Raw genomic sequence first — 243,793 nt, 5'->3', positions numbered from 1 at the left:
CTCTGTGCAGTGCATACGCGACAATAAAAAAACATTGATATCTCTGACATTTTCTGCTTTTATTTCAGTTTTCCCATATTTGCAGTTTGTAGATTATTAGCTTGCACGGTGGCACAGCGGTAGAGTTGCTGCCTGACAGCGCCAGAGAACCGGGTTCGATCCTGACCTCGGGCGCTGTCTGTACGGAGTTTGCATGTTCTCCGTCTGACCTCGGGTGCTCCGGTTTCCTTCCACATTCCAAAGACTTGCAGTTTGATTGGTTTCGGTAAATTGCCCCTGGAGTGTAGGATACAATACAATAATACTTTATTAGCCAAGTATGTTTTGCAACATACGAGGAATTTCATTTGCCAAGCTTGTGGTATGGGTGATTGTTGGTCGGTTGATTAGTGCGGGTGTCAGGGGTTATGGGGAGAAGGCAGCAGAATGGGGTTGACAGGGAAAGATAGATCAACCATGATTGAATGGCGGAGTGGCCGAATGGCCTAATTCTGCTCCTAGAACTTCTGAACTTGTGAATGCCACTGAACCCGACAGAAAACTGAATGGAAGACATGAAACCTGTTCAGGCCTGAGGAAGAGTCTCGACCCGAAACGTCACTCATTCCTTCTCTCCAGAGATGAAGCCGGCCCCGCTGATTTACTCCAGCATTTTGTGTCCTTTTGTGTAAATGAGCATCTGCAGTTCCTTCCTGTACAATCCTGTATACCCGTTCATCAAATGAAAAACATGGCTTGCATTCGTGAACGCCGCAAATCTTGGAACTGTTTCAAAATATAACAATCCTCTATTAGTATTAACAAGGGATATTTAAATTAAGGTTAATTCGGTGCCCTTGCTGAATTTCTAAGCTAAGTACTTACATACTTTTAAAATAATTGCACATCGTTCATAATAGGTTTTCTCTAGGTATTTTATTCTCTTTGACAATGATCCTCCGTGGCATTATTTTGGTAATAATGGGATCACACGACCCTTGTGACTCCAGAACACTGATGCACATGAGCTACTGAGTTTGAATTAGGCGTGCAGCAGTTTAGATTGTCATTTAGTTTCATTTAGAGATACAGCACGGAAACGGGCCCTTTAGCCCACCGAGTCCACACCGACCAGCGATCCCCCAACACTAACACTATCCTACACACTAGGGACAATTTACGAGTCAAGCCGTAAGTTTTAAGTTTATTCGTCACATACACATACGAGATGTTCAGTGAAATGAAAAGTGGCAATGCTCGCGGACTTTGTGCAAAAAGACAAACAAACAACCAACCAAACAAACTACAAACAGAATCACATATTGTTTACATATTAAATATTGTGGGCGGAAGGAAAAAGGTTCGGTAAAGTTAATCCCTGGTGAGATAGGAGTTTACAGTCCGAATGGCCTCTGGGAAGAAACTCCTTCTCAACCTCTCCGTTCTCACAGCATGGCAACGGAGGCGTTTGCCTGACCGAAGCAGCTGGAACAGTCCGTTGCAGGGGTGGAAGGTGTCTCCCATGATTTTATTGGCTCTGGAGTTGCACTTCCTGATGTATAGTTCCTGCAGGGGGGCGAGTGGAGTTCCCATAGTGCGTTCGGCCGAACGCATTACTCTCTGCAGAACCTTCTTGTCCTGGGAAGAGCAATTCCCAAACCAGATGGTAATATTTCTCACTACTTAACCAACAAGAGGGACTTGGGCAAAAGGCAGGCAAATGATAACTAGCTGAATTGGATCAGCATGTGCAAGTTGTCACGAAGGGTCTGTTTCCATTCTCTCCAACTCTATGTCATTCATTCATCTTCGTTGAAAACATTAGCGACGCATTGGTGCTGGTTTCCAACGGGAACGGTGACGGACGCACCACATATCTCTGTCCTCCAGTTCCTGCGGACTTCCACCGCTGGAAGTATAGGATTTTGGTGCTTTATCATCATTCCTTACAATGCTATGTATGACAGTGATCGCAACTGAAGTGTGGATGGCAGTTGGCTCGCTAGAGGCTCATCAGCCCTATGACAGCTCTTGTTTTTGGTCCTGCTGGGGGTCCATAGCCCCCTCCTCACCTCGCAAACCAGGTGTGCGAGGCGGTTTAGTCACCGACTATCCGACCATGGAGCAGGTAGCACGGGATTACATGGTACCCATGGTAGGGGGAACTCCCCACTACCTGACTCTATTCATGCCAAACCCCAGGTAACGTACAGGTTTGTAGGTTAATTGGCTTGGTATATGGGTAAAATTGTCCTTAGTGTGTGGAGGATAATGTTAATATGCGGGGATCATTGGTTGGCACGAACTCAGTGGGCTGAAGGGCCTGTTTCCGCTCTGTATCTCTAGACTAAACTAAAATCTATTTTGCAGAGTCTGACCTCTTTGAACTCAATGATGCAGAACGGTCGTGATTCAGAGCAAAGAGCAGATTCCTCCTTAAAAATTGGTGTTTCTCTCAGCCATGTGCCAGTGATTATCCAAAGACATATAACTGTTAATAAGCTTTCCGCTTCAAAGCAGATTGCTCCCTTTGCTGAGAAGCCCTTTGGGACAAATCTCACGGAGACTGCCTCTTTTTAATTAGCATTAAAAAAGTTCCTTATTCTTCTGGGGGGAAATCGTCAGTGAGCTGAACGTTCAATGGTTTAGAAAGAAAAGGCTCACATTTAATGTTGATTGTTAAGCCATAACCATATGCACATTAAGCTCAATCTTTCTTTAGCACCATTGAGCCTTCTGGGAAAGATCACCCAGGTACTAGTAGCTGCTCCATTTCCATGGATGTAATTTTCAGTCATTATGGACTCTGATTCAATGTTGCTATTGCTAAGTTACGAATATTTCTTTCCAGAAAAACCCAAGTGCTGTAGAAAGCATTTTATCGGGATGCACCACAGAGTGGTTTAGGACCAGCTCCATCCAAGGCTGTATGAAATTGCAGAGATTTGTGGACGCAGCCCAGACCAGCACACAAACGGTCCTCCCTTACATTGACTCCATCTACGCGTCACGCTGCCTCTGCAAGGCCAGCAGCTGTGTCTCTAGTTTAGAGGCACAGCGCGGAAACAGGCCCTTCGGTCTACCGGGTCCACGCCGACCAGTGATTTCCTCACACTAGGATCCAATTTACACCTATACCAAGCCAACTTACAAACCTGTACGTCTTTGGAGTGTGGGAGGAAACCGAAGATCTCGGAGAAAACCAACGCGGTCACGGGGAGAAATTACAAACTCCGTGCTGGCAGCACCCGTAGTCGGGATCGAACCAGGTTCCCTGGCGTTGCAAGCGCTGTAAGGCAGCAACTCTGCCGCTGCGCCACCGTGTCACCCAGTTGCACCACCGTGCCAACCAGTATCGAGGATGAGTCTCACTCTTGTGTTTTATTCCTCAAATAGGGCTGCACAGTGGCCCAGCGGCAGAGTTGCTGCCTCACAGCGCCAGAGACCCCGGTTCAATTCCGGCTACTGGTGCTTGTCTGTATGATATGCACATTCTCCCTGTGACCGCGTGGGCTTTCTCCGGGTGCTCCGGGTTTTCTTCCCACACTTCAAAGAGGTGCAAGTGTGTAGGTTAATTAGCTTCTGGAAATGGTCCCAAGTGTGAGGGACGGAACTAAAATACAGTTGACCGCTGGTCAGCCTGGTGACAGTGGGCCGAGAAAGCCCAGTTTCCACGCTGTATCTCTAGAACTAAAACTAAAACGCTTGAAAAAGGTTCAAACGCGTTCTTCTTATTCAATACAGAATAATTCATCAGCCAAACACCTCAAATCTTCAAATCTTCAAGGCCCTGATAAGGTTTTCTTATCCCCAGATCAATCTCCAGAGCCCTCGAATATATTAAATAAAACTTTAGAAGATTTACTGCCTCCCACTATAAATAGAGATAATGTTGAAATGTAATAAGAAAAAAAATCACCCCTTGATGTACTTTCTCTTAACTTATTATGTCTAATAAATTTCTTTCCTCAGGGAAATCTATCAGTAAGATTTCAGTAACAGGACTACAGATAACTTATTTGTATTCCATTAATATGCATGCAAAAAACATAAAATATGCATGTGGGAAATGTAATTGATTAGTATACATTTGCATTTCTGAACTGACTTTGTGTAAGGGATTCGTTCATTCAAACTTCAAAGCGGTCATCGAAGAAATGGAATCCTAGCCTCCTTATGAGCTGACTAAATGTTAGCGATGAAATATCCTAGATTGTTAACTGGTTATTTTTCCACAGATGCTGCCTGACCAGTTGTTTTTTTTTTCCTCCCCAGTATTTTCTGTTTAGTTTGGTTTAGTTTAGAGATGCTGCCCGCAGTCAGGCCCTTCGGCCCACCGAGTCTGTTCCGCCCAGCGATCCCAGCGCATTAACACCATCCTGCCTACACTTGGGACAATTTTACATTTATGCCAAGCCAATTAGCCCACAAACCTGTACGTCTTTGGAGTGTGGAAGGAAGCCGAAGATCTCTGAGGAAACTCACGGTGTCACGGGGAGAACGTACAAACTCACAGTACAGACAGCACCCGTAGTGGGGATCAAACCCGGGTGTCTGGCACCGTAAGCGTGTAAGGCAGGGACTCTGCAGCTGCGCCACCATGCCATTATTGATCAGTAAATTCTTTTGATGTTAACATCTCTTTTGATGTACCTTGTAATGAATATTATGACAAATACTTTACAATTGACACAATTACTGTGGAGCAGCGGTAGCGCCAGAGACCCGGGTTCGATCCTGACTATGGGTGCTGTCTGTACGGAGTTTGTACGTCCTTCCCATGACCCGCGTGGGTTTGCTCCAGTTGCTCCGGTTTCCTCCCACACTCCAAAAACCTACAGTAAACTGAACCAAACTAACCCTCTGGTGGAAGGTTGTTGTAGAACGTGATCAGTAAAGGGTCTGTCCTTAACTTGGCCCTTAACTCCTAAAGTTCTAAGTCCTGAACTACTATCTATCTTATTGGTGATCCTCGGACTATCCCTGATCGGACTTTGCTAGCTTTACCTTGCTCTAAACGTTACTCCCTTATCATGTATCTATATATCAATTACTCGATTGGAAGCATGTACTGTTTTTCCACTGCCGTTGACTGGATAGCTTTTCACTGCACCTCGGTACACGTGACAATAAACTAAACTGAACCAAAGCAAGTCTACAAAAATGTCCAGTGTAGGTGCTGGGGCAATATAATTAAAGTCAGAGTTAGGATTTTGCTCTGAAATACAAAGCAGGACAAAAAGAAATGTCGGTAGATGATCTGTCTTGAGAGTCACTGCAGGAGACGAGATGGGAGATGTCGGTGTGTCTATTCAGCACTCGCTAAGCGGGGCATCGACAAAGTGGGGGTAAAATCAGAGGCTGACAAGGATGAGAAGGTACAGCTGCTTTCTCAGCAAGCGATCCGGGTCGGCCTGAGAAGATGAAACACTTCCCAGCAGCCGTATCGCCAAGACCAGCTGTAGCAAGTGTAAACTCTGCAGCGAGCGGGGAAAGCCAACACAGTATCAACGAAACAGAGCCCCATCTCAACAACGATGAGTTTTAAAAAAATGGCTCATATAACACCGGCCACCGCGTGCAGGAGAGAACAGCAGACGTTGGTCTAAACCGAAGTTAGACATAAAATGGAGAAGTTATGGGGGGAAGGCAGGAGAATGGGTTTAGGAGGGAGAGATAGATCAGCCCTGATTGAATGGCAGAGTAAATGGGCCGAATGTCAGAGTGCTTGATTGGCTGAATGGCCTAATTCTGCTCCTCTCTCTTATGATGTTATGAACCCAGCAGGACAGGCAGCATCTCTGCGCAGAAGGAACGGGCAAGGTTTCGGGCCGCGTCCGAAGAAGGGTCTCAACCCGATAGGTCACCCACTCCTTCTCTCCGGAGATGCTGCCTGACCCGCTGAGTTACTCCAGCATTTTGTGCCCAGCAACAGTGCAGCAGGTAATAAATGGGGTTTAAAGTACATGGGAAATATCTGGGAAAGTCATGGGTAAAGGGGGACGACAGATAAAGACAGTGATAGAGATATAGAAACCAATAAATGAAAGATATGCAGAAATTAAAAATATAATGAAAAAAATATATCATCTGAGCAAAATATTAAATATAGATCGTTCATTAACTTCATGATTGAGTAGGGAACCATAATGTACGCATACTGCCTTGTAAGTGCTGTACTGCATCACCAGAGATGCACTGTATTCTATGCACTGCGTATAGAAGCTGAAAGATGAGCACATTGTGAACAAAAGATCTCAGCATTTGAACTCTAATTGGCAAACATGGCTCTGGAAAGCAAGACATTGTCATTAATATTCTCCCACGAACGTGCAGCTTACAAGCAACATGAGTTTTGAATGTAGAAACATAGAAACATAGAAACATAGAAATTAGGTGCAGGAGTAGGCCATTCGGCCCTTCGAGCCTGCACCGCCATTCAATATGATCATGGCTGATCATCCAACTCAATATCCCGTACCTGCCTTCTCTCCATACCCTCTGATCCCCTTGGCCACAAGGGCCACATCTAACTCCCTCTTAAATATAGCCAATGAACTGGCCTCAACTACCCTCTGTGGCAGAGAGTTCCAGAGATTCACCACTCTCTGTGTGAAAAAAAAGTTCTCCTCATCTCGGTTTTAAAGGATTTCCCCCTTATCCTTAAGCTGTGACCCCTTGTCCTGGACCTCCCCAACATCGGGAACAATCTTCCTGCATCTAGCCTGTCCAACCCCTCAAGAATTTTGTAAGTTTCTATAAGATCCCCTCTCAATCTCCTAAATTCTAGAGAGTATAAACCAAGTCTATCCAGTCTTTCTTCATAAGACAGTCCTGACATCCCAGGAATCAGTCTGGTGAACCTTCTCTGCACTCCCTCTATGGCAATAATGTCCTTCCTCAGATTTGGAGACCAAAACTGCACGCAATACTCCAGGTGTGGTCTCACCAAGACCCTGTACAACTGCAGTAGAACCTCCCTGCTCCTATACTCAAATCCTCTTGCTATGAAAGCCAACATACCATTCACTTTCTTTACTGCCTGCTGCACCTGCATGCCTACCTTCAATGACTGGTGTACCATGACACCCAGGTCTCGCTGCATCTCCCCCTTTCCCAATCGGCCACCATTTAGATAATTTAGAAGAGGGGCTTCAATGAAGTATCCCAACTTGCTCTTTACTCAAATGACCTTCCTGACCTGTGGACCGACACAAAAAGCTGGAGTAACTCAGCGGACCGGGCAGCATCTCTCGAGAGAAGGAATGGGTGACGTTCCGGGTCGAGACCTATCTTCAGACTGAGAGTCATGGGAAAGGGAAACGAGAGATATAGATCAAATAAAGTAATGATATTCAAAAAAAAAGGAATGAAGATCTAAAAAACGGGGCCATTGTTAGCTGTGGGCTAGGTGAAAAGGAGTTACAGACAATGAAACTAAACAGGACGACAGTGAAGCTCGTACAATGATTAGGGTGGGGGAGGGACAGAGAGAGAGAGGGGATGCACGGGTTACTTGTAGTTAGAGAAATCAATATTCATACTGCTGGGCTGTAAGTTGCCTTGACCTGTTGGTTTGGTAGTGAGGAACCAGCCGGGAGTAATTGTTCTTCTTAAAGCTAGCTTTCTCGTTCCTCGCCCTCTGTAACCCTTTGCGATTTCCAGCTCTGGATCCCATTCCTGTCCATCCTGCTCCAAGAAACCTCCATCTCTCCACAAACACTATGCTCTTCTTTGTGCCTGCACTTGATCATCACCTTCCCATCACTTTCCGACAATTTCTCCCTGGTCTTCACACCGACCAACTCCCAACGGACCCCCTTTGATGAGTTTCAGTTTTAGTTTAAGAGATAAAGCACAGATACAGGCCCTTCGACCCACTGGATCCGCTCTGGCCAGCGATCCCCGCATGCTTACACTATTGTATTGTATTGTATTGTATTCAAATTTATTGTCATTGTCTCAATTTGAGACAACGAAATGAATTTCCCTTACAGGCAGTATCATAAAAAAAATAAAAATAATAAAAATAATAATAAATAAATAATAAAACATATTAAAAATAAAATTGAAATTGAATTTAAAAAAAAGCACAAACACAGAAAGTCCACGACACAACATAACAGAAATGGCACCAAGGTGAGGATGGCACCATAGTCCAGCCAGCCTCCCCTCCATGTTCATCCGTGGTCGGGGTCTTCCGAGCACCCGCAGTCGCGGCCCCGGGTGGCCCGATGTTCAGGCCCTCACGCTGTGCTGGTGGAATGCCGACGCCAAACCCCGACGGTGAGCATCCTCCTCCTCAGCGGCCCGGAACTCCTGATCAGCCGCCTCCCGCTGCCGGAGTCTGCAGCTCCTGAGTCCGCAGGTCGAGCCGGGCAGAGTCGCAGGACCCCGCGTTGTTAGTCAGCGCCGCCCGCGTTGGGAGCTCAGCAAACCGCAGCTCCAGGATGTCGGTGCAGCAGGCCCAGCACTCCGGGCTCCAGACGGCGACCCCCGGTAAGGTACCGCCAGCCCCGTGATGTTTCAGCGCTGTCCCGCCGCTGCTGGAGCTCCGGTCGATCCCGGCAGGAAAGGCCGCGCCAATCCAGGTAGGTAGGCCGCTGTGGGTGGAGGGGGGGGGCGAGGACGCGACTCGAATAATAGTCGCGTCCTCACCAGGAAGCGGCTGAAGGACGGTATCCCCCGCACCGTGCCCTCTTACCCCACGTTAAAACACAAAAAAAACACAAAAAAAACACACTTTTTCAAACTAAATAAACAAAAAAACAAAAAGATACCGGGCTGTAGGTGGAGGCTGCTGGCACCAGCGCCACCGGAAGTACAATCCCTACACACGCTAGGGACGATGTACAATTATACCAAGCCAATTGACCCACATACCTGTACATCTGTGGAGTGTGGGAGGAAACCAGAGTGCCGGTAGAAAACCCACATGGTCAAAGGGAAAACGTGCCATTATGCAATCAGCGCGACCTGTCGATTAAGCGGAAGTCACAGAATGAGTGGGGCCTTTGGACTAAACACAGTCGGACCTAACAAAGCATCTACTCCTTCCAAACACAGTCGGACCTCATTGCCTTACCGTTTCAAGCACAGGACAGGCCAAACAACTCATTGCATTGTCATTAAGGGCTAACATATCATTTATTTATTGCAAGTACGTTGCAGACTCACAGTTCAGTTAATTCACAGCTTAGAATGTCAGTCTTGGCCTCTCCCTCGCGATCTTCCAGAGTGACTGACTCACGTCCAGGCATCCGGGGTTTTATAGTCCTGTCCCCCACGGAAGGGGCGTTACCTTCATCGTGGTGATTGACAGGCGAGAGGACCAATCAGCTGATCTCAAGATTTTTTAAACACTCATAACTTTTTTATTTTTCATCGATGGGAAAAATCCTCGGGACTGCCTCAGCGGAGGGGGACTATGAGTAACATGGCCAAAGATCACAGTGATACAGGCTAGCGTTTTGTCTAAAATCAACATAGAGCGCAGACAGGAAGTGGTCAAGATGCAACTATTAGTTATATAGATAAATATGGGGGGCATGTTTTTTACACAGAGAGTGGTGGGAACCTCGAATCCATTGCCAGGGGTGGTGGTGGGGACAGATACGATAGTAATATTTAAGGGACATTTATATAGACAGATGGAAGTGTGGGAAATAGAGGGATATGGATCATGTACAGGCAGATAGACAATAGACAATAGGTGCAGGAGTGGGCCATTCGGCCCTTCGAGCCAGCAGTGCCATTTAGTGTGATCATGGCTGATCATCCCCAATCAGTACCCCGTCCCTGCCTTCCCTCCATATCCCCTGTCTCCACTATCTTTAGGAGACCTATCTAGTTCTCCTAAAGTATCTAGAGAACCGGCCTCCACCGCCCTCTGAGGCAGAGAATTCCACAGACTCACAAGTCTCGGGAACGTTTCCCGATGAGACCAGTTTAGCTTGGCAACATGTTCAGCATAGACATTGTGGGCCGAAGGGCCCGTTCCTGTGCTGTACTGTTTTATGGTCTATGATTTCTGGGTTAAACCAACCAACACAGTAACAGGGACACAACAAGTTCATGGTAATTCTTGTTAACGAGATCATACCATCATTGATGTCAGTGGATACAGAGGAATAGGGAGCCAGTTAATGAAACGGAATACAAACTGAACAGAGCCATTTCATTGCTGGGGCTGAACTTTGAACTTCAAGAATCAAATGGAGGAGAGGAAATGTAACCACGATTCGAAATCCATAATCTAAACTGATTGTTGTTCTCGTTTGTCATTCTGGCAAGTGGCAATTTAGACGCTAAATGGGGCCCGATGGAGATGGGTCGTGCAAGTGGCATTATAGCTGAGAGTGGGTGCACAGTTTACACAGCTGCACCTTGAATTAATGGCATGGTCTTGCCCTATTTAAACACTGCAATCCAAAACAGGCATTCTTTTATTGCAATGTGCCAGGAACCAAGATAATAATTAGATACAATCCAAGAAGTTACGATGGAACGCAGGGATATTTAAAATGTAGGAATAAGAATTACGGCCTGCAGTTCAATCTGTTTTTCAGGAATAGTCCAAACCGATCCAATTCTCAGAGCCTCATTTTTCAGTCGGTCACGGTGGCACAGCGGTAGAGTTGCGGCCTTACAGCAAAATGCAGCGCCAGAGACCCAGGTTCGATCTCAACTACAGGCGCTGTCTGTATGCAGTCTGTACCTTCTCCCCGTGATCTGTGTGGGTTTTCTCCGAGATCTTCGGTTTCCTCCCACGCTCCAAAGACGTACAGGTTTGTCGGTTTATTGGCTTGCTAAATTGGCCTGATAAAAATGTAAAATTGTCCAAGTTGGCGATATGCAGAGTACTGCCCTGCCGCCGACTACAAAATTCAGAAGTTTCAGTAACAATTTCAGGATGCAGCGGCACGGTGGCGCAGGGATAGAGTTGCTGCCTCACAGCGCCAGAGACACAGGTTCGATCTTGACCATGGGCGCTTGTCTGTACGGAGTTTGTACTTTCTCCCAGTGACCAACGTGGGTTTTCTCTGTGAGCTCTGGTTTCCTCCCACACTCCAAAGACGTCCAGGTTTGTAAGCTCATTGGCTGCTGTAAATTGTAAATTGTCCCTAGAGTCTTTAGGATGGTGTTAGTGCACGGGGAGATCACTAGTCGGCGTGGACCGGTGGGTCAAAGGCATTGTATCAGTAACCTATCTACTGCTGCGCCACCGTGCCACCCCGTCTCTGGAGAACATGGACATGCTGACTGACCTGCTGAGTCCCTCCAGCACTTTCTGTCTTTTTTGTAAACCAACATCTGCAGTTCCTTGTTTCTAACTTATCATGATGCAGCCTGATCTGCTGAGTTACTCCGGCACTTTGTGTTTAGCCCACTTCCAAAATATTCAGGTAGAAGAACAGAATTGCAGGTGCTGACCTAACATGGTTGTTTGAGCCTCGCGGCCAGTCCCACTTCGATCACTGGAGCCGTATGGAGTTGTGCGGAGCTGGTCCTGACATCGTGCGGGGCTCCGAACAACTGACGCGGCAATGGCCTGCCGGCCCGCAGCGTCTCGACGCCTTACGCACGTCTTGACGCCAGACGTCACGTGCGCACTTCCCGCGGACTTCGCTCGAACTTCACATCACTCACTCGACCTCCGCGCGGCCCCCACATCCGGTTTGGTCGTGCTTGCCGCATGCAGGTCGCATGCTCGTGGGACAGGCCCTTTACTCTGCAGGTCAGGGAGCATCTCTGGAGGAAAAGGATAGGTGACGTTTCGGGTCGGGACCCTTTTTCACACTTGGCCACAAAAATAATCATCCAGATCCCAAGATATGGGGCAGCATGGTGGCACAGAGGTACTGTTGCTGTCTCACAACGCCAGAGACCCTGGTTCGACCATAACTATAGGTGCTGTCTCCATGGAATCTGCATGTTCTCCCTGTGACCGTCTGGGTTTTCTCCAGGTGTCCCAGTTTCCTCCCACACTCCAAAGACAAAGGACAAAAGTCATTTATTGTCACATACACCAATTGGTGCAGTGAAATTTGAGTTACCATGCAGCACACAAATAAGATAAACACAACACTACAGAATTTAACATAAAACATAAAAACATAAAACATCCCCCCACAGAGGGATCAACGTTTCCCACTGTGAGGGAAGGCAGCAAAGTTCAGTCCTCTTACTCATGGTCACCCGTGGCCGGGGCCTATTGAGGCCTCCGTAGTCTTGTCCTATTAAACACTGCAATTCAAAACAGGCATTCTTTTATTGCAATGTTTCAGCAACAATTTCAAGATGCAGCGGCAAGGTGGCACTGCGGTAGAGTTACTGCCTTACAGTGCCAGAGACCCTGGGGGTTTTATCCGGGTGCTCCGGTTTCGGTGGGCGGCGCGACTCTCGTCAGCAGCGGCCTCTGCAGCCCGTCCGCGTTTTATTATTTTTGTGTCTATGTTTTTATGTAGTTTTTTGATTTTTTTCGTTGGGGTGTGTGTGTGGGGGGGAAGGGTGGTTTGGGCACTGGGGGGAAACTTTTTAAAACTCCCCCTGCACGGGAGACCCGACCTTTTCTCGTCGGGTCTCCGTTATCGTTGGGGCTGCAATGAGGAGCGGCCTCCAACAGGAAGAGACCGGGAACTCTGGTGCCAACGACTCACCGTCACCGTCGCGGGGCTGGCCGAGTCCGGAGCGGGTGGAGCGGTGGAGGAGCGCTGCTGCTGCTGCTGCTGCGGCCCGACCGGAGAGTCGGAGGCTTCAACTGCAGGGTCTGCGGACGGCGGCACCGGGAGCCCGCGGGTCCCTGGAGGGAGACCGCTTTTCAGGGCTCTCGCAACGGCGACTTCTCCCGCCCGAGTTGCGGGGTCGAAGAGCTCCTGGAGCGGGGCCTGACATCACCGCCCCGCACGGCTTGGAATGGCCGCGGGACTCTGCGAGCGCACGCCGGGGGCTCTAACACCAAGACTCGGTGTGCGACCTCGCACCACCCGGCGTGGCTTTAATGGCCGCGGGACAATCGCCATCGCCAGCCGGGGGCTTTGACTTTGACTCTGACATCGGGGGGGGGAGAGTGCAGTGGAGAGATAAGTTTATTTGGCCTTCCATCACAGCAATGTGATGGATGTTTATGTAAATTATGTTGTGTCTTGGGTCTATTTGTTTGTAATGTATGGCTGCAGAAACGGCATTTCGTTTGGACCTCAAGGGGTCCAAATGACAATTAAATGTATCTTGTATCTTGTATCTTGTATCTTTCCTCCCAATTAATCTACATGTGCCAGATTGTAGGTTAATTGGCTTCAGTATATTTGTAAATTGTCCCTTGTGTGCAGGGTACTGCTAGTGTACGGGGTGATCGCTGGTTGGTGCGGACTCGGTGGGCCGAAGGGCATGTTTCCGCACTGTATCTAATATTAAAGTAGTTTAAGGGTGCCACCTGACCCGCTGAGTTACTCCAGCACTTTGTGTGTATCCAAAATATTCATATTTATTGCACCAAGCATTTAAAATAAAATATATAATATATTTATATACAGTATTACAATATAGTAATCAGTCTGAAGAAGAGTCTCTGCCCAAAAATTCCCCTTTTCCTTCTCTCCAGAGATACTGTCTGACCCGCTGCGTTACTCTAACTTTTTGCGTCTATCTTCGGTGTAAACCGGCATCTGCCGTTCCTTCCTACACATTACTATTGAATTGCTTGGTACAATCCATGTGTGTTATGATGTCCTAAATGTATTTAGTGTATACATTATTGGATAAAATATACACTAGGGAAAGGAGATGTGTTTTGTTAACACAGCCCCGTGTTATGCTTATGTCTTATTGACAGAACTGCTGGTCAAAGCTGCTGGCTTCTGTTCTCTCCCACTGAGGAAGGAGACAGCTGGTTTAGGTAGCAGTTCGGTGCTCTGAAGATAGACACAAAAACCCAGAGTAACTCAGCGGGTCAAACAATTTCTCTGGAGAAAAGGAGTAGGTGACGTTTCGGGTCGAGTCCCTTCTTCAGACTGAGAGTCAGGGGAGAGGGAAACGAGAGATATGGACGTTGGAATAGAGTGATGCAGAACAAAGAATGATTTCTCTAACTTCAAGTAACCCTTCCAACCCTCTCTCTCCGACCCTCACACCACCCAAGTCGTACTAACTTCAGTCATCTTGTCGAGTCTCATTGTCTGCAACTTGTTCTCACCTAGCCCACAGCTAATGGCCAGTTTCCTTGATCATCATTACTTCTTTGCATATCTTTCATTCATGTGTTCTATCTCCATCGCCGTCTCTATCTCTCGTTTCCCTCTCCCCTGACCAAAGATCATAGGATCTTTGCCCCTGACTAGGGTCTCGACTCTAAATATCACCCATTTCCTTCTCGCCAGAGATGCTGCCTGACCAGCATTTACTCCAGCATTTTGTGTCTATCTTATTTAGTGTATACATTATTGGAGAAAATATACTCTAGGGAAAGGAGGTGTGGTTTGGTAACACAGCCCCGTGTTATATGGAACAATTGTCTTGTTAACAGCCATGCACTACTGTCTTCTATTCTCTTCCACTGGGGAAGGAGCGGGTCAGTTCAATGTAGCAGTTCAGTGCTCTGGAAACACGTGTCTGAGTCGCAATAAAACGATCACTTCCGGGTTCCTTCTCCCTGCCTTTGAAAAGCTGCGGGTAAACGGGAGCAGTGGGTAAGTCAATATTAGATGCCTTCCACTGAAAGTAAGCAGTTCCCGGCCGGGTTGAAATTCCAGCTTGTCTATTACAGCTGCCGTTTCACTCTTGGACTAGTTAAGTTTTCGGTGGGGTGGGGGTTTTTGTGCAACTGTATTTTTAAATGCAAAGAGCCAAAACGAAATAGGAGGGAAAATGCTGGGGCAAAGCAACCAAAACAAAGTACTGGAAGTGATTGCAGAGCGGCGGGGAGACTGCTGTGTGTGTCCCCCCACACTGGGAAATGCAAAGGGTGTTCTTACAAATTTTGCATAGGATGCAAACGCTCTCCAGAGATGCTGCCTGTCACGCTGAGTTTCTCCAGCTCTTTGTGTCTATCTGATAAACCATTGCTTGCAAATAACTGGATCTCGAGCATTGTGAACTTGAAACAAGTACCTGACAATGAGCATTAATGAGCAGAGGGCTCAAGTCGTGTATATATAATATATATATATATATATACACACACACACATGGGCTGCATTGTCCAGCACCATATACACATTCCTCTCTAGAAACTACAGCGCCTGTGGCCCTTGTGGCTAAAGGGATCAGGGGGTATGGAGAGAAGGCAGGTACAGGATACCGAGTTGGATGATCAGCCATGATCATATTGAATGGCGGTGCAGGCTCGAAGGGCCGAATGGCCTACTCCTGCACCTATTTTCTATGTTTCTATGAAACCTTTATTGAAGGTGGACCTGGCACAAAGAGCTGGAGTAACTCAGAGGGCCAGGCAGCATCTTTGGAGAGAAGGAATGGGTGATGTTTAGGGTCGAGACCCTACTTCAGGCTGAGTGCCAGGGGCGAGTGAAAGGAACGATGAAAAGGTACAAAGAACAAATGAATGAAAGGTATGCAAAAGAACAAATCAAAACCAGCACGAATGATCAAGGACAGGTGGAGCCCACAATGGTCCATTGTTGGCTGTGGACTACTGTAGTATCTGCTTCGATGCTGTTATCCCCAAGTCTTGGCTGTGGAGAAGGTGATCCACACGTGGTACAAACTGTGAAACTGAGTAGAACGACAGGGAAACTAGTACAATGACCATGGTGGGGGAGGGCCAGAGGGAGAGGATGCAAGGGTTACTTTAAGTTGGAGAAATCAATATTTATAACACTGGCTTGTAAGATGCCCAAGTGAAATGTGAGGTGCTATGAATGGTTACAGCTGCCCCTGTATAAATGGGCTGCACTCAGGGTTTGGCTTATGCCCCCTGATCACAGGGACTGAAGTCTTGTGTATAATAGTATTGGAGTGGTGGATAGTCTAATATTAACGCCAGGAAAGGAAAGCACAGAAGGCTGTGGAGGCCGAGTCAACGGACAGATAGAATCTTGATCAGTACTGGTGTCAGGGGTTATGGGGACAAGGCAGGAGAATGGGGTTGGAAGGGGAAGATAGATCAGCCATGATTAATGGTCTGATTGGCATAATTCTGCTCCTATCACATGAATGGATGAAAGTGGGGGGGGGGGGGAATGGAAAGATATCGACAGGTGAAGTTGGAAAGGAGATGTCTTTGACTGTTTAGAGCTGTATTTCACAGCAATAGTAATCCCCCTGGTAGGAATTCCAATGCACACTTTATATCAGACTGGTACAAGGGGTGCAAAAGTGGAATTGAGATAGTTTTAAAATTAATGCCATCTCGGAAAGATTTTTACTTGATAATTATCGCAAAACATAATTGTACTGCATTGACAAATAGTGCATGCATATGGATGTTGCTGGCAAGCTTCATTAGTTATCTCGGTAAGAGCATTTGCACATCCTTTGCTGTTGTGACCAGAATGGCACGGTGGCGCAGCGGTAGAGTAACTGCCTTACAACTCCAGAGACCCGGGTTCGATCCTGACTCCTGGTGCTGTCTGTGCGGAGTTTGTAGGTTCTGCCCGTGGCCTACGAGTGGGGTTTCTCCAGGTGCTCCCGTTTCCTCCCACACTCCAAAGACGTACAGGTTTGTATGTTAATTGGCTTGGTACAAATCTTAATTGTCCCTAGTGTGTAGGACTAGTGTTAGTGTGCAGGGATTGCTAGTCAGCGCGGACTCGGTGGGCTGAAGGTCCTGTTACCGCGCTGCATCTCTAAACTAAACTAATCTAAATGCAAATAGCCCTTGCTCTCCCTCTCTCTCTATCCCCCTCCCCAGTTCTCCCACCAGTCTTGCTGTATCCAACTGTCTGTTACTGTCCCGCACACTCACCTGACATCAGGCTGAAGAAGGGTCTCGACCCGAAACGTCACCCGTTCCTTCTCTCCAGAGATGCTCCCTGTCCCGCTGAGTTACCCCAGCATTTTGTATCTACCTTTAAACTAAACTAAACCGGTATGGTGAATTCGATGATACGACATCATCACATGTACCTAGGTACAGTGAAATGTTTTGTTTTGCATGCAACCTGGTTAAAATCGTACGGCAGTCCTCACTGAGGCAGTACACAAGAGCCACCACACTTTGCTGCCGACAAAGTGGCTGAAGTTCACCGAACAGCCCTATCTTCGGCCAAATCCATAATTCAAAGACAGCTACAGCAAGGTTCAATTTCCAAGAGTCAAAAGTATTTAATTGTCATCTACTTGGAACAATGAAATTCTTCTAGCTGCAGATTTACAAGCTCGTTAATGCAAAGAAATATAAAACGATCAATAATACAATAAATATAATAATTTTCATTGGTGGTATTCATGTTTGTGATTTACATTGAACTAATGATCTATAAGTGCGGCCCAGAAGTTAAAGTTGTCAGCACTTTTACACTTGCTGCAAGTTAATTAGTGATCGAGTTTGAGCTAATTAATTCTCCCCCCCCCCCCCCCCCCCCCATATCTGTGAATTTAGAAGGATGAGGGAGGAGACATCATTGAAACTTACTAATAGTGAAAGGCCTGGATAGAGTGGTTGTGGAGAGGATGCTTCCACTAGTAGGAGTCTTGGACCGGAGGACATAGCCTCAGAATAAAAGGATGTACCTTTAGGAAGATGAGTAGGAATTTCTTTAGTCAGAGGGTGGTGAATCTGCAGAATTCATTCCCGCAGAAGGCTGTGTAGGCTGTCAATGGATATTTTTAAGGCAGCGATTGTCAGGGGTGTAGGAAGGAACTGCAGATGTTGGTTTAAATCGAAGGTAGACACAAAATACTGGAGTAACTCAGCGGGTCAAGCAGCAAAACTGGAGAGAAGGAATGGGTGAAATTTTGGGTCAAGACCCTTCAGACTGATGTCAGGGGAGGGGGCGGGATAGACATTATGTGCTTGCATTGACTGGGTTTTGCAGTTATTCCTAGCAGGTGTTTGACAAGTTGAAAACCCCTATTCTTCCTTTAATTCATTTGTTTTCTGGTATTTTATTTTTGTTTTAGGCATAGAGATAGCCAGAGGTATGTATACAACATATTATTTCTGAAATAAAAGAACTGCAGATGCTAGTTTATACCAAAGATAGACACAAAATGCTGGAGTAACTCGGCATCTGTGGAGAGGTGAGGTTTCGGACAGGTGAGGTTTCGGGTCGGGACCCTTCTACTATTGATGTGGCTCCAAATAAAATTTTGAATGGTCCACTTTTGCATAAACTCAGAAACCAAGTCTTTTTCTATCGCCCTCCATCCATGAAGGCTTTTAACACTTGTAGGTTACATTGACCTCTCTTGCCTTATATAGGGAACATTTTTGTGACTCGCTGAGTTACTCCAGCACTTTTTTTTTGTATACCAGCATCTACAGTTCCTTGTGTCTACCCTGCTGTGTATCTGTGTCCCAGCTTATTTCATGATAAAGTGTTTATGTACGCTGGCCATTTGCAGATTCTGTTCATACGAACGGTGATGATGACGATTTAAAATGGTGGCTACCTTTTGAACCAGCTCATCGATACTGTAACTGTGTCCATCCGTATCAAGTGTTGTGTAAGTTTCAACTCCAAAGTTGTAATTCCCATACATCCAGCAGGATGTCAGCAAGACCCTCCAGAGTACAGAAGCTTACACTTGCACTCTTGTACAGTTTTATTGCAAATTAACAAATTTGGGATTACCTCTCAATGTATCTCCGCATTAAGTGGAAAATTTACCCTGAAGACCCGTAATTTCCATTTGCACATCAGCAAACCTGACCCTAATGCTGCTGTGCTGGTTGTACTTTGTGAATGGGAGTTTGGAGGTTCAGCCAATCTTCAAGAAAGTGTCTATTTAAAAAGCATAACGTTTTCAACTTGCCCTTACGGCAATAACATGGATTTTTGAAGAAGGCGCATCACCTTTTACAGACTAGCACTTTTGCAAACATGCTGAAATTATTTTGATTGCCTAATTATAATTAGCTGCATGTATAATGTTGAATTTTGCTTAAACTTGAAATTCTGCTCTAGGGTTTATGATTTCCTAATGCATTCTTGTGTGGCTATCTTTGCAAAATTGATTTTGAGATAAAGAATTGTGTCATGTTAAATAATGCTCTGTGTTGTAAAGGGGACACTTTCTGGACATGTGCTGTTCATTAGTCATAGGAGTAGAATTGGGCCATTCGGCTCATCGAGTCTACTCTGCCATTCAATTATGGCTGATCTCCGCCTCCTAATCCAATTTTCCTGCCTTCTCCCCATAACCCTTGACCCGTTCTAATCAATAATTTGTCTATCTCTGCCTTAAAAATATTATCCACTGACTTGGCCTCCACAGCCCTCTGTGGCAATAAGTTCCACAGATTAACTACCTTCAAAGAAGTTCCTCCTCTCCTCCTTTCTATGGGATCACTCCTAAATTCTGAGGCCATGACCTCTGGTCTTAGATTCTCCTACCAGTGGAAACATCCTCTCCAGATCCACTCTATGCCTTTCATTATTCCGTATTCAATGAGGTACCCCCTCAACCTTCTAAACTCCAGCGAGTACAGGCCCAGTGCTGTCAAACGCTCATCATATGCTGAGGGGATATCTTTGGGGATAATGCAATGGCAATAGAAAAACATGCTCATCATACGCTGACTCACTCATTCCTGGAATCATTCTTCTAAACCTCCTCTGGACCCTCTCCAGAGCCAGCACATCCTTCCTCAGATATGGCACCCAATTTTGCTCACAGCACTCCAAATATGTACTTGCTTTTATTTATACGTGACAGTGTGTATTGGTGAGTATTATTGTATAACTCCAGATTTTGTTGTTGTAACGAATGTAATGGCGGAATTACTGAGAGATGGCCACCATGGACCAATTTGCTGGGTTTAACGTGTTGAGAAGGGAGACAATAGAGGGCGGCACGGAGGCGCAGCGGTACCTGGGTTCGATCCCGACCACGGGCGCTGTCTGTACACAGTTTGTATGTTCTCACCGTGACCTGCGTGGGTTTTCTCCGAGATCTTCGGTTTTCTCCCACACTCCAAAGACGTACAGGTTTGTCGGTTAATTGGCTTGGTATAAATGTAAAATTGTCCCTAGTGTGGGTAGGATCGTGTTAAGGTGCGGGGATCGCTGGTCGGCGCGGACATGGTGGGCCGAAAGGCCTGTTTTCGCGCTGTATCTCGAAACTAAACTAACCTAAAAATAAGTGGAATAATGATGTTCTTTGGGGATAATGCAATGGCAATAGAAAAACATGCAACTATTCCAAATAATGTCCATATCGCCTGACCTTATGGGTCAAGCACGTTGATAGTAATAATCTGCAGGGCATCCAATAGTTTTTAATTTCTGTTTTAGAGATACAGTGTGGAAACAAGCCCTTTGGCCCATCAAGTCCGCGCTGACCTGTGATCACTTGTACACTAGTTCTATCCCACACTCTCGGGACTTTGCAGGAACCAATTAACCTGGAAACCCGTGTGTTTGGAATGTATAGGCAGCCGGAGAAAACCCAGGCAGTTACAGGGTGAATGTACAAACTCCGTAGTCGGGATGGAACCCGGTGCTGTAAGGCGCCAAGTCTGCAGCGGCGCCACTGTGCCGTCTCTGGTTGATCAAGAGAGCCCTTGCTATTGACTCCAAGCAGAACAGTAAGGATATCGGCAGTTGTCTTGATGTCTGTAGTTTTCTTTTCCATCATGATGTACTTGCCCAAGGGTGTAGTTTTCCGAAAGGCCTTTTCCTGTCCACGTTAAAGCGTGTGGATGGGCGAGTAGGCACTTTCTTCCATTTGTCTGGCGTCTGGAGAAATCTCTGCTGCTACAGTTCCTACACTTGCTGCCTCCGGGTCTAATATATAATGGCATCTGCAGTTCCCTGCGTCTAATATTTAGCAGGTTTGCTTACTCCTTGAAATGTTGAAAGCAACCGTGACTGGCCTTGAACCCACCGGCACTCTCAGAAGATCCATCACTCCCTCGCGTTGTTTTGTTTTGAGTCTTGGCGTATTAGCTTTCCATCACACTTGGCGCTGATCATTGCAGTAAACGTTGCTGACCCAGGTCATCTAACCACTTACTGAGCCCTTTATCCGTTCTTTCCATAGTAACACCATGTAACGCACAGCATGTACTTTTAGTTTAGTTTAGAGGTACAGCACGGAAACAGGCCCTTCGGCCCACCGAGTCTGTGCTGACTAGCGATCCCCGCACACTGGTAAACCAGACTAGGGCAAGTGCGACAGATATCATTTCCTGACGGTGATTGGATGAGTCAATCAGATGGGTTTTTATTGAATCTGGCAGTTTCATAGCTTTTAATTTAGTTGACTTTACTTTGCATGTACAGTGTAGGAACAGGCCCTACGGCTCACCGAGTCCATGCCGCCCAGCGATCACCCCATACAATAGCACAATCCTTCACACGAGGGACAATTTACAATTTTACCAAAGCTAATTAGCCTACAAACCTGTTTGTCTTCGGAGTGTGGGAGGAAACCGAAGAAAACCCACGCAGGTCACGGGGAGAACAAACAGAATCTGTACAGACAGCACCCGTAGTCAGGATTGAACCTGGGTCTCTGGCGCCGTAAGGCAGCAACTCTACCGCTGCGCCACCATGCTGCTTCCAAGGACAATATTTGGAGCATTAATTTTAATTTTGTCCACATTGTCAAGAATTATCTGTGTCATGTTCAGCTCTGCAGAATTTAATAAAGGACTAATGTCCGCCTTTTCCCAAATGTGAGTATCTGTACCGTTACACAGTTGGACACTAGTGCACAGGAGCACAAAGACTATGCTCTCAGAACGGTTGCAGTCTGGTTGTTAAGATGCTGAAGACACATGGCACAGATAACTTGCCGTTTCAACTTCTAATTATGTCCATCGTAGCGGTAAGGCGTAGAGGGCTCTGAGGTTTTCTTATGGGCAGCGCAACCCTTAGAATTACCAGGGTGATTTGAAGAGTGTCTGGAAAAAATTGAGATGAATCCCGATAGCAAGCGAAGATCTAGGATTTAACAAAAAAAATTCCAAGAAGACACGAGCGGTCACGGTGGCGCAGCGGTAGAGTTGCTGCCTTACAGCGAATGCAGTGCCGGAGACCCGGGTTCGATCCTGACTACGGGTGCTATCCGTATGGAGTTTGCACGTTCTCCCCGTGATTTGCTTGGGTTTTGTCCGAGATCTTCGGTTCCCTCCCACACTCCAAAGCCGTACAGATTTGTGGGTTAATTGGCTTGGTAAATGTAAAAAATGTCCCTAGTGGGTGTAGGATAGTGTTAATATGTGGGGATCGCTGGTCGGCGCAGACCCAGTGGGCCGAACGACCTGTTTCCGTGCTGTATCTCTAAACTAAACTAAACAAATTAGTGTGGGAGGAAGTACCAATTTAATTTGGTTCCCCTGTCTCCATCAATAGTGTGGATGTGCAGTCTACCAGGGAGTACAAATACCTGGACAGTAAACTGGCCTGGTCCATGAACGTTGAGACCCTGTACAAGAAGGGACAAAGCAACCTGTACTTTTTGATAAGGCTCCGCTCCTTCAACTTCTGCAACAAGATGCTGCAGATGTTTTACCAGTCGGTGGTAGCCGGTGCCATCTTCTTCACTGCCGTGTGCTGGGGCAACAGGGCGAAGGTCACGGATGCCAACAAGGTTAACAAGCTCATCAGGAAGGCTGGCTCCGTCTTGGGGGCAGAGGTGGTTTCATGGGAGATGGTCTTGGAGAGGAGGATGCTCCTCAAACATCTTGGACAATACAGCTCACCCCTCCATGACACATTGGTCAACCTGAGGAGCACCTTCTGCGACAGACTGGTTCCACCAAGATGCAGCACGGAACGCCACAGCCCCAATCTTTGCACAACCCCAGTCCTTTCCACTGGTCACTATAATGTTATGTCTCGTGTATCTTGTGTTTTATGACTGTTGGCAGATCAATTTCCCTCCCGGGATAAATAAAGTTGTATCGTAATTATGGGTGGAGATTGGTGAACTTTTAAATATGCGAGAAAGGCGTTGTAAATCCAGGACAAAGACCCTGAAGAGCGATTGATATAATGGTTAACGTTCATGACTAGAGTTGTTAAATGCTTATCCCATGTGTCTTCGCCGTCTAAACAGCTAGACTACAATCATTCTGAGAGCCTTGTCTATCTGCGCCTGCATACTTCTAAGTGTCCTACTGTGCATTTGGGAAGCAATTCATTGAAGATGCTTTAAATGCTTCTGGCATTCAGATCAAGTGCATTTTATTTTTAATATTTTACTTCGGTTTAAACCAGCATTTGCTGTTCCTTCTTCAACATTCAATCATGGCTGATCTGTCTTTCCCTCTCAACCCCATTCTTTAGACTGAAGAAGGGTTTTGACTTGGAACATTACCTATTTTTCTCCTGAGATGCTGCCTGACCCGCAGAGCTATTCCAGAATTTTGTGTCTATCTTCGGTGTAAACCAGCGTCTCCAGTTCCTTCCCACACGTACTAACTTACCATTAAGTTTGGTGAGAACATTGTTGTATATGGGTCAATCAATGTACCAACCTACGCATCATTCCTGTGCTGCACTATATTCTTTTGGTTGATGCCATTGAAGTGAAATGTCCTTTGAACAAAGGGTGCATTTGATACTTGCTCTCGGCAAATCTGAGGTGATGTGGAGAATGTTTGTCACCCACCTTCAGAACGTGAAGCAGAATTGCAGCAAAATTAATGAGTAGGAAGGAACTGTAGAGGCTGGTTGAAATCGATGATGGACACAAATTGCTGGAGTAACCCAGCAGGAATGGCAGCATCTCTGGAGAGAAGGAGTTTTACACCCAGAACAGTGGTTGTTCAACATTTGTACGCCTGGAACAGACCCTGAAGAAGGGTCTATACCCGAAAAATCACCCATTCCTTCTCTCCAGAGATGCTGCCTGTCCCACTGAGATATTCCTGCATTGTGTGTCTATCTTCCAGCAAAAATAAGTTCAGTTTAGTTTATTGTCACGTGTACCGAGGTACAGTGAAAAACTTTTGTTGCACGCTAACTGGTCGACGGAAAGACAATACACGATTTCAATCGCCATTTGCAGTGTATAGATACATGATAAACGGTATAATCAGCTGTTGGTGAGGTAACATTGTTGATCTTGCAGTCAGGTTAGCGATACTAAGAGTTATTTTAAAATGCATGGAATTGGAGTTGTGCTAACTGTGAAAGATCGCAGGAGGCGGGGTTTATTCCATGACCCTGTGTGGTTTTTTTTTTAATGTTGAAGGCGTTTCATGATGTTTGCTTGCAAAAATAGAACTCTTGCTCGGAGTTTGTTCTGCTGTAATTGAGGCCCAGGGGAAGGAGCTGGGAATCCTTAATCCTCCTCCTCTCCTCGGCAATCTATCTCTCGGATAACAATCTGGTTAAATTGCTGCAAATTGTGAGAAAGACTTGTGTGCCTCGGAGTATGTCACTGGGGGCTAACTATGCCGCTCAATTGCCAATTTTGAGACGGGCTTTGTGTGATCTGGATCTTCCATGTTGGCCCCCTGGGGAAGCCAGGCTCTGTAAGCAGCAGTCCATGGCTTCATTGAGCCAAGCCGCCTCTTCTCCCCACACGATACGACAGAACTTTATTTATCCCAGGAGGGAAATTGATCTGCCAACAGTCACAAAAACACAAAATACATGAAACAATCGTAGGTGAGGTAAATGCACCCAGTCTTTTACCCAGAGTAGAGGACTCGAGAAGCAGAGGAAATGGGTTTACGGTGAGGTGGGAATGATTTATTAGGGACCCAAGGGGCAACTGTTCTTACACAGTGTGGTTGGGTGTATGGAATGAGCCACCAGAGGAGGTAGTTGAGGCAGGTACAATGGCACAATGTTTAAAAGAACATTTAGATGGGTACATAGATAGGATGGGTGTGGAGGGATATGGGCCAAAGCTGGGCAGGTGGGACTACTGTAGATGGAGCCTGGTGGTCGATGTGGGCAAGTTAGGTCGAAGGGCCTGTCTTCAAGCTGTGTGTTTCTGACTCGAGGAGATGAGGCCAAGTGTTGAATAAACATCTGTCCCTTTCACTGCAAAGCTGCGGGGTGTCTGTCTAATGATCAGAAGATAGTCTTGGTCACCCCTTTAGAATCAGTTTGGGTAAATGGAAGCAGCTAACGTTCTTTCCCCCTCCTTCATATGCTCATCTCCCCGAGTCCCTTGTTTCCCCTTTATCCTCCCCTCTGTATTCTGTGCCCTGGTGGAGGCCAGTTCCCTGGATACTTTCAAGAGAGAGCTAGATAGGGCTCTTAAAGATAGTGGAGTCGGGGGATATGGGGAGAAGGCAGGAGCGGGGTACTGATTGGGGATGATCAGCCATGATCACATTGAAGGCGGTGCCAAATGGCCTACTCCTGCACCTATTGTCTATTGTCTCTTTCTCCTCTCCCCTCATCCACCCGTATCTGACTTGACATTTCACTCCATCTCTCCTTATCTTTCACCCTTTTTGCCTCTAGCCTTTGTCACTTACTCCATCATCGGCTGGTCAAACCCTCACGTGTGTCCACCTGTCTTTTCTGTGACCATTTTATTTAGATATGATGGAAAGCTGAATTGATAAACCGATCCTTTCTGATGAAAATTTGCACTTGCATCTAAATGACAATAATCACAATTGACAACCTCCTTCTAAGCAACTGGCACTTGTGGTGTTTCCAAAGAGTGTGCGTATTCTGGATTAAAGCAATGCATGTGAGTGTGTTCGTGTATGTGTGTCAGTTTAGTTTATTGTCACGTGTACCGAGGTAACCAGTCAGCAGAAAGACAATGCATGATTCCAATTGAGTTGGTGTACAGGTACATGACAAGGGAGTAATGTTTTAGTGCAAGGTGTGTGTGTCTTTATGTGTGTGTGTGTCTTTATGTGTGTGTGTGTGTGTCTTTATGTGTGTGTGTGTGTGTCTTTATGTGTGTGTGTGTGTGTCTTTATGTGTGTGTGTGTCTTTATGTGTGTGTGTGTCTTTATGTGTGTGTGTGTGTCTTTATGTGTGTGTGTGTGTATATCTTTGTGTGTGTGTGTGTGTATATCTTTGTGTGTATGTGTGTATATCTTTGTGTGTATGTGTGTATATCTTTGTGTGTGTGTGTGTGTCTTCCAGGAGTTTACCTGGAGGTGTGTTAGATTGAGCCAAGCTCTCCTTGGGGGTTTTTCCAAGGGGATGTATTATTTTGTCGCACAACTTCACTATAATTCAAGTTTTGTTTTTCACCTACTGCTCCCTCTCACTGGCTCCAGCCGGGAGTACCTTCACCTGATAAGAATGACCTCTCATCGTTCCAGGTTTGTTTCCAGATTGCTCTTAAATTTCAATTCTCGGCCAGTGCACGAGTCCAATAGTAATCCCCTTCCCTGCAGAGTGCTTCATTCCCACCTCTCTAAGCTGCCCATTCTTTTCGACTGAGCAGGTCGTGCTGTTGTCAGCATTTGCACCGTGATTCTTACTTTGGGTAACTGGGAGCCCTGTCAGGGAGGGAGAAGTTGAAGGGAAAATAAGTGCCTGGGTCTGTTGGGCCTTGTTTGCCTGGTGGTGTTATTATTGAAAAGGCACTGGGCCCAGTACTTGCCTTCTCTGAGGAATGTATGTGGAATTCATTGCCGCAGACTGCTGAGGAGGCCAAGTCAATGGATATTTTTAAGGCGGAGGTTGACAGATTCTTGGTTAGTATGGGTGTCTGGGGAATTGGGGGTTCTGGGGAGAAGGCAGGTGAATGGGGTCAAGAGGGAAAGATAGATCGGCTATGATTGAATGGCGGAGTAGACATGATGTGCCGAATGGCCTAATTCTGCTCCTAGAACTTGTGTTGGGGGGCTTTTAGTTTTAGCTTTTTTTTAGTTTTGGAGATACTAGCGAGGAAGCTGGCCCTTCGGATCACCGAGTCCACACCGACCAGCAACCCCCCTGCACATTAACACTATCCTACACACACACTAGGGACAATTTTACACATGCATTCAGGATCCCTGGTTCCTTCCCACACGCCAAAGACGTACACCTTTGTAGGTTAATTGGCTTGGTATAATTGTAAATTGTACAAGGGCCTGTTTCCCCTCTGGATCTCTGAACTTTAAACTAAAATTAACTCTGCTCTTTGGTTCTTGATTTCCTTCCACTGGGTGAAAGACTGTGCATTCAGCCTGTCTATTCCCTTCAAGACTCTGTACCTCCATGAGATCACCCCTCGGCCTCCTGCGTTCCGGGCAGTCTGCGTGCAACTGTACATCTCTGTATACGTCTATGTCCAAGTATGTCTTTGCCATCGACTAGCCTGTAGGCACACCCGGCCGGCCCTGGTTTCAGTAAACCTGGCAGGCGTCACTAGGGCTAATTAGATGGCACAACTGCTCGCTGGAACTGAGCCAACACTTCCAGGGGTGGGCGAGAGATTTGAAAAATGAAAACTAGGAAAAGACCGATGCCAAAATAATGGGGCAATAAATGAGTGCGACCAGTGGCAACTCAATCACCGCAGAATGAGAGTGCTTCGCCTGTGTGTAATTTGAAAAGGTCCAGCAGCACTGGTAATGATTTTTTGAAATCAATTGAATTACCATTTGAGCCTTCAGGTGAAAGGGTGATCAATAACTGCAACATCGCCTAGACTCCTGCATTGTTTTTGTTTTAATTTGGTTTAATGACACAGCGCAGAAACAGGCCCTTTGGCCTACCAAGTCCGTGCCGACCAGCGATCCCCGCACACTAAAGGGCCTGTCCCACGAGCATGCGACTCCATGCGGCAAGCTCGACCTAACGTGGTCGCTTGAGCCGTACGGCCTCGTGGGGCCGGTCCCACTTTGATTGCCGGAGTTGTGCGGAGCTGGTCGCGACATCGCACGGGGCTCGAAAAACTGACCGTGTTCAAAAATTCCGCGCGGCAACGGCCTGCCGGCCAGCAGCCGCCTTGACGTCGTACGTACCTCCTCAACGGGCATACGCAGCGTCTCGACGCCGTACGTCACACACGAACTTCCCGCTGACTTCGCTCAATCACTCTACCTCCGTGCGGCCCCCGCTTCTGGTTTGGTCGCGCTTGCAGCATGCAGGTCGCATGCTCGTGGGACAGGCCCTTTACTCTATCCTCCACACACTAGGGGCCATCTACATTTATGCCAAGCCAATTAACCTACAAACCTGTACATCTTTGGAAACTGGATTTTTGGCTAAGATATGCTGGTGCACCCACATGGTCCAATTGGGGAGGGTGGGGGGTGGGGAAATTAGTTTTCTTGAAAGCATATCGGTCTGCCTTGGCCCACTCAATCTCCCGGTAGCCATACGCGGTAACTCCCCTTCCCATTCCCGCACTGACCTTTCTGTCCTGGGCCTCCTCCATTGTCAGAGTGAAGCCACATGCAAATTGGAGGAACAACACCTCATATTTCGCTTGGGCAGCTTTCACGCCTGTGGTATGAGTACTGATTTCTCTAACTTCAAGTAACCCTTGCATTTCCTCTCTCTCCGTCCCTCCCCCATCCTAGTCGTCCTACTAGTTTTACTGTCGTCCTGCGTAGTTTCCCTGTTTGTATCCACTCCTTATCACCTTCCCTACAACCAACAATGGACCATTGTGGGCTCCACCTTTCCTTGATCATCGTTGCTGGCTTTGATGTGTCCTTTTGCATACCTTTCATTTATTTGTTCTTTGTACCTTTACATACTTCTAGTTCCCCTCTCCCCTGGCTCTCAATCTGACGAAGGGTCTCGGCCCGAAACGTCACCTATTCCTTTCCTCCTGAGATGCTGCCTGTCCCGCTGAGTACTCCAGCATTTTATGTCGGTATCTTCAGTGTAAACCAGCATCTGCAGTTCCTTCCTGCATTATTGATTTTATTTGTGGTGTGAATGCAGATGCATTATTGGCTAGCACTGTACTCTCAAAGCCAGTGCTTTGGACACAAATAAACCCTCTTCGACTTTTCCCTGTGTTTAGTGATATTTGTCTTGGGTTTTCACCTGCGTCCAATCGGAAAATGAATTGCGTTTGCATTTGACGTCTCAAGTTAGTTCCATCGTTCCGCGAGCTTGGTTATCTCCTGAAGAACTGGCTCTGCTTGTCCCCCGGAGACCGAGAAAATGGAGCCGGAGATGGCGACGGGCGAGGGGCAAGGGGCAAGGCCGGTGGGAGAGGGATAGAACCGCGCCTTAAAGATCAGCTGCGGGAGGCACCCCTGGGGCACGAAGGCGGGCGGGCGAGGAGAGGGACGTGGCGTCCAAGGAAGCTCGAAAAACAGCCTGGGGCCTACCTGGATTGCGCACCGATCGTTAAAACTAGAGCGCGGACTGGACTTTGAAAACATGGCGCCACTTGTAGGCGGGCTCGGTGGATTAGTTCTGTACACTTTGTTAATTGAGGATGTTCTTGGGTACGGCAATACTCCACTGGACTGTATGAAAGAAAAATAACTTTTCTGTGCGTTTGCACATGTGATAGGAAAAGTGCCATTGAATCATTGAAGGAGATGCAGGCATCGACAGCCCAGGGTGTGAGGGATTACTTGGCAGAGATGGTGGGAAAAGGTCAACCTCCCTGTCACAGTCCCAGCATCCCATCCCACAACTTGGTCCAGTGAATGAACGAACGGCACCTTATTGTCACAGGGACCTAGGTACAGTGAAAAGGTTTGTTTGGCAAACAACCTGGGCAGTACACGGGTGTCACCAACTGTTGCACGCAACAAAAGCTTCTCACTGAAGCTTGGTACATGTGGCAATGAACAACACTGAACGACAGCAAAGTTACATAAGTACCGAGCATTGTTATCTACTGCCTGCCATTGCACGTGGCATTAGACCCCCCCCCCCCGTCATCCGCCCCCAGTTCCTGTTTCGTTCTCTACGATCCCCCATCGGGCCCCCAATTGTTCTTGGTGGCCCCATGCCGGTCTCCCCCCCCCTCCCCCATTGCTCTCGCCAGTCCCACTTCGCTCTCTTCCAGTCCCAGTGGGAGAGTCTAGGTCCAGAGGCCAGAGCCTCAGAATTCAAGGACGCTCATTTAGGAAGGAGATGAGGAGGAATTTCTTTAGTCAGAGGGTGGTAAATCCGCGGCATCCTGTTTGGCACAGACATTAAGAGCCTAATAATCCACTCCTATGCTGTACGTTCCGAAGATAGACACAAAAGGCTGGAGTAACTTAGCGGGTCAGGCAGCTTCTCTGGAGAGAAGGAACAGGTGACGTATTGGGTCGAGACCCTTCTTCAGATGGGTAACGTTCTATAGTCTGTGTTCACGGGGATCAAAGTACAACCTCCAACCCTGCAGAGAAACCAACCCAAGTTGGTCCAGGTCTGTAGGCTAATTGGCTTGGTAAATTGACCCTAGTGTGTGTAAGGTAGTGTTAGTGTGCAGGGACCACTGGTCGGTGCAGACTCTGCGGGCCGAAGGGCTTGTTTCCGCGCTGTATCTCTGAACGTAAACACAAAAGAGATTCAAAGCCTGAAATGCCCATAGAAGGTATTCGAGGAGATGGTTGAGGTAGGTATTCAAACACCATTTAAAAGACGTTTGGATACGTACTGTGCATGGATAGGAAAGGTTTAGAGGGATATGGGCCAAACGTGGGCAGTGGGACTAGTGTAGATGGTCGGCATGGGCAAGTTGGGCTGATGGGCCTGTTTTCATGCTGTGATACCACTTATCCATGTTCTCCAGCGATGCTGCCTGATCCACCGAGTCACTCCAGCACTTTTTGTGTCTATCTTTGGTGTAAATCGGCATCTGCAGTTCCTTCCGATTCATACTGTTTAGTTTAGAAAATGAGCGCGCCGTTCCAAATTTCAAGCAGTTAAGCTGTGGGGCACCAGGTATTCTGGGCACTCACACCCGATTAATTATAGTGGAGGAAGGAAATGAGACCAGTTATCCATCGTAAACGCTGTCGAGTGCTGATGTAATGGCCCCCCTCTTAATTTCACCTTTATGGAGCTCACGGCCTGATCTCCTCTCATGTGTGGCAGTAGTAATCAATCTCATCTCTCCTGGCTCCCATCCTTCTTTCTGCCACGTGTGTTAGAGACATTTAACGGATCATTTGAACCACAAGGTGACGCGGAAAGCAAGGATTCAATACAACCTCCTCCTTGATAGAAAACAAATCATTTAGGATTCGACACCCAGGCTGATCACCAACTGCAAAGTGTATTTTGCCTTCGTTCAAAGCTCAAGTACACCATAAGGCACAGGAGCAGAATTAGCCCATTTGGCCCCATCAAGTCTGCTCCACCACTTGATCACGGCCAATCTATTTCCCCCTCAACCCCATTCTCCTGCCTTCTCCCCTTAACCTTTCATGCTCTTACTGAGCAAGAGCTATCAATCTCAGTTTAAAATTTTCCCCATAGCCCCTGACACCCGTATTAATCAAGAACCTATCAATCTCCGCCTTAAAAAGACCCAATGACTAGGCCACCACAGCCGCCAATGGCAATGAATTCCACAGATTCACCTCCCTCTGAAGAAATTCCTCCCATTCTCCATTCTAAAGGGGCATCCTTTTATTCTGAGGCTGCGCCCGCTGGTCCTAGGCTCGCCCATTATTCGAAGCATCCAGTCTGTCGAGGCTTTTCAGTATTCTAGAAACATAGAAACATAGAAATTAGGTGCAGGAGTAGGCCATTCGGCCCTTCGAGCCTGCACCGCCATTTAATATGATCATGGCTGATCATCCAACTCAGTATCCCGTACCTGCCTTCTCTCCATACCCTCTGATCCCCTTGGCCACAAGGGCCACATCTAACTCCCTCTTAAATATAGCCAATGAACTGGCCTCAACTATCCTCTGTGGCAGAGAGTTCCAGAGATTCACCACTCTCTGTGTGAAAAAAGTTCACCTCTCGGTTTTAAAGGATTTCCCCCTTATCCTTATGAAACCATTCTGTAGGTTTCAATGAGATCCCATCTCCAATGGGGTGGATAGTAGCTCAGGACTGCTTTCTAGTTGGTGATAGAATGGCTCAGTTGCCTTATAACAGCTGGGAAGAAACTGTCCCTGAATCTGGAGGTGTGCGTTTTCACACTTCTGTACCTCTTCCCTGGGAGAAAAGGGAGTGGCCGGGGTGAGATTGGTCCTTGATTATGCTGCTGGCCTTGCCGAGGCAGCGTGAAATGTAGTCAATGGAAGGGAGGTTGGTTTGTGTGATGGTCCACAATCCTCTGCGATTTCTTGCGGTCCTGGAGATTGGTGGGAACCTGTAACCTGCTACCATGGTCGGTGTTGGAGGCCGATATAGTCTTGGCATTTAAGAGGCTTTTAGATAGGCACATGGATAGATAGTGAATGGAGGGATATGGATTACGTGCAGATTATTTAACTTGGCACTAAAAAACTCAACGGGTCAGGCAGCATCTCTGGAGAAAAGCAATAGGTGACTTTTCGGGACGAGACCCTTCTTCAGACGGAGAGTCAAGGGAAAGAGAAACGAGAGATATAGAATAAATGAATGAAAGATATATATGCACAAAATAACAATGATCAAGGTGTTGCCCACAATGTTTTATTGTTGGCTATGGGCTATATGGTAACGAGTTATTCAAACAGTGAATCTCAACAGGACAACAGTGAAACGCGAAGGATGACTAAGGTGGGGGTGGGACGGAGAGAGAGAGGATGCAAGGGGTACTTGAAGTTAGAGAAAACAATATTCATACCGCTGGGGTGTAAGCTGCCCAAGCGAAATATGAGGTGCTGCTCCTCCAATTTGAGTGTGGCCTCACTCTGTCAGTGGAGGAGGCCCAGGACAGAAAGGTCAGTGTGGCAGAGAGCTGGAGTAACTCCAGGGGGACAGGCAGCATCTCTGGAGAAAAGGAATAGGTGACCTTTCGGGTCGAGACACTTCTTCAGACTGCGGGTCGGGGGGGGGGGGGGAAATGGAAACGAGAGATATAAATGGTGACACAGACCAAATAAATGAACGATATGCAAAAAAGTAACGATGAAAATGGAGGCAGGCCGTAATCAGCTGTGGGCAACGTAAAAATGTGTTGCAGACAATGAGACTCAAAAAGACGTCAGTATGGGAAGGGGAGTTAGTGTTTGGCAACTGGGAGATGGCGTAGGCCAAGGCAGACTGAGGGAAGTTGGCAGAGACGTGGTCTAACAGGCTTGTAACTGTGTTGTTGTCGATGTTCTATGCGAGGAGGCTGACACAGGCCCAGGGGCATTCTGTGCCATTAAGCTTCTGTTTCCAGTTTTTTTTTTTTGTTTCCTTGCTCCTCTCCATTTATATTATGAAGATGTGCTGCCAGGTAGTTTCAACCTGTTTCTTTGCAGCTTGGAAGATGCCCAGGAGTGTGATTCGTGCTATTTTTAGATGAAGTACCGGGGTTTATTCTGCCTTCGCTGAGTGTGTGGATGATGGGGAGTTGGAAGGCTTGTTGAGAGATGTGCAGTCGTTCAGGGTTTCATCTGCCAACTGGCTTCCACTGATTTAAAGCACAGCTTCTGCAAAGCCGGCTGCACTCGTTACAAACCTGCCCTCTCTCATGCTGTGATCAAAGTTACAGCTTTTTGTGCCTTTGGCTAGCAATGGATTATTAACCACAGTGGCGCAGCTGGTAGAGACTCTGGATTGATCCTGACTACTGGCGCTGTCCGTGTGGAGTTTGCACGCCCTCCCTGTGACCATGTGGGTTTTCTCCGGGTGCTCTGTTTTCCTCTCGCATCCCACGTGCGTGTGAGTTTGTAGGTTTTTGCACGCCTTTTGGAGTGTGGGAGGAAACCGGAGAACCCAGAGAAAACCCACGTGATCACGGGTAGAACGTACAATGTCCGTACAGACTGCGGCCGTAGTCAGGATCGACCCTGGGTCTCTAGAGCTGTAAGGCGGCAACTCTACCGCTGCGCCACCGTGTGCCCCCTAAGGTAGCAACTCTACCATTATGCCAAAGATAGACACAAAAAGCTGGAGTAACTCAGCGGGACAGGCAGCATCTTTGGAGAGAAGGAATGGGTGAAGTTTCGGGTCGAGACCCTTCTTCACACGTGCCATTGCGCCCCGTCCTTTTTATAGCCTATGTTTGTTTATATGACAGCTAATGTTTATCTTTACTGAACCCACCTTTTTTTTTTAAGGAATGGTGGAATTCTCTACCACAGAAGGCAGTGGAGGCCAATTCACTGGATGTTTTCAAGAGCGAGTTAGATACAGCTCTTGGGGTTAATGGAATCAAGGGATATGGAGAGAAAGTGGGAATGGGGTACTGATTGTGGAAGATCAGCCATGATCCTATTGAATGGCGGTGCTGGTTCGAAGGGCCGAATGGCCTACTCCTGCAGCTATTTTCTATGTTTCAGCTGGGGATTCTCGACTGAATGTCATTTTGGTTTCCACTTTAGCCATTCGAGGCAGGCATGCCGCTGCAGCAGCTCCGAGACGCTGATGGCCCGGTGGAGACACAGATGTCTGGATGTGGCGAGTGGATTGAGTATGATAAACTACAGCTGGAGTCTGCGCCCATCAACAAATATATTAAGGTAAGACCCATCCATGTGCACCTCCGAGTCTTACTTGCATCGTTCAGGCTAACTCGTTTTGTCACACTTAACCTTTCAAATTTCCTTGCGCCTCCTGATAGAGGTATATACAATTGTGGGAGGGATAGACATGATAGACAGTCAGAGTGCTTTTTGTCCCCCAGGGTGGAAATATCAAAGACTAGAGTCATAGAGAGATACAGTGTGGAAACGGGCCCTTATGCCCAACTTGCCCACACCGGCCAACATGACCCAGCTACACTAGTCCCACTAGCCTGCATTTGTCCATATCCCTCCAAACCTGTCCTATCCATGTACCTGTCCAACTGTTTCTCAAAAACATTGCAATAGTACTTGCTTCAACCACCTCCTCTGGCAGCTCGTTCCATACACCCACCACCCTTTGTATGGAAAAAGTTACCCCTCAGATTCCTATTAAATCGTTTCCCCTTCACCTTAAACCTATGTCCTCTGGTCCTCGATTCCCCCCACTCTGGGCAAGAGACCCCACCCGATCTATTCCTCTCATGATTTTATACACCTCTATAAGATCAAGATAGAGGACATAGATTTAAAGTGAGAAGGGCAAAGTTTAAATCTGACTGGCGCAAGTTTTTTTCACAAAGTAGTGGGTGCCTGGGTGGTGGTGGAGGCAGATATGAGTAGTGGCATTTAAGAGGTTTTTGGATAGGCACATGGATGTGTAGGGAATGGAGGGATATGGATCATGTGCAGGCAGATAAGATTAGCACGATGGGCCGAAGGGTCTGTTCCTGTGCTGTTCTATTTGCTGTGTCCCATGTGAATCCAATGTTCATGTGTGGCTGTTATTGGAATTTTGGAATGAACAGCAGCTGTTTATGGATCTTGGAGACTGAGATTTATGTTGTCTTTTATTGGCTTTGAACGGATAAAGTTCCTCAGATATGCAACACTATTTAATGCTGAAGAGACCCGACCCAAAACCTCACCTTTCCATGTTTTCCAGAGATGCTGTCTGACCTGCTGAGATACTCCAGCACTTTGTGTCTTTTTAAAATTATAAACCAGCATCTGCAGTTCCTTGTTTCTACCATTGAATGTGGTCTTGTTCCGAATCCTTGATGCAGTGGGCACCACTTTTGGATTCATTTAGTCGATCTTCCACATTCGGTTAGTTTGGCTGAAATGTCATGAGAAGTGTGCAGTCTGGATTCGGCCCCAGCGACCCGGGTTCGATCCTGACTACGGGTGCTGTCCGTACGGAGTTTGCACGTTCTCCCCGTGACCGCGTGGTTTTTCTCTGGACGCTCCGGTTTCCTCCCACACCAAAAAGACAGCAGGTTTGTAGGTTAATTGGCTTTGGATAAAAAACTGTAAATTGTCCCTAGTGTGTGTGTAGGATAGTGCTAGTGTACGGGGTGATCGCTGGTCGGTGTGGGCTGAAGGGCCTGTTTCCATGCTGTATCTCTAAAGTCTAAATGTTGTCTCGTTAATGATGTCCATATGACGAAAATCCGATGTAACAGGGAACATTTTTTTTTAGTTGGCAAGTATTTAGGTTGCCAAGAAGCCATTGGGTGGTTGCCAGCGCGTCCTCTGGAGAGAGGAGAGGGAGAAGGGGAGAAACTCACTCAGAAACCCTGAAGCAGGATTTTTGCCATTTTACCAAGGACTTGCTGGTGGGGATTTTTCCAATTGAATACATTCTCCGTGCCTCTGTACAGTTGGAAGAACGGTAGTGTCTAAGGCTTAAAATGAGTGTCATTGTGCAGACCTCCAATGCAAGCAACATGCATGCATGCTAGACAAAACATAGATTTATGTTTGAGAGAAAATTCTCTGGTCTGAGTTTGAGTTGGTTTGCCAGCAACAGACTGAATATGTTCCGGCTGTCAGTGTGCCAGTGCTGTGATTGAGTTTATATCAGTTTAATCGTTGGACTGAATGTTTTACATTCTACTACTGTTGGAGATTGATGTGTTGTAATATAGAGGGCCGTGCAGGCCAAGTCTGTGAATAATTTCAAGGCACAGATAGATAGATTCTTGATTACTGCAGGTGTCGGGAGTTGTATGGCAGAGTAGACCTGATGGGCCGAATGGCCTAATTCTGTTCCTATGGAGGTATGTAACTGTTCCAAGCCAGGGTGCTGACTTAATTGTAGAATGTCACCTATCCCCTTGGGGTTGTTTGCAGATTTACTTCATCCAGAGTAGTCCGTGCAGGTGAAGAGGGATTTTATTATGAGCGGCAACATTTGGAGAAGGTTCTAACGTCACTGTGCTTTCAAAGTATCGTATTACAGGTGCACAACCTTTTATCCGACAGCCTTGGGACCAGACACTTTTCGTAATTTGGAATTTGTCGGTTTTCGGAATGGAAATTTTTTAGCGTAGATTTTAATGGCTGGCTCGGTGGTAGAGTGCCCGGCTCATATCCGCAAGGTCGCGAGTTTGCGCCTTGATCCCGGCAGTTCCTCGGTCGCGAGTTTCAGTCTTCAATGGAGTTTTTTCTTGCAGAATAAATGTCTGTATGAAATGCAGTGTGTTGAATGAATTCCTGAATTTGTAAATGTGACCTCAGCATTGAATCACCTCCCGCACTCATGTCACCCTAGCGGGGCTACATGCCCTAAGGCGGCTTAAGGCGACATTTTCACACTCTTATATCCGTGTGCAGCAGAGGCGCCAAAAATGTCTGGTTTCTTCCAGGTAGGCGATATACCCTCCCGGGCAATATACCCTCCACTTCTCTTTTATGAAGGTGAATTAGTTCCCCTTTCTTCCAGGACCGACCCGAGGTTCCGCTGTCACCTCTGCGGGCCACCATCGGTGAACGCTCACTCAACTTTGTCTTGGGATTCCTACTCTCCCGCGCAATGTACCCTCACCTCTTTTATGAATGGGGATTTAGTTCCCCTTTCGTCGAGGACCGACCGGAGGTTCCGCTGTCACCTCTGCGGGCCGCCCTCGGTGAACGTCCTGTCTCCCTGTCCCTGGGATTATAGGGGGCGATCAAACAGCACAATACCCCCCTCCCCCTCCCCCCCAACTCCAGAGGAATCCGCTCCCCGATGGGCCGCTACGGCGACAAGTGGCAGTTCGCCCACAGCCCGAGAACAAGACGCACCTTGCACGCCAGCAGCAGCTGCCCCTCTGGAGTTGGAGCGGGGCTGGGCTGGAGTTGCTGATCTGGGATCTCCGTGCTTGCAGTGGGCCTGGGGGTCGGTGTCCCGATGAGAGGGCGCAGCTCGGGCTGTGGGCGAACTGCCACTTGTCGCCGTAGCGGCCCATCGGGGAGCGGCTTCTGGTGGTCCCGATGTCTCCCGCTAGTTTGCAGTTTTCCTCTGGAGTTGGAGCGGGGCTGGGCTGCTGCTGGCTGTGGGTCTCTGGGTTCTCCGTGCTTGCAGTGGGCCTGGGGGTCGGTGTCCCGTTGGTCCTGAAGTCTCCGGTGACTGGCATTGCCGACGTGAAGACAGTGCAAAGCCCCCACGCCAGTGCAATGAGCGGGGAGCTGGAGAGGGGAGGGAAGGGGTCACACACATGGCCGGGAAGCAGAGGGGTGTAGGTGGGGTGAAACTGAAGGGAGCGACAATCTGCTGCTGCCTACCCGCTGAGTTAAAAAATTCCCACGCAAGACTCACTGTGTATCGTGTCTACCGTTGGAACTTTTAAACTCAGCGGGCAGACAGCAGCATATTGTCAATTATTAACCCTCCCGCGCAATATACCCTCACCTTCTCTTTTATGAATGGGGATTTAGTTCCCCTTTCTTCGAGGACCGACCGGAGGTTCCGCTGTCACCTCTGCGGGCCGCCCTCGGTGAACGTTTTCAAGGACCTTTTTTCAAGGACTGAAAAAATGTCGCTATTCGGAGGTTTTCGTTATTTGGATCTTCGGATAAAAGGTTGTGCACCTGTAGTGGATTTTCTTCGTGATGGACAAATGGCTCTAGGTTCAGTCATCCAAGATGGACATAAACTGCTGGGGTAGCTCAGCGGCACAGGCAGCGTCTCTGGAGAGAAGGAATGAATAGGTGACGTTTTGGGTCGAGACCCTTGTTCAGACAGAGTCGGGGGAGAGGGAGACATAGAGATATGGAAGGGTAAGGTGTGTGAAAGACAGATCAAAGCTGATGATGATCAAGGAAATGTAGAATGGTACACTGTTAGCTCTGGGGAAGGTGACAGCGAGGCATACAATCAGTACAATGTCGGTAAAATTAATCAGGAGGACAGTGAAACTAGCCTGAGAACTAGGATGGGGAATTACATTGCCTGCTTGCAGCTTCTTTAAAGGGCCTGTCCCACTGTATGAGGTAATTCAAGAGTTCTCCCTCTCTACCGCTGCGCCACCATGCCTGCTTTGTTTGTGTTCTGGTGAGTGGATTAAGGAGATGATCAAGTACTTATGGAAGGAGAAACTATGGGGCTTTGAAACAGGCTCTCATTTTGAGCCATGAGAAGCCCACTTAAATGAAATGTCCATCAAAGGCTGCAGGGAGTAAAAGGTTTTTACTTTAAAAAAAATATGTTTTTTTTTTAAAACCTTATTGTCAACCTCTCTCTCGCTCTCTCTCGCTCTCTCTCGCTCTCTCTCTCCTGTTCCCACTTGAATCCAGGAGAATTAATAGTGATTAAGATTTAAGGTGATATTGCCAGGACTTGAGGGCCTGAGCTATAAGCAGAGGTTGAGCAGGCGAGGACTTTTTTCCTTGGAGCGCAGGAGGATGAGGGGTATTCTTGTAGAGGTGTACAACATCATGTGAGGAATAGATAGTGTAGCCTGCCCTACCTCTCCCGATAGCCCAGGACCTCACATCCTGGCAACATGTCCTTGTAAATCTTCTCTGCACTCTTTCCAGCTTGACAACGTCCATTCAGAGCAGGGCGGCCAATTGCTTCAGCTTCTGGTCGACTCGGCGAAAAAGCTTTTCACCGTACCTCGGTACACGTGACAGTGATAAAGTACTTAAATGATGTATGGTCAACATCTGGGTGTGTGGTGTACAGCTCATCATAACTTGCTTTGCTCCAGTCATCGGATGTGTCATTTTCTGCAGTGACCCAACTGGGATGTTTCTTGATAGTTTAGTTTGGAGATACAGCACGGAAATGGGCCCTTCGGCCCATCGAGTCCTTGCCGACCAGCGATCCCAGCAGATTAACACTACCCTGTGTACCCACACTGGGGATAATTTTACATTTATAACCTAGCTAATTAACCCACAAACCTGTACGTATTTGGAGTGTGGGAGGAAACCAAAGATCTTGGAGAAAACCCACGCAGGTCACAGGGAGAACGTACAAACTCCGTACAGACCTGTAGTCAGGATCAAACCCAGGTCTCTGGCGCTGTAAGCTCTACCGCCACGCCACTGTGCCATCTGGATGGGTAAGTGTGTCAAGGGTTAGGGGGAGAAGGTAGGAGAATGGAGTTGAGAGGGAGAGATAGATCAGCCACAATTAAATGGCGGAGTAGACTTGATGGGCCAAATGGCCTAATTCTGCTCCTAGAACTTATGAACAAGCCCCGAGCAGGGACGAATGTTTAACCAAAGGATCTTGAAACCCATATGCAAGAAGGCAGTGACCGTTGTTTAATTGGGATTGTACCTTTCTGATTTCTAGGGAACTATTTTGATGAAGTATCCACCTCACGAACTTGGAACAGGAGAAAAAGTATTGAAAATAGTTTTGGAAGGTAAGCTGCTCTTGATTTAATGAACAGATTGTAATTTAGAATGAAACATGGATTGTTTAAATGGACTGTATACCTCACTTTACGTATCATGAATTTGAGCAAAAATTGGTATCATTATATTGGTACTATGGCAACTTAAAATTGCTGCCATTTTAAGCAGGGAGTATGTTGCTGCCTGATTCTGCCTTTTATGATGCAGGCTGATTTAAAAATAAAATTATGATTTAATACACGCACACACACATATTCGGAAACATCGTCCTTGATATAGCTGCATGGTGGCGCAGCGGTAGATTTGCTGCCTTACAGCGTCAGAGACCCAGGCTCGATCCTGCCTACGGGTGCTCTCCGTACAGAGTTTGTATGTTCTCCCTGTGGGTTTTCCCCGGGTGCTCCGGTTTCCCCCCGCACTCCAAAGACGTGCAGGCTTTTACGGCTTACTTGGCTTCGGTAATAATTTCAGATTCAGATCAGATTCAGATTCAATTTTAATTGTCATTGTCAGTGTACAGTACAGAGACAACGAAATGCATAATTTGTCCCTATTGTGTCGGACAATAGTGTACAGGGATCGCTGGTCGGCGCGGACTCACCTGTTTCCGCGCTGTGTCTCCAAACTGAAGTAAATATAAGGAAGAAGGGTCCCAGCCCGAAAGGTCACCTCTCCTAGTTCTCTGAAGATGCTGCCTGATCCAATGAGTTACTCCAGCACTTTGTGTCCTCCCTTGAGATCAGAACCAGATCCCCTATTCTTTTTCTGTTTGTGCGTGTGCGCCAGGGTTTAGTTATTTATGTGCATGAACACCGAGTTCCTTTGCTGCTTTTTAAAGATTTTTTTTTTTCTTATCAGTGAGAAAAGTTGCAGGTTTAGCTTTGGTCATAAGAGCCAGCATCACATGTTGACTTCTATGCACCAGTTTTTCACTGCATTCACAAATCTCTCCTCAAAGATGTGCAGTGCAGAATAAAATTCGCTCCCATGGAATACAGTTTTTTAAAATAATTCTTGATTCACGCGCCCTCGATTAATTAATCATATCCAGGTAATCCCACACTACAGCCCCACAGGTAATAGAAATTCATCCTTACTGAATTCACAAATCACTACACTGAGATGTGTGGTGCAGAATAACATTTGCTCTCATTGAACTTAATGGGGGGGAAAAAATGGTAAATCAATCAAATTTTTTTCAACTTGTGTTTCTTGATATGACTCGATTTGTTCCTTGATATCACTCGACATGACTTGACGATGTAAGCAGTTTTTTAGGCATGGACTCCTCATATATGCTCTCCCAACTCTGTTCTCCATTTGCCTTTTATCTCCGCCCTTTTTCACTTCACACCCCCATATCCCTCTCCCGACTTTACATTTCTCCTCTTCATTCCATTTGTCTCCTTTTCATCTCCAGCCTTTGTCACTTCCTCCACCAACCAACCAATCTAAACCCCCTCCCCACCTGTTGTATCCACCTATCAACTTGCCAGGCTTCGTCCAAGCCCCACCACTCTCTTCCAGCTTTCTCCCCCAACCCCCTACTCCACTCCGTCTGAAGAAGGGTCCCGAACAAAAACGTTGTCTCCTGTTCATTCCCTCCCCAGATGCTGCCTGACCCGCTGAGTTCCTCAAGCACTATTTCTCTTTTGGTCTGATCTAGTTTGTTTGGGCAGACCCTCCGACATGTCCCATTTGTTGCTGAGAGCCAGATCTTAACTCGTCTTGAGTAGACATTGTAGCTCTTTCAGTCAGTTGGAATAGGTCACCATTGTACATCCTGGGGTGCCTCTCCTGTGATTTAGGAGCACTCCGCTCTCTCCTGAATCAACGCCATGCAATTTTGAGAAGAGCTGTTCACAAAAGTTGTCCAGAGAAATACTATTGTGTTCAGCTGCAATCTTTTTCTATTGAGGTCTGACTGCATCGTCTAGACTCCTTTACTTTTCCTTTCTGCAGCTAATATTTAATTATTATTATTATTACCACATGGGCAGCACAGTTGCACAGCGCTTAAGTTGCTGCCTCGCAGCACTGGAGACCCAGGTTCGATCCTGACTGTGGGCGCTGTCTGTATGGAGTTTGTACGTTCTCCCTGTGACCGCGTGGGTTTCCACCGGCTGCTCCGGGTTCTTCAGACACTCCAAAGACGTACAGGTTTGTATGTCAATGGGCTTCAGTACAAATTGTCCCCAATGTGTAGGATAGTGCTCGTGTACGGGTGACAGTTGGTCTGCACGGACTCGGTGGCCGAAGGGCCTGTTTCTGTGCTGGTACACAAAAAAGCTGGAGAAACTCAGCGGGTGCAGCAGCCTCTATGGAGCAAAGGAAATAGGCAACGTTTCGGCCGAAACCCTTCTTCAGAAGGTTTGTGTGCCTTTCTTCAGAAGGGTTTCTACAGAAGAGTTTGTGTACCTTCGATTTTCCAGCATCTGCAGTTCCTTCTTAAACTCTGTTTCCGTGCTGTATATCTAAAGTCTGAAGTAAAGACAGACCTTCAGATAGATGTCAGTAAATACAAGGTAGACAAAAGTGCTGGAGAAAGTCAGCGGGTGCAGCAGCATCTATGGAGCGAAGGAAATAGGCAACGTTTCGGGGCGAAACAATTCTGAGTAAATAGAATCTGATTAATGTTTCTGATTATGTTTGATTCTATTATTTCACATTGTAAACACTTAGCAGATATAAGTGCAGCCCAAAAGTGTTGATGAACTTGCGATCTAAATTCTTTACAGATTCATTCATAGCCTAGAATCCTAACGCATTGGCCATGTGTATGGGGGGTGTTTTTACAGCCTGGTGGTGAGCATGGAAACATCACGCCTTTTGTAGAACCAGTCCATGTGAGATTTTTGATGTTGTGACAATGTTGAGGAAAAAACGTGTTGGTCGCTTGTTATTCAGCTTATTTTGAAGTGAAACTTTTTTGTTTTAAATGTAACTTATTAGAGGTTGACAGTCAAGCTGCATCCAGAGGCATCGGGAATCCAACCGTGAAAAGCATCTTTGGTGCGGATAGGTTATGTTACTCCAACCTTTTAGCTTTTTTTGTACTTTATTTGTCACCTGTACTGAGGTACAGTGAAATTCATATTTGGCTACAGTTCAGTACAAGTATCACTATACATAAGCACTTAGATACGTTGGATAAGCATCTCAGATATAGTACAAGTGTATAGGGTGATTTCACGAAAGGTCACTGGGTCATAGGTCTTCACGCACGGAGCCGCAAAATCCAACTGGGGTACAAACGTCACTTCCAGTACATGTTATTAATGCTAGAAACGCGTACTTTCAAACCTGTTAAAAACCGCGAAAACGGTTAGTTTTTGCGCTATAAATAACTGCAAGTCGGGGTGACCGTGAGGCACAGTTATCCTGCTTTAGAGTTCTAAAGATTTAGGAAGTGATTATTGATGTTTTGATGAAATGCAGCGAGCAAACGCGATAATTCTCGATATTTTCTATCTTTATATCTGCACAGCCAACAACTTAGTGACGTTTGTACCCCAGTTGGATTTTGCGGCTCCGTGCATGAAGACCTATGACCCAGCGACCTTTCGTGAAATCACTCTATAGCAGGAGTACATTGAGACAGCATCCAGTCACCAGTTTGGTGCCATTTTCAAGTCCCAGTTGCTGTAAGCGCAGGGATCTTGACCTGACCATAAATGTCTGTTGTCCTGGCGGCGTTGCAGGCTCGGCCTGGCCAACCGTAGAAGTGATGTCCTCCACTGCTCCTCCTCCGCTGTAGGCCACATGAGGACCATTCGCTTGGCTTCTTGGAGCGCTTTAGTTTAGTTTAGAGATGCAGCGCATAAACAGGCTCTTCGGCCCACCGAGTCCGCGCTGACCAGCGATATCTGCACGCTAACACATTCCTACACACGCTTGGGACAATTTACAACTTTAACCGGAGCCAATTAACCTACAAACCTGTACATCTTTGGAATGCGGGAGGAAACCGGAGGTCTCGGGGGAATACCCACGGGGAGAATGTACAAACTCCATACAGACAGCACCCGTGGTCAGGATCGAACCAGGATCTGTGGGAACTCTACTGCTGTGCCACCGTGCCACCCATGTGTCTCTATCTCTGGTGTAGGCCAGCAGCTTCACTTCCTTCCTACACGCATGGATTTTATAAATGTATTTACAGAAATGTAATTGAACATAATGGTGGCAGTGGGTGATCGATATACGTTTGTTTTTTGTGGAATTCTGAACGTTCAAATACTTGTCGTGATATAACACTGCTGTAATTTTCCGTTTGTCTTAGAATCGACCACACAGCCTTCGACATCCAACCAAGCATCAATCAACACCTTTATATTTGGGAAGTTGGTGGACGACTGTGAGAGCATTCTAAAACAAGGGGTAAGCACGTCAATGAAGCGTTTATAGCCGGGGTAGAATGGTGGAGGAGTGGTGGAGTTGCTGCCTTACAGCACTTTCAGCGCTGGCGACCCGGGTGCGAACCTGACTGTGGGCGCTGTCTGTACCGTAGTCGCGTGGATTTTCTCTGAGATCTTCGGTTTCCTCCCACACTCCAAACACGTACAGGTTTGTAGGTCTGGAGAAGGGTCTCGACCCGAAACGTCACCCATTCCTTCTCTCCAGTGATGCTGCCTGGCCCGCTGAGTTACTCCAGTACTTTGTGGTGTCTATCCTCGATTTAAACCAGCATCTGCAGTTCTTTCCTACACCGGTTTGTAGGTTAATTGACTTGGTGTAATGAATGTAAAATTGCCCCTAGCCTGTGTAGGATTGTGTTAATGTGCGGGGATCGCTGGTCGGCGTGGACTCAGTGGGCCGAAGGGCCTGTATCCGTGCTGTACCTCTAAACTAAACTAAGCTACAGTGCATTCATAAAGTATTCAGATCCCTTCACTTTTTCCACATTTTGTGACGTTACAGCCTTATTCTAAAATGGATTAAAATCTTTTTTTTTTAATCATCAATCTACTCACAATACATAATAAAAAAGTGAAAGCAGGTGTTTAAAATTTTTTGCAGAAATTGAATTGAACATCAAGTCTATTCCGCAGGTAGATACAAAACACTGGAGAGAAGGAACGGGTGACATTTCGGGTTGAGACTCTTCTTCAGACTTAAGCCTATTCCGCCATTCAATCGTGGCTGATCTACCTGTCCTTCTCAATTCAGTTTAGTTTATTGTCACGTGTACCGAGAAACAGCGAAATACTTTTTGTTGCATGCTAACCTGACCCAGCCCCCTTCTCATGCCTTCTCACCATAACCCTTATGAGTCAAGGAACTAACCTTCAATCCCCGCTTTAAAAATACCTAATGTCTAAGCCTCCACAGCCGTCTGTGGCAATAAATTCCACAGATTCACCACCCTCTGGCTAAAGGGATTCCTCCAGTGTTTGGACTACATTTAAGATGACTTAATGTGACTTGTGTCAAACAAACTACCTCTTCGTTCTCTAGTTTCTAACTGAGTCTTTTGTTTCTCTCCTCTTGTCTCCGCAGGACACGGTGGTGCTCACGAATTTCCAAGCCAGCAAGTCCCCGAGTGCCAGCAAGGATGGACGGCACGCTTTCCAGCTTGAACTCTCCGATGAGGAAGGAGCCACGGTCTTTGTAAGTCGAGCTACGTTCAGGCGTGTGTGTACTTGTTAGGTTGAGACAGTTGGGAATATTGGCAAAAATGTGTTGGGAATACCAAGGTGTTCTTGCAGCTGATATTATACAAGATAGTTCATATCTCTCATCCCGGACATACATGACCCATATCTATCAAGGCACATACATGACCCATATCACTCATACAGCACATACACCACCCATATATCTCATACAGCACATGACCCATGTCTCGCAAGGGACATGCATGACATATCTCTCATACAACACAACCATGGTCTATATCGCTCATACAACACATACATGACACATACACACCACATGCATGACCCATAATCACGCGTACAGCACAGAAGCAGGTCCTTCAGGGCTGAACCGTATGATTCTATGACATTCAGCACAGTATGCCTCTGACATTGTTCTGAACCTTTTCATACCTCTAGTTTCCCTCTCCCCTGACTCTCAGTACGAAGAAAAGTCTCGACCCGAAACATCACCTGCTGAGTTACTCCAGTTTTGTGTCCATCTCCCAGGACTCATTGTGCTGAAGTGCATGTTTCTGTGCTGTATGCCTATGGGCCAGACATGGGTAAATGGGACCTGCATCTCTCCAAGTGTTTTTTAAATGCTGTCATGCTTCCAGCGTTTTATGTTTTACTTGATAAAAGAAAGTTCAGAGTACTCTTTTGCCATTTCATCAAGCAGAAAGAGATGAGACTTAATTTTCTTTTTAAATTAGTTAAAAAGTATATACAAAAGAAGAACTGTGCAATATACATATAGTGAGAGGCCTGGATAACTTACCGAATAGTGGATGTGGAGAGGATGTTTCCACTAGTTTAAGACTAGAGATCATCACCTCAGAATTAAAAGACGTTCCTTTGGGAAGAAGATGAGGAGGAATGTTTTTATCAGAGGGTGATGAATCTGTGGAATTCATTGCCACAGAAGGCAGTGGAGGCCAAGTCAATTAATATTTTGAAGGCAGAGCTAGATGCGTCGATTCTAGATTAGTACGGGTGTCAGGGGTTAGGGGGAGAAGGCAGGAGAATGGGGTTGAGAGGGAAAGGTAGATCTGCTATGATTGAATGGTGCAGTAGACTTGATGGGCCGAATGGCCTAATTCTGCTCCTATAACCTATGACCTTATGAACTTGCATTAATTTGAAGGTTGACAAAAATGCTGGAGAAACTCAGCGGGTGAGGCAGCATCTATGGAACGAAGGAATAGGTGATGTTTCGAGTCGAGACCCTTCTTAATTTGCTTTGTATCGTAGTGTCTGCACATATTTTGCTTGGCACCCTTGCCATTGAAGTGGCCCCTGGGATTGGAGAACACTTTTGATGGGAGGCTCAATCAAGATCTTATCTTTGTTCATCTGACCCGTTATTTGTGGTGCTGCAAAAATTCCTCCTTTAGCAAGGTTGAGTTGAGCTGGGCTGAGCTGTGCCAGTCCAGCTTGCAGTCATCAGGATCGACAGCAGATGGCGGCATCTGAGCCCAGAGACTGCTGTGGGAAGAATATTCAATTCTGTGCACTGATCTTTGTCAAAGACATGCCAGAGTGTAATTGAAAGTGAAGATCACTTTTCAACCACAAGGACACGAGACAATTATACCCAATAATATTTCAGGTAATTTATCCAAAATGCCTTTCTGCTGACTGGTTAGCACGCTGGAAAAGCTTTTCCCTGTACCTCGGTACATGTGGCAATAAACTCGACTCAACTGGAAAGTGTCCAGAGAAGATCTACAAGGATGTTGCTGGGACCTGAGGGCCTGAGCTATATGGAGCAGGCTGAGCAGGCTAGCACATTATTCCTTGGTGCATAGGAGGATTAGAGGCGATCTTTTGTAAGTGTAAAAAATGATGAGATTAATATATCGGGTAAATGCACAGAGGCTTTGGCCCAGGGTAGGCGAATCGAGAACCAGAGGACATAGATTTAAGGTAAGGGAGGAGAGATTTAGCAGGAACCTGAGGGGGTAACTTTTTCCATGCAAAGGGTGGTGGGTTTATGGAACGAGCTGCCAGAGGAGGTAGCTGAGGCTGGGACTTTCACAACTTTTACGAAACACTTAGACGGGTACATGGATGGGATGGGTTTAGAGGGATATGGGCCAAACGCGGGCTGGTGGGACTAGAGTAGATGGGGCATGTTGCTCTGCCTGGACAAATTGCAAAAGGATTTGAGTATAGGAGCAGAGAGGTTCTACTGCAGTTGTACAGGGTCTTGGTGAGACCACACCTGGAGTATTGCGTACAGTTTTGGTCTCCAAATCTGCGGAAGGACATTATTGCCATAGAGGGAGTGCAGAGACGGTTCACCAGACTGATTCCTGGGATGTCAGGACTGTCTTATGAAGAAAGACTGGATAGACTTGGTTTATACTCTCTAGAATTTAGAAGATTGAGAGGGGATCTTATAGAAACTTACAAAATTCTTAATGGGTTGGACAGGCTAGATGCAGGAAGATTGTTCCCGATGTTGGGGAAGTCCAGGACAAGGGGTCACAGCTTAAGGATAAAGGGGAAATCCTCTAAAACCGAGATGAGAAGAACTTTTTTCACACAGAGAGTGGTGAATCTCTGGACCTCTCTGCCACAGAGGGTAGTTGAGGCCAGTTCATTGGCTATATTTAAGAGGGAGTTAGATGTGGCCCTTGTGGCTAAGGGGATCAGGGGGTATGGAGAGAAGGCAGGTACGGGATACTGAGTTGGATGATCAGCCATGATCATATTGAATGGCGGTGCAGGCTCGAAGGGCCGAATGGCCTACTCCTGCACCTAATTTCTATGTTTCTATGTTTCTAAATTGGGCCAAAGAGCCTGATTCCACTCTGTCGACTGGCTAGGTGTTTCCAGCTTTCTTTTTGTTCTGTTTCCTGATCAAGAGAATCTCGTTGAAAATTTTTATATATACAATTTTGTAGGACAATTAATGCAGAAATCTATAATAACTTCATTGAGCCAGCATTCTGCCCAGGAGTCATAATTAGTTACTGCATCTCAAATTTAATGCATTTTGTTTAAAAATGGCATTGTTAACAAAACACAAAGTGTTGGAGGAACACAACGGGTTGGGCAGCTTTTTTTTATTGCATAAAATATTTTAGAGTTCTGCCGAAGACCGCTGGAAATTGCGGAGAGTTGTAGATGTAACCCAGTCCATCTCACAGACCAGACTTCCCACCTTTGACACCATCTACACATCACGCTGCCTCGGAAAAGCAGCCAACATAATCAGAGACTTGTCCCACCCTGGTCACTCCCCCAGCTCCAGTCCGGCAGAAGATACGAAAGCTTGAAAGCGCGCGCCACCAGACTCGGGGAACGGCTTCTTCCCCTCTGTTATCAGGCTTATGAACGGTCCTTCCACAAGCAAGGGTACTGTCCGATTCACCTCTACCTCATTGTGGACGTTGGAGTTTGCTGCAGTGCCGAGAACACTATTCAGCACTCTGTATCTTCCCCATTCCTCTAACTATCGTGTGGAGTTTGCACGTTCTCCCTGTGGGTCTTCACGTGGGTTTTCTCCGGGTGCTCCAGTTTCCTCAATGCATCCTGAAGACTTCCAGGTTTGTAGGTTAATTGGCCCACTGCAAAAATTGTAAATTGTTCCTAGTGTGTAGGTTAGAACTAGTGTACGGGAATGGTCGTTGGTTGGCATGGACTTGTTGGGCTGAAGGTCCGGTTTCCACGCTGTATCTCTAAAGTCTAGAGTAAAGTCTATTGTACGAGTTTGCCTTGATTGTGTTGATGTATAGTGTTATCTGATGTGTTTGGATAGCATGCAAAACCATGCTTTTCACTGTACCTCGATACTCCTGCCAGTAATAAATCTAAATCTGTAAGGGAAAACCTGAGCATCTGGAGGGAACCCACACAGTCACAGAGAGCACGGCCAATGGGCGGTGCAGTGGCGCAGCGGGAGAGACCTGGGTTCGTTCCTGACTACAGGCGCTGTCTATACGGAGTTTGTACGCTCTCCCCGTGACCGCATGGGTTTTCTCCAGGTGCTCCGGTTTACTCTCGCACCCCAAAGACGTACAGGATCGCAGGTTAACTGGCTTCAGTGAGATTGTAAATTGTGTGTAGGATAGTGCTAGTGTACGGGGTGATCGCTGGTCAGCGTGGGCTCGTTGGGCCAAAGTGCTTGTTTCCGCTCTGTATGCCTAATGTCTAAATGGGCAAACTTCACAGTGAAGGAGCTGGTGCCAGGATTGAACCTGAGTCTCTGGAGCTGTGAAGCAGCTACCTTTCCTCTTACTGCAGTTGCACCCAAAGTGCTGGCTGAATGTTTCAAAGTTTCAGGGTTTCGAGGTCAGTTTATTGTCGCGTGTACCAATTAAAGTACAGTCAAATTCGAATTACCATACGGCCATACAAATAAAAAAAGCAGCAAGACATATAGCCGCGTAAAAGTCACCATAAACATCCACCACAGTGGATTCCCCACACTCCTCGCTGTCATGGAAGGCAATCAAGTTTAATCTTCCTCTTTCATTCTCACGTGGTTGCGGCAGTCGAACCAGCCGCGTCGGGGCGATCGGACCCCTCGTGTTGGGGCAGCCAAAGCCCCCGCGGCTTGGAGTTCCCGAAGTCGGCCTCTAGCCAGAGACTGCGAGCTCCGTGATATTAAGTCCGCAAGCTCCCATGGTGGAGCTCTCTAAGACAATTCCCAGCGAAGGCCGCCAACTCCTCGCCGCAGGCCACAGTGCGGACGGAGGTTATGATACGGGGGAAACATCGCATCTCCGTCGAGGTAAGAGATCAGAAAAAGTTTTCCCACTCCCCCACATAAAACAAGTTAAAGAACACTAAAACATACATTTAACATACAAAGAAGGAAGGGACAAGACTGTTGGCGAGGTGTTAACATGGTGTAAAAAGTTCACTCTAAAGCCATAGAATGCAACATCAAAGGAAATGGGTGCACCGCTGTGATTAGTTCATCACTGCAGGGGCCGTGTGGGTGTTTAGAGGAAGTGTTCGTTTGGAACTTCAAGTACCAATCGATGCCTGGTTTTCAAAGAACTAGCTTAATTAGGCATGTACAAAGTGGGGCATAAAAGCAGAATTCCCCAAACACTGCAAAGTTGCAACATCCTCCGTCATTAAAAACTGTTTAAAATGGATCAACCGAGTTGATTTTTGATCTTGACTGACCTTCTAAGGATGTCAAAGGTTATGAGGAGAAGGCTGGAGAATGGGGTTGAGAGGGAAAGATAGATCAGCCATGATCAAATGGCGGAGCAGACTCAATGGGCCGAATGGCCTAATTCTGCTCCAATATCTTGTGGTTTTTAAAATCCAAGTGGTCTTTGCTACAGTCCCCCTGAAAAGTAGCTTGATCAGATACAATTATCGAATCAGTACTGCAAATGTTTGGCCTCTGTCTCATTAGCATTCAGATGACTTGAAGACTTCTAAGTATAGAAGTTGGGAGGTCATGTTACAATTATACAAGTTGGTGAGACCACATTTACAGGATAGTGTTCAGTTCTGGACACCTTGTTATAGGAAAGATGTCAAACATGAAAGGATTCAGAGAAGATTTACCAGGATGTTGCCTGGACTTCAAGGTAGGGAGAGGTTGAGCAGGCTAAGACTTTATTCCATTGAGCGCAGAAGGATGAGGGGTGTACAAAATCATGAGAGGAATAGATCGGGTAGACGCACAGAGTCTCTTGGCCAGGGTAGGGGAATTGAGAACCAATTGAGAATCTTGGTGCGTGAAGATTTTGTGAATCATAAAATCCTGGGGCACCGTGCGAGACCAGGCGTCACTACCTACGTCACCACGTCGCGCCATGCGCGTAAATGATGTCGTGTAAATGACGCGCAAATAACGCCCAAGTGGGACAGGCTGTTAAGAAACATTTAAACAGGTTCATGGATAGAGTCGTTTTAGAGGGATATGGGCCAAATGTAGTGTAGATGGGACATGGTGGTTGGTGTGGGCAAGTTGGGCCGAAGGGCCTGTTTTCCACGCTGTATGTCTCTATGACTCTCTCTAAGACGGATTATTCATTGGGTCAGCTGCTAGCTACGTGCATACAGTGACTATCTAGTAGATTTGAGACTTGTCAACTTAATTAATGCCACATTACAGTAAACCCTTGTTTAAATGGACCCCTTTATAACATTAGAGAAGTGGAGGATCTATTATAGAGATTCAGGCCTGTAGACCTATCTGGGTCATCTGCAGCACAAGTAAAGTGACTGTGGGCTGCACGGCACTTGCCTGAAGCTTGCTTGCACTTTAGATAAACACCACCAGAAACCAATTATATATCTGTTATTTATTAAATATAAAGAGCTTGCTGCAGGCACTCGTTCTCATTAATTCATTTGACAAATTGACAGTCCCCACAAATATTTTCTGGTCCTGAATCATTAAGCTATTAGTTTGTTTCTCTGTTTTGTTTTTTTAAAGTCATTTTTTATTTTGTTTAGTATAGAGATTATGCGTGGCAGTGCCCCCTCGCCCCCCCTCATCCTTCTAAACTCCAGCGCGTACAGGCCCAGAGTCGTGAGGAAAGATTGAAAAGACTGGGCTTGTATTCACTGGAGTTTAGAAGGATGAGGGGGAATCTTATAGAAACATATAAAATTATAAAAGGACTGGACAAACTAGATGCAGGAAAAATGTTTCCAATGTTGGGCGAGTCCAGAACCAGGGGCCACCGTCTTAGAATAAAGGGGAGGTCATTTAAGACTGAGGTGAGAAAAAACTTTTTCACCCAGAGAGTTGCGAATTTATGGAATTCCTTGCCACAGAGGGCAGTGGAGGCCAAATCACTGGATGGATTTAAGAGGGAGTTAGATAGAGCTCTAGGGGCTAATGGAGTCAAGGGATATGGGGAGAAGGCAGGCACGGGTTATTGATAGGGGACGATCAGCCATGATCACAATGAATGGTGGTGCTGGCTCGAAGGGCCGAATGGCCTCCTCCTGCACCTATTTTCAATGTTTCTAAACGCTCCTCATACATTAACCCGATCATCCCCCGGGATCATTCTTGTAAACCCCCTCTGGACCCCCTCCAACGCCAGCGCATCCTTCCTCAGATATTTGGACGCAAAACTGCTCACAATGCTCCAAATGTGGCCTGACCAGCACCTTATAAAGCCTCAGCATTACATCCCATCAAGTCCTCCCAAAAGGAATGCTAACATTGCATTTGCCTATTCTCCCTACACACCAGGGGGTAGTTTGCAAGAGACCAACAAACCTGCACGTCTTTAGAATGTGGGAGGAAGCCGGAGAAAACGGGTGCGGTCACAGGGAGAAAATTGCAAACTGCACACAGAGGTCAGGATTGAACCTGGTTCACTGGCGCTGTGAGGCAGCAACTCTACCGGCTGCACTACAGCGCTGCCTCCTTGGGAATCCCTTTATTTCATCAGAATAGATTTGTAAAATGCGGCAAAGCAGAAACACAATCTCGTTACATTCCTTTATTAAGTTGTAATGAAATTGACAGCAAAAAGGTATTGATTCAATTGGATGTGTGTGGAAGAAAAATCCAAAGAGCTGGGATTGGAACTCTGAATCTGTTGATCGAGTTTTAGCTAAGGCTTCTCCCCCATCCTACTTACTGCAGCTGAGCAGTGGCGGTAGGTTTGTGCGGGAAGGAACTGCTGATGATTCTTTAAACTGAAAATGGACACAAAAAGCTGGAGTGACTCAATGGGCCAGGCAGCATCTGCGGAGAAAAGGAGTAGGTAACGTTTTGGGTCGAGACTCTTCTTCAGACTGACAGTGGGGGGGGGGGGGGAAAGAAACAAGAGATATAGATGGTGATATAGAGAGATAGAGAACAAATTAATGAAAGATATGCAAAAAGTAACTGATAAAAGAAAGGCAGCAGGTTTGTCAGCAGAGAGTCTGATCCTACTTGACACTCTGGGGGAGGCTATTCAGCCCATCGGGTGGAGGCCGTACCTCACCTACCTTGAGATGACCTCTGCTGATGCTTCAGAGACGCAGCATGGAAACGGACCGTCCAGCGATCCCCGTACACTAGTACTATCCTACACACATTAGGGACATAGGGAAACTTTACATTTTTACAGAAGCCATTTAATCTACAAACCTGTATGTCTTTGGCGTGTTGGAGGAAGCCAGTGCACCCGGGGAAAACCCAAGCAGGTCACAGGGAGAGCGTACAAACTCTGTACAGACAGCTCCCATAGTCAAGATCGAACGCGGATCTCTGGAGCTGTGAGGCAGCAACTCTACCGCTCCGCCACCAATCTTCTCCACCATTTGGTATGATTGTGGTGACACTGTTCTAGGTTAGTTGGGATACAGCCTTCAAGTATAAAAGTTGCTCTGGTTCCTTAATCTTGGAGCAGTGCAAAGAGACCCACTACAATAGGTTGACACAAAATGCTGGAGTAATTCAGCGGGACAGGCAGCATCTCTGGAGAGAAGGAATGGGCGATGTTTCGGGTTGAGACCCTTCTTCAGATGGTAAGCCATGGGAAAGAGGAGCCATTACATTAGTTGTCTTTCCCTGCTGATTCTTACCCCCCTTAGCCTTAAACTTACCCCACCGCCCCTTACCCCCCCCTTATCCTTATGGTCCTGTCGCACGTAGGCGATTTTTCAGTCGAGGCCACGACTAGTTCCCAGAATGCGGGAACTCCTCACGACCAAGAAGGCGACTCCCCAACCATCCAGCAACCACCCGGCAACCATGTGGCGACTGCAGAGTCTCCTACAGTAGCCTAAAAAAATCGCCTAAGTGGGACAGGCCCATTAAATGTTTGCCCTCTGGTCATTGACCTTCCCACCCTGCGGGGAAAAAAGGTTCAGGCTGTCTACCCTCTCTAGGCGTCTCCAGAGAAAACATTCCAACGTGTGCCAACCCCTCTTTTAGCTAACGCCCTCTAATCCAGGCAGCATTCTGGTAAACCTCTTCTGCCTCCTCACCAAAGCCTCCACATTTTCTTTGAAATGGGCAACCAGAACTGTACCCAAATTACAGCCAACTATTACTGCTTTTTTTGTTAATGTCGTTCTACAAATTAACGTAACCCAATTAAATTCCTTTCCTCTGGCGTCCTTATGATTTATACTATTGCTTATGTGCCATAATCAACTTCAGACTAAATGAAATATTACTAATTAGTTGTCGATAATTCTTTTGGAGAGTATAGAGAATCCATTGTTGCCAAAGGTTAAAGAAAGATTTTTCTTTGCAAAAAGCAATCGGTGGCGTAGTTGGCAAAGCTGCTGCCTCACAGCCCCAGTGATGCCGGTTCAATCCTAACCTCTGGAAACCGTCAGTGTGTTCATAAGTGATAGGAGACGAATTATACCATTCGGCCCCTCAAGACTACTCCGCCTTCAATTATGGCTGATCTATCTCTCCCTCCTAACCCCTTTCTCCTGCCTTCTCCCCATAACCCCTGTATTAATTAAGAATCTATCCATCTCTGCGTTAAAATGATCCATTAACTTGACCTCCACATCCTTCTGTGTGGAAGGAATTCCACAGATCCATCACCCTCTGACCAAAGAAACTCCTCCTCATCTCCTTCCTAAAGGAATGTCCTTTTAATTCTGAGGCTCTAACCTCTAGGCCTAGACTCTCCCACTAGTGGAAACATCCTCTCCACATTGCTCTGTCTGGGTCTATCCTTGAATGGAGTTTTCACGTACATCCTGTGACCAACTCACAAGGATATGCAGGTTGCTGGATTTATTGGGCATTATCCATTGCACTGAGTGTGAGGCTGAGCTGTTGCGTCTGGGTGAGGTTTATGGCAGTGTGGGTAGAATAAAGTGGGGGCAAGCAGGGGGCGGCTCGGCAGCCTCAGCAGCCTCCACATGAAGCCACGACCCGCCGCTCCAGGCCTTGTGTTTAGCCACGCAAGGGCAACCCTGCTTATTTGGGTCCATGTCTGTGCTTATGGTCCACCCTGCACCCACCACTGCAGTGATACATGGTGCTATTGTTCACTGTAGCACTTGAGCAGTATGCTGTCATATTAGGGAAACTGAACCATCCTACCACAGCCAGAGAGCAGTCCTCAACTACTATCTACCCCATTGGTGACCCTCGGACTATCTTTGATCGGACTTTATTGGCTGTACCTAGCACTTGCTCTGCACGGCAGACATTACAAGGCCTTCTACGCCCGCACCTCCAGACTCAGGAACAGCTTATTTCCCAGAGCTATCGCTGCTCTGAACCGGCCCTGCTGAGTAACCCCCACCCCCATGGACTGTCTCCCTCGGATGGTCACGTCGCATAGACACATTTAGTCTGTTTTGACTATTTTACTGTTGTAATGTTCTTTTTACAAACCATGTTCTCGGGGTATCTAAATCTAAATTTTAGTAGTTACTTAAGTTATGATGTCGGATGGAAGCTGCATACCCAAATCTCGTTGAACTTATGTGCAATGACAATAAAATATATTATTATTATTATATTATTCCCTTCATCATCTGTCGGCAGTCGCTAACTAGGCAGGGACTAACTCTACAGAACGTTTTTCCTTCTATTATTTATAATGTAAAAGAATATGTGTGTTATGATTGTGTTTATAATTTGTTTGGTTGTTTTGTTTGTCTTTTGCACAAAAGTCCGCAGCATTGCCACTTTCATTTCACTGCACATCTCGTATGTGTATGTGACAAATAAACTTGACTGACTTGACTTGAAACGAGTATGACTGCCTTCATGGAGGCCCCCTGTGCGTGACTTTGTTTAACGTGGGGAGACTGGTGCACAGACAGCCACCACACGGTCCTTGACAGATCTGGGTCAGGATCCAGTGGCATGGAGTCCAAGACGACCGGAGACCCTTTTCTGCTGCAGACGTCATCCGCCTTCCCAGCCACAGTGTTGACGCTCCACTAAAGTCAGCCATCATCCTCCGTTGCGGTCTCGGTTGGATTGCTCTTTGTCAGGGACCTCCCCCTCGACCTTACCGCCATGGGTGGCCCTACCAGGAGCATAGCTCCAGACGGCATCGCTCTCAGGATCTCAGGTCCACACAAGCTTCTCCACCACAACAAGGTGACAATCTACAGAGAAGATGCTCCCTTATGATGTATCTATATACTGTAAATGGCTTGATTGTAATCATGTATTGTCTTTCTGCTGACTGGATAGCACACAACAAAAGCTTTTCACTGTACCTCGGTACACGTGACAATAAACTGACCTGAAACTGTACATGTGTGGGAATTTGGAACTTTGAATTATCTGAATTAATAGTGCAAACAACACAGTTTAAAATCAGTAAATCCGACTGCATTCCGCCTATTCTTCAACAGCTGTATCTTTAATTTTTATTTACCTTTATGTGTTATTCTATTTTAGGTTTGCTGCAAAACTGGGCCGGAATCAGCAGCAATCATCCGAAAGACTAAGGTATTTGCCAGTTCAGCTGGCTACATGTTTGTCCTTGTGCTGTATCAGTTATATAAATGTGTGGGAAGGGACTGCGGGTGCTGGGTTAGAGTGAAGTTAGACACAAAAAGCTGGAGTAACTCAGCGGGACAGACTGCATGGCCTGCTGAGTTACTCCAGCTTTTTGTGTCTACAAATATGTACTGTAGATGTCTTTCAAAGAACTCCCCACAGGCTTACTTTATCCCAATGGAGGATTTACACCCATCCAAGTTGTCATTGAAGAATAAACTGTTAGTGGCACGAAAAGGATTTAAATGTAAACACATCCTGGTTTTGTTTCCACGGGAACTGGTTCAGTTTAGTTCATTTTAGTTTAATTTAGAGGTACATACAAAGTCCCTTCCCACCGAGTCCGCACCGACCAGCGATCCCTGCGCACTAGGGAGAATTTACAATTCGAACCAAGCCAATCAGCCGACCAACCTGTACGTCTTTAGATTGTGGGCGGAAACCGGAGCACCCGGAGAAAAGCCACGCAGGTCACGGAAAGAACGTACAAGTTCCATACAGGCAGCACCTGTAGTCGGGATCGAACCTGGTTCTTTGGTGCAGTAAGGCAGCAACTCTACCGCTGCGCCTCCGTGCTGCCCCCTGCCTAGGTTCATAGGTTATGTTTTACGGCAACTAGAATGTTCCATAATGTTTTACGAAATTAGCAGGAGTAGGCCATTCGGCCCTTCGAGCACCGCCAAATATGTGTGATCACAATAATGTTCTTATTGATAAAGGGCCACATCTAACTCCCTCTTAAATGCATTCCGTTTGAGAGAGTTCCCAGATTCCAGCATCTCGGTTTTAAAGGATTTCCCCCTTATCCTTAAGCTGTGACCCTTAAGCTGTAAATTGTAAACCTCCTCAATGCATTCCGTTTGACTCCAGCATAATCAGTGATACTCAAAATATTTTGCGAGGTTAGTTGGTTTCCCCGAGCTGATAAATAGAAATACCTCAACGTTCTCTTTCCAGCCATTACAAAGCCAAGGTGATCATTTAGATCCGAACTGAATGAGGTGTTCCACGATTTATTTAAGTGTAGAAACTATGACAACCTACACATAACATTGTATTTCCTATCCTTATTATTAATTTCTACATTGTTTTATAGACTTAGAGATATAGGCCCCGTACAGACAGTACCTGTGGTCACGATTGAACCTAGGTCTCTGGCGCTGTAAGGCAGCAACTCTACCGCTGCGCCACCGTGCTGCCCTTAATATATGCTATACTTAGTCTTGTAAGTCAACCAAATTCAAATACAATGGGTAGAGCAAAGGGAAAGATTCATAATTGCAGAATATAGTTCTCTGTATCGCTGTGCAGCAGTGAACTATATGATCTAAAACAAATCCTGATGGAAGACTCTTGGTGTGAGTAGTTGACGGTTTTACTCTCACTTGCACTGTTTTGGCACCAATTTCCTGATTTAATTTCAGCTTTGCTGAATCTGCCAAATTTTGCTTCGTCTTTTATCGAGCGTTTAAACTAAAATGTTCTGTTGCCTGCAGTGGGAGATTGCAACATGTTTTACTGTGCATTTAATGAATGCTGAACCCAATCGATAATCCATCAACTGCTCTTTTCGACCCATCCAATAACTGTATTGCGACCAAGGTGATACACTCACAAACGGTGTTTGAAAGCAAGGATTTGCTTTTCACGAGCATTGTTTATTACGAGTGGGTGAGGCAGACTGGAATACCAAGCTCATCTTTCGAGAAACAGGACCTTTCGGCCCACCGGGTCCGCGCCCACCGGCGATCAGCTGTAGGGTAGTTCTGTTCTACACCCAAAGGACAATTTACAGAAGCCAGTTTTAACTTAGTTTGGAGATACAGCGCGGAAACAGGCCCTTCGGCCCACCCAACCCCACCGACCTGTGATCCCTGCACGTACGCTAGGGACAATTTACATTGATACGATTATACCAACTCAATTAACCTACAAACCTGCACGTCTTTGGAGTGTGGGAGGAAACCGAAGATCCCGGAGAAAACCCGTGAAGGTCAGAGGGAGAACGAACAAACTCCGTACAGACAGCACCGGTAGTCGGGATTGAACCAGGGTCTCTGGCGCTGTAAGACAGCAACTCTACCGCTACGCCACCGTGCCGCCCCAATTAACCTACAAACCCGCTCGTCTTTCAGTGTTTGCAGGTTACCTCCATCCATTGGTCCTAATGTGTCGAGAGAGTGGGTGAGAAAATAGGATTACGTAGAACTATGCAAATGGGTGATCGATGGTCAGTGTGGACTCAATGGGCTGAAAGGCAGGCCAAAGTGGGAGGGAACTGGAGGTGAGCACGGTGGTGCAGAGCCAGAGACCCGGGTTCGATCCTGACTGAGGGGGGCTGCCTGTACAGAGTTTGTACGCTCTTTCAGTGACCGGGTGGGTTTTCTCCGGTTGCACTGGGCTCTGGCTTCCTCCCTCACTCCAAAGACGAGCAGGTTTGTCGGTTAATTTGGCTTCAGTAAGAAAAAAGTAAGCTGTCCCTAGTGTGAGTAGGATGGTGCCAGTGTACGGAGTCATTGGGCGGCACGGACTCAGTGGGCCGAAGGGCCAGTTTCGGCGCCGTATCACTAAACTAAACTAAAAAACGAAACACCTGGAGAAAACCCACGTGGTCACAGGGAGAGCGTCCCTTACTCCATGTCCCAAACCCTTAGTCAGGTTCGAACCCTGGTCTCTGGCGCTGTAAGGTATCGCTGCGCCACTGTGCCACCCATGTCGCTCAAACAGATTTACTGCCTGAACCAAAGAAACCAAATGAGCCAAGGATCATCAAAGCAACACACAAATTGAACCACGGTTCCTGTAGAAAAACAGATAGATAACTCAAGCAAACCATCCTTTGCAGCTAAATCAATAGAGTAAATTTGTAACAATTACAGGTCACCATAAATAGATAAATAACATTCCTGTGCACCACATAAAGGCTCCCTGGAAGCCTAGAGCGGAGCTGCCAACAGATGGATAAGTCCGAGCTCTGTGATTTTTCTTCAGTCAGGGACAAGTTATTTCTCCATCCCTTTATCTTTATTTCACGTTCTAACTACAGAACCATTTCTGTGTTTCGGTTTGTAAGCTGGGGTCACCAAAGCTAATCCTTCAGTCAGTGCAGAGAAAAAATGATTTCTATTGCACTGCCAAGCTTATCCCTTTCAAAGGTGGTGTTCTCTATTGGTGTGGATAGCACAGCTTTTTACTGAAGCTCTTGCAAAGTGCGATTTTGTAAAAAAGTATTGAAGCAGCAGTAGAATTGCTGCCTTACAGCACCAGAGACCCAGGTTCGATCCTGACTACGGGTGCTGTCTGTACGGAGTTTGGACGTTCTCCCTGTGAATAGTTCTACCCTACAGAGCAGGGTCAATTTACAGAAGCTAATCGATCTACAAACCTGCACGTCTTTGGGATGTGGGAGGAAACCGGAGCCTGCGGGTCACGGAGAACGTACAACCTCTGTACAGACAGCACCCGTAGTCAGGATCAAACACGGGTCTCTGGCGCAGTAAGGCTGTGACTACTGCTGCGCCACTGTGCCACCCCTTGGAACTTGCCATCTGAGCATGTGTCTGAAGCTTGGGTGATGTACTAGTGTTTGGATGATCATCTAAAGCCTTGGCAATGGTTTCTGTATAATTGGAGAAAACAGTGGGCGCTGGGCTTTGGAAACTAATTGCTAATAACACAAACTTGTAAGTCATTTTCAAAACACCTGTCGGCTCGTAATCCATTTTGCTTGTGGCCAAAGCAGGTGGTTAAATCTTTTACGTCATAATAACCTAACAGTTGGTAGGTGGTCGGTGAGCTGATCTATTAAAAGCTTCAATTTTCACTTTTAATGAGCACAAATGATGTTACCTCAGGCAAGTGTCATTATGGTAGATATTTAATACATCCTTAATGCCATTTCAAACATTGTTGGTGTCAGGAAAAGCTGTGGCAAGGACACTCATGTATACAGTGCAGACAATGGGATTTGATTTGAACTAGATACTGGCAACTCTTTTTGTAGTTTAAAGATACAGCGCTGAAACAGGCCCTTCGGCCCACTGAGTCTGCGCCGACCAGCAATCTCCGCACACTAACACTATCCCACGCACACACAAGGGACAATTTATGTTTTTACCAAGCTTACAAACCTGTACGTCTTTGGAGTGTGGGAGGAAACCAGAGATCCCGGATTAAACCCACGCAGGCCACGGGGAGAACGTACAAACTCCGTACAGACAAGCACCAGTAGTCAGGGTCGAACCCGGGTCTCTGCCGCTGTAAAGGGCTTGTCCCACTTGGGCGTCATGCAGATGGTGCGCAAAGATTTTGTACATCCCATAATCCTGGGGCGTCGCGTGTCACTGCCTACGTCACCACGCACCATGTGCACGTAATGTGCACCATTGGCGCATCACGTGCACGTCACGACGCGTAAGTTATGTCGCGTAAATGACACGCAGATGACGCCCAAGTGCGACAGGCCCTTAGGGCAGCAACTCTACTCCTGCGCCACCTACAGTTAAAGAAAAAAAATCTTGGATTGAAAAATGTACGTTTTGAAATTGCCCCAAATCGCTTGACAGTCATGGTGAAACTTTGAAGAGCCTTTTCGACTTTAGAGATACAGCGTAGAAATTAGCCCTTTGGCCCACCGAGTCCACACGGACCAGCGATCACCCCGTACACTAGCAGTATCCTACACACGTTTAATAATGGGCTTTGTCTAACTCAGTCTGAAGATGGGTCTCGACCCGAAACGTCACCCATTCCTTCTATCCAGAGATGCTGCCTGCCCCGCTGAGTTACTTGGCATTTTGTTTCTATGTCAGTCTGGACAAAAGTGCATTTATTCTTGTCTCTTGTTTTCCTGCTTGTGGGTATTGTGGAGTTGGACGTGTGTTCTCTTAGAGTCCTAGAGTCTTACAGTGTGGAAACGGGCCCTTCGGCCCAACTTGCCCATGCCGACCAACATATCCCATCTACACTAGTTCCATCTACACTAGTCCCACCTGTCTGTGTTTGCTCCACATCCCTCCAAACCTATCCTATCCATGTACCTGTCCAAGTGTTTTTTTTTAACTTGTAATAGTAACTGCCTCAACTACCTCCTCTGGCAGCTCGTTCCATATTCCTATCACCCTTTGTGTGGGAAAAAAATGTAGCTCCTATTTAAAAAAAAAAAAAAAAAAAAAAAGTCCCTATTAAATCTTTCACTCCTCACCAATGATCACCCCCTACATGAGCACTGTCCGTATGGAGTTTGTATGGTCTCCATGTGACCGCGTGGGTTTTCTCCGGGTGCTCCGGTTTCCCACCACTTTCCAAGGACGTGCAGGTTTGTAGGTTAATTGGTTGCTGTAAATTGTCCCTTGTGTGTAGGGTAGTGCTGGCGTAGGGGAGATCGCTGGTCGATGTGGACTCGGTGGGCCGTATTCATGCTGCATCTCTAAACTAAAACGTTGTAGTCGCCTTTGTAACCCAGCTGGACCGAATGATTCGAGATTGCAGGAGAATGCGTTAATTTTGTGACTGGCGTTATTTTTGTGCTCTCTTTATCTAGGTCGTCATGCAGGATTATACATACGCGCCGCTCAATACGATCAAAGATGGAGTCACTGTCAACGTATACGGTGTTGTGAAATTCTTTAAGCAGCCTTATCGCAGCAAAGGAACAGGTACATAAGAACTTGTGACTTGCATGACGTCTGAGTATATAACATAAGTAGAACTGTACCATTGCAAATGGGCAGGGTGTGATATGACACAATGTGAATTCGCTAAAGGTTAATTATAGAACAGTATTGTATCAGCAGGATAGTCAGATGTGTATTTGCATCTTGATCAGTACGGATGTCGGGGGTTATGGGGAGAAGGCAGTAGAATGCGGTTGAGAGGGAAAGATAGATCTGCCATGATTAAATGGCAGAGTAGACACGATGGGCCGAATGGCCTAATTCTGTTCCTAGATTTATGAATTTACGAACTGAGCTTCCTACTTACGCTCATTCCTTTCCATTGTTTCGCCTTTGGATATTTTGGACCTTGGTTTTAGTTCTTTGCTCATTTTGTTTCTACTGCTATTTCTAATGAGGCAATGCACATCCTTAGAGCGTGTAGGAAGGAACTGCAGATGCCGGTTTACACCGAAGACGGGCACATAAAGCTGGAGTAACTCAGCGGGTCATGCACCATCTCTGGAGAAAAGGAAAGGGGGACGCTTTGGGTCGAGACCCTTCTTGACCTATTCCTTCTCTCCAGAGATACTGCCTGACCCGTTGAGTTACTCCAGCATTTTGTGTCCTCATTCTTCCAGCATTTTGTTTCAAGAAAATAAACCAACTTTTTTCTTTGGGTTTTCACTCATCTTCTTGGTTGAACAATTTCAGACTCGTAAAATCCAATTTGTCTGCTTCCTGTAATAAAACCCCTTGGATGTGTGACCCCTGGTAGCAGTTCGAGCCCTTCTCTCTCCTCAAAGATGCATCTTCTGAAGACCCGCAAGGTCAGGAACAGCTTCTTCCCAACAACCATTAGGCTATTAAACACTACAATCACCAACTAAACTTTGAACTACAAACTATCTCAGTTGCACTTCAGGCTTTCCCTCTCTCTCCATCCCTCCCTCTTCCCAGTTCTCCAACCGGCCTTGCTGTCTCCGACTACATTTTATCTCTGTTTGCTTTGGTGCTGCCTTCTCCCAACTAACAATGATCTATTCTACATTTTCCTTGATCTCCATTCCCTTTGCCCCGTTTTCACACCTTACACATCCTTTTCTATGTATCTCCTCCTCCCCCCGACGTCAGTGTGAAGAAGGGTCTCGACCCGAAACGTCACCCATTCCTTCTCTCCAGCGATGCTGCCTGTCCCGCTGGCCTGACTTAATAAGGTATAAGTGTGTGTAGGATAGTGTAAGTGAGTGGGGGTCGCTGGCTTGCGCGGACTCGGGCCTGTTTCCATGCTGTATCTCTAAACTAAAATACGAAACTACAGGCTGGCTAGGATCATGTACGAGATTGGCTTTTTTTTTTTAAGCTTGCCCTTTCGACCGCCCACGTTGACTTTGAAAGGTTTCAGAATTTCTCATTGTAGCGACATCGCGCGAGGGAGGTGGGCGGAGGTGTCCGCAGCTGCTGCGCTGTGGCGTGTGTGCTTCTGATTGAGCTTGGCATGACCCCAGGGGGCAGTCTCCGTGGCAAAGTCAGTCCTCATTACCTCTGCACTTCCACAGCAAACCTGACTGCCTGCCCTTTGCTGTTGAGTTCACTGCCGAGCAGAGAGGTAACAAGAGCGGTAACATTTATTGGATTGCCGCAGCAGCTCGAGCCTGCGTGTAATTATACTGTCAAGCTCACTGCTGCTGCTGGGGTGGCTTAAAATCCTCGCTAACTAAATTAAAACTATTGCTGGCGAAGATGCCAGGCGATGCTTGGTCCGTTTTGCGTATTGTAAAAGAACACAGAACAGGAACATTGTCGACGCCCAGATCCAAAGCTAAAATCTCCCCTTGTCTGCACGTGGTCCCTATCCCTCCATCCCTCTATGTGCCTCTAAAAGTTTCTTAAATGCCACCAAGTCCTGCCAGCACGTTCCAGGCAGAGGGTCTCGACCCGAAACGTCACCCATTCCTCCACTCCAGAGATGTTGCCTGTCCCGCTGAGTTACTCCAGCATTTTTGTGTCTCGTTCCATTGCTGCACGTCACTTATTTATTTCTTCCGTGCTGGAATTTGCAAATGAGTTTTCTTTTCTCCCCAGCTGAGCATGACCCAATGTTGCCCAATGTCACGCAGTCAACTACCCAGCAGCCGAGAGGTTAACTCTCGGTCACCAGGCATTGTGGTCGCATTGATGAAGGTCATAAGTGATGGGAGCAGAATTAGGCCATTCAGCCCATCAAGTCTATTCCGCCATTCAATCATTGGCTGATCTATCTCTACCTCCTAACCCCGTTCTCCTGCCTTCTCCCCATAACCCCTGACACACCCGTACCATTCAAGAATCTATCTATCTGCCTTAAAAATAATTCTGAGGCTGCGACCTCTGGTCCAAGACTCTCCCAAGCGCGTGAGGTGGTGGTGGAGACTGCAGGATGCGGCGCAGAGGATGCATTGGTGCTTCGGCAGAACTGTCGCAGTATTTTCTCGCTGTCCCACGCATCTGGAGCCAGTGGGTGGTGCGTTACAGCGCCGCCACCAGATGCATGAGACAGCGAGGAAGGTTTGTGCCCGTTCAGCCGAAGCACTAAGCATCCTCAGCGCCGCATCCCGTGGTTTGACCTAAATGATTCTAATCTTTGTCACAGGCCATAATTAGAGAGCGGCTCTGCATTTTAAAAAGCATCCATTAAACCCGGGCTGCGGGTCAAGTTGGCGGAGCGAGCTTGCAGCTGAGGCAGTGTTCGTTTCAAATGCCAGGTGTCAGATTAGAGTGTAAGCAGTGTGCCTTTCCTGCCTTGCGCAGTAATCTTTGTTCCCCGGGGGCTGTTGCACTGGAGTGTCGTCAGTCAGGTGACTCGCTCTGCAGGGGATCGAAGCCGAAAGTGCCGGAAACATTCGGCTTGTTGGGCAGCATCTGCGGAAAGAGAGACGATTAACGTTTCAGACCCGGTGCCCGTCCTCAGCAAAAACTGGGCCGTTTAAGGCTCCCGAGTCTGAAACATTGCGATCGGGGGGGGGGGGGGGGGGGTCACGGTGGCGAGAGTGGGTAGAGACGCCGCCTCACTGCGGCAGAGGCCCGGGTTCGATCCCGACTACGTATGCCGTCTGAACGGAGTTTGTACCTTCTCCCTGTGACCGCGTGGGTTTTCTCCAGGTACTCTGGTTTCCTCCCACACTCCAAAGCCGTACAGGTTTGCAGGTTAATTGCCTTCGGTTAATTGTAAATTGTCTCTCGTGTGTGTGTGTAGGATAGCGTTAGTATACGGGGATCGCTGGTCGGTGCGAACTCAGTGGGGCGATGGGCTTGATGCCGCGGTGTATCTCTAACGCCTAAAAGTCTGAATCTCACAGATTTCCCCAGACTCTAGATGTGCTTAGTGCATTTTCAATGCTTTGTGCCTGAACATTGAGTTCTCTGGAGTGGAACAGCATTTCTTGACTGCTGTGTGCTCTTGTGCACTTGAAGTGAGTTCAAAGTCATAACATTGAAACAAAGAAATGCAGATACGGTTAATGCATGAAAGTACACAAAGTGCTGGAGTAACTCAGCAGGTCAGGCAACGCCTCTGGAGAACAAGGAGAAGTGGGGACCATTCTTCAGGCTGATAGGTGACATTTTGGGCTGAGAGCCTTCTTCAAATTCTGAGTCTTAAACATAACTACAGAGTCTGAAGAAGGGTCCCGACCCGAAACGCCACCTATACATGATCTCCAGAAATGCTGCCTGACTCACTGAGTTACTCCAGCACTTTGTGTCCTTTTGGTTTCCATGTCAGTTGTATTCTAGGAGGTACCATCCCTCTTGGGGGTGTCTTGGGAAAGAAATGAAACGCAATAGTTTTCAGGAGATGCCATCATTGAGTAGCATTGGATGGCCACGTCTTCATACAGTGAACCAGACTTGTGACCAAGGTCGACATACTTGCCTTTTATGTGATCGATAATGTGGGGAGTGGACAAATTATTGTTTATTGGTGGCACAGCGGTAGAATTGCTCCCTTGCAGCGCCACAGTGCCGTCTGTACGGAGCTTGCACGTTCTCCCCGTGACCTGCGTGGGTTTTCTCCGGGTGTTCCAGTTTCCTCCCACGCTCCAAAGATGTACAGGTTTGTAGGCTAATTGGGTTGGTAAATGGCCCCTAGCATGTAGGATAGTGCTAGTGTATGGCGATCGCTGGTCGGCACGGACTCGGTGGGCCGAAGGGCCTGTTTCCGTGCTGTATCTCTTAATTACAATTAAACCACAAAGTACTTGTGCTATAACTCCAGGATAAGCGATGGACAAAGAAAACCAAGCCCTAAACTAAACTAAAACTTACTTATTGCCCTCACGTGGAGACAGGACAAGTCGCAAGTTTCTCTTACCCAAAGTCTTCCTTCCTGTTGAGAGATCACTCTCTTTCAAGAGAGAGTTAGATTTAGCTCTTTGGGCTAATGGAATAGGATGATCAGCCATGATCATATTGAATGGCAGTGCTGGCTCGAAGGGTCGAATGGCCTCCTCCTGCACCTATTTTCTATGTTTGTCCATCACTGTTTATCGTCTCTGAACTGATGTGAATCATTTGATTAAAGTCAGCAACACTGACTAGTTTATTGTTCAGCTTAACGTGTGTACACTATGTCACCATGTTAGTATGCTCAATGGCCAATTAAATGTACTCGTGTGCAGGAAGGAACTGCAGATGCTGGTTTAAACCGAAGATAGACACAAAAAGCTGGAGTAACCCAGCTGGTCAGGCAGCATCCCTGGAGAAAAGGAGTAGGTGAAGTTTCGGGTCGAGACCCCACATCCTTGTAGACCCGGAAACGTCACCCATTCCCTTTTCACCAGAGATGCTGCCTGTCCCATTGAGTTACTCCAGCTTTTTGTGTCTATCTTCGGACTACACTGAGAGCAGTGTTGAAGAGGTACTGAGCAAGGCTCCCACCTCCCCGCAGCCTCACACTGCAAGACACACAGTGAATGGACACAAGCGTTGAGCGGCATGGTGGCGCAGTTGTAGAGTTGCTGCCTGACAGCACCCAAGACCCGGGGTTCGATCCTGTCTACGGGTGCTGTCTGTACTGTACCTTCTCCTTGTGACCGCGTGGGTTTTCTCCGGGTGCTCAAATTTCCCCCAACACTCCAAAGACGTACAAGTTTTTTTGGTCAGTTGGCTGAGGTAAAAATTGTCCCTTGTGTGTAGGTAGGTGTGTAGTGTGTACGGGGTGCTTGCGCGGCCTAGGAGGGCTGAAGAGCCTGTTTCCGCGCGCTGCATTCGCTGGAGTCCAAAGCTCGGAGCAGTGACGTTGTCCCTCAGCGTGACTTCAAACACGCAATGTGCCTGCCTCGCGCTGCGTAAAGGCCTCGTATAAAATCAATGTATGACCATCAGCAACGACTCATTCGGGCGGCAAAAAGACGAGCTGCAGAGCGAATGACTTCCACTTGCAAGCACCTGACAGCAGACATTAACAGCTCAGTCGCGAGCTGTTCACCAGCTGTCTTGTGTCTTTAGCTGACAAGTGCTTTCTCAAATGGGGAGACAAATCAGTCAAAAGTAGTGTGGGATGGCATTGAATTCTCCAAGTGTAGATATGTCAAAATCCCCTCATCTACTCTTCCCCCTCTCTCTCAACTGTCATATGATCGTAAGAATTCTCTGCCACAGAAAGCAGTGGAGGCCAATTCACTGGATGTATTCAGGAGAGAGTTAGATATAGGGATATCAGGGGATATGGGGAGAAGGCAGGAACGGGGTACTGATTCTGGATGATCAGCCGTGATCATACTGAATGGTGGTGCTGGCTCGAAGGGCCGAATGGCCTACTCCTGCACTTCCTATGTTTCCATAAGGAATAGGAGTCGAATTTGGCCATTCAGCCTATCAAGTCTACTCCGCTATTCAATCATGGCTGATCTATCTCTCCCTGCTAACCCTATTCTCTTGCCTTCTCCCCATAGCGTCTGACTCCTGTTCTAATCAAGAATGTACAGACTGTGCCCCAACTTTTAGTTTATTTTAGAGATACAGCACAGAAACAGGCGCTTTGGCCCACCTAGTCCACGTCGACCAGCGATCCCCGCACACTAACACTTTCCTACACACACCAGGGACAATTTACAATTTTACCGAGACCAATTAGCCTACAAACCTGTATGCCTTTGGAGTGTGCTTTACAGCGCCAGAGACCCGGGTTCAATCTGACTTCTTGTTGCGAATGAAACATAAACCAAAGGAATAGTTAGATCTCAAGCCGGGTGTTGAGCAGCCAGGTTGTTGTCTCTGCGTCAATGTCTGCCAGGCCCTGAGTTCCATTTGGTGGGTGATAGAGCGGGCACCCAGAGGTGGCATGGTTGGCTGTCTGTTGTTCTACTATGGGCGCTTGTCTGTACGGAGTTTGTACCTTCTCCCTGTGACCACGTGGGTTTTTTTCCGAGATCTCTGGCTTCCTCCCACACTCCAAAGCCGTACAGGTTTGTAGGTTAATTGGCTTGGTATCATTGTACATTGTCCATAGTGTGTGTAGGATAGTGTTAATGTGCGGGGATCGCTGGCTGGACTCGGTGGGCCGAAGGGCCTGTTTCCACGCTGTATCTCTAAAGGGCCTGTCCCACTTTCACGACCTAATTCACAACCTTTTTTACTCATGGACATTTTTCATTATGCTAGAAAAAAACGCCCCGACCTACTTGATGCCACGAGTAGCTACGACTAGCATCACGGCCTGCTAGGACATACCTACGACCCCCTACAACCTCGTGACGACCATGCTGCGAGTATGAGTCACGGGCTATCTCGGCAGAGGTCGTGAAAGTGGGACAGGCCCGTAAACTAAACTAAAGGGTCCTGACCTGAGAGTAGACAAAAGTGCTGGAGAAACTCAGCGGGTGCAGCAGCATCTATGGAGTGAAGGAAATAGGCAACATTTCGGGCCGAAACCCTTCTTCAGATGACCCTTCAGGTCATCCCGAGATGCTGCCTGACCCGCTGAGTTACTCCAGCTCTTTGTGCCTTCTCGTCTGCCATCCCAGTGCAGCCCAGAGTGGAAGCTGCATTGCCTGAGATGCTGTCTGTTGGATGAGAGGTTCAATGAAAGGCCCTGCTAATTTGGAAGAGAGCAGAACCTCTCCACCAGTAAAACAGATCGTCAGGTCATTTTATGTAATTGCTGTTCGTTTCCACACACCAACAGGTTCTTAATTAGCTGTGAAGTATTCTGGGATGTCCGGATAGGTTGTGGAAGATGCTGTACGAATCAAAACCCTTTTGTCTATTATTCTCATTCAAAGCAGCCTGCATATTGTGCAAGTGTCTTTCAATCCACATTTGTTCAACTGACCAGCTCCTCTGATAATCGCAAACACTTTAACTCCTCCTCCCATTCCCACACTGACCGTTCTGTCCTGGGCCTCCTCCACTGTCAGAGTGAGGCCAAACGCAAATTGTATGAGCAGCACCTCATATTTTGCTTGGGCTGCTTACAACCCTGCGGTATCAATTTTGATTTCTCTAACTTCAAGTAACCCTTGTGTTCCCTCTCTCCCCATCCCTCCCCACCCTAATTCTCCGACTCATTTCGCCATCCTCAGGGTTAGATTTTACTGTTTGTATGCCTCCTCGTCACCTTCCCCTCAGCTAACAATGGACACATTTCCATATCATCGTCTGCTTTGATCTGACGTTTTCACACCTTGCCTTTCATATCTCTCTCACCCCTGACTCTCAGTCTGAAGAAGTGTCTTGACCCAAAACGTCACCCATTCTTCGGCCCATCAAGTCTACGTGACGCTGCCTGACCCGCTGAGTTACTCTAGCATTTTGCGGCCATCCATCCATCCTGCAAGAAGTTCAGTAATTGTCACCGTTCCGACAGTTTAGTGGATTGCCCGTTTGCAATTCACTGCTAGCAGTTAAACTGTTCAATCTGAATCATCGCTTGGAAAGATGGCTGGGCGGTAGTTGTAATAATGGAGTAGGGAGAGTTGATTGCTCCACAGTTTAATTGGCTGGCAGGTTCACTCGATGTAACCCTGTGGAGCCATTTGAATCAAATGACAGCTGGTGTTAAAAAACCTGCCTCCTGCCGCTCGTATTTCATAATACTCTGCTCAAGGGAACGTCGGGCAAGAAATTGGATTGACTGGTGCGTGTTTTTTGTGCGTGATATATATATATATGCAAGATGCACATAAAAGCAACCGGAAATCATACCCTTCGGGAACATTGGTCCAAACACTTATGGGCACTGTCCATATCGAACCGTTTCACAAGCTGCCATTGACAAGACGACACAACTAATCATCCCCCATATTGAAGGAAGGATGTACGGCCACTGGCTGCGGTCAGAATACAGTAGTTCAAGTTCAAGTGAGTTTATTGTCGTGTGTCCCTGTATAGGACAATGAAATTCTTGCTTTGCTTCAGCACACACAACATAGTTGGGATTTACTACAAAACAGATAAGTGAGTCCATATACCATAATATAAATATATACACACATGAATAAATAAACTGATAAAGTGCAAATAACAGAAAATGGGTTATTAATAATCAGTTTTGTCCGAGCCAGGTTTAATAGCCTGATGGCTGTGGGGAAGTAGCTATTCCTGAACCTGGTTGTTGCAGTCTTCAGGCTCCTGTACCTTCTACCTGAAAGTAGCAGGGAGATGAGTGTGTGGCCAGGATGGTGTGGGTCTTTGATGATACTGCCAGCCTTTTAGAGGCAGCGAGAAGTAGAGAAGCTCGTTCACAGGATGAGGGGTTTGACTTGTCATGAAAGGCTAAAAGAGTTAGATTTGCCGCCTTTGGTATTTAGAGGGATGAAGGAAGATATTGCGATGTTTCCACTTGTAAGAGAGCCTCGCTGGTTCAACAGGTGCTTTATTTGCCACCCGTGCAACAGCCCAGTGAAATTCTTTTTGCATGCATCGCACTTGCCATTTTGGGCGCCATTATTCAGAGTCCAAAGATCGGTCAGCCCGCGCGGTTTCGATGTACCGGAGCAGTTCCCGTGAACCGAGGTCCCTCTCCTCCCCTTGCCCCCCCGGCCGTCTTTGTGTCCCCGGGGCCACCCTGGTTCACCCTCCCACCGGCCCTTGCTCCTCGCATCCAACGTCTCCATCTACCTCCCAGTTACGCCATCCGATGGGCCTTCTGGCGGGTTCCCGATCTTGCCGTCTGACGAGCATTTGGGTGTGCCCCGCCTGGCCTTGAACCTTACACGATATGAGACAATCATTTAGAACTGAGATGTGTATGAGAAGGACAAAAGTGCTGGAGAAACTCAGCTGGTGCGGCAGCATCTATGGAGTGAAGGAAAAAGGCAACGTTTCAGGCCAAAACCCTTCTTCAGACTGTTGTGTATGAATTCCTTCAAAAGATGTTGAATCTCTGAAGTTCTCAGAGTGATGCAACAGAAACAGGCCCTTCGGCCCACTGTGTCATACTGTCCATAGACACAAAGTTCTGAAGGTAACACAGCGGGACAAGCAGCATCTCTGGAGAGAATGAATGGGTGGTGTTTCCGTTTGAGACCCTTCTTCAGAAGGGGGGGGGGGGGGGGGGTCGATGGATGGAATATATCCTCAATAAGGATGGGGATATAGTTGTTTAGTAGTTTATTTTCTCCGTGGATTGTCACCTTGTCGTGGTGGAGAAGTTTGTGTGGACCTGAGATCCTGAGAGCGATGCCGTCTGGAGCTATGCTCCTGGTAGGGCCACCCATGGCGGTAAGGTCGAGGGGGAGGTCTCCGACAAAGAGCAATCCAACCGAGACCTCAATGGTGGAACAGGCGGAGGATGATGGCTGACCTTAGTGGAGCATCACAACGGCTGGGAAGGCGGATGAAGGCTGCAGCAGAAAAGGGTCTCTGGTCGTCTTGGACTCCATGCCACTGGATCCTGACCCAGATCTGTCAAGGACTGTCTGTGCACCAGTCTCACCACGTTAAACAAAGTCACGCACAGGCCAACCTCGGAGACACCCATAGTCAGCCATGACCGAAGGGGACCTAAGAAGTTTATTTAGTATATATTTGTTTGACTTGTATTATGGTGGTGGGTTTTGTTTTGACTTATTCTGTACAGTGAATATCATTGTAAATCATTGATTAAATTATGTTTGGTTAAAAAAATATATAAGAAGGGATTAAACACAGATTAGCAAGGAACGTGAAGCTTGACGCCATGTGGTAAAGTGCTCCTAATTTTGCCCGCACAGTGGTGTGCGGAGTATTAGAAGCTCGCTGTGCAAGCAATTGCCGACTCGTCTCATTTAACACCATTGAGGGGAAATAGGCTGAAAGCTCCACAGATACCTCTCTCTGCAACAGCCTTGCGCAGCCACCAGGATCCATGCCTCATTATACTGTATATAGCTCAAGCACAGTCAACCTATTGTCCCATCAATTATAACCCTCACTGCACATAAATTAAAAGGCATCTGGAGATTTATTTCGCTCTAAATTGTGTGTAGCTGGAGAGAGGGAGAGGGGAAAAAAAGGTTTCCTCGTTAATTACTTTATTTTTGAAACTTACTTTTGGTGGTTACTGAGGCGGTTATGAGTCAAACACATCATCCTAGGACTACAGAGCTCCACAATGCTGGGGTGTGTGGGAAGGAACTGCTGGTTTAAACTGAGGACAGACACAAAAAGCTGGAGTAACTCAGCGGGACAGGCAGCATCTCTGTAGAAGGAATGGGTGGTCAGGTCGAGACTCTTCCTCAGACTGAGAGTCTGGAGAGGGAAACGAGATATGGAATGGTGATGTATGAAAACGAGAGATCAAAGCGGACGAAAATCAAGGAAAATGTTGAATAGAACATTGTAAGCTAAGGGAAGGTGACAACGAGGCATACAATGGAAAATTTAATCAGGAGGACTGTCAGACTGGTCGGAGAACTAGGTTGCAGGAGGGATGGAGAGAGAGGGAAAAGCAAGGGTTACTTGAAGTTAGAGAAGTTAATATTCATACCGCTGCCCAAGCTAAATATGAGGTGCTGTTCCTCCAATTTGCTTTGGGTTTTGTCCAAATACACTACATATGAAATATGTTCTTTGTTTCTGTTTGTGTTTCGTTATTGAAGCAGTAAAGTAAGCAGCAACTCAGAAATGCTGATGCTGGATAATGAGTGTAAACTGGATTCAATAATGACTTTTGACTTCAAATGGCTTTCTGTGTGCCAGTATGAAAAAATACTGTGGTAATTAAAAGAAAATCCATTACCTTATTGAACGGCATGAATATTTGAACGTGTTATGACCTGCTGTCATTCCCTTCAGCGGGACCTAGTTGAAATATCGTGGAAGAAGGAACTGCAGGTGCTGGTTTAAACCGAAGATGGACACAAAATGCTGGAGTAACTCCGCGGGATAGTCAGCATCTCTGGAGAGAAGGAATGGGCGCCGTTTTCGGGTCGAGACCCTTCTTCAGACTCGGTGGAAATTTCAAAAGGAAATGTGAAGTCGCTGCAGATGGGGACACGAGGGACGGCAGACGCTGGAATCTTGAACCCGGGTCTCACCGTTGTTCTCGGCGGTCCACCTCGTCTCGTGGCCTCTCCTCGCTCTCGGCGGCACGGTTCCCGGCGACGCTGGTGGCCCGGGGTCGGTTCGGAGTCCACGGTGAGCGAGCCGGGCCTACAAGTAGAAGAGTGCAACAATTGGGGTGCGAGAACAGCGGACTTCACTCGGGCAGCGTCCAAACGCACTGCTCTGCCCCCCCCCCCGGCGCCATCTTGCGCTCTTCACGTTTCAAGTTCTTAAAACGCCAGAGTCTTATCACGGCCTTAAAGGCCTGACTGTGGAATTAGATCGGTGTGGTCTGGCCTGGCAATGCTGTCAGTGGCTTACAATAGACAATAGGTGCAGGAGTAGGCCATTAGGCCTTTCGAGCCAGCACCGCCATCCAATGTGATCATGGCTGATCATCCCCAATCAGTACCCCGTTCCTGCGCTGCCCCCATATTCCCTGACTCCGCAATTTATAAGAGCCTCCTTACATGCCACTGTAGGCCGCTTCCAATTGATCTCCGAGGGTTCACAAATTATAGGAGTAGAATTGGGCCGTTCAGCCCATCGAGTCTACTCTGCCATTCAATCATGGCTGATCTTAATGGATTCGGCAGTCTAGATGCAGGAAAAATGTTCCCTATGTTGGAGGAGTCCAGAACCAGGAGTCACAGTTTAAGAGTAAGGGGTAGGCCATTTAGGACTGAGATGAGGAAAAACATTTTGAATCTGTGGAATTCTTTGCCACACAGGCAGTGGAGGCCAATTCACTGGATGTTTTCATGAGAGAGGTAGATATAGCTCTCAGGGCTAACGTAATCAAGGGATATGGGGGGGAAAAGCAGGAACGGAGTACTGATTTTGGATGAAATAAAAATATCCACTGACTTGGCCTCCACAGCCCTCTGTGGTAATGAGTTCCACAGATTAACTACCCTCTGACTAAAGAGGGTTCCTATAGTTGAGGCCGATCCACGCGCTCCCACGGCTGCGGCATAGCCTCCAGCGGCCAACACCCCCCTCCCCCCGCCACCTCGACCCGCGTCCTTGTCATTGAAAGTGGGCACTGTTTTGAGAGATACGGGTCAAACGCGGGCAGGTGGGACTGGTGTAGATGGGGGCATGTTGGCCGGCGTGGGCAAGTTGGGCCGAGGGGCCTGTTTCCACGCGGTATGACTATGTTTATAGTGTAGTGCATGACCTTCCTTCACCGCTTGCATTTTCTACGATCAGATACTGTGATTGTGATCCATTACAACCCTCTCGTGGGATCCTATGAACGAAAAGTTCATGTTATTGGAGCAGAATTAGGCCACTCGGCCCATCAAGTCTCCTCCGCCATCCAACTACTGCACCGATTTTTCTATGTTTCTATCTCTCCCTACTAACCCCGTTCTCCGCCTTTTCCCCATAACCCCCTGACACCAGTATTGATCAAGAACCCATCAATATCCATTGATTTGGCCGTCTGTAACAATGAATTCCACAGATTCACCACCTTCTGACTGAAGAAATTGCTCCTCATCTCCTTTCCATTAATTGTCCTAAAAAAATTAGGCCCCTCCATCTTCCCACTCCACTGGTTTTGCCGATAAATGGCCTTTCGATCAGCTCAGTAGTTCAGAATCAATAGCGGCAGAAATAAGCTCTTTAAATGTGAACTTTAGGTCGATTTTAAATCATTTCTCTTTAGGCATGCCCTCATTTCAACCATTGCCTTCCGACTAATTCTCGGCATGGAATTGGACTCCCTTTCCTTGGCCTTCACTACAAGATGGGAGACATCTTGTGGCCATTTGCTGGTCCCTGGTGTGAACACACCTCATAAGTAGAATTAGGCCATTCGGCCCATCAAGTCTATTCCGCCATTCAATCATGGGCTGATCTATTTCTCCCTCCGAACCCCATTCTCCTGCCCGCTCCCCAGAACCACTGTCACCTGTACTGATCAAGAAGCTATCTATCTCCGCCTTAAAAATATCCACTGACTTGGCCTCCACAGCCTTCTGTTGCAAAGAATTCCACAGATTCACCACCCTGTGACTAAAGACCCTCTGACACACCTGGGGTATTGTCAGCAGGTTTGTTGACCCCATTTAGCTCATCTTGAGTTTAGTTTATTGTCACGTGTGCCGAGGTGCAGTGAAAAGCTATTTGTTGTGGAAAGACTACACATGATTACAATCGAGCCGTCTACTGTGTACAGATACAGGATAAAGGGAATAACGTTTAGTGCAAGGTAAAATCCAGTAAAGTTTAAAGGCATCCAATTAAGGATAGTCTGAGGATCTCCAATGAGATAAATGGTCGTTCAGGACCGCTCTCTAGTTGGTGAGAGGGCAGTTCAGTTGCCTGATAACAGCTGGGAAGAAATTGTCCCTGAATCTGGTGGTGTGCGTATTCACACATATGAGCTTGCCTGATGGGGGAAGAGGGAGATGAGGGGGTGACCTGGGTGAGACTTGTCCTTGATTAAGGTGGCCTTGCTGTGGCAGCGTGAAGTGTAAATTGAGTCGGGAGGGGGGGGGAGGTTGGTTTGCGTGATGGTCTGAGTCCACAACCCTCTGCAAGAAGGAACTGCAGATGCTGGTTTACACCGAAGATAGATACAAAATGCTGGAGAAACTCAGCAGGTCAGGCAGCATCTCTGGAGCAAAGGAATAAGCGACGTTTCGGGTCGAGACCCTTCATCAGTCTCTCCCTTTCCTCGAAAGATACTGCCTGACCCGCTGAGTTACCCCAGCATTTTGTGCCCGTCTTCTCTTCAATTAGGGACACATTTGCTGCTGCCTCTCTCAGATCCTGGTACTGTGGCCCATGTGGGCAACGTGACATGTTAGAAGCTGCCCGCGAGCACAATTGCAACACCGTTGGACAGCAGCAAGGCAAATGATCGCTTTCACCTGACTTTAGATTTTACTGGTAGGCTATTACCCGTTAAATGAGAACATGACACCCAACTGATTAATGCCCGCAGTATCAAATGGCTATTTGATTTGCAAATTGCTGAGGGGGCTAATGGTGAAAGTGCTAATGTATTAATAAAAAAAGAATTATTTATTTCTCAGGGGCAGTGCGTAATGAAACACAGTGGTGCTCCTGCTACTGAGAGTGTCTCTATAGTATCATTCACTGGGCAAATTATATGTCGTCTTGAGATTACCTTGCCTTGTTTCCAAGGAGATTGCTCCTATGTTCACTCACTTCGTGGTTATGCCCGTGAAAAAACAAAAACCCATTGAAGTGTCTGGTCGTTCTGCACCTGGAGGATATTTTTCTGTGTTAAATGCTTTTTTTTTTTTTTTTTTTTCTTTCCCCCGACTATTTAGGATCTTTGCACTTAACAGATAATCAATCTTTCTGTCTGACTCACTCTTAGGAGGCTGGGTATTATTTTCTCTGAGAGTTCTAGCCTTTGGTTGTTTCAGGTTGCCGTTGGATTAACAGTGTGGGTGAGCTTTGCTCTGCATTTCAATCAGTTGTGCAGAGTAATACTCTTAAATCAATGAGGTGCATTTTAGTGTCACTCGAGTTACCTTGGCAACTGTTGATATCAATTGTTGTGCTCCAGTTCGGCGTAGTATATAGTTGCGTGTACCGAGGTACAGTGAAAAGCCTTTGCCGTGCGCCAACCAGTCAATGGAAAGAGGTTAACTATTCCAAGATAACTTCATGCAGTGGCGTTCCTGCAAATGCCGACACAAAATGAGATGACATTAAGAGTGGCACAACTGGTAGAGCTGTTGACTCGTAGCGCCAGAGACCCGGGTTCGATCCTGACCATGTTTCCATCCTCATCCATGTTTCCATTTCCACCGGATGCTCCAGTTTCCTCATCCACATCCCAAGGACATGCGGGTTTGTAGGCGTCGGTCTTGGTAAATTGCCCACTGTTTAGTTTAGGGATACAGCGCGGGAACCTCTCTGCCCACCAAGTCTGCGCCGACCAGCGATCCCCGCACACTACACACTACACACTACACACACACACACACACACACACACACACACACACACACACACACACACACAAGGGACAATTTTGCTGAAGCCAATTAGCCTACAAACCTGTACGTCTTTGGAGTGCGGGAGGAAATTGGAGCACCGGGAGAAAACTCACCGGGAGAACGTCAGATTCAGATTCAATTTTAATTGTCATTGTCAGTGTACAGTACAGAGGCAACGAAATGAACGTACGAACTCCGTACAAAGAGGGCACCCGTAGTCAGGATCGAACCTGGGTCTCGGGCGCTATAAGGCAGCAGCTCTACCTCTGCGCCACCGTGCCGCCATTCTGTGGGTCATAGAGTGGGACGAGGGAAGAGGGTAAATTCACTGTCCCATAAGAGAGACTTTGCAAAGGTTCAGACTTCTGAATAGGAAGGACTTGGTGTTTCTGGGCTGTGACAAATGGCCTTAAGGTGAAGGGGAAAAGATTTAATAAGAATCTGAGGAGTAACCTATTCACACAAAGGTTGGTGGATGGATCGAGCTGCCAGAGGAGGTAGTTGAGGCAGGGACTGTCGCAAAATTTAAGACAGGTGCATGGATAGGACAGGTTTGGAGGAATATGGGCCAAACGCAGGCAGGTGGGACTGGTGTAGATGGGACCTGTTGGCTGGTGTGGGCAAGATGGGCCGAAGGGCCTGTTTCCACGCTGTATCACGCCATGACTAATTGCAGGGATGGTTCAAGTTCTATCCAATCAAATGTGAACAGCAGCACAAGAGGGGCGCAGCGGTAGAGTTGCTGCCTTACAGCGATTACAGCGCCGGAGTTGGATCCCGACTACGGCTGCTGTCTGTATGGAGTTTGTATGTTCTCCCGGTGACTGCGTGGGTTTTCTCCGAGATCCTCGGTTTCCTCCCACACTCCAAAGACGATTTCTTTCCTATACAGGTTTGTCTGTTAATTGGCTTGGGTTTGTATGCTTGGTATAAGTGTAAATTGTCCTGTGTGTGTGTGTATATGCAGGATAGTGTTAATGTGCGGGGATCGCTGGTCGGCGCAGACTCGGTGGGCCGAAGGGCCTGTTTCCACACTGTACCTCTAAACTAAGCAAAACTAAATAAACTCTGCTAACTAAACGGGCTCCCATGGACATTGACCAAGGAGCTGAGCTAAACCCCCAGCACAACATAAAACCATGAGGAAAAATGTATCTCTTTGTTACGCCTCAAAGCAGCATTGAGTTAGTTTTGAATACTCCCAAGATAACATGAGAAATCTGTGCTCCAGAGACAATCAGTAGACAGATGCTGTACTTAAGGATAATCATAAAAATAACATCTCAAGGTACCCAATTTTCGAAGCAAATGACTGAAACAGAAATTATATTTGATGTTAACTCTATAAACATAAAAAGTCACAATTTTAGAATTGCTGGAGTAACTCAGCGGGACAGGCAGCACCTCTGGAGGGAAGGAATGGGTGACGTTTCGGGTCGAGACCCTTCTTTAGACTGCGCCACTGTGCCGACTCGACACTACAATAATCCTGTGCTCACAACCTCAGTCGCTCCCAGTGAAACTCTGCACGAAACAATGACCCAAATATACGGGCCCACCACCACCACCACCAACCATTTTCCAGTAACTGGTGGTCCAGCACGTCCTTTAATCCGGACAAAATTACGGGAGCGCACTTGACCTCCCCCTTGGAATTCCCCCCGAAGCTGTGGTGCCTAGGCTGGGTGAGTCGGGCGATCTCTACCTCATAGGGACTTTCGCGAATGTTCGGCGGGTCAGATTTGCCCCTGTGGCCGGGGCTCTGGCACTCCAGCCCGGCCACAGCCGGCAGATCCCTTCCCATAGCCGACTCCCGAGGCCGAATTTGCGGCCCCTCAGCGGCCTAGGCGGAACGTAACGGTACCGTTGGACTCCCCTCGGAGGCCGTGACCTCTGTTGGACCGGCAAAACGGATATTCCAGAAAGACTCTGGAACCAAGGGTCCCGGAAAATCAGTGGTGGTTAGTTCCTTTCATAAAGTGGCCAGTATTGAATGCAATAAAGGGGACAATTTAAGGTCAATAGACAATAGGTGCAGGAGTAGGCCATTCGGCCCTTCGAGCCAGCACCGCCATTCAATGGGATCATGGCTGATCATCCCCAATCAGTACCCGATCAGGTCATGGGTGATAGGAGCATAATTAGGCCATTCGGCCCATCACGTCTGCCATTCAATTATGGCTGATCTATCCCTCCCTCCTAACCCCATTCTCCTGCCTTCTACTCATGGCCCGTGACCCCCGTACTAATCAAGAATCCATCCGTCTCAGCCTTCGATACTGAATCTCACCGTAGTATGTTGTGGATTTGCAGCTGGGAAATATACTATTTTTTGATTCAAAAGCATAGGCGCCTAATAGATGAAGCTGTATGCGTAATTGTTCCCAAGGAGCTCTCGTGTCTGATGTGATGGTGGATACACATGTCAACCAGCATGCCGTTAGCACAGGAGAATAAGTGCTATTATGTTAAGTTGTCGTTTAGAAGGAGGCACAAAAACCCCAGGCATTAAAACTCAAAAGGTTAATCTAATGACTTCCTGCTGCTTTTCTTCACAAAGTGGAAAATAATTTATTCTGGGAGCAGCTTCCATCGCTCTGTCGGGAGCAAGCACGTCGAGTGCTTTTGAAACACACATATCTGCAAGTTGCTAACTTGTTTATTTTCATACCCCTGCCACGTTTCCCCTATTCCTGCAGAATTTGCCACTTCTCAATGCAAGACCGAAGAAGGGTCTCGACCCGAAATGTCACATGCTCCTTTTCTCCCCACGTTTTGATGTTATCGAGGCGTATAAACTCATAAGTGGAGCAGATCGGGTGGATGCACAGTCTCTTGCCCAGAGATTCAAGAGAGTTTCTTGTCATGTGTCCCTGGTAGGACAATGAAATTCTTGCTTTGCTTTAGAACACCAGAACATAGTAGGCATGACTACAGAACAGATCAGTGTGTCCATATACCATTGTATACATATATACACACATGAATAAATAAACTGATGAAGTGCAAATAACAGATAATGGGCTATTAATGTTCAGAATTTTGTCTGAGCCAAGTTTAATAACCTGATGGCTGTGGGGAAGTAGCTGTTCCTGAACCTGGTCGTTGCAGTCTTCAGGCTCCTGTACCTTCTACCTGAAGGTAGCGGGGGAGATGAGTGTGTGGCCAGGATGTTGTGGGTCCTTGACGATGCTGCCAGCCTTTTTGAGGCAGCGACTGCGATAAATCCCCTCGATGGAAGGGAGGTCAGAGCCGATGATGGACTGGGCAGTGTTTACTACTTTTTGTAGTCTTTTCCTCTCCAGGGCGCTCAAGTTGCTGAACCAAGCCACGATGCAACCGGTCAGCATGCTCTCTACTATGCACCTGTAGACGTTAGAGAGAGTCCTCCTTGACTTTAGGTAGGGGAATCGAGAACCAGAGGACATAGGTTTAAGGTGAGGGGGGAAAGATTTAATTGGAATCTGTGTGGTAACTTTTCCACACAAAGGGTGCCGGGTGTATGGAGCGAGCTGCCGGAGGAGGTAGTTGAGGCAGGGACTATCACAACATTTACAAAACAATTAGAGGGGTACATGGATAGGACAGGTTTAGAGGGATATTGACCAAACGCAGGCAGGTGGGACTAATGTAGCTGAGATATGTTGGTTGGCGTGGGCAAGTTAGGCCTGTTTCCACACTGTATCACTCTATGACACTATGCTGCCTGACCTGCTGAGTTACTTCAACATTTTGTATCTATCTTCGGTATAAACCAGCATCTGCAGTTCCATCCTACACACATTTTGTCCACCAATTGGCTCGGGCATCCTTGCTTAAAATCTAAAAGTTAACATGAAGCTTAGTTTTTTCTTTAAAAAGTCCCTCAAATTACTTAGAAGCAATGTTTATGTTTAGATTTTAGTTTAATAGTGTCATGCATATTGCGGTACATTGAAAAAACCTGTGTGTGTATGTATGTTATCCAGTCAAATCAGATAACACAACAGTAAAATAATATATATGAATATATATATTATTATATGATCTATTATATTTATTATACTATATATGAATATAATCAAGCCAAACATGTGCAAATGATAGAGCAAAAATAGAGTGCAGAATATCGTTCTCATATTCTGCTTGGGTAGTTTACAACCCAGCGGTATGAATATTGAATCCTTCAATTTTAGGAAACTTCTAAAGTCTACTCCACCATTCAATCATGGGTGATCTCTCTTTCCCTCTCATCCCCATTCTCCTGCCTTCTCCCCATAACCCCTGACACCCATACGAATCAAGAATCTATCAATCTCTGCCTTGAAAATATCCATTGACGGCCTCCACAGCCTTCTGTGGCAATGAATTCCACAATGAATTCACCACCCTCTGACTAAAGAAATTCCTCCTCATCTCCTTTCTAAAGGCACGTCCTTTTAATCTGAGGCTGTGGCCTCTGGCCCTAGACTCTTCCACTAGTGGAAACATCCTCTCCACATCCACTGTATCCTATCCACTTTGTGTCTATCTTTGGTCTAAACCAGCATTTACAGTTATTTGTTTCTTCCAACGTGGCACGGCAGGCTCCTGTGTGATTTCCTTAGCGGTAAATCCTGGTCACACCTTGACCCAGTCCAGTGGAAAGAGTGAAATACAATCTTGTGCCTGAGAATTGTAACAATGTAAATTATCAGAGATTCTCATAACAGACAGGCACTGACTAATTACTTAGCACCACCCTTTGACTAAATAAATTCCTCCTCATCTCCGCCCCAGAGGTATGTCCTTTTATTCTGATGCGGTGGCCTCCTGGTCCTAAACTCATCCACTAGTGGAAACATCCCACCCCCGTGTCCACTCCATCCAGGCCTTTCACGATTCAATATTAACTATGTACCGTCACCCATTCCTTATCTCCAGAGACGCTGCCTGTCCCGCTGAGTTACTCCAGCATTTTATGTCTTATCTTCACAATTTACCGTTTTATGTTCTGTAAATATTAAGAAGCGTCGTATTATTTTGCCTTGCCCATCTTAACTGACTGCGGCTCCACTGTTGCAGATTACTGTATGACAGTCACCATAGTGGACCCTACTGGTGCGAAACTTCACTGTGTGATCTTCAACGGAAACGCTGACCATCTACCTAAAATCTACAGAACCGGGGATGTGGTTCGTTTCCACCGAGTCAAGGTTGGTCTTGTTCAGTTGCTTCCAGTGTTACCTTTAAAACAAAAACTAATATCCTTTAGCAAGAATATGCAGGAAGGAACTGCTAATGCTGGTTTACACCGAAGGTGGACACAAAATGCTGGACTAACTCAGCGGGTCAGGCGGGATCTCTGGAGAGGAGGAATGGGTGGCGTTTTGGGTCAAGACCCTCCTTCAGACTGATGGTCGGGGGAGAGGGAAATTAGAGGTATGAAAAGGTACAGATAAGTCAGAGCTGGCACTGATGGCCATGGAGCCCACAATGGTCCATTGTTGGCTGTGGAGCCGGTGATGACGAGGGGATACGAACAGTAAGACTAGCAGGACGTGTAGGGTGGGGACCGGGACGGGGAGATAGGGAACGCAAGGGTTACTTGAAATTAGAGAAATCAATATTCGTAGCACTGTGTTGTCAGCTGCCCAAGCGAAATTTGTTCTCTGAGAAAGAACTTGCTGGGTTACAAGATCAACTTCAATGACCTTTGTGAATCTGTGGAATTCTCTGCCACAGAAGGCAGTGGAGGCCAATTCACTGGATGTTTTTAAGAGAGAGTTAGATTATAGCTGTTGGGGTTAATGGAATCAAGGGATATGGGGAGAAAGCAGGAATGGGGTACTGATTCTGGATGATCAACCATGATCATATTGAATGGCGGTGCTAGCTCGAAGGGCCGAATGGTCTACTACTGCACCTATTTTCTATGTTTCAAGTCAGCCCAAAGCATTTTATGTGATTGAGTTAAAAATGGCGCCAAAAGCCAGCGACTCTGTATACTGTCTCAGTGTACCACTACTATGTACTTGTACTTTATGTGAGATGCTTATTTAAGATGTAACTAAGTGCTTATATAAACATAGAAACATAGAAATTAGGTGCAGGAGTAGGCCATTCGGCCCTTCGAGCCTGCACCGCCATTCAATATGATCATGGCTGATCATCCAACTCAGTATCCTGTACCTGCCTTCTCCCCATACCCCCTGATCCCTTTAGCCACAAGGGCCACATCTAACTCCCTCTTAAATATTGCCAATGAACTGGCCTCAACTACCTTCTGTGGCAGAGAATTCCACAGATTCACCACTCTGTGTAAAAAATGTTTTTTCTCATCTCAGTCCTAAAAGATTTCCCCCTTATCCTTAAACTGTGACCTCATGTTCTGGACTTCCCCAACATCGGGAACAATCTTCCTGCATCTAGCCTGTCCAACCCCTTAAGAATTTTGTAAGTTTCTATAAGATCCCCCCTCAATCTTCTAAATTCTAGCGAGTACAAGCCGAGTCTATCCAGTCTTTCTTCATATGAAAGTCCTGACATCCCAGGAATCAGTCTGGAGAACATTCTCTGTACTCCCTCTATGGCAAGAATGTCTTTCCTCAGATTAGGAGACCACAAGTAAAGTGATACTTGTACTGATCTGTGTATAAATCTGAATTTCACTGTACATGTGACAAGTACCATTGATGCCTGGATAGAGTTTCCACTCACGGGAGAGTTGAGGCCACCGCCACAGAATAAAAGGACGTATCTTTAGAAAGAACAAGAGGAGGAGTTTCTTTAGTCAGAGGGTGGTGAATCTGTGGAATTCGTTAGCACAGGAGGCTGTGGAGGCCAAGTCAGATGATAATTTTTAAGGTGGAGATTGATAGATTCTTGATTCATACGTTTGTCAGGAGTTCAGGGGAGAAGGCAGGAAAATGAGGTAGAGAGGGAAAGTTAGATCAGCCGTGATTGAATGGTGGAGTAGTCTTGATGGGCATCAGGATCTGGTATGGTCAGGAGTTTGTGCTCAGCTGGTCTCCTCTCCCCACCCCGGCCATTCACCTTCCCACCTGCCCATGATCCTATCATCCGACGTCTCCAGCTCCAGCTCCCCCACCCCACCCCCCACCGGTCCCACCGACCGACGAGCCTTCAGGAAGGTTCCCAGTCCCGCAGAAAATGAACCAGAGACCACTTTAAAAGAATTTTATTAACACATGCTTTTTCTCACATCCCTCTGGGATCAGATATAGAGGGAGGAAAATGAGCAGAAGTGAATGTGATTTGAGGCAGCATAACCTTCTCGGATTAAGCAGAGTGGAAGCAAATAGATCAGATCCCAGTGGGTATTTTCCATTGAGTTTGTATTTCCTGTTAATTCTCTCCATACATGCTGAACAAACTCCATGTCAATGTCAGAAAGAAAAGTTTTATTCCCTGATCAGTGCAGTGAATAAATTATTTCCAGAGCGTATAATTGAAACATCGAAACAGAGAAAATAGGTGCAGGAATCGGCCATTCGGCCCTTCGAGCCAGCAACGTCACTCAATACGATCATGGCTGATCAACCAGAATCAATATCCTGTTCCTGCTTTCTCCCCATATCCCTTGATTCCGTTAAGAGCTATATCTAACTCTCTCTAGAATACATCCAGTGAATTGGCCTCCACTGCCCTCTGGGATGGAGAATTCCACAGATTCACAACTCTGGCTGGAAGAGATTTTTCTGATCTCAGTCCTAAATGGCCTACCCCTTATTCTTAAACTGTGCCGAGTGGTTCAGGACTCCCCCAACATGGGGAACATTGTTCCTGCATCAAGCCTGTCCAGTCCCTTAAGAATTTTATATGTTTCTCACGGGCATGTTAGTAAACAAGTGACCCAGAGGCCAGGGCAAGTGGCCCAGCGAGTGGATCAAACACCAGCATAGCAGCTGAGAAATTTAATGTACGATTAGTTTAGAGATACAGCGAAGGACCAGGCCCCTCGGCCCATCGAGTCCATGCTGACCAGCGATCGTCCCTGTACACCAGCACTATCCTACACACTAGGGACAATTTACAATTTTACCAAAGCCAATTAACCTACAAACCTGTACGTCTTTGGAGTGTGGGAGGAAACCGGAGCACCCGGAGAAAACCCACGCGGTCACGGGGAGAACGTACAAACTCCGTACAGACAGCACCCGTAGTCAGGGTCTCTGCCGCTGCAAGGCAGCAACTCTACCGCTGCCTCCCATTGCATAATTAATTTTTATGGACCCAATTAATTAACTTCCAATTACAGTGAATCACATATATATGGAATAAAAAGTTATTTTCAGTAACGGTGACAGTTAAAACTACCAGATTGTTGTAAAGACACAATCTGGTTAAATGAAGACACAAGGAGTTTGGTTGCTTTACGTAAAAAGACACAAAGTGTTGGAGTACTTCAGCAGGTCAGGCAGCATCTCTGGTGAACATGGATAGTCCACCATTCTTCAGATTGAAGGAAGGGCAACACGGTGGTGCAGCGATAGAGTGGCTGCCTTACAACGCCAGAGACCAGGGTTCGATCATGACCTCGGGTGCTGTGTGTGGTGTGTGTGTGTGTGTGTGTGTGTGTGTGTGTGTGTGTGTGTGTGTGTGTGTGTGTGTGTGTGTGTGTGTGTGTGTGTGTGTGTGTGTGTGTGTGTGTGTGTGTGTGTGTGTGTGTGTGTGTGTGTGTGTGTGTGTGTGTGTGTGTGTGTGTGTGTGTGTGTGTGTGTGTGTGTGTGCGCGCGCGCGCGCGCAGTTTGCACGTTCTCCCTGTGACCGCGAGATGTTTTCCCCGGGTGCTCCGGTTTCTTCCCACACTCCAAAGACGTGCAGGTTTGTAGGTTAATTGGTTTCTCTAAATTCTCCCTAGGGTGTTGGATAGAACTAGCATACGAGCCATCGATGGTCAGCGTGGATTCATTGGACTGAATTTCCTCTGCGCTTGGTATATCTGGTCTGTTTGTGTATCATGCAGAACAAAGCTTTTCACAGTCGTTTAGTTTAGTTTAGACACAGCGCAGAAACAGGCCCTTCAGCCCACCAAGTCCGCTCCGACCAGTGATCCCCGCACATTAACACTATCCTACACACATTGTGGACAATTTACACATACACCAAGCCAATTAACCCACAAACCTGTACGTCTTTGGAGTGTGGGAGGAAACCGAAGATCTCGAAGAAAACTAACGCAGGCCATGGGGAGAACCTACAAACTCCGTACAGACAGCACCCGTAGTCTGGATCGAACCCGGGTCTCCGGCGCTGTAAGGCAACAACTCTACCGCTGTGCCGCCCTTATACATGTGACAATATTTAACATACATCTAAATATTCTAACATTTGAGGAAGCATAGCAGCAGCAAATCTTGACGTTTTATTGTTACTTATTCTGAAACATCGAATCTTACTTGAAGTTGTAGGAAGGAACCGCAGATGCTGATTTAAACCGAAGATGCACAGAAAATGCTGGAGTAACTCAGCAGCGCAGGCAGCATCGCTGGATAGGTGGAATGGGTGACGTTTTGGATTGAGACCCTTCTTCAGACTGTCGGAGGCGAGGGAGATACACAGATAAGGAAGTGTAAGGAGTGAAAAGGAGACAAAGGTGATGGAGATCAAGGAGAATGTAGAATAGATCATTGTTAGCTAGTAGAAGGTAACAACAAAGCAAGCAGAGATAAAATGTAAATGAGGACAGTCAGACTAGTTGTAGATCTGAGGAGGGAGGTGGGATGGAGAGAGGGGGAAAGCAAGGGTTGTTCGAAGTTAGAGAAGTCAATGTTCATACTGCTGGGGTGTAAGCTGCCCAAGCGAAATATGAGGTGCTGTTCCAACAATTTGCTCTGGGCCTCACTGACAATGGAGGAGGCCCAGGACAGAAAGGTCAGTGCGGGAATGGGAGGTGGAGTTAAAGTACTTTCAATCTGTTCTAAGTGACAGAACACCCAAGTTACTGTGATTTTGTGTTTTGTTTCAACTGTTCAGGTAGCCAGCCTTCTGCAAAGCACCATCCGCATATTGCTCACCAGCAGATCCTGCAATTATGCTGCAGGTTCACAGGCAGAGCTTGAATGCAGAAATAAAAATAGGCACGGCAGTGATTTACCTGCAATTTAGTGAGTCCTTTAAAATATAACTGCAGAATATCTTCTATCGCTTTGAGTGTGTTTATTTTTCTTCTCACAATTTTGTAAATTGTTGCAATGAAGAAAATACCACGATAGCATTTTCTTGAACCTGCTTTGTAGGCGGCTATGTATAAACAATGGCTAGGAGGCTTCAAACTTAAATTTTCATAGAGAACCAAAGAGGTCAAACGGAAAGGAAAGTCCTTAGTGTGAGGCAGAGGTTCACCTGCACCTCCTCCAACCTCATCTATTGCATCCGCTGCTCTAGGTGTCAGCTGCTCTACATCGGTGAGACCAAGCGTAGGCTTGGCGATCGATTCGCCCAACACCTCCGCTCGGTCCGCACTAACCAACCTGATCTCCTGGTGACCCAGCACTTCGACTCCCCCTCCCATTCCGAATCCGACCTTTCCGTCCTGGGCCTCCTCCATGGTCAGAGTGAGTCCCACCGCAAATTGGAGGAGCAGCACCTCATATTTCGCTTGGGCAGTTTACACCCCAGCGGTGTGAACATTGACTTCTCCAATTTCAGGTAGTCCCTGCTTTCTCCCTCCTTCCCCTCCCCTTCCCAACTCTCCCACAGCCCACTGTCTCCACCTCTTCCTTTCTTCCTCCCGTCCCCCCCCACCTCCACGTCAGTCTGAAGAAGGGTCTCGAACCCTACTCTTTCGTTCCATAGATGCTGCCTCACCCGCTGAGTTTCTCCAGCATATTTGTCTACAAACGAAAAGGAAATGTTTTATTTGTGAGTTGTACTGTTTGAGTGGAATTATACTGTTAATGCAGTAGATTTAATCACCTTTAATCTTCATTTTCATTAATGGAGTCAAGCTTTACTTAAGTGCATTTTCTGAATGTAATTCTAGAGTCAAGTGCGAAGCGGTGCGCTGGCGTATCTCAACAACTAGATGGCGTCACGGTGGCGCAGCGGTAGTAGTAAAGTAGTAAAAGGTGCTGGATAGGAGCACCTTTATCTGTGACTGAACCATAGATTTTAGAACAAAATGCCTCACTGCACCAGGGACCCAGGTTCGATCCTGACCTCTGCTGGTGTTTCTGTGGAGTTTGCACGTTCTCCTTTTGATCACATGTGCTTTCTCCAGGTGCTCCGGTTTCCTCCCACATCTAAAAGACGTGTGGGATTTGCAGGTTAACTGGCCTCTGTGTAAATTGCCTCCAGTGTGCAGGGAGTGGGATAACATAGAACTAGTTTGAACAGTTGAACAATGGTCAGCATGGACTCAGATGGTCGAAGGGCCTGTTTGAAAAAGAGCAATTTTTGGCAGCACTATTTGTTACAATGTTGCTCTTGATACCACGGGCGGCACGGTGGCGCAGCGGTAAAGTTGCTGCCTCACAGCGCCAGAGGCCCGGGTTCGATCCTGACTACGGGTGCTGTCTGTTGCGCGGGTTTGTACGCTCTCCCCGTGACCTGCGTGGGTTTTCTCCGAGATCTTCGGTTTTCTCCCACACTTCAGAGACGTACAGTTTTTTTGTCAGTTAATTGGCTTCGGTATAGATGTAAATTGTCCCTAGTGTGTGTCGGACTATGCACGGTTATTCCCAGATCCCTCTGTTCAACTGTATTCTTCAATTCCCTACCTTTTACCATGTACGTCCTATTTTGATTTTTCCTGCCAAGGTGTGAGGTGCTACACCTTGGCAGGACAAATCAAAATAGGACGTACTTGGTAAATGGTAGGGAATTGAAGAATACAGTTGAACAGAGGGATCTGGGAATAACCGTGCATAGTTCCTTGAAGGTGGAATCTCATATAGATAAGGTGGTAAAGAAAGCTTTTGGTATGCTAGACTTTATAAATCAGAGCATTGAGTATAAAAGCTGGGATGTAATGTTAAAATTGTACAAGGCATTGGTGAGACCAAATCTGGAGTATGGTGTACAATTTTGGTCGCCCAATTATAGGAAGGATGTCAACAAAATAGAGAGAGTACAGAGGAGATTTACTAGAATGTTGCCTGGGTTTCAACAACTAAGTTACAGAGATAGGTTGAATAAGTTAGGTCTTGATTCTCTGGAGCGCAGAAGGTTAAGGGGGGACTTGATAGAGGTCTTTAAAATGATGAGAGGGATAGATAGTTGATGTGGACAAGCTTTTCCCTTTGAGAATAGGGAAGATTCAAACAAGAGGACATGACTTGAGAATTAAGGGACAGAAGTTTAGGGGTAACATGAGGGGGAACTTCTTTACTCAGAGAGTGGTAGCGGTGTGGAATGAGCTTCCAGTGGAAGTGGTGGCGGCAGGTTCGTTGGTATCATTTAAAAATAAATTGGATAGGCATATGGATGAGAAGGGAATGGAGGGTTATGGTATGAGTGCAGGCAGGTGGGACTAAGGGAAAAAAGTTGTTCGGCATGGACTTGTAGGGCCGAGATGGCCTGTTTCCGTGCTGTAATTGTTATATGGTTATATGGACAGTGTTAATGTGCTGGGACCGCTGGTAGGCACGGAATAGGTGGGCCGAAGGGCCTGTCTCCCCGCTGCATCTTGAAACTACACTAAACCACCAACATCTGAAGAAGGGTCTCGACCCAAAATGTCACCTATTCCTTCACTCCATAGATGCTGCCTCACCCGCTGAGTTTCTCCAGCATTTTTGTCTTCCATCGATTTGCAGTTCTTTCTTAAACATCAACATCGCAGGGCGTCTGCGCAGAGTTTGTTTTCTAAACCGAGCACAGGGATTTGCACTGCGCCTGTAAACGTACCCCATCTGCGTACAGGACACTGGAGCATGAAGGGGAGAAGGAGATGACCTTCATTCTTCAGCAGAGGCTAGTCCTCTCGTGAAACAACTTGACAATACGTTCCCCTGTGGCACCATCATGCAGGACAAATTAAATGGTCTCAGTTGGAGGGTGAAAATCACTGCAGTAACTAAAGTTCTTCCAATTAGCCCTCCGTCGGGACTGCTCTATAATCCACTAGCATAAAAGGTGTAATGAAGTGAATCTAATTTGTCTTCTGTGTGGGAATTAAAAATGAAAAACAATGGAAGATGACGTGCCAAACCCGGCTTTGAACAATGCACACTAGTGCCACCTATGGGTCGAAGTCTGCACTCTGTGGTATTTAGACTTGGAGTTTGAGTTTAGTTTATTGTCACATGTACCGAGGTACAGTGAAAAGCTTTTTTTTTAATGGCCCTGTCCCACGCTACGAGTTCATTCCAAGAGCTCTCCTGAGTTTGCCCTGATTCGAACTCGGAGATTTACGGTAATGGCCGCTCGTCGGTACTCGGGGCTCTCGTGGACATTTTTTCAACATGATGAAAAATCTTCACGAGTCTTCCCGAGCTTACCTGCCGTTAGCGAGTCTTCACGAGTACCTGCCGTTAGCGTTACGAGCCGCTAAGAGACTTCCACGAGCTCCAACGTACCCGCTACGTTCATTCTCCGTGCTTACCACGAGTTTGATTTTTTTTTTAAACTCGGGGGAGCTCTTGGAATGAACTCGTATCGTGGGACAGGGCCATAACCAGTCAGTGGAAAGACAATACGTGATTACCATCGAGCCTTCACCGTGTATAGATTCAGGATTTAGGGATTAACGGGAAGATGCGCCATAGAAAGCATTTTATCGGGATGCATCACCGCTTGGTTTGGGAACAGCTCCGTCCAAGACCGCGAGAAATTGCAGCGAGTTGTGGACGCAGCCCAGACCATCACACAAACCGACCTCCCTTCTATTGACTCCATTTATATGCCGCACGCTGCCTCGGCAAGGCCAGCAGCATAATCAAGGACCAGCCGCACCCTGGTCACTCCCTCTTCCCCCCCCTCTCCCATCGGGCAAAAGGTGTAGAAGTGTAATAACGCACACCTCCAGATTTAGGGACAGTTTCTTCCCAGCTGTTAACAGGCAACTGAATCATCCTACCACAACCAGAGAGCAGTGCTGAACTACTATCTACTTCTTTGGTGACCTTCGGACTACCCTTGATCGGACTTTGCTGGCTTTACCTTGCACTAAATGTTATTCCCTTGTCATTCTTGCCATAGAGGGAGTACAGAGAAGGTTCACCAGACTGATTCTTGGGATGGCAGGACTTTCATATGAAGAAAGACTGGATAGACTCGGCTTGTACACGCTAGAATTTAGAAGATTGAGGGGGGATCTTATAGAAACTTACAAAATTCTTAAGGGGTTGGATAGGCTAGATGCGGGAAGATTGTTCCCGATGTTGCGGAAGTCCAGAACAAGGGGTCACAGTTTAAGGATAAGAGGGAAGTCTTTTAGGACCGAGATGAGAAAATCATTTTTTACACAGAGAGTGGTGAATCTGTGGAATTCTCTGCCACAGAAGGTAGTTGAGGCCAGTTCATTGGCAATATTTAAGAGGGAGTTAGATGTGGCCCTTGTGGCTAAAGGGATCAGGGGGTATGGAGGGAAGGCATGTACAAGATACTGAGTTGGATGATCAGCCATGATCATATTGAATGGCGGTGCAGGCTCGAAGGGCCGAATGGCCTACTCCTGCACCTATTTTCTACTATCTACCTCTTTTTTTTTTTTTTTTTTTTTTTTTTTTCAAAAAATTTATTCAATATTTACACTACAATAAAACAAGCCAGAACCCACCACCATAAATACAATACAAACATATATCCATAATAAACTATTATACAATTATGATACAATCCTTATTGAGGATACATTCAACACCCTGCGGAGCCCAGCGGTCCCTGAACTCCCTCAACTATCTACCTCTTTGGTGACCTTCGGACTATCCTTGATCAGACTTTGCTGGCTTTACCTTGTACTAAATGTTATTCCCTTGTCATGTATCTATGCACTGCAAATGGCTCGATTGTAATCATGTGTTGTCTTTCCGCTGACTGGATAGTGGGAAACAAAAGCTTTTCACTGTACCTCAGTAAATGTTACAATAAACTAAACCGTAACGAACTAACGTCAATAACATTTAGTGCAAGATGAAGTCCAGTAAAGTCTGATCAAAGTGGTAGATAGTAGCTCAGGACTGCTCTGCAGTTGCGGGTAGGATGGTTCAGTTGCCTCTTAACAGCTGGAGAGAAACTTCATAGGTGACCTTCAGTTGAGGCTCTGACTAGGATTCAACGATTCTTTATTCTCCGAAGGGCCTGTTTTCACGCTGTATCTCTAAAGTCTAAAATCAATATGGAGTTATTACATGTTGTAAGTACTGTACATAATTTGGAAAATAACATCAGAGTATTTTCATTCCTCTTATGCTCACAATTCAAATTTATCATCTCTATCTAATGCTGGTCAAAAAAGTCGTAAACATTATCCGGGATTTGATATTCGACAGATCTGAAGTGATATTTCAGATTAAAGTGCTTAATGGTCCAATTCTCGAGGGCTGCATAATTCTGCAAACAAAAATTTCAAAAACGGTTCTAAAATGAAAATCTCATGGCTGCTCAGTCAGAACGATGTACCCTCATCTAATGCTGGACGATCGCGGCAATAATTCACAAGTTCACAAGTGATTGGAGCAGAATTAGGATATTCAGCCCATCATGTCTACTCCGCCATTCAATCATGGCTGACCTATATATCTCTCTCTCTATCCTAACCTCATTCTCCTGCCTTCTCCCCATAACCCCTGACACCCGTACTAATGGAGAATCTATCTATCTCTGACGTGAAAATATCTATTGTCTTGGTCTCCACAGCCTTCTGTGGCAATGAATCTCACAGATTCACCACCCTCTGACTAAAGAAACTCCTTCTCATCTTCCTAAAGGAACATCTATTAATTCTGAGACTATAACCTCTGGTCCAAGACTCTCGCACGAGTGGTAACATCCACTCCACATCCACTCTATCCAAGGCTTATTATCCCTGCCTGGATTCGAGGGTTTTAGCTTCAGGGAGAGGTTGGATAAACTTCGATTGTTATCACTGAAATGTTGGAGGTTCTGGGAGACTTGAAGGAAGGATAAAAAAAAGATGACAGGCATAGCTAGGGTAGACAATCAGGACCTAATTTGCGCTGGGCCTCACTCTGACAATGGAGAAGGCCCAGAACAGAAAGGTCAGATTGGGAATGGGAGGGGGAGTTAAAGTGCTGAGCAACGGGAGATCAAGTAGGCTACGACTGATTGAGCGGAGGTGTTCAGCGACGCGATCGCCTAACTTGAAGTGGATCAGTTTAGAAACAGGCCCTTCGGCTCACTGTGTCCAGGCCAATCAGCGATCCCCGCAATACACACGCACGCACACAATTTTTATCAAGCCAATTGGCCTACATATAGCTGTACGTCTTTGGAGTGTGGGAGGAAACCGGAGCACCTGGAGAAAACCCACACGGTCTCTGGGAGAACATACAAACTCCGTACAGACAGCCCCCGTAGTCAGGATCGAACCCTGGTCTTTGGCGCTGTAAGGCGGTAACTGTATCGCTACGTCACAAATTGAGTTTAACTTGTTATCATGATCAACACAAACATTGTGGGCAGACGGGCCCCATCCTTAGTTGGATGTGGCCCTTGTGGCTAAGGGGATCAGAGGGTATGGAGAGAAGGCAGGTACGGGATACTGAGTTGGATGATCAGCCATGATCATATTGAATGGCGGTGCAGTCTCGAAGGGCCGAATGGCCTCCTCCTGCACCTAATGTCTATGTTTCTATCCTGGGCAGTACCGTTCTCTACTCCATGTTCTATATTCTATCCCATCATTCTAGCCACCAATCCTGGCCAGAGCGATTTTAAGTTAAAAAAAAACCTAATCATAAGGTCAGCACAGTGATGTGAACTGATGAAGTCTATTAGATTATTTGGTAACTTGCTCTGTGTTCATTGTGTGTAATCCCTTTGGGGAAAAAATATAATTGAACTTATAAAGCCTTGAATTTATTCTGAAAGGGATGATTCTTTTTGACAGAATATTATGCATTTGTGGAGGAAAAATGTTTGTTTAGTTTAGAGATACAGAGCGGAAACAGGCCCCTTGGCCCACCGAGTCCGCGCCGACCAGCGATCCCCGCACATTAACGCTATCCTACACACACTTTGGGGACAATTTACAATTGACCTACAAACCTGTACGTCTTTGGAGTGTGGGAGGAAATCGAAGATCTCGGAGAAAACCCACCAGGGTCAGGAGGAGAACGTACAAACTCCGTACAGGCAGCACCCGTAGTCGGGATCGAACCCGGGCTTCCGGCGCTGTAAGGCAGCAACTCTACCGCTGCGCCACCGTGTCGCCTGAATATTCCGAGGGTAGATATTCTTCCGGGCACCTAGTGCTGCCTGAATTGGTAGCTTGGGAGAATTAACAGGGCTCTTTGTGCATGTCAATGACTCTCAGTTAGCCAAGCTTCGGATTGTTTGAGTAATGAAACCATTGATGTATGCGGCATATGAATACGTCGGCATTTAAAATATTTTAAGCTTCAGAAATCCTGAACATTAGAAATGGATTTGTATAAAGTCTGGTGGATTTTAATTACTGCAGAAATCTGTGCAGTTTGTGGTACGGAATAAATTGCTTCCAGGTCAGAACGTTGCAAATGGAAGTTATGGATACCAATTGGCCCTGTGGGTTCATGCTCCTTGTGTTAACTTTCCATTGCTCATTAGCTCGAGATCTTAGAGACTAGTCTTAGAGTTTTTTACGTATTTATTTCCTACGCATGGCAGCGAGGAACTGCAGATGCTGGTTAATACACGAACGGATATAAAGTGCTGGAGTAACACAGCAGGTCAGGCAGCAGGTCTAGAGGATATCGATAGGCGATGTTTCAGGTCGAGACCCTTCCTCATTAGTAAGGGTGTAGTAAGACCCTTTCTTGATGAGTAAGCGTGTCAGAGGTTACGTGGAGAAGGCAGGAGAATGGGGTTGAGAGAGCAAGATAGATCAGCCATAATTGAATGGCAGAGTAGATGTAGAGTCATGGAGTGATACAGCGTGGAAACAGGCTGTTCGGCCCAGCTTGCCCACACTGTCCAACATGTCCCAGCTACACTAGTCCCACCCCACCTGCCACCGTTTCCCTCCAAACCTGTCCTAACTGCTTTTTAAATCATGGGCAGAATGGCCTAAACCTGCTCCTGGAACCTATGGACTTCCGACATTGTGGAGTTGGAGTGGAAGAGAAAAACTGGAAGAGGGGAGATGCAGGCAAAGCGTGCTTTGTTTACAGGTCACAGTTTAGGGATAAGAGGGAAGTCTTTTAGAACCGAGATGAGAAGATCATTTTTCACACAGAGAGTGGTGAATCTGTGGAATTCTCTGCCACAGAAGGTAGTTGAGGCCAGTTCATTGGCTATATTTAAGAGGGAGTTAGATGTGGCCCTTGTGGCTAAAGGGATCAGAGGGTATAGAGAGAAGGCAGGTACAGGAAAATGATTTGGATGATCTGCCATGATCATATTGAATGGCGGTGCAGGCTCGAAGGGCCGAATGGCCTACTCCTGCACCTATTTTCTATGTTTCTATGCTGGGTAATATGTGGACGCAGCTGAGGACGAAAGGCCTGTTTCCATGCTACCTGGCTTTAAAGTCACAAACATGCAGTCTGAGGAAGGGCCTGAAGAAGGGTTTCGACCCGAAACGTCACCCATTCCTTCTCTCCAGAGATGCTGCCTGTCCCGGTTGAGTTACCCCAGCAGGTTTGCCTCTGTCTTCATAGTGATACTAAATACGCTCTGTGTTATCCCTGTACAGATTCAAGAATTCAACAGTGAGCTCCAGGCCATCAGTGCTCCTGGTTTCTCGGTCTTGACGTTTGATGGAGCTCTGGGCGTGCCCGCCACACCGCGGGCATCCAGCAAGTCGTACCACTTCACCGCCACTGATCTGCAGATGGTGGAGGATCTGCGCAGGTGGGCAAATGCCAACACCTCCACCTTCAAGACCACCGTCACACTCGCAGATGTCAAGGCCGCCGAGTATTTTGACCTCACCTGCCAACTCGTAGCCAAGGGTGTTGTGGACCGGTCTGCTGTTATGCTCAAGGTAAGAGCGTTCCCTCCGTGGCACTGTGTGTGAGCATGACAACTCGAATCGGATCCCTTTTCTTTACCAGCGTCGGGAGTTCATGGGTTGGAACCTCTTCATAAATATTAACATTATCATGGTAGTTTACAGTCATCGTGGTTACTCTTGGCTGATGTACTTTTCAGTAGCCAGGAACTACCTATCACTACTTCCCTGTCTGTCTGTCTGTCTGTCTGTCTGTCTGTCTGTCTGTCTGTCTGTCTGTCTGTCTCTCCCTCCTCTTTCCCTCTCTCTTCCTCCTCTATCCCCTCCCCTCTTTCTCTCTAACTCTCTCCATCTGCCTCTCTCTCCCTCACCCCCTTCCTCTCTCTCTGTCTCTCCCTCCCTCTCTCACCCTCTTCTCTCTCTTGCCTTTTCTCTTTCCTTCCTCCCCTCTCCCTCTTTCTTGTTCTCTCCCTCCATCTCCCCTCCCTCTCTCTCCCTCTCTCCCCCTCTTTCCCCCTCTCTCTCTCTCTCTCTCTTTCTGTCTTTACCTCTCCCCAGTTCTCTCCCTCCCACCCTCTCCCAGCATATATATGCTTGGATAAAATAGAGAAACGAGAGGCAGTGAATGAAAGCCCATTCATTACGTGACTTCATATTCATCGGTTAAGCAATTTACTTTCAGATCTGCCAGCATGACTTACAACACAGTGAACACCTGGCCATATTTTTTACCGCATCCATATATTGATGAATCCACTCGGTGTAAAAACTGTAATTGAAACAGCCAAGCTTAAATATAATCAGGGTGTTGAGACTAGATATCGTAAGTAAAATGTTGCAAATGGTCTTTTGGAACTTATGAATATGTTCCAACAGCAAAGTCTGTGGAGTTAGTGAGGACGTTACAGGCAAGAATACAAGGTTATTCACAATGAATCTGATTACTTTTGTTGCAGTCATTAGTCTATGGATTTGAACGTGTTTGCATTTCCATCTGGACAAAACGTGTATTGAATGAACTGGTCAATAGTAATGGACTCAAACTGCGGGCCGGGTGTCCATGCTGATGGAGGCGCTGAATTGCAAAAGATGTTTGTGTCACAAATCCAGAGCTCCTTCCACTTTTTCAATTTGAAATGGTAGCTCTGGGAGTAATCCTGTTTCAACAGAGTTGAGATGTGAAGGGAGTTTAGTTTAGTTTAGAAATAAAGCACGGAAATGGGCCCATCGGGTACGGGCCAACCAACGATCCCTGCACACTACACACACTCGGGACAATTAACCTACAAACCTGTACGTCTTTGGAGTGTGGGAGGAAACGGGAGATCCTGGAGCAAACGGGGAGATCACGGGGAGAATGTACAAACTCTGTACAGACAGCACCTACAGTCAGGATCGAACCCAGGTCTCTGGCGCTGTGAGGCAGCAACTCTACCGCTGCACCACCATGCCGCCCTAGGTTGTCCCATGGTTTAACTGTATCAAGGCATATTAGATTCTCATGACATTGGGATTGGCTTCCTTAGTTTAACATTTAGCTTGTGTGTTTGTTAACTGTTTACTGAATCATCCTACCACAACCAGAGAGCTGTGCTGAACTACTATCTACCTCTTTGATGCCCCTCAGACTATCCTTGACCAGACTTTGACAATAGACAATAGGTGCAGGAGTAGGCCATTTGGCCCTTCGAGCCATCGATTCAATGTGATCATGGCTGATCAACCCCAATCAGTACCCCGTTCCTGCCTTCTCCCCATATCCCCTGACTCCGCTATTTTTAAGAGCCCTATCTAGCTCTCTCTTGAAAGCATCCAGAGAACTTGCCTCCACTGCCCTCCGTTCTATATGGCTTACTCCTTATTCTTAAACTGTGGCCCCTGGTTCTAGATTCCCCCAACATCGGGAACATGTTTCCTGCCTCTAGCGTGTCCAAACCCTTAACATCCTTCTAAACTCCAGGGTGTACAAGCCCAGCTGCTCCATTCCTGCCTCCACCGCCCTCTGAGGCAGAGAATTCCACAGAATTCCATTTGCTGGACCTATCTTGCACTAAACGTTATTCCCTTACCATGTGTCTATGGATCGTTTGTAATCATGTATTGTCTTTCTGCGGACTGGTTAGCCTGCAACAAAAAGCTTTTCACTGTACCTCGGTATACGTGACAATAAACTGAACTAACATGTAGTTGGCTCATTACTGCGTATGGAGTTAGATATTGCCCTATTGTACAGCATAAATGTGTACCAGCAGTTTAGATACTACTTTGGCTTTGGTTTTCTTGGTTGAGCGCTTATCCTGGTGTTATAGCACTTACATTGTGTTTTAATAGTGGTTATCCATCATTTAAGGTGGTAAACTCCATTGGGAAATATGGTCCAACTGCAGAGAACAGCAGCAAATGAAGGCAATATTAAATCAAAGGAAATGTTGTTACCAAAACACAAATGTACTTGTGCTATAACAGCAGGAATGAATAAATGAGTACGTTTATTGGTCACGTATTCACATACAAGGAATTTGCCTTGGTGCTCCGCCCGCAAGTGACAACATGACATACAGTGACAGTTAGGAATGACACACAAAGCATTAAACATTAATAATAAAACATTATCGATAGGCTAAGCACTCAACTGAGAAAACCCAGCCCAATGCCAGCTACCAATACACACTTATGCTATAGGACAGTAGCTAACTTCATATTTACATGTTCACAAGTTATAGGAGTAGAATCAGGCCATTCAGCCCATCGACTCTCCTCCGCCATTCATTCATGGCTGATCTCTGCCTTCTAATCCCTTTTTCTGCCTTCTCCCCATAACCCTTGACACCTGTTCTCATCAAGAATTTGACTATCTCTGCATTCAAACTATCCACTGACTTGGCCCCCACAGCCCTCTGTGGCAAGGAGTTCCGCAGATTAACTACCCTCTGACTAAAGAAGCTCCTCTTCACCTCCTTTCTAAAAGAGGGCCCTTTAATTCAGAGTCTATGACCTCTGTTCCCAGACTCTTCCACCCGTAGAAACATCCTTTCCACATCCACTCTATCTATGCCTTATTTAGCAAGACATTAACTACATGTTAACAAACACACAAGCCTGAGGATTAGAAACACTTTGGAATTCAGCGGAGGAAGTGCAAGGCATCGACAGGGAAAGTGAAAGTGGACAAGAGTAATCTAGCATGAAACATAAAAAACAGATCGTAAAAGCTTCTCTCCGTATGTAAAAATGAAAAGATTAATGTTGCGTCCCTTAACGCTGAAGAGGAGATAAACCACGCTGCAGAGTAAAGAAATGGGGCAGGATTTTATTTGTTTCTACCTTCCTGGTAGAAGATCAGTCTAGTTTGGTTTAGTTTAAAGATACAGCGTGGAAACGGGCCATTGGCCCAAAGAGTCCTGGCCGACCAGCTATCTCCCCGTACACTAGTTCCATCCTACACACTAGGGACAAATTGCAGAAGCCAATTAACCTGCAAACCTGTACTTTTTCGGAAACTGGAGCTACGCGAGAAATCCCACGTGGTCTCAGGGAAAAAATGTTCAAACTCCGTACAGACAGTGTCCATGGTCAGGACAGGTTTAGTTTGGTGATACAGTGCGGATAGAGACCGTCCAGCCCACCGGGTCCGCGCTGACCAGTGATCCCCGCACACTAACACTATCCCACACACTAGGGACAATTTACAATTTTACCGAGTCAAATTAAACTACAAACCTGTATAACTTTGGAATGTGGAAGGAAACCGGAGCACCCGGAGAAAACCCACGCTGGTCACGGGGAAAACGTGCAAACTCCGTACAGACAGCACCCGGCATCAGATTCGAACCTGGGTCTCTGGCGCTGTAAGGCAGCGACCATACCGCCGTGCCGCCCCAAGATGTAGTAAAACCACTTGAAAATAGGGGAGATCTGTGGATATTTGAGGGGAATGAGATGGGGGGAAGAAATTAGCAACAGACCCTTCTTCAGACGAGCAGACCTAGTTACTCCAGCACTTTGTGTCTTATCTTCGCAGTAAACCAGCGTCTGCAGCTCCTTCTGACACCAACTTTCTTGCATTTGCCCCAGTCCGACCATAATTGTTTACAGCTTGTAGCAGCTGTTGCTAACACAACAGTGAAGACTGGCCAATCTCACCAGTCTTTACAGTGCACTGTAAATTACCCTAATGATCTGGTTACTTCATGTGTGATTGCTCTCTGCGCTGTTTTGACATTGAAGCTGACAATTTGAATGGCATTTACTATGCGAAGTCTGTTTTCTAAATTACATAACCATGCCATTTATTTTTTTTTTCCCCAGCTGATTAGTGTTTACCTGCATTACATTTTATCTTTGTTGTGTAACTGAACCTCTTAACACAGTGTTAAAGCCCTGGCACTCTCACTAATTTAGTGTCATCTTGAAAGCTGATAAAAGATGAGTAACATCTGGGTTTAGTTTAGAGATACCGCATGGAAATAACCCCTAGCCCATACACGTGTTCTATCCTACACTCCGGGGACTATTTACAGAAGCCAATTTACTTACAAACCTGGGAGAGAGAACACTTGATGGGTGAAAAGTTTCCATTTGTACAGAAGTTAATCAGGAGCCTGGTCCTTGTCCATCAGTCAATGAAAGTAAGCATGCAGGTACAGCAGGCAGTGAAGAAAGCGAATGGCATGTTGGCCTTCATAACAAGAGGAGTTGAGTATAGGAGCAAAGAGGCCCTTTTGCAGTTGTACAGTGCCCTAGTGAGCCCACACCTGGAGTATTGTGTGCAGTTTTGGTCTCCTAATTTGAGGAAGGACATTCTTGCTATTGAGGGAGTGCAGCGTAGGTTTACGAGGTTCATTCCCCGGATGGTGGGACTGTCATATGCTGAGAGAATGGAGCAGCTGGGCTTGTACACTCTGAAATTTAGAATGAGAGGATCTTATTGAAACATCTGATTATTAAGGGTTTGGACACACTAGAGGCAGGAAACATGTTCCAGATGTTGGGGGAGTCCAGAATCAGGGGAAACAGATTAAGCAAAAGGGGTAAGCCATTGAGAACGGGGATGAGGAAACACTTTTTCACACAGAGAGTTGTGAGTCTGTGGAATTTTCTGCCTCAGAGGGCGGTGGAGGCCGGTTCTCTCGATACTTTCAAGAGAGAGCTAGATAGGCCTCTTGGAGATAGCAGACTCAGGGGATATGGGGCGAAGGCAGGAACGGGGTACTAATTGTGGATGATCAACAATGGCAGTGCTGGCTTGAAGGGCCGAATGGCCTACTCCTGCACCTTTTGTCTATTGAGGCGATAGAGAGAGAGAGAGAGTGGGGGGAGGCGGAGAGGAGAGGGAAAGAGGGGGGTAGGGAAAGAGAGGGCGAACACAAACATAAACATAAAGGTTTGTATTTACTCATCTGTGGTAAAAATCGTAAATTGTCCCCAGTGAGTTAGTGTTAGTGTGTGTGGGTGTGTGTGGGGGTGGGGTGGATCGCTGGTCAGCGCAGACTCAGTGGGCCGAAGGGCCTGTTTCTCTGTGTTTCAAGGGGGCTGGATCTCTAAGAGTCTAAACTTCTAATAAAAGAAGTAAAAAGCACCGGTAGATTTAATCTTGACAGCGGTGCCTCAACCTTCACAACATGTAAACAGCGAACATGATTTCCATCGGGCTTGGCCTCCAAACACAAGGATCAATCAAAAGGCTGTTTTTATGGTTTAAAGTTGATGCAACGGTCAGGCTTGACATTGGAGTTGATCTACTCTGTACAAGTGTATCCAGCCTTGGTGATAAAGCAGACAGCTCAGGCCTGAAATATATCTCCTCCACAGAGCCACGCTGATTAACCTAGACCCAGTCCTATGCCAAGCTATCTGCTAACTTAATTAACCCTTAAATTAGTGTTTAAAGTTTGTCTGGCCTGTTATTGAAACTCAGCTGCGATATACTCTTCCCTTTCCCTGGGGAATCGACAATTTAAATTTTGGCGAATCCATGTGCAGAATCCGAATGAGGAAACTGGATTAGTTCCCGCAGGCAGCACGGTGGCGCAGCGGTAGAGTTGACGGCTCACAGCGCCAGAGACCCGGGTTCGATCCTACGGGTGCTGTCTGTGTGGAGCTTGCACGTTCTCCCCGTGACCGTGTGGGTTTCCTCCGGGTGCTCCAGTTTCCTCCCACACTCCAAAGGCCTACAGATTTGCAGGTTAATTGGCTTCTGTAAATTGTAAATAGTCCCATGTGCGGACGATAGCGCCAGTCCACCGGGTGATCGCTGGTCGGCGAGAACTTGCAAACTCTGCACAGTCAGAACCCATAATCAGAATCGATCCCGTTCTCTGGTGCTGCAAGGCAGCAACTCTACCGCTGCGCCATCGTGCCACCTTGTATTGCCAGTTGGCCTCTGTAAATTGCCTCTAGAGTGTAGGCAGCAGATGCAAAACGTAGAGCTGGTGTGGACCCGGTTGTTCGAAGCACGGGGATCGCTGGACGGCACGGACTCAGTGGGCCGAAGGGCCTGTTTCTGCGCTGTATCTTTCCATCAGCTCAGAGGCAGTTCAGAGGCATGGCGGGGAGAAATAGGCCCTTCGTCCCACCGAGTCCGTGTCGACCAGCGATCCCCTTGCTGCAGCACATCCGGGACAATTTACAATCTTTACTGAAGCCTTTTCTGAGGGAGGGCTTTAGGTATGTATTTATGTATGTACTCGCTCTATGAACCAATGTTGCATAGTGTTAGTACCTCCACCAATATGAAGCACTTTGGTCAACGAGAGTTGTTTTTTAAATGTGCTTTAGAAATAAAAGTGACTTGACTTGAGAGTAACTACTGAAGCCAATGATCCTGCACGTCTTTGGAGTGTGGGAGGAAACTGGAGCACCCGGGGAAAGCGCACGCGGTCACGGGGAGAACGTACGAACTCCGTACGGAAGACAGCACCCGAGGTCGGAATCGAACCTGGGTCTCTGGCGCTGTGAGGCAACAACTCTACCGCTGCCGCCTTGATCAATCTTCCACGGTCACTCGAGTTCCTGAGTGATGTTCTCATGGCTCGAAGCCATTGAAGCAACTACCATGTAATTTGATGGCGAGTGAGATGAGTTGTGTCGTCTTTAACATTCAGAGCAGTGTGTAGGTGGATTGTTGCTGCCAGTAAACCTGGCATCATCTCCACAGGGATCATTGTCACCATCATCACCATCACCCGAGGCTGGTGTCAGGACATCAAGTGAACAGCTTCCAACGCTCAGCTACAGATCGTTAAAATGTCGGCAATAACTTACTCCCAGATGAAACAAAGACAAATTGGTTTAGTTTAGAGATACAGAGTGGAAACGGGCCCTTCGGCCCACCGGGTCCGTGCCGACCAGCGATCCCCGCACGTTAACATTATCCTACACACTCTAGGGACAATTTATTTTTACATTTACCAAGCCAATTCACCTACATACCCACACATCTTTGGAGTGTGATTGAACCAGGGTCTCTGGCGCTGTAAGGTAGCAACTCTACCGCTGCGCCTCCGTGCTGCCCCAGTGTTGATAGGCATTAAAAGATTCATCAGCTGGAGTGCGGTCCTGACCTCCCATCTACCTCATTGGAAAGCTTTGAAGTATCTTAAATTTTGTACTAAATGTATTCTTTACCTGTACACTGTGGACAGCTTGATTGTAATCACATGCATCGTCTTTGACTGGATCGTTCAGTTCAGTTTAGTTTATTGTCACATGTACCGAGGTACAGTGAAACACTTTGGTCGCATACTAACCAGTCAGCAGAAAGGCAATACATGGTTAAATCCAGCCATTTACAGTGTAGCGATGCATATAGCAGGCAAACAAAAGTGTTTCACTGTATCTCTGCACACGTGGCATTAATAAACTAGGCCAAACTAAACGCAAAGTGCTGGAGTAATTCAGCGGGTCAGGCAGCAAGCAGACTGAAGAAGGGTCCCGACCCGAAACATCACCCATCCATGTTCTCCATCGATGCCGCCTGACCCGCTGAGTTGCTCCAGCACTTTGTGTCTTTTTTTAATGTAAACCAGCATCTGCAGTTCCTTGTGTCTTTGACTGATGGGCAGGGAATGTGTCTCAATCGCCTCCGCCATGTGTTAATTAGCGATGAACGCATTTCGCCGATCCACGCCATTTTATGGCCGCTTCTTGCCGTTGCTGTGTGAACTATGATCAACTTAAACACAGGTCAGGAACGGCAGACACCCGGGTTCGATCCTGACTACGGGCACTGTCCGTACGGAGTTTGTACCTTCTCCCCGTAACAGCGTGAGTTTTCTCCGGGAGCTCCGGCTTCCTCCCACACTCCAAAGACGTGCAAGTCTTGTAGGTTAATAGGCTTCGGCAAGAATTGTAAATTATCCCTAGTGTGTGGCATGGTGCTAGTGTTCAGGGATCGCCGGTTGGCGCGGGCTCAGTGGGTCTCAGTACCAAAGGGCCTGTTTCCGCGCTGTATCTGTAAACTAAACTAAACACCTTTTACCAAGTCCTTGTCTTTGACGCATTACAGGAACTCTCCAACTTACGTACAAACTCCAGGTCGAAGCTTGCCCCATGGTCTCAGCTTTGGAGCCCCCCCATAGTCTCTGTGTCGGAGCTCCCCCATGGTCTCCACCTCGGAGCTCCCCCATGGTCTCCACCTCGGAGGTCCCCCATGGTCTCCACCTCGGAGCTCCCCCAGTGGTCTCCACCTCGGAGCTCCCCCATGTTTTCTCCACCTCGGAGCTCCCCCAGTGGTCTCCACCTCGGAGCTCCCCCATGGTCCCCCTCGGAGCTGGTCTCCACCTCGGAGCTCCCCGAGTGGTCTCCACCTCGGAGCTCCTCGAGTGGTCTCCACCTCAGAGCTCCCCCATGGTCTCCACCTCGGAGGTCCCCCATGGTCTCCACCTCGGAGGTCCCCCATTGGTCTCCACCTCGAACGATAAATTTACACTTGCTCGGTCATGCTCCCATTTCCAACTTGTGTAACAGAGGGCTCCCGCCACGTACGGTCTCCAGGTCGGAGGCCCCCCGTGGTCTCCACCTTTTCGGAGGTCCCCCAGTGGCATCTTGCTACCTCGGAGGTCGATACAAGCTGTTCTGGCTGGTCTCCACCCCTCGGAGGTCCCCCATTGGTCTCCACAGCTCGAGAATGATTATTTGCTTGATGCACTTGCGTCGGTCATGCTCCCATTTCCCCTTACTTGTGGTAACATGGATGACTTGGGCTTAAAATGGGAAATCGCAAGCGCCACTGTAATTGCAATTACTTAGGAGTCGAGAACTGCGCCTGTGTCGTGATAGGGTTGCAAGTAACAACTTTTCTCCGAGTAACAGCCTCGTGGCATTTTGCTAAATTAAACGCCCTGTATCGATACAAGCTGTTCTGGCTGCGCTGTTTGTTGCTCTGGGTTCCCTGCGGAGATATAGAAAAGCAGTTGTGTGGCATGACCAGCTGCAGAGAATGTCTTATTTGCTCTGATGCAGAGTTATTTCGTGGGTGAGTTAATCCCCTTATGATTATATGGTTAGCTGGATGTTTTACACTTGTGGATTAAAATGAGGAAATCGCAAGACCGGAGTGGAGTTCACTGTGGAATTGAAATTGACTTTACTCTGAGTTATATAACTGTGCTGTGTCTTTATCGTATATCTGTTAACAAGCATAAACCAGGCTGTTATTATCTACACTTGGCAGTGCCTCACTATGAGCACAGGAGCGCGTGAAACATGAGTCCTGTGCTTGTCTGGAAGTTTTAGAAATCAAAAAACAAGCGTGGGTTTTCTGGAAATCTTCAGCACACCGACTACAGGAGAAACGAAAGGAACTGAGATCTTTCGAGACAAGGTGGACACAAAATGCTGGAGTAACTCAGCGAGTCAGGCATCATCTCCGGAGAGGGGGAATCCTTGTCTCGACCCAAAACGTCACCCATTCCTCCTCTCCAGAGATGCTACCTGTCCTGCTGAGTTACTCCAGCATTTTGTGTCTATGTGTGGCAACTCAATAGGTTTGGTATAAATGTAAATTGTCCCTGGTGTGTGCAGGATAGTGTTAAGAGTGCGGGGGCACCTGGTCTTGGTGGGCCGAAGGGCCTGTTTCCGTGCTGTATCTCTAAACTAAACTTAACTAGAACTTATGAAAATGTTTTTATCCCGCCAGGTCTGGGACGGCACCAAATGTCCACACACATTAAAGGACGTTCCAGTCGACCGCAGCGCTCTGGAGGGAGATGCGAGTGAGATTACACGCCTGGGCCCACTGACGGTGGATGTCCTGACCTACGACAACCACACTGCAACAGCAAAGTCTCTCAAGGTACCCGGGCTACACACTGGTGGTGTTGGATGTGGCGAAGAAACGAGGTCACAACCTATAGGTTCTGATGGAAGGGCCATCAACCTGAAGCATTACTGTTTCTCTCTCCACAGATGCATTGCTCTACTTTAAACTTTACTTTAGAGATACAGTGTGGAGACAAGCCCTTCGGCCCGCTGAGTCCGTGCCGACTGGCGAAAATAGACCAGCCATGAGTCAACTTGATGGGCTGAATGGCCTAATTCTCCTCCTACAAGCAGGCTGAGGAGACTAGTGGAACTTGGCATTATGGCCAGCATAGACATTTGGGCCGAAGGGCCTGTTGCTGTGCTTTATTCTAGGATGTCCTGTTGGTGTGAACTGTTCTTTAATCTGGTCTGATGCAGAGGAGAAGGTGCTGGCAAATTATTGGCATTTATTTACTTCCAATAATTGATCCACGCAACTGTGGATCAATGCTAATTCCTTTTAACCTTGTTGACTGTTCCCCACTATTCGCAATTGGTTTTCAGAAATTCATAAGTGATAGGATCAGAATTAGGCCATTCGGCCCATCGAGTCGTCTCCGCCATTCAATCATGGCTGATCTATCTCTCCCTTCTAACCCCATTCCCCTGCCTTCTCCCCATAACCCTTGACACCCGTACTAATCAAGAACCTATCTATCTCTGCCTTCAATCATATCCATTGACTTGGCCTCCACAGCCCTCTGTGACAATGACTCTCACAGATTCACCACCCTCTGACTGAAGAAATTCCTCCTCATCTCCTTCCTAAAGGAACATCCTCTAATTCTGAGGCTATGACCTGTGGTCCTAGACTCTCCCACTAGTGGAAACATCCTGTCCACATCCACTCTATCCAGGCCTTCCACTGCTTTTATCGGGTCTTCCTTGGTGTAATATTTAACAACATTTCCCTTGCTATTTCTTCATGATTTCTCCTGCCTCGGTCTCTGGAACGCTAACTAACCTTTGCTAATCGCTTGGAATATACATATCTCTGGGAGTTTTTAACCGCCTGTTCTTGCAAACCCATTCGTAGGTGCCACATTCTCCCCCCTTCCTTATCATCATCTTCGTCCTCCTTTCTCGACTCCTGATATTTTTTCCCCAATCCCTCCAGCTCACCGCTCTTTCTGCCAATGTTCTCTAAACCTCTTTGATCCCACTCGAACGTTGAGAAGTGGACGAGCGAGAGAGAGCCTGAGAGTCCGGGCTCAGTGGAGAGCCACTGAAGGGGGATCAAAGTGAATGGAAATCTGGATGTTCTAATCTGGGGAGTCATTGTGGAAAGTATGTCATCTGAGTGGGGGAGACCAGTAAAAGCAGAGTCTGAAGAAGGGTCTCGACCCGGAACGTCACCCATTCCTTCTCTCCAGAAATGTTGCCTGTCCCGCTGAGTCACTCCAGCTTTTTCTGTCTATCTTCGGTTTAAACCAGCATCTGCAGGTTATTCCTCCCTACACAAAAGCAGAGATCATTTGAGTCTAGTTTAGAGATACAGCTCGGAAACAGGCCCTTCGGCCCACCCAGTCCATGCGGACCAGCGATCACCCTGTAAACGTTTTCTTCTTCTTGCGTTTGAGGCATCAGACGTCTGCAGCAGGGTGATGCCATCCGGTTCGATATCCCTAGGATTCACGCCCTAAAAAGGGCGCATGCTCCGGGTTGGCGCCAAGCTCCGGCGCTGCTGTTGTCTCTGTCGTTGTTCGCCTGACTGAGGTCAGTTGACACCCTGTACACTAGCACTATCCCAGCACTAGCCATTCAACTTACAAACCTGTACGTCTTTGGACTGTGGGAGGAAACCGGAGCACCTGGAGAAAACCCACATGGTCAAGGGGAGAACGTAAAAAGTCCGTACATATTGCACCTGTAGTCAGGATGGAACCCGGTTCTCTGGGGCTGTGAGGCAGCAACTCTACCGCTGCACCACTGTGAGCATGAGCAAGGCTGTTATCTCTGATCCATCATTCCCCCACTGCGGACACTAGACGTTGTCATGGAACTGATGCCCTACAATGCTGACAACTATCTCCTGCACTCTGTATCTTCCCCTTTGCTCTATCTTATAATAATAACAATAATAATAATAAGTTTATTTATATAGCACATTTATAGTCAATTTTCATTGACCCCAAAGTGCTTTACATAATTTAAAAATCAGTTCCATACAAAGCATAAAGATGGGTTAACAAAATAATAAAATGCATAAACAGGACACAACATGTAACATAAACATCCACCACAGCATTCATCACTGTGGTGGAAGGCACAAAACATTTTGGCAGTTTTCCTCCATTTCCCCCCCCCCCCCCCCCCCGTGGACAAGACCAGAGTCCAGAGTCCAGTCCAGGATCGGTCTTTCCTCACGTATATGTTTCCTTATGTATAGTATCATCCGGTCTGACCCAGAATGTCACCTTTCCATGTTCACCTGAGATGGAAACATAGAACATAGGTGCAGGAGTAGGGCATTCGGCCCTTCGAGCCTGCACCGCCATTCAATATGATCATGGCTGATCATCCAACTCAGTATCCTGTTCCTGCCTTCTCTCCATACCCCCTGATCCCTTTAGCCACAAGGGCCACATCTAACTCCCTCTTATATATAGCCAATGAACTGTGGCCTCAACTACCTTCTGGGGCAGAGAATTTCAGAGATTCACCACTCTCTGTGTGAAAAAAGTTTTCCTCATCTCGGTCCTAAAAGATTTCCCCCTTATCCTTAAACTGTGACCCCTTGTTCTGGACTTCCCCAACATCGGGAACAATCTTCCTGCATCTAGCCTGAGCAATCCCCTTAAGAATTTTGTAAGTAATGGAGACACAAGGAACTGCAGATGCTGGTTGATGCAGGAAAAAGACACAAAGTGCTGGAGTAACTGAGCGGACCCGTGGGGCCGGGGGGAGGGGAGGGAGGGGGAAGGGGGGAAAGAGGGGGACAGCGAGCAGTGGGTAGACGCTCTGTACAGCAATACGTGAATGTGTGTCTGTGTTGCTCTGCTGCCCTCTGCTGCTTAACTCGAGCAACAGCAGGAACACAGCTGGATGTGGGCGTGGGGGAGTACAGCGGTAGAGTTGCTGCATTACAGCACCAGAGACCCCGGTTCAATCCTGGCTACCGGTGCTGTCTGTGTGGAGTTTGTATGTTCTCCCCGTCACCGCATACGGTTTCTCTAGGTGAAACATAGAAAATAAGTGCAGGAGTAGGCCATTCGGCCCTTCGAGCCATTCAATATGATCATGGCTGATCATCCAGAATCAGTACCCCGTTCCTGCTTTCTCCCCATATCCCTAGATTCCGTTAGCCCTAAGAGCTTTATCTAACTGTATCAAAGCCAGTGCTCCTGTTTCCTCCCATATTCCAAAGATGTGCAGGTTTGGAGACTATTTGGCTTCAGTGGCAATTGCAAATTGTTTCTAGTGTGTAGCAGAGAACTAGTGTACGGGGTGATCGCTGGTCAGTGCAGACTCGGTGGGTGCCAAAGGGCCTGTTTCCACACTGTATCTCTAACCTAGTCTAAACTAATTAACCATGCCAGACGAGAATGTGTGTGAGTTTCATGATAATCAGATGGAATACAATCCATTTTGCAAGTATTTTTTTCTTATCCTACACACCCCCTCCCTTTTCAGCGAGACTTGTTTTCCATTCGTGAATTTGCTGTAAGTGGCGGATAGATGGAGCTCTGGTGGAACCTGCTGGTGAATAGTGGTATTGCATTCAATGGCCCAGAATTAACAGCTTATGTGAAAAAGGGCCACCACCGAGTTTCCAGCACCCTTGGTTCCTGAGGATTTCTGGATTATTTGTTTAGAGGATCTATGTGTGGAGGGGTATGAGTCCAATGCAGGCAGGTGGGACTAGTGTAGATGGGGCATCTTGGTGGGTGTGGGCCAAACAGCCTGTTTCCACGCTGTATGACTCCATCTCACACACAGAAACTTGGACACACACACACACACACACACACACACACACACACACACACACACACACACACACACACACACACACACACACACACACACACACACTCACACACACTCACACACACACACACACCACATATATGGAACAATGGCACATCAGTAGAGTTGCTGCCTCACAGCGCCAGGGACCTGGGTTCGATCCTGACTACGGGTGCTGTCTGTACAGAGATTGTATGTTCTCCCCGTGACCTGCGTAGGTTTTCTCTGGATGCTCCCATTTCCTCCCACACTCCAAAGACGTACAAGTTTGTAGGTTAATTTGCTTGGTATGAATGCAAATGTCTTTAGTGTGTGTTGGATAGTGCTAGTGTACGGGGTGGTCGCTGGTCAGCGCGGACACGGTGAGCTGAAGAGACTGTGTCTGCCCTGTATCTCTAAACTAAACATCTACACAAAATACTGGAGTAACTCAGCAGGACAGGCAGCATTTCTGGAGAGAAGGGACGGGTGACGTTTCGGGTCAAGAACCTTTTTCAGCATCTGCAGTTCCTTCATAAACATATATACACACACACCCATACACACACACACGCATACGTGCACATGCATACATGCACACACACACATGCACCCACACATATATATAAACACGTGCACGCACACATGCAGACATGCACACACACACGCATATACAGATGCACACACGCGCACACACAGACACACACACACACACACACACACACACACACACACACACACACACACACACACACACACACACACACACACACACACACACATCCTCGTACACACTGCTGCTCAAGATTCAAGAGTGCTTAGTATTCAGAAGCTCCTCCAACTAATCGAATCAAAGACGTTTCTCAAATCCCTCCCACTTGGCTGAGCTTTAAATAATGTGCAGTTTATTTTTGTTAATGGAGTGTCTGATATAATTCACAAAGGTAAGCAGGCGCGGATGGATTGTAATCTCTTTGAAAGGGCCCACGTCTGTTCTGAGCTAATGTGGGCTCCAGTGTAATTTTGTGTAACATGGGAACAGACTTCTTGAGGCAGTTGATTACAAGAATCTGACTGAATTAATGAGTAATTTAGGATAACTGTATTTGACTTTCACTACAGATGTTCTCAGAGGAGCTTTCAAGATAATAAAAGTAAATGACAGATGCCAGATTATTAATAGTTGATTTCACTTTGATTACATCTTTAGTTAAGGGCTGTAAGATAAAATTGCTTATCGGCACAACATTAGTGTTTGACGGTGCCATTACTGTAAAATTTAGGGGGACTTTCTTTTGATTAGTAAAGGTTATGGGAAGAAGGCAGGAGAATGGGGTTGAGAGAGAAAGATAGATCACCTGATGGTAGACTCAAGAGTCAAGAGTCAAGAGAGAGTCAATTTAATTGTTTGGACAGGTCCAAACGCCATACATACAGTAAAACATTTAACATAGGGGGACTTTCTCTTGATTAGTAAAGGTTATGGGAAGAAGGCAGGAGAATGGGGTTGAGAGAGAAAGATAGATCACCTGATGGTAGACTCGATGGGCCGAATGGCCTAATTTTGCTCCTGTATCCTCCGATTAAAAATGTTTAGTTTAGAGATGCGGAAACAGACCCTTCGCACACCGAGTCCGCACTGACCAGCGATCCCAGTACATTAGCATTATCCTACACACGAAGGACAATTTACATTCTTTACCAAAGCCAGATTCTTGATTAGTACAGGTTATGGGGAGAAGGCAGGAGAATGGGGTGAGGAGGGAGAGATAGATCAGCCACGATTGAATGGCGGAGTAGACACGATGGGCCGAATGGCCTCATTCTGCTCCTATCGCTTATAACCTTATAGTAACCTCCGAACCTTCACGTCTTTGGAATTTACACTTTAGAGATACAGCGAGGAAACCACTGACGCCCGTGCTAATCAAGAATCTTATCTATCTCTGCCTTAAAAAATACCCGTTGCCTTTTCTGACACTGTTGCAGCCGGGAACCTACCTGAGAATCTGCAACCTTCACGCCAAGCTGGCCGTTGGAAGCAGCGAGACGCGGAGCGGGTGCCCGGGTGCTGCGCCCAAGATGGAGTTCCATCTTCACGGGGGCACGACGTACGGCCGAGGGATAATGCCGCTGCCCACCGACTGCGAGGACGTCCGTCAGCTGAAGCGGTGAGTGACGTTCGGGCAGAGGCGCAACCCGACCCTCCTTCACAACGCTCCACCCCACACTTCACTCGCTGGGTACAAGCTGATCTACACTGAATATAGACACAAAATGCTGCAGCCACTCAGCGGGACGGGACGGGTCTCTGGAGAAAAGGAATGGGTGCCGTTTCGGGTTGAGACCCTTCTTCAGACTCCTCACTTTCACTTGCTGATCCGAACCAATCTCTTCCCTGCACTTTTGAGGCCCTGGTCCCCATTAAAATCTAAACGTTTAGGTTTAGATTTATTATTGTCACGTGTACAGAGGTACAGCGATAAACCTTTTTTTGCATGCACCATTTAATATTCTATACATAAATGCAATAAAGTCATGTTCAAGTGATATTCAAGTACTTGACCCAGAAATACAGTGATGGTGATTAGAATAGACTTGGCTGGCAACTGGTTTGTACACCAAGTAAGTAAGCTGATAAAATATGTAGGAAGGAACTGCAGATGCTGGTTTAAACCGAAGATAGGCACAAAAAGCCTATCTTAAGCTTATATAAGTTCATAAGTTATAGGAGCAAAATTTGGCCATTCGACCCATCAAGTCTAGTCCACCATTCAATCATGGCTGATCTATCTTTCCCTCTCAACCCCATTCTCCTGCTTTCACCCCATAACCCCCAACACCCGCACTAATCAAGAATCTGTCAATCTTCAACTTAAAAATATCCATTGACTTGGCCTCCACAGCCGTCTGTGGTAATGAATTCCACAGATTCACCACCCTCTGTCTAAATAAATTCCTCCTCATCTCTTTTCTAAAGGTACATCCTTTAATTGTGAGGCTATGCCCTCTGGTCTTAGACTCTCCCACTAGTGGAAGCATCCTCTCCACATCCGCTCTACCCAGGCCTTTCACTATTCGGTAAGTTTCAATGAGTTCCCTCCCTTCATCCTTCTAAACTCCAGCGAGTACAGGCTCAGGACCATCAAACGCTCATCCTATGCTAACCCACTTTCTCCTGGGATCATTCTTGTAAGCGTCCTCTGGACCCTCTCCAGAGCCAGCATATCCCTCCTCAGATATGGGGCCAAAAACTGTTCACAATACTCCAAATGCGGCCTGACCGGCGCCTTATACAGCCTCAGTATTACATCCCTGTTTTTATATTCTAGTCCTCTCGAAATAAATATCATCTTACTGTCACCTCCCCTGGTCTTTGTTCAAAGTTTTATTTATTGTTGGACTTTCAGATTCTGGCGATTGTCAGCAATTAGCATTAAGGTAATTATTGTCAGTTTAGTTTAGTTAAGAGCAGGGGTCGGCAACCTACGGCCCCCGGGCCGAATGCGGCCCGTAACCCCAAATCATCCGGCCCGCAGGCGTATTTTTTCCCCCCGTAATTATCCGGCCCACAGACTTCCGTCATCTCCGGTATCTCCCGGGGCCGAGGCCGCGGTGCCCAGGCGCGGTGACGCAAGGCCACAAGGCGGCCTGCGTTGGCGGCCACAATGGCGGAGCCACCGAGAAGCACCCATTGCCGGCCAGCACGGCCGCGCACCTTCTGTGTCTGGGCGTCACTGTCAGGATTGGGGTTGCCAATAGGCCGGGGACGAGAGAGTGTGAGTATTTGGTCCACCGCCTTCAGGACAGAACCAAGGCAATGGTCCGTAGGTGCGCCATGTTCGTGAGCGCCCGTAACTAGGGGCCAGTGCTCCAGGTGATGTCCTCGAAGGGGCGGGATCTATGTGAACACGTGATTTGATGCGGCCCGCCATCCTCTCACAGACATGCGTCCTGGCCCCTATGCAGAACCAGGTTGCCGACCCCTGGTTTAGAGATACAGCATGGAAACAGGCCCTTTGGCCCAACAAGTCCACGCCAACCATCGATCACCAGTTATCCCACTTTCTCTTCCACTCGCTACACGCCAGGGCCAATTAACCTACATACCGGCACGTTTTTGGGATGTGGGAGCACCTGGAGAAACCCACTCGGTCACAGGGAGAACGTGCAAACTCCACACAGGCAGCACCCGAGGTCAGGATTGACCCCGGGTTTCTGGCGCTGTGAGGCAGCAGCTCGACCAATTGCGCCACTGTGCTGCCCGGTGTCTGAATTCCCCTAAATTTCCCCTTTTATCACATTTAGCTTATTTTGACCACGTTAATGAAATATGTTTGGTTTAAGTTCTTGGGGGTTTGTTTTGCTGCAGATCTTTAGAATCAGCACTTTCTTCGGACCAGGACAGCATGGAAGACCTCACCCTGTTGGATGTATTGAACAGTTCAAGTGGACCTTCAGGTAAGCCATTGGTCCTGTACCTGTGGCATTCATTGCCGCAGACGGCTGTGGAGGCCAAGGCAATGGGTGATATTTAAGGCAGTGCATCTTGATTAGTATGGGTGTTGGGGGTTATGGGGAGAAGGATGGAGAATGGGGCTAGGAGGGAAAGATAGATCAGCCATGATTGAATGGCGGAGTAGACTTGCTGGGCCGAATGGCCTAATTCTTCTCCTAGAACTTATCAACAAGAACTATTTTTAACTTATGTTTCTAGTCGGGACTCTTCTTCAGACCGTTCTGAAGAAGGGTCCCAACACGGAACGTCACCTATCCATGCGCTCCAGAGATACTGCCTGGCCCGCTGAGTTACTCCAGCACTTTGTGTCCTTTTGTCCAGACCAGCATCTGCAGTCCTTGTTTCTACATAAATTGCAAATCTTTTTTTCTAACAAATCTTTACTCTCTCACAGCCATTCACTTTAGAAACAACAAATTAATTTTGTATAAGAAGGAACTGCAGATGCTAGAAAATCGAAGGTAGACAAAAATGCCGGACAAACTTAGCGGGTGAACAATCCTCTCTCCGAAGAAGATTTATTTTGTTGGTAACTTCGCCCATGTTCTCCTCCTGTTGTGCCTTCAAGATATAATCAGCGATGATCACATTGAATGGCGGTGCTGGCTCGAAGAGCCAAATGGCCTAGTCCTGCACCTGTTGTCCATTGCAGGGGTCGACAACCTGGTTCTGCATAGGGGCCAGGACGCATGTGTGTGAGCGGGTGGCGGGCCACATCTATCACGTGTACACATGGTTTCCGCTCCTTCGAGGATGCCACTCATACTCACTCATCCCCAGCCTATTGACAGCCCCGATCCAGACCAAAGATCATAGAGCGGATCTTTGATCCTGTCAGTGAAGTCCAGACACAGAAGGCGCGCGGCCATGCCGGCGGCTTTGCGCAGGATGTGGTGCAGCCAGAGCTCAGCGCCCGGCGTCTCTCCGCCATTGCGACGACCATCACAGGCCTCCTTGCGTCATCGTGCCTGGGCGCCGCAGCCTCGGGCTCGGGAGGTACCGGAGATGATGGAGTCGGCGGGGGGGATAAATACGGGGAAAAAAATACGCCTGCGGGCCGATGATTTTGGGTTACGGGCCGCATTCGGCCCGGGGGCCGTAGGTTGTCGACCCCATGTCTATTGTATAACACACTGAACTATTTGCAATGAGATAACCACACCATTCAGTCCTGATATCAGAGTAGGCTTAGACAAAGAGGTATAAGAAGGTACAAAGATTTCCTCTTGGGGGGGAAAAAATGCCTCGGGTGCACTCAAGAGGATGAGATGAATTTTCCATTCAGCTGCGGGGAAACGTTTCCTGAATCAGTTTTCCATTTGTTAGTCGGTCGGTTGCAAAGTGTATTAATTAGACGTTGTTGCTTTCAGCATCAGAAGAAATCTCAGCCGGTTGTGTGGAGCGTTGTCAACAGGAGTCTAGGACAGGTTGGTATCGACATTTCTTCCATCGAACGTGTCCAAAGACAGGCAGCTCAATTTGTTACTAACACCTATGAGAGAGAAGCGAGTGTTACCAAACTTCTGAATTCTCTGGGGTGGAACCCTCTCCAAGATAGACGTGAAGCTCATCGTTTTTACAAAATGTTAAATGGTCAGCTCGACATAGATTACAAGACCTACACCCAAACCAATTAGGAGCAGACCAGGGCATTCGATCCAATTTGTGATCCCAGCTGCAAAGACAGATGTGTACAGCAATTCGTTCTTCCCCCGCACAATTAAAGCATGAAATAATCTCCACCCTACTATATTTACCCAACCAGGCGCAACTAAATTTAAAGTAGCTCTTTCTTCCCAATAACCCTTTCTGGCTTAAGCTCTCCCTCCACCACCTCCAGTTTAAATTCCATTTGGAATATTTTGGAGGACCAAGAAACCAAGACAGACACCATGTGGAAAGTTGCATTGAACATGTTGCCGGGGGTGGGGATGGTGCAGACAGATACGATAGTGGCATTTAAGAGGCACTTGGATATGCACGGAATGGAGGGATATGGGTTATGTGAAGACAGATAAGAGATGGCCTTGGTATCACGTTCGACACAGACATTGTGGGCCGAAGGGCCTGTTCCTGTTCTGTGTTCTATGAATGAAGGGAATACCTGAATGTACTGTCGATGAAATCTATAGAAGTAATCAATAGTCTGCATGGATTTCAAACAAAGAAAATATTCCTTATATATACATTGCCCTCCATAATGTTTGGGACAAAGACCCATCATTTATTTATTTACCTCTGTACTCCACAATTTGAGATTTGTAATAGAAAAGAAATCACGTAGTTAAAGTGCACATTGTCAAATTTTAATAAAGGCCATACTTACACATTTTGGTTTCACCATGTAGAAATTACAGCAGTGTTTAGACATAATCCCCCATTTCAGGGCACCATAATGTTTGGGACCCAGCAATGTTATGTAAATGAAACTAATCATGTTTAGTATTTTGTTGCATATCCTTTGCATGCAATGACTGCTTGAAGTCTGCGATTCATGGACATCACCAGTTGCTGGGTGTCTTCTCTGGTGATGCTCTGCCAGGCCTGTATTGCAGCCATCTTTAGCTTATGCTTGTTTTGGGGGCTTGTCCCCTTCAGTTTCCTCGTCAGGATATAAAAGGCATGCTCAATTGGGTTCAGATCGGGCGATCTCAAGAACTGACAAATTTTTAGCTTTGAAAATCTCCTTTGTTGCTTTAGCAGTATGTTTGGGATCATTGTCTTGCTGTAGAATGAACCACCGGCCAATGAGTTTTGAGGCATTTGTTTGAACTTGAGCAGATAGGATGTGTCTATACACTTCAGAAGTAATTATGCTCCTACCATCAATAGTCAAGAATGAAGAGCGTTTTAATGTCATGTGTCCCAGATGGGACAACAACATTCTTGCTTGCTGCAGCACAACAGAATATGTGAACATAGTGCGTAACAGGAGAAAACAAAGTTCAATGTACGTATACATATGCACACATACTCAATAAATACACAAATATTGTGCAATAATAATAATAGTCTGTTGTAGTTCAGAGCTTATTTGTATCAATGATTTCAATGATTTTATTCCCATCATTCTGCTTGTTCAATCCGCCTTTCAAAATCTGTGTTACAGTGCTCACGGCTCATCAACACATCAGCCCAAAGTCGCTTGGAGAAGTCTTGCACCAAACAGCTCCACGCAAGCATCGCATTCGAGCAAAGCTGGTGAATTATGAACCCAGAGCTCTCCACCAGTCAGTGAAGTTGTACTGTCCCCATTGTCGTTCACTGTAAGTACTAACGGGCAGAGTTACTGCCTTACAGCGCCAGAGACCCCGGTTCGATCCTGACCACATACAGGTGCTTGTCTGTACGGAGTTTGTCCTTTCTCCCCGAGACCACATGGGTTTTCTTCCAGTGCTCGGGTTTCCTCCCACACTCCAAAGACGTAGGTAATTTGGCCCTAATGTGTGTAGGATAGTACCAGTATGAGGGGATTGCTGGTTGGTACGGACTCGGTGGGCTGAAGCGCAGTGTGTCCGCGTTGTATCTCTAAATTAAACTAAACCAAACATATCCAGTGATATTCAATGGTTGAACCATAGGAACCTGAGGGGGATTTTTTCCACACAAAGAGTGGTGGGCATATGGAGCAAGCTGCTGGAGGAGATAGTTGAGGCAAGTACTATCTAACATTTAGACAGGTACATGGATAGGGTAGATTTAGAGGGATAAGGGCCAATGATAAACTGATGAAGGCCAATATGCCAAAATTGAATGATGGAAACATTTGGATCCTTTTATTTTCGTTTAGTTTAGCGATACGGCGCGGAAACGGACTCTCCGGCCCACCGAGTCCGCGGTGACCAGCAATTCCCATACAGTAACGCTATCATATACACTAATTTCACCAAGCCAATTAACGTACAAACCTGCTCATCTTTGGTATTAGGAGGAAACCAGAGAAAACCCATGCAGCCACGGGGAGAACGTACAAACTCCGTACAGACAAGCAGCACCCGTAGTCAGGATCGAACCCGGGTCTCTGGCGTTGTGAGGCAGTAACTCTACCCCAGCGCCACCGTGCCGCCCCTTATTTAATGGTCGGTGTTTTCAAGCTGTGTATGTGGTTACTGAGGCAGGGGCGATCACTGCTCCCCGCGGGCTCACTTCACAGGCAGGAGGTTCCAGGCGACGATGACCTTGACACGTGGCTGCTGGATGCTGGCAGGGCGGGGGCGGGAGCGGGCTCTTGCTCCGAGCCGCACGACGCTGGCTGGTACGAGACAACTGTGTGGGAGCAAGGGGACCAGCGTCGACGACAGATCACCGTCCGCTTCGTGAAGACAAACAGGCTGCGAAGGACTCCCGAGCGCTCCACCATCCTGGTGGAAGGTGAGATGACGACTACACGGTGACGCAGCGGTAGAGTTGTTGCCTCACAGCGTTTGCAGCGCCGGAGACCCGGGTTCATTCGCCACTACTGGTGCTGTCTGTACGGAGTTTGCACGTTCTCCCCATGACCTGCGTGGGTTTTCTCTGAGATCTTCGGTTTACCTCCACACTCCAAAGACGTACAGGTTTGTAGGTTAATTGGCTTGGTGTAAGTGGAAATTGTCCCTAGAGTGTGTAGGATAGTGTTAATGTGCGGGGATCGCTGGTCGGCGCAGACTCGGTGGGCCGAAGGGCCTGTTTCCGCGCTATATCTCTAAACTAAACTGTGCTCATTGTGTTGTATGCGCAGTGGGACATTATTAAGGAAATGCCTTTAGAATAGTTAGGTTTATTGTCATGTCTACCGAGGTACAGATCCACATTTAGCTACAATACCCCCAGCTGTGGCAAATGCAATCAGCTCCTATTCAATAGACTGAAGGTCCACGAGTTCTGTTCTGAACTTAGATTGGTCAGAACAGAACTAATCTGAGGAAGGACATTCTTGCCATAGAGGGAGTACAGAGAAGGTTCACCAGACTGATTCCTGGGATGTCAGGACTTTCATATGAAGAAAGACTAGATAGACTTGGCTTGTACTCGCAAGAATTTAGAAGATTGAGGGGGAATCTTATAGAAACTTACAAAATTCTTAAAGGGTTGGGCAGGCTAGAAGATTGCAGGGGGGATCTTATAGAAACTTACAAAATTCTTAAGGGGTTGGGCAGGCTAGAAGATTGCAGGAAGATTGTTCCCGATGTTGGGGAAGTCCAGAACAAGGGGTCACAGTTTAAGGATAAAGGGGAAATCTTTTAGGACTGAGATGAGAAAAACAATTTTTACACAGAGAGTGGTGAATCTCTGGAATTCTCTGCCACAGAATGTAGTTGAGGCCAGTTCATTGGCTATATTTAAGAGGGAGTTAGATGTGGCCCTTGTGGCTAAAGGGGTCAGGGGGTATGGAGAGAAGGCAGGTACAGGATACTTAGTTGGATGATCAGCCATGATCATATTGAAGGGCAGTGCAGGCTCGAAGGGCAGAATGGCCTACTCCTGCACCTATTTTCTATGTTTCTAAGTCCTTGTCCATGAGGAGTTCAATAATGGTTAATCATCCCTCCTCTCACTCCCCAGTTTGTGCTTCAAGAACTGAATCTTGAGTGAGATATTAGAGACCTTTGGACTTTAGAGATGCAGTGCGGAAACAGACCCACCGATTCCACGCTGACCAGCGATTATCCCGTACACTAGCACTATCCTACCCTCTAGGGACAATTTACAATTTGTACCAAAGCCAATTAACCAATTAGGTCTTTGGAGTGTGGGAGGAAACCGGAGCACTCAGAGGAAACTCACTATGGAGAGAACATTGAAATAGGCTCTTCGGCCCACCGAGTCCGCGCCAACCAGCGACCCCTGTACACTAGGTCTATCCGACACGCTAGGGACAATATTTATGGAAGCCAATTAACCTACAAACCTGCACGTCTTTTGAGTGTGAGAGAAAACCGGAGCACCCAGAGAAAACCCACGTGGTCACACAGAGAACGTACAAACTCCACGCAGACAGCACCCGTGGTCAGGATCGAAGCCCGGGACTATGGCACTGTAAGGCAGCAACTCTACCTCTGTGCCACCTTATTTATAAGCTACTTCTGCCTTTAGAGCCGTGGGCAGGGAGAGGGAAAGAGGGAAATTGAGAACAACTACTCACCGCCACTAATTCATTATATCCTTCCACTGAATCCACTTGAAAGATGAAGAAATGGGTTTCATTTGCTCTAACTATCATCATCTAAACAAGGGAAAGCTGAAGTATTATTCTGCAATGGTTATTTGGATGAACAGACCCACGTCCCCGCCCAACAGATAGACTTTAACATGAATGTGCAGGAAGGAACTGCAGATGCCGGTTTAACCCGAACATAAACACAAAATGCCGGAGTAACTCGGTCACCTTCCCCTCAGTGAACGATGATTTATTCTTGAGCTTCATCCCCTTTGATCTTTCGTTTTCGCATCTTACCCTTGCACATCTCTGTGTCTCTCCCCTCGCTGACTCTCAGTCTGAAGAAGGGTCTCGACCCGAAATGTCACCCATTCCTTTTCTCCAGAGATGCCGCCTGAGTTACTCCAGCATTTCTGGCCTAATCTTGTGAGCATAACATGAAGTTGAGTTTAGAGTGGGGGTGGGCAACTGTCAGTGGGTCAGTACGCTGTACGCAAAATCTGTTATAGAAATAGAAACATAGAAAATAGGTGTAAGAGTAGGCCATTCGGCCCTTCGAGCCAGCACCGCCATTCAATATGATCATGGCTGATCATCCAAAATCAACACCCCGGTCCTGCTTTCCCCCCCATCCCTTGATTCCGTTAGCCCCAAGAGCTATATCTAACTCTCTCCTGATTACATCAAATAGGTCTGTTGTCTGTATTTACGTGTAGGAAGGAACTGCAGATGCCGATCATCTTCGTTCGTGTCCGTCTTCCATGTTTCAAATGTTGACCTCGCTGTCATCGTCCGTCCTAAAAAGGACGCAAGCTTCCGGCGACAATCAGTGGGAGCCATCACTTGTTGCAATAGATGATGGTGGTAGCAGAATTAGCTCGGGATACTTCCAGTTTCCAGCCCCGTGACGTGAGTGCTTCTGCTATTGGGCCGTAGGTGCTGGTTTAAACTGAAGATAGAAACAAAAAGCTGGAGTAACTCAGCGGGACAGGCAGCATCTCTGGTGACAAGATAATGGGTGACGTTTCTGTTCGAGACCCTTTTTCAGACCGAAAGCCACGGGAAAGGGAAGCGAGAGATATAGACGATGATGTAGAGAAATATAGAACAACGAATGACAGATAGGCAGAAAAGTAATAATGATAAAGGAAACAGGCCACTGTTCGCTGTTTGTCACTGAGTCTGAAGAAGGGTCTCAACCAGAAACATCACCCATTCCTTCTCTCCAGAGACGATGCCTGTCCCGCTGAGTTACGTCAGCATTTTGTGTCTACAGTTTAAACCAGTCCCTGCAGTTCCTTCCTACACATTGTTAGCTGTTTCTTGGGTGAGAGAAAGAAGCTGGTGCGATTTGGGTGAGGGAGAGATGGAGAGAGAGGGAATGCAGGGGTTACTTGAAGTTGGAGAAATCAACATTTGTTAAGATTCTTAATTTTATGTTTTTTAAGGTGTATCTCTGAATGAGCTGTACCAGTTCTCCGAGACATTTGGCAACATCATTCCTACTGCAACCAGACCTGATGACTTGGTATTGAATGACCTTTCCATCCCTTTCCTGATTCAAGACGGGAGTTGGCATTACGGGTAATTCTTGCTGAAGCTCAACTAATCTTCCCAACTGCACCAGCCTCAGTCAGTGTTGTTTATTGTCACGTGTACCGAGGTACAGACAAAAGCTTTTGTTGCACGCTAACCAGACAGCGGAAAGACAACACATGATTACAATCGAGCCATTCACAGTCTATAGATCATAAGGGAATAACGTTTACTGCAGGGTAAAGTCCGATCAAAGGTAGTCCGTGGGTCACTTATCAGGTAGATAGTAGTTCAGGACTGCTCTCTGGTTGTTGGGAGGATGGTTCCGTTGCCTGATAACAGCTGGGAAGAAACTGTCCCCGAATCTGGAGGTGTGCGTTTTCGCACTTCTGTACCATTTGCCCGATGGGAGAGGGGAGAGAAGAGGGTATGGCCAGGGTGGGACTCGTCCTTAATTATTTATGCTGCTGGCCTTGCCGAGTCCGCGTCTGGACATGGGAACTAATGGGAACATTGCCCTATTCTGGACATGGGAACTAGTCCTAAGTAACAGGGAACTACAGGTACTGGGGAATGAGGAAAGACACAAAGTGCCTTCAGATATGGGCAGTCTTGTTTACAGTTTGCTTCCTAAAAGTCTTCCTCTACTCCAGTTGCAGACGTTGTTCTGACCCTCGACCAGTGAGTGTTCTTCAGTCACTGACTCAAGATGATACGTGGGAGTCGTCGGCAATAGCAAAAGGTACGTTTGACATCTCCACTGGGGGAGGTGTGTAGGGAGGTGACCCATATCTTCCATTTGAAAACGTTGCCCCTCGGATCCCTTTGATATCTTCTCACCTTAAACTTGTGCCCTCTAGTTTTACACCTCCTTAACTATGGAGGGAGGGGAGGGGAGGAGAGGAGAGGGAATCTCTGACTTTTCATCCTACACTTCATGTTTTTAGCATTAGTTCAGCAAAGATCAACAAAATGGAAAAGACAACCCAAACGTGGGCGCGGTGGCGCTGCGGTAGAGTTGCTGCCTTACAGCGCCAGAGACCCGGGTTCGGTCCTGACTACGGGTGCATGTCAGTACGGAGTTTGTACGTTCTCCCCGTGACCTGCGTGGGTTTTCTCAGAGATCTCCAGTATCCTCACACACTAGAACAGGTTTGTAGGTTAATTGGATTGGTGTAAAATGTAAAAATTGTCCCTAGTGTGTAAAGGTAGCGTTAACGTGCGGGGATCGCTGGTCAGAGCGGACTCGATGGGCCGAAGGGCCAGTTTCTGCGCTGTATCTTTAAACTAAACTAAACTGGGGACTTGCTAACGTGGAATCTTTGCTTCAGCTTTAGGTATCCAGCAGCTGAGTTATGTTTTCGTCATGAAGTTTACTCTCGACGATGGATCGGGATCACTGGATGCGTTTCTGTGGGATGAAGCGGTGGGTTAGTCTTTTGACAGTTTTAGAGACACACTGTGGACCCAGGCCATTCGGCCCATCGACCATCCATCATGCTGACCATCGATCACCCACACTGTAGATTGATATTCAGCTATTCCCTTCTTCCGTTTTAACATAGAAAAGAGTGTTTTATTGTCAAATGTCCCAGATAGAACAATGAAATTCCTACTTGCAGTGAACATAGTACTCTGTAAACAATATAATAAACAAGAAGTATATATGTATATATACATGCATATATACACACACACAATCACACATATACACACACACACACACACACATACATACACATACATATATACACACACATACACACACACATATACACACACACACACACACACACACACACATTATACACACACACATACACATATATATACACACACACATATATATACACATACATACACATATACACACACACACACACACATTATATACACATACACACATATATACACACACACACACACATACAGATATAGATATATATATAATGTAGAAAAATAGATTCAGGAGTAGGCCATCGGCCCTTCGAGCCAGCACCACCATTCAATATGATCATGGCTGATCATCTAAAATCAGTACCCCTGTTCCTGCTTTCTCCGCACATCACATGATCATATATATAATGGTGGTGAAGGCAGATGCTCCAGTGGCATTTTAGGGACTGGATAGGCATATGGATACGCAGGGAATGGAGGAATATGGGTTATTGAAGATAGATAAGAGATGGTCTTGGCATCACATATATAATACGTACACACAGAACACAGAACGGGCCCTTCAGCCCACAATGTCTGTGCCGAACATGATGTCAAGACCATCCCTTATATATCTTCCATAACCCATATCCCACCATTCCCTGCGTATCCATATGCCTATCTATAAGTCTCTACAATGCCACTATAGTATCTGCTTTCATCCCCACCTGCGTTCCCGGCACTAACCGCCCCCTGTGTAAAAAACAGTTGCCCCTCATGATTATTTAAACTTTGCCCCTCTTACCTTAAAGCTAGAGAATTCTATTATTTTTTTCATGTAAAATTGACTGGTTTATAATTCATTGAACTTGTTCTACCTCGTCTTAAATACAGGCATGACATTAATTATCTACTGCTCTTCTGGGAATGCATCTTTATTTAACAAGATATTAGATATGTATCTGCTAATTCTCCACTACAATGTGTGGGTGCAGATGATCTGGCAAGGGGTTTATCCTTTTTGAATTTAATTCAATTTTATGATATATCTCCTTTTTAAATTAGATGCGATATATTAGGGCAGCACAGTGGCGCAGCTGGTAGAGCTGCTGCCTCACCGTGCCGGACACCCGTGTTTGATCCTGACTACGGGTGCTGTCTGTGTGGAGTTTGCACGTTCTCCCTGTCACCACGCACGTGACTTTCCTCTCGATGCTCCAGTTTCATCCCAAAGACGTGCGGGTTTGTAGGTTCATTGGCCCCTTGTAAAATCCCCCCTAATGTGTAAGGAGTGGATGAGAAAGTGGGATGAGACAGAAGCGGTAACCGATAGTCGGCATGGACTCGTCGGGCCGAAGGGCCTGTTTCCGTGCTCTATCTCTAAATCTCAATAGACCTATCATTGTCCAATTACCTGGGCCACGGGGAAATAATAATTTACTTTCTCTGTCATCTTACTGTCATTTCTCATGGTATTGCCTTTTCTAACTCTTATTAGTCATTTCCATCCCAACCATCCTTGTTTTATTGATACTATAAAATATTCCACTTTATTACTTCAATTCCATGATAACTTAATTTCATGGTTCCTCGTTGATTTATATTTGTTTGGCTCCTCTCCATGTTGTATTACCATGCAACTTTGCTGCTGTATATTATTTTTAATGGCCGCCCTTGTTCCTTATCCTCACTTTTTGTCTCAAGTTGTGAAAGGAGCAGACTCGCAGAACCTGCATTGTTCACAGCTTAGATTAGTCAGCGACTGGAAGAACCTTGTGTATGGCTTATGTCGACTGCAGTTGAGAATTAAAACGAGGACTCAGCAGGTAATGGGAATCCAATTAATTGTGGTTCATCTTTGCTTGCAGGAAAAATTCTTTGGGATTTCTGCAGCGGATGTTATGATCAGTGAAGTACTTCAGGAAAAGCTAACAAGAATAATGAACACATTATGTCCTCCAAAGACAAGTCCAGGTAATGAGCTATAGTGCATGTTAAATAATCAAATAATCGGGAAGGCAAAGAGGAATTCAATGTGATTTAAGCATATTTTGTTGCGCACACACTCACGCGCACACGCACACGCACACACTCACAAGCACACACACTCACACACACATACCCACACACACGCACACATACACACACTCACGCACACACACTCACGCACACACACTCACGCACACACACTCACGCACACACACACACACACACACACACACTCTCACACACACACACACACACACACACACACACACACACACACACACACACTGATTGGGTTAATATATCATGAGCGTTTGACGGCACTGGGCCTGTACTCAAATGTATTGAGAATTAGTTAAAAGGCAGAAAATGGAGTATGAATTCAGGCAGCCCAGTGGCCCAGCGGTAGAGTTGCTGCCTTATAGAGCCAGAGACCCTGGTTTGATCCTGTCTATGGGCGCTGTCAGTACTGAGTTTGCACATTCTCCCCGTGACCTGTGGGGTTTTTCTCCGGGCGCTCTGGTTTCCTCCCACACCCTCAAACACGTGAAGGGTAGTAGGCTCACTAGCTTTGGTATAATTGTAACTTGTCAAAGATTTCAAAGGTCTTTTATTGTCCAATTAAGGTACAGTGAGATTCGGATGACCATACAGCCATACTAAAATAAAAGCAACAAGACTCACAACTACATAAAAGTTAACATAAACATCCACCACAGCACATTCCCCACATTCCTCACTGTGATGGAAGGCAATAAAGTCTAATCTTCTTTCCTCTTTATTCTACCGCAGTCGGGGCAGTCGAAGCATCCCGCAGCCGGCGGCCAAAGCTCCCGCGTCGGGGCGATCAAAGCTCCTGCAGTTGGACCTCCCGGTCGATCTCCAGCAGAGGCCGCCAGCTCCACAATGTTAGGCCACAGTGCGGACGGAGATACGATACGGAAAAAAAATTGCATCTCCGCCGAGGATGGAGATTTTAAAAAGTTTCCCCCAACCCCCACATAAAAGAAACTAAAGAACGACAAAACATACATTTAGCACATACTAAAAAAAACAACAAACATATTGTTGGCGAGGCAGCCATGACTGGCGCCGCCTGGTGGAAATGAGTCACTGGTGTGTAGGATAGTGCTAGTGTATGGGGATCGCTGGTCCGCACAGACTCGGTGGACCGAAGGGTCCGTTTCCACGCCATATCGCTACAGTCTAAAGACTAAGTTCCCAATCGCTCCATTTCACTAACTCCCTACCCTAGCCTTCCGTCTTCCCATTGCCCATTTGTCTCCCCTCTTTTTGTCTTTATTTCTCTTTCTGTGACAGGCAATAGACAATAGGTGCAGGAGTAGGCCATTCGGCCCTTCGAACCAGCTCTGCCATTCAATGTGATCATGGCTGATCATCCCCAATCACTACCCCTTTCCTGCCTTCTCCCCATATCTCTTGACTCCGCTATTTATAAGACCCCTATCTAGCTCTCTCTTGAAATCATCCAGAGAACTTGCCTCCACCGCCCTCTGAGTCAGAGGATTCCACCGACTCACAACTCTCTGTGAAAAAAAGTATTTCCTCATCTCCGTTCTATATGGCTTACTCCTTATTCTTAAACTGTGGCCCCTGGTTCTGGACTCCCCCAACATCGGGAACATGTTTCCTGCCTCTAACGTGTCCAAACCCTTAACAATCCTATATGTTTCAATGAGATATCCTCTCATCCTTCTAAACTCCAGAGTGTACCAGCCCAGCTGCTCCATTCTCTCAGCATATAACAGTCCCGCCATCCCTGAAATTAACCTTGTAAACCTACGCTGCACTCCCTCAATAGCAAGAATGTCCTTCCTCAAATGAGGGGACCAAAACTGCACACAATACTCCAGGTGTGGTCTCACTAGGGCTCTGTACAACTGCAGAAGGACCTTTTTGCTCTTATATTTGATTCCTCTTGTCCATGAAATTAATTAAACCATTTAGTAATTGTCCCTTCTGTTAGGGAATTAGGTGAGCAGAGTTTGGGGTGTTGATCAGGCCGTCTGTGGTGAGCATGCTGACACCTCTGTTATCCATGTGCCCACAGAGGATTATCCATGGCTGGAGTGCTGCCTCAAGTCCTATTACGTTGGGGAAGGTTTGGACCAGAAGACCTGCTATCAAGTGTTCGATTCGACAGTGGCAGGACTTGAAGACATTTAGTATTTCACGTCCACGATCTTCGCCAACTTTACCACGAGTGCGCCCTGTTGTACTTTGATATATATCACTGAAACAAAGGCAGCGTCTTCACCATTCTACGGGTCAGGAGAAGGGTTGATATACACTTCAGGTTTCATTCACTGGCATCATGGACGGGAAGCAGACTGCAATACGCCGGGTTTGCGCCCACCGTGGGCGCAACGTATACTTGGGGTTGGATTTCTCCCTCCGCAAGTGCTTTACCATCCGCTGCCCTGCCTCAATTGGAATGGAATGTGTAGTAACTCAGCGGGACAGGCAGCATCTCTGGAGAGAAGGAATGGGTGACGTTTCGGGTCGAGGATGCTGCCTGTCCCGCTGAGTTACTCCAGCTTTTTGTGCCTGCCTAACTTCAATTGGAAAGGATCCTGGTTATGGAAACCCCTGAAGACACAGAGCACACGGAGAAGACTGTAGTTCATAATAAAGTTTAAATTGACAGCGAGTGCAGTAAAAGTCAAGAGTGTTTTATTGCCACATGTCTTGAAAGGGAAAACTGGGTGACGTTTCGGGTCGAGGAAATCTTTATGCCATGTCCCGCTGAGTTACTCCAGCTTTTTGTGCCTGCCTATCTTCAATTGGAATGGATCCTGTTTACGGAAACCCCTGAAGACACAGAGCACACGGAGAAGACTGTAGTTCATAATAAAGTTTAAATTGACAGCGAGTGCAGTAAAAGTCAAGAGTGTTTTGTGCGCGATACTGGCACAAGTGTTTAACAGTCTTGAAGCCTGGGAAGGACTGCAAATGCTCTTACTCTGTAGCAGTCACAAAGGGTTTTGGGAAGATGGCTCTGTTGATGCATACTCTTGTAAATGTCCAGCAGGAATAAGCACTATTAAAACAGTTGCGGTCTTCACTATGTTTGGTGCCGTTCGTTTGCAGCTATGATGTATGTCAGTGTGTGACAGTCGTGAAACATAGTATGGCCTTATAAACTGTGTGTGTATGGATATGTATGTACTGTGTATGGATAATACTGTATATACACACACACACACACATTTACATAGTCACTGAACTTTTTTTTGCTTATATGGTGTTTACAAAGTATTAGGTTTACATATGTGTGCCTATACACACACACACACGCACACACACACACACACACACACACACACACACACACACACACACACACACACACACACACACAGCGAACAGCAAGATGGCAGAGCAGTAGAGTTGCTGCCGTGCAGCGCCAGAGACCCGGGTTCGATCTGACTACATTCTCCCTGTGACCTTGTGGGTTTTCTCCGGGTGCACCGGTTTCCTCCCACGCTCCAAAGACGTGCAGATTTGTAGGTTAATTGGCTTTGTGTAAATTGGACACCAGTGTGTAGGTGGGATAACATAGAACTTAAGGGGAAAAAGTTGTTCGGCACGGACTTGCAGGGCCGAGATGGCCTGTTTCCGTGCTGTAATTGTTATATGTTATATATATATATATATGTTATATAACTAGTGTACGGTTGATCATTGGGCCGTGAGGACTCGGTGGGCCTGTTTCCATGCTGTATTTTTAAAACAAACTATATACACAATAAATGTGTGGGGAATGGATGGGAAAGTAGGATAGTGTGAATGGGTGATCGATGATCGACGTGGACTCGGTGAGCCGAAGGAGCTGTTTCCATGCTGTATCTCGAAAACTAAAATGCCAGGTTCAACAGGTAGATGATAGATCAATGATAGATAAGGACTCGGTGTGATATTATGTCTCGCAGGTGGCACCAGACCAGAGCATTCCTACATCAAAGGGGAGCTGAAGGATGTGCTCACACCTCCAGTGTGCCGATTCAAGCCATGATCTTCAGACTGTGAGATGAGAGAGATGCCCATTATAAAGGGCAAGCTTTATTTGCAAGCTGGCATGCAAGGTAAAGGGCAAACATTTTGGGCTGGATGTCATCTGTTTACAGAATCAGCGTTTCTGTCTTTACTGCCAAGTTACACCAGCTGTCAGTGACTGAAACATCCAAACCTGTTAGCACTTTAACTGTGGACGGCTCGATTGTAATCATGTACTGCCTTTCCGCCGACTGGTTAGCGTGCAACAAAAGCTTTTCACTGTACCTCGGTACACATGACAATAGACTAAAAACTAACAGCTTGTTATACATTATGGAAACGAAGCAGAAATATGAAAACTTTTTTAACACTAAGATTATATAGAAGTGGCTGGTTTGTTCGAATGATGAGCAGTGTTTAGCTTAGTTTACCAGATATTATGATAAAACAGGCCAAAGATGGCATGGTTTTGGAGAAGGGAAATCTTCTGGAATTATTGAAGAGAAAATAGTGCGGGTGTCAGGGGTATGGGGAGAAGGCAGGAGAATGGGGTTAGGAGGGAGAGACAGATAGCTATGATTGAATGGCAGAGTAGACTTAATGGGCCAAATGTCCAAATTCTGCCCCTATCACTTATGACCTTATTTTAACCTCCAAACCTGCACGTCTTTGGAATTTTGACTTTAGAGATACAGCGTGGAAACCCCTAACACCCGTAGTACTCCAGAATCAATCTCTGCCTTAAAAATACCCATTGAGTTGGCCTCCACAGCCCTCTGTGGCAATGAATTCCACAGATTCACCACCCTCTGACTAAAGGAATTCCTCCTCATCTCCTTCCTAAAGGAACGTCCTTTAATTCTAAGGATCTGACCTCTGGTCCTAGACTCCCACCAGTGGAAACATCCTCTCCACCTACACTCTACCCAGGCCTTTCACTGATCGGTAAGTTTCAATGAGGTCCCCTTGCAATTCCTCCGCCAACGATAATCGATGTTCAATTATTTTACACGTATGGTATGTACATCCATCACTGATCATCTTGCTCCTTGTTTCAAGTGTTCTTCCTTGATGCCCAATTCATCCCAGCAAAGACTTCCCAACCGAATGTTAACCAGGATGGGTGTCAGCGGCATCTCATCCTGGAGTGTCTCCCTTATTGTATCATTCATATGTTTAGTAAAATAAAGTGGCCATATCTGAGAATAGTGACATTAAGAGGACAACACAGAATGGATGTGCCCAGTAGTGGGAAAGTCTAGGACCAGAGGGCACAGCCTCGGATTAAAAGCATGCACCTTTGGAACAGAGATGATGAGAAATTTCTTTAGACAGAGGGTGGTGAACCGGTGGAATTCATTGCCACAGATGGCTGTGGAGGCCATTTTGGAAGCAGAGATTGATACGTTCTTGATTGGCAAGGGTGCCAAAGGTTACGGGGAGAAAGCAGGAGAATGGGGTTGGAGGAATGATAGATCAGCCATGATCGAATGCCAGAGCAGACTCGATGGGCCGAATGGCCTAATTCTGCTGCCATGTCTTATGATCTCATGAACAGGTTGCCAATGCGTATAACATGTAAATTAAACCTTTGCATAACTTGTTTGAGGATTAAAGGAAAAAAAAATCATACCAGGTGGCAAACTAAAATTAATGCAAGAACTCTGATAATTCATCATTGCGACTTACTGCTTAAAGGCTACTGTTGTCAGAGTGGTGTTTAGGCACCGGTATAAGAACATGGAACGGCATCTTAAATTTGTGCCTTATCACCTTGGGCCAGAAGACTGCTAACGGACTAGAATAGAATAGAATAGTTTCTTTATTGTCATTGTAACATGGGCCATGTACAACGAAATTTAAAATGTCAGCCAGTCAGTGCAGCATTCAAACATTTCTAAAGCTAACGAAACATCCACGGTAAAATAATAAAGATAAGCAAATAAATAAAAATCACAGACAAAGCACGCATACACACCCAACCCTCCATCCTTCTGTCGATTTCACCGTTACCACAGTCCCTTAGTCTGTATCGCCCCTGCGTTCCTTGGCGGCCACATTTAGTACTTTTATAGCAGTGGGGTACAAGAGGACCAGACACTGTTGCCAATGGGTTGTGGCGACCTCTGGTCCTATCGTGGCCGACAGCTAAGCTCTGTGTCTGATTGTCCGCTGGCTCAGAGTCACCGCTAATGATTCTTAATGATCATCGCGAGCATTTCCTTCCCGCCATTAGAAGTTTACGTAACCAGATGACATAAATAATAGTTAACAAAATTACCAGAGATCAGTGAAATTGTTTTACACCTTGAATCATGGAATTGATATGGAATGCACCACCTGAAGGAACAATGGAAGTAGATTATTTGTTAACTGAAAATTGAATTGGATAATAGTTTATAAGACACATTGCCTGCCTTTAGGAAGAAGAGGGAATGGGGCAAATTGAATAACTTAAAGAATCAGCGCACACACAACGTGACAAATAGGTTTGTCTTAATAGTCATCACAGCCCAAAGCATCTTAGCCAACAAAGTGAAAAGGGAAGAAATTAAACCAAGGACGTGATAGGGTTCCAATAGTGAACCTAAAATATTCGTCAAAATCTTAAGACGGTGACGCTAGAGACACGAGTTCGATCCTGACTACAGGTCAGTACGGAGTTTGTACATTCTCCCCGTGACCTGCGTGGGTTTTCTCCGAGATCTTCGGTTCCCCCCCACGCTCCAAAGACGTACAGGTTTGTAGGTTAAATGTCTTGGTATAAATGTAAAAAATGTCCCTTGTGTGCTGGGGTCGCTGGTCAGCGTGGAATGGGTGGGCCGAAGGGCCTGTTTCCACGGGGTAACTCTAAACAGAATTAGTTTGGGATATTTAATTGCTGTTGCAGTGACCTTGCCTGCTGATATCCTTTAGATGGGTTGATGACAATGCCAAGCTGGTGTTAATGTTCTCAAGTTGCAAGGTTGTTGGAGGCTAATTATGAATGTGTCATCTGGCAATGATGGAAACCTATCCTGAATATTGACGAGGTCTGATAATTGACTGGATGCATGGCGCTACTCTTTTCTGCCAGACTGTTTATACTCTGCTTATTAAAAAAAATTACAGAATTATGGTCAGAAGTAACGAGATTTTAGCCCAGAGTGGATGAGCTTGCGTGATTGAGTATTTGCGCTTCAGAAAGGGCTGCTTGTTTTATTGGCCATTGGGGATGGTTCTCTTCAGTCTGCAGTAGACTTTAGGCTTTAAACATGCAGCGTGGAAGCAGGCCCTTTGGCCCACCGAATCCATGCCGACCATTGATCACTCGTTCTATCCTGCAGACTAGGGACAATTAACAGAAGTCAATTAACCTACAAACCTGCACGTCTTTTGGGGACAAGGAACTGCAGATGTTAGTTCATAAGACGACGCAGCAGAATTAGACCATTCGGCCCATCGAGTCTGGTCTGATCTTAATACCCAAAAGGACACATAGTGCTGGAGTAACTCAGCAGGTCAAGCAACATCTCTGGAGATCATAATGGATAGATAATGTTTTGGGGTCGAGACCCTCTTTCAGGCTTAATAAAAGTTTCAATAAGATCAAGGAATGTGAGCATTAAGCTAGAAAGACACAACTAGTTGTGGATTCACCCAGTAGTAGAGGTCAGAGCAACAATGAGAGGAAGCTTGGTAGATGGAAGTTTGCCCTCTTTAACAGCCAACACCATTGTTCCAGAGAAGGGCCAGTGGAGATTAGTTCATTCACAGTAGCTCCCAAGGACTAGGTTGATTACGTTTTGTTAACTGCAAGGAAAGCCAAATTGCTGCAATCTGAAATGAAACGGAAAACATGGTTAACACATAGCAGGCCAGGCAGCATCTTTGGTGAGAGAAACAGAGCAGGTGTTTCCGGTCTATGACCCATCATTGAGTTTTGATGAAGGATGCTTTAAATAATCCAAGGCAAACTGCATCATCCAATCTGATAAAAAAAATTACAATTTAAGGCGACACAGTGGCGCAGCGGTAGAGTTGCTGCCTCACAGCGCCAGAGACCCAGGTTCGATCCCGACTATGGGTGCTGTCTGTATGGAGTTTTTACGTTCTCTCCGTGACCTGCGTGGGTTTTCTTGGGGTGCTCCGGTTTCCTCCCACATTCCAAAGACGTGCAGGTTTGAAGGTTAATTGGCTTTGGTAAAATTGTCCCTAGTTTGTAGGATAGTGCTGGTGTACAGGGACCCCTGGTTGGCACTGACTCGGTGGGCTGAAGGGCCTGTTTCCGTGCTGCAACAATGTAAACAAAACAGCAAAACATGTATAGTTTCATGGTGATTTTTTAAAATTCGCCCGCAATGTCTAGTCAATTTAAGCCTATTGTTTCCCTTTCCCCTGTCTCTCAGTATGAAGAAGGGCTCGACCCGAAACCTCTCCTATCCCTTCTCTCCAGAGATGCTGCCTGACCCGCTGCGTTACTCCAGCATTTTGTGTCTACCTTCGGTTTAAACCAGCATCTGCAGTTCCTTTCTACACGTATTGTATAGTCAATTTCATCTCGCTAAACTGTTTTCTTAAACATAGCTGAGTAATATATTCATGAAAACTTCCATTTATAAAGCACCTGTAATCTAAAATGCCCAAAGCATTTCAAAAGAGAGATTACTAAAAAATACTTGACGTGAAGCCAGATTAAGTGAATTTGGGGCAGATCACCAGAAAAACAAGTCAGAAGTGAGAGAAAGAAGAGAAGCGGTGAGATTTTCAGAGAGAATTCCAAATTTAGGATCGAGGAAGCTGAAGGAAGAATTGCTAATGCTGGAATGAATGAAATAGAGAATGTACATGTGATTGGATTTGGAAGGCAGCAGCAGAGATTATGAAGCCGGTTCCAAGGTGGGAGAAGGTTGCTGAGCGAGGGATGGGCCATGTCATGGGAAGATTTGAAAACAATGAGATTTTAAAACACAGCCATCTGACATGGGTAGAGGCTGGTGTGGAATGAACACAGTAGCAGTGGGCACATTTGATCTGATTTGGCGAATGGATAGCAGAGGTTGAGGGAGCTAAACATGGAGGGTCACCTGACAAGCTTTGGACTCGAGTAGGCCCGTCTGAAGAAGGGTCTCGACCCGAAATGTCACCCATTCGTTCTATCCAGAGATGCTGCCTGTCCCACTGAGTTTAGTTTAGTTTGGAGATACAGCACGGAAACAGGCCCTTCAGCCCACCAGTCCGCAATGACCAGCAATCCCCACACATTAGCACTATCCAACACACAATAAGGCCAAATTAAAATTATACCAAGCCAATTAACCTGCAAAAAAAACTGTACGGCTTTGGAGTGTGGGAGGAAACCGACGAAAAAACCCGCGCAGGTCATGGGGAGAAAGTACAAACTCCGTACAGACAAGCACCCGTAGTCAAGATCGACCCCGGTTCTCCTACTGTAAGACAGCAACTCTACCGCTGCACCACCATGATGCCCAGTTACTCCAGGGTTACTCTAGCATTTTGTGTCTATCTCAAGCTTGGATCTAGAATGACACTTCCAGTGCTAGTGCATGCAGTAGGGTTGCAACGTCAGATTAGGGCGGCACAGTGGCACTGTGGTAAAGGTCATAGCGCCACAGACCCATGTTTGTACCTTTAGAATGGAGATGAAGCAGAATTTCTTTAGCCGAAGGGCGGTGAATCCAGAATTCATTACCACAGCCAGGGGGGCGGAAATCGCTGTCAAAACATGGGGGGGACACAATTTTGTGGCGCCCGCACGTGCATGCACACACACATCGTTTCATCGCCCAGCGCAGCTTAAAATCGGCCGCGGGATCTTCCATCACCCGGCGGGGGCTTCAACATTAGGAGCCTCGATCGCCTCAACACAGCAGTTTGACCACGGGGCGGTGAAAGATCTTCTTTAAACTTTTTTCCTTTCTCCTTATAAAGGGGCAGCAGCGTGGAGCAGCGATAGAGCTGCTGCCTTACTGCGCCAGAGACCCGGCTTCGATCCTGCCTACGGGTGTTGTTTGTGTGGAGTTTGTACGTTCTCCCCATGACCGCGTGGGTTTTCTCCAGGTGCTCTGGCTTCCTCCAACACTCCAAAGCCGTGCAGATTTGAAGGTTAATGGGCATCTGTAAATGGTAAATAGTCTCTAGTGTGTGGGATAGTGCTTGTTGGTCAGTCACTGGTCAGTGCGGGCTTGGTGGGCCGAGGGACCTGTTTCCACGCTGTATCTATAAAGTTTACTATTTATATGTGGATTTAAAGCATAAATTGAAAAGTAGTGTATCTTTAAACATGGAATATGCTTAGTGTACTGGGTGAGCCCTGGTCAGCGCGAACTCGATGGACCAAAAGGCCTGGTTCCACGCTGTATCTCTAAAAGTCTAAGTCTTAAAGATATGTCCTCTAAGCTATGGCGTTCCCATCTGGGAAAAGGAGTTCTGACTGTCGATCTACATGGCCACACATTTCTAGACTACTTACTGCCTAATCACGTGCATGGATCTTGCCGCATCTTGTGATGGCAGGTGATATATTTCCGTGTACAACTTCTTAAATGACTGCAATCTGTTCATTTTTGTATTCATTGCTCTATTGTATCCATTACAATTGCTAAAGTGGTTTTTGAACCTGACAATGAGGGCTCAATTGGACAGCTTAGAAATCTATTTAAAAAAAAGAACATGAATGTTGCATGTCTAGCCTGATCCTCTGATGTGGAAGTGTGAGAAGGGGCGGCATCTGGTAGGTTTTTAGTAACACTTAGTTACCACACGATAACAGCTTTAAATTAATTTTAATGATTCCGCATCAGCGGAGGTCAACATCCACGCATCAGGCAGGTCAGATAAATGGTTATCGAACCAGTTAATTCACAAGATAATGCTGATGGGGGATATTTTACGGCCACATTAATAGGCAGCCCGTGAGCCAAATGTAACGTTTTATCCAAAGTATCCCTGTGTTTACAGCGTCCCTGGATTTCTGAATATCATTTCCAATTATACATTGAAGTCCTATGGTCGACTTTAAACGTTCAATATTCTGATTTAATATGCAGAACTGGAACCCATTAGTGTATAAGTGTTAATGTTTATTGCTTTTGAGTCTTAATAACCAGTAGGTTTATATCTAATAATCCAAATGAATATATATATTAAACATATAACTCATTATTTGTGTTTTATAGTAATATATACTACTATTTAAATACAACGAACTTGAGTAATATATATATAGTACGTTCTTTGTGTTTTGTGTAATATATATATATATATATGCTTTGTGTAATATATACTGTATATATACTTTGTGTAACATATGAATATATGATATAATATGTATATAATATAATATAATAATATATAATATATGAATATTATGAATATATATATACATATATTACTATTAAGCACAAAGTACTTGTGTTCCATGATTTAATAGTAATATATATATATTTATACACTATATATAAAACACACATGCACACATATTCAAGATTCAAGATTCAAGAGAGTTTATTGTCATGTGTCCCAGATAGGACAATGAAATTCTTGCTTTGCTTCAGCACAACAGAATATAGAAGGCATGAATATAGAACAGATCAGTGTGTCCATATACCATTGTATAAATATATACACACATGAATAAATAAAACATATATATACATATGTATAGGAAAGAACCAGATGCTGGTTTAAATCGGAGATAAACAAAAATGCTGGAGTAACTGGTGATGTTTCGGGTCGAGACCCTTCTTCATCAGTCTGAACCTTCTTCATCAATCTGAAGAACGGTCTCGATCCGAAACGCCACCCATTCCTTCTCTCCAGAGATGCTGCCTGTCCCGCTGAGTTACTCCAGCATTTTGTGTCTCCCTTCGATTTAAACCAGCATCTGCAGTTCTTTCCTACACGTGCATATAAATGTATATTTACACGGTGTAATAACTTGTTTGAAAAAAGAAAATACGGGTTGAACAAGCCAGGCTTTAACCTGGTCTGGTCACAGACAGGCAGATAGCTGGCAATTTGGCGGAGCCTCAACACAAGCGACATGTATGTACCACCCAAGCGTGCAATAACAAGATGCATGTTCCTCGTGAGTTCCCAACCACAGCGAACACGAGTGCTGCCAAGTCTCTGCGCTCCCGATTACGTCTGCATTGATTTATCGTGATACCCCTGGGCTAAGGTCTTGCCAAACTTGTTCTGCCACTTGAAAAAAAAACCCCAACAGTTTGCCGAAAGAGAGCAGGAGAGAGAGAGGGGCGGGGGGGGTCTCTCTTTAAGGGGAGGATGTTGGAGAATGGAAATGTCAGGATGTTGCTTTTGCTGCAGAAGCAGGAGGGAGCTGTTGGCCACGTTGGAAGCGAGTGTTGCTCGGCGATGGTTTGCATTGACTGTCTGTGTGTGTGAGAAAGACAGAGAGAGGGGGGGGGGGGGGGGGGGGGGGGGGGGAGCGAACAGAGCCGACCTACTCCCAGCGCTGCAGGTAGACAGAGAGAAGGCGGCAGTGCGGATGTGCGCTGAGACCAAGCGTGCAATGGGAGAGACGCTGGGATGAGGAGAAGGGGGGGGGGGGAAGAGCCACAGATTCCTATTCAAAAAGGGGGCAAGTACAATCGCCCATTCGCCCCGCAACAGTGCGTGGCATTTGCAACGAGGCTGATATAGACTTGTGAAACCTCCAGGTACTCCGGCTGATGGTGAGTGAGCGGCTCCGTTGTTGGTGGATCAAGACCCGCGGAAGATTCAAGTTTGCAGGCAAACAGGGGGCTCCACACTGGCCCCGCTGACAACCCTCTCCTCTCCTGAAGTCTCTCCCATCCGCCCCTCGTTCGGTGCCCCCTTTGCAAAGCGCTGGCACCAACAGCGAGACGAGAGAGAGGAGGTGTGTGTGCATCAAGCGACTGCAGGCGTTGCTTTCAACCGAAGACAGACACACACACACACAAACAGCTGGAGTAACTAACCCAGCGGGTCGGGCAGCATCTCTGGAGAGAAGTAGGTGTTGTTTCGGGTCGAGACCTTTCTTCTGACAGTGGAGGCGATGGATTAGGACGCGGCTCTGGGGCTACAGGGAGAGGAAGAGTTGTCAGCGTCTGGGCAATGTTAATACTTGGAATACCTTCGACTTGCGACCGGTCCACGGGGACATTGCTACAGCCCTGCCCTTGACCGCGCCTTAGAGCGGAGAGAGGCGCACTGCCAATGATCTCTTGCCCCTTTCCTCCCACCCCCTTCTTCTCTGAGTTCAGACCCGAGGATGCGGCGCTGGGCGCTGGCTCTTTGCCTCCTCCGTGTTATCTCGGCCAACCCTCCTCGCCTGGAGAAGTCGAGAAGCGGCAGCGGCAGCGGCAGCGGGCAGAGGCAACCGGGGGACCACCAGCGACCTAGCGGGACTCCCGGAGAGGAGGACTCTTCTCCCCTCGTCCATCTCCCCGGGTTCCGCAACTACTCGGCGCCTCTAGGTCTCGCCGACTGGCAGTGGTATCTGCCCAAGCCCCATGTCCAGATGGAGGTCCCAGCTCGGGAGATGCCCGGGACAATCCCGCGAGGATCTCCAAAGAAAAGTATCTCCATGCACCGCGTCTCCAGTGGAAAGTTTGAGCCAGGCCGGTCTAACTTGGTGGAGAGCAACACAAAGAGCACCGCCAGTTCGAGGTCCAAACGAGGAACGGATGGGATTAAAAGCGGTGGCCAAGCAAGAGGCAAGGGTCGGCAAAGCCTGCAAGGTGACAACTCCACGCGGTTCTCCAGTGAGGTGCAAGAGCTACTGCTTCTCAACAGGTCGCAACTTCTGGATGGCCCCAACATCTACACCAACGCCTCTTTCCACCTGACCTTGCAGGAGCCTCCAGCGTTGCTCCCGCTCCAGGCGCCGGCCAAGAGGCGCCGCCTGGTGAACCCTTTCTACCCGGTGACTGAGGACTCGTACGGAGCCTACGCCGTCATGTGTCTGTCCATTGTCATCTTTGTGATCGGCATCATGGCCAATCTCTCCATCATGTGCATCGTTTGCCACAACTATTACATGAGGAGTATCTCCAACTCGCTGTTGGCCAACTTGGCCTTTTGGGACTTCCTGGTCATCTTTTTCTGTCTGCCTCTGGTTATATTTCACGAGCTGACCAAAACGTGGCTTCTTGGAGATTTTACATGCAAAGTGATCCCTTATCTGGAGGTGAGGAGAAAAAAAATCTTTCCAGCATTTTATACTGTAACATAGAAACATAGGAACATAGAAAATAGGTGCAGGAGTAGACCATTCGGCCCTTCGAGCCTGCACCGCCAATCAATATGATCATGGCTGATCATCCAACTCAGTATCCCATCCATGCCTTCTCTCCATACCCCCTGATCCCTTTAGCCACAAGGGCCACATCTAACTCCCTCTTAAATATAGCCAATGAACTGGCCTCAACTACCTTCTGTGGCAGAGAGTTCCACAGATTCACCACTCTCCGTGTAAAAAAATGATTTTCTCATCTCGGTCCTAAAAGACTTCCCTCTTATCCTTAAACTGTGACCCCTAGCTCTGGACTTCCCCAACATCGGGAACAATCTTCCTGCATTTAGCCTCTCCAACCCCTTAAGAATTTTGGAAGTTTCTATAAGATCCCCCCTCAATCTTCTAAATTCTAGCGTGTACAAGCCGAGTCTATCCAGTCTTTCTTCATATGAAAGTCCTGCCATCCCAGGAATCAGTCTGTTGAACCTTCTCTGTACTACCTCTATGGCAAGAATATCTTTCCTCAGATTAGGAGACCAAAACTGTGTACGTAATTCTCCAGGTGTGGTCTCACCAAGACCCTGTATAACTGCAGTAGAACCTCCCTGCTCCTATACTCAAATCCTTTTGCTATGATTTGTATGATTTGCTATGCTATGTAACAACATTTAACATGCATATGGACAGGCACGTGGATAGAACAGGTTTAGAGGTCCCACAGAGTCACACAGGTGGCCGAGTTGAGAAGTTCTGGGAGTAGGATTAGGCTACTCGGCCTATCACAAATACTACCCCCATTCAATCATGACAGATCTATCTTTCCCTCACAACCCCATTCTCCTGCATTCTCCCCATACGGGTGGGGTTCGTGAAGCGAGGCACACAGTGAGAGCTGCTGCCTCACAGCGTCAAAGACCCCGGTTCGATCCCGACCTCGGGTACTATCCGTGTGTGGACCTTGACCACGTGAGTTTCCCTCCGGGTTCTCCGGTTTCCTCCCACATCCCAAAGACGTAAAACGTTGTAAGTTTTTTTTTTAAGAAGGAACTGCGGATGCTGGAAAATCGAAGGTTGACAAAAGTGCTGGAGAAACTCAGCGGGTGCAGCAGCATCTATGGAGCGAAGGAAATAGGCAACGTTTCGTCCCGAAACGTTGCCTATTTCCTTCGCTCCATAGATGCTGCTGCACCCGCTGAGTTTCTCCAGCACTTTTGTCACTCTTTGACTGCTGCCAATTGTCCCTCGTATGACAGATAGAACTAGTGTGAGCTCTGATCGGCGTGGACTACTGTGTCCAGTGTGTAAATATACATTTATAGGTGTCTGGATGCCCCTGGTCCGAATGTGTTTGTATTAAATCGTCCAGAAGATAATAGTGGGCTGGGTTAATGAACCAACATTGTCTGTGTTGTGTAGAGCCTCCCTCAACACTGTTAGGGACATATGCATAAGAAAACCAAAAGCACTTTGCCTCTTTTACGCCCCTGTCCCACTTCGGAAACCTGAACGCAAACCTACGGAAAACTTTGCGCCCCACCCAAGGTTTCCGTGCGGTTCCCGGAGGTTGCAGGTGGTTCCTGGAGGTTGCAGGTAGTGGAAGCAGGTAGGGAGACTGACAAAAACCTCCGGGAACCGCACGGAAACCTTGGGTGGGGCGCAAAGTCTCCAGAGGTTTCCGTTCAGGTTTCCGTTCAGGTTTCCGTTCAGGTTTCCTAAGTGGGACAGGGGCATTACCAAAAGCACCTAGATTCAAAACCAAAGCCAAAACCAAAGGGGTAATAAAAAAGGAACTGCAGATGCGGGTTTATATCAAAGAAAGACACAAAGTGCTGGAGTAACCCAGCGGGTCAGGCAGTACTTCTGGAGAAAATGGATAGGTGGCGTTTCGGGTGGCGTTTCGGGTCGGGACCCTTCTTCAGACTGGAGTTAAGGAGAGTGGGATAACTGGAATGGAGGCAAAAACAAGACAAATCGGGGCCGGAAACAGATGACCTCAGGCAAGGAGGTTCCCCAATAGGCTGACTGTCGGTTAGAGACAGGTGTGAACCCCCATGGGGGATACAATGTGAAATGTGGAACGAGTTTAATTCAGATTAATTTGTTGTCATGCCTACCGAGGTACAGCGAAACGCTTTTTTATTGCATGCTATATAGTCAGCGTAAAGGGGGAGAGGGAAAGAGGGAACGGAAGATAGACCCAAAAAAATTGGAGTAACTCAATAGACAATAGACAATAGACAATAGACAACAGGAGGCCATTCGGCCCTTCGAGCCAGCACCACCATTCAATGTGATCATGGCTGATCATCCCCAATCAGTACCCCGTTCCTGCCTTCTCCCCATATCCCCTGACTCCGCTATTTTTAAGAGCCCTATCTAGCTCTCTCTTGAAAGCATCCAGAGAACCTGCCTCCACTCCCCTCTGAGGCAGAGAATTCCACAGACTCACCACTCTCTGTGAGAAAAAGTGTTTCCTCGTCTCTGTTCTAAATGGCTGCTTACTCCTTATTCTTAAACTGTGGCCCCTGGTTCTGGACTCCCCCAACATCGGGAACACGTTTCCTGCCTCTAGCGTGTCCAAACCCTTAACAATCTTAACGACCTTAACAACTCAGCGGGACAGGCAGCATCTCTGGAGAGAAGGAACGGGTGACGTTTTGGGTCAAGACCCTTCTTCCATCCAGGTCCACGGTTCACAATCATGTATCGCTCTTGGGCTCACATCTGTTCCACCCCCCCCCCCCCCCCCCCCCCCCCCCCCTCTCCCTGCTACAATCAGTCTGGAGAATAGCCCGGACCAAAAAAGTCACAAATCCATTTTCTCCAGAGATGCTGCCTGACCCGCTAAGTTTCTCCAGCATTTTGTCCATTTTGAAGAGGTTTCTATTGAGCACTGATGTTTTTTTTTACCAAATAGCAGGAGGTAACCTGCTCTGAAATACACAATGTCAATTAATTTGCATGGATCAGAGTCCATTACCTGCACCAGTATTTTAATGTGTCAGCTATTTTAAAGCAACTCTGAAAGTTCATTAGAAACAGAACGACATATTTAGATATAGTAGCTTCATCCGAACCCTAGTTTGGGGCAACATGGTGGCGCAGCAGCAGAGTCGCTGCCTTACAGCTCCAGAGACCCAGGTTCGATCCCAACCACGGGTGCTGTCGGTACGGAGTTTGCACGTTCTCCCTGTGACCAAGTGGGTTTTTCTCCGAGTGCTCCAGTTGCCTCCCACACTCCAAAGATGAGCAGGTTTGTAGGTTAATTGGCTTCTGTAAATTGTCCCCAGTGTGTTGGATAGGACTAGTGTATATGTGATCGCTGGTCGGCACGGACTTGGTGGGCCGATATGCCTGTTACCTCGCTGTACTTCTAAAAAAGGTGACCGTAAGATTTCATTTGACAGTTCAAATACCTAGAACATGTGTTTAAATCATGACCAATAAATAGTCTCACACAGCAAGAAAACAGGCCTTTCACACCACTAAATCAGCTATCAAGCCTAAATCAGCTATTTGTCCAGATCAGCTGAGTCTAAATCAACTATCAAGCACCATTTGCATTAATCCTACATAATTAGTACATAAGGCTGAAGGACGTTCCCTGCTGAATCTTTCCAAACAATAGAACCGTATAGTGCAGGAATGGGACCTTCTGCCAAGACCAACTCTTATCTGCCTGCACATGGCCCACATGCTTCCATTCCCTGCATTTACAAATGCCTATCCACAAGTGTCCGAAGATCATAAATTCTAAGAGCAGAATTAGGGCATTCGGCCCATCAAGTGTACTCCACCATTCAGTCATGGCTGATCTATCTTTCCCTCTCAACCCCATCTCCTGCCTTTGCCTCATAACCCCTGACACCACTACTATTTAAGAATCTGTTAATCTCCGCCATAAAAATATCCATTGACGTGGCCTCCACAACCATCTGTGGCAATGAATTCCACAGATTCACCACCCTCTGACTAAAGAAATTCCTCTGCATCTCCTTTCAAAAGGTACATCCTTTAATTCTGAGGCTATGGCCTCTGGTCTGAGGCTCTCCCACTGGTGGAAACATCCTCTCCACATTCATTCTAACCTGGCCTTTCATTATTCAGTAAATTTCAATGAGCCCCCCCCCCCCGCCCCCTCATCCTCCCAAACTATTACAGTATTCCCAGGATGGAAATGTCAAAGGCTAGAGAGCATAGATTTAAGATGATTTAATTTTAAAGGAGATGAGTATGGAAGTCGGGATGTTATGTTGCAGTTATACAAGACATTGATGATGCCACATTTGTAGTATTGTGTTCAGAATTGGTCCTCCTGCTGGGGGAAATATGCTGTTAAGCTGCAAAGAATGCAGAGGGAATTTACGATGGTATTGGCAGGAATTGAGGGGCTGAGCTGTAGGGAGAGGTTGGGCAGGCTGGGACTTTATTCCTTGGAGCACAGGAGGCTGAGGGGTGATCTTGTAGAGGTATATAACATCATGAGGGGAATAACAGGGTAGGGGAATCAAGAACCAGAGGACATAAGTTTTAAGATGAGAGGGGAAATTTTTAATAGGAACCTGAAGCACAACCTTTTCACACAGTGTATGGAACAAGCTGCCAGAAGAGGTGGTTGAGGCAGGTACCATCACAACATTCAAAAGACATTTGGACAGGTACATGGATAGATAAAGTTCAATGGGACATGGGCCAAACGTGGGTAGGTGGGACTTGCGTGGATGGGCCATCTTGGTCGTCATGGGTAGGTTGGGCCGAAGGGCCTGTTTCTGTGCAGTGTGACTCTATTTTCGGGTCAAGAGTGTGGTGGGTCCCTGGAACGAGCTTCAAGGGGTAGTGGTGGAGGAAGATACAATAGTGGCATTGAAGAGGCTTTTGGACGGGCACATAGATATGGAGGGAAATGCATGATGTGCAGACAGAGGAGATTAGTTGAGCTTGGCATCATGTTCGGCATGGACATTGTGGGCCGAAGAGCCTGTTCCTGTGCTGTATTGCTCTGTCTAGAGCTGCAGTGAGTGCAGATAGGCAAAATCATTCAGTTCGCCAGAGAAAAGATAAGTGAATGCCTGTGGAGCGGTTAAATCATATCTGATGTTTACACAATGTAGTGTAATATAACTGGAAAGAAAGCAGCTTCATCATGAAGGAGAATAATATGCTGCCGAAAGTTATTATCTTGTTTCATCTCAGTTACCTGGGTAAAGGCTAGGCAGAGGAAATACCAGTTCATACCTGTGTATCATACCATTAAGATGGATTTCATCTCAGTTAATAATGACCAAATGAATCACTGCCACAGATGTCTGTCTGTCAGTGAATAATAAGCAAGAGCAACATTTAGGAGTCTCACCTATCTGATACGATAGAACATTATTTATCCCAGGAGGGACATTGTTTATTTATTTATTAAAATGCGGGCGCTTGTGCAAACTTGTGGAGTGCACTGCCTGATTTATGTGCGCACTGTTTAAACAAGGCAAGCCATCCAAGCAGAAAAAGCCAGTGCGTGTTGATTGATCCTGCTCAATGAATCTTGAAGTAACATACAACGGAATTAATTACACGATTTACGGGCAATAATGGCGCTTGGCAGGAGGATTCTAGCCAATTATGGACTAAATGAGTCGGTATTTTATTGAGCTTGGACAATTAAAAACCTTGACGTGATCTCGTCTCCCTGATGCTCTACTCTCTAGAATTTAGGAGATTGAGAGGGGATCTTATAGAAACTTACAAAATTCTTAAGGGGTTGGACAGGCTAGATGCAGGAAGATTGTTCCCGATGTTAGGGAAGTCCAGGACAAGGGGTCACAGCTTAAGGATAAGGGGGAAATCCTTTAAAACCGAGATGAGAAGAACTTTTTTCACACAGAGAGTGGTGAATCTCTGGAACTCTCTGCCACACTGGGTAGTTGAGGCCAGTTCATTGGCTATATTTAAGAGGGAGTTAGATGTGACCCTTGTGGCTAAGGGGATCAGGGGGTATGGAGAGAAGGCAGGTACGGGATACTGAGTTGGATGATCAGCCATGATCATATTGAATGGCGGTGCAGGCTCGAAGGGCCGAATGGCCTACTCCTGCACCTAATTTCTATGTTTCTATGTTTCTATGCTCAGCTATGAAAGTTGAGTACAATATATTGCAACCCACATCAGAAAGGGAATCTTAGGCGATTGCCGGCGACTGTCGTAGTTGTAGCAGGTCACCGAAAAACAGGCGCCTACGTCATCCTGGCGAGAACCTACGACAGCACCCACGTCAGGAGAAGTCAAGCTACGTTCATTGGCGTCAAACCCACTGTTGCCGAAAAATGTTCAACGTGTTGAAAATTTAGCGGCAACCAGAAAGACGCTACAATGTTTTGCGCATCTTAGGAGACTAGTCCTGGCGGCCACCGGCGAACATGTGGCGACAAACTAGTCGCCTGTAGTTGCCTAAAAAATCCCCTAAGTGGGACAGGCCCATTAATGTCTCTGTCAATCTCTGTGTAGGATTTATCTTCTATACAAACTGGTACAATTTAATGGTGACTGCTGCCTGTCAGCTGAAGTCCATTAGAGTTTCACATGCAGTATTACTTTCACATCGTGTTCTTAGACATGCTGAATTTTCTGTCATTTGCAGTTTCTTTTTTAACACTGTCGCTTCGAACACAGAGAAGGGATACGTAATGTATAAAGATTTACAAGAAAACTCTGAAATCCCAATAATTTGGCATCTGGCTCACCAGTCCTGTTTCCGACACTCCTTTCGACTTTAGAGAGTACAACGTGGAAACAGGCCCTTCGGCCCGCCGATCCACACTGGCCAGCGATCCCCGCACATTAACACTATCCTACACACACTCGAGACACAATTTACAATTTTACATTCATACCTAGCCAATTAACCAACAAACCTGTACGCCTTTGGAGTGTGGGAGGAAACTGGAGCACCTGGAGAAAATCTACACGGTGGCAGGTAGAACATACAAACTCTGTACAGACAGCATGCTTGGTATTTGCTGAGGCTCAATAATGCATACGTTAGTCATCACTGCTCTGAATTTTGAAAAATAAGTTATACATTTTCTCTTATCAGAACCATTACTAAAATAGACAATCCTCTTGTAAAAAGGAATAAACTATGAAACAAAATGATACAGATTGCAGAATTATATGAGATTTGTATCCATTCCTATATGGACAAATTGAATTCAACCAATGCAGGAGTGTAAAACCAAAGAGCTGCAGGTGCTGGGTAATGCACAAAAGGACACAAAATACTGGAGTAACTCAGTGGGACAGGCAGCATCTACGGAGAACAGGGAGAGGTGACATTTCGGGTCTGAAGAAGGGTCTTGCCACAAAACATCACTTGTCTATGTTCTCCATTGATGCTGCCTAACCCACTGAGTTACTCAAGCACTTTGCGTCCTTTTGTGTATTAACCAGCATCTGCAGTTACGTCTGTGGAAAGGTCTCGACCCGAAACGTCACCTGTCTATGTTCTCTAGAGGTGCTTCCTGACCCACTGAGTTACTCCAGCACTTTGTGTCCTCTTCAGTGAGGAAGGATCAGCTGATGATGAGTTGACCTCCCCAGAGGAGAGGTAAATTAAATTAAATAAACACAGATTACATGATCCGTATCCCTCCATTCCCTGAATATCCACGTGCCTATCTAAAAACCTCTTAAATGGCCATTAGTGCATCTGCCTCCACCAACACTCCTAGCATTGCATTCCAAGCACCCACCACCCTCTGCCTTAAAAATATACCTTGCCCTGCACAACAGCTTTTAACTTTGCCCTTCACACCTTAAAGCTGTGACCTCTTGGTTTTGACATTTCCACCCTGGGGAAAAAAGGTTCTGACCATCCACCCTATCTGTGCCTCCAATAATTTTATATTTCTACACACTTCTATCTGGAAAGCATATACTTCCATCAGGAAATAGTTCTAACTTGCACAGTTTATGTAGCAATGTTACAAAATTTTGAGATTTAAAAAATCAAGTCTGCAATTTATCCCATCAGATAAAGCATAACAATAAGTTTAATTTGACACCAAATTCACTTTCATATCTCAAGTATTAAAAAAGTTATGACCATTTTCATACTCGGAAATTAGCATCTTGTTCCCTATTGATTTTCAATGGACATTACAAAAAAGCTGTGATCTTGGATAGTCAAACGCCCATTTCTTAAGGAAAGATTAACATTTTTAAATAGCCTAAGTGTCCAAAGATTATTCACAAATAATTCACAATATAACATGATTTTTATATCTAATTTACATTAATTTATAGGCCAAATGGAAGGAATTTAGTGTTCAATTGCTGTAAATAAATGCCCATTTAAATCGGCTTTCTAGTGGGTTCATGTGGAACGCGCTGGTTTAGAACGTTGACATAGCGCTGGATTAGTGCCCTCAAATGCCGAGAAAAATACTGCGGGATATAAAAAAGCCCAAAATGAACTTTTCGTTATAGATAACTTGATATTCAGGGTTATATATATGCCCCATTTAATGTAAAAATAAGGTACATACCTTTAATTGTTTGCTTTATAAAACCCTGGGGCTGCGAGAGGTTGCGAAATCAGAGAGTAATTTTAAAACTATTATAACTATATTATCGAGGCCTATAAAACTAATAATACCTTTTGCGACCGGGTCTTGCAGCGATTTTTCGTTAATGATTTACTAGGCTGAACATGTGCGATTAGTACAGCCTAGTAAAAATCGCGTTTTAAACCCGCCCCCTCCAAACAGCGCCAAAATCGCCGACATGGCTGAGGGCAGATTCCCAATGACGATTCAGGTAGGTTTTGTAACATACCTAGTTTATGCATCAAGTTAATTCATGCCACATTGTACTTTGTACATTGCAGTTGTGCCCAATGCATTGTGAGGCGGCGCAGTGGTAGAGTTGCTGAAGTTTGTACGTTCTCCCCGTGACCGCGTGGGTTTCTTCCGAGAACTTCGATTTCCTCCCACACTCCAAAGGCGTACAGGTTTGTAGGTTATTTGGCTTGACATAAATGTAGAAATTGTTCCTAGGGTAGGATAGTGCTAGTGTGTGGGGATCGCTGGTCGGTGCGGACCCGGTGGGCCGAAGGGCCTGTTTCTGCGCTGTATCTCTAAACTAAACTAACATTTATCTTTGAATCATTGATTGGCCTGAAAGTTTATCACTCTATCTTCTCCAGAGATACTAAGCATCTCTGACATTTACTGCTTTGTTTCAAATTGGCAGACTGTATAATATTTTGCTTTTCTTTGATCTAGCAAATATAACTCTGGTTTGCATCTTCTTGTCGAGTCCAACTTGTTACAAATGTTGGCCTCGCTGTCATCGTCTGTCCTGAAATGGACGCAAGCTTCCAGCGACAATCAGTGGGAGCCGTCACTTGTCGCAACAGATGATGGTGGTAGCAGAATTAGCTCAGGATACGTCCAGTTTCCAGCCCCACGACATGAACACTTCTGCTATGGGGCCTCTGGGTTGCTTAACCTGCATTTTTAAAGTGCTGTATTAAAGTATGTAAGCAAGAAAAAAATTGAAAGAATGAGAGTCCGGTAATTATATTTCTCCATATAGTAGTCCCCAAATTTAGCTGAATGATATACAGGCAAAAACTGGATCACTGATATAAATTAGCTTGCTAACTGCATGGACACAGGTTTTCTGTTTCTGAGTTCATTAGCCATTGATTACATCAACCAGAATCCCCCCCCCCATCCACACTTCATGCTGCCTCAGAATAGCAGCCAACATAGCCAACATAATGGCCTTTCCCCATCCAGGTCATTCCTTCTCCTCCCGGTTCCAGATACAGAGGTTTGGAAGCAGGTACTCCAGACTCGAACCCCTCTCTTATGAGACTTCTAAACGATCTTCCATAAGTTAGGGAGCTGTCCGATTCTCCAACATCCCTCATTGCCTTTTTCTCTCGAACTGTTACGCTACATAGCGGAGAAACTATGTTCTGCTTTCTCGTGTCTTTCTCTTCACTTTGCCCTTTGTACGTGTGTTTGGCTCGGTTGTATTCAGGTTTAGGGAAGAACTGCAGATGCTGGCTTAAACTGAAGATAGACATAAAAAGCTGGAGTAACTCAGCGGGTCAGGCAGCATCTCTGGACAAAATGAATAGGTGACGTTTTGGGTCTGAAGAAGGGTCTCGACCCAAAACGTCACCTGTTCCTTTTCTCTTGAGATGTTGTCTGACCCGCTGAGTTACTCCAGCATTTTGTGGCTATCTTTCATTTTATTAATGTATGGTATTAACTGATTGGATAGCACGCATCAAAAGCTTTTCATTATACCTCGACAATAATTACAAACATAAAACTCGTGAAAGTGATTGGACATTAAATCATAGATGAAGAAACTCAGAAATCGAAGATTTATTGGAGTAACTCAGCTTGTTGAGCAGCATTGTTGGAGAACATGGATAGGTACCATTTCAGTTCAGACTGAAGAATGGTCCCAACCCAAAACGTCACCTATCAATGTTTTCCAACAATGCTGCCTGACCTGCCGAGTTACTCCAGCTACATTCCTACATTCAGAAGCAGAGAGTCCTTAGGTGTCGCATTGAAGCTTGTTGAGAGTGCCTATACTTTAGACTTTAGAGATACAGCGCGGAAACAGGCTCATCGGCCCACCGAGCCCGCACCAACCAACGATCCCCGCATGCTTGCACTATCCTACACACACTAGGGACAATGTACAATTTTATTGCAGCCGATTAACTTACAAACCTGTACGTCTTTGGAGTGTTGGAGGAAAACGGAGCAACCGTAGAAAACCCACGCAGTCACAGGGAGAACGTGCAAACTCCGTACAGACAGCATCCACAGGCAGGATCGAGCCCGGGTCTCTGGTGCTGTAAGGCAGCAACTCTACCGCTGCGCTACTGTGGGACCTGGCTATGCATTACTTCTTTTAGCAAAAGAGGGAGCGTTTGAAAGGGAGGAGGTGGTGGATTATTAATAAATGCACCAATGGTCCAAACATAAATACCGGCTTCAAATCGTTTGTATCGTAATTGAAGTAACATAATGAAGTAAAAATAATACAAATATTTAATGAGGTAAAACATATTAGTCTCTAATGGTTATTAAAATCACAATCATAAAACATAGTGTGCGTGAAAAATTTCCAAGCATTAATTTTGTGTATCTGCTTACTATCTGACTCAACTCTTCTTTTAAGCCAGCTCCTATTTTATCATATTGTACTGTTCAAAACACACTTAATATCATGGGTTGAGTGTGGTTGAGAACTTTGTGGGTGGCACAGTGGTGCAACAGTTGTGTTGAGACCCGGGTTTGGTCCTGACTATGGGAGCTGTCTGTACGGAGTTTGCACGTTTTCCCTGTGATCACGAGCGTCAGTTTTCTCCGGGTGCTCTGGTTTCCTCCCTCATTCCAAAGACATGCAGGTGTGTAGGTTAATCAGCTTCTGTAAATTGTCCCTAGCTTGTAGGATAGAACTAGTACGCGGTTGGTCGCTGGTCGGTGTGGACTCGGTGGGCCGAAGGGCCTGCTTCCACCCACAACCTTTTCCCTTCTCCCCACGACGTCCTCCCTAATCAAGAAATTTGAAAGTCTTCATCTTTTCGAGTCGACACATAAGATTAGAAGTTGTTCAGCCGGAGCTGAAGCCACTTCTCAGCATCTGCACACAATGGTGTCTGTCTTGTCGCTTCTTGTGCGTGGTGGTGGAAAGATCGGTGGAAACAGGGCCGCGACCTGAACGCTCTTTCTTTGACCCCATTTGGAGGTTCTGGCATTGAATTGCCCTGCCAATAAATTCTTGACAAGTTGGTGCAATGCATGCTACGAACGCCACAATGACACCAGCAAGGGAATGTTTTGGGCAGCGAATACTCTTGTTAAAAAGAATGTTTCAAGTCAACGCTCGTAAAGTCTTAAACCACAAAATACCACAGCTGAACATGATCTTAAAATGTAGATGTTGAGAAAGGAATTAAATGAGTTGGAAAGGCACACTTATTGCCTTTGGATGGACGGCATAGAATGGAGTCTTTGAGAAGGTTGTACAGTGGTTGGATTACACAGATCATATTTGAAGTAGGTTTGCTCTCAGCTCCAAGAATCTTTTTTATTTAATGGGGTTATTGCATTTATGTCAATGAAGATTGACTTCAAACTCAGAGTGCTCAGTTCCATCTTCTTCTCCCGGCTGTGTGTTCAAAGGAAAGTTTTGCGTTAAATACCAGGAATAAAACATGGAAATACTTTGTAACTTTATAATGGCTATGGTAAGAGAATTTGGAGAAGAACAATTCACCCAGGCACATGATCGTTAACATAGTAACAGAAGGACACACACCAGGGTGGCACGGCAGAGCAGCGGTAGAGACATGGGTTCGATCCTGACTACGGGTGTTGTCTGTGCGGAGTTTATACGATCTCCCCCGTGACCAAAGTGGCTTTACTTCGGATGCTCCAGTTTCCTCCCACACTCCGAAGATATACAGGTTCACGGGTTAACTTTCTTCGGAAAAAGTTGTAAATGGTCTCTAGTGTGTAGGATAGTGTAGGATAGTACTAGTGTACGGGGATCACATTGGTGGGCCAAAGTGCCTGTTTCCGTGCTGTAACTGAAAACTAAAGTAAACTTAGAGATTAACAAACAATTTTGGTTGCCTAATTATAGGAAGGATGTCAACAAAATAGAGAGAGTACAGAGGAGATTTACTAGAATGTTGCCTAGGTTTCAGCAACTAAGTTACAGAGAAAGGTTGAACAAGTCTTTATTCTTTGGAGCGCAGAAGGTTAAGGGGGGACTTGATAGAGGTCTTTAAAATGGTGAGAGGGATAGACAGAGTTGATGTGGATAAGCTTTTCCCATTGAGAGGAGGGAAGATTCAAACAAGTGGACATGACTTGAGAATTAAGGGACAGAAGTTTAGGGGTAATACGAGGGGGAACTTCTTTACTCAGAGAGTGGTAGCTGTGTGGAATGAGCTTCCAGTGGAAGTGGTTTGATTTTGTCATTTAAAAATAAATTGGATAGGTATATGGATGGGAAAGGAATGGAGGGTTATGGTCTGAGTGCAGGTAGATAGGACTAGGGGGAAATAAGTGTTCGGCATGGACATGAAAGGCCGAGATGGCCTGTTTCTGTGCTGTAATTGTTATATGGTTATAGAGACTTGGGTTAAAAGCTTAGGTGGACAACTCTATTTTGGAGTGGGAATGAAGAACATTGTAGGAGATGCCATCTCTTCGGTACACTATTGAGCCAAGTCAGTACACAGTTGACTATGTCATTGAGTCCAGTGGCACGAATGGCCTACCACTGTTCTGAAACGCTCAGTTTTGCCTGTGTGAAGAGGCAAACAACCGCTGCCTATGTTCCCAGTCAAAGTCCCTGTGCTCCTCCTCAGCCATCAAAGTGATCTGGCCGAGATGAAATGTTTCCTCTCGAGTACAATGGGAAGCATTGATGTTCAAATAAATGCGACGTCAAGCAAAATAGAACCTAGGAATATCCATTGTGCAAGAAGGAACTGCAGATGCTGGTTTACCATGAAAATAGACACAAAATGCTGGAGTAACTCAGCAGGTCAGGCAGCATCACTGGAGAGTAGGAATAGGTGACGTTTCTGGTCAAGACCCTTCGTCAGACTCAGGTCGTGGACCCGAAAAGTCACCTATTCCTTTTTTTACTCCATGCTGCCTTTGAGTTACTCCAGCATTTTGTGTCTATCTGAGGAATATCCATTGTCCTGTCATCATTAGTGTGTGTATTGTCCAGTAATCACCTGTGATCCATTCTCGTACTCCACAGCCATCAAAGTGGTCAGGCCGAGATTAAACGTTTCTCCCCTTTCATTAGTACGGGGTGTCAGGGGTTATGGGACGAAGGCAGGAGAATGGGATGGATCAGCCACAATTGAATGGTGGAATAGACTTGATGGCCTCATTCTGCTCCTAGAACCTATGAACTTACAATAGTGAGTGTTGATGTTCAAATATCACTTCATGTAATATGTTCATATGTTCGTATGTATATGCTATACGTTCATATATCCACCATATATGTTGGAAAGCTAAATAGAACCAGGAGCATCCATTGAAATTTTAGCATTATCTGGTTGGTGATTTTTTTCCTTTTGTTTATTGATTTTGCTGCATTGTATGAAACAGGAGGCATAATGATACAATACGATAAAACTTTATTTATCCCAGGGGGGAAATTGTTCTGCCAACAGTCATAAAACCACAAAATTACATAGAGCAGGAGTAGGCGATTGGGCCCTTCAAGCCAGCACCGCCATTCAATATGATCATGGCTGATCATCTAAAATCAGTACCCCGTTCCTGCTTTCTCCCCATATCCCTTGATTCCATTAGCCCTAAGAGTTAAGTCTGAAAATGCCCCTGTCCCACTTAGGAAACCTCTGGAGACTTTGCGCCCCACCCAAGGTTTCCGTGTGGTTCCCGGAGGTTTTTGTCAGTCTCCCTACCTGCTTCCACGACCTGCAACCTCCGGCAACCACCTGCAACCTCCGGGAAACGCACGGAAACCTTGGGTGGGGCGCAAAGTCTCCAGAGGTTTCCGTTCAGGTTTCCTAAGTGGGACAGGGGCATAATATAACTCTCGCTTGAAAAAAATCCAGTGAATTGGCCTCCACTGCCTTCTGTGGCAGAGAATTCCACAGATTCACAACTCTCTGGGTGAAAAAGGTTTTTGCTCGTCTCAGTCCTAAATGGCCTGCCCCTTATTCTTAAAACGTGAAATTAAAGTGTTGTTCTCTTGGTTGCTTCTCCGGCAGGTTGCCTCCCTGGGTGTGACCACCTTCACTCTGTGCGCCCTGTGCATCGACAGGTTCCGGGCGGCCACCAACGTGCAGATGTACTACGAGATGATCGAGAACTGCTCCTCGACGGCGGCCAAGCTGGCCGTGATCTGGGTGGGCGCCCTGCTGCTGGCGCTGCCAGAGATCGCCCTGCGGCAGCTGTCGACCGAGGAGGTGGCCTCCACCTCCCTCACCGTGGACCGCTGCGTGGTGAAGATCTCCCCCAAGCTGCCCGACTCCATCTACGTGCTGGCCCTCACCTACGACGGCGCCCGCATGTGGTGGTACTTCGGCTGCTACTTCTGCCTGCCCACCCTGTTCACCATCGGCAGCTCGGTGGTGACGGCCAGGAAGATCAGGGCGGCGGAGAAGTCGTGCGCCCGGGGGAACAAGCGGCAGATCCAGCTGGAGGGGCAGATGAACTGCACGGTGGTGGCCCTGACCATCCTCTACGGCTTCTGCATCGTGCCCGAGAACATCTGCAACATCGTGACCGCCTACATGGCCACCGGCGTGTCCCAGCGCACCGTGGACCTGCTGCAGCTCATCAGCCAGTTCCTCTTGTTCTTCAAGTCGTGCGTCACCCCGGTGGTCCTCTTCTGCCTGTGCAAGCCCTTCAGCAGGGCCTTCCTCGACTGCTGCTGCTGCTGCTGCGGGGAGTGCGGCCCCAAGCTCTCGGCCGCCGCCAGCGAGGACAACGACAACGAGTACACCACCGAGTTGGAGCTGTCCCCGTTCAGCACCATCCGCCGGGAGATGTCCACCTACACCTCGGTGGCCACGCACTGTTGAGCCGCGGCTTGGCTTGGCTTGGCTGGCTGGCTGGCTGCCCCCTTTTTGGGTGGGAAGGACAGGTCGGGAATGGACTCTTGTGTTCAAGAAGGAACTGTGCAGATGCTGGAAAATCGAAGGTACACAAAAAAAGGCTGGAGAAACTCAGCGGGTGCAGCAGCATCTATGGAGCGAAGGAAATAGGCAACGTTTCATCCCGAGGTGGGCCAAAGGGCTTGTTTCCAAGCTATATCTCTAAAGTCAAGTTCTAAAGGTATAGCGTTTCCTCTAGGACATGCTGAGCCTGGTTTTGCAATAAGGGCTTTGAAGTGTCCTATATCTCCTCTGCTCCTCTGAGGGACGAAACGTTGCCTATTTCCTTCGCTCCACAGATGCTGCTGCACCCGCTGAGTTTCTCCAGCCTTTTTGTGTACCTTCGGATGGACTCTTGCCTCGCCTACCAACCTGACCCCAACCCCACCCCTCACAGGCTTAGCGGGAAGCTTTTCGACAGCGCCCGATGCAACCATGCCTTTTTTAATTTCAATATGGACTTTATTCGAGAAATAAATATACACAATACATGATCCGTGCAACAACAAAAAACTCCATCCGACATTCTCGGTGGCTATACATACATTTAATACCTTTTTACCCAGACATAATTTGACCTCACACCCTTGCCACTCATGTGGCCCACTGGCGTGAAATCCCTTCCCTTATTTAGAGGGGCACTCTTTCTCTCCCCCACCCAATCAGGCATAGATTTTTGAGGCCGCCCCACACCACCATACTGTGGCCAAACTCGCTGGGGAGGAGATGGTAGGAGCTGGAGTAACTCAGCAGGACAGGCAGCATCTCTTCTTCAGCACGACTTCTTCAGAAGGGTCCAGACCCGAAACGTTATCCATTCCTTCTCTCCAGCGATGCTGCCTGCCCCGCTGAGTTACTCCAGCATTTTTGTGAGGCGTTTTCCCGAGGATGGACACAAAATGCTGGAATAACTCGGCGAGACAGGCAGCATCTCTGGAGAGAAGGAATGGGCGACGTTTCGGGTCGAGACCCTTTACCCGCCCGTTCAGTGCGAGTTAGTAAAAGGATTGTCCTTCAGAACACAAACTCCACCGCACAGCGGGGACAAGACCACGTGGACCCTAATCCCCAGGGCTCGACCAAGGCTTAAAGGTGGAGTTTGTGAAGTGTGGCGTGCAGACGGAATAGCCTAAACCCTCCGTGTAGGAAGGAACTGCAGATGCTGGTTTAAACCGAAGATGGACACAAAATGCTGGAGTAACTCAGCGGGACAGGCAGCATCTCTGGAGAGAAGGAATTGAGGATGTTTCGGGTCGGGACCCTTCTTCAGACTGACGTCAAGGGGAGAGGGAGATACGTAGATAAGGAAGTGTAAGGTGTGAAAACAGGACAAAGGGAATGTAGGTCAAGGAAAATGTAGAATAGTTCATTGTTAGCTGGAAGGCGGCGACAACAAAGCAAGAGATAACTTGTTTAAGAAGGAACTGCAGATGCTGGAAAATCGACGGTAGACAAAAATGCTGGAGAAACTCAGCGGGTGAGGCAGCAGCTATGGAGCGAAGGAAATAGGCAACGTTTCGGGTCGAAACCCTTCTTCAGACTGATGTGAGGGTGGGGGGGGGGGGGGGGAGGAAGAAAGGAAGAGGTGGAGCCAGTGGGCTGAGGGAGAGCTGAGAAGGGGAGGAGAAAGTAAGGACTACCTGAAATTAGGGAAGTCAATGTTCATTCTGCTGGGGTGCAAACTGTCCAAGCGAAATATGAGGTGCTGCTCCTCCAATTTACGGTGGTCCTCACTCTGGCCATGGAGGAGGCTCTGGCACAAAAGGAGGTAACATGTAGTTGGAGACAGTAAGACTGGTGGGAGAACTGGGAAGGGGGAGGGATGGAGAGAGGGGGAAAGCAAGGGTTATTTGAAGTTGAAGAAGTCAAAGTTCATGCCGCTGGGGTGTAAGCTGCCTAAGCGGAATATGAGGTGCAGTTCCTCCAATTTGCGTTGGGCCTCACTCGGCTGAGCAGGCCCTGGGACAGGAAGGTCCACGTGGGAATTGGAGGGGGGGCGTTAAAGTGTTTAGCAACCAGGAGATCAGGTGGGTTTAGGCAGACTGAGCGGAGTGAACTCCCCTGACATCAGTCTGAAGAAGGGTCTCGACCTGAAACATCACCCATGCCTTCTCTCCAGAGATACAGCCTCCAGCATTTTGTGTCTACCTTTATGTAAACCAACTCTCAGGCTGTATCTTGCTGTATAGTAACTGCAGCGAGCAGTCATTCATCAACTGGTACCTGGTTTGCAAGATTTAATGTTGGAAGCTGTACACAGTTCGAGTCCTGACCATCCTGATGTTGACAATACATGGTCCCTATTTTGTGATGTTGGTTTTGTAATAATCGAGTTGTAAATCAAAAAAAAACATAATTCTACTTTAATGTTCCTCCATATGGGCTCTGTAACTATTTGATTTTTTTTAAAGAAGTTTCCTTGCAAATAAAATCACAAGTTAAAACATTTTTCATTCATTAAGCCGTATTATTACTTTGTCGTACATGTGTTTTCTGTATCGTTGGCTAAAGCATGGATTTTAAATTGGAAATCTGTGAGCTACTGCAACTTTCTGATTAACATTGAATCGTTTTGACAAAGTGATTGATCATTAATTAATCACTGCCCTAATTAGAATGATTAGTTCAGTTTAGAGATTAGAGCGCGGAACCAGGCCCTTCGGCCGACCGAGTCCGCACCGACCAGTGATACCCACACACTAGCACTATCCGACACACACTAGGGACAATTTACAATTTTTTTAACAAAGCCAATTAACCTACAAACCTGGTACACAAAAAAGCTGGAGAAACTCAGCGGGTGCAGCAGCATCTATGGAGCGAAGGAAATAGGCAACGTTTCGGGCTGAAACCCTTCTTCAGACCTACAAGCCTACAAACCTGTACTTAACCTACAAACCTGTACGTCTTTGGAGAGTGGGAGGAAACCGGAGCAAAACCCACGTGGTCACGGGGAGAACGTCCAAACTACGTACCGACAGCACCCTTGGTCAGGATCGAACCCGGGTCTCTGGCACTGTAAGGTAGCAACTCTACCGCTGCACCACTCTACCGCAACATTCAAAAATCTTATCGCACCTTCCTTAGTTAGAACACAAAGCGCAGATATATTTTAATATATTGACCTTGAAGTGGTCAAAGGCAATGGGATTTCTTTGCCTGGGCTGGCCACGTCAAGTATTGAGAGCAGATCATCTGGTGCAAGTTTGTATAAAAGCAATTTAATTGAGGCGTTCACAATAGTGAGAGTTGCTGATAGAGTTCTCGGGAAGAAATTGCTTCTGCTAGCAGGAGATCAATAACCAGAGGACGACCAGTTAAGGTAATTGTCAAAAGAGCCAGGGGACACAGTGGGAACAAATTTTTACATGCCCTGTTTGCACCATGTAAAATTCAGTGCCTGAAAGACCAACGGTATAATAACAAAGACGGCACAGCTGGTAGAGCCGCTGCCTCACAGTAGCAGAAGACCCAGGGTCGGTGCTATTTGTATGGGGTTTATGCACCCTACCACTGTCCCATTCACCACGGTGGCATAGCTGATAGAACTGCTGCGTAAGAGCGCTAGGGACCCGGGTTCGATCCTGACCATGGGTGCTGTCTGTACGGAATTTGCACGTCCTCCACGTGACCTGCGTGGGTTTTCTCCGAGTGCACTGGTTTCCTCCCACACTCCAAAGACTTGGGTAAAATTGTAGATTGTCCTTAGTGTGTGTAGGATAGTGTTAGTGCATGGGGATCACTGGTCAGCGGGGACTCTGTGGGCCAAAGACCCGTTTCCGTGCTGTATCTCTAAACTATTATTTTAAAAGAGGAAACGGATGCCAGCTGGCAAGTGTTAAACCTGAGGTTGTTACTTTTATTGTTGTTCATGTATGAGTTACAAACACGTACAACACAGCTTCTTTTAGGAAGACTGCACTGTCCTTTATATATATATATATGTATGTATGAGGATAGGTTGCCACTGAGAGTATGCCAGCCTCTATACTATTAGATATCTAAACTACCTATAAGGGGCATGGTGGAGCATGAAAGGAACTGTAGGGGTTCCTTTGAGAGCATTGATGCGTGCAAATCACTGGGCTACAGATTACACATAATAACAGGTTGAGCTGAGGAATATGAAGGAAGGAACTACAGATGTTGGTTTAAACCAAAGATAGACACAAAAAGCTGGAGGAACTCAGCAGTTCAGACAGCATCTCTGGAGAAAATGAATAGGTGACGTTTCGGTTCGAGACTTTTCTTCAGACTGAGAGTCGGGAGAGACGAAGTCCAGAGATGTGGAAGGGAAAGGTGTGAAAATGACAGATCAAAGCTAAAGAAATGTAGAATGCTTCATTTTTAGCGGAGGGGAAGGTGACAAGGAGGCGTACAAACAGTAAAATTAATCAGAAGGCCAGTGAAACGAGTTGGAGAACTAGGGTAGGGCAGGGACGGGGAGAGAGGGAAAGCAAGGCTTACTTGAAGTTAGAGAAATCAAGTTCAAGTTAAACTTTGTTCACATTTATTGTCACGTGCACCAATTGATACAGTGATGGTTGATGTAAATATAAATATTGATATAAATATTTGATATAAGTAAGTTTATTGGCCAAGTATTCACATACAAGGAATTTGCCTTGGTGCTCCGCCCACAAGTAACAACATGACATACAGTGACAGTTACGAATGACTCAGAAAACACCAAACATTAATAATAATAAAACATTAATGATAAAACACCATTGATCAAGCAGATAAATCAATGTTTATACCATTGGGTTGTAAGCTATCCAAGTGAAATATGAGATGCTGTTCCTCCAATTTGCTTTGCGCCTCTCTCTGACAGTGGAGGAGGCCCAGGACAGAAAGGTAAGTGTGGAAATGGGAGGGGGAGTTAAAGTGTTTCGCAAGCCCCGAGAGATCGGGTAGGTCCAGGCGGACTGAGCAGAGGTGTTCAGCGGAAATGTTGAGCTGAGTAATATGTTGCTGGAGCTTTCTACTACCCGTGATGTCCCATTCGAATGGTTGATGTCTTTGGCCTTCAACATTACTCCGCCACACAGTTTGCTTTCCACCCATTTCATTGCAAATCACGTCCTCCCGCACGTTCTCCACTTGAGCTGCGTGGGTTTTCTCCGGGTGCTCCGGTTTCCTCCCACACTCTAAAGATGTGCAGGTTTGTAGGTTAATTGGCTTTGGTAAAAAATTGCAAATTGGCCCTAGTGTGTGTAGGGTATTGTTAGCGTGCGGGGGTCGCTGGTCAGCGCGGACCCCGTGCAGCCGAAGGGCCTGGTTTCTGCTCTGTATCTCTAAACTGAACTAAACACAATGTTGAAAATTGTAGATTCAGCCAAGCGCCAATGATCAGAAAGACTGTTCACCAGGAATCTCTCTTTGGGGTAAAAGATGAAAAACTTGCACAAGTGAAAGACTTCTCTGAGCAGCTCACTGAAGATGTGAGAGTTGCATTGTTGTGAAAGATGTTCGTTTTCTCCTGCTTTACCTCTGATTGTCAAGACCATCTGCTGATATTGAGCATCCCTAGCTCTGAATACGTTTCATAAATACCAATGATCATTTCAATGCTTTGCAACCTGGTGTTTATTTCTCACTGCACAATTCATTGATGGATGGCGATGTCCTTCAGTTTCTTAGATCCAATTTCCATTTCCAGCCTCTTTAGATTGTTTAGTTTTGTTCAGAGACATAGCACAAAAACAGGCCCTTCAGCCCTCTGGGTCAATGCCGACCAGCAATCCCCGTACACTAGCTCTATCCTACACACACACTCGGGACAATTTCCAGTCTTTACCGAAGTCAATTAACCTACAAACCGGTACGTGTTTGGAGTGTGGGAGGAAACCAGAGCACCCGGAGAAAAGCCACGCAGTCACAGGGAGAACGTACAAACTCCGTACCGACAGCACCCGTACTCTGGATCAAACTCAGTCACTGGCGCAGTCAGGCAGTAACTCTACCGCTGCGCCACCATGCCATCATATTATGTTCGTTTTCTTCTCAGTTTGATATTTCTGAAATAGCATTTAACATTTTTGCTTTATTATAACGTTTCAACCTATCAGATGTATCAAAACATTGAGCAAAAATACAGAGAATAAAATATTTATATCGATGGATACTTCTCACATTTTTCTCACATTTTCTCCATGAATTTGGAAACTGGAAATGTCCCAAAAGTATTAGACAATATACAAAAGGTGCAGGAGTAGGCCATTCGGCTCTTCGAGCCAGCACTGCCATTCACTGTGATCATGGCAGAGAGTCACAGGTAGATAAGGTGGTCAAAAAGGCTTTTGGCACTTTGGCCTTCATCAGTCAGAGTATTGAGTATAGAAGTTGGGAGGTCATGTTGCAGTTGTATAAGACGTCGGTGAGACCGCGTTTAGAATTTTGTGTTCAGTTCTGGGCACCATGTTATAGGAAAGATATTGTCAAGCATGAAAGAGTTCAGAAAAGATTTACAAGGATGTTGCCGGGACTAGAGGGTGTGAGCAATAGGGAGAGGTTGATTAGGCTGGGTTTCTATTCCTTGGAGCGCAGGAGGATGAGGGAAGATCTTATAGAGGTATAGAAAATCATGAGAGGAATAGATTGGGTAGATGCACGGAGTCTCTTGCCCAGATGTAGGGGAATCGAGGACCAGGGGACATAGGTTCAAGGTGAAGGGGGAAAGATTTAATAGGAATCTGAGGGGTAACTTTTTCACAAAAGGGTGATGGGTGTATGGAACAAGCTGACAGAGGAGGTAGTTGAGACTGGGACTACCCCATCGTTTAAGAAACAGTTAGACAGGTACCTGGATACGACAGGTTTGGAAGGATATGGACCAAGCGCAGGCAAGTGGGACTAGGTGGGACATTGTTGGCGGTGTGGGTGAGTTGGGATGAAGGGCCTGTTTCCACACTGTATCACTCTATGACTATGACTTTACAGAGTGAATGTGGAAAGGAGAGTCTAGGACCAGAGGCCATAGCCTTAGAATTAAAGGGTGCTCTTTTAGAAAGGAGGTGAGGAGGAACTTATTTAGTCAAAGGGTACTGGAACTCATTGGCACTGAGGGCTGTGGAGGCAAAGTCATTGCATGTTTTTAAGGCAGAGATATAGACAAATTCATGATTAGAACGAGTGTCAAGGGTTATGGGGAGAAGGCAGGAAAATAGGATTAGGAGGCAGAGATCAGCCATGATTGAATGGTGGGCTGGAGCCGATGGGCCAAATGGCCTGATTCTACTCCTATAACTGGTGAACTTTCACCCCCCTACCCTCGTCATCTTCTATCCATAATCCCAATCTCTGAATACGTTACATTTTATTATGAAGCAAAAATGGAAAATGCTATTTCAGAAATAGTAAAATGAGAAAAAGACAAATATAATATGACTGCACAGTTTGAAGTGTAGCAGTGGAGTTGCCGCCTTACAGCGCCAGAGACCAGGGTTTGATCCTGACTACAGGTGCTGTCTGTACTGTGTTTGCATGTTCTTCCCGTGACCCCTGCATGAGTATTCCTCCGGCTCCCCCATTTTCCTCCCACACTCCAAACACGTACAGGTTAATTGGCTTCGGTAAAAATTGTAAATCGTCCCTAGTGTGTGCAGGATAGTGCTCGTGTGTGAGGTGATCGCTGGTCAGCACAGACTCGGTGGGCCGAACGGCCTGTTTCCACTCTGTATCTCTAAAGACTAAAGTCTAAAGTCTATCGACTGTCAAAAATAATCCATGCAGTTGTAATGATCTGGGACATGTGGCTGGAAGTTCTTGCCTGCAGGAGTGTTTGAAATTCTTTCAATAGTCATTTTCAAAAGGAAAATGGATAAAAAGAAATGAAGGAGAAAATATTCATGGCTTTAGGGAATAAAAAGGCATGGGAACGTGATACATTGAACAACATTTTCAAAGTGCCTAAGACGGCTCAGTGAACAGAATTTCTGTGTTAATTTCTACATACTTTGTAATATGCATATTTTATCTTAACTTTAGACCCTCTCAATTTAGTATCAGGAGACTAATGCGGTAGAATTAAGGTGTTCTTTATGTAAACTTGTAAAGCTTGAAGGAGGTAAAATTGTCCCGAGTGTACGGGATAGTGCGAGTGGATCACTGGTCAGCATGGACTCGGTGGGCCAAAGGGCCTGTTTCCAAGCTGTATCTCTAAAGTCAAGTTCTAAAGGTATAGCGTTTCCTCTAGGACATGCTGAGCCTGGTTTTGCAATAAGGGCTTTGAAGTGTCCTATGTTTCCTCTGCTCCTCTGAGTGAGTGTTCATTAAATCAGTGCCTAAAATTCACCTGTTATGCTCCAGTGTTTGTGTCACTGAGATACAAACTTCAACAGACAGTCAGACAGATTGAATTGTAGTGCAATAGAAAATAAGATGTTGGCTAGAGCCATATTGGTGTGAAAAAAGTAGTGCACTCTTGTCATAAATTTAGTTTTAGTGTTAGAGATACTGCAGAAACAGGAACTAGGGTCAATAGACAATAGGTGCAGGAGTTGGCCATTCGGCCCTTCGAGCCAGCAACGTCATTCACTGTGATCATGGCTGATCATCCATGATCAGTACCCCGTTCCTGCCTTCTCCCCATATCCCTTCACTCCTCTATCTAAGATGACAGGAATGTTGGCTTTCTTAGCATAGAGTTCTCGAGGCTGCATACTTGTAACGACTCCATCACCACCCTGATAACTCCTTACCAAAGTACACCTTTCAAGTTTAATACCTCATAGAGCCTTCACCACGTATAACACTTCAATTGGAAAGTGCTGTTAGCGTTCCCAACTACACAAGGTTTCACTTTGGGTTACACAGGATCTGGGAGAGGGCAATCTGTGCAAATTAGTTTTTTTATTTTACAGATCTGAAGTCTCCAAGCCTACATTATGCAATAGCTGGGTATGACAGGATTTCACTGCAATGGCATGATGGTAGATCAGTCTGACCAGCTGTTGATGGAATCGGACCTGATTAACCCTAAGCAGCAGCTCTTTCAAGAGTCTGCTTCGTACTAAAATTAAAATGCAATGTTGTTACTGGGGGCCATCCTCATCATAAATTACACATTTGTGATAATGCTTCTATCAAAAGAAATCTCGGACCAGTTTTCATCTGTTTAGATATAATGAATTCTCACATGATATATAAATAGCTGCTCTGCAATAACGTATTTAATACTGCATTAAAATGGTGTATAATTTACAATGTGGAATGTTGAAATGAATTATTGCAATTTGTCCATTTTTAATTTCCATAATCAGCAAAAATTAGATCATGAGAACATAAGCAACAAGGTGAGGTGTTAGGTCTAGGGATCTTTGAGTTTATTCCATCATTCAATATGATCATTGCTATCATGACCTTAACTTCTGTTTCACTTTCCTGACTGTTCCCCTTAATCTTACCCACTATTGTTAAAGACATAATTCCCCTGTGAAACCTGCTCAAGATATGTCTGAAGAAGTTCTCCTCCTCTCTCCGACAGGAGTTCTGCAACACCCTCTCTCGCTGCCACCTCTAGTTTCCCTCTCCCCTGACATTCAGTCTGAAGGGGAATAGATCGGCACACAGTCTCTTTCCCAGGGTAGGTGAATCGAGGACCAGAGGGCACGGGTTTAAGCTGAAGGGAAAAACATTTAATAGGAACCTGAGGGGTAACGTTTTTCACACAAAGGGTGGTGGGTGTATGGAACAAGCTGCCAGAGGAGGCAGTTGAAGCTGGGACTATCCCAACGTTTAAGAAGCAGTTAGACAGGTACATGGATGGGACGGGTTTGGAGGGATATGGATCAAATGCAGGCAGGTGGGACCAGTGTAGCTGGGACATGTGGGAAAGTTGTGCCAAAGGGCCTGTTTCCACACATCGTCACTCTATGACTCTATGATCCAAAACATCACCTATTCCTTTTCTCCAGAGATGCTGCCTGACCCGCTGAGTTACTCCATTGCCAGCAGCGACCATGATATCATCCGTTATCTTGTAGCCCGATGAAAGAAAGGAGATTAGAGTCAAAGAGTATTGAGTGTGGATGAAATAGAGACAACGAGGGATTACTCAACAGGCCAAACCATATCTAGTGAGAGAGAGGGACATTTGATGTTGAAGACCTTTCCTCTGAACTTAAGGGGCAGTGTTCTTTGATTGAAGTGCCTGGAATCCAAGCATGAAATAAATCCATTGCTACTTCTGAATAACTCAGCACATTACCAGATCTGAATTGGGAGAAGAGGATGCGACGCCCAGATAAATTTCAATATTGTCGGTAATCCATATGTGGGTATAAATAGTAGCACCTGATGTCTAGCTTGCCATGGCTGGAAACAAATGGAATAAGCGGAAAGGTCCTGTTAATACAACACCCTTTGTCTGTGCATTTTTGGCCAACACCCACCTCTCTTTGTTTATTTCTGGGGGCGTTTCCCCTGGGTTTGACCCGAGGGTCAGTCTTGGTGCTGCGGTGGGGGCGGCGCATGAAGGAAAAAACCAGCTTAATGGATGCTGAGGGTGCTGCCAACTTTCTTCACACAAAGGGGCTGCCCTCATGAGGCCTACAGGTTTGGCAAGCCTCTTCAGATTAGTTTGAGTTTCTTGGACAATCTGCTCCAAATTTAGAAGCAGCTAGACCCGTTCATTGGATAGGAACAGGTTGGAGGGATATTGATCATTGCAGGCAGGTGGGACATTATCAAAGATGGAATAATCAATACACATCATGGAACCCTTGGAGATGCATAATTACGAGAGGCTTTATAGTAATCCACGCTCGCGCTGTTTGCTTTCTCATGGTGATATTTAACCTGTGGGTAATAGCCCAGATTTTCTTTCAATAACAGGGTAAACATTGTCATCTAATGGCGAGGTTGATTGGCAATGCATTAACGATGATCACATCATTAAAAATGGACGAGCTGATAATTACAGAACTGAACTTTCGGCAGCAATGTTTAATTTAAATTTAACGTGCAAATACTGCAAGTTCTCAAAAATAAAAGGCAGGTTAACACCAAGCTGCATGTTTTCTGAGCGTAATGGTGAAGTGGTGCAAAATGGCCGAAAGTGATCTTAGACTTCAGACGTTTGAGATACAGCGCAGTAACAGGGCCCTTTGATCCACCAGGTCCGCGCCGGCCAGCGATCACCCCATCCATGCACTAACGCTATCCCACACACTAGGGACAACTTACAATGTTACCAAAGCCAATTAACCTACAAACCTGCACGTCCTTGGAGTGTGGGAGGAAACCGGAGCACCCGGAGAAAGCCCGCACGACCACGGGGAAAAGGTACAAACTCCATACGGACAGCACCCGTAGTAAGGATTGAACATGGCGCTGTAAGGCTGCAACTCTATCGCTGCGCCACCGTGCCGCCCAAATGATTGGTCCAAATCATGGTGTAGATGCAGACAGAAGATAGACACAAACTCAGCTGGTCAGGCAGCATCTCTGGAGAGGGTGGTGAATCTGTGGAATTCTTTCCCACAGAAAACTGTGGAGGCCAAGTCAGTGGATATTTTTTATGGCAGAGATAGATAGATTCTTGATTAGTAAGGGTGTCAGGGGTTATGGGGAGAAGGCAGGCAGGAGAATGGGGTTAGGAGGGAGGGATAGATCAGCCATGAGCGAAGGCCAGAGTAGATTTGATGGGCCTAATTCTATTCCTATCTCTTATTATCTTATGACCTTATGAGAAAAGGAATAGGTGATGTTTTGGGTCGGGACCTTTCCTCAGGCCAAACATCATAGTTGAAGCATTTTGTGTATCATCTCTTCCCTGTTAGAAGTTGCGGGATGGATTTTCTCATTAATAATGGCATGGGTAATCAAACATTTTATGAGCAATTTCTGGACGATTACAACACATCAAATCTCACGTAACAAACGCCCCAGTGTCTAAATTATCACCTCATTTGAAAGCAATTGGAAAGCGCATTAAAAGCCTATTATCATGTAACTGGCTGGGCTCCTGTCTTATTCCTGTTAAAATTTTCTAGTGGCAACTGAGGGGAAAATTGGCCTTGATGCAGCAAAATGAAGCAGTTGTTCGATATCGACGGGATCTCAGCCCTGGCCAACGCCTACAGTTTCCAGGGAAATTCCCACAGAGTCCAGAGAACAGCGTAATTGCTGCTTTATTTTCAATCAGTCCACAATTTTCTCTTTTATTTCACACTGTATGCTACAAGTCACGATGAAAACCTCAGCATTGTTGGAGATCCCCCCCTTTCACTTGTAGCTCCTTTGTCTCGTAAGTTGTTTTCCAGTTGCTTGCATTGTACGGAAGCACATCATTAAAACAAAAAGTACACTTGAACCAAAAGGCCAAATGAATGGCCGAGTTTTACTGAGGGGACACAGAACCTCAAGCCTCGATGATAATGCTTTATTTATTCCTTAACTCGCGCTGGTGTCTTGCACGTCACATTTATTTAACTTCATCTGTCGACACAGAGTGAAGCCGACCGTGGTCCTGTGAGATTTGCAGAGGCATATTATCCAAACTGCCTTTCACGTGTAGCTCTTAGGATACATGTTTGCGTAAATGGACCCGCTGGGCTGTCTGTGCGCAGACGTTCGCCTGCATTAGCCAGACACAAAATGCTGAGGTAACTCAGCGGGTCAGGCAGCATCTCTGGAGAAAAGGAACAGGTGACGTTTCAGGTCGAGACCCCCAAGCCTGAAGAAGGGTCTCGACCCAAAATGTCGAGGTTATCATCGCATCAACCTGTATGTTTTCTCAGTGTAACGGTGAAGTGGTGTAAAATGGTCGATAATGACTTCAGACTTCAGACTTCAGACATACAGCGCAGAAATAGTCCCTTCGGCCCATCGAGCCGTGCCGACCAGCGATCACCCCACCCCTGTACGCTAACTCTATCCTACACACTAGGGACAATTCATAATTTTACCGAAACCAATGCAACTACAAACTTGCACGCATTTGGAGTTGGGAAGAAACCGGAGCACCCGGAGAAAACCCACAAGGCCAAGGGGAGAATGTGCAAACTCCGCACAGGCAACACCCGTAGTCAGGATCGAACCCGGGTCTCTGGCGCTGTAAGGCAGGAACTCTACCACTGACCCATCATGCGGCCCTCAGTGTTAGTAGTCAAAGCAGCTTTGGACAATGTGAACACTCGGTCAAAATATATAAAGCTTCAAGAAGCTTTGAGTCTGATTGTGAGATCTCAAATACCACCCAGGGAGAGGGGAAGAAACTAGCAATGAAAGGAATGAAAGTGAATGGATGTTTTGGGCAAGAGAAGCGGATAACTTGGTGGAAATTTAATTTACCTTCATTTACAATGAATGAGATCAGTCTTTCTCTAATGACAGTAATATGGTAGAACTCACGGACCAATAAATCAGGTCCCACTAGTGTTTAATGGTGATGAAAGGAAGTCAATGTTGGAGGGATGAAATGTCATGAAAGAATCTTAGTATTGGAGGAACAGGAAATCACTGACTATTGTTTAGGGGCTGTCAGCTACTGTGTATTGAAGCATGTTAATAGGAATGGTAAAACACAATGAATAGGACAAAGACTTGTGCACAAAGGTCAACTCTATGTAACTTAGATGAAATAATGGGTCGACTGGGCTTGTATTCATTGGAATTTAGAAGGATGAGAGGTTATTTTATAGAAACATATAACATTCTTGAAGGATTGGACAGGCTAGATGCAGGAATGATGTTCCCAATGTTGGGGGGGTCCAGAACCAGGGGTCACAGTTTAAGAATAAGGGGTAGGCCATTTAGGACTGAGATGAGGAAAAACTTATTATAGACAATAGACAATAGGTGCAGGAGTAGGTCATTCGGCCCTTCGGTCTTTTTCACCCAGAGAGTTGTGAATCTGTGGAATTCTCTGCCACAGAAGGCGGTGGAGGCCAATACACTGGATGTTTTCAAGAGAGTGTTACATTTAGCTCTTAGGGCTAGCAGAATGAAGGGGTATGGGGAGCAGGAACGGGGTACTGATTGTGAATGATCAGCCATGATCTCATTGAATTGTGGTGCTGGCTCGAAGGGCCGAATGGCCCACTGATGCACCTATTGTCTATGTATCTATGGCGCTATAAAGGCATTCAATGGCCCTTCATCATAATTTTGCATTTTCAACTTTTTGTTTGAGTCATTGGAGCAAAATTAGGCCACTCGGCCCATCAAGTCATTCAATCATGGCTGATCTATTTCCCACTACTCCACCCTGTTCTTCTGCCTTCTCCCCATAACCTTTGAGGCTCTGATTAATCAAGAGCCTATCTGATTTAAAAAATACCCCACGACTTGGCCTCCACTGCCGGCTGTTACAATGAATTCCACAGATTCATCGCCCTCTGGCTAAAGAAATTCCTCCCCATCTCCATTCTAAAGCTACATCCTTTCATTCTGAGCCTGTGGTCCAAGACTCTTCCACTGGTGGAAACATCCTCTCCGCATCCACTCTGGCCAGGCCTTTCATTATATGGTAAATGTTGATGAGATCTCCTCACATCCTTTGTGCAAATATGGGTTTAACAATTATTTTTTAAAAAGAAATATAAGGTGTTAAAATTCCTCCAGACAAAATATTCCCGACACTAACAAAAACAGAAATATAACAAATCCTTGAAAACTGTAATGACACCAATAACCTGAATAACATGCTGTACAATATACAACGTACCTTGCAATACAAAGCTCCCAGCGCTAAAGGAAGTGCCATTATCGTAGTTATCCCATTGTGAAAGCCATTGTGAGAGAAAGGGGAGATGGAACACCACAAATAACGCACTGTGAGTTGATATGTTCAGAACTGAGAGGAGCAGAATGAGGCTATTCGGCCCACACAGTCTACTCCACCATTCAATCATGGCTAATCTATCTTACCCTCGCGACCCCGTTCTCCTGCCGTCTCCCCATAACCCCTGACACTCGTACCAATCAACAATCTATCTATCTTTGCCTTAAAAACACCCATTGACCTTTCCTCCGCAGCCTTCTGTGGCAATAAATTCCGCAGATTTACCACCCTCTGACTAAAGAAATTCCTCCTCATCTCCTTCCTAAAGGAACGTGTGTTTATTCTGAGGCTACGGCCTCTAGTCCTGGACTCCCCCACTAGTGGAACCAGCGGAACCATCCTCCCCACAGGCCTTTCACAACCGTGGGGCGATTGGCTGTCGTAAACATTTCAGTGACCTCAGCGTAGTTTGATCTTGACCAGAGCCGACATGCCGATCCTGTCGTAGTGATCCCCCGCTGCTTCACGACTCTCTGTACACGTCGGAAGCACAACACACCCCAGGCTACTGACCTAGATAGTGCATAGCGTGTCCAACTGCAACATGGCAGAACTAATGGAGCACATTTACTGCCATGTCGGAAAACCTCTTTTGACATTTGGTGGAAAATTAGTCCCAATGCAGAAAACAAAATCTGCAAACATTTTGAACGCCAGATAAAATATGCTGTAATGATGTGCTTTGAGCGATAACTCTCTTATGCAATGTCAAAGATGTCAGTTTTAAAGATTTCAATCAGACTAACTACACATGAAAAGCGAAAGAGAAATGAGAAAAGTGACGTGCTTTAACTTTCCATTAAACTTCAGCTGCATATTATAAATAGAGGTAAATATTGGGCAGCATCCCTCGAGGGAAATAGACAGGCGACATTTCAGGTCGGGACTTTTCTAGCGATCTATAACATTGTCTGTCCATTTCCTTGTACAAATGCTGTACTCTGTTGACTTCAATTTACCAGTACATCCTTTGGTCAATTAAAGGAAAGGGTATTTGAAGTTTTAACTTTTAGTTTTTGAGATGCAGCACAGAAATAGGCCCTTCGGCCCACCGACTCTGTGCCGACCAGCGATCACACGTTCACACTAGTTCTAGCCTACACACCAGGGACAATTTACAGAGGTCAATTAATCTACAAACCTTTAAAGTTGTGAAGGAAACCAGAGCACCCGGATAAAACCCACGTGGTCATAGGAAGAACGTGCAAATTCAGGACCCGTGGTCAGGATTGAACCTGGGTCTCTAGCGCTGTAATGGCCCTGTCCCACAGTAAGAGTTCATTCTAAGAGCTCTCCCGAGTTTAAGAAAAATCAAACTCGTGGTAAGCACGGAGAATGAACGTAGCGGGTACGTCGGAGCTCGGTGACGTGTCTTAGCGGCTCGTAACGCTAACGCCAGGTACTTGGGAAGACTTGCTAACGACAGGTAAGCACGGGAAAACTCGTGAAGATTTTTCAACATGTTGAAAAATGTCCACGTGAGCCCCGAGTACCGACGAGTGGCCATTACCGTAAATCTCCGAGTTCGAATCAGGGCAAACTCAGGAGAACTCTTGGAATGAACGCGTACAATGGGACAGGGGTTTTAGGCAGCGACTCTACCACTGCGCCACCGTGCCGCCCTACAGTTCAAGACCCTCAGACCTGGCATCTCATGGTTTACCAGGCAATAGTGATGCATGTCCTCCGACATGCTTTTGAGACATGGATTCCTACAGCGGACATCTCAAGACCTTGAGAATAGTATTTCCGACTTGTTCTCCAAAACATCACCAAATTCAGTGGAAGGATGAACGAAGCAAGATCTGAGAGCTCTCCTTGGCCCATGTCCCAGTGTAATGAAGAAACAATGAACTGCACAGATGCTAGTTTAGACCAAAGATAGATACAAAGTGCAGAAGCAACTCAGCGGGTCAAAGGTTTCAAAGGTCTTTTATCATCACCTGTACCAATTCAGGTACAGTGATATTCGAATTACCATACAGCCATACTAAAAAAAGCAACAAGACACGCAACTACATCAAATTTAACATAGACACCACCACAGCGGATTCCCCACATTCCTCACTGTGATGGAAGGCAATAGAGTCCAATCTTCTTCCTCTTATTTCTCCCGTGGTCGGGGCAGTCGAACCATCTGCAGTCGGGGTGATCGAAGCTCCCGCAGCCGGTGGTCGAAGCCCCCGCGTCGGGGCGGTCGAAGCTCCTGCGGCTTGGAGCTCCCGAAGCCGGTCTCTAACCAGCGACCGTGATGCTAAAGTCCGCATGCTCCCGTGGTTGGAGCTCCGAGGTCGATCCCCGACAGGGATCGCCTGCTCCACGACGTTAAATCCGTAGGCTGCCACGATTGGAGCTCCTGACGTCGGCTCCCAGCGTAGGCCGCCAGCTCCATGATGTCAGGCCGCAGTGTGGACGGAGATACGATACTGAAAAATATCGCATCTCCATCGAGGAAAGAGATTTTTTTTTTTAAATTCCCCAACCAACCCCCCTCCCACATTAAACAAGCTAAAGAACACTAAAACATACATTTAACACATACTATAAGATAACAAAGAAGGAAGGGACAGACAGACTGTTGGCGAGGCAGCCATTGCTGGCGCCACCCGGTGGTACACAGGCAGCATCTCTGAAGAAGAGTCCCGAGCCAAAACGTCACCCACCCTTTTTCTCCAGAGATGCTGCCTGACCCGTAGAGTTACTCCAGCACTCTGGGTCTATCGCAGTAATGAAGTCCTGTTTACACTTAGTCAGCCCTCTACATCAGGCCATGTTATTTGTGTACCTTCCTCCTGATGCCCCAAGCAGGCTCTCCATTCTGAGCAATGCCATGGGTAGAGACCATGTATTGATCACGGGAAAAGATGCTGGGCTGTGTTTGAAGCGTCTCCTGAAGAAATACAACATCCTCACTGGCTCCTGGGTGAGTTTGGCTCATGACTGATCAAGGTATAGAAGGAACATCGGGGATGGTGTTGAGAACATTGAGAGTGGCTGGTTGGCTAATTGGCCTCTATAAACTGTCCTTCGTGTGTAGGAAGGGGGAAAGTGAGATAACATAGAACCAGTGTGAACGGGCGATGGGCGATCGGCGTGGACACGGCGGGACGAAGGACTCGTTCCTAAGGCCGTCGGCACGGTGACGCAAAGAGCGGCACGATGGCACAGCGGTCGAGTCGCTGCCTCACAGCGCCAGCGGCACGGGTTTGATCCTGACTATGGGTGCTGTATGTACGGTGTTTGTACGTAGTCGTGACCTGCGTGGGTTTCCTTCGGGATATCCGGTTTCCACGCACATTCCAAAGATGTACAGGTTTGCAGGCTAATTGGCTTGGTCAAATTTGTAATTGTCCTTAGTGTGTATTGGACGGTGTTAGTGTACTGGGTGATCGCTGGTCAGTCGTGGGCCAAAGGGCCTCCTTCCACGCTGTATCTCCAAACTAAATTAAACTGAACTAAAGCAAAACAAACCAAACTTTGTGTCCATGCATCAGGAGTGCACGCAGACCCTGCAATGGCGATGGGAGGACCTGATCCTCCTGAACATCTTGTCTCTGTCTGAGTCTGTGATTCGCATGTTGACCTCCTCAGCCATCACCATAGGACCCACAAGCCCAGAAGATAACTCCACACTCCTGGAGCAATGCTGAAGATTTTCTCCAGATTGATGGCACATGGGTAAGACCACAACCTAAATGATATGGAATGATGTCCAACAGCTGTACATGCATTGTGTCTCAGTTATCTTTTTACTGCTCATTTAATTCATTTAATTTGTCCCATCTCAATAGATTCAGACAAATGGGAGAAGACGTGCCTCAGTTCAGACTTTCCAAGGTCATTGATTTGCATTCGTAGCTAACCAGGGGTTGCATGTACTTGAATCAGTTTCTGTATCTGTGATGAATTGCTTGACCAAACTCCACAGTTCTGAAAACACAGTGGGGTGGTGCGTCGATTGCAATTAGACTAATGTTCAGCAAATGCCCTATGCATATTGACAGACCACGTGCATATTGACAGCCTTTGACCATTTCAGGCCTTATAACCTGTCACCTTCCTCGGCACAGTAGCGCAGCGGTAGAGTTGCTGGCTTCTAGCGCCAGAGACCCGGGTTCGATCTTGACTAGGAGTGCTGTCCGCACTGAGTTCGTACGTTCTCCCCGTGACCGCATGGGTTTTCTCCGAGAGCTCCGGTTTCCTTCCACATTCCAAAGAAGTGCCGGTTTGTAGGTTAATTGGCTTCTGTGAATTGTCCCTAACGTGTAGAACTAGTGTACGGATCTTTGTTGGTCAGCGCGGAGTCGGTGGGCGAAGAGCCTGTTTCAACGTTGTATCTCTAAACTAAATTAAACATGTTGATATGCTCGAACTGGCACTGGGGCTAACGTGGGAGAAAATATCCATGGCAGGTCCATGGCATTTGAAACATTTTAGTTGCAATTTTATGCTTGAGATGTTAATCAAACATATTTGTTTACCTTGTGTAGTAAGGAATTGCAGTTGTTGGTTTACACCGAAGATAGACACGGTGATGCAGTGGTAGAGTTGCTGCCTTACAGTGCCAGAGACCTGGGTTCAATCCTGACTACAGGTGCTGTCTGTACGGAGTTTGTACGTTCTCCCCGTGACCGCGCGGGATTTCTCCGGGTGCTCCAGATTCCCCCCCCCACACACTTTTGTAGGTACAGATTTGCAGGATAATTGGCTTCAGTAAAATTCTGAATTGTCCCTTGCGTGTGTAGGATAGTGTTAATGTGCGGGGATCGCTGGTCATCGCCTCCGTGGATCTGTTTCCGCGCTGTATCTCTAAACTAAACTAAACTAAACTAAACTAAACTAAACTAAACTAAACTAAACTAAACTAAACTAAACTAAACTAACCTCAGCGGGCCAGGCAGTATCTCTGGAGACAAAGGATGGGTGACGTTTCGGGTCGGAACCCTTTCTACAAACTGAAAGAAGGGGGGGGGGGGGGGGGGGGGGGGGGGGGGGAAACTAGTAGGAAAAAGCCCAGAACAAATCTGGGACGGCAGCAGATGATCGAGGAAGGGTGGAGCCCACAATGGCACATTGTTGGCTGGGGAAGATGTGATAATGAAGGAATAAAGGGATGCAAACAGTGGAACTAGTAGGACGTGTGGAGTTTGGGGGATGGGGGAGAGAGGGCGAATGTAGGGGTTACTTGAACTGAGATTAATCAACGTGCACAGTGGGTCAGGTGACGTGTGTGTGGACGTTTTGGGTCGCGACCGTTCATCGTCAGAAGAAGAGTCCAGACTGTAAACATCGTTGGTCCATTCCCTGATGCATTGGGTCCAAGTAAAATCAGGTCAGGTTTATTGAGTCTCCACAACAGTTTGTTTATAACCACGAATATTTTCCTTTGTGCTACATATGACTCCAGTCAATGGAGAATTGGCATTTTTTTCGTGCTCCCTTAATGCTCTAACGCAGTTCCCGGAGAGCGCAGCCTGCTTGGAGGTGTTGTCTTCCATATGAGATATAAGATGGAGATTCAGTGTGCTCTACAAAGTGTACTTCGATGGTCCATGTCCCTGCTTCGAAGACAAGCAGGGAATCGATCACTGGTGCCCCGGCCAATGATTATCTCTCATTCAATATCACAAAAGCAGATAAATCTGTCTTCAATACTTGGTTGTTTGCGGATTCTTGTTGTGGCCATTTGTCTGTTATATTTCTCATAATACAACAGCCATTACAGTCCAGAAACTCTTTATTGCCTGTGAGTGCAATAAAGGCAATATTAAAGGCAGCCTAGGTTTGGCGCTTCTCATGAAACATCAGCCCAAATTTTGACAGCCAGCTAGCACTCTTTTTATGTCAACATTCGTAAGTTCTTAAGTTCATAACTGATAGGTCTATCAGGTCTACTTCACCATTCAATCATGGCTGATCTATCTTCCCCTCTCAGTCCCATTCCCTTGCCTTCTCTCCATAACCCCAGACAACGTACTAATCGAGAATCTATCATTCTCGGCCATTAATGTATCCATTGCTTTGGCCTCCACAGCCTTCTGTGGCAATGAATTCCGCAGATTCCACAGGCACGGTCGTGCAGCGGTAGATCTGCTGCCTTATTAGCCCCAGAGACCCAGGTTCGATGCGGACTACGGGCGCTGCCTGTACGGAGTTAGTACATTCCCCCCCCCGTGACCCGCTTAGGTTTTCTCCGGGATCTCCAGTTTCCACCCACACTCCAAAGACGTACAGAGTGGTAGGCTAATTGGCTTGGTATAATTGTAAATTGTCCCTGGTGTGTATTGAACTACAGTTAGTGTGCGGGGGTCGCTGGTTGTTGCAGACACGGTGTTTCCACGCTGTACCTTTAAACTAATCCGATCTAAAAATTCACCACCCTCCGACTAAAGAAACTGCTCCTGTACTTTCTATCCATCTTCTGGTTTCTAGTTCCTACTGTACACTTTGACCTGCACCACAGCAGGGGATGGGGAGTACATGTTTACAGCCTGCACATCCGTTTTCTCTTAATGCTCCTCTTTCATGCTTTCTCTCTCATGCAACAGAGGAGATCTGTCTTTCCCAGGTAATTTTCGCCCTTTGTAAGCCACTTGCCCTTTAGCTTGTACAATTAAGAGCTACTGTGTGCCCGTGCATGTGTGTCCTGCACCAGAAACCCTCTCCTTTGTGGGAATGAATTCAGCAAACCTGTTTGGTGAAGGGCAAGGAATCAATATGTCATGTTGGGTCTTGTTATCATGATGTTAAGCCAGCTTGCGGTGATGACAAGCATGAAGTGCAACATTGTGAAACAAGTCGAGGCTGCCAATTACATTATTCTGAAGGCGCAGCCGTTTAAAAAAAATTGCTTTGCTGATGTTTCCACGTGACAACTTCTGCAATGTTCCAGGTCTAACTACACTATGTTATTTCTTTTAGCTTAGAGAAACCGCGTGGACACAGGCCCCTCGGCCCACCGAGTCCGCGCTGACCAACGATCACCCCTACACTAGTTCTATCCTACACGCTAGGGACAATTACACAGGAGCCGATTCACCTACAAGCCTGCACCTCTTTGGACTGTGGGAGGAGGTTATGGGCAGAAGGCAGGAGAATTGGGTTAGGAGGGAGAGATAGATCAGCCATGATTGAATGGCGGAGTAGACTTGATGGACCGAATGGCCTAATTCTACTCCTATCACTTATGATCTTATGATCGTATAAACTTATGAAAACCCATATGGTCACAGGGAGAGCGTGCTAACTCTGTACGGACAGTGCCAATAGTCAGGATCGAACCCAGATCCCTATAGAATTGTAGTACTCAGCTGGCCTTTCAATAAAGGCAACAACACTGTTTGCATTGACTCCTGTATGTAAGGTTCCAGTTGTAATAAAATCATAATCATAATTATAATAATAATACTTTTTTAGTCGAATATGTTTTGCAATATACTTGGAATTTGATTTGCCATACAGACATACCAATAAAAAGCAACAAACCACACAAAATACATTTTACCGTAAACAACCACCACAGTGACTCTTCCATGTTCCTCACTGTGATGGAAGGTGAAAAAAAAGTTCAACGTTTCCCTTCTTTGTTCTTCCGCGGTCGGGGGCCTCGAACCTTCCGTTGACGGGACGATCTTGGCTTCTGTGGCCGGCGGTTGGCCCCTTCGCGTCAGGGCGATCAAGCTCATGCATCGGGGGGGGAACCACAGCCCCCTGCGCTGGGCGATCGGACCCCGGGTTGGGGCTGGTCAAACCTCCTGCGACTTTGGAGCTCCTCGACATCAGTCTCTACCCGAGACTGCGAGCTCCTTGATGTTGGAATCCACAGGCGTCGATCCCAGGCAAGAGATTGCAGGCTCTGATGGTAAGTCCACAGCCCCGCGATGGGGCTCAAAGTCAGTCACGAGCAAGGCCACCAGCTCCATGATGTTAGGCCGCAGAGCAACCAGACATACGATCCGGAAAACAATCGCATTTCCGGCAAGGTAAGAGATATATGCAGGTATCAAGGATTTTGATCGACGAATGGAGGAAGCACATGGGGATGAGCACAAATAATTATTTATTAAAGCAAACACAACAAAAATACAGAAACTCTATCAACTATCAATAAAGAAACAATACAAATGATCTCTAACGCCCTCTGCGTATTCGAGTCTCCTGTCTGCACTGGCCGTCACCGACACACATCACAGTCCAAGCTCTTCCTTTCTCTCTCTTCCTTTCCTTCAGCCCACAGTGTCCAACCCGAACATGTGTCAAGTGAAACTAATCTGCTCTGCTGACATGTGATCCATATCCGTCCATTCCCAACATATCCATGTGCCCAGCCAAAATCCTCTCAACTGCCACTATTGTATTGAAAGTAAGCATGCAGGTACAGCAGGCTGTGAAGAAAGGTAATGGCATGTTGGCCTTCATAACAAGAGGAGTTGAGTATAGGGGCAAAGATGTCCTTCTGCAGTTGTACAGGACTCTAGTGAGACCACACCTGGAGTATTGTGTGCAGTTTTGGTCTCCAAATTTGAGGAAGGACATTCTTGCTATTGAGGGAGTGCAGCATAGGTTCACATATTATCAATTATATTAATTTACGTAGAACGTAGAATATAGAACAGTCTGAACCCGAAACGTCACCCATTCCTTCTCTCCAGAGATGCTGCCTTTTGTGTCTATCTTACAGAACAGTGCAGCACAGAAACAGGCCTTTCGGCCTACAATGAGTCAATTGATGATACTTTATGGTACATAGAAATTCTTTGTTTTTGCATACAATACACAAAGTACGCGAAAGAATCGCCACATTTCTGGAACTGACAAAGGTACAAAAGTACTCCTAATGGGCCTGTCCTACTTAGGCGACCAGCTTTAATGGAATTCACCTACAACACCTGGCGACAACCTACGACAGCACCTACGACAGCACCTATGACAACCTACAACAGCAAAAATTGTCGCCACTGCCGCCAAATATTTTTCAACATGTTGAAAATTTTGCGGCCGTCGCCTATAGTCGCCCAAAAGATCTGTGCCGAACATGATGCAAAGACCAATTCGTATCCGCCTGCACATAATCCATATCCTTCCACTCGCATGTCCATGTGCCTATCTAAAAGTCTCATAATGACCTCTATCGTACCTGTTTCCACCACCAACCCAGGCAACAGGTTCCAGACCCTCAGTACCCTCTGAGTAAAAACCTTGCCCTGCTTTAACCTTTACTCTTGTATTTGATATTTCCATCCTAGGAAAAAGTTTCTCTCTCCTGAGGTTCAAAAGTTCTTGATATCCTTTCTCAGCCTCTCTGCATCACTCTCGCAAACAACTTTGCCTGCCAACTTTGTGACCTGTAATTAAAACAAGTTTGGACAACGATGTCAGTGATTAGAATTCGAGCTTCTGTTGTGGAAGGAACCGCAGATGCTGGTATAAAGCGGATACAGAAGCAAAAAGCTGGAGTAACTCGGCGGGACAGGCAGCAAGCCTGAAGATGGATCTCGACCCCGAAACGTCACCCATTCCTCTCCAAAGATGTTGCCTGTCCCGCTGAGTTACTACAGCTTTTTGTGTCTATCTTGAGTTTTTTGTTGACTGAGTGCAAACATTTTGTGCAAGGAATATATTAAATAGAGATTTTATTTCCACTTTTTTTCATCCAGAAACTGCGGAACTTTGCTCTGGAATGGTTCCCTGGTGAATATGAATGCTGTGGTGCAATAGCCTGGAAGTTAAGCTACTGGACTAGGACTGGGAGGTGTTCAAATCCCGACATGGCAGGCGTGGTGTTTAAACATAAATGATGAAACAAATCTGGCTTCATGCTTTGTTTAGTTTAGTTTAGAGATACAGCACAGAAACAGACCCTTCAGCCCACCAAGTCCGCACCATCCAGCGATCCCTGCATTTTAACGCTATCCTACACAAACTAGGGCCAATTTACCTTTCTACCAAGCCAATTAACCTACAAACCTGCACGTCTTTAGAGTGTGGGAGGAAACCAAAGATCTCAGAGAAAACCCACGCAGGTCACGGGGAGAACGTTTACAAACTCCGTACAGACATGCACCCGTAGTCAGGATCGAACCCGGATATCTGGCGCTATGAGGCAGCAACTCTACCGCTGCACCCTTTGGATCCGGATTTGACACCGAGGATGTTGCCAGGACTCGAGGGTCTGAGCGATAGGGAGAGGTTGAGCAGCCTGGGATTCAACTGGATTCAGCCGCTAGAACCTATGAACCTGGCAAGATGCTGGAGGGATTCACAGACTGGTATCCATGGCAACAGTTAAAGGGGATCCCCATGTGAAGAAGATGGTGAATATTTGTTGTAAAGATCACAGTTCAAACAGATGACCTTTTGTCATTTAATAAACTATTTTTGTGGAAAGGTCACGTGGGATCATTGAATTCTCAATGCTTTGCCGAGTAGCTTTGAAAACGTTTTACAGTTTGAGTTTAGTTTATTGTCAAGTGTACCGAGGTACAGTGAAAAGCTTTTGTTGCGTGTTAACCAGTCAGCGGAAAGACAATACATGATTACAATTGAGCCATTGATTTACAGTGTACAGATACATGATAAGGGAATAACGTTTAGTGCAAGGTAAAGCTAGCAAAGTGAGATCAGCGGAAAGACAATACATGATTACAATCGAGCTATCAACAGTGTACACACACAATAAATGGAATAAAGGGCCTGTCCCACTTGGCGATTTTTTCGGCGACTGCTGGTGTCATTTACTGACATATCAGGTCGTGGTGACCAAGAAAATGTTGCGACACTTGAGGAGACACCGCGCGTCAATATGTCGTTGTGCCGCATCACGCCACATCACGCCACATCACGCCACATCACGCCACATCACGCCACATCACGCCACATCACGCCGTGACTTTTTCGCTGTCCTGATACCTCAGTCAATGACGCCAACAGTCACTCAGTCAAATATCGGCAAGTGGGACACGCCCTTAACATGAGTAACGTTTAGTCCAAGATAAAGCCAGTAAAGCTTGATCAAGGATAGTCCGAGGGTCACCAATGAGGTAGATAGCAGTTCAGGCCAGCTCTCTCGTTGTGGTAGGATGATTCAGTTGCCTGATCACAGCTGGGAAGCAACTGTCCATGAATCTGGAGGTGTGCGTTTTCACACTTCTGTACCTTTTGCTCGATGGGAGAGAGCAGAAGAGGGAGTGGCCAGGGTGTGGCTCATGGCACAATGGCTATACGGCATCTAACTAAAAACTGATAATTTCACAACTAAGAAAAGTCAAAAAACGATGAAATTACGAATAAAACTCAAATGACTGAACGTGACTAGCAGGCAGAAGACACAAGACACTCAACTAATAACTTACATACAGAAGATAGACGCAAAATGATGGGGTAATCCAAAACATCACCCATTCCCTCTCTCCAGAGATGCTGCCTGCCCCACTGGGTTACTCCAGCATTTTGCGTCTATCTTCGATCATCTGCAGTTCCTTCCTGCACAACTTACATACAAAACATACAACAGAAAAACAGGCTTCCTTATCTCTATACCGTGATTCGGGTATATCAAGCACCCTTGTGCCACTAAGGAATCATTGTTCTCAGCCCTGTTCAGACACCTATTAGTTGTAAACTTAAGTCCACACAAAGTTAATGTTTTTTTTAATTAAACTAACCCCATCAATTCTAAACTAGCCCCTTCAGATCATCAACTGGAATCATTAACACTACTTTACCTTCTACTATTGCTCACTGACCTATTGTGAGTAACATGACCTTGGTGCCATAACCTTAACATAACCTTGGTGCCATTTCTGTTATGTTGTGTCGTGGACTTTCTGTGTTTGTGCTTTTTTTTAAATTCAATTTCAATTTTATTTTTAATATGTTTTATTATTTATTAATTATTTATTTATTTTTGTTATGATTTTTTTTTTAATGATACTGCCTGTAAGGGAAATTCATTTCGTTGTCTCAAAATGAGACAATGACAATAAATTTGAATACAATACAATACAATATTGTGAACTTTCAGCATTTTTGTGTTTTTATACTAGAAGACACCAGGCCTCATTTTCAAAAGAAACATTTGTAAAATAGGATGAGAAGCTTTTGAAAGCACAACGATTTCGCTGACACATAAAAATCCCTCCTGGTGTGTAACTTAAGCCTGTCAAGAAATAGATTTGCGATAATTCTTAATGATCAGAAGGAAGCAGATAATTCTGTTATGGAAATATAAACTTTATCCAGATTTATTCAACTACCAAGAGAGTCAAGAGACAAGAGTATTTTATTGTCGTATGTCCCAGATAGAACAGGGGGTGGCACGGTGGTGCAGCGGTAGAGTTGCTGCCTCACAGCGCTCACAGCTCCAGAGCTATAGATTGTGCATCCCTTAATGAACAGCCCACTATCGGCAGTGCCTGTGTAGTTTTTTGATGCCTGCTGCTCGGAAGGTCCTGCTTCATGCCACGAATGCCAGAGTTGAAATCTTCCCTGTGGCTTTTATAAAGCAGGGGACAAAATAATTGCAGGAAATAGTCGAGGAACAGATTTTTTATCTTCTTCTCAACAAACATGGTCTTCTTTGAAACTATGCACACGTTGCGGGGAATATGCTACAAGGAGAGAAAACAACTCTCCCTTAACTAAGCAGCTGATGTGAATTTTTAACCCAGGAGGCTGCATTTCAACAACACACATTTATTAAGCCGTGGTGGAGAAAGTTTTCTTAAACCATGGCATCCCATTTTTTAATCCAACTAGAGGCTCTGTGAAGTTCAATATAGACTCTGGTGGACCCTGTTTTGAAAAAGAGTTCCAAAAGCAAAGCTGACATTTGTTTGGTGAACTTTTATCATTTTCCCATTGCATGCAAATAACAGTATAATGCAATGCGATTAACCATTGTTTGCCGCTGTTACCAGTTCTTTAGACTTCAGAGCTACGGCGAAACAGGCCCTTCGGCCCAACGAGTCCGCGCCGACCAGTGATCACCCCGCTCACCAGCACTATCCAACACACCAGGGACATTTTACAATTTTACCAAAGCCAATTAATCTACAAGCCTGTGCGTCTTTGGAGTGCGGGAGGAAACCGGAGCTCCCGGAGAAAACCCACGCAGGTCACGGGGAGAACGTACAAACTCCATACAAACAGCACCCGTGGTCAGGATCGAACCCAGGTCTCTGGCGCTGTAAGGCAGCAACTCTACCGCTGCACCACCATTCCGTTCTGCCTAAAAACGGTCAGTGCCGTGCACTAGGTTTATGATGAATTCTATGATATCTTAAAATATTCAATGTCATCTATGAATATTGCATTTACAGGTCGGAAATGCTGGGGCGAGTAAATATTTTATTGCCAGTAAATTGGACAATTAAAAACTACCATTCATCAATATTATAGCTCAGAACATAGTTTCAGCAAATCATCTTGCTCTATGTGATAACCCATGCCTAGGGTAGTTTAGTTTAGTTTAGGGATACAACACGGAAACAGGCCCTTCGCCCCACCGAGTCCGTGCCGACCAACAATCCCTGCACATTAACACTACCCTACACACACACGAGGGACAATTTACATTTACACCAAGCCAATTAACCTACAAACCTGTATGTATTGAAATCGAAGGTCTCAGAGAAAACCCACGGGGGGAATGTACAAACTCCGCACAGACAAGCACCCGTAGTAAGGATCGAACCACGGACCCTAGCGCTGTAAGGCAGCAACTCCACCGCTGCGCCACCGTGCCGACTTTGGAACAGGGAGATGTAGTAGACTTGTTACTTGCTTGGTGCCAACTCCCTCTCTTCCTAAGCAGAGACCTTTAAAATGCTAATTTCCTTTTTGAATTCTTTATAAACCCTACATCAAATGAATGGTCTCAAGGGAGGGATGCTTTTGTCTGAAGAAAGGTAGCAGCTTAAAGCCCTTACAAAGGAATTTGTTCTTCCCACACAATCGTTTGTTCTGGCAATGGCCGGTTGGTAGGCATGCCTTATCCTGGCCGTTTTGTGATGGGTGTTCTGTTAAATGTCCTGTTGAATGGGGCTCATGTTGTCGGCCTCCCCGTGGTGAGCCCCTGTCAACTGACCTTAGTCAGGCCAACGACAACAAACAGAGACAGCAGCAGAAATAATGCAACCTCAGTCGCTGCAGCTTGCAGCCCTAATGCAACCTCAGTCGCCACAGCTTGCAGCCCTAATGCAACCTCAGTAGCCGGGGCTTGCAGCCCTAATGCAACCTCAGTCGCCACAGCTTCCAGTCCTAATGCAACCTCAGTCGCCACAGCTTCCAGCCCTAATGCAACCTCAATAGCCGGGGCTTGGTGCCAACCCGGAGCATGCACCCTTTTTAGGGCAAGCACCTACGGATATCGACCCAGATGGCATTACCCTGCTGCAGCTGAACTGGCTACAGCGCCTGGAGGGAGTTACATAACTTCTGCTGCCTCAAACGCAAGAAGAAGTCCTGCAAAAATGTCTGCCCCTGTCCTACAATGGGGAATAAAGCCTCGCACACTCACTTTGAAATCTACCCACAGGTAGAAATGCAAACCTCACCACCATAAAGTCTGAGATTGGGAACTGCCTTATTTTCTTGAACTGGCTATTCATAACTATGCTTTGAATTAACTGATATGAGTCCAGCCCTAACTAAACCCCCCAGGGGGAATCAAATTCACTTTGAGAATACTTGTGGCTATGTGTAGGAAGAAACCGCAGATGCTGGTTTAATCCTTAGAGTTCCTTTATCATGGTTACCTTTTTGCATATCATCGGTCTGAAGAAGGGTCTCGAGTCTTAGGAACATAGAAACATAGAAAATAAGTGTAGGAGTAGGCCATTCGGCCCTTTGAGCCAGCACCGCCATTCAATATGATCATGGCTGTTCATCCAAAATCAATACTCCATTCCTGCTTTCAACCCATATCTCTTGATTCCTTTAGCCCGAAGAACTATATCTAACTCTCTCTTGAATAGATTCAGATTCAGATTCAGATTCAGAATACATCCAGTGAATTGGCCACCACTGCCTTCTGTGGCAGAGAATTCCACAGATTCACAACTCTCTGGGTGAAAGTGTTTCTCCTCATCTCAGTCCTAAATGGCCTACCCCTTATTCTTGAACTGTGACCCCCTGGTTCTGGACCCCGCTAGGTTGCAGTCTATGAATAGCAACAACATGAGTAGTAGGGGGTTACGGGGAGAAGGCAGGAGAATGGGGTTGAGAGGGAAAGATAGATCAGCCATGATTGTATGGTAGAATAGGCATGATGGGCAGAATGGCCTTATTCTGCCTCCAGGAGACTGTGGAGAAGCTGGGCGGTGAAGCCTTGCAGCCGACGGAGACTCGCGGCGGCGGTGGGAGCCCCGCGGGTCGACCCATGGTCGGCGGTCGATGAGGATGCGGGGGAACCGTGAGGGGGGGAGGGGGAAGAACAATGAAGGACCCAGCACGGGATACTTTGTAGCTTTGTCAGCGGCCTTTATGTAGCGACTATTTGCATACCTTGGGTATGCAAGCAAAGAATTTCACTGTGTCTTGTCGCATGTGACAATAAACTTATGAACTGAAAATTTGAGGACACTTTTGGATAGGCATATGGATATGCAGGGAATGGGGGAAATGGGTCATGTGCAAGCAGATGAGAGTTACTCTTGACATCATGTTTTACACAGGCTCCGAGCAAGCATAGACACAAAATGCTGGAGCAACTCAGTGGGACAGGCAGCATCTCTGGAGAGAGGGAATGGGTGACGTTTCGGGTTGAGACCCTTCTTCAGACTGAGAGTGAGGGGAGAGGGAGTCTAGAGATATAGAAGGGTAAGGTGTGAAAATGACGGATCAAAATAGAATTGTAGAATGGTTGATGATAAGGAAATGTAGAATGTTGAATTCGCTAAATTCAAACGGACCAAGGATATTTACTTTCTTGACAGAATATATACCACACGGTCTGAATCATAGCCCATTTCTTTAATCCTTCAAGATGATATATCAGCACCATTCATCATTTTAAGTAACTAGTGGCTTAAAACTGACTGGTTTATCATTCAGCCTTGAAGGATACTCATTTGTCACTTGGAGCAAAGTAGGTTTTCATGGCCAGGCTCTCTTAGTCAAGAGAAGTAGATTGAGTTGACGCTGAATGCAAGTCAAGAAATGGTTCTGAAAAGCATAAAGCTAAAAGGCAGCCCTGCTCACGACTGCACACTGAATTAAATGTACTGGATAGAATAATAATAATAATAATAATAATAATAATAATAATAATAATAATAATAATAATAATAATAATAATAATAATAATAATATATTTTATTGTCATTGCACATAGGTGCAACGAGATTTGGTATGCAGCTTCGATCCGATGTCATAACTTAAACAACTAATAAAATTTAGATACCCCGAGAAAGATGATTTATAAAAAAAAAGAACAGTAAAACAGTAAAATAGTCTAAAGTGCAAATATGTCTGTGCCGGGTCGATGTGCGATGTGACCATCTGAGGGAGACAGTTCATGGGGGTGGGGTGGGGGGGTCACTCAGCAGGGCCGGTTCAGAGCAGCGATAGCTCTGGGGATGAAGCTGTTCCTTAGTCTGGAGGTGCGGGCGTAGAAGGCCTTGTAACGTCTGCCGGAAGGTAGGAGTTCGAACAGACTATTACAAGGGTGTGAGGAGTCCTTGTGGATGCTGACGGCCTTCCTGAGGCACCGGGTGTAGTAGATGCCCTCCAAGGCTGGTAGCTGTGTCCCAATAATCTTCTGCGCTCTGTGGACGACGCGCTGAAGAGCTCTCCTCTCCGCCTCCGTTCAGCTGAGATACCACACAGAGATGCCATGTGTTAGTATGCTCTCTGTGGTGCAGCGGTAGAAGGTTGTCAGCAGAGAAAAAAGGAAAAAGGAAGAAGATGAGCCCGAAGGCTGAGGGAGAGCTGAGAAGGGGAGGAGACAGCAAGGGCTACCGGAAATTGGAGAATACAATGTTTATGCCGCTAGGGTGCAGACTGCCCAAGCGGAATATGAGGTGCTGCTCCTCCAATTTCTGGTGGTGCTCAATCCGACCATGGAGGAGACCCAGGACAGAGAGGTCGGATTTGGAATGGGAGGAGGAGTTGAAGTGCTGAGCCACCGGGAGATCAGGTTGGTTAATGCGGACCGTTTCGGGTCGAGACCCTTCGTGTGGGTTTTCTTCCGGTACTCCCGTTTTCCTCCCACACTCCAAACACATACAGGTTTGCAGGTTAATGGGCTTATATAAATTGTCCTTCGTGTGTAGGATAGTGCTAGTGTACGGGGTGATTCAGTGTGGACTCAGAAGGGCCTGGTTCCACTAGTGGGAGAGTCCAAGACCAGAGGCCACCACAGCCTCAGAATAAAAGAACCTTTAGAAATTTGATGACGAGAAATATCTTTCGTCAGAGGGTAGTAAATCTGTGGAATTCATTGCCACAACGACTGTCAATGGATATTTTTTAAGTCAGTGATTTAAAGAGAAGGCAGGTGAATAGGCTTGAGAGGGAAAGATAGATCAGCCATGATTGAATGGCAGAGTAGACTCGGGGGGCCGAATAGCCTAATTCTTCTCCTAGCACTTATGAACATGAACTTTCTGCGCTGTATCTCTGAAGTCTAGAGCCTAAATTTGATTTGAGTATAGGAGCAGGGAGGTTCTACTGCAGTTGTACAGGGTCTTGGTGAGACCACACCTGGAGTATTGCGTACAGTTTTGGTCTCCAAATCTGAGGAAGGACATTATTGCCATAGAGGGAGTGCAGAGACGGTTCACCAGACTGATTCCTGGGATGTCAGGACTGTCTTATGAAGAAAGACTGGATAGACTTGGTTTATACTCTCTAGAATTTAGAAGATTGAGAGGGGATCTTATAGAAACTTACAAAATTCTTAAGGGGTTGGACAGGCTAGATGCAGGAAGATTGTTCCCGATGTTGGGGAAGTCCAGGACAAGGGGTCACAGCTTAAGGATAAGGGGGAAATCCTTTAAAACTGAGATGAGAAGAACTTTTTTCACACAGAGAGTGGTGAATCTCTGGAACTCTCTGCCACAGAGGGTAGTTGAGGCTAGTTCATTGGCTATATTTAAGAGGGAGTTAGATGTGGCCCTTGTGGCTAAGGGGATCAGGGGGTATGGAGAGAAGGCAGGTACGGAATACTGAGTTGGATGATCAGCCATGATCATATTGAATGGCGGTGCAGGCTCGAAGGGCCGAATGGCCTACTCCTGCACCTAATTTCTATGTTTCTATGTTTCTATGTTTCTAAAGCCTAGGGACAGGTTGCCAATTTGTAGCTCAGTTCATTAACTAATGTTGTCTCTTATCTGCGGATAGATAAACACACAGCTAGTAGCATAAAGAGATCTTCACTATGGATCCACACCATCACACTGCTTGCTGTATGATTCCCAGCGGCTGTAACTACAATTCGACAAGTGTTTAATAACCTTTGCCTGGAATTCATTCAACTCAGTCAAGCTAACAGGCAGCGGTTGAAAGATCGATCCTGCTTTCACAAATTGTTGTTTCCAGGCATGGTGGACTAACGAAAAGCCCCTTGGTCCATGGGGGCAGAATTAGGCCATTCAGCCCATCTAGGTCTTCTCCACCATTCAATCATGGCTGATCTATCTTTGGGCAAAGCACATCTTTGGGGCGGCATGGTGGCACAGCGGTAGAGTTGCTGCCTCACAGCACTGGAGACCCGGGTTCGATCCCGACTACGGGTGCTAGTCTGTACGTCCTCCCCGTGACCTGCGTGGGGTTTCTCCGAGACCTTCGGTTTCCCCCTACACTCGAAAGACGTACAGGTTTGTAGGTTAATTGGCTTGGTGTAAATGTAAATTGTCCACAGCGTGTGTAGGATAGTGTTAATGTGCGGGGATCGCTGGTCGGTGTTCCTGTTTCCGTGCTGTATCTCTAAACTAAACTAAACTAAAACACAAGGTACACAAAAATGCTGGAGAAACTCAGCGGGTGCAACAGCATCTATGGAGCGAAGGAAATAGGCAACGTTTCGTCCCGAAACGTTGCCTATTTCCTTCGCTCCATAGATGCTGTTGCACCCGCTGAGTTTCTCCAGCATTTTTGTGTACCTTCGATTTTCCAGCATCTGCAGTTCCTTCTTAAACTAAAACACAAATGGGAGGCTGAGCGGAGACAGTTCAATTGCATTAATTTGGGGGCAAGCTGTAAGTTGCCTTGCTGCCAGCCTTGGAAACAGCAGCGAGGGCTAATCACAATCAGGAGCCCATTTTCAGGAACTACAAATTGAGAATCCATTATCTGCTCGTCGACTTTCCTTTAATGGATGTCCTACAGTCAATCACCAGCAGAATCAACCAAGCTTCTTGGAGGAAGAAGGCGACCATTTCAAAGTGCCTGTGACTTGTTCATTACCATTGAAATCACACATCCTTGGCACAGTGGCTCAGCTGTAGAGTTGCTGCCTTTTTATGCCCCTGTCCCACTTAGGAAACCTGAACGGAAACCTCTGGAGACTTTGCGCCCCACCCAAGGTTTCCGTGCGGTTCCCGGAGGTTTTTGACAGTCTCCCTAGCTGCTTCCACTACCTGCAACCTCCGGCAACCACCTGCAACCTCCGGGAACCGCACGGAAACCTTGGGTGGGGCGCAAAGTCTCCAGAGGTTTCCGTTCAGGTTTCCTTAGCGGGACAGGGGCATTACAGCGCCAGAGACATGAGTTTGACCCCGACTACGGGTACCGTCTGTACCGATTGGGCACGTTCTCCCCATGACCAGCGTGGGTTTTCTCCGAGATCTTCTGTTTCATCCCACGCTCCAAAGACGTACAGTTTGTAGATTAATTGGCTTGGTATAAATGTAAATTGTCCCCAGTGTGTGTGGGATAGTGTAATCGCTGGTCGGTGCGGACGCGATGGGCCGAAGGGCCTGTTTCTCCACTGTACCTCTAGAAACAAAACAGTGCAGTGAATACAACTCCCTCGAATCTCATCTCAACATCCCTTACTTCAAGGAGAACGATGCCACCTTTCAGATGAAGTACCTCCTTTCAAGATCCATTCTAATATATCTCATCCACACATCTCTCTGGGACCATCATATGCTTCTGCCTACCATAAATTGGCCACCATACTCCAATTATGGTCTAACCAGGTTCAACATAACTGCCTTGCTTTTGCACTGTATGTTTCTATCTAAGAATCTCATGGTCCCTAATGCTTCACTAACAGCTCTTTCAACAAGCCCTTCACAAGGATTTAAGGACGTATATAGCCAGATTGTTCCCTTCTGCATACCCTTTAGAACCCTGTTGTTTTGTCTGTTTGTTTCCGTATTTTTTTGTGCCCTTTGTTTAGTTTACAGATACAGCGTGAAAACAGGCCCTTCGGCTCACCGAGCCCGCACAGTTTACCGATGCCAACTAACTTACAAACCTGTACGTCATTGGAATGTGGGAGGAAACCGGGGCACTAAGAGGAAACCGACACAATCACAGGGAGAACGGACAAACTCCACACAGACAGCACCCGTAGTCAGCATTGAATCCGGGTCTCTCTATGTAAGGCAGCAACTCTACTCTGGGCCACTGCGCCACCACTTGTGTGAAAGCCAGATCATAGCCAACTCACATGCCAATTACATGGGGAATATAGACCACGTAAGCATTTACTGTGTGTACCTGAACACTGTTTCCGCCTCCCACCGAGTCCGCCTCAGCCAGCGATCTCTATCCTATACACGCTGGGGGACAATTTACATTTATACCATGCCAATTAACCTTCAAACCTGTATATCTTTGGAGTGCGGGAGAACGCGCAAACTCCGTACAGGCAGCATCCGTAGTCAGGATCGAACCCGGATCTCTGGCCCCGTAAGGCAACAACTCTACCACTGCGCCTGTGTGCTTGCAGATCCGTCTGACTGATGTAATGACGAGGAATTTTGGCCATTTGTCAAGTAGATCCAGTGTAGGAACAAGAACAATAACCATCGGAGTACGTGCCTGACGCTTGCTTTTGCAATAGAATTAACCTACTCTATCATGTTAGCGGGGTGAATGCGTGCGTGTAACTAGATATCGAGGTATTATTATTTCAAGTATTGAACTTGACTTGGTTCCAGAAATTTAATATTTCACTGGCTTCAAGACAATTCACACTATTTTATTTTTCATTCAGTATCATATTCCCCTTGGGTTTAAATCCTAATGAAATGACTTTCATATCTGTAATCCAGATGGGTCATAATTTTCTGCTAATTATTTTTTGCCCATGCAATCTCACGTTTGCATCATTAATTTTGAGCAGTGTTCAGAGGGAGTAATATTGATCAAAGTCTGGAATAAAGAAAGTCTTTGCGTGATGTGCACTGTTTTTCTCTCTCAACAGCTCCATTATACTCCGTGCAAGGTTATAGCTTCAACCTGATGTCTAGTTACTGAAAGTTTATTTTATTTTAGAGATACAGCATGGGAACGGGCCATTCGGCCCACAGAGTCCGCGCTGACCAGTGATCACACTAGAGGCAATTTACAGACGCCAATTGACCTACAAACCTGAATGTCTTTGGGATATGGGTGGAAACCCGGAGCACCTGGAGAAAACCCACGGTGTCACAGGGAGAACGTACAAACTCCGTACGGACAGGCTACGGAGACACAAGGAACTGCAGATGCAGGAATCGTGAGCAAAAAACAAAGTGCTGGAGGAACTCAATGGGTCAGGCAGAGTCTCTGGAGGGAAATGCATCCATGAAATGTCGGGTCTGAAGACCACGGTGATGAATTGCTGCCTTGCAGCACCAGAGACTCACGTTCGATCCTGACTAAGAGCGCTGTCTGTGCAGAGTTTGTATGTTCTCCCAGTAACCATCTGGGCTTTCTCCGGGTGCTCCGGTTTCATCTCACACTGTAAAGACGTGCAGGTTTGGACGTTAATTGGCTTCAGTAAAAATTGTAAATTGTCCCGAGTGTGTAGGATAGTGCTACTGGTGGTCACTGGTTGGTGCCGACTTGATGGGCTGAAGGGCCTGTTTCTGCGCTGTATCTCTAAAGTCTAATGTCATAAGGAGTGAAATATGAAGCCAGAGGAAAGGATGTAGGTGGAAGGACACAGGGGGAGCTGACAGGGAGAAATGGGTACACATTCGGGTGGGGTACAGGGAAGACAGCGTGGAAAAAAGAACGAGGGTGGGGATGGGGGTTGGTTGGGGGATGTTGTTGTTACCTAGATTTGGAGAATTCAACATTCATACCGTTGGGCTGCAAGCTACCTGAGCAAGACATAAATCCTTCATGTCTAATGTCTATATTATTAACTATTATATTTAATAAGTATACTTAAACCCATCCAGAAATCTGAAGCTGTCAACCAGAATTACCCGTTAAGTATTTGCTAATGTAGAGAAACAGGAACAGATTTTTTTGTGTGTACAGGAAGGAACTGCATGTGCTGGTTTACACCGAAGATGGACACAAAATGCTGGAGTAACTCAGCAGGGACAGGCTTCATCCGTGGAGAGAAGGAATGGATGACGTTTCAGGTCGAGACCCTTCTTCAGACCTTCTCCGAGGCGTCCGAAGAAGGGTCTCGACCCCGAAAGGTCACCCACCCCTTCTCTCCGCGGATGCTGCCTGTCCCTGCTGAGTTACCCTGGCATTTTGTGTCTACCTACAGATCTTGTTTTTCACACAAACTCCACGGCACAATTGAATAAGCAAACGCCAAGCAGGTGACCAACCGGGAATTATGCGAGGAGCAGTTTGTTTTGAGTTCGGACGGAGCCAAAAAACTGGTGAAAGGCCTTGAGGAACCAGGAAGCCAGAAAGGGCCCGAAATGCAGCAGCATTGAATAATAAGAACACGGCAGTGTAGAAGTTTATGGTTCAATGCAGGCGATACTCAGTTAGAGACAGGGCAAGCTAAGCTGACATCTTCCAAGTTGTTGCTGGAGGCCGGACTCAGTCGGTTTATGTGTCAGTGGATTATTAAATACGTTGCTCATTGAAGCGTAATCCACTTTTGCCTTCTCATTGAATTAGCCACAGAGTCTGTCGAGTGTACACGCTGCTTTCCTGTCTGTGTCTGAGCCAACTCCAGGGTGGTACGTGTGTGCGGGGACCCTTTATTTCATTTAATCTCCACTGTTAGGCGTCTGGTGTGAAAAAATGACAGCCCACACATTCAGAAGTAACATCTCCAGCATGAGATGATTAGACACCGGAGATAGGTATAGCAGCAAGAAAATGTCCAGGTTGAATACAATCACAAGGACAAGTTGACGTGACAAGTATTTTAGCAAAATCTAACTATAAATGTTGTTCTGAAAAAGTATACCCCGTAAGTTCCATTTGGTTTCCTCTATCAATGCTGACAGCAGCCAAACGAGTTCATAGATAGGGTGTAGCCACATGGACAATGCCAATATTTATTGCTCTCGGGCCCATGGGTGGAGCCGCAGTGGTAGATTTGCTGCTGCCCTACAGTCACGGGTTCAATCCTGACTACGGGTGCTGTTTGTATGGAGTTTGTATCTTCTCCCCATGTATAAAATCATGAGAGGAATAGATCGGGTAGATGCACAGAGTCCCTTGCCCAGAGTTGGTGAATCGAGGACCAAAGGACACAGGTTTAAGGTGAAGGGAAAAGATTTAATAGGAATCTGAGGGGTAACTTTTACACACAAAGGGTGGTGGTTGTATAGAACATGCTGCCAGAGGAGGTAGTTGAGGCTGGGACTAACCCAACATTTAAGAAGCAGTTGGACAGGCACATGGATAGGACAGGTTTGGAGGGATATGGACGAAACGCGGGCAGGTGGGACTAGTGTAGCTGGGACATGTTGGCTGGTGTGGGCAGGTTGGGCCGAAGGGCCTGTTTCCACGCTGTATCACTCTATGACTATCACTATGACCTGCGTGGGTTTTCTCCGGGTGCTTCGGTTTCCTTCCACATTCCAAAGACGAACAGGTTTGTAGATTAATTGGCTTTGGTAAAGATGATAAATTCTCCTTAGCGTGTGTCGGATAGTACTAGTGTACGAGGATCGCTGGTCGGCATGGACTCGGTGGGCCGAAGGGCCTGTTTCCTGCACTGTATCTCGAAAAATAAAATAACCTAAACTAAAGTGTGGTCTTCTCTCTGAGGTGGAGGACTAGATCACGGCTGGATCCCAGAATATCTGCAAAATATATAAATTATGTATAGAAATATGTAAAATGCATGTAAAATACGCATCACAGGCACTGTGGAAGAGTGTGGTTTGATCTCAAGGATGGGGGGAGGTTGAGGGAGCAGTGCCGTGACAGAGTGGGCTGAGGTGATGTATAGGGTGAAGTAGAGGATGATAGACTCTATGACTCTATGTCGGAAGTCGAAAAAGCTGGAGCAACTCAGCGGGTCAGCCAACATCTCTGGAGAAAAGGAATAGGTGACATTTTGGATCGAAACCCTTATTCAGACTGAGAGTCAGGGTAATGGGAAAGAAGAGATTTAGATGGTGACATAGAGAGATTTTTAGTTTAGTTTAAAGATACAGCGCGGAAACAGGTCCTTCGGCCCACCGAGTCTGCACCGACCAGCGATCCCCGTACACTAACATTATCCTGCACACATTAGGGGCAATTCACACCGATACCAAGCCAATGAACCTACAAACCTGCACGTCTTTGGAGTGTGGGAGGAAACCGGAGATCTCGGAGAAAACCCACGCGATCACCGGAGAACGTACAAACTCCGTGCACACGTAGTCGGGATCGAACCCCGGATCTCCGGCGCTGCAAGCGCTGTAAGGCAGCAACTCTACCGCTGCGCCACCATGCACTACGGTGCCATCAGACATAGATCAAATGAATGAAAGTTTTGCAAAAAAGTAACTATGACAAAGGAAACAGGCCATTCATGGTCAGTCTGAAGAAGGGTTTCGGCCCGAAACGTCGCCTATTTCCTTTGCTCCATAGATGCTGCTGCACCCGCTGAGTTTTTCCAGCAATTTTGTGTACCTTCGATTTTCCAGCATCTGCAGTTCCTTCTTGAACAATTCATTGTCAGCTGTGGGCTAGGCCCTGCCTGAAGAAGGGTTCCGACCTGAAACCTATTAGTGGGAGATTTCAACTTTGACGCTGTATCTGTAAATTGAACAGAACTAAGAACAAAAGCATGATTAAGGCTTCATTACGTGCATGCAGAAGCTATGTATTGCTTTCGTATCTATGTTCAGGAGATTATTCTCATTCACTTTTTTCCAAACTGCAGGATACACAAGTGGTGATCAAAGAAATGTCTTCATGCTGCCCGGCCAGTCAGCAGGTAATGGGAACACTGTTTGTGGCTACAGTTAGGCCGAAGATACAACTTGTATTTGCTCTCTGTGAAATCGACCAGCCCAGACTAAATTGGTGGAGTTGGGAAAAGATCTATCCATGGACCCTGCGAAGCACGTTCGACAATTAATTAGGAACCAGAGTTTCAGATTAAGATCAATGTGACAGGAAACAAACAATACCTTATGAATAATTATCCTGTTGCAAGTTTCTCGGCAACTGCCGGTACCCGTCATAGGTCATTGCAGGTCTCCGAAAATTTTCAACATGTTGAAAATTCAGCAGTGACCAGAAAGACGCTACGACTCTTTGGGCGATTACTTACGACCATACAGGGACACCTCGGTGACGTGTCATGGGTGAAGCCTGTATGGCCGTGAGTAGTCGCCCAAAGAGTCGTATCTTGTTCTGGTCGGCGCTGGATTTTCAACATGTTGAAAATTTTCGGTGGCCCGCAACGATGTGTGTCGGGTGCCAGCTGTCGCCGAAATTGTCGAGTAAGTGGGACAGGCCCATTAGGCTGCAGCTTTTCATTCACCGGGTTCATTGGTAACATACAGAATAGAGAAAGGCCTGGATAGAGTGGATGTGGAGCGGACGTTTCCACTAGCGGGAGAGTCTAGGACCAGAGGTCATAGCCTCAGAATTAAAGGACGTTCTTTTCGGAAGGGGATGAGGAGGAATTTCTTTAGTCTGAGGGTGGTGAATCTGTGGAATTCTTTGCTGTGGAGGCAAGGTCAGTGGATTTATGTAAGGCAGAGATAAATAGGTTCTTGATTGGTTCGGGTGTTCGAGGTTATGGGGAGAAGGCAGGAGAATGGGGCTAGGAGGGAGAGCTAGATCAGCCATGATTGAATGGGACTTGATGGGCCGAATGGCCTATTTCTACTCCTACCAATTATTAACTTACTTATGATGAAATAAAGCAAGTCTCAACGAGTCTCACAGCTCTGAGTTCCCATGTGGGGACCTATTTACAATTAGAATAATTGAATTAGGGAAACACTGTGTGAACAAAGCACGTTTACAAATCTAATACACATAAGAGCATATGCGCTGCACAGGTTTTTATGTAGCGTGCATATATACAGAGTAATGGTCCTGATTAACAACTGTTTGCACATTTCTCGAGTTTTAATTATGCAATGTGGTGTTTGTAACACCAGTGAAGGACAGATGGACATAAACCAATCTCTCTCTAATCTGTGTTCAAGAAGAAACTGCAGATGCTGGAAGATCGAAGGTACACAAAAATGCTGGAGAAACATAGAGCAGCATCTATGGAGCGAAGGAAATAGAAGAAGGGTTTTGGTCCGAAACGTCACCTATTTCCTTCGCTCCATAGATGCTGCTGCATCCGCTGAGTTTCTCCAGCATTTTTGTGTACCTTCTCTCTAATCAGTGTTTTTGATTGAAGTTTGGATCTGTAGCTTCAGTAGATTCTCGTAGATTCTATACACTCGTGACAATCTACATTTTTACTGAAGACAATTAGCCAACTAGCCTGTACGTCTTTTGGAGTGTGGGAGGAAACCGAAGATCTCGGAGAAAAACCCACGCAGGTCACGGGGAGAATGTACAAACCCCGTACAGACAGCACCCGTCAGACCCCCGGTCTCTGGCGCTGTGATGCAGTGACTCTACCGCTGCGTCACCGCGCTGCCCTCGTGAGATAAATCTTGGTCTGCGAAACGCAACGATGACTGAAGAAAGGTGGAGCCCACAATGGTCCACTGTTGGCTATGGGGAAGGTGATAATGAGTGATACAAACAGTGAAACTCAGCAAGACCACAGTGGAGGGGATTTGGAACGTTTGGCAACCGGGAGATCGCTTAGGCCCAGGCGGACTGAGCGTAGGTGTTCAGAGAAACGATCGTCCAGTTCTCTGCTTGGTCTCACCAATGTACAAAAGTCCACATGGTAGGGCAGTGGTAGAGTTGCTGCCTTAAAGTGCTTGCAGCGCCAGAGACCCAGGTTCGATTGCGACTGCGGGTGCTGTCTGTACGGAGTTTGTCCGATCTCCCTGTGACCACATGGGTTTTCTCCGAGATCTTCGGTTTCCTCCCACGCTCGAAAGATGTACAAGTTTGTAGGTCAATTGGCTTGGTATAAGTGCAAAATTGTCCCCAGTGTGCAGTGTTAATGTGCGGAGATCGCTGGAAGGTGAGGACTTGGGTGGGCTTGTTTCCACGTTGTATCTCTAAACAAAACCAAACTAAACTAAACCTGGACCAGCGGATACAGTAGATGAGGTGGGAGGAGGTGCAAGTGAGTCACGAGTTGACTAGGTAGATGTGGAAGGGTGGACTTGTTGAAGGCTCAGCTCATGCCTCGAGCTGTACAATAAACAGTAGGGCTAGTGCTGGCTATGTGCATGTAATATACAAGGAGCAGAGAGTTGGCCTGCACCCTGCATTGAAAGAAATTGCCCACAGGATAATTGTTCATTGTCACTCAATGCCCGTTTCTGGAACGATGCAAAGAAACCTTCGAGAACCCTGTAGAAAGCAGCATTGCTCTGAATGAGCCTCACCCTCAGCACTGATTTAGAATTCATCATAGATAGACACTTATCGTAACCAACAGGCCAGGAAAATGGCTCCTCATCTGGATTACAATGTCTTGATTTGCATCATTATCTAAAGCAACAGACTTAAAGTAAAGAATAAAGAATAAATGCAGAGGAATTGAATTTCACTTTTCTGATGCGCTAAATTCAATACCAAATTGGCACCCTGGCCCAGAAATCCCACAGTTAGCTGCAACCAAATGTGGTCAAATTTCCTCATGGAAAGAGGGGCAAAATCAGACAGTGCAATAGTCACCCAATCCCAGTGGCGGACTCGGTCTAAAAATAATGGTTGCCATGACACAAAGGGGGCCCATTTCATCAGGGGCCCACGATATAAGGGTCCCACTTCATCAGGGGCCCACTTGCCATCGGGCAAGCTGACACCCTGGCCAGTCCGCCACTGCCCAAACCTTCTAAACTTGACAAATCTAGGTCCTGATCAGTCTGAAAAGGGTCCCGATCCAAAAACGTCACCCATCCATGTTCTCCAGTGTGGCCCACTGACTCTCTGAGTTACTCCAGCACTTTGCGTCATTCAGTCTAGATTATTTTTCGCCAGAGTGAGACTTAAACTTGGAACCTTTGGGCTTGAGTTTGAGTTTAGTTTGTTATCATGAGTTTAGTTTATTGTCATGTGTACCAAGGTGCAGTGAAAATATTTTGTTACATGCTAACCAGTCAGCGGAAAGACTATGCATGATTACAATTGAGCCATCCACGATGTACACATACATGGATAAAGGGAATAACATGAATAACCTTCAGTGCAAGGTGAAACCGGTAAAGCTTGATCAAAGAGGTTCACTAATGAGGCAGCTAGTAGTTCAGGACCGCTCTCTAGTTGATGGTAGGATGGTTCAGATGCCTGATTACAGCTGGGAAGAAACTGTCCCTGAATCTGGAGGTGTGTGTATTCACCCTTCTTTCCCTCTTGACCATTGGGAGAGGGGAGAAGAGGGAGTAGCTGGGTTGTGGCTCATCCTTGATTATGATGTGGTGGAAGGCACAAAGTACATTGTTCCCCCATGGTCGGGGCCATGAACCTCCGCAGTCGCCGTTGCAGGCCCTCTCATCGTGATGGTAATTCCCGAATCAGCACTTCCCAACTGGAGACCGTGGCTTCAGGATGTTGTAGGCCGCTGGCTGGCGGTCGGAGCTCTTCTCCAGCGATCCCTAGCGAGGGGTCCCAGGGTCCGGACGCCAGGCCCGCGGCTAGAAGCTCCGCAGACCGCGGCTTCAGGCTGTAACAGTCGGCGGGCCAGCGATCGGAGCACCCCCTTCTGGCGACCCTCGGCAAGGGCTTGCCCGCTCCGCGATGAAAAGTCCACGCTACGCCCGCTGCTGAAACTCCAGGCCCGACTCCGGGAAAGGCCGCTCCAATCCATGGTGTTAGGCCGCGAGGGAGGTGACATGGAAAAAGTCGCCTCTCGGTCGAGGAGGCGACCGAAAGCGGTTCCCCCCCCCCCACCCCCCCCCACACACAAGACACACCAAGAGACATTAAACACACACGTTGGACACATTAAAAAAACAAAAAAAGTAATAATAACGAACACGCTGCAGGCGGGGCAGCCATCTCAGGAAGCCAGCGCTTGACGGCACTGGGCCTCTACTCTCTGGAGTTTAGAAGAATGAAGGGGGGGGTGGGGGGGGGAATGACCTAATTGAAACTTACCAAATAGTGAAAGGCCTGGATAGAGTGGATGTGGGGAGGATGTTTCCACTAGACCAGTCTAAGACCAGAGGTCATGGCCTCAGAATTAAAAGACGTTCCTTTAGGAAGGAGATGATGAGGGATTTCTTTAGTCAGAGGGTGGTGAATCTGTGGAATTCTTTGACTAGTACGGGTGTCAGGGGTTATGGGGTGAAGGCAGGAGAGTGAATGAGGTTAGGAGAGAGATGGATCATCCATGATTGAATGGCAGAGTAGACGATGGGCCGAATGTCCTAATTCTGCTCCTATCACTTATGACCTTATGGCCTTGTATAAGATCCTGAGGATCGATTGTAATCATGCATTGTCTTTCTGCTAACTGGATGGCATGCAACATAAAAGTTTTTCACTGTACCTCGGTACACGTGACTATAAACTAAACTAAACAATGGCAATTTATAGGGGTGCCATTTAATGCCATAGTTAGCTGTGAGCTTAAAACAGACCATAGCCCCGAGAAGATCATTGAGGTTAGAATTAGAGACCTTCAAACTTCCTTTAATTGAACTTTACTGGGCTTTATATTGCACTGAACATTATACCCTTGATCCTGTATCTGTACACTGTGGACTATAAACATGTATAGTCTTTTCACTGAAGGTAGATGCAAATTGCTGAAGTAGAGGGCCTGTCCCACTTGGCTGTCATTTGCGCGCCATTTATGCGACCTGCTAGCGTGTGGGTAGCGTGTGGATAGCGCGTGGGTAGCGCGGGACGGGTGCATGGAGTGGTGTGGAGGAGTGTAGAGTTGCGTGGAACAGTGTGAACTTTGTCCTGAACAAAATCTTCGCGCGCCACCGGCCTGTCGCGTAACTGACGGCCAAAGTGGGACAGGCCCAAGACCCTGGCGCGGCGCAACGCCTCACCTCCAACAGCAGCAGTAGCTCGGACTGGGGCTCACGGCCAGTTGTGGATCCAGATCCGCCCCCACTCCTACTCCCAGAGCGGGGCCAAGACAATTGGAGATAGACACAAAATGCTGGAGTAACTCAGCGGGACCGGCAGCATCTCTGGAGAGAAGCAATGGGTGGCGTTTCAGGTCGAGACCCTTCTTCAGACTGGAGAAGAGTCTCGGCCCGAAACATCATCCATTCCTTCTCTACAGAGATGCTGCCGGTCCCGCTGAGTTACTCCTGCATTTTGTGCCCATCTTCAAATTACGTCACGCGCTCCAGACGGCTGCGCGGACGCATGATGACGCACGTGACTGTCACCCGACCATCGCGCGTCCGTCACTACCGGCCTGTCGCGTAAATGACGGCCTAAGTGGGACGGGCCCTTAACTCAGCGGGACAGGCAGTATCTCTGGAGAGAAGGAATATGTGCCATGAGAGAGGATGTTGCTGAACTCTCATCAGAGAGAGGAGGAGAACTTCTTCAAAGTAGGCATACCTTGAGGAGTAGCCAAAATGTGTAGGACTTTTCACTGGCTGGATAGCCTGCAACAAAATATTTCTTTTCACTGTACCTCGGTACACGTGACAATAATAAACCAAAGTAAATTAAAACAGACACACAAAGTGCGGGCGTAACTCAGATGTGGAGACTGTCAAGTTCATGGTTCGTTATTAAGTAAGGGCCACAGCAAATGTGTTTTGGCACAGACTGCTTCCTATCAGTACCAGCAAGACCGAGGATACTGTTACTGTCCTTCAGTTACACTAAATTAATTAGCCAAGACAAGCAACAGTACAACAAAAATCATTACTTATTGGTTTATGATCTGTAATTTGGCCTTGGATGTCCTGCCAGATAGAGGTTTGGTCCAATGAACCTACCTTGTTGCCAAGAACAATCTGTTTGATATCTAGCAGTGGATGAAATGAGATGCTGTGCTTAGCTGGGCATGGAGAAGAAGAAAATGTAATCTCTTGTGTGACAGCCTTTACTCTTGCGACTCCATCTTAGAATCTCTCAGGTTTAGTACAGTTTAGTTTAAGGGTACATGGTGGAAATAGGCCCTTCAGCCCACCGTGCCCTGCTGCAAGCCCGGGGTATTGCGTGTGTGCGTGCCTTATGCAAGGAATCGTCTGATCGAAAGCAGGGAAGTGGGGTTGAGAGGGAAAGATAGATCATCCTTGAATGAATGGCGGAGTCGACTCACGGAGAGGTTCAAACGACATGGAATAAAATATTGTAGATTGTATTGTAAAAGCTCTGAAGAAATGTCCTTCCACCTCAAGAGTGGCAGCGACAACAACGAATCAGCTTATAGGGAGGAGGTCCAGAACCTGGCAGCCTGGTGTGCCAATAATAACCACGTCCTCAACTCTAAGAAGACGAAGGAAATCATCGTTGACCAGGAAGACCAGAGGTGGCAGACATACCTCCATGCACATAAACGGGACTGAGGTGGAGCGCGTCTCCAACTACAAATTCCTCGGGGTACACATCTCAGAGGATCTGTCCTGGTCCCTCAATACCACCAAACTGATCAAAAAGGCGCAGCAGCGCTTTTACTTTCTGAGGAGGTTTAAGAAAGCTCACCTGTCCCCCCCAGATCCTGTCCAACTTCTACTGCCGTACCATCGAAAGCATCCTGACCACCTGCTTCACGGTATGGTACAGCAGTTGCACCACAGCTGACCGGAAGGCACTGCAACGGGTGGTGAAAACCGCTCAGCACATCATCGGTGCCCCGCTCCCTGCCATGGATGCCCTCCACCGCAAACGGTGTCTGAGACGGGCCGGGAAAATCATCAAGGACCCCTCTCACCCTAACCATGGACTATTTGCCCTCCTCCCATCAGGGAGGCAGTACAGGAGCCTCAGGTCTCGCACAAGCAGGCTGAGGATCAGCTTTTTCAATAACACCATTACACTGCTGAACTCACAGTCCCGTCGCTAGCTATCTTTAGACTCTCCCATTTGTATACATTTATTTGCCTATGTACCAGTTTAATTCATCCACAGTCCACACATTGTTAACCAGTACTTTTATTTTTATTTGTATTTTTATTTTGTATTTTTATTTTTATTTCTACTATCTTGCACTATGACCAGACACTAAACTGCATTTCGTTGTACCTGTACTCGTATTTGTGTAATGACAATAAAGTTGAATTGAATTGAATTGAAGAGTCAAGAGTCAAGAGTGTTTTATTGTCATGTGTCCCCGATAGGACAATGAAATTCTTACTTGCTGCAGCACAACAGGATATGTAAAGATAGTACATAACGGGGAGAAAAAAAGTTCAGTGTGTATATTTACACATGCACACATACTCAATAAATAAACAAATATAGTGCAATAATAATAATAATAGTCTATTATAGTTCAGAACTTATTTGTTGTCATGTTTAATAGCTTGATGGCTGTAGGGAAGAAGCTGTTCCTGAACCTGAACGCTACAGTTTTCAGGCTCCTGTACCTTCTTCCCGATGGCAACGGTGAAATGAATGTGTGGCCAGGATGGTGTGGGTCTTTGGTGATGCTGGCTGCCTTTTTGAGGCAGCGACTTTGATCGATCCCTTCGATGGTGTGGAGGTCAGAGCCGGTGGTGAACTGGGCAGTGGTCACAACTTTCTGCAGTCTTTTCCGCTCCTGGACATTCAAGTTGCCGAACCAGGCCACGATGCAACCAGTCAGAATGCTTAACAATGGATTTAGTTTTGGTCAATTTCCATCTACTATGTACTTATTCTGCTTTCCTTTAAATGCATCAGCAATGTGCCCTGCAGACACTGGGCAGAATACATTTAGAAAGAATAAAGAAAAAAAATGTATGTTGATATTGAAATAGCTGCTGCTGTGATTAATGTCACCAGCCTTTGTGAGCCAGAAGGCTGTAAACAGGAATATCATTCCCTTTGTGGATTGTAAAGTCAAAGACACCCAAAAAATGCAGAGTTGGCATCTTATCCTGATTGTAAGACACAGGCCTGCTCTATTCCCTAAGAAATTAGATATTATAAATAACGTTTAAGACATTACATCATACAGTTTATAGTAAACCATAGTTGATGACACGGTGGTGCAGCGGTAGAGTTGCTGTCACCCGGGTTCAATCCTGACTACGGGTACAGTCTGTACCAAGTTTGTACGTTCTCCCGATGACCGCGTGCGTTTTCCCCGGGTACTCCGGTTTCCTCCCACACTCCAAAGACGTGCAGGTTTGTAAGTTAATTTGGTTCTGATTTTTTTTTAAATTGTAAATTGTCCCTAGCATGTAGGAAAATGCTAGTGTATGGGGATTGTTAGTCGGCGCGGACTTAATGGGCCTGTTACCGCACTTTTTAAAGGGCCTGTCCCACTTACGTGACCTTGGCTCGCAAATTACGTGACCTCGTGGTCGCTTGAGGCGTACGGGCACCGTATGGTCGCGCGGGGCTGGTCCCGGCATTGCGCGGGGCTCTGAAATTCCTGCATGACTGAAATCTTCGCGCGCCAACGGCCTGTCGGCCCGCATATGCACGCAGGCGTATTGCGGTCGTATGCAGCATCTTGACGTTGTACGCAGCGTCTTGACGGTGTATGCAGCGTATTGACGGCGTACGCCTAGCGCGTGGCATTGCGTGATGACGTCACCGCCCGACGCCGTGCGACGCCCAAATTCAGTCGGCCCGCTTCCTGCCCAGATGATTTGTAAGTATGACGGAAATGACGAACTTAGCGCGAAATTAGCACGAACTTAGCGCGAATTTAGCGCGAACTCCGCTTCCAGTTGGTCGCACCAAATGCACGCAATCGCCTGCAAGTGGGACAGACCCTGAACTAAACTACACTAAACCACAGAAGATAGACACAAACTGCTGGAGTAACTCAGCGGGTCAGGCATCATCTCGGGAGAGCAGGAATAAGTGGCGTTTTGAATCGAGACCCTTCCTCAGACGAAACCAAAGTTTGCTCCAGATTTTGCATTTTATAATTTCATAATAATTATGGAAAGTTATTTTTCCCACGAAGATCCACGCATCCTGTCTAATAGTTACACGTTTGCCAGCGCTAAATGAATTCTGACGTTCATTGTTTTTCTAAAACAAACAATCACAGAATGAATCCCTTGTTCATCGGCAATTAATTGTGGCTGTTCAGTTGGTGCCAACCTTGTGACACTGGCTGAATGCATGTTCAACACTTTCCCCGGCTGAACAATGCTGGGACTTCTTCAATTATATCGGGGACACCTCCAAAACAATTTGTTGGCCATTGTAAAAAGGTGCAGGAGCGGACTCAGAGGATATGGTGAGAAGGCAGGAACGGGCTACTGAATGTGGATGATCAGCCATGATCGCAGTGAATGGTGGTGCTGGCTTGAATGGCTGAACGGCCTACTCCCGCCTACTGTTGTCTATTGTCTATTGTAACATAGAAACATAGAAAATAGGTGCAGGTGTAGGCCATTCGGCCCTTCGAGCCAGCACCACCATTCCAGAATCAGTTCCTGATTTCTCCCCATATCCCTTGATTCCGTTAGCCCGAAGGACTATATCTAACTCTCTCTTGAAAATATCCACTGACTTGGCCTCCACAGCCTTCTGTGGCAGAGAATTCCACAGATTCACAACTATCTGGGTGAAAAAGATTCTCCTCATCTCTGTCCCAAATGGCCTACCCCTTATGCTTAAACTGTGTAACCCCTGGTTCTGGACTCCCCCCCCAACATCGGGAAATGTTTTTCCACTTATAGCAGGAAAGCAACAGGAGGGGAGAAATGATTGACTGGCCCTCTGAGCAGCTTTGTTTGACCGTCTTCAATGTACGTGACACAGGGTCCGATATGTTGGCTGGTTATTTAAAGGTCAAAATCCAAAGGGCTTCATGGAATAAGAATAATGTTTAATGCGGACTGTCCCTTTAGATAGAAATGCTCATTTTTAAAGGTCACGATTGCATGCTCATCATGTCCAAGTCAGTGAGCCAAGTTATTCCTCACAAATATATATGTTTAGCACACAATGAGTGATTATCTGCACACTTCCCCAGTTCTTTAAGTTTAATTGTTTAAAGTTTCTACTGATTCTATTTATATCCGAAAAAATATGCAAAACGCCATTAAAGAGGGACACAGGAAACTGGAGATGCTGGAATCTCCATAAGGCCATAAGATGTAGGGGCAGAATTAGGCCATTCGGCCCATCGTGTCGGTTACTGCCATTCATAAAGTTATAGAGTAATATAGTATGGAAGCAGGTCCTTCAACCCAACTTGCCCACACCGGTCAACATGTCTCTGCTACGCAGGTCCCTCTTACCCACGTTTAGTCCATATCCCTCCAAACCTGGCCTATCCATGTGCCTGTCGAACTGTTGGGATAGACCCAGCCTCAACTACCTCCTCTGGCAGCTTATTCCATACACCCACCACCCTTTGTGTGGAAAAGTTACCCCCCACAACCCTATTGAATCTTTTCCCCTTCACCTTAAACCTATGTCCTCTGGTCCTCAATTCACCTACTCTGGGCAAGGGACTCTGTGCATCTACCCAATCTATTCCTCTCATGGTTTTACACACTTCTATAAGGTCACCCCTCATCCTCCTGCGCTCCAAGGAATAGAGTCCCAGCCCACTCAATGTCTCTAGTCCTGGCAACATCCTCGTAAATCTTCTCTGTATCCTTTCAAGCTTGGATCACGGTTGATCTATTTGTCCCTCCCAACATTCACCCCATAACCTTTGATGCTGTTTAAACTGAAGAATTGGATTGGGATTATTTTGAGGGAAAGGTCCACTTGTTCATAAGTTGTAGTAGCAGAATTAGGCCATTCGGCCCATTAAGTCTGCTCCTCCATACTTTCATGGCTGACCTATCGCTCCCATCAACCCCATTCTCCTGCCTTAACCCCCGACACCCGTACTAATCAAGAATCCGTCAATCTCCATCTTAAAAGATAGTCACAAATGTGGCCTCCACAGCCTTCTGTGGCAATGAACTCACCAGGTTCACCACCTTGGCGGCGCACACAGTTGCAGCGGCTCGATGTCCTCCCGGTCAGTGCTTCGTGTTTTGTATGTATGTGTACGTGTTGTTTTGTGTTTTGTGTACTTACTGTCGGGCGAACAACGCCTACGGCCGGCAGGACCTTCTTAGGATCGGAGCCGGTCGCGAACGGGAGGTTACCGCCGAGTTTGTCCGCTCATATGAGATCCCGGCGGACATACTAAGGGACTGTGGTAACTGTGGAATCGACAGAAGGATGGAGGGTTGGGTGTGTATGCGTGCTTTGTCCGTGATATTTATTTAGTTGTTTATCTTTAATATTTTACCTTGTATGTATCGTTAGCTTTTAGAAATGTTTGAATGCTGCACTGACTGGCTGACATTTTAAATTTCGTTGTACATGGTTCATGTTACAATGACAATAAAGAAACTATATATTTCTATATTTCTTCCGACTAAAGAAATTCACCACCCTCAGACTGAAGAAAGGTCCAGACCTGAAACGTCACCTGTCCATGTTCTCCAGAGAAGCTGCCTGACCCGCTGTGTTACTCCAGCACTCTGTGCCTTTTTTTGGTCTGAGATCAGTCTCTATATCACAGTTCACGTATATATAGAAGTCTTTCACTCATGTGAGCAGTGATGTTACTTGTTTTATATGTTGCAATTTTCTCTGGATTGGATGAACTAGCTGTTAACAACCAATTTCTTTTCAGTAATGATTTCTTCCAGAAGTGCACTGCTGGTATTCTTTGCAGGTTGGCGTTTGTGATGGTCGATCTTTCAGAAATTATTAAACTGGCAATGTTTGGTGCTCTGAAGAAAGCATCCTTTGTCAAATTGCCCTTCAATTTTAGAATTGCTTCTAGGATACCTTTCCATGTAAACTGGTCCTTGCAGAGAAAGGAGAGAACTGTGGAGGCATGGAAGATCGACACAAAATGCTGGAGTAATTCAGCGGAACAGCATCCCTGGAGAGGATGAATAGAAGGGTGACGCTTCAGGTCGAGACCATTCTTCAGACTGAGAGTCAGGGGAGAGGGAGAGATATGGAAGGGTAAGGTGTGAAGACATCAAAGGGGACGAGGATCAAGGAACATTTTGAATAGATCATTGTCAGCTAGGGGAAGGTGACAACGAAGCATACAAAGATAAAATATACTCAGGAGGACAGTCAGGAAGATCGGAGAACTAGGATGGGGAGGGATGGAGAGAGAGGAAAATCAAGGGTTACTTGAAATTAGAGAAGTCAATATTCATACCATCATGGAATCATGGAGTCAGGACACTGGAATGCAGCAACTCTACCACTGTGCCACCACAACCTCTATTCCACCTGATTAAGGAATGGTGCGGGCTGAGGATCTTAGGTCAAATGATCGTTACACAGAGTTGGGAATTTGCTGTGAAATTTGCCATTAGTTCAGTTTAGTTTAGAGATACAGCGTGGAAACAGGCCCTTCGGCCCACCGCGTTGGACAGCAATCCCCGCACATTAACACTATCCTACACACACACACGAGGGACAATTTACAATCAAGCCAAGCCAATTAACCTACAAACCTGTATGTCTTTGCAGTGTGGGAGGAAAGCTGAGATCCTGGAGAAAACCCACATGGTCACGGAGAGAACGTACATACTCCATACAGACCGCACCTGTAGTCAGGATCGAACCCGGGTCCCTGGCGCCGTAAGGCAGCAACTCTACCGCTGTGCCACCCACTAATCGTCGGTGTTTGGCGATGTAGATCGCCATTTGAAAGAGCTTAGCGCTGACTCTGAATAATCGACAAAATTATTCCAAGTCATTTCACCACAATGCTTGTCACCTCCGTATTGATTAACAGCTGGTTGACAGATTAGTTTTCAATGCACACATCTCTATATGGTCCCTGGTGTTAAAACAAACTAATAATTAAAAGCTTTGGATTACAGAGAGCCAGATTTGCTTTTTTTTTTGTCAGAAACCAGTCAGCGTGTGGATGCTCATTTTTACATGATAAATCTTTGTCCAGCTTCTCCTCCTCATGCTGTCATCCAGTCCCACCTCCCCCCCTCACCCCCCCCCCCCCCCCCCCCCCCCCCCCCCACCCCCCACTACCCTTCCCCCTGTCTTTCCCCACAGAACATGTCAGTGTTCCTGGCAGTGTTTAGAGCTACAAGTCAAGTCAAGTCAAAGTTTATTTGTCACATACACATACGAGATGTGCAGTGAAATGAAAGTGGCAATGCTCGCGGACTTTTGTGCAAAAGACAAACAACAAAACAACCAAACAAATTATAAACACAATCATAACACACATATTCTTTTACATAATAAATAATGGAAGGAAAAACGTTCAGTAGAGCTAGTCCCTGGTGAGATAGGCGTTTACAGTCCGAATTGCCTCTGGGAAGAAACTCCTTCTCAACCTCTCCGTTCTCACCGCATGGCAACGGAGGCGTAGTACAATGCCTAGTGAAGAACACAATATCAAAACCACACTTAACATAACGTAGCACAGTGGCGCAGCGGTAGAGTTGCTGCCTTACAGCGCCAGAGGCCCGGGTTCAATCCTGACTACGGATGCTGCCTGCATGGACTTTGTACGTTCTCCCCGTGACCGTGTGGGTTTTCTCCGGGTGCTGCAGTTGCCTCCCACACTCCAAAGACGTACAGGTTTGTAAGTTAATTAGCCTCGGTAAGTTGTAAAATTGTCCCTTACGTGTGTAAGCTAGTGTACGGGGTGATCATTGGTCGGCGCAGACTCGGTGGGCCGAAAGGCCTGACTCCATGCTGCATGCTTAGACATGCATCAGAGAATGGGAACTTGCAAATGCCTTTGAACTGGTGGACCTACATCAGGAGCTCCCCCCACCACGGGTACCATGTAATCCCGTGCTACCTGCTCCATGGTCGGATAGTCGGCGACTAAACCGTCTCCCCACCTGGTTTGCCAGGATGAGGAGGGGGCTGTGGACCCCCAGCAGGACCGAAAACAAGACCTGTCAATGGGCGGATGAGCCTCTAGCGAGCCGACGGCCATCCACACTTCAGTAGAAGTTGCGATCACTGTACACGGCATTGTAAGGAATGATGATAAAGCTCACACACACCAAAATCCTTTTCTTCCAGCGGCGGAAGTCCGCAGGAACTAGAGGACAGAGATGTGTGGTGCGTCTGCCACTGTTCCCGTCGGAAACCAGCACCACTGCGTCGCTAATGTTGTCAACGATAATGATGATACATCGGCAAGTGACTGTTTCATTAAGCACCTGTGCTTGGTCCACCAAATACTACTCGGTCTCTCAATTGCCTAGCATTTTAACTCCCCCTCCTGTTCCCACACTGGCCTTTCTACCGTGGGCCCCCTCCATTGCCAGAGTGAGGACCTTGGCAAACTGGAGGAACAACACCTCATATTCTGTCACGATGGCTTACAACAGTATGAACACTGATTTCTCCAATTTTAGGTGACCTCTTACAAATCTCCCCATCTCCCCTTTCTCTCTCCCCCCCCTCCAAAGATATACAGGTTTGTAGATTAATAGACTTGGTATAAATGTTATCTCCGTGAAGATTAAGTTTAAGATTAGAATTATTCAATCAATCAATATGTAGGATGAAAATAGTTCCTAGTGTTATGATGGTAGCCTGATCTAAAACAATGAATGAAATGTCTAATAAATGATCTGTTCAACAGGATTGTTGTTACTGGCTGTTAGTTTAATTTAATTTAGTTTAGTTTGGTTTAGTTTAATTCAGAGATACAGCGTGGAAACAGGGCCTTTGGCCCACCACGTCCACGCCGAACAATGATCACCCATACACTAATTATTTCCTAGAGACCAGAGGCAATTTGCAGAAGCCAATTAACTTGCTAACCCGTATGCACATCTTTGGGATGCGGGAGGAAACGGAATCTAAAGGAATAAATGAAATGTCTAATGCACGGCACTTCCATTTGTCCAAAAGGAGTTGTCAGTGCAGAATGAAACACCTCTCTAGAACGATGGAATTGTGCCGGGCAGAGAGAACGTCTGAAGAAGGGTCTCGACCCGAAGCTTCACCCTTTCCTTCTCTGCAGAGATGCTGCTTGAGTTACTCCAGCATTTTGTGTCTATCTTCAGTTTAAACCAGCATTGGCAGTCCCTTCGTACACTAAACATTCTTTTTGTTTGCTCTCTCTGTATATGATGTTCATTGCCTCAAAGACCATTTCGTGATATAAAATGTACCCGATGGAAATGTTTAAAAAAATCTCTGGTCAATGAAATAAAACCCTGCCAGTCAGACTGTAAAATGGTGCCCATGGTCGTCTGATATACCATTAAAATGCAGACGCTGTCACCTCTTAAATCTTTGGTTAATTGTTTCCCCTACAGCTTTCAGTTAATGGCCAATCCATAATAAAAGTCATGCACTTTGAAAGATGGGAAGTGTATTCTGCATTTACAAGGTTAATACTTCCAAGAGGTCTTGTTTTTATAATGCAACCAACATATGTGTCTGCATTCATAATGTATCTCTTCAAAAGATTGACCTCTAATTATCACCAGCATAAAAATCACGACCTTTTGCTTGGGAGATTGATCGTAGCCAGCATTCGAGATTCCTTACCACGTCGATCATCTTTTGTCAGCATTGTGCAATATTCCTCTCTTAGTTTTATTTGTAACCCACTTTCACATTAGACAAAGCAGCCAAGTAGATGAAGTCATCAAAATTGCCCTGGAGCGAGAATGTTCTTTATTTTTCAGGTGGAGGTTCAATCTCCAAACTAAATGAATCAAGGTTTTCTTTTCCAATTCTGCCCACTTGGTATCTTGACATTAATAATACAGTTTATATTATGGAGTTATAAAATCATACAGTGTGGAAACCAGCCCATGTCGAACAAGGTGCTACATCTTCACTAGTCCTGCGTTAGGCCCATGTCCTAAATCGATCCTATCCATGTATCTGTCCAAATATGTTTTAAATGCTGTGGTTGTACCTGCCTCAACTACCTCCTCTGGCAGCTCATTCCACATACCCACCACACTTTGTGTGAAAAAATTGCCCCTCAAGTTCCTTTTAAATCATCCTGCTCTCATCTTAAACCATTGTCCCCTGGTTCTTGATTCCCCGACTCTAAGTAAAACACTGTGCATTTACGCTATCTATTTCCCTCACGATATTATACACCACTATAATATCACCCCTCATCCTCCTGCTCTCTAAGGAATAAAGTCCTAGTCTGCTCAACCTCCCCCTGTATCTCAGGCCCTCGAGTCTTAAACTTAATCCTAATATTGACCAAGATAAATGTGAAAATTTACTCCAAAGCTTTGATTATTTTTTATACCAAGATAAAATGACTTTAAGATGTCCTGATGTCTTTATGTTCAATGAGGCAATTTCGTTCAGAAAGTCATGTTTGAGTCAAAATCCCAGTGTGACAACATTAATCACTATCTGTTGGATAAACAGGCAGAAATGTAAATCAAAATGATGTACACTATTGTTTCTTAATTGACTTAATTGATCTTGATTGCAGAATGTAATTTAGGTTCTGGGAAACATTTTCAATTATATTGACTTAGAAATTAGTTCTGCTTGTGAACATATGGTAGCCTACTCTCGTTAGGGTGTGCCTGCCCACTTAATATTTAATTACTGTTTGCTGTGCTTTAGGGATCCTAAAGGCATAGTGACTACAATGGAGATTCTGGGAACCATGAGAATTAGATTTGCAAGTAGTTTTCTTGTGACCAATTTGGGTGGCACGGTGGCAGAGTTGCTGCCCCACAGCGCAGGAGGCTCGGGTTCGATCCTGACTGCGGGTGCTGTCTGTACGGAGTTTGCACGTTCTCCCTGTGACCGCGTTGGTTTACCTCCTGGTGCTCCGGTTTCTTCCCACAGTCCAAAAACGTACAGGGAACGTGTAGGTTAATTGGCTTCGCTAGGTTGTAAAATTGTCCATAGTGTGTAGGTTAGTGTACGGGGTGATCGCTGGTCAGTGCGGACTTGGTGGGCCGAAGGGCCTGTTTTTGCGCTATATATCTCTAAAACAAATGTTGTTTAAATGTTGAGCAATTGTTAAGGAGTAACACAAATTCTCAAGAGTGGCAAAGGGACAGAATATGGTCTGGGTGGGGATTTCAATGTCCACTACTGACCAAGTATTACAAGTTCTTAATGACACAAGACATTTTTGGTCATCTCTAACTAATCGCCTCCACACTCATCCTTTCTCCCCTCACCTCCTCCTTTCTTCCACCTCCCCTCACCTGGACTATCTATTTCTCCCCTCCCCCTGCTACTTTCTTTCTTCTGGTTTCACAGTTTGTAATTTTCAAACCTATCTCGCACCTTCTGCTTTTATCCCTGGGCTTTGTTCCAACCATTTGCCCATCAGCGTGGAAACAGACTCTCCAACCCACCCTGTCCACGCCGGCCATCGATCACCGGTACACTAGTCCTATCCTACACACTAGGGACAATTTACAGAAGCCATTAAACCTACTAACCTGCACGTCTTCTGAGTGTGGGAGGAAACTGAAGCACCCGGAGAGAAAACCCACAGCATCACAGGGAGAACATGCAAACTCCACACAGACAGCGTAGTCAGGATCGAACATGGGTTTCAAATGAGTTGCCACCCAAGTGAAGCTGTAACTCAGGGCTGCATGCACATCAGATAGCAAAAACAATGTGCTCTAAACAGAACAAAGTCCCACAGCCAACTTTAGAATAAGGCTATGCCGAGTCGTGAATTGTAATGGGACAATTACATAGATAATGGGAGAAATACATTCAATCTCACCATTTATCAATGTCAAACTCAGAGTATTAATTACTGCCAGCATGAAAGACCACTGCAATAGAGGGAAGATTTCATAAAGATCTCAACCTCAAACTAATACTTTTTGGTGAAACCCCCCTCAATCATTTTCATCAGATTAGTTCAGGTAAGCTATGAAAGGTGAAATACTTCAAAACATGATCCAGGCTCTGCAGACTTCTTACCAAGCTGCCTATGGGTTTAGATGTGCAGGAAGGAACTGCAGGTGCTTGTTTTAACCGACGATAGACAAAAAAAGCTGGAGTAACTCAGCGGGACAGGCAGCATCTCTGGAGAATAGGAATGGGTGACGTCTTGGCCTTTGAATTTTGATACGTGGAGATGACCAGTGATCCTTTCAAAATGCAGAAGATGCTGGAGACAGTTTGTATCTGTGGAAAGGGAAGCAGTTAGTATATCAGGGCATGGGCGACACAGTGGCACAGTAACTCAGTGGGACAGGCAGCATCTCAGGAGAGAAGGAATGGATGGCGTTTTGGGTCAAGAGCCTTATTCAGAAGTCTGAAGAAGGGTCTCGTCCCGAAACATCACCCATTCCTTCTCTCCTGAGGTGCTGCCTGTCCCGCTGAGTTACTCCAGCCTTTTGTGTTCATTATGTGTTTAGATCCGTTGGTTTCTTCCATTCTTGTGAGATCCCAGAACAAGGGGTCACAGTTTAAGGTTAAGGGGGAAGTCTTTTAGGACAGAGATGAGAAAATCATGTTTTACACAGAGAGTGGTGAATCTGTGGAATTCTCTGCCACAGAAGGTAGTTGAGGCCAGTTAATTGGAGATATTTAAGAGGGAGATAGATGTGGCCCTTGTGGCTAAAGGGATCAGGGGGTATGGAGAGAAGGCAGGTACAGGATACTGAGTTGGATGATCAGCCATGATCATATTGAATGGCGGTGCATGCTCGAAGGGCCGAATGGCCTACTACTGCACCTATTTTCTATGTTTCTATGTTTCTATGTTTCTATCTTTCACTGAATGAACTAAAAATTACATTGATTTTTTTTAAATGTATCTGTCAGAGCAAAACTATCCAAATTGATTGCCGTCATATTCATAGCCCAGTTTGTGTGGTGGGTGGATTGAATCGATTGATTGAAAGATACAACATGGAAGCAGGCAATTGGGCCCACAGTGACCATCGATCACCCGTTCACAATTGTTTTGTGTAGGAAGGAACTGCAGATGCTGGCTTTACATCAGATAGATGCACAGCGCTGGAGTAACTCAGCGGGTCAGGCAGCATCTCTGGATGCTCTTAGCTCTGCCTGGAGAGGTAGTCTGATCAAGGGTCTCGACCCGAAACGTCACCTATTCCTTTTCTCCAGAGATGCTGCCTGACCGGCTGAGTTACTCCACCATTGTTCTGTGCCATCCCACTTATAACCATAACCATATAACAATTACAGCACGGAAACAGGCCATCTCGGCCCTACAAGTCCGTGCCGAACAAATTTTTTTTTCCCCTTAGTCCCACCTGCCTGCACTCATACCATAACCCTCCATTCCCTTCTCATCCATATGCCTATCCAATTTATTTTTAAATGATACCAATGAACCTGCCTCCACCACTTCCACTGGAAGCTCATTCCACACCGCTACCACTCTCTGAGTAAAGAAGTTCCCCCTCATATTACCCCTAAACTTCTGTCCCTTAATTCTGAAGTCATGTCCTCTTGTTTGAATCTTCCCTATCCTCAAAGGGAAAAGCTTGTCCACATCAACTCTGTCTATCCCTCTCATCATTTTAAAGACCTCTATCAGGTCCCCCCTTAACCTTCTGCGCTCCAGAGAATAAAGACCTAACTTATTCAACCTATCTCTGTAACTTAGTTGTTGAAACCCAGGCAACATTCTAGTAAATCTCCTCTGTACTCTCTCTATTTTGTTGACATCCTTCCTATAATTGGGCGACCAAAATTGTACACCATACTCCAGGTTTGGTCTCACCAATGCCTTGTACAATTTTAACATTACATCCCAGCTTCTATACTCAATGCTTTGATTTATAAAGGCTAGCATACCAAAAGCTTTCTTTACCACCCTATCTATATGAGATTCCACCTTCAAGGAACTATGCACGGTTATACCCAGATCCCTCTGTTCAACTGTATTCTTCAATTCCCTACCATTTACCATGTACGTCCTATTTTGATTTGTCCTGCCAAGGTGTAGCATCTCACATTTATCAGCATTAAACTCCATCTGCCATCTTTCAGCCAATTTTTCCAAATGGCCTAAATCACTCTGTAGACTTTGGAAATCCTCTTCATTATCCACAACACCCCCTATCTTGGTATAATCTGCATACTTACTAATCCAATTTACCACACCTTCATCCAGATCATTGATGTACATGACAAACAACAAAGGACCCAACACAGATCCCTGAGGCACCCCACTAGTCACCTGCCTCCAACCCGATAAACAGCCATCCACCATTACCCTCTGGCTTCTCCCATTCAGCCACTGTTGAATCCATCTTGCTACTCCTGCATTTATACCCAACAGTTGAACCTTCTTAACCAACCTTCCATGAGGAACCTTGTCAAAGGCCTTACTAAAGTCCATATAGACAACATCCACTGCTTTACCCTCGTCAATTTCCCTAGTAACCTCTTCAAAAAATTCAAGAAGATTAGTCAAACATGACCTTCCAGGCACAAATCCATGTTGACTGTTCCTAATCAGACCCTGTTTATCTAGATGCTTATATATATTATCTCTAAGTATCTTTTCCATTAATTTGCCCACCACTGAAGTCAGTCTAATAGGTCTATAATTGCTATAATACTTGCCCTGTACATCGAGGGCCATTTACAGAGGGGAATGAACCTACATGCCCATACATCCTTGGGATGTGGGAGGAAACCGGAGCACCCTGAGGAAACCCACACAGTCACAGGGAGAGCGTGCAAACTCCACACAGACAGCACCACCTGAGGTCAGGATCGAACCCGGGTCTCTGGCGCTGTGAGACAGCAACTGTAGCAGCTGTAGGTGTATAAAGGGTGAGCAAAAAAAACCGAAATGACTGATTGTTATTGTTTGATCAAAAGCAATAATTTTCAAGAGGCGTTTTCAGATTTAGATTAGTTCAGATTCAGATTAGTTTATTGTCCTATATACACCAGGGTGTAATTAAATTTCTTGATCGCATGAATCTCATTGAGTACACGGAGACTATAGTAATGATAGATTGAACAATAAATGCAATGCTGGGTGCAAAACAACAGAACAGTGTCAGGCTGCAGTGCAATCTGAAGTGGTGCAAAAAACATTAAAGTATAATAATGGAATAAGCAACAGAGGCAGAGTTATGGGTAATTGTGGAAGATAGCACCTCCGGAGGTGGGAATGTGAAAGAGGTGATTGGTACAAGAGTCGGAGGATAGTGGGAAAAGCTGTTCTTAAGGCTGGATGCTGAAGGCTTCCAAACTCCTGTATCTTCTCTCCGATGATTAAAGAGTGATAAGGTCTGCAGGCATCCTTGCTAATAATTCCTGTCTTTGTGAGCGTGTGTGTGTGTGTGTGTGTGTGTGTGTGTGTGTGCGTGCGTGTGTGTGTGCGTGCGTGTGTGCGTGTGTGTGTGTGTGTGTTGTGTGTGTGTGTGCGTGTGTGTGTGTGCGTGTGTGTGTGCATGTGTGTGCGTGTGTGTGCGCGCATGTGCATGTGTGCGTGCGTGTGTGTGCGTGTGTGCGTGTGCGTGTGTGTGTGTGCGTGTGTGTGTGCATGCGTGTATATGTGTGTGTGCGCATGTGCATGTGTGCGTGCGTGGGTATGCGCGCATGTGTGCCTGTGTGCATGTGCAAGTGTGCACGTGTGTGCACGTGTGTGTGTATGTTGTTATTTCTTTGTTAAAAATACCTTATTAACATAAAATATTTTGCAAATAGCCTCTGACTCTAATAATCTCCTTCTTTGAAGAAGGGTCTCGACCTGAAACATCAACTATCCGTTTTCTCCAGAGATGCTGCCTGAGCCTCTGAGTTCCTCCAGCATTTTGTGTCTACCTTTGGTATGAACCAACATCTGCAGTCCCTTTTAATTTAATATATTAATATATCTCCTAGTTTAATGTGGACAGCATATTTAATAAGATTAGAATGAGGGATGTTAAATCACTGGTGATTTTGAACAAATGTCTCTTGCGGTGGGGATTCATATCTCTATCTTCTCAAAATATTACCAAGCAGATTAGATTTACTTTAGATTCTCTGTTATATTCAATTACCCCGATGAACACAAACAGAAAGATTACATTAAAAAACTATAATGTACATATATCATCCATTGTCAGAGTGAGGCCCAGCGCAAATTGTAGGAACAGCGCCTTATATTTCGCTTGGACAGCTTACACCCCAGCGGCATGAACATTGACTTCTCTAACTTCAAGTTACCCTTGCTTTCCCTCTCTCTCCATCCCCCCCCCCCCATTCCCATATCCTTTGAATGGCTGTTATCAGTAACCACCCCTGTGTGTGACGAGATGCTGTTGAATGGTGCTTCCAAAAATCCCCTGTGTTATGATCTAATCTCACAATGACATGGACCCATTACTGCTCATATAGTTTGCTGGAATTTCTGCACCAAGGACATGGTTTTGCACGAAGCATTGTTTCTTTCGCCTTTACTTTAGACTTCAGAGATACATCGCGGAAACAGGTCCTTCGGCCGACCGTGTCGTTGCCGACCAGTGATCACCCCGTACACTTAGCACTGTCCTACAAACTACGGACAACTTACAATTTTGCCGATGCCAATTAATCTACTAACCTGCACGTCTTTGGAGTGGGGGAGGGAATACGGAGAAAACCCATGCGGGCACAGGGAGAATGGAAGAAGAATGTGTAGGCAGCACCCGTTGTCAGGATCGAACCTGGGTCTCAGGCGCTGTAAGACAGCAACTGTATCGCTGCACCACCATGCCACCCCTAACTCTATGTAATTCGCAGCTTGGTTGGAGATTTCAGTGTTTAGTTGCCTCATGGCTGTTGGGAAGAAGCTGCTCCTGAACCAGAACCTTACAGTTTTCAGTCCCCTATACCTTCTTCCCGATGGCAGGAGTGAAAAAGCAGCCAGCATCATCAGAGACTCACACCACCCTGGCCACAATCTAGTGGTGGTGTGAGTCTCTGATGATGCCGGCTGCTTTTCTGAGGCAGTTTCTCTTGTAGATCTCTTCAATGATGAGGAGGTCGGTATGTGTGATGGACTGGGCAATGTTTACCACTTGTTGCAATATTCTTCGCTCCTGGGCCGTCGATTTACTAAACCAGGCCTTGATGCAACCAGTCAACGTGCTCTCTACTGTACACCTGTAGAACTTCAAGAGAGTTTTCATCCACACACTGAATCTCCTCAATCTTCTAATGAAGTAGAGGCGTTGATGGGCTTTCTCTATGACTGCATCAGTATGCTGCGTCTAGGAATAATCTTCAGGGAAATGCTTGCAAAACTCAAAGTGAGCGGGTCACAAAGGGGAAGCAGTATGTCGAAGGGTCCCGACATGAGACGTTGCCTCTCCCTCCCCTCCCCAGATGCTGCCTGACCCGTTGAATCACTCCAGCACTTTGTGTTGTGCATTAAAAACCAGTTGCCCTTTGACTAACTTTCTTTCAGGAAGGCGATGAGGAGAAATGTCTTCAGTCAGAGGGTGGTGAATCTGTGGAATTCTTTGCCACAGAAGGCTGTGGAGGCCAAGTCAGTGGATATTTTTTTCAATGCAGAGATAGATAGATTCTTGATTAATAATAATAATAATAATATATTTTATTGTCATTGCACATAGGTGCAACGAGATTTGGTATGCAGCTTCCATCCGATGTCATAACTTAAACTAATAAAATTTAGATACCCCGAGAAACATGATTTATAAAAAAGAACAGTAAAACAGTAAAACACTTACTGTTCTTTTTTATAAATCATGTCAGAGGTTATGGGGAGAAGGCAGGAGAATGGGGTTAGGAGGGAGAGATAGACCAGCCATGATTGAATGGCGGGGTAGACTTGATGGGCCGAATGGCCTAATTCTACTCCTATCACTTACGACCTTTTCAAGGATGCTTGAAATGTTGAAGTCCTCTTCAGTTCACACATTTGAAGGTTCCCATTTGTGAGGATCTCAGCCGTATACGATGTGCCTCTGATCTTCTAAGTTGAATGAACCTGGTGCAGAGTGCAGACATTGCTGGAATGTATAATGGCAGGAAACTCTGATGGCTTCACTGATATTAAATTGAAGCCATTAACTTTCATTTAAGTGTGAATATCTTGCAGAATTGATGCTACACTTTTAATCAGTAGGCACTGGGCTTCATTGATAACTGCGCAATGAAATACTGGGATTCATTCGCATACGAGGGGTGATTATGGTGAAGTCCCTCGCCAAACAACCATGTTAGAAAAGTACATCTCAGGAACAAGCCATTCAGCCCACAATTTCCATGCTGGCAAAAAGAATTTCACTACACCTGGGTGTATGTGACAAAATAAATTTGAAATAAATTTGAAATTAGAAAATTTGAAATTTGAACATGAAGCCAAGTTCAACAAATGTCATCTATTTCCACGTGATCCATCCCTCTCCATTCCCTGCATATCTACATTCCTATCTGAAAGCCTATTAAATGCCATATAATATCATATCTGCCTCCACCACCACTCCTGGCAGCACGCTCCAGGCCCCCACCACCCTCCGAGTAAAGTACTTGCCCCTCAAATCTCCTTTGAACTTTGCCCCTTTCACCTTAAAGCTATGCCTTCTAGTCTTTAACATTTCCACACGGCGAAGGTTACATGGATAGGATAGTTTTAGAGCATTCTGGGCCAAGCACAGGCAGGAGGGTTGAGCGTAGGCGGGACATGTTGCTTTGTGCGAGCAAGTTGGGCCGAAGGGCCTGTTTCCACACTGTGTGATTCTATGACCCTATGATTCCGACTGTCTACATTATCTATGCCTCTCATCATTTTACACACTTCTGTCAGATTGCCTCTCAACCTCTGACGTCCCAGAGAAAACAATCCAAGTCTGTCCAACCTCTCCTTATACCCAACACCCTATAATCCAGGCAGCATTCTGGAAACGTGCAGACATTTGATGGCACATTGTGGTGAAATGACTTGGTGTAACGTCCCCACGCTACTCTCTTTCATTTAGGATTTCCAGAGGAAGGTTTAAGTCAGGAAGTTTGCAGGTACTATCACAACGTTTAAAAAACATTTGGACAGGTGGATGTAGGACAGGTTCAGGGAGATATGGGGCAAGCGCAGGTAGATGGAACTAGTGTAGATGGGACATATTGGTTGATGTGGGCAAGGTAAGCTGAAGGGCCTGTTTCCACGTTGAATAACTGAATCATTGAATGAATGAATGTATGAATGAATGACTGAATGAATGAATGAATGAATGAATGAATGAATGAATGAATGTATGAATGAATGGATGAATGGATGAATGAATGAATGGATGATTGATTGAATGAATGAATGAATGAATGAATGAATGAATGAATGGATGGATGGATGCATGAATGAATGAATGAATGGATGGATGAATGAATAAATGTATGAATAATGAATGAATGTATGCATAATGAATTAATTAATTAATATATTTATTGGCCAAATATGTAAACATACAAGGAATTTGTCTTGGTGCTCCACTCGCAAGTAACAACATGACATACAGTAAACCATTAAGAATAAAACATAAAAGATTAAAACATTAAGAATAAAACTGGCTCTTTGACTCGATGATGGGATACGTTTGGAGGGATATGGACCAAACCCAGATAGGTGGGACTAATGTAAATGGGGCATGCTGGTCAGCATGGGTGGGCCTTTTTCCATGCAGTATGACTCTGACTCGAACCTCGAGCTTGCCCTCTGCCCATTCTTTATAAATTAACCAACATTGTGTGAATTGTAGTGAATACCAAAACCGATCAACACATGAATTATCAGGAATATTGAGGATTTAAGAATAATGTTAATGCCCTCATTGTAGATGATAAATGCAGGCTCTGCAGGCTAAGACATGCGATTTCATTTCATTCGTTGACATTGATTTTTGTGTGCCTCATAAAAGCAGTCCATTACTGCATCAAAATTGAAAGACGAAGCTGGGAAGTGTGTTTGGGAAGAGCAAGCGGTGCATCAGCGAGCCGCAGGATGGAAATGTTGTGTAGTTTAATTTAATCACCGGTAAAAATGACGTGCTTAGTCACAGTAGTCGCCCAAAGAAATCAGTGGAGCTCTTGCTTCCACTCACGCCTGTGTATCGCGTCCTGTGCTCTTTATTATTTATTTGTATGGCTATATGGCGACCACACATTTCACTGTACCAATTGGTACATGTATCTTGAATCTTGTATCTTGTGTAAAGTGAACACTCCTTCTTTCTGCCAGACTTTAACATCCGTTCCTTCACCGATGAACATTGGCCTGAAATAACGACACCAGGACACCACTTTCATCAAGTCAGAAAAGGCATGGTGAATTGGTTTTAGTTTTAGTTTTTTCGTTTTAGAGTTGCATCGCGGAAACAGGTCCTTCGGCCCACCGAGTCCGCACCCACCACCGAGTCCGCACCCGCCAGGGGTCCCCACACATTGACACAAGCCTACACACACCAGGGACAATTTACACTTATACCCAAGTATACAAACCCAAGCCAATTAACCTACGAACCTGTACGTCTATGGAGTGTGGAAGGAAAAACCGAAGATCTCGGAGAAAGCCCACCCGGGTCACGTGGAGAACGTACAAACTCCGTACAGACGGCACCCGTAGTCGGGATCGAACCCGGGCCTCTGGTGCTGCAAGCGCTGTACGGCACTGACTCTACCGCCTGCGCCACCGTGCCGCCCATGTGCCGTTCCGTGCGGATGGGCACAAACCTGACAAGATGATGCTGGCCCTCGTGAAGTCCCTTGCACGCATTTATTCACGCATCATTCCAAAATTTATTGTCATAAATCATTGACATTGAAAACTCATTAAGAAGGCATTTAATAATGTAGCAGATGAATCAACGTTGACAGTAATGGTGAGATCGACTGTCAGCTACAATCAGTTACACCACATTTATAAGATTAGGAGTGATGCATATCACCATTATTGGCATTCCTTTTAATTAGCAGAACTCTGGTGCATTGTAACTGTCATTTTTAACACTCTATTAATCTTGCAAAACTTGCTAGCCATTTCCCCTGCACATCCCAACATTTTTCCACCCTACTTACAAATCTCCCATTAAAGCCGACGTCTGTAATCTACTGGAAATAGACTTTGGACTTCAGACTTTAGAGATACAGTGTGTGAGCAGGCCCTTCAGCCCACCGAGTCTACGCTGACCAGTGATCACCCCGTACACTAGCACTCGCCTCCACACTAGGTACAATTTACAGTTTTAGCTAAACCAATTAACCATATCCACTGATTTGGCCTCCACAGCCCTCTGTGGCAATGAGTTCCACAGATTAATTACCCTCTGACTAAAGAAGTTCCTCCTCACCTAAAAGAACGCCCTTTAATTCTGAGGCTGTGACCTCTGGTCCTGGACTCTCCCACCAGTGGAAACATCCTCTCCACATCCACTCTATCCAGGCCTTTCATTATTCTGTAAGTTTCAATGAGGTCCCCCCTTCAACCTTCTAAACCCCAGCGAGGAGAGGCCCAGTGCTGTCAAACACTCATCATATGCTAACCCACTCATTCCTGGAATCATTTTTGTAAACGTCTGGGTCCTCTCATAAGTCAGCACAGACTATTGACCGATATCGACTACAAACCTACTGACTCCCATAGATATCTTGACTACACTTCTTCCCACCCTGCTTCCTGTAAAGACTCTATCCCCTACTCCCAATTCCTCCATCTACGCCGCATCTGCGCCCAGGATAAGGTGTTCCACACTAGTATCGGAGATGTCCTCATTCCTTAGGGAACGGGAGTTCCCCTCTTGCATTATAGATGAGGCTCTCACTAGGGTCTCCTCGATATACCGCAGCTCTGCTCTTACTCCCCCTCCCCCTATTCGTAACAAGTAGTCCCCCTTGTGCTCACCTTCCACCCCATCAGCTGTCGCATACAGCATATAATCCTCCATCATTTTCGCCACCTCCAACGGGATCCCACTACTGGCCACATCTTCCCATCTCCACCCCTTTCTGCTTTCCACAGAGACCGTTCCCTCCGTAACCCCCTCCCCGGGTACTTTCTCCTGCAACTGCAGGAAATGCAACACCTGTCCCTTTACCTCCCCCTTCGACTCCGTTCAAGGACCCAAACAATCTTTCCAGGTGAGGCAGATGTTCACTTGCACCTCCTCCAATCTCATTGGCTGTATCCGCTGTTCCTGGTGTCAATTTCTCTACATCGGCGAGACCAAGCGCAGGCTCGGCGATCGTTTCGCTGAACACCTCCGCTCAGTTCCTCGTAACCTACCTGATCTCCCGGTTGCTCAGCACTTTAACTCCCCCTCCCATTCCCAATCCGACCTTTCTGTCCTGGGCCTCCTCCATTGTCAGAGTGATGCCCAGCTCAAATTGGAGGAGCAGCACCTCATGAACCAGCGGTATGAACATTGGCTTCTCCAACTTCAGATCGCTCTTGCTTTCCCTCTCCATCCCCTCCCCCATCCCAGTTCTCCTACTAGTCCTACAGTCTCTGCCTACTTTCTATCTTTGTCTCGCCTTCTCCCCCCGAAGAAGGGAGAGGAAGTCTGAAGAGGAAGTCTCATCCCGAATAGTCGCCCATTCCTTCTCTCCATTGATGCTGCCTCACCCGCTGAGTTACTCCAGCATTTTGTGTCCACCCACTATTCTTTCACTGTCCTGTGGGTCGATGGCATTAATTCTTCAACTGCTGGCCCGCACCATCGCAACCCACCAGCGGAAGATGGATGGCGTTTCTCGGCAGCTGCTTAACAAGCGCAGTATTGTGTGCGGGAGCTGCAGTCACAGCTGTGTTTGTCAGCTCACTGAGAACAACTGGAATGTGTGTGATGTGGCCTTGTGGTGCCAGCAGCTCCTTGCACTGGAGCCTTGTTCACAATATCTGCTCTCTCAAGAGCATTGTTTCTGAATCGCAGCCTGGGGCTTTGTTCTCCCCATCCCAACACTGGGTGTTGATGACTTGCTGAGCGGTCACGAGATCTAGATGTTCTCTCACATTGCACTCAGTGTTATTGAACTTCGACAACTGCACGGGGTGGCACAGCGGTACAAAACCTGTGTGTCTTTGGAGTGTGGGAGGAAACCGGAGCACCCGGAGAAAACCCACTCTATCCCTCTATCCCCTCCCCCTTCCCTGTTCTCCTACTAGTTCTCCTATCTTTGTCCCTGACATCAATCTGAAGAAGGGTCTCGAGTCGAAAAACGTCACCCATTCCTTCTCTCCATAGATGCTGCCTCACCCGCTGAGTTACTCCAGCATTTTGTGTCTACCCACTATTCTATCAATGTTCTGTGGCTCGATATCTCTTTAACTGCCGGCCCGCTCCATCACAACACACCCTTCGGCCCATTGAGTAGACAAGACACTGGACAAAGTCTACACCAACATGGCTGAAGCTTACAAAGCCATCCCCCTCCCCCACCTTGGTCAGTCTGATCACGTCTCATTGTTCCTGCTCCCTAAGTACTCCCCACTCATCAGACGGGTTAAACCAACTGTAAGGACAGTTAAAGTCTGGTCAGAGGAAGCGGACTTCACACTTCAGCAGTGTTTTGGAAACACTGACTGGAAGGCGTTTGCAGCCCAGGCCACCCTTGACTCTCACACGGACATTGATTCCTACACATCCTCTGTTCTAGACTTTATAAACTCCACCATCAATAGTGTCACCTCCCTCAAACAGGTGACCATATACCCGAATCAGAAGCCATGGATGAACAGCGAGGTCAGGCTACTGCTGAAAGCACGGGACACCGCTTTCAGGTCAGGCGATGCTCGAGCCTACAGTTCATCCAGGGCTAACCTGAAGAGGGGCATCAGGAAGGCCAAGCACTGCCATAAGCTCAGGATTGAGGAGCACTTCAACAACAACTCCGACCCCCGACGCATGTGGCAAGGCATCCAGGCCATCACGGACTACAGACCCTCCAACATCACCCCCACATCCAGCGACGCCTCCTTCCTTGAGGAGCTTAATCACTTCTATGGCCGCTTCGACAGGGACAATCTAGAGACAGCCATCAAGGCTGTGCTACCTGCCGATCACCAACCCCTCACACTCACCCCCTACGACGTGTACGTGGCACTGAGTAGGACTAATGCACGTAAGGCTGCTGGCCCTGACGGCATCCCCGGGCGCGTGCTCAGGGCCTGTGCTGTGCAGCTGACAGACGTCTGGACTGACATCTTCAACCTGTCACTTGCCCAAGCAGTTGTCCCCACTTGCCTTAAAGCCACCTCCATCGTGCCAGTGCCAAAACACTCCACTGCGGCAAGCCTCAACGACTTCCGCCCAGTTGCACTTACCCCCATCATCACCAAGTGCTTCGAGATGCTGGTCCTGGCACACCTCAAAAGCTGCCTACCCCCCACACTGGATCCCTATCAGTTTGCCTACCGCAAGAACAGGAGTACGGAGGATGCCATCTCAACGGCACTTCACTCTGCCCTCTCCCACCTCGACAACAGAGACACTTATGTAAGAATGCTGTTCATCAATTACAGCTCAGCATTCAACACCATTATTCCATCAAAACTGATCACCAAACTCGGTAACCTGGGCATCGACCCCTCCCTCTGCAACTGGATACTGGACTTTCTAACCAACAGACCCCAGTCTGTGAGGTTAGACAAGCACACCTCTTCAACCCTCACCCTGAACACCGGCGTTCCTCAGGGCTGTGTGCTGAGCCCCCTCCTCTACTCCCTCTTCACCTATGACTGCACACCTGTACATGGTACTAACACCATCATCAAGTATGCAGATGATACAACGGTGATTGGCCTCATCAGCAACAACGATGAGCTGGCCTACAGGGAGGAGGTCCAGCACTTAGCAGCATGGTGCGCTGACAACAACCTGGCCCTTAACTCCAAGAAGACCAAGGAGCTCATTGTAGACTTCAGGAAGTCCAGAGGCGGCACGCACACCCCCATCCACATTAACGGGACGGAGGTGGAACGTGTTTCTAGCTTCAGGTTCCTGGGAGTCAACATCTCCGATGACCTCTCTTGGACCCACAATACCTCTACTCTGATCAAGAAGGCTCATCAGCGTCTCTTCTTCCTGAGGAGACTGAAGAAGGTCCATCTGTCTCCTCAGATCCTGGTGAACTTCTACCGCTGCACCATCGAGAGCATCCTTACCAACTGCATCACAGTATGGTATGGCAACTGCTCTGTCTCCGACCGGAAGGCATTGCAGAGGGTGGTGAAAATTGCCCAACGCATCACCGGTTCCACGCTCCCCTCCATTGAGTCTGTCCAAAGCAAGCGCTGTCTGCGGAGGGCGCTCAGCATCGCCAAGGACTGCTCTCACCCCAACCATGGACTGTTTACCCTCCTACCATCCGGGAGGCGCTACAGGTCTCTCCGTTGCCGAACCAGCAGGTCGAGGAACAGCTTCTTTCCGGCGGCTGTCACTCTACTCAACAACGTACCTCGGTGACTGCCCATCACCACCCCCCCCCCCCCCCCCCCGTACACTTATTATTTTTTTATTCAAATCGTTTGCTATGTCGCTCTTCAAGGGAGATGCTAAATGCATTTCGTTGTCTCTGTACTGTACACTGACAATGACAATTAAAATTGAATCTGAATCTGAATCTGAATCTGATTGAGTCCGCGCCGATCCTTGTACACTAGCACTATCCTACACACTAGGGACACTCTACCACCTTTACCAAAGCTAATCAACCTACAAACCTGTGCGTCTTTGGAGTGCGGGAGGAAACCGGAGCACACGGAGAAAACACACGCGGTCACGGGGAGAATTATACAAAATCGTACAGACAAGCCCCCTTAGTCAGGGTCGATCCTGGCTCTCTGACGATGTCAGGCAGCAACTCTGCCGCTGCACCACTGTGATTAAACTAATCTAAACTAAACAACACGTTTCGCCAGTTCACTGGATAACTCTCTGAACTGTTGAATAAGGCCATCATTTTAAAAAGAAATAAATCCTACATGTGATGGTATACGTACATGTTCACACACTAATCCCATATTTCTCATGAGTTCAATGCTCGTGGGAGCTGCTTTTTCCAATCCACACCGTGGCAAGACTGCAGGAACTGTGATTGCATTGCTGGTGCTGGAAGGCTGACCTGTAACTGTGTCGTTTGCTGGCTCGAAGGGCCGAATGGCCTACTCCTGCACCTATTGTAACAAAAAAATAAAATTAAATTTAAAAAAAAGTTTTGGGTCGAGACCCTTCTTCAGACTGAGCAGTTGGGACAAGAGCCTTCTTTTATTGCCATAGAGGGAGTGCAGAGACGGTTCACCAGACTGATTCCTGGGATGTCAGGACTGTCTTATGAAGAAAGGCTGGATAGACTTGGTTTATACTCTCTAGAATTTAGAAGGTTGAGAGGGGATCTTATAGAAACTTACAAAATTCTTAAGGGGTTGGACAGGCTAGATGCAGGAAGATTGTTCCCGATGTTAGGGAAGTCCAGGACAAGGGGTCACAGCTTAAGGATAAGGGGCAAATCCTTTAAAACCGAGATGAGAAGAACTTTTTTCACACAGAGAGTGGTGAATCTCTGGAACTCTCTGCCACAGAGGGTAGTTGAGGCCAGTTCATTGGCTATATTTAAGAGGGAGTTAGATGTGGCCCTTGTGGCTAAGGGGATCAGGGGGTATGGAGAGAAGGCAGGTACGGGATACTGAGTTGGATGATCAGCCATGATCATATTGAATGGCGGTGCAGGCTCGAAAGGCCGAATGGCCTACTCCTGCACCTATTTCTATGTTTCTATGTTTCTTCAGATTGACCAGTCTGAAGAAGGGTCTCGATCCGAAACATCACCCATTCCTTCTCTCCAGAGATGCTGCCTCCAGCAGTTACTCCAGCATTTTTGTGTCTGTCAGGGATTCTGCTTGTTGCCATTCATTGCACAAATCCCTAACCCCTTCTCCCCTGAGCGGAAAAATTGATGGATTTGCTCCTTAAGTCCCTGTCGTGGGACCAAGCACCATTAGATCGAAAAATTTAAACTGGAAACTATTTGCAGACGTTTTGTACCAGCTTCCGTCAACTTTTCGAAGATTCTGATGGGAAACGGAAGAACAGAACTGGGGGAGAAGAATACTCACCAGTCATGAACAAACTCTTGCCGTGGCCTTGCCAAATTAGTGGTTTATAATGGACAGCTCTGTGCTGTACTCTGCTGATGGGAGTGGGGTGTAAGCTGCCAAGACTAATTCCACTCAAGACCCTTTGAAGAAGATCCTGACCTTCTATCCATCCAACTAGGCTGATTTTAGTCCACTGAAGAATAATGCCATCTTTAACAGATTGTACAGAATTCAAAGCAATCCACAGTGCATAAAGCTCTTCTAGAGAGGAAGTGAACTTTGACTAAAAATATTTTATTCTTAAAAATGTTGCTGACTTCCACCCACCCTTTCTCTCCCCTCCCACTAACCAACTGTTACTCTTTCTTTCGTTGTGTTTAGAGATACAACATGGAAACAGGCCCTTCGGCCCGTCGATCACCCGGGCACTGGTTCTATCCCACACGATAGGGATCATTTACAGAAGCCAATTAACCTACGAACCTGCACATCTTTTGAATGGGAGGAAACCCAAGTGGTCACGGGGAGAACTTACAAACTCCGAACAGTCAGGATCGAACCTGGGTCTCCGGCCCTGTGAGGCAGCAGCTTTACCGCTGTGCTACTGTGCTGTCCCTTTCTGCTGAGGAAGGTATAAACAGCCAAGTAATAATCGGAGGGGTGGGAAGCTGCCAGAACCAATATAAACTATAACTGTGGATGGCTTGATTGTAATCACTTACAGTCTTTTTGATAGGATAGCACGCAACAAAAAGTTTTTCACTGTCCCTCAGTACATGTGAAAATAATAAACTACACTAAACTAAATAGTCTGAAGAAGGGTCCCGACCCGAAACGCCTTCTGTCCATTCCCTCCACAGATACCGCCTAAACCCGTTGAGTTCCTCCAGTGTTTTGCTCACGATACCAGCATCTGCAATTCCTTGCATCCACAAATTAGCATGGGTCAGTTTGGTCACTGAGTTGAATGCATGGCTCAAAGACTGGTGCAGGAGAATTTGTGGTCATTTTACGGTATGCTGGCAGCTGAACTCGGGAAAGGGGAAGGTGTACCACTCTGCTGCTAGTCTGAATCACACTGAGACCAGCAACCTTGTGAATCAATAGAAACATACATAGGAAACATAGGTCTGAAGCAAAGATCCTAAAGCAAGCAAGATAGATCACTCAACGAAAAAGACGTGGTACGGTCATGGGCAGATTCATGGGTAATTTTCAGCCCCATTTCCGTAACCGACTTCCGTCTCTGCACCAAAGATCCCGTAGCGGAGCAAAGATACTAGTACGGAGACGGGAGACGGTTACGGAAACATCCTTGTAAAAATAAAAGATCTTTGGTTCAAATCTTCTCCTCATTTTCAGAATTATAATTTATTAACACAAACTGTTCCCCCGCAACGTTGATTACACTGCGAGAGGGATACCCAAAGTCGGTCGGGTTACTGAAATGGATGAAAAAAGGGCCCACGTTCCGCTCCATTGCGTACTACACGTCAAGATTCACCATTCAAGAGAGTTTATTGTCATGTGTCCCTGATAGGACAATGAAATTCTTGCTTTGTTTCAGCACAACAGAACATAGTAGGCATGACTACAGAACAGATCAGTGTGTCCATATACCATTATATCAATATATATATTGCAGCCCATTGCATTTAGTGCAGGAGTGGTCTATCTTGCTCCGCTATAGGATCTTTGGTCTGAACTGGTGTCTGGAATAACGAGGCAGGCACCGAGAATGGACCCAAAAACCTGGAGTAACTCAGCGGGACAGGCAGCAGCTCTGGAGAGAAAGAACAGGTTGAGCCAATTAGAAGGTTAAAGATTCCTGAAAGACACAGGTTGGTTAATTAGCTTGGTATAAATGTACATTGTCCCTACAGTGTGTAGGATAGTGTTAATGTGCGGAATAGTGTTAAGGTGCAGATAGAGTTAATATGCAGGACAAAGGGCCTGTTTCTGCGCTTATCTCTAAATTAAACTAAACTTGGTATGTTAAAGATGATGTCAAATTGAAAGAAAAGGCATAAAATATACTAAAGTTTAATGGCAAGAGAGATGATTGGGAAATGTTTTTTTCCCTGGAAGAGTCGCCTGGTTAACACAGATAGAACTTCAAATGTCAAATTAATTATTTTATTCAGATTAAACATTTATCTTGGACACATAGAATATAGAACGGTATGAGTCTCATTGTCTGTAGCTCACTCTCACCTAGCCCACAGCCAACAATGGCCTGTTTCCCTTATCATCATTACCTTGTAGCATTTCTTTCATCCATTTGTTCTATATCTCTCTATATCACCGTCTATATCTCTCGTTTCCCTCTCCCCTGGCTCTCAGTCTGAAGAAGGGTCCCGACCCGAAACGTCACCTATTCCTATTCTCCAGAGATGCTGCCTGACCCACTGAGTTACTCCAGCTTTTTGTGTCTATAGAAAAATAGAAACATAGAAAATAGGTGTAGGAGTAGGCCAATCGGCCCTTCGAGCCATCTCCGCCATTCAATATGATCATGGCTGATCATCCAACTCAGTATCCTGTACCTGCCTTCTCTCCAACCCCCTGATACCTTTAGCCACAAGGGCCACATCTAACTCCCTCTTAAATATAGCCAATGAACTGGCCTCAACTACCTTCTGTGGCAGAGAATTCCAGAGATTCTATCTTCCATAGAACAGTATAGCAAAGGAACAGGCCCTTCAGCCCACAATGTCCATGCTGAACATGATGTCAAGTTAAACTCATCTGCCAGAACATGATCCTTATCCCTCCATTCCCTGCATATCCAAGGGCCTATCTAAAAGCTTCTTGAATGCCACTGTCCTATCTAGCCCTTGGATAGAGTGCAGGACAAATTACCTGAATGTTAGACACAAAATGCTGTAGTAACTCAGCGGGTCAGCGGGCATCTCTAGAGAAAAGGAATGGGTGAGGTTTCGGGGAGAGACCCTTCTTCAGACTGCTTGGACTTCAAGGACTCAATTCAGTAGAAATTTCACAACAAGGTTTTGTTCTCTGAGATGTAACGGGTTAAGGAATGGTTTTCAAGATTTTAAATTAGTTTTTTTTCACTGGGATGCTATAGAAACATTGTTACAGAAATCTTGAATCTAAGATTACAAAACACAGCATAGAGATTTGACACAAGGAACCGCAGATGCTGGTTTACCAAAAAAAAAAAGACACAAAGTGCTGGAGTAACTCAGCGGGTCAAGCAGCGTCTCTGGAGAACAGGAATAGACGGAGTTTCGGGTCAGGACACTTCTTCAGACTGATTGTATTGGGGGGGGGGGGGGGGGGGGGGGGGGGGGAAAAGAGAGAGGTTGAAGAGAGATGGGAGCAGGAGAAAACTTGGTACAAAGACAAGGCTATAGTTATAGTCTTGACTATAGGCCTGTAAGTGGATTTCACCCAGAAGGTGTTAAACCAATCAATCAATCAATCAACCTTTATTGTCATCTTGCAAGCAACAGTTGTACAGTGCAAAATGAACATGCCCACATTTCCATGGGAAGGGCTTCAGTAGAGACAGATTATTTGTTGCTTCCCCAACCCCCACACAAGAATTCAGAGCATAAAGCAAGTTGCTGTTCTTTTGTCCCAATGAACTACGCGCACACAATGTACGCTTTATTGTATTACAAATAAGCAGGTGGCACGATCTCTCTGGCACTGCCTGCCTGTTTAACAGTGCCACCCAAAGAAAATGGCACCCCTCACAGCAATAGTGCACAACTCGTGAACTGCAGAAGATAGACGCAAAATGCTGGAGTAACTCAGCGGGACAGGCAGCATCCCTGGATAGAAGGAATGGGTGACGTTTCAGGTCAAGACCCTCCTTCAGACTGAGAGTCAGGGGAGAGGGAGATACAGAGATAAGGATGGGTAGGGTGTGAAAACAAGACATCAAAGGAGATGTAGGAACAAGTAAAATGTAGAACAGGTCATTGTTAGCTCGGAGAAGGTGACAACGAAGCATACACAGATAACATTTAATCAGGGGGCAGTCAGACTGGTCGGAACTAGAGTGGGTAAGGGATGGAGAGAGAGGAAAAACAAGGGTTACTTGAAGTTAAAGAAGTCAATATTCTCACTGCTGGGGTGTAATGCCCCTGTCCCACTTAGGAAACCTGAACGGAAACCTCTGCGACTTTGCGCCCCACCCAAGGTTTCCGTGCGGTTCCCGGAGGTTGCAGGTGGTTGCCGGAGGTTGCAGGTAGTGGAAGCAGGTAGGGAGACTGACAAAAACCGCCAGGAACCACACGGAAACCTTGGGTGGGGCGCAAAGTCTCCAGAGGTTTCCGTTCAGGTTTCCTAAGTGGGACAGGGGCTTTTAGCTGCCTTAGCGAAATATAAGGTGCTGCTCCTCCAATTTGCATTGGGCCTCACTCTGACAGTGGGGGAGGCCCAGGCCAGAAAGGTCAGTGTGGGAATGGGAGGGAGGGGGTGTTAAAGTGTTTAGCAACCAGGATGATCAGGTAGGTAGGTTTAGGCAGACTGAGAAGAGGTGTACAGCAGATGCTGATTTACGCTGAAGACAGGCACTAAGACTGGAGTAACTCAGCGGGTTAGGTGACATTTTTTTTTAAGAGCAGATATACGATGGTGGTGTTTAGATAGGCACCTGGATATGCAAGGCTTGGAGGGATATAGATTATGTACAGGTAGATAAGAGATGGTCTTAGCATCATGTTCGGCACAGACATCGTGGGCTGAAGGGCCTGTTCCTTTGTTGTACTGTTCTATATTCTAAGTTCCATGTTCTAAGTTTCACTGTTAATAAAATGGCAGATATTTTCTCACATAGTCAAAATTTTCCAACACACATTCGGTGCAGATTCTATTTTAAAATGTTAATTTAGTTTAGTTTTGAGATACAGCGTGGAACAGGCCCTTTGGCCCGTCGAGTCCACACACTAATGCTATCCTACACGCACTAGGGCCAATTTTACAATTTTACCAAGCCAATTAGCCCACAAACCTGTACGTCTTTGGAATGTGGGAGGAAACCGGAGATCCCGGAGAAAATCGTACAACGGGGAGATCGTACAAACTCTGTACAGACAGCACAGAGAGCAGGATCAAACCCAGGTCTATGACGCTGTAAGGCAGCAACTCTACCGCTGCGCCACCGTGCCGCCCCCTAATGGTGTTTCTTTGAGAAAAAGTGACAATTGAAAAAGATTGAAATATTTTGGAGAATAATGTTCGAAACCAAGGTGAGAGGCTGGTGCGGGAGGGATTGTTCATTGAATCCAATGGGGAATTCATCAAGAGAGCTGTCTGTCTGTATAAAGGCTGAAGTGTGGGAGACAATGTAAATGGATGAGATGTGAATACATTATGAAGGTCCAGACCTTTCTTTGACTTCTTACAAAGGGTAGTGAGGAACTAAATGGAACTGCTGAAGCCCTCGAAGCCCAGAGAGGAACAATATCTGCTCTGTTCACATTCCACGCGTTGTGGGTGAAAGTCAGACAGCTCGTTCAAATAATTACAAAACACAATATCCACTGGTTGTTTTTCTTTATTCAGCTAGAACAGCAAGGCATTTAAAACTCTTTTTTTTTGTTTCCCCAAAACAATTCAGCAGAAGTGTGCGGACATTGGTATTTGTTGGTCTTACAATTATCGGCTAAGTTTGGCAGCTTATATCGATCCCCCTTTCTGTTCTCAAAAACACATGTAACTAAATTAACTAAGTCTAGTTGGTATGTGACAGCCTCTTAATAATCTGAATCTTGCCTGGTTTTATCAGCCTTTACCTTATTTAACTTGGCATCATGTTCAGCACAGGTATTGTGGGCCGAAGGGGCCTGGTTCAGTGCTGTAGTTTCGTTTAGTTTACTTTTGAGATACAGCGCGGAAGCAGGTCCTTCGGCCCACCAAGTCCGCATCGACCAGCGATCCCCGCACACTAACGCTATCCAACACACACTAGGGATGATTTACATGTATACCACGCCAATTAACCTACAAACAGTACGTCTTTGGAGTGTGGGAGGAAACCAAAGTTCTCGGAGAAAACCCACGCCGGTCACAGGGAGAACGTACAAACTCCGTACAGACAGCACCCGTAGTCAGGATCGAACCCGGATCTCCACCACTACACCATTGTCCGGCCCCTTAAAAGCTTGGGTGTGTATAGAATTGAGGAATATGGATCATGTGCAGGCAAAGGAGACGTGTTTAACTTGGCATTGATTAATGTACTAAAGATGATCAAGAATGGGCTAAATAATCTTACTTGGGGAATTACAGCGTTATGTTGTTACACTATTTGTGTAGAGGAACCTGATGTATCTCAGCCAACATCAGCTATCAGAAGGCCAAAATTGTCTTTCAATATGAATGTCTTTCTGCTCTAAAGTGCATGGCTGTTCTCAATGAATTCAGATTCAACGCTTCACAAAGGATCGGCAGTTCGTAAAGTAGATGCATTGATGCGTATCACAGAAGCTTGGCCAGGCAATGGGCCAAACGCTTGGCGATATACGCCACCACTCACCAGCCCAACAATTATTCGCAGTGCAGGCTTTCTACTCCAAGGAAACCAAGTGGTTTCACTACAGACCTGGAACACACTGTACTCTGAAGACGCCAGAGACCCGGGTTCAATCCTGACTATTGGTGCTGTCCGTATGAAGTTTGTATGTTCTCCCCGTGACCTGCGTGGATTTTTTTCCGAGATCTCCGGTTTCCTCCCACACTACAAAGCCGCACCGGTTTGTAGGTTAACTGGCTTGGTATAAATGTAAATTGTCCCCAGTGTGTGTAGGATGGTGTAAGTGTGCTGGGATCGCTGGTCGGTGTGGACTTGATGGGCCGAAGGGCCTGTTTCCACACTGTATTTCTAAACTAAACATGCAACACTGTATGCAGGCAATGCATTCCAAGCACGGGCTGGATGCTAAGACTCATTTTCATTCAGGCCCAAGAAGTTGACCATAAGACAATAAGACATTGGAGCAGCAGAATTAGGCCATTTGGCCCATCAAGTCTGCTCCGCCATTCGATCATGGTTGATCTAATGATTTCTCCTAACCTCTAGATGGGTCTGATCCTGACCAAAATAAAATAATAGTTTTTTGCTCAGTCTTGAATTGCAGCTTTTATGTAAATATACAACTATGATAAGATGATTTGTGATAAGAGCAGATTTTGGTTTTCAAAAAATAAACTTTATTTTGAATAATATGTATATACAAAACAACAACTGTGCAATAACTCCTCACATATTCTCAGCATGTTTACATTCAATATTGTCATACTCAGTGTTTAAGAAGGAACTGCAGATGCTGGAGAATCGAAGGTTACACAAAAAAGCTGGAGAAACTCAGCGGGTGCAGCAGCATCTATGGAGCGAAGGAAATAGGCAACGTTTCGTCCCGAAACGTTGCCTATTTCCTTCGCTCCATAGATGCTGCTGCACCCGCTGAGTTTCTCCAGCTTTTTTGTGTAACCTTGTCATACTCAGTAGTGTTTGCACCTATCTTTAAAAAATGATAGGGGGGCACTGTGACACAGCAGTAGAGTTGCTGCCTTACTAGCCTGGATTCAATGCGGACTATGGGTGCCATCTGTGCGGAATTTGTACGTTCTCCCCATGACCACGTGAGTTTTCTCCGAGATCTTCAGTTTTCTCCCACACTCCAACGACGTACAGGTTTGTAGGTTTATTGGCTTTGGTCCGAATTGTAAATTGACACTAGTGTGTGTAGGGCCTGCGTGGACTCGGTGGGCCGAAGGGCCTGTTTCTGCGCTGTATCTCTAAACTAAACTAAACTAATCCACTGTGTTGGGAAGAACTGCAGATGCTGGTTTAAATCGAAGATGGACACAAAATGCTGGAGTAACTCAGTGGGACTGACAGCATCTCTGGAGAGAAGGAATCGAGACGTTTTGGGTCGAGATCCTTCTTCAGATCTAAAACACTCATTGCCACTCATGTGGCCCGCTGGGACACCCCTTCCATCGTTTGAGGGCTGATCCCGCTGCACTCTGCCCCTCAATGTTCAGCAGTGGAAGGACTCTAGAATGAATTTCGAACACATGGTTTTTCTTCATGGCATAATTTCTTTGAAGCACGCAAAGTGCTGGAGACCTCAGCGGGCCAGGCAGCCTATCTGGAGAACACGGATCAGTGACACCGCTGATCATAGAAACATAGAAAATAGGTGCAGGAGTAGGCCATTCGGCCCTTCGAGCCTGCACCGCCATTCAATATGATCATGGCTGATCATCCAACTCAGTATCCTGTACCTGCCTTCTCTCCATACCCCCCGATCCCTTTAGCCACAAGGGCCACATCTAACCCCCTCTTAAATATAGCCAATGAACTTGCCTCAACTACCTTCTGTGGCAGAGAATTCCACAGATTCACCACTCTCTGTGTAAAAAATGATTTTCTCATCTCAGTCCTAAAAGACTTCCCTCTTATCCTTAAACTGTGACCCCTAGTTCTGGACTTCCCCAACATCGGGAATAATCTTCCTGCATCTAGCCTGTCCAACCCCTTAAGAATTTTGTAAGTTTCTATGAACACCTTCGCTCAGTCCACCTTGGCCTACACGATCTCCCGGTTGCCAAACACTTTAACTCCCCCATCCCATTCCCACACTGACCATTCTGTCCTGGGCCTCCTCCATTGTCAGAGTGAGGCCACACGCAAATTGGAGGAACAGCAGCTTATATTTTGCTTGGGCTGCTTACAACCCAGCGGTATGAATATTGACTTCTCTAACTTCAAGTAACCCTTGCATTCACTCTCCCTCCAACCCTCCCCCTCCCCCAAGTCATCCTACTAGTTTCACTGTCACCCTGTTGAGTTTCACTGTCGATACAACTGTCTAATCACCTACCCCACAGCCAACAATGGACCATTGTGGGCTCTACCTTTCACTGATTATCGTTGCATTTTGCATATCTTTCATTCATTTGTTCTATTTATCTTCTATATCTCTTCTTTCCCTCTCCCCTGACTCTCAGTCCGAAGAAGAGCCCTCAACCTGAAACATCACCTATTCCTTTTCTCCAGAGATGCTGCCTGACCTGCTGAGTTACTCCAGCTTTTTCTGTCTACCTTTTTTTGGATGGGTGACATTTTGGGGGGTCGGGACCCTTCTTCAGACCGAGTTACTCCAGCACTTTGTGCCGTTTTGTGTAAACCAACATCTGCAGTTCCTTGCTTCTACAGTGCGAGTTTGATACTTCATGTGCTGAAAACTCGTTTTCTCACAAGTACCCCTTCAAACCTGTGGCTAGAATTGATGTTAGAAGCCTTGATTTTACGCAGCAACATTTTCTTGTCGAAAATAGCTTGTTCATTGTGTTGAGTGCATTCTCGTTTTATTTTAAAATTCCATCACACAATGAATGTGCTAAGGAACACTTATTGCAAAGTAGTTATTTAAATGCATAGGCTCTTGCTGTCCCTATCTAAGGATGGCCAAGCAGTATGAATAATATTTCTTTGAATGGCAAAAAGTGTATTTATTAGAATTCAAACAGTTTCTCATGTAAATTCAATTCCACAGCATTTCAGTCGAGTATCATATGGGTCATAACAGTTGATAGGCAGCTCCTTCTAACAAATGAAGTCTCCTATGGTGAGCAGCTGTTCTTAAGTAATGTCTAAAATAGCGCAGCTGGGTGGAAGATACGAATTTGGGCTGAGAGCTTTCGTGATGTCTCTGACAACTAGACTAGCTGTCTGCTTTTCTCTGAGAGCTAATGGTTTGTACCTTAGTTTGTTTAGTTTAGTTTAGAGATACAGCACGGAAACAGGCCCTTCGGCCCCCCGAGCCCGCGCCGACCAGCGATCCCCGCACACTTACACTCTCCTGCACACACTGTGGACAAATTGCGATGATACCAAGCCAATTAAACTACAAATCTGTGCGTCTTGGGAGTGTGGGAGGAAACCGGAGCACCCGGAGAAAAACCCACGCAGGTCACGGGGAGAGCGTACAAACTCCGTACACATGGCACCCGTAGTCAGGATCGAACCCGAGTCTTTGACGCTGTAAGACAACAGTTCTACCACTGTGCCACCGTGCCAGCCTGTATGCGTAGGAAGGAACTGCATGGAAGATAGACCCGAAATGCGGGAAAAACTCAACGGGTTAGGGCAGCATCTCTGGAGAAAAGGAATAGGTAACGTTTCGGGCCGAAACCCTTCATCAACTAGAGCCGGGGGAGAGAAAAACTAGAGGTATGAAAAGGTTGAGAACTAATCAGAGCTGGTACCGATGACCAAGGATGAGTGGAGCCCACAATGGTCCATTGTTGGTAGACCTAAAATACTGGAGTAACTCAGTGGGACAGACAGCATCTCTGGAGAGAATGAATGGGTGATGTTTTGTACTGAAAATCACGGGGAAGGGAAAGACTCCAGCATTTTGTGTCAACCTTTGGTGCAGTCGAGCATCTGCTATTCCTTCCTATACAACAAAATACGATAGTTGAGATGAAGGGTTAATCAGGAAGGCAAAAGCATTAGTGCAGGTGATCGACAAAAAGTAATGACAACCAAAGTGTATGAGTGTATTAGGGAAGGGCAGAGCACACAGGAATGAGTCGAGACAAGTGTCCTTCAAGCAACCCTTGCATCCCCTGTCCCTCCGTCCCTGGTCGTCGTACTAGTTTCGTTGTCATCCTGTTGAGTTTCACTGTCGGTATAAGCATATACCCAATGGACCAACAGCCCACAATGGATCATTGTGGGCTCCGCCTTTCCTTGATCATCATTGCTTTTTGCATATCTTTCATTGATGTGTTCTATTTACCTTCTATGTCTCTCGTTTCCCTCTCCCCTGACTCTCAGTCTGAAGAAGGGTCTTGACCTGAAACGCCACCCATTCCTTTTCTCCAGTGATGCTGCCGTCTGAGAGCCCGTTGAGTTCCCCCAACCTTTTGTGTCTTATCTTCGGAGTAAACCAGCATCTGCAGTTCCTTCCTACCCAAGAGCCAAGAGCGTTTCATTGTCACACAATCAGACAACCCCCCCAAGGTCAGGAGTGAGCTCGGGTCCCTGGCGCTGTGAGGCAGCAGCTCTGCCAGCTGTGCCACCTTAAAGAGCAATGAGGAATGCTGAAGGGTCCATCACAAAGCAGGCTCTTTTAAATCTTGTGTTGTGTATTGACTGGATTAATGAATGGTCTTCGAGGAAAGGCGGCTGCTGAAACAGGTGATCATTGCACGGCAGAATATCTAATTAAGTTTGAGTGGGAGACTTACCCTTCTCCTAACACGCTTAGCTCTGAAACTGATGTTCTCAGTTGAAATTAAGGCATTTATAATGGTGTGGAAACAGTTGGTTAAAGTGGATCGGGAACAAGGATGAAGAGGGGCAGTACAACCATGGCAGGCACTTAAGATGTTCCATAAATCTCAGCAGACATATCTTCCAGTGAGAGAACTGGGTTGTCTCAGCCATCATTTTACAGTAAGAATATAATTGGAGTTATGAACAGCATGAATTATTGCACCATCTTACATTCCCATGGCATACCTGCGACTGCACCTTTTCATCCTCTGAATGCTGTCTATGTCGCATTATAGAGAGTCCCTGCTGTAATGCATATAGTGAAGTCTTAGCAAGAAGTTATCCTTCATCCTGTGGGGTCCCAAATACCCTTGTGTCTCAACGATATATAGTGCTTGTGCAAACCTGTTATAAGAGCTGATATAAGCATGACATTCTTCAAGCTTCAAAAGATCTAACTCTTTTTAATGTGTTGAAATTTTCAATGTTATGGAGCTCTGCGACTTTCTAAGTAAAGTGCCCCTTACTTGATTTACTAACAATCAGACTTGAATGCTCAACAGAACAACTTTCATCAGTTCTAGTCGGGCGGCACGGTGAAGCAGCGGTAGAACAGCTGCCTCACTGCGCCAGAGACCCGGGTTCCATCCTGACCACGGGCGCTGTTTGTACGGAGATTTTACGTTCTTCCTGCGAACTATCGCAGTAGCTGCCTCAAAAAGGCTGGCAGTATCATCAAGGACCAACACCATTCTGGCCACACACTCATTTCCCTGCTACCTTCAGGTAGAAGGTACAGGAGCCTGAAGGCTGCAATGACCAGGTTCAGGAATATCTACTTCCCCACAGCCATTAGGCTATTAAACTTGGCTCGGACAAAACTCTGAACATTAATAGCCCATTATCTGTTATTTGCACTTTATCAGTTTATTTATTTATTCATGTGTGCATTTACGTATATAATGGTATATGGACACACTGATCTGTTTTGTAGTCAATGCCTACTATGTTCTGTTGTGCTGAAGCAAAGCAAGAATTTCACTGTCCTATCAGGGACACATGACAATAAACTCTCTTGACTTGACTCGACTGCGTAGCTTTTTGCTGGGTGCTCCGGTTTCCTCCTACATTTCATAGACGTGCAGGTTTGTAGGTTAACTGGCTTCTGTAAACTGTCCCTAGTGTGTACGATAGTACTAGTGAATGGGGTGATCGCTGGTCGGCAAGGACTCGGTGGCCTGTAGGGCCTGTTTCCACATTATCTTTAAACTAAACTAGTCAGAGCTGTATTCATTAGAGTTTTGTATATCAGTGAACATCTTTTGTAATTTTCATTTTCAATTTTAAAATGTTAATATGCAAGAATTAATTACTACTGGGCCATTACTGCTTCTATTAGGCTTATCTTAGGTGCACAATTACTTTATACTACGTTAGTTGAGGATTTTTAGTGCACAATGACATTCAGTGTACAATTACCTTTCACTGGCTAATTGAGGATTTTTCCTTGACGCAACTAACCATTTAGTTTTAGTTTCCGTTTGTGTTTAGTTTAGTTTGGTTTAGTTTAGTTTGACTTAGTTTAGTTTAGAGATACAGCATGGAAACAGGCCCACGGCCCACCGAGACCGCTCCGACCAGCGATCACCCATTCACTACTTCTATCCTTCACTCTAGGGACAATTTCCAGAAGCCAATGAA

The 243,793-nt window shown here is 46.4% G+C and overlaps 2 protein-coding genes across 3 annotated transcripts; both read left to right on the top strand.

Annotated features, from left to right (window-relative positions):
• The first annotated feature begins 14,520 nt into the window (after positions 1-14,520).
• pot1 (protection of telomeres 1 homolog) lies at positions 14,521-130,272 on the top strand. Of its 2 annotated transcripts, none has more exons than XM_055650256.1 (20): positions 14,521-14,666; positions 34,406-34,543; positions 40,155-40,227; positions 44,502-44,599; positions 45,719-45,829; positions 57,182-57,232; positions 62,826-62,940; positions 83,472-83,602; positions 97,210-97,500; positions 107,606-107,761; positions 113,707-113,888; positions 116,090-116,178; positions 117,607-117,663; positions 119,346-119,502; positions 120,390-120,607; positions 123,824-123,959; positions 124,565-124,653; positions 125,243-125,337; positions 127,436-127,520; positions 130,103-130,272. In XM_055650256.1, the coding sequence occupies exons 2-20, from the start codon at positions 34,421-34,423 to the stop codon at positions 130,165-130,167; spliced, it is 2,322 nt and encodes a 773-aa protein (XP_055506231.1). In that variant the 5' UTR covers positions 14,521-14,666; positions 34,406-34,420; the 3' UTR covers positions 130,168-130,272. The 2 variants fall into 2 exon arrangements, with proteins under 2 accessions (XP_055506231.1, XP_055506230.1); XM_055650255.1 differs by lacking the exon at positions 130,103-130,272 and adding an exon at positions 129,625-130,018 and having other exon boundaries at positions 14,522-14,666; positions 127,436-127,541.
• A 9,747-nt stretch (positions 130,273-140,019) lies between these two features.
• On the top strand, positions 140,020-158,130 carry LOC129706194 (prosaposin receptor GPR37-like). The gene is made up of 2 exons (XM_055650254.1): positions 140,020-141,744; positions 156,590-158,130. Exons 1-2 carry the CDS (start codon positions 140,827-140,829, stop codon positions 157,403-157,405), a joined length of 1,734 nt encoding a protein of 577 aa, XP_055506229.1. The 5' UTR covers positions 140,020-140,826; the 3' UTR covers positions 157,406-158,130.
• The last annotated feature ends 85,663 nt before the right edge of the window (positions 158,131-243,793 follow it).

The sequence above is a fragment of the Leucoraja erinacea genome, chromosome 19, assembly GCF_028641065.1.
Source record: "Leucoraja erinacea ecotype New England chromosome 19, Leri_hhj_1, whole genome shotgun sequence".
NCBI classification, from domain to species: Eukaryota; Metazoa; Chordata; class Chondrichthyes; order Rajiformes; family Rajidae; genus Leucoraja; species Leucoraja erinaceus.
This window is presented reverse-complemented; position numbering and strand designations above follow the sequence as displayed.

Excerpts from the sequence above, each read along its gene's own strand:
- pot1 (XM_055650255.1), top strand. The coding sequence starts at position 34,421 with ATGCCGCTGCAGCAGCTCCGAGACGCTGATGGCCCGGTGGAGACACAG. Across the intron at positions 45,830-57,181 it reads AGGAAGGAGCCACGGTCTTT|GTTTGCTGCAAAACTGGGCC; the intron begins GTAAGTCGAGCT and ends ATTCTATTTTAG. Across the intron at positions 57,233-62,825 it reads CAATCATCCGAAAGACTAAG|GTCGTCATGCAGGATTATAC; the intron begins GTATTTGCCAGT and ends CTCTTTATCTAG.
- LOC129706194 (XM_055650254.1), top strand. The coding sequence starts at position 140,827 with ATGCGGCGCTGGGCGCTGGCTCTTTGCCTCCTCCGTGTTATCTCGGCC. Across the intron at positions 141,745-156,589 it reads AAGTGATCCCTTATCTGGAG|GTTGCCTCCCTGGGTGTGAC; the intron begins GTGAGGAGAAAA and ends CTTCTCCGGCAG.